The 241203-nt window shown below is 40.2% G+C and overlaps 1 protein-coding gene and 1 pseudogene across 3 annotated transcripts; one reads left to right on the top strand and one right to left on the bottom strand.

The window, feature by feature from the left end:
- Window positions 1-11605: 11605 nt before the first annotated feature.
- On the top strand, window positions 11606-188842 carry TPRG1 (tumor protein p63 regulated 1). Of its 3 annotated transcripts, XR_011487246.1 has the most exons (8): window positions 11606-11699; window positions 55728-55961; window positions 67007-67098; window positions 89609-89785; window positions 161596-161749; window positions 177422-177722; window positions 182391-182542; window positions 183886-188842. XR_011487246.1 is itself a non-coding variant. In XM_070466246.1 (6 exons), exons 2-6 carry the CDS (start codon window positions 55737-55739, stop codon window positions 177614-177616), a joined length of 843 nt encoding a protein of 280 aa, XP_070322347.1. In that variant the 5' UTR covers window positions 11606-11699; window positions 55728-55736; the 3' UTR covers window positions 177617-178294. The 3 variants fall into 3 exon arrangements, 1 of the variants encoding a protein (XP_070322347.1); XR_011487245.1 differs by having other exon boundaries at window positions 182391-188842; XM_070466246.1 differs by lacking the exons at window positions 182391-182542; window positions 183886-188842 and having other exon boundaries at window positions 177422-178294.
- LOC110124313 (abasic site processing protein HMCES pseudogene) lies at window positions 177196-240878 on the bottom strand (annotated as a pseudogene).
- Window positions 240879-241203: the final 325 nt, after the last annotated feature.

Below are 241203 nucleotides of genomic sequence, written 5' to 3'. Positions count from 1 at the left end.
TTGCTAACACTCTTGAGAGTCCCTCAGACAGCAAGATCAAACTAGCCAATCCTAAAGGAAATCAGTCCTGAATATTCATTAGAAGGACTCATGCTGAAGCTGAAGCTCCAATACTTTGGCCACCTGGTGTGAAGAGCCGACTCATTGGAAAAGACCCTGATGCTGGGAAAGATTGAAGGCAAGAGGAGAAGGGGGCGACGGGATGAGATGGTCAGATGGCATCATTGACGCAATGGACATGGGTCTGAGCAAACTCTGGGAGATAGTGAAGGACAGGGAAGCCTGCCTTTCCCTGGCATGCTGCAATCCATGGGGTCACAGAGAGTCAGACACATCTGAGTGACTGAACAACAACTTGAAGAGCTCCCAGTCTAATGGAAGAACCTGATATGGTAGCAAGTAATTGTAGCTTAAAAAGCACCATTTTAGGAGTGTAAACTGTTAGGCAGTCTGGTTGGTAAGTAAGGAATGTGGGAAAGAAGTTATAGACAAAAGCTGGAAGAAGGTTGAGGTCAGGCCATGAAAGACTGAATGTCTGAGTAAGGCAATGAGTCCATATAAGATGAGTTAACAGGAAAATATGGGATCAGGTTTCAGTGGTAAAGTAATCTGGACAAGTGTCTGTACATATGCTTTCAAGCTTCTAGACCCTTTAGTTACCTGAAATCTCCTACAGAACCCATATGTAAACTAGCTGAAGCCGTAGATATTCAGGGTGAAACAGAAGTGACAGTCGAGAGCCTGAAAAATCGTCCCCCACCCTCCATCCCCCTTCCTTGGTACATGTAGATGCTTTGGGGCAATATTAAAGCCCAGCGAAACATAGTTTAATACCTACCACTATGGACGGTCCCTTCACTAACATGACCTTCCCTGTTCTGATTCTAGAGCTAACTATGTCCTGTCCTTCCTATGATATGGGTCTCATATATTAGGTCCTAGATATTTTCCTATATTTAAATTAATGACAAAAATTATGTTACTTATTCTTGATGTTTTTAAAGATACTATTTTTTAGAGCAGTTTTAGGGTCACAGCAAAATTAAGAGGAAGATAGAGAGGCTTCCTCTGTATTCCTTGCCATTCCACGTGTAGCTTCCCCCATTTACTAACAGCTGTCCCCAGAGGAGTGTGTTTGTTACCACCAATTACCCATGAACCTCCAATGACATATCATAGTCAACCAAAGCACAGAGTTTGCATTAGAGTTTTACTGCCCTAAAAACATTCTGTGTTCATCCCTTTCCCCACTCCCTGGTAACCATTGACCTCTTTATTGTCTTCCAAGTTTTGCCTTTTGAGAATGTCATACAGCTGAAATCATAGATAGTATGTAGCCTTTTCAGACTGACTTCTTTCCTATGCTTTTTGTTAGAGCTGCTTACATTAAACTTTATTTTATGCTAACCCCCATTATATTTGTAAGTTAACTTTCTTAAACACAAAACCTATTTCATCTGGTCCCTGGCTCTCGTTGCAAGAGGGTACATGTAGGAAGGTGACTAGAGACCAGTCGTCTCTGCAGTGTCTATTAAGCATCATTTATCTGCTGCCCAATATACTAATTCACATTCAGCATGTAGAGCATACATGCCATCCTTGGCCCACAGACCATCTATGATGGAGTTTTGAGAGGGGCTTTTTTGGCTCTTACTAATGGCATGTCATTTGTTGCCTTCATTCTGAGAACTGCACTCTGGGAAAGCAGTTAAAACCTTGTAATGAGTGGCTGAATTACGGAGAGCTGCTTGTCTTGCTGCTCTGTACAGCCTTATAGCCTCTGGATGGCATTTGCTGTAAGAAGAGGGGTTTCAGAGGGAGAATTGATCAAGAGTGACGGACCCCCCGCGTAGCCAAAAGCCGCTTTGTTCCCCCCAAGTGGTTATCTTCTTGCCCTTTCAGATCTACACTTTCAGATGCAAAACCCGAATGCCACCCACTCCACAGTGCTTCCTCTCCCTCCTTCTCCTGCTCCTTGTCTTTCCTCGCGCCTTGCCCACTCGTTCTGCATGATGGGGTCAGTTTGCTCTCACCTTCCCACACTAGCTTCTCTGTTTCAAGCTTGTGTCCGGAACTGCCTCCTTCTTGCCATCTGGCAGCTGACATCTGCCACATCTTTCCAACTCAGGCCCCCACCTTTTCTTGGAGGTTTTCACAAGAAGATGTTAACTTCCACGCAGACTTTCCCCAGGACTTGATTATGTACACAGAATTTTACACATGGGTGGACAACTACTTCAGCCCCGACTCTCGCCTGCATTGCTCAAGTTAAATTGTTATTTTCCTGAGGACACACTGGCCAGTGTCCTTTTATGTATTTAGTGCCAAATTCAATGAACCTTAGCTGAGTGAACATCACACTTTAGAGTGAATGGGGCTGGCTGTTCCATGTCTTATTGGAGAGAGAGGAAATGTTACTTATCCTATAGTCCTTGATGAAAAGCAGTGAGGTGGGAGGGTCTTTGCACACTACGTGGATTTCTATGAATGACTGTCCACTGCTCACTTACATCCCTGGGATGTAACTTGGTTTTGATGCTTGTCTCCCTTTGTCAAGGGGAGAACGAGCCTTCTGTGTTGGCATGGAACCTGACTCACAGTACATGATCAATCATTACTTTTCTCAATGGATTTGCAATATATTTATAAGAACCCATACAGATATAGAGGACATATGGGCCCTCAGTAAAGTTTCCTTAAGACAAGATGCAACTTTTTTTTTTTCCCTCCAGGCTAATTTCAAATGAAAATCTATGGGATTCTCCAGGCAGGAATACTGGAGTGGATTGCCATGCCCTCCTCCAGGGGATCTTCCCAATCCAGGGATCCAACCCATGTCTGTTATGTCTCCTGCATTGGCAGGTGGGTCTTTTACCACTAGCACCACCTGGGAAGCCCAGACACAGGGCAGTGGTACTCACATACAATCTGGGGTTGTTCAGTATCCTCCACAGATCCCTGGGGGCAGGAAGGAGTGGATGTTGATGGAGAGAACAAGGCTAGAGGTTATAACACCTTTATTAGAGCTCTGGCTCTCCAGCTCCCACACAGGTGAGCCTGGCTAAGTCATTCATCTTAGAATCTCAGTTTTCCACCTGCAAAATGAGGACACTGACTCTCTAGGACCTTCCATCTCTGACAGTGCCTTAGATTTCTTCTATTTTGTCTCAGGAACAACAACAAAAAAAGCCCCAATCTTTTGATGGGAACTGCTGAGCAATTTTCAATTAGTAAAAGTCCAATGTTGGCTCTCATTCATTTCTCAAGATGTCTGGGCAAAGATCAGCACAGATGATTCAAATGGCAAGCATGCCTCCAAAAGGAGTCCCTTAGTGCTGCTTGTCCTTGGGGTTCAATAAGTTCAGGCATTCAGAAGAGCAGGTGGGTTTCCCAGTTCCCGGACACTGTGTTACTAAGCACTCACCCATGCAGAAGAAGCTGACTTAAGAGGTAGAGTTGATATCGAGCAGCAGTCTTCTCACTATATAATGTAAGTATGTTGGAGGTGTATTATGAAGTCAAAACTCACCCTAAATATAGCTAAAACCACAGCATTGCAAAGGGCCTTACAATAGGGTATTACTTTGTATTTAATTACTAAGGGTATAGAAGAAGGGGGTAACAGAGGATAAGATGATTGGATGGCATCACCGACTCAATGGACCTGAGTTTGAGCAAACTCAAAAGATAATGAAGGACAGGGAAGGCTGGTGTGCTGCAGTTCATGGGGTCACAAAGAGTCAGACACCACTTAGCAACTGAACAACAACTGAGGGTGTTAAACTCTCTTTGCTGTAAAAATAAAAAAAAAAAAAGGAAACTCAACTCCAGTTAGATCAGATCACTGAAGAACATTTTTAAGGGCATATACACACATGGATATGGTCCTCTGGGTTTACAGGAACCCAGGCAAACCTTGACCATTAGCCCACACAGCTCCTGGAATGGGAAGGTGGTCTGCATCCAACAGAGTGACTTGGATCTGCTCTAAGGACTGTGGGAGCCAGGACACACTTGCCTTGATTTGTGCTTTATCTTCAATGCAACCCAGCTACTCTATCAGTTTCTGTTTCTCTTAGAGTCTATTCTTTGCATTCTATAAGCTGCATCATTTGTTCCATGTTATATAACCTGGAAAGACATAATCTGATTACTGTGGCTAATTACCGTAATCCCTGGTTGGGTAGATTGTGCTCTTTAAGTCATTCCATAGTTGCTTATTAGCCTATATTTTGGCAATTCTTAGGCTGTGGGCACTATCTGATCTAGCACCTTTGGCCAGAAGCAGGTTCTAGCCTATAAATATAACTACTCCTAAACCCAGAGGGAACCCTCATCACTCAATGAAGATAGCACAAGGGCAGTTTTCTTTACAAAGGACTGTGTGATGGTGGGACAGTTGTGTCTGCTTGACTGGGAATGTTCCTTCAGTGACGAGAACATCTTGGAAGGAGCAGGATTGCTGCTCTGTTATTTGCACAGCTCTCTTATGAAAGTGGTATCAGGTGTGGTTCAGATGACTCTAGAGGAGAGACATAGAGCAAAGGACCGTGATGTATATAGGGAAACATCTTTTAAGGAAACTATTTGTTCTGATGGCCAGAGCACAATATAGATGGGGTGTGAGGTTATATCGGGTAGTGAGTTTACCATCGCCAGACTTTGACTTTTGTCATTAGCACTGATTGGGCCTTTCTGTGCCAGGTACTGGCTAGGATTGCTCCAAATAAATATTTTATTTCTCTTCATCTGGCTATTAGTCGAGATCTGTCTTGATTCAAGTTCTCTGGAATCAGAAACTGAGAAGGGATTTGGGTGCACGTGGTGAACTGAAGGCATGCTCCTCAGGGAAAAAACAAAAACAACTCTCCAAAGGAATGAGGAGAGAAGATAGGGAAGAGGAAAGCCGAGCACCATGTGATCTCAGGTGACATCAAGCATCAGTCTGATTCAGGGTACTTGACCCAGGAGAGTGGTTCCACATTGAAGCAAAAGATCTAGGCTTCTTGACCCTTAGATCAGTCAGTCATTGGATGTAAGGGGTGAGGGATGGGATAACCTCTCAAGTGTCTCTGGGGAGTCAGCTCCCATCAGCCCAGGCCAGTTCTTTGAGTCCCATTGTGTGTAAGCTGTTAGCTACATACCTTCAGGACCTGCAAGCTGGGTGCTCCAGTCAGCAGGTTGAATCTGGGTTGGGTGCCATTAGCACCATTCCAGATCTCCCCCTTGAGTCTGCTACAGGGGCTTGGCTGCAGGCAACAAAATCTCCATTTAGCATAGGTGAATGAAGAACCGATTGGAAGCCAGAGAGGGCTGACTGACTTGAGATATAGGAGCACCGGATTTGGACCATTGGCAGAAGCCAAGGCAGTCTTAGAGGGCCAAGAGGATCATGTATTAGAAAACCCTCAGTGCAAGGAGGGTCTTTCAGCCATAACTGACTAAGACAGCGCCATGTCTAGATAACCCTGGACCACACTGGAGCGACTGTGAGTAAAGCCCATTATCCCTCCAAAGCTGGGTCTCTGGTTGGAAGCATCTGTTGGCCAAATCTTGGTCACATGTCCATTACAAATGCCTGGACATAAAGAGAAGGAGACTTTTTTTCTTGGATGGGAAAAAGGCACTTCATCTCATCCATAACTCATATCATGAGATATTCTTTAGAAATAGAAAGAAGGGTTGGAGGCTGGACAGAAAACAGAAGGCATGTGCAAACACCTCCTGAAACATGTGCAAAATGGATATTGTTATTCCCATTTTCTAAGTATGAAGACTGGCTTGGAGGTAACTTCATTCATTGACTTAGAGAGGTTAAGAATCTTCATTCATTTATTCATCAAATGTTTGTGGAGTGCCTACTGTGTGTTAGGTACCTTTCTAGGGGCTCGTGCTTCATCAATGAGCAAAATTGGCAGGAATCTCTGCCCTCATGCGGTGTATATCTCTGTGTGGTGGGGACAGATCAAGGCAGAAAATAACAGATAAGTAAATCCTGCAGTGTATCAGATTGAGACAAATAATAGAAAAATAAATCAGGGAAGGAGAGGAAAGAAGTGGTTGTATTATGAAGATTTTGCCATTTTAAGTTGGGTGGTCAAGGTAGGTCCCACTAAGACAGTGACATTTCATCAAAGACCTGAAGGACATAAGGGGAGGATCTGGAGAGGCATGTGCTAGGCATTGGACAGTGAGTGCAAGCTTCTATGAGGCATAGGTGCACCTGGGAATCTCAAGGACCCAATGGAGGCCAGTGTGTTTGGGCCAGAGTGAGCAAAGGAAGGGAGTGGCCAGAGGAGGTCACTGGGCTGGATCTCGGGGGCCTTGGAGATCAGAAAGTACACAGAGCTGAGGTTTGGCATGATCTGACTTGCATTTCAAATAAATCAGTCTGACTGCTGTTTCTAGAAGAGCTCATGTGTGTTGGGGAAGAGTAGTGTTGGTTGAAGGATGGCAAAAGCAGAGAAACATTAGGAAGACACTGCAATAAACTAGGTGAGAGATCATGGAGGATGAGATTAGGCTAGTAGCTATAGAGATGCTGAGAATATAATCAGAATTGGGCTATGTGGGAGGCTAAATACTGGCCCCAAAACACGTCCTGGTCCCATTCCCTAAAACCTTATGACAAACAGGATTTTACAGGTATCGTTAAAGATCCTGAGGTGGGGAGCTTATTTCGGGTCATGTGATGAACCCAGTGTAATCAAAGGGTCTTTAAAGATGGCTATAGCAGAATAAGAAAGAGAAGAGACAACATGAGAATGGAAGAGAAGATGGTCTGCTGCTGGCTTGGATGATGGAGGAAGGGGCCATGAAAGAAGGAATGGAATTGACTTCTAGAAGCTTACTTGAAAAGTCAAAAGATTTTCCTTTAGAGCTCACAGACAGAATGCATCCTTGCAGGAATCTGACCTCCAGAGCTGTAAGATAAAAGAAATCGAGTTGTATTTTAAGCCACTACCTTTGTGGTGATTTGTTACAGCACCACCAGGAAACCAACATAGGGTCTATTATGGAGTCAGAACCAACAGTGTTTAGTGATGGAGTGGATGAAAAGTGGGAGAAAAAGTGAGTTAGGGGTACCTTTAAAAGTCTGTGATAGAGCCACTGAATGGATGTCTTTTATAGTGGTGGGGAACACTTACTCTGTGTGACAATGAGACTAGGTCTGTCTGGCCACACCCTTTCCGTTCTGCCATGCCCAGGAGCTGAGCCAGGCTGACATTCGCGGGAGATGCATCCAGCTCAGCTTGTCCACTGGGTTTCTCCGCGGCTGTCACCCTTCCCCTAGTTTCCCAGCAGTTTCACACTCTTGCTGCCTCTTTCTAACAGCACTTCCTCACGGTTCTCTGATGGCAGCAGGCAGCATAGAGCTGGATGAGATTAGACACATAGATTTTATTTTAAGGCACAGCTAAGAAAACACACGGGAAATAAAAGTTGTTTTGACGTAAACTGTATTATCTAGAGGCCTGCTGATGGTCTGCTGATGGGGTTCTCAGGCTGTGGGAATGATTGCTTACACAGAACATCACTGAGATGGTCACTTGCCACCACCTTCTCTGACTATCCTTCCCCAGTGACGAGACTCCTATTAGAGTAGTGAGAGGAGAGACAGGGTCCTCTGAATCTGGCTCTGGGACTCACCTGCTGTCACTCTCTCATTTCCAGCCTTGGTTTCCTCATCTGTAAATCAAAGGCACTGGAGCCACTGTTTTCCACGAGGCCCCTTGAACCTGGTTCTCCGGTTCTCACCAGTATCAGAGGTGTGTCAGAGAGAAACTTGAACACGGCTTCAGCCAGCCATGGTTCTGTCTTGGGTCCTGAGGAGCAGGCACTGACCTGCTTTTCTCATCCTCTCTTCTCTGCCATCCTATGGGGCTTTATTCTGACCCTGGAGCGATCATTTCTGAGGCTGCATTAGAGGGCTTATTTCTGTTGCAAATGGTCCATGAGCTCTATCTATTCAATAGAGTCCAGGGCAGATGGCTACGCTTCCTTTCCAGACGGGACATCAAATGCCAGGAACTCGGTGAGGGGCGCCCTCCTTCTGGCCTGCGGCTCTGTGAGGCAGACACAGAGCAGGTTCCGGCCACCTTCTGTCCTGGCTGCTTGTTGCTGCTTTTGGTGAAAAAACAAAGAAGGACATGATTATACTGCTTAGGGAGTATGGCAGAAATCCTTTACCCTTTGGAAAAACGTTTCCATGAAAATAAAGCACAAACAAAGCGCCTCACTGCGGCATCCCAGGAGGATGGGCAGATCTGCTTTGTGAAAGTACTCTCCATTTCCTCCCTGGGCCAGGTTAATGAGTTGGAGCCTGCTGGGTCTCCATGACAGAAGATCTCTTAAATTCTTCCATCCTCTCTCCTTTCTGGTTCTGGGGAACCTGATCTGTCTAATAGCACCAAAGACTGAGTTACTAGTGCTGTGTATTATGCAATGCATATTATATAGACTAATAAAGCTTGAATAAATAAGCAAATGGATTAAAAGTATATTATTCAGGGATTTCCCTGGCCATCCAGTGGTTAAGACTCTGTGCTTCCACTGCAGGGACCTCAGGTTTGATCCCTGATTAAGGATCTAAGATCCCACATACCGTGGGTCATGGCAAAAAAATGAACAAAAAGGAAATGATCTAATTACTGCAGGACTTTATTAATGTGACATCACTCTTTTAGTTCTCAGGGACTCCATTTATAAGACAAAGACTCTGCCCAAAACTTTTATGATGGAAGGGAAATCGTGTGGTCATGTCATAGTCATTCACCATCACCATCGGAGGATCCCTCAAACCATCTCATACTGAAAATAGTAAATATCATTATTTCCTGGTTTTCAAACTGTTCTTACTAATGTGTATCACTCAGTCTCCCAAATAGCCCTTGTGAACTGGATTTGATTGTTATTTCCCTTGCACAACTATGGAAACTGATGCTCCTAGAAATCAAGTGGACCTAAGTCTTTTAATACTACCAAATGAGAAGAACAGGCATTACCTTTCTCAAACCATCATTCCCAACAATATGGAATTACACTGGCCTTTTTTATTTAGTAATAGCTAATTACTAAAATCAAAAGTTTGTCTCCGTCTTGTTGGGTTCTGTCTTTTCCTCATCTTTTCACAGCTCTATTGTCTTCTTTTCTCTCTCCCTCTCCTCAAGAATAAAGCCAAATTACTCTCATTTTCACTGTAGATGTTTGCCCACTTCTCTGAAGCTGTCCTCAAAGGCACATTTTCTATACTAAGAGCTTATCAAGGTGTTTTTTTCCTTTTGCCCTAGACAAAGGCAATTTTCTTCTTAAACAGAATTATTGTGAAAGTTGTTAGGATAATAACAATTTATTGTCTCCAAAGTTTCCTTCAGAGTAGCTGGCAGTTCTTCTTTTAATGATGAACATGTACTCCGCTCACACCACATTTACACCCTACTGCCTGGGTCTGTGCCATTCTGTGCTCACAACGTTTTGCTTCAATGTTAAAGTTCACGCTTCAAAAATATTTAAAGTGGCACTTCATCTGAGAAATGCACTTAAAAAAAGATAATAAAGCTTCTATCCAGCTTTTTAGATAAAGAGACGGCAAGGGAAGAACCAATTCTGAGAATTACAAAAGGTTTTCAGGGAATAGGTCGCCACAGATGGCATATTTCATCAGGTAAAGAAGAGATCGAGGCGGTGTTTCAGGTAGAAGGAATCAGATGGACAAAATCAGAGAAACATAAGCAAGCATGGTGGGTCAGGGTCACAGAGAGGGGAAAGATGGGAGAAAGCGAGAGAGAACTCTGGAAGAGCAGGCTGGCGAGACGAAGGACCCGGCTCTGGTGTTTTCTTAGGACTGACAGGAAGCCCAACTGAGTTGAGAGATGGGAAGCTTTCATAGGCTAATATAAGGCAGCAGTGTTTGCTCATGCCAATACTGTTATTTGCATGTTCTTGTCATTGTTATTACCAACAACCGGAAGTCAGCCATGAGTTCCCAACAGGAATGATTTGATTCAGTGGCTGGTGTTTTCCAGTCCTCTTGTTGTTCTTGGTCTTAGGAGTGCACTGTGGGTTGGGAAATGAGAAGCAGGGCTTCTGTTTCTCTCAGGACCTGCAGATTCATACCCACAGTCCTGGGGATAAACTGTTGTGGTAGGTGATGCTTTGATAGAATGTTTTTTCATGGAATTTGTGAGCTGTGAAGATCCACTGTCAAAAATCTTGTGAGCATTGCAAAGGAGTGTAGGAGGTGGCCTTCTCAAATACTGCTACTCTCTGCTTCATGTCATAATAAACTCTAAAATTCAAATTTCAAAGGAACACGTCTCTGGTGGATGGGTGGGCTGGTGGGTGGAGGGGTTGACTGAAGGCTGAGAAGGAAGTGGGTAGAGTTGTCAGCCCCAACTGAGAAGGGCTGCAGACCTCGTTGGGACTTACAAATGTCCAGAATGTCAGTTAGTTCCTCTTGACAAATGATCTATGAGCTGATTTTTCTGAAGGAAGAATAAAACTGAGTGGGAGGCCCCTAGGCAGTCTGTGAGTTGATTCTGGGTATTTGATTGGGTGATTTCTTCTTCAAAGTGGGAAGACAATGCCACTTGGCCATCAAGTGGGTGGGACCCCATGCAATGTGCTGATGCTGGTTTATTATTTATGATAATGTTTGGGAATGCAATAGACTTTGGTGCTCAGTAAACTCCTTCTTTCATTAAAAGTCTTAGGACCAGTCATCTATTTTGTGCTGTTTTTATTTTCTTTATTTACATTTAGGTTTTTCTTAGTGTTTGATAAATTTCATCTTGAATATGTCAGCCTGTCTCAGTTGTGTGAAGAAAAACAAGGAGAAAGATTATGTTTACCTTGAGCTGAGAGGAAAAGAGGGAAAGTATTTCTCTCTCATCCTCTCTGCCTCCCCAGCCCTAGGAGATGGGGACTTAACTTGGTGGTAGCAACGGGAATCAAAATAAAAGAACTCCAGGGAAAGATTAAAGCTCAGAGGAAGCGTTGGGATGCTGGTGTTGTCCCAACTTCTTCACCTGCCAGACCTGTTTCCATGTATGTTCTTCTCTGGGGGATAAAAATACAGATTACCAAATGGAAAATTTTTGTGTCTTTCATATTCAAAACACTGATTCCGTCTAGGGTAATTTTTTCTTTTTTTTTTTTTGAGAATCCCTTATGGCTAGAATCTATGGAGAAGAGGCACCCCATAGAGATCTGGGTAGGATTTTTGGCTTTGTACTGTTGCATGACCCTGAACACATAAAAAACTTCAGTTTCCTTCCTCATATTGATATGCATAATACCAACCTCATGGGATGGTTGGAAAATTTAGGACAGTGTGTGTAAAGTACCTATTCATTGAGTACATGGTGGATATATAAATGGTGTCAGCCTTTATTATTACTTTTTTAAATTGCATGTAACTGCTGAGGTAGATCACCATAGAGGGCAAGATTAGAGGGAATTGGCATGGCCTCTCTGCCCTTTCTTTTGTTATGAGAAACAGTGTGGTATGGGGAGACAGCACAGTATGGGGAGACAGGCGTTAGACTGTCTAACAGGCGTGTGACCTTGGGCAACTTATGCATTCCCTCTTGTTTCTCCTCAGTTTCTTCAGCCATCACATGGAGGGATCTTGTGAGAACCCAATGATACAAATACATCAACTGCCCAGCAGAGTGCTTGCCCTCTCAGCTTAAAAAATAGTAAGTTCATCCTTCTGTTCTTCTTATCCACATCTGCCTGTCTCTCCACACCAACTGTTAGGTTGGCCAAAAATTTCATTTGAGTTTTTCCATAACATCTTATGGAAAACCCAGATGGACTTTTTGGCCAACCCAATTTTTTCTTCAGGTGTCATGACTGTGCAAAAGATTTTATTTTCTAGGCTCAAAATCCTGACTTGCATGTGTGCTCAGCTGCTAAGTCATGTCCGACTCTTTGTGATGACCCCATGGACTGTAGTCCGCTAGGCTCCTCTGTCCATGGATTCTCCAGGCAAGAATGCTGGATTGGGTTGCTATTTCCTCCTCCAGGATTCCTCTTCCCAACGGAGGGATCAAACTGGTGTCTCCTGCATGGCAGGCAGATTCTTTTACCACTAAGCCATCTGGGAAGCCAAAATCCTGACAGTAGGGCTAAATGCAATGATTGAGCCTAGGTTCTTTATCTGTTTTTTTTTTTTTTTTTTTTTTTACCTTTTATTTGTTCCATATTATGGCATTCCTTTCCATGAAATAAATGTTAATTGAGCACCTATTATATGCCAGGGATGATGGTACTTACCGTGATTAATGTGACAGTTCTTCTCTCAAAGAGTTTCCAGATTGAAATATATATTTCCACAGTCTGGAAATAATTTCACGATGAGACAAACTGTTCATGCTGGAAAAGAGGTGAGAGAATGTAAAGGTTCAAAATCAAGGCAGGTAGCACCTGAGCTGTGGCAGGATGGTGACGACTGGAGGAAGTTCAGTGGAGAAGTCAGCTGGGAATACTCCTAGAGCTGGGAAGACTTCCTCTAGAGGGAGGGGCTCCAGGTAGAGGGAACATCCTGAGAAAAGGTTTGGGTGTGGAAGTGCATGAGACACATTTGGGGAATGGTGACAGTTTGGTTTGGATGGAATATATGGTATATGAAGGGACATAATGGGGAATAAATGTGAGGCATGATTGTTGATCATTTTAAATGACAGGATAATAATTTTGTACTCAGTTTAGTTTGTAGTGAGGAAACACTGAGAGTTTTTCTGAGCAGGGCAAGAATGATACAATAAGTTGTATCAGAAATGATGTTTACATCTGACTCTAGTAATGACCAGGTAATGGTATTTACCTGGGTCTTTGATGGTTGGTATGGCAGCATTCCAAATTCTAAGTCAAGCAGATGTGTCAGGACACAGAGGTGAGAAAGCCTCAGAAATCATTTGAAGACAGTTTAATCCAGACTGCTATGAATATAAGATACAACTAGGAGAACTGAGCAGATGGATTTAAAGTAAACACAATGAGATTCTAACGGTTCATATCAGTGATGCTAGTTTCTAGGTTAAAAAAGACCAGAGTACATGTAAGTCTATCAAATAAGGAACGTAAATAAATTAACTTTGATTTCTGTTTCTTTGAAGTCAGTTTTTTTGGAAGTTTCATGTGCTATTAGAGTTTTTTTTTAATTGCAGGTAAATTCACATAACATAAAATTACCATTTAACTATCAAATGTATTTACGTGTTGTGCCACCATTGTCTATCTGGTTTCAGAACTTCTCCATCATCCCAAAAGGAAATCCATAATTATTAAGCATCACTCTCACTCCCCCTTTCACCCAGCCCCAGGCAAACCTAGATGGATGAATGGATAAACAAAATCTGGTCTAGTCAAACAGTGGAATAATTATTTAGCCCTAAAAAGAAAAGATTGATACATGTTACATCATGGATGATTACCCTTGAAAGCATTATGCTATAGAAGCTTTACAATTTTGTGTTGTTTCAGTGTTAATAGAAATGACAAGTTGTATCACTTTTTATGGTGTGCAGTTGAGAATATCTGTGTAGGTCACAGTGATTACATTTTAATATAGTGACATTTGAATAGAACTCTGCTGACTCTCAAAGGTTTTTGGTGTATTTCAGAGTTTTATGCCACTATTTGTTTTTTTTTTTTCCCTTGTAAATGGGTCCATACATTTCTCAAGTTTGAAAAAATCTGAGGGTTGTGCCAGGGATCACTTGCAGAGTGCCTCCTAGGAGGTACTCTGGAGCCTCCTGGAATATCCTGCTCAATGGCTCAAGCTCAAGTGCTTCGAGGAGGCAGGCTAATAGCATAAAGGCAGGAAGCTGGCTGGATATGTGATGATGGAGAAGTGGAAGCCTCCTCTAAAGACGGAAGCATCTAGCAATTCTGGATTTTTCATTGAAACTTCTCAATTAGTAGATTTTAGCATCTCATTCAAAAAAATTGTAAAAAACACTGTGGGCAAAACAAACAAATCTGCAGGAGTCAATTAAAGAACTCTGCTAGAATACACATCATGTAGTGAGATAAATCTGCTTTTGAATTCCAATTCTACCTTTTTAGGTTCCCATGATTTCTGGCATATTTCATAACGTTTCTGTGTTTCTTCCCTCAGCAGCAAAATGGGTCTAATGAAGATTTCTCCCTAATAGGCTTGTGATGTCTGTAAGTATTAATATTAAAGCAGTGCTGGCAGAGTAAAAGCTATTTATATTAGATGATATTATCAGCTGATTGTTAATAATTATAGTGCTCAGTCATTGTAGTCATGTCTGACTCTTTGCGATCCTATGAACTGTAGCCTGCCAGGCTCCTCTGTCCATGGGATTCTCCAGGGATGAATTCTGGAGTGGGTTGCCATTTCCTTCTCTAGGGGATCTTCCCAACCCAGGGATCAAACCTGGGTCTCATGTATCCTGCATTGGCAGGCAGGTTCTTTACCACTAGCGCTACCTGGGAAGCCCAATAATGATATTAATGGCACAGATTCTAATAGGCTTTGCTTTTAGAGGTCTTGGAGTAAATTTGGGGAAGCTTGCTATATCACAAGTGATGATATAGCACCTTTTGTGTTGCATGTGACCTAGGGTGTGTCTTTGGGACTTATCACTCTGAACAGCTGTGTACTAGTTGTAACTAAGGGTCACTTAGTCTCTTTGTGGGGCTCCCCTTGTAGCTCAGCTACAAGGTAAAGAATCTGCCTGCAATGCAGGAGATGTGGGTTTGATCCCTGGGTTGGGAAGATCCTCTGGATGAGGGCATGGCAACCCACTCCAGTATTCTTGCCTGGAGAATCCCCATGGACAGAGGAGCCTAGCGGGCTAAAATCCATGAGGTTGCAAAGAGTCAGATATGACTGAGCGATTAAGCACAACACACAGCCTCTTTGTAAGCAGTTTTCTCACCTCTGAAATGGCAATGATATATAGTACCTTCCTTACAGCATTTTTATAGGAATGAAATGATTAATATTTGTAAGGTGCTTTTGACAGTTCCCAGCACAGAGCAAGCAGCATATAGGTATCTGTTAAATAATTAGAAATAAATAAATATAGGGCACAAGTTGATCCAACATAAGGTTCTCATTACTACTTTTTCCTCTGAGTGACTGCTTCTCACTGAGGCATTGATTCAACCTGATGGAGGCACTTTGTTTAGCTGGTATTTTGAATAACATTTTAGAAGGTGCTAGCTCAAGTTATCTGTGTTGTGATTCAAGACAGAGCTGTGATCAACACTGACATTATCCAGCTCATCTGGAGACCTTTGAGAATGTCAGGCTTGTTCAACAAGAAAATGTTTTGCAATTTACCTTCAGTTTCTGATTATTTCTGAGCTGGTTCTTCTGGTTATTTTAATGATTGACTAGTTTCAGACTTAGGTGCTAATGTTTCTAGGAGACAAACAAGTTTCCTTAATCAAATTTTGAGAGTTCTGTGGGGCAACAAGTTACAGTGTAAGAGGAAACACTGGAGTGAAGCTAAAATGTAATATGACTTTGGGAAAATCACTTCTCTATTCATTTTCCAAAATGTAAAATTAAGGAATTAGTCTTCTGTGAGTGCTTTGGATACCTTCCCTCAACTTCTTAAAAGCTAAACATTACATGTACCTCTGATACATATCTGGGGGGAGTAGAACTGTGCTGGGCGATCTGAGGTGGGCACTGCCTAGCTCCGCCTTGCGGGCTCAGCCTGTGTCTCAGGGTGGCCCCAGAGGCATCTTGGCAGGAACCTCAGGGCTCCCTGAAACTCATTTTGAAAACAGCTGGGTAAGATGATGCCTTTAGCTAGCAGACTCTGATTTCAAAATATATACATTTTTTTCCTCAAATAAGGTGAACATATTTTTGCATAATAATTAAATGATAAATACATACATAAATAAATTTGCCTATATAATATTTTACCTAGAGTTGGGAAGTTTGCTATTTAAATGAACCCCATGGTAAAATGAAAAATTCTTTTGTAATAGGAACAACTCCTGGATCTCTGATTTCTAGATCCTGTGCTTTCCTCTTCTTCTTAAAGTGGGGCACTGTGAACTTGAGACACAATCGTGAAAACTTAGGATGCTAGCTTTTTTGGTACAGTTTCTAGTTTTTGAGTTACTGGCATTTGTCTTTCTTTCTACCTCTCTTCAAAATTGGGATCATCTGAAATAAAAAAGAAAAGCTTCCGTTTAAAAAAAAAAAGGTTTCTGAAATTTCACAAAGTATGCTGGCATCACAGCATCCCATGAATATTTAATCATCATCATCAAGACAGGAGGTTGGAGAAAAAAATCAGGTTGTGATATTTGGGAATAGCAGGTGTGGGAAGGAGGGTGTTGACACCCTCTGAAAACGGATATGGCATGTTGTGTGGCAGGTTCCCTTTGCAGTCTCCACGTCACCTGGGTGCTTTACGAAAACTTCAGGGAGAGGAAGCTTGTCCTCACTGGCCCCACACCCTGAAGATGTGGGGGGGCCTCTTTAGAGGCATGGATGGCCAGGCTCCTTCCCTTCACAAGAGCCTTCAGGCTTTCTCTTCTGTGAACCTTCACATCATGCAGGTGGCTCTGGCCCCTGTCCCTTGCATCTTTTTTTCTTATTATTGTTGCTAAGCAAAAACTTCTCTTGTGTTTAATCAGGCAGTAAGAGAACAGAAACCCAGCTAAGGATTTGGGATGTAGGTGTTGAAACTCAAAGTTCACCTAGGAGCTCTTGCATCCTACAATCAGGAGCAAGACAGAAATTAAAGGGCTCTGGGTCACCTATGTACAAATTACCTGTCTTCTAACTTTATCACACACTCCCCTCTGCCTATCATCCAGATGTGTGTGTTTCACCACTGCCTCCTTGCAGCAGGAAATGATTCCGCTTCTAAGCTCTTGTCCTTGAGTTCTTCATAGTCTGTTCCCTGTTGGAGATTTCTAACAGTAGATTGAGGAAATGAAACACTCTACTTCTCAAGCTTTTCTGTGCAGTACAGCTATCGGGCAGAACTTCCTAACACAGAGATTCCTGGGCCCACCCAGGGGTTCTCATCTAATAAATCAGGAATCAGTTCAGTTCAGTCATTCAGTCGTGTCCGACTCTTTGCGACCCCATGAATTGCAGAACGCCAGGCCTCCCTGTCCATCACCAACTCCTGGAGTCCACCCAAACTCATGTCCATTGAGTCAGTGATACCATCTAACCACCTCATCCTCTGTCGTCTCCTTCTCCTCCTGCCCTCAATCTTTCTCAGCATCAGGGTCTGTTCCAATGAGTCAACTCTTTGCATCAGGTGGCCAAACTATTGGAATTTCAGCTTCAACATCAGTCCTTCCAGTGAACACCCAGGACTGATCTCCTTTAGGATGGACTGGTTGGATCTCCTTGCAGTCCAAGGGACTCTCAAGCATCCTCTCCAACATCACAGTTCAAAAGCATCAATTCTTCAGTGTTCAGGTTTCTTTATAGTGCAACTCTCACATCCATACATGACCACTGGAAAAATCATAACCTTGACTAGATGGACCTTTGTTGGCAAAATAATGTCTCTGCTTTTTAGTATGCTGTCTAGGTTGGTCATAACTTTCCTACCAAGGAGTAAGCATATTTTAATTTCATGGCTGTAATCACCGCCTGCAGTGATTTTGGAGCCCCCAAAAATAAAGTCTGCCACTGTTTCCACTGTTTCCCCATCTATTTGCCATGAAGTGATGGGACCGGATGCCATGATTGTAGTTTTCTGAATGTTGAGCTTCAAGCCAACTTTTTCGCTCTCCTCTTTTGCTTTCATCAAGAGGCTCTTTAGTTCTTCTTCACTTTCTGCCATAAAGGTGGTGTCATCTACATATCTGAGGTTATTGATATTTCTCCTGGCAATCTTGATTCCAGCTTGTGCTTCATCCAGCCCAGCGTTTCTCATGATGTACTCTGCATATAAGTTAAATAAGCAGGGTGACAATATACTGCCTTGATGTACTCCTTTTCCTATTTAATATGCATTTTTAAGGGCAAGTTCTCAGGCCAGTAGTACAGACTCTGCTCACACATCAGATGTTATCTTCAGGGCTGTCTTTCCTGGCCCTGGTCCTGAAGGATGCCCTGGGCTGAAGGTCTGGCCTGAGACTTGGGTCACAAAGCTCACACTGTGGTTCTAGCTTTGGTTCAGATGTCACAGAAAATTGCTGATGTGCCACATTGCTCATGTGGCAGGAGTGTGGCTGAGTCAGGGACCAAGTCAGATGAAAAGGCACATTCTTTCTCCTTCCCCATGGGATTTGGGGAGGAGGATATTTGAGGCTGTCTTGTTTGCCATCTGGACACAGCTCACAGGAACTCCTCAAATGTCATGACAATCATGAAACACGGTCCCTAAAACATAATAAAGATGAAAATTAAGAACACCTTGGCCTACTGTTCAAACCTACTCAGTAACAAGGTCTTACCCTCAGAGTCTACTGCTCTCTCCATTGTCACACATTCCAGCCGAGCAGAGTGACTAGACTGTTCAAGTGACTGTGCTTGGTGGGGAGGGGCTGGTCAGTCCAAACTGAGTCACGAGGGAATGGGAGCCTCCTTGCCCAAGGTCCCTCCTCAGATACCCACCCCAACTTACTTTTGTCCCTCAGAAGTGTGTTCTCTCTTTGCATCAGAATTCCATAGCAGTTTCTTCTTTGAATCACTCCCTGTAGTCAGAACTCAACTTTCTGAATTGAATTCTTTTGCTGCTTTCATTATTTTGCACTAACTTAGGTTCTGGAAGGTAATCTTCCTCTGTAAATCAGTCTTAAAGTCCTGACACTGATATGGAGGTGATACCAGTTGATACTTAGAACCACAGAATGCCAGCCCTTGAAAGGACTTCACTGTGTGTGTGTCCAAGCTTCCTCAAGTGGTTGACCAGTAGGCCAAAGGCCAGAGAGACACTCTCCCAGAGATGTACTTGCCTAAGATCACCCAGAAAGCTAGTGAGCTAAGACCCAGAAGTACCTTTCTGTGCCTACACAGATGCATAATCCTTTTCATCCTAACTAGTGCTCTTCCTATTTTCCTTCGAGTCTCAATGCTTCAAAAGTGTGTCTCTGTTTGCATTGTAGTTTATCACACACTGTTTATTGACATGTTTAAATTTTGTCAAGCTTTGCCTCCTCCTTAGATTTCTTTTCCCCTGAGACATGTAAAATGACTGAGGCTCTCAGAAGAATTTGGGATAGAAGAAGAGAGCCAAGGTGATCATTTCATCTTGCTGCAGTTTTAAGATACCAGGATCATCTTTCATTTAATCTGGCCAATATAAATTGAGCGTCAGAATCTGCAAGTCTCTGCACTGGGTGTGGGAGTGTGTTATCTGTGTGACAGAAGAACAGATTTGTTTGTTTTTCTCTGTAGATCTCAAATATATAGAAAGAGGAAGAAATCTGAAGGAGAATTAATGCCAAAAGCAGCCTGGGAAACTGACTCAGTGTGAACTTGGGTCAGTCCATTCTCTAACCTGGGGCAGTTTGTTTCACTGATGCAGGAAGGTGGGTTGTTATAGCTGCCTGGGTTCTGCTCTCAGATCCTGCCCAGCTCTGTGATGTTGGGTGGTGACTGGATGGTTTCTACTCCAAGGCAACCTGCATTTCCACCTGAAAGCAGGGAGGAGCCCAGTGCTTAGCAGGAATGGTGAGCCACTCCTTGGCCTGAGTCAGGCTCAGGAGCCTCTCAAGAAGGAAAATGTTGATAGAGGTGGGGCCTGTGGCAAGTTTCATGTCATCATCCTTTCTTAGGTTGTGTATGTATAAGGAAGGGTGTTCCACAGGTAGGCTCTTCGTTGGGGCGGTCCCATCACAGCCATCCCTAACTGGCAGAGCTGTGCCATTGTTTCCTTCTTCCTGAGGCTCCTTAGTTCTCTTGCTTTGGGGTAGTGGGGGTAGAAGAGGAGGGGCAGGAATGTCGACATAGTTTGAGATCCCAGTGCAGGATGAAAATGCAGGCCCTTCATTCAAAAATTATTGTGTTGTTCAGTCATTCAGTCGTGTCCAACTCGTTGTGACCCCATGGACTGTAGCATGACAGACTTCCCTGTCCTTCACTATCTCCCGGAGTTTGTTCAAATTTATGAGTCAGTGATGCTATCTAACCATCTCATCCTTTACCGCCCTCTTCTCCTCCTGCCCTCAGAGTTTCCCAGCCTCAGAGTCTTTCCCAATGAGTTGACTCTTCACATTAGGTAACCAAAGTATTGGAGCTTCAGCTATCAGTCCTTCCAATGAATAGTAAGGGTTGATTTCTTTTATGATTGCCTGGTTTGATCTCCTTGCAGTTCAAGGTACTCTCAAGAGTCTTCTCCAACACCACAGTTCAAAAGCATCAGTTCTTCGATGCTCAGCCTTCTTTAGGGTCAGACTGTCAGATCCATACATAACTACTGGAAAAACCATAGCTTTAACTATTTGGTCCTTTGTTGGCAAAGTGATATCTTTGCTTTTTAATATGCTGTCTAAGTTTGTCATAGCTTTTCTTTCAGGGGCAAGTGTCTTTTAATTTCACAGCCAGAGTCACCATCCACAGTGATTTTTGGAGCCCAAGAAAATAAAACCTGCCAAGGTTTCCATTTTTTCCCCATCAATATGCTGCGAAGTGATGGAACTGGATGCCACAATCTTAGTTTTTTGAATGTTGAGTTTCAAGCCAGCCTTTTCACTTTCATCAAGAGGCTCTTTAGTTTCTCTTCACTTTCTGCCATTAGAGTGATATCGTCTACATATCTGAGGTTGTTGGTATTTCTCCCAGCAATCTTGATTCCAGCCTGTGATTCATCTAGCCCAGCATTCCTCATGATGCGCTCTGCACATAAGTTAAATAAGCAAGGTGACAGTATACTGCCTTGTCTTATTCTTTTCCCAATTTTGAACCAGTCATTTGTTCATGTGAAGTTCGGTTGCTTCTTGACTTGCATACAGGTTTCTCAGGAGACAGGTACTATGGTCTGGAATTATCAAGACTCTCAAATCGGTGGCAGCAGGGCAAAACCATGCGTGGGGCCCTTCTGTATGCCAGGGCATGTGCCACTTTCAGACTGCAGTCCTGCGAGTCTGCTCTGGGTGGTGACGGCTCAAGCTGTGGAGTGGGGATCTGAGGCAGAGAGGGAAGGGACTTCACTCAGCCAATAGACACCAGACCACTGCCTCCAACCCAAGCCAAAAACAAGAAGCCTGCCCAAGCTGCACTAAATGTGGAAGATAGCACAAGGGTGACTACAGCTTGGGGCCCTGAGAGTTTCAAGCCATGGCTTTGAGATTCTGTGGCAAATATTTTGCAAAGAAGCAGACCCAGATAGCAAAGGTGATTGGTGGGAGGTCACACTACTTGGTGGTGGCAAATGGGATCTAAATCTCAGACCTTCCAGCCTCCATGTTCTTTCTCAGCCTGAAGCTGAGTAACAGCACAATTGTGTCCTCTCATTGTGGATTAAATGGGAACTTGGGAATAAGAGTGAGGTGCAGGAAGGAAAAGGGATAAATGATAATTGAATGGAGGAAACAAAACAGTTTAGAAAGCTGAAGAAATTTGTCTGAGCCCTACTGCATGTACAACATACAGCAAAGCAGACAAATGTCTGTGCAGCAAAACAAAACTGGAAGAAGATGATATTTTCCAACCAGACTTGAGGTCATCTGATAAAGGACAGATTGTCCGGAGTAAATAGAGAGAGGAAGAAAAGATGCTCTGGGCTGAGTTTAGTTCCGTGTCAAAATCACAGGGGAGCTTACTGCCTCTTTCTCCTGCTTGTCATCTCTCAGGCATCAACCTCATGGAACCAGAAAAGGAGATAGTAGATCATATATTCATGCGTTTGTTCATTCTTCCATCTATCAGGCATCTCTTGGGCACCTCTGTTGTCTTACTGGGTGGTACCTCTAGCTCCTCTATTATACTAAATCCTGAAAAGAATATTTACAACATCACCCCTACCTTTACAGAAAGTAGACAACTACTGTCATGAGAGGAAACTAACCACAATTAAGAATAATACTAGTGATGCCTGCTGTGTGCTATTGGAACTCCAGAAAAGGAGAAATTCACTATAATATATTCATTGTACTTCTTGTTGATTACTGGCCTGCTGGTTCCTATTTGCTTCAGCAACTGCTGCCTGGATCTATTCATCATTGCTGTGCTCCTCTTTCCCAAAAGACTCCTGGGGAGAGCGCATAGCTGGGGAGTGGGGATGTGGGATTCTTATAGACAGAATCTATTTACCCTGGTGATGCATGGCTACGTACCAATCCTTCTCTGCACCGGGGCGGGGGAGGGGGGCAACCTAGAGTGGAGGTGGTTCTGGTTCAGACATAGTGAGGATCCATGCCTCCTCCGGTTTTCTCTTGCCTGTCTGCTGCCCCCAGCACGTATGAAAGAGAACAGCCCTGCGGAGGCCAGGATGAGGGCCAGCTGTGTGTACATGGGGTGTTTCTCCATCTCCATCTGAAAAATGGCAGGAGGGGAGGAGGTCTAACAGACTAGTGTTCCCTTACCCAAACAAGAAACAACCTGCATTCCTTCCCAGGGAGCGCAGGATTGAAATAGAGGAGGAAGGGGAATCAGTCGTAAAGGCTGTTGCAGAAGAGGGAGAAGGGATGATGCTCCAAAAGAAATGATCTCTAAGTACCTACCCAGTACACGTTTTCTGTGATTCTCTGCTCCTCAACTGGTGATTATATTCTCATCCACCAGAAGATCTGTACATAGCTTGTGATATAACTGGAAACAGTAGACATGAGGCAAATCCCCTGTGTCATCATATGTCCCATCATAATAGCACTGCCCATTCATGCCTAAATGTTGGCATTTACAGGACGGGCATCACCTCCAGAATTTCATCCAGGGATGGCAGTAGGATCTGTATTATAATTCCCATTGCACAGAAGAGGAAACCAGGCTTGGGAAAGACTAAGCTACTTGCAGATGATCCCCATGAGTGGCAGACGAGGAACCAGAGCCCGTGTTTTCTATGATGCTCTTTCTTCTGCTCATGTCCTTTCTGGATGGATCGCTTCCTGTTCAGTTCCTACCGGGTGCAATGTGACAGGACTGTAGCAGGAGCTGGGAGGAGGGTTCGGCAGCCCCTGGAACCCCAGTGATCATTAGATAGCTTCCACGTGGACCCATGGTGTCTTTTCATAGTCTCTTGCTCTTTAAACTAAATCGATACAGCAGTAACTTTGATAACAATGCATTGGTTGGTCCCACTCTTAAATGATCAGGCTGGGATTCAGCATCTTTATGCTCCTTCTCGATTTTTGCCCCCATCCTGAGCCATCATAAAGACACTTGGAGCCAAGTGGGAACAGTATTTGTCTTGCAATTACTTCTAATTGCCCTGTAGTTTTGTGGCGCGTAAGTAGTGTGACCTACATACCAGTTATGTGAAATGCTTTTCATCCTGGAGTCTATATTAAGGAGAACATAAATCAGTGAGGTCAGGGAACAGTGGCTAAGTCCATCTCACAGTTAACATTTATATTCAGTTCCACCATCAGCGCTTGTTGAAATTCCAGCTCTTCTTTACAACCCCTAGAGCTAAGGCTGCTTCTTCCTCTATGAAGCCTCCAGAGATTGCTCTTTCCTGTGGCTTCCCACAGCTCTGGTTCTGATCTCCTCTCAGGTGCTCATCATTTTCTATATATTTCATCTTCCTGAACTCCTTATGCCAGAGACTATGTCTGGTTCATTTTCCTGTCCTTGTCTGCTCTGAGAACTGACAATGGCCAAGGTCCTTGCTCAGTTACCTACTTATTGAATGAAAGCATAAACTGATTACATCACAGGCATTGTATGTGTGGTGCTTGGTTGTTCCATTGTGTCCGACTCTTTGCAACCTCATGGATTGTAGCCCATTGGGCTCCTCTGTCCATGGGACTTTCCAGGCAAGAATACTGGAGTGAGTTGCCATTTCCTCCTCCACATCTTCCCAACCCAGGGATTGAACCCATGTCTCCTGTGTCTCCTGCCCTGGCAGGTAGATTCCTTATCACTGAACCACCTGGGAAGCCATAGGCATTGTGGAGACTTGTAAAAAAACATGTGGACCTATGAGTCTCTTCATAGCTCATATTTTACTTTACACTGACTCTCTAAGTAGTAAACTCTTGTTTGGGTTTCAAGATCATTGTGTCTGACTCTTGCAACCCCATGGACTGTAGTTTGCCAGGCTCCTCTGTCCATGGAATTTCCCAGGCAAGAATACTGCAGTGGATTGCCATTTTCTTCTCCAGGGGATCTTCTCGACCAGGGATTGAACCTGGCTCTCCTGCATTGCAAGCAGATTCTTTACCAACTGAGCTACCAGTGAAGTGAAAGTCACTCAGTCATGTCCAACTCTGTGACACCATAGACTGTAGCCCAGTAGGCTCCCTGTCCATGAAATTCTCCAGGCTGGAATACTGGAGTGGATTGCCATTTCCTCCTCTGGGGGATTTTCCCAACCCAGGGATCGAACCCAGGTCTCCCTCATTGCAGGCTGGTTCTTTACAATCTGAGTCACCAGGGAAGACCAAGCTACCAAGGAAGCCCTCAGATCAATTCATTAATATTCAATTACATTTTCTAGCAAGTGTCGCCATGTTAAGTCTTATCCTATATGCATTTTGATAGGCTGCCTTGCAAATTGCATTCACATCTTGGAAAGAGGAATGATATCCCCAATTTACAGAAATATCAGCTTAGAATGGTTAATATATGGCTTTCCACAGGTTGCAAAGTCATTAAATGGCAGAACAGAATTCATTAAATAGATACTAATTCTTTTTTTTTAAAAGAGAAATGTTTGTTTTGGGCTTTCCAGGTGTGGCTAGTGGTAAAGAACCCAATTCCCAATGCAGGAGACATGAGTGACATGGATTGGACCCCTGAGTCAGGAAGATCCCCTGGAGGAGGGCATGACAACCCACTCCAGTATTCTTTCCTGGAGAATCCCATGGACAGAAGTCTAGTGGACTACAGGGCATGGGGTTGCAAAGAGTTAGAAATGACTGAAGTGACTTAGCATGCACACACATTTGTTGTGAAGATAAATGTTTTCATTTATTGAATCAAATGAAAGCAGCATCAATTAAGTATTTTCATAAATCAAATAAAAACTTAAAGCAAATCTTTATGTCGATCCTCTCTTTACTATCACTGAGTGTTAGCCATTCAGCTGTGTCCGACTCTTTGGGACCCCATGGACTGAAGCCCGCCAGGCTCCTCTGTCCATAGGATTTCCCAGGCAGGAATACTGGAGTGGGTTGCCATTCCCTTCCCCAGGGGATATTCCTGACCCAGGGATTGAACCTGGATCTCCTGCATTGCAGGCAGCTTCTCTACTATCTGATCCACCAGGGAAGCCTATTGCCTATCGTTAGGCCTTCTTTATATATTTATTTTTAATTTATTTTTAATTGGAGGATAATTGCTTTACGATGTCATGTTGGTTTCTGCTGTACAACAGTATGATTCAGCCATGAGTTTATATACCCTCTCTCTTGAACCTCTTTCCCACCCCCATCCCACCCCTCTAGCTAACTAGACACTAACTGATCATTCAATATGTATTTATTGAGTGCTTGCCACATGTTGGGCATTGTGGAGAATCTATAGGAGAATAAGACGTGGCCCTTGCTCTCAAGGAACTCACAGTCTAGTAAAAGGGGCATCCACTTAAAAGCAAAACAGTGTCATGTGGCAAGTACTCTACCAGGAATACTGACTAGAGCGTTTGTGTTTGTTCTCATAGACATACTGCTCTTCATGCTTCTCCTCTCCTGAGCTGATGATGCTGCTCAAAATCATAAATATCCAAGAAATCAATCCATCATTAACATTAATAAAAGACACATAGTCTTCAAGCTTAAGCTTGAAGCTTAAGGTTACTGTGGAGGGGGCGCATACAGATGCTGGGGAGGAGTGGATGGCAGGCTGCTTCTGTCCATCCCATCAGGAGGGTTGAATCAAAGAAGGAGTAGGCAGAAAGATCCAGGACTCCTTGAGGCAGAGGACAGAAGAGAGAGCTGTGTCATTGTAGAACAAGAAAGGCCCTTCCCACAAAGCCAGTTCCCCGCCTCTGACAGGTGGAGTTCCTCCTTGTAAACATCCCCAGTCTTTTCATTTGACCCTTTGTTGAAGGTTGGTCACATCACCCTCAGCCCTGTCGGTGAGCAAGATTTTTTCAGCTTGAGTGGGGCAAGAGCACAAGAACACCCTCTTGTTTGACTTCCTCTGAGCCAGCCACACCTCCACTGGCCACTGTCTGTGGTCTGGCCCACTTCGTCCAAGAAGAAAACATCCGTGAGTACCGGCAAGAGTCTAGCCAGGTAAGACCAGGTGGCTTTTCACTGGTTCTACAAAGAGATGGGGCTTCTCTCTATGAGCTGATTTATCTTGTCCCCAACTTGTGTCTCAGGTCCCCTCCACGCTTGCCTTGTACTTCCATCTAGACTCATATTCTTCTCTGTGACCCGATGAAAAAAGTGTTCCATTTTTTCCTAACCGCTCAGGGTTGATGATATTTGTAGACCAGCATTTTTCAGCCTATAAAATCCCCTGACTTACTTATCTCTCTATTGATTTTGATCTTAACTGCACTGTAAGAACGGTGGGATAGGAGTAATTTTCTCTATTCAGTGGCTTAGGAACTGAGGCTCAGTGAATTGAAGTGATTTGTTCAAGTTTGATCTGCAGACTGAGGCCAAGATTAGATCTGATGTCTCCTTTTCTCTCCCTCTACTGCAGGCCCCAACCCAGCCCCCCAGCCCCGGCAGGTCACGCCTTATCTCAAAAAGCCAAGAGAAGTGAAAGGGTTTCCTAAGCTGTCAAATGGCCAAGAAAAGGTGCTCCTTTCTTGCAGGGAGATTGGGAGGGATATTTTGAATTCATCTGAGGGACAGAGAGATTTCATAGTGATATCTAGGCTTCATCAAACTATTTTTAGAGAACGAATGAGAATTTGTACGTAAAGGGGCCTTGTTAACTGAACACTGATATGCAAATTGGAGAAGATGACTTTGTGGAGCCTGACACGCGCTCTGGCTCTCATTTGGGACTGAATGACACTTTCTTAATGTCAACAGCAGTGTTCTGAGGCACTGATCACAATGGCCCTAGGGAAATATTTTAGCTTTTCTGTCTTACTGTGGTATGTGGAAAACCAAATCTCAACGGGAGGAGGGAACACTCCCAAATCCTTTCAAATTGACTCCTGCAATTTCCTCTCTTATGACAGCTATCATTATATCTCATTGTTCTACAGTTTTAAGAAAATCTCATCTTCAGTGATTATGTAGTTTATTTTTTTAAGATGCTAATTTTGGCCATCATTTTCCTCTTCAAGCTCTGAAGGTTATATCCTTCTTAGTTGTGGAAGGAAATGTTTCTTTTGTGGATGTGTGCATGTGTGTGTGTCTGTTTGAGTTTGTTATGACAGTGCTAAAATTCAGCCCTGCGGGCCCAACACAATGCAGTGGGTTGCAATGTTATGTAATTTTTAGCACGCTTTCGTGTATTCTTAGTATTTTTCTGCCTGTAAGGGTCTTGAAGAGATCACTTAAGCAATTACCTTATTCAAAATAGAGAAACTGAGGCTCAGAAAGGGGACACAGTGTGCACAAGGCCTGGTGGCCAGTGATCTCTGGGGCTTTAACTCTTTCACTGGTTACTATCTGTTACTATTTCACTACTATCTGTAGTGAATTGTGTTGGGCAGCCCTAAGTAGAAGTGTTAACTGTGTCATGTGTCATGTTGGGGACTAAACCCAGATGCTCTGTGAGACTCCTTACAATGACAAGTTTTAATTTTACTTTCACCTTTTCCTATCATCCAGATGATTGCTGTGGAAGCTTGGACAAGCGAGTATGGTGGAGGTGTTGCCATGTGTTTAGACCTTGTGTTTGATTGATTGCATAGGGAGTAATGAGACAGGAAGGAGACTAGGATGACTCCAAGTATTTGTGGAGCAACTGGTAGGAAGGAGCGGCCTTCATCTGAGATGGAGAAGACCGTGAGAAGAACAGGTTTTTGAAGGAACATCGGGAGCTTATTTTGTCCAGGAAGGCACTGGAGATATTGAGTGGTGACTAAATATATGAACCTTGGATTCAGTGAGGCTATCTGAGTTGAAGATAAAAGTGGTCATCATCAATAGATACATAATATTTACAGCAATACACTTAAGTGAGATCTTCAAAGGAGTCAATATAGGTATAAGAGAGAAGAGGTTTAAGGGTTGACTTTTGAGGTGCTATAAAGTTTTGGATTAGGGAAGTGGGGAGAATCTAGTTAACAGTGCACCAAAGGGGAAAGGGCATGGTGGGGGTGGTCTTCCATCAGCAGAGAGAAGGATTTTTTCACTGAGGTTGTTTAGAATTGCCAGCACATGGTAATAATGAAAAACATTTTTCAGTTACCTTTTCTATAGACAACGCATCATCCCTTTATTGTCTGCACTCTGGAGCAGACCACTCCTACCATTCTTACCACTCTCTATCCCCTCTGGTTCCATGGCAACCAAGAAAGGAGATGGGGGAGGGGCAGTGGAAGTGGGGAGTGAACACTAGGAGATAGTGATGTGTGTTGGGATCCAAATGAAGGAGACTTCCAAGGAGAAGAGAGGGACTGGATGGCACATATGTTGCTGAGAGGCAGATGAGTTGATGTCAGAGAGATGAGCTGCATTCAAGAGAGAAAGAGAGAAAGGGAATTGGTGCTGGTAAATTTCTTTCAAGGATCCCATTTATAAATACAGCCAGAGAAATTGGGTACAACCTAGGAGGGAAAGAAAGAGGCTTTTATCCCCTGCCCCTCTTATGATGAGAGAAAGATGATAGAAATATACTTTTGTAGAGATTGTAACTTCAGAGTATTTCTCTCTCCTACTCCTGTAAGTGGGGTTTCCTTGGTGGTTCAGACAGTAAAGAATTCACCTGCAATGCAGGGGACCTAGGTTTAATCTCTGAGTTGGGAAGATCCCCTGGAGAAGGGAATCTCCAAGTATTCTTGACTTGGAGTATCCAAGTATCCAAGTACTCACTCCAAGTATTCTTGCCTTGAGAATTCCATGGACAGTGGAGCCTGATGGGCTACAGTCCATAGGGTCACAAAGAGTCAGATACGAATGAGCGACCAACACACACACACACACACACACACACACACACACACACACACACACACACACACACCTGTAGGTAGTCCTGGTAAACTTTTTGTCTTACATTTTTTTCAGGGGGTTGAAGTCATCTGCCCTAAATCACACAGCAAACTAATACCAGATGAAATTCACACCTGGGTCCAAAAGGTTGAATTCATTTTTTTCTTCACTGCCACTGCCTCATACTAAATATAATTTTGGAGATCACTTGGAGCTTTAGAACTCTCTATAAAGCTCTAGAAAACTTTCATTTTTGTTATTGTTTAAGGACCTTTCCTAAATCCCAGGAATTCACACTTCTCAGGTATGTGCCCTAAAGTACAGGTGTATTATACCAAATGCAGGATGTTTGGGGCCCTGGGAGGGAACTAGAACTCAGCATCTGCATCAGTGGAAACTTGAAATATTCAGAAAGAGTCTTCCAAACATGGTCAACTCAGGGCTTCAGGTTGAACCATCTGTTTTCTGGAAGATGGGAATGTACTTTCTTATGCCAGTAATCCTAGACTGATTCTCACATCAATCTCTTCGTCTAGTAGTGAATTTATGTCTACTTATTGACGTCCATGATGCATCCTTAATACTGGCTGCTTTCTGTCCACTTGAGGCTGATACACTGTTAAAATTCTTTGCTTACATGGAGCTCCAGCCACACATTTCTGGGTCAGGATATTGCTACTCTATATACAGGGATACAGTGAAACACATGTTATTTTGACACAGCCCTGAACAATGCATGTTACTAACAAAAATTTCAGTAGCAGAGACTTGTTTGAAATAAACAGACATTTATTTGGGGTTTGTTAAAACTGCAACCTGGAAGGCAAAGATTCAAGAAGCACCTGAATTGTTTTCTGCTGGATTGCAAAATGGAGGAAGCTTATAAAGGCAAAAACTGCAAGGCCATGGTTAGTTACATAAGTTGTTTGTCAAGAATTACAATTTCAGCTGGTGAGACGGGAGAATGCTTGTTAAGCAAGGATTGGTTGGGGCCTGAAATGGTTAGTAGTTACAAAGTGGGACCTTGAGTCCATAAAGTTGTAGTTGTTGGCTATTGTTCTGAATACAACTGGTGGTGTCCTTGGGTAAAGAAAGTTCAGTTTCTCAGTGGTGCAGGGATGTGTCTGAGACCAGATTCTCAATGGCCACCTAATTTCATTTTTGTATACCTGATGCTGAAGCTGAAGTTCCAGTTTTGCCACATGATGAGAACAGCTGACACATTGGAAAAGACCTTGATGCTGGAAAAGACCTTGATGCTGGAAAAGATTGAAGGCAGAAGGAAAAGAGGCAACTGAGGATGAGATGGTTGGATGGCATCATTAATGCAATGGACTTGAACTTGGGCAAGCTCTTGGAAATGGAGGAGGACAGGGAGGACTGGGCCATGCTGCAGTCCATGGTGTTGTGAAGAGTCAGACACGATTTGGCTACTGAACAACAACATGTCTAAACTATGATTATTTTATTATAATTTCAATTTGTCCTCAATGCCCAGAATAAAAACTTTACACAAAGCAAAGGGGGACCGTTCTGCCCCCTCTCCCAGCGCCACCTTCCTACCTTCATACCTGGTGGCAGGCGTTCTGTCCCATCCTTGACGGCACCAAAACTCATGGAGTAAAATACAGCACTAATCCTTCAACAGTAGGTCATACTGGGTCCTTGGTGTCTGCTTTGTTTTGTCCAAAATTACAGGTATCCAGACAGCTCAGTGTGATACTGTGATGCCCCTAGAAGGCTCTTACTACACTTTGTACAGATTATTAACTAGGCTTTATCTGCCCATCTTATAATTATCTCTTTGCAGATCTAGTTCTTTCACCTATAGTTGCTCTTTAAAACAGAAGGACATTATATTTGTAGGTTTTCTTCTACTTTCCACCTCTCTCTCTTTCCCTTAGCACAGTTATTGGCACAGAGAAGTTCCCCCCAAAATGTGTTTGCATTAATAAATTAAATGAAGCAATTTGTGCCATGTAGTTTCATACTGGAGGTTAATCTAAGTTGTATAAGGAAAAAAGTATAGTATCCAAATTAAGATCTTCCTGTAAACAAAATTAATGTATGAATGAGGCAATTCAGATCTATAACTTGGAAACCAGCTGGTACAGTTCACTTTGCTCTATAGTTAGGAATACATAAACCTGTATAATGGATATGTCCATGTTGAAAATTTAACACCATCATTATTCATGCCTATAAGCCTCAGGAGTGCAAGTACAATCATTAACATCTGTTAATGCCATAAACATTCCTTTGATTGTTAATATATTTAACAAATAAAGAATTCTTGACAATCAATAAGACAAAGAAGATGAAACTAATAAAAATGACTAGAATACACACCCCCAAGCTATCAGTCTCACAACTAAAAAAAAAATATTGCAAATTAAGACAAATATTGAACTATTAAAACTATTTATTGCTAAGTATAAAATTTTAAATTATAAGTCCTCTCCTGATCTGCAGAAAAATGGACTTTATATCCTTTTAAAAAATTTTTGTAATTTTTGAAATATTGAGGTAAAATTGGCATCTAATATTATATTGGTTTCAGGTACATAATATATTGATTTAATATTTGTATATATTGGGAATTGATCACCACAATAAGTCTGGTTGCTATTCTTCTCCCACATACTTACGAATTTTTTTCTTGTGATGAAAACTTTTAAGATCTACTCTCAAAAACTTACAAATATGCTGTATAGTATTATTAACCAGTCATCATACTATACATTACATCCTCAAGGCTTAATCATTTTGTAACTGGAAGTCTATACCTTTTGTACCTTTTGACTCCTTTTATCCATCTAGCCCACCCCTCACCCTCCACCACTGTAGTCACCAATTTGTTCTCTGTATCTATGAGTGTTTTTTTTTTTTTTTTTAAGAGATTCCACATGTAAATAGGCTTCATGGCCTGCTAAGACTTAAATAGTTACACCATTTCTGGGAGGGGTAATTTAGCCATATATATCAAGAACCTTAAATCTACAAATTCTCTGACCTAGCATTCTCATTTCTAGGAATTTAAACAGAGAAAAAAAATTAAGGATTATGAAAAATTGTACCTACAAGGGTCTTCATTGCATAGTCACTACAACAGTGAAGCAATTAGTGATTAGTAAGGGGTGAGTTAAATAAATATGGATGATCATATAACGGAATCCTATACAATCACTAATGTGCTGTTGTAGAAAATTGTTCATGAACTAAGTAGTATACCACAATGGTGGGAAATAGGGGCTTGAGATCAGAGAGATATTTGACCAACTTAAAGCTCTTATCACTGACTGTGCAACTTTGAGCAAATTTCTCCACCTTTCTGAATTTCAGCATGCATGCCTGTATGCTAAGTCACTTCAGTCTGACTCTTTGGGACACTATGGACTGCAGCCCAGCAGGCTGCTCTGTCCATGGGATTTCCCAAGTAAGAATAATGGAATAGGTTGCCATGCCCTTCTCCAGGGGATCTTCCCAACCCAGGGATTGAACCCACGTCTCTTTCATCTCCTACATTGGCAGGTGAGTTCTTTACCACGAGTGCCATTTAGGAAGCCTAAGTTTCAGTGTACTAATCTGTAAAATGAAAATCATTGTAATACCTGGACCACAGGTCTTTGGTGAGTGTGAAATGAGCCAATGCTGTTAAAACCCAGTTTCAGTACACAGTCAGTGCTTAATAAACATTGCTACCATTGTCACTGTCAGCATCACTGTTGATGGATAAAGTGCAAAGGACAGCTTTTGAAATGACATTTACAGCATAACTCAGTTTTTGAAGTAGAAAAAAATGACATTATCTACAGAAAAATGTAGAAAATGTCCTAAAGGATATACATCAAAACGATTCACTTTCATTTTCTCTGCAAGGTAGGTTTAAGGAAAGATTTCTTTCTTTGGCTTTTATGTATGGCCTATAATGCAATAAGAAAAGTTAAATGGGTCCAAAGAATCATTAACATCAACCCCCATAGATAAATGAACCTTTATCAATGCAGTAGTCCTTTGCCTGTGTTATCATTGTTTCTTCATTGTCAAGTCACCAAAACCTCTCATGCTATTTTAAGGCCATATATCCAATGGTTGGTAGCACCAAGTTGGTTACCTCCAGGTCTCCCTTGCTCCTCTATCCTTGTCCTTCTGCCATACCCTATCTCATGTATATCATAAACATTTGCTAAGCATCTGTTTTGTTCAGAACACTCAGTGTTGACAGAAGGGTGAGATATAAAGCAGCCAGAGGATGGTTTCTTAGTAAGAGGAGTTTATAGTGCCCTGGGGGGAAAGGGCCTTTACCTTAACAGTGCACGTTTCATCTTCATCTTGTGGAGGTGCTTCATTTTGCTGAGAAGATCCTTGTGTTGCAAATGAGTTTTGGTAGATAGCGAAAACTTCTTTAAGGAGGTAGGGCTGAACTATTATTAGATAGACTTTAAAAGCAACTATGTTTCCATAGCCCACAGGAATAGTAATCTCTAACTAGGATGGAGCCCTTCCAAAATTTCTTCTGTCGCATTACCTTTGAATGAGATTTCTTGTACTATTGCTTCTTTATCCACCACTTTTTGGGGTCTTTGATTTTTATTCTATTTCAATCAATTTCTTTTGTACCCATAACCCTATGATTTTGATTTATATTCACTTGGTAGACTTCCTTGAAAAAATTTTTCCCTCAATCGTTAAGTATAATGTATGCTCAGTGCCAAAAATTTTGGAAAATTTAGAAAGATATAAAAAAGACAGTAAAAATCATCCATAAGCTAGTCATGCAGAGCTAATCATTTATAACATTTGGTACATGTGCTTCCAATGCATGTGTGGGTGATTTTTAATATCATTTTGTAAGCTACATTTCTGCTTTATAATAATATATCTTTTCATGTCAATTAATATTTGTCTAGGGCTTCCCAGGTGGCACTAGTGATAAAGAACCCATCTGCCGTTGCAGGAGACATAAGCATCACGGGTTCAATCCCTTGATTGGGAAGATACCCTGGAGGAGGACACGGCAACCTACTCCAGTATTCTTGCCTGGAGAATCCATACTCTATTATGTCTTTTACAACCACTCATTCCTAAAGATAAACTTCTTTTAACACTTAAATATGTTAAATTCTGATGTTTTTCTTTGCCCATTTATATAAAATTTTGGTTTTGAAAATAAAACCATAGGGTATGTGCAACTTAGGACCCTACTTTTCACTTAGTGTTATTCTATGAATTTTTATCTGTCATTTAATATCTTAACATGTGATGTAAGGGTTGCAAAATATTCCACTCTGAGTGTGTGCACATAGTGTGATAGAATAAGTATCTCTAATTTAAGATTGATGCTTAAATCATAATCTCTTCTAGGTTCAAAACTCCATGCAAGAAGATCTAGTTTTATCCTTTTTGAAGTGTGGTCATGTAGTTAATTGACAAAGATAAAATCCCTCGTTCTAGATGAGATGAACTCTAAGTGGAAGGCTTCATGATATGCAAGGATCTAGGAAGATGTGACTGGGTTATTTCAGAGACTGGAGAAGATTGCTTACTGTGTGGTGATTGGTTGGGTGGGAGGGAAATTTTTGCTCTGGGTGGACCAGTTGTAGCTGGATGATGCCCCAGCCTCGGAAGGCCAGCCCTCTCTGAAGTGCCAGTCTCATTGCTTAGAGGAAATGGTGTGAAACCAAGCAAGAGGTTCCTATCATTCAGTGTTCCTTGCCTGTTAAGTACAAAAAAACAAAAGTAAGCTAATAACTTGGTCTTGTTGTTATTGATTTCTTATCTAGGATGCTCTTAAAGATGCACTTTTCTTTAAACATGCAACAAAGGATTAGAAAGTTTTGATTTCCGGTGGGATAAATGTGATAAAATTAAATATATTCTAGCCTCATTATTTTTGGTATTTGTAGATGCTTTGTAGATAACCTCCTAGCTCTCCACCTTGACTTAGAATGGAGGCTTCCCATCAGGTCCCTGTGGAGTTCTAGACTAGCACAACTTAAAGGAAATGTGAGAGCCAAGCGTTTCTGTACTCTCCTAGTATAGGTGGAAAAACAATGCCCAGAGAGAACAAATGACTTGCATCTAAATCCAGGTTCCTAACTCCTACTACTTTAAGGCATTTCCCACCATCATGATTATCATGTAGTTTTCTTCCAATTGTTCAAGTTGCTCTATCATAGATTCAGTGGATTGTTAGACTCCTTCTAGCATTCCTTTTCCTCAAACATTTAAAACTATGTTTTTAAACCTACTATACTTTACGTACTTTGCCAAATCTTTAGATCCATTAGCTCTTCTAATTTTTATATCATCCTATAAGGTAAATATTGGATCCGTTTCATGTTTGAGAAAACTGAAGCTCAAGATTTTTAAATTGATACCCAACCTTAGGCAGCTGGTAAGTTGTGGAGTCTGGATTGAAGCCCAGATCTGTCTGACTCCAAAACTTTCTTTACTGTGCCAGTCTATTTCCTAATACAGGAATTGATTACATGAAATGAATCAATTTATGTCTTTCCTCTTCCTTATCCATTATCTTGTGGCAAGGCTGACTTAATTAATTCTCCAAACATTATTATATCTTTGAGTAGTAGGTGAGTGATCTTGACACATCACCCACAAAGTTGTTTAAATCAAAAGTGAAGACACCTTTGAGGTTCCAATGGAAGAAATTAAATTGTGTGGCTCAGCTGCTCCCACTGATTGGCTGAACTCCCAAACAGGAGTGAAGCTTAATGGAAAACAAACAATAATCAAAGTTTTGCAAAAGTTGAGGAAAAGGCATGAAAGGAAAAGAAAGAAAAAGAAAATCTGGTCAACATAAGTAGTGTCATCTCTATTAAGAGAGAGAATGTATTTCAAGAAGCACCCATGTCAGAGGAGTCATGGAAGGATTAGCAGGCTTAAAAGGAAGTTAGGGCTCTATTTTGGGATACAGACTTCCTTGGCCAGGCATTTGCTCTTGACATTTTTTCAAGGGAAGGTGGGCTATTTTATGATTATAATTTTTTTGGCATAACACAGGAGGAAAAGGGAAAATTGTTTTACTCTAGTTTGTTTCAGACCTGTTTTTGAAGCGGGCCTAGGTCAAGGTTAAGGTGCTGTGGACTGGCGCCCCTCTGCGACCGCCCTCCCTGGTCACTCTTTGAAACAGGGTCACTGCTACCCCTTCCCTCTCCAACTCCATGCCAGTTGCTATGGCCGTTTGCTGGGAAAACTAGAACTTCTGCCAAATTATTCTTCCAGTCCCTCTGCAACTGAAGGCTTTGTTTTCAGAAGATCTGTTCACTGGAGGTGCATTGGACTTCTCTCTCTAAGACAAATATTTCTCCCACCTTGTTTCATTACATAATTTACATAAAGAGTTTTTAATTTCTCAGCCCACATACCAGTTTCCTAACTTCTTGTGATAAAACTTGCCCAAGATACATTCTCTTTCTCCATCTCTCTTCTTTGATTTTATTTCCTGAATGTAGCTTTGGCATATTAGTAGGCAGGTGAAAGTCATTGCCCCAAAATGCAGCTATCCATGTACAGGGAAATATTTGGGTATGAATTTTAGTTTTTTGACTTTAATTTTTGGAAAATTTCTAAGGGCAAAATTTTGATGTATTTACTCTATGAAATAATTTAGTTTTTCCTTATACTGGAGAATAGGTAATTTGTGATGAAAACACGAGTACTTAAAAAATCTCTGTGTTTTCAAATGTTCAGACTAGTAGCAATATTTTCTTTTTATTTCTTCTTCTTTATAACATTTTCATTGTATAAAATAAGAAAATATAATTAAGTAAAAAAACAAATGGAAAATACCTCTAATAATCCAAATTACCCAGAAAACCTTTGCTAACATTTTTTTGTGGATATTCTTGAATACATTTGTATTAGTTATACATAACCACATTTTATTTTGATAAAAACTAAAATCATGCTATGTCCTATTTTATAACTTTTAAAAACAGTTACAAAATATTTTATCTAAACTTCAATTATGTAGTTTAGTGATTTAAAATAAATTATAAATAAAATAATGTCACTATTTTAAAAAGGGTATTGGCATAAAGATTGGCATAAAGAATGTACTTAGAGTTGCTACAGGAAGATGAGAAGTTAAAAAGATAGCAAGATATATCACTTATTTTAAATGATCTCTTTATTCATATGTTAAAGTATACCAGGGCAGTTTCTAATGATGTACTGACTAATTTCACTCCTTGGTCATGAGACCTAAGTCTATAGATGAGTAACATTATAGAAGAGTCAAAGTGACCAATTTAGAGATGCTTCTTGGATGTGACATTGAGCTACATAAGGTCACTCCTAAATTCAAGGTTCTACTCTCACTCATTCTCAACAGGAAAGCCCTCTCTGTAGCATTTTCTAGCAAGTTTATCGGCTGGCTGGGCATTGGAATGAGAGTTACCGAGTTTTACAATCAGACATTAATGGTGTTTGGAACCTGGCATTACCTGTTAATATTTTCAGTGAGATGCAAGAGAAAAAGTAATGGATAGCATAAACTCAGAATGTATTGCATGTTATAGATTGGTCCCAGCTCATAAAGAAAGAAAAACGTAACTTCCCTTGCAGGTAACAGAAGATATGTCAAACTTTTCAGTGATCTCTTTAAATATCATGCAGTGTCATGGTTGACATTCTTAGATGCAGAGATACTGCCTAACAGTAATACTCTGAACTAACCTACTTTGGTGACACTTATCTCAACAAAGAAGTTCAAAGAAGTGGTCAAATTTATTCACTGAGTTGAATTTCTCCATTACAAACAGGATATATATTAGCCACAGATGTTTTTTTCACTGCTTTTATACTCTGAAGGAATACTCTAGAGAAGGAACTGACATAAGGAAGTATATGTACAAGTAACTTGGATAACATCCAATTCTGGCCCTGTGGGCTTTGGTTTCCATCTGGTCCCCAGGGTTGAGTGGAAAGATGGCCTTTTGAGATAGTTTGGAACACCCCTCATCTAAATACATGGCCTCTCACCATCACCCTACATCTTGCCAATGGTTTCAACTTTGTCAGTATAGACTTAACCTTCCCTAAAACCTTTGGACAATGTTACTTTCCCTTTGGCATCTTTCAGAGACTGCCAACAACATTGCTTAAGTATTATTTTCTTGCCTCCTCTTTCTATGATAATATACTAATGGCTCTTTAGAAGATGGAAGATTAAGACACTGCATCATTTACAAAACACTTTCACAACTTTTTTAAAAAATTTGATCGTTACAAAAAAATCTCAGATAGTAAGTTGGGCAGATCTCCTCATGCACATTTTCACAGATAAAGAGGTTGTAATAAAGTATTACTGCATATGTATACACTTGTATATGAAGATGACATTACTGACCACATTTAATCATGATTTCCCTGGTCCATACTCTACTCCTTTCTTGATTGCTCTGAGTAAAGCCATATACAGGAAGGCTGGTCAAAACCAAACATTATCTCTAACCAGTAAGCCTGCCTTGAGATACACATTCACAGGACCAAGGAAATCTGATTATCAAGGTAGCATTTTAATTTTGTCAGTGCATTTACTACTTATTCTGGCTTATTGCTTTAATTGTAATAGTAGCAGGTCACACATAAATATACATTTATCCTCACTTTCTAATATAATGCACTTATATGTGAATATAATTCTATTTTTTAGGCACATATTTTTTGTTTACTTGCTTAAATACAGAAATAAAAGGGCTTTTTTGATGGATGTTACTGTTCTTCATCTGTGTCTATTATCTAATTACCTTCAGCAAGATAATAGAATAAAATAGAATAGGATAAAACCTATATATATATAATATGCTATAGTGAGTATATATATATATTATGTATACAGTGCATATAGAGAGAGTATGCATGCGTGCTTAGCCGTGTCCAACTCTTCGTGGCCTCATGGACTGTAACCTGCCAGGCTCCTCTGTCCATGGAATTTCCCAGGTAAGAATATTTGAGTGGGTTGCGCCAGGGGATTTCTTTCTCCAGGGGATCTTCCCAACCCAGGGACTAAACCTGTGTCTCCTGTGTCTCCTGCATTGCAGGTGGATTCTTTACTGCTGAACCATTGAGAAAGCCCATAGAGAGTATATATATTGTATATATATATATATGTAAGTATATGTATATATGTGTGTATATATACATGTATATATATTCTATATACTGTAATGCTAAAGAATGAACAGTTTTTATCCTTTAGTGTTCTGAACTGTCCACTTAAATCATTAACAGTGAATCTGAATGTCACTCGAGACAGAACTGCTTTCATTGCTCCATACTTGTTCCCTGGCCCTCATGATTTTCATGAGAGCTATTCCTTTGTTCCAGTTCTCTTATTTTTTCTCTCCCCCTGGTGGAACTCTCTGGACCTATGTAGATCTTTTGGCACCTTGTAGAACAGACTGAATTTCAGGTGTTTACACTCTCACCTAGGAGAACTGAAAATGGGTCAAAGTCGCCTTAGAGTATTTCTCTAACACTTTCTTATACCCCTTATTATTGTCTAATAAGGTGTCTTGTTTAACACTCGACATTTTAGGAACTCAGTGTATACTTCACTTTGAAAACACAAGTTGTCCTCAGTCACGGTGACCCACAAGATGGGAAGGTAGCAGTCTTGTCTTTTTGACACTGGAGACTCTCCTTTCTGGTCTTTTTCTACCCCTTTCAAGTGTCTGCTCCTGGAAGAATGTTGCCCTTTGGTTTTCAAATAGGCTTTCCTCTATTCCCTCCATCCAGCTCTTAGGAGAAGGTTTCATATTTGTCATTTACCCTATGGGGTATTTTCAGGTGAAGTGAGTTTCTCCTTGTGTGTTTCTCATGGTGCCAACATCTTCTGTGACACCCTTTGTGCCTGAGATCACTGTGCCAAACTCAGACAGGTCCAGCGTTCTGTGGGCATCCAAGGGGACAGAGACGGGCATAGTTCCTTCACTCATGGAGCTCACAGTCTGCTCTTGGAGACCAGTTACAAGCAATGATTAAAGAACTGGTTGATTAAGAAAAGATCGTGGTGCCTGGACAGCATAGGGCAAATTACATTTCTAGATTGCTTGAAGGAACTGGTGAGTTTGAAGCTTGGTTTAGAAGAAAGGGTTTCAAATCATCCCTTGTTAGGTCTGGTGCCATCACATCTGAGGAGAGAGACTCTCTAGGATGAATCTCCCTTCCATTTTCTTCCATGCATACTCCCTGGAGTATGGATATTTATCATGGATCCATTTGTTCAGTTGGTACATAATTAACGCTTCCATGTGCTCTATGCAGTGCTAAGGTAAATGTAGAGGAGGGAAAAACAAAACAAAACACCCTGTCCTTATCATCAGGGATTTAATGTGCAAGTGAGGAAACTGTGAAAATTAAGGCAAGTTGACAGGTACTATTCTAAGGTATGATAAATTCTGTTATATTGATTAACATGGTGATGTTTGCCAGAAATCACTCTGGATGCTCTCAATAAGCAATCTCCTTTGCTTTCATTGTTTAATCATAATTTGTAAATCTATGACTCCCATATCTATACCTACAGTCATATCTCTCTTCTGAGCCCCAGTTCTAACTACACAACTGTCTACTAGATCTGTCCTCTTTGTTAGCCATCAGGTACTTCTAATTCTTCTTGTCTGAAGATTAACTTATTATCTTTTTACCTCTACCATAAATAGGTTTCTTCTTTTTATTCCAACCTCAGTGAAGGAAATCACAGCTCTACATTTTCCCAGGTCAGAGAGCTGTTTGATTACCTCTTCTTTCTTGATACTGACCAATTAGGCACCTAGCCCTACAGTTTTTAATTCCTTAGTAGGTACTGAATTTTCTACTTTGTTCCATTCCTTGCCACAGCCTTAACTCAAATCTTTAGGATCATGATAAAGGTCTACTAGCTGATTTCTCTTCAGAATTGCTCTCTCAACTGTATGCAGCTCACAAAGGGAAGGCTTATCTTCCTAAAATATAAATCAGGTCATGTCGCTGGCCACTTACCACATTGCCTTCTAAATAAAATCTGGCTCCTGAGCATGGTAGGCAAGACCTTCATGATTGAACTCCTACAAACCTGTAGAGGAATCACTTACCTGCTCCCATGGAGCATCTGTTTCCTTATTTGTAAAATGAGGGTGTTGAGTTAGATGATATTTAAACTGTCTGGCAGTGATCTCAGATTCCCTCACCTGTCAGGGTGCCAATAATATGGTATTTCTTGACCTGTGTGATGGTTCTATGGGTGTGTTTCTTTTGATGATACTTCATTGACCTGCTGCACATTTATGAGTTTTTGAGTGCATGTCCTAGTTCAATAGAAATGTTTATAATAAAAATGCCATTAAAATAACAAAGGCTGGGTAGTAGGGAGGGTGGGGGAGACGGTTGTCAGCACTTAGTTGAATGTCTTTACTTGAATTTCATGAAATCTGTTCATGAGCAGCAGTCACAGTTGGCTTGGCAGTAAACCCAGGTTTTGGGGTGACTTCCTTAAACAGAGCTCCAGCCAGGAATAGCTGGTTGAGGAATGCAGGCTAGTGCCTCTCCCTGGACCAGGATTAGTGCTGGATAGGTAGTAATCCCTGGTAGATATAACCCACACACTCCCCTGGGATGTCCCAGTAACTGAGAAAGAGGCTGGCTCTAACTTCTAAGCATTGTCATCAGCATTCTAAGCATTATCAATCAGCAGATTCAAAATCTGGGATCTTATTACTTTGGAGAGAAAAAAGGTAGAGCTGTTGCAGGCTGAATGATTTGGCTTTGGTTGATTCTTTTCAATTCTGTGCTCCTTTCTTTTTCACTTGTACAGAGGGGAAAAAAAAAAAACTATTTGAGTGCTTTAGGACCCCCAAGGAGCATCTTTAACCTGGTTAATTCCTGAAGAGTTCTTTTTTCTTTCTTTTGAGGGAGTGGGGAGGCTGGTGATTTGGACTTTATTATTCTCCTCCTCAGGCTTCCCAGATCGCGCTAGTGGTAAAGAATCTGCCTGCAATACTGGAGACATGAGACCTGGGTTCAGTCCCTGGTTTGGGATGGTCCCCTGGAAGAAGGCATGGCAACCCACTCTGTTTTCTTGCCTGGAGAATCCATGGACAGAGGAGCCTGGCAGGCTACAGTCCATGGAGTCCCAAGGAGTTGGGCACAACTGAAGTGATTTAGCATTCACGCACCCATTCTCCTCCTCAGGAGGACAAGGCCGCTGCTTTTCTGTCCCCTCTCTGCCCCAGGCTCCTCACAGCCAGGCCAAAGGCAAATCAGACACTTCTGCTCCTACCTGAGATAAGTCACTGTCCTTGATGCTGGCTTATTGCTTGGCTTTCTTCTACTTTTTCAGACGTATAAATCCAGTCAGGTGTTCCTGGAATCACAAATCCTTGTACAGGTTATATTAATAGCTACCTCCAGAATTCATCTTGGTGGGGGAATTCCATTTATTTGGGGAAATTGAAGGAGAAAACCTGAGAGACCTGGGTATGTGAATAAAATAGATAAGTATGTTTTAATGAAAAAGGCATATTTATAAATGACCTAATTGTAGACATTCATGTTTTTTAACTGAGTATTGTTGATTTACAATGCTGTGTTAGCTCCAGGTATACAATACAATGATTCAGTTATACACACGTGTGTGTGTGTGTATTATTTTTAGATTCTTTTCTCTTACAGGTTATTACAAAATACTGAGTATAGTTCCCTGTGCTATATATAATAGGTCCTTATTGGTTACCTATTTCATATATGAGGTTGTATCAACGTCACTGATCCAGTCCCTGGTGGTTCAGATGGTAAAGAATTTGCCTGTAATGCGGGAGCCCTGGATTTGATCCCTAGGTTGGGAAGATCCCCTGGGGGAGGGCATGGCAACCCACTCTACTAGTCTTCCCTGGAGGAGCCTGGCAGGCAACAGTCCATGGGGTCACAAAGAGTCAGACAAGACAGAGACTAAGCCCACAACACACAATATTCCATCATATATATATATATATATATATATATATATATATATATATAGCATCTTCTTTGTCCATTCATCTGTCAGTGGACATTTAGGCTTCTTCCATGACTTGACTCTTGTAAATAGTGCTGCAATGAACATTGGGGTGCATGCGTCTTTTTGAATTAGAGTTTTCTCTGGATATAGGCCAAGAAGTTGGATTGCAGGATTATATGGTAACAAAATACATAAATATTTCAAATATAAACACACACACAAAGCAAAAATTGTTATCCTGATAAGAGAGAAGAAACAGATGAATGGAGCAAAGTTGGACTATGCACAATGTGACTCACCACTCCATGATGGCTCTAAATCTTTAAGGAAGTTGTTAACCTCGTGACGTTCTTGAGGCCAGTAGAATCTTATAGTGTTGAGCTCAGATTGCATCTGGGATGACTGTGGGGGACCTATTCCAGCACAGATGGAGGCGTGATGGCAGAGAGAAGGGAATACAGAGGATATGTGAGGAGGATTTCAGACTTCCATACTGTCAGAGAGCACCATAATTTTAATCAAGTGTTAGCCAGCTCTTCCAGGTTAGGGGCTGGAGGCTGGCAGTTGACATCTGAGTTTCACACACCATATAACCCTCTGTCCTTCAAACACATCCTCCTCTTCACACCTCATACCTTTGCACCTTTGCCAGGAATGTCCTCACCCACTCTCTAAGATGCATATAGCCCTAAGATGCAGAGGCACCTTTCTCCATAGCTCTAACTTTCCACCCTCTCCAGCCTCTTTCTCCACTCACCCCTGTTACTTCCATCTTCTGTTTCCGTTGTGTTTGTACACATTCTCCTATTCTGGCTCTGTCACGTCAGTCTGCAGTTTTCCACTTCTCTTTGCATCACCTCCACTGGGCTCTGAGCTGTGGCATGTGTTTCGATGTATTCTGATTGTAAGTGTACAGAGCCGTTTCCATTCGTGCCTCATAAAGAACTTTGTTACTCAGTCCATGAGCATTCACTGAGCACTCATGGATGATGAGGCTTCCCTGGCGGCTCAGACAGTAAAGCGTCTGGCTGCAATGCAGAAGACCTGGGTTCGATCCCTGGGTCAGGAAGATCCCCTGGAGAAGGAAAAGGCAACCCACTCCAATATTCTTGCCCGGAGAATCCCATGGATGGAAGAATCTGGTGGGCTACAGTCCACGGGGTCACAAAGAGTTGGACACGACTGAGTGACTTCACTTTCACTTTCATGGATGATGTATGAGACGATGTACCAATAACAATGGATCAGACATAAGACTTGCCCTCAGATCTCAGACCTGATAGAGAAATAAGCAGGGCATCCATTCAGCCATCTGAGAACTCGTTTATCCCATGCCAAGTGCTGTCCCTAAAGAGGAGGCTAGCACAGTCTCTGCTCCAGACTTGTTCACAGCCCAGGAGTGAAGACAGGAGAGTAAATGGTGATTATAGAGCAGCATGACAATCACTACAGAAGTTAAGAATGCCAGCATCATAGTAACCTGGACTGGGTGAATGGTGGAGTGTTTATGGAAATGAGTAAATTTAATTTCAAGGAATCTAAAGTTCCCAAGTTCTCTAGTCAATATCCTTATCCTAATCAATTTTCCATATATTTTTGAGGAAATATCTTTAAAAATTAATATTTTGTGTGAGAAGTTCAGAAAACCTCTAAATTTGTTCCTTCTAAAACGCAAGAATAAGTTTTGAGTCTATCTCTGGCCCTGGCACAGGTTGAGTGTCCAATGTTCCACTGTGGGTATCCGTAGCATCTCCTGTCACTGTGCATACCCACTTGTATTAGAGGAAGTCAGAGGCCAAACACCCCAGATTCTTCACAATGGGTGCCCAAATTCATGACTGCCTTCCCAATCCTCCTTCTTTGACCTCACATTTGAATCACAGGGAACTAACGTGCTCAGCTAAAGAGGGGGTAGGGGAAACCATATGGAACATTTGTAGGCTTAGATCTGGAGTCTTCTGGGCACTGGAGAAAAATTAAATCTTGTAGAGTGATTGCACTGGAAGGAATAATTTAGTCCTACAACTTTCAGACTTCAATATATTTTCCCCTGAAATGAAAGCTTCAGAAGAAATCCAGAAACAGATAAATGAAATTTGTTTTGATTGAAATCGGTTAATCGTTTTCAAGAGTACACATTTGCCAACCATAACGTCTGGCTCCCCATTTTATAGATGAAGAAACTGCCATGCAGAGAAGGGGAAGAAATTGCCCAGGGCCTGGTGGCTCAGCTGGTAAAGAATCTGCCTGCAATGCAGGAGACCTGGGTTTGATCTCTGGGTTGGGAAGATACCCTGGAGAAGGGAAAGGCTACCCACTACAGTATTCTGCCTGGAGAATTCCATGGACTGTGTAGTTCATGGGGTCGCAAAGAGTCAGATGCGACTGAGTGATTTCACTATCACTAACCAGTGAGGGAGTGGGGACCCATGTTTCTTTACCCTGGTCCTGTATTCTCCCCTCCCCGCTCCACGGAGTGAAATCTCCGGTAACAGACCAGAGAGCCCTGCCTGGCAGAGGAGGAGCTGGGAGGCAAGAGACCCTCCATCAAGTCCACTTTCCCCCAGGACATAGAACAGCCCTGCTGGCATGTTACCACTAATGTAAAAAATGTGAAATTGTGAAGAACTCTTTGCCAATTTTCTTATCTCAACTGGCACAGGGGACGGTTTGTTGGAGAGTTCTGAGGCGTTAGTTGTTGTGTATCCACTGCACATCCCGTGGCTGTTCACAGAGACTCAGGAAAGGCTGCACACATAAATTCACATAAATTACCTTTACGAAATGTCAGAATTAAAAGCAGATTTTTATTTTGGGGCTGTGCCTCGAGAATGTTAACCCCTTCATGTGGGTAGAAATGTCACCATCAGAAAAACACAGTTGATATCTTTGAATGCAACCCAAGCCACAGGAACTCAAGTGTGGACTTCTTCCCCAGCCCAGTAGCACCTCACCTGTGTGTGGGAAGCAGCTCTTATTAACAAACCACAGACTTTTCTAAGCTCCTGGTTGGTCCACAAGTACTCCTCGAGATACTGTGTTTTTAATCTTGTGGTGGCCATAACTTCATTATTTATTGTCTTTAATTTTCAAAAAATTAACTAAACTGAGGGTTCAGGAGACACAAAATCCATTGGGGCCTCAGTTTCCTTATTTACAAAATGTGGATGTGAGAATAGACTGGTGCTCTCTAACAAGGGATCTATCTTTCAAAGGGTCCAGAGTGATGGTCTTGGGAACACTCAAGTAGCTATTAATATTTCAAAAACTTTGTGGAAATCACAATACAATAGTATTGCATTAGAGATGCATAGGATTAGAAAATAAATTAAAAATATAAATAAATCCCATGGAGACTTAATAGAGATCTTAGGAGACAGATAGCAAAGGAAGCAAGGTGGAGGCTGGTTGTACAGGTTCTCCAGAGTAGCAGAGAGAGCAGGAAGCCAAGAAGAAATTCTGAAAACTAGATGGACAAAGAGCAAAAGTCATGCTGAGGAGATGGAGGGTACATGACCTTAGGAAGTGGTTCACCATGAAACACTCCTGAGTTTTACCAGTATCTATATAATGTCAGTCCTGCTGTCTTGATCAGAAATATGAAATATGGTTTTTGGACATCCCAGGCACCAGTGGTTAAGAATCTGCCTGCCAATGCAGGGGACGTGGGTTCGATCCCTTGTCCGGGAAGATTCCATGTGCCATGGGGCAACTAAGCCCATGAGCCAGAACTGTTGAGCCCGCATGCCCTCGACCCCATGCTTTGCAACAAGTGAAACCACAGTGATGAGACACCCACACCCTGCAACCAGACAGTAACCCCCATGCAGAGCAAATAGAGAAAGCGTGAGTATAGCAACAAAGACCCAGAGCAGTCAAATAAAAAAAAATAAAATTAAGAAAAATATGCTGCTTTTTGTCACATACAAACTGTTCTTTATTAAACTCTTGTGAGAGGGAAAAGAATCCCCACGCTCCCCCTTTCTTCACCTCTGGCTGGCTTGTGGCCACTCAGTGTAACTAGTGACTCCTTTCAAGCTGATTATAAGTTCTTAGGATGGTTACTCATCTACTTCTCGGGGAAACATATATTTATTAGAGGGTGATCAATTCTGGATCTCCCTTTGATTTTAAGAAAGCAAAAATAGTTACTTTAAGATTGTACAGTTTGTCTATAGGACAGAAATCTTTCAGTGGATAGTGGAACAGAATCTTCCAGAATAAGTATTACAGAGCCAGGTTCATTTTGTATGACATGAAGCAAGTAAAAATGCTGATGCCCCGAGGTTTGCAGCAAAGAGACAGTTTATTCACAAGGCAACCAAGCCAGACTCAGTTCTGCGTCCCCAGGTCAAGGGGCTGAGTATCTATGTGATGAAGAATAAAGAGGTGGGGCGGTTGGTGATGTGGGAGTATGAGGAGTGTGAGGAAAGGTGATTGGAAAAAAGGTGCAGCATTCTGCACACATTCAGCTAGACTACTGGCTCCGGGGTAAAGAATCTGCCTGCAATGCAGGAAATACGGGAGGCTCAGGCTCAATCCCTCAGTCGGGAAGATCCCCTGGAGAAAGGAATGGCTATCCATTCCAGTATTCTGGCCTGGAGAATCCCATGGACAGAGGAGCCTGGCGGGCTACAGTCCATGGGGTTGCAAAGAGTCAGACTCAACTGAGTGACTAATCACCCAGACACACAGACAACTAGACTACAGGCCTCTGCATGCTCACAGTGGAGGCACTTAGCCCAAATCTGAGGGTGGAGTCTTGGCCATCTGGCGTCAAAAGGTCCCCAAGTGGATGGATACTTGCACAGGCCCGGTTGGAGGGTCAGTGGTCCTAGCTGGTCCCATCCAGTTCAACTTGAACTGGACAAAACTGACTCTAAGTTCCTGGAAAACATTTCAGCAAACCACTTTTTACATAGGCTACATGCTGTTCAGAGGACACGCAAATCTTAAACAACCTCGATTAGTGAATCCAGGGCAAATGGATTTGCCACCTATTACCCACAATTTCATAAGGAGATTGGAAAGTGCTAGAATGTGGGGATGTTTCTAGCTTTGATAGTTCAATATGGAGCCCCAGAATGACCTATTAAGCAGAAAATCTGAGTAGTAGGACATAGAGTCAAGTCAGGTCCGCATTATGACTTCTGTGGGCCTAAAACTTATGCCTTCTTGAATGTCTCTACCATAATAATATCACTATTAAAACATGTTTCTATAACTGTACATAGTTCAGCATCTTATGACTTAGATAATCTAGTTTTCCTTTAGGCAAAATGTAACATATTTGGGATAGCCTACAAATTTCATTTTTTCCTTTGACATGAGAAAAAATAAAAACAAATTTTTGACCATGAAATTTAATTTTTTTCTTCTGATATTTGTTGTTGTTCAGTTGCTCAGTCATGTCTGATTCTTTGTGACCCCATGGACTGCAGTACACCAGGCTTCCCTGTCCTTCACCATCTCCCAGAGTTTGTTCAAACTCATGTCCATTGAGTAGGTGATGCCATGTAACCATCTCATCCTCTGTCGTCCCCTTCTCCTCCTGCTCTCAATCTTTTCCAACATCAAGGTCTTTTTCAATGAGTTGGCTCTTCGCATCAGGTGGCCAAAGTATTGAGGCTTCAACTTTAGCATCAGTCTTCCAATGAATATTCAGGGTTGATTTCCTTTAGGATGGACTGGTTTGATCTCCTTGCAGTCCAAGGGGCTCTCAAGAGTCTTCTCCAACACCGCAGTTCGAAAGCATCAATTCTTCAATTCTCAGCCTTCTTCATGGTCCAGCTCTCACAAATGTAAATGACTACTGGAAAAACCGTAACTTTGACTATACACACCTCTGTTGGCAAAGTGATGTCTCTGCTTATGATTTTAAAATACATTAAAACATTTCCTGAGCCCCTCCAAGTTTTGTGGACCTAGGCACTGTGCCCTTATGCCTATGGATATGTTAGTCTGATGCCATGCAAAGGAGGAAGTATCACCCGCAGGGCTAGTTGTGGGCTGCTGATGGGGAAAAGCTGGGAGAAGCCTGATTCATGGGAGTTGTTTCTCCCATCCCAGAGTAAAACAAGCCTGACTGGCTGCAGACAGTTGGCAAAAGCATTTTCAGTTTACCAGTTTGTAAGTATGATAACTGCTTCTCTTAAATGTTATAATGGGTAGCAATGAACTAGAGTCCTGGAGTCCGATTTCATGTTCTGAATCTTTTTAGCTGTATGACCCTGGGCAAGTCTTTTACATCAATGTTCCAAACCTTACAAAATGAAGGAGCCAGACTAGACAACAATTCTCTAGCTATCACTTATGCTGTATATGCTTCTGAAATATTCTTAGAAAAAGTCTCAGATATGATAGCAGGTAGCAAAGAAGGCAGGCATATGTAGACCAGGATCCAGAAATAAGTTATTTACTGCAACATGATATTAAATTTAGCTCTGAAATTTCTGGCAGCTGAGAAATAATATAAAATTCTTGTTGTCTGACCAAAGGGAGGGTGACACTTCTTTACATATTTCTTTGGCATTGTTGGAGGAGGTCCTCCAGAGGACATGGTGACTAGCTGACCAGTAAGTGAACTGAGCAATGTATGGCTCCTCATCTCCCCCACTCCCCACCACATCTTTGCAATGTACCATGTACCTTTCACCCACCATCCCCGAAGTGGGAGCCCTTGTCCAGAGGTAGCCTTGAGAGAACAGTGTGGTGCTGAGACCATCTGGACTGAAGATGTGGCTGGATCAGTTAAGGCCTCTCTATAAGCCTTTAAGTTTCCGGCAGGTAGGCGTGGAGATTCACTCACCTTGTGGCCACCCAAGACAAGCCTGGTTGGTAAGTTCTCTTGCTTATGAATTCTGCCACCGATCAGTTTGGAGTGGTCTGCTTCTTCGTTTGGTCTCTTCTTGCCCTTTCTGTACAGGGGCCAGAAGCTCCTGACTTTGTGAACCAACAGATTTATTCATATAGTTTATTACAAAAGGAGTGCTAACGTGATTTAATTTTTTTTTAAAAAACAAAAATTCACTTATGATCCCTCTACCTCAATAAATACAAATATTTTCCCTCTAGTCTTCACCGACATAAAAATAATTCAACCATTAGCACAGAAAATCTCTTTGCTTTTCTTGCCCCAAGAAGATACATTCTTTATTCCATGCTGCTGTATGCTTGTACAAATTATTTTAAGGGCTGTTATTTAAGGGTCTGCTCAGCATCATTTAGGTAGCTAGGAAATTCCTTGACCATTACATGTTTAGTGGGTTTCCAATTTTTCATTACTGCCTAGAACATGCAATTAGTATTATAGGGCTTTACTTTCTTTCTTTTTTTTTTTAGGGTACAGTTCAGTTCAGTTCAGTCACTCAGTCATGTCCGACTCTTTGACCCCATGAACTGCAGCACGCCAGGTCTCTCTGTCCATCACCAGCTCCTGGAGACCACCCAAACCCATGTCCATTGAGTTGGTGATGCCTCATTATATTGTTGTAGCCACGCGTTCCAGGAACAAACTCACTCAGAAGGGCAATGCAGATAGTGGAGTGCAGTTTATTACACCGTTGGGCCCAAGGCAGAGTCTTCTCTTAGCCTAGGGCCCCGACCAGTTTTTGTGAAAAACTTATATACCTTAAATGTACGTCCTCAAACCCACCTCCCCAAATTCTCTGAAACTAGTCTGAACAAAGGAAAAGAAAGATACAGTCAAAGTCAACCTGAGATTTGTATGCCTTAAGCCTAGGTAGTTAACAGCGGACAATTATCAATAGGCCTGTGGTCACACCCCAATAAGCATAATAGAATTTATGATTCTATTTGGCTACACAGATAATTAGGGTATTTGCTCAGGAGAAGGGGAGTCTAGGTACCAGCCCTGGGGCTCTTCCATGGAGAAGAGGGAGGCGGGGAGTCTGGTTTTCCAGTTGGCATCTTGTCTCTATAGATACTGGGCATATAGCTCGAAGTCCACAGTCCGGCCCACGATGGAGTCCTGCTTTCAAGATGGAGCTTGTTCTGTCTGTTTCCTCCTTTGGTATGAATTCCCTAAAATGAGAAAATCAGGTCAAAAAATATGTATGAAATTCTTTTCTAAACCTTGACCCTTTGCTTCCCTCAGAAATTATTCTGCCTTGACTCTCTTGGGCACCACAAGCTAAGATCAATTTACTAGGCAGTCTTAGGGAACAATGATCCTATTCAACTCTAAATGGCTCTGGATGGGTCTGCTGTGAGGCAGCCTAATTTATCCTTGCACAAAGCTTCTTCTATTTCAATGTATATAGTATGGTTAAGCAGAGATAGGATGGAATGTCTTATTGAACTGGGAATAAACAGTGTCTGGGCAGGTGGCACGGAGGGGGCTGCTTCAATGCATGGCAGTCCTCTTATATCCTGGAAGTTGTTAAAGGGAGGTAAGTTCATTGTCCTTGCGAAGATGTCCCCAGAAACAGAGCTGGAATCCTCTGGACTGAGGTCGCTGGGCTTAGCTTTTCCACTATTCACGGCTGTCAGAATTTAACGGCAGAGGAGGAGAGTTTCCTTCTTTCCTGGACCTCAAAAGCTCAGTCTCTAAGTGCTTCACTTCTCATCCCCTAGTGTTTCCAGAAAGACAGCCTGAGGGAGAGGAAGTGGTGCTAATTAAATCCTCCCTCTGTTTTCCAGGCACTGGAGCTTTTCACAGATGTCTGTTGTTAGGCTCCAGTTCACACAGTGCGGCAAATACAGAAGCAGGCTTTCCTTTCCCAAAGGCACAAATCTTCCTTCACAGGTTACAGGGAACTCTAGAAACACACTTCCTTCCAAAAGCCTCTAAGAGGTGGCAGACCTGCAAAAATAGAGCATGCAGCTAGCAGGGAGGCTACAATGCCTCCGTGCTCTCTTTCTCAGGCGCACGCAAACACACACACACACACACACACACACACACAAATTCTCCTGCTTCTCCATGCGTGTCCTTGTATTTCTCATAGGCCAATAACTTGAAAAACTGATCTGAAAACTCAGCGAAGCCCTTCCTGTTGTGAGACAGCATGCATCATGGCAGGCTTGTCGACCTCGAGTGTGGTTGGGAGTCCTGAGTGGGAGTCCACGTGCTTTCTCAACTCTCCAAGGGTGCTCCGGGATGCATGTGTGCACGTGTGTATGCTTTCTAAGGCACTTCTGTCATGTCTGACTCTCTGCAACCCTATGGATTCTATGGAACACCAGGCTTCTCTGTCCATGGGATTCTCCAGGCAAGAATACTGGAGTGAGTTGCCATTTCCTATACAGTCCAGGGGATCTTCCTGACCCAGGGATTGAAATCTGTGTCTCATGTCTCCTGCATAGGCAGGCAGGTTCTTTACTGCTAGCACCACCTGTGCCGTGGACAGGCCAGGGGTTGGAGGGTGGCATCCCACCAACTCTGGGATCCTCAGACAGATGGAAACAAATCCATCACTCTTGGGTTGCTGGGAGAATCAGAGGAAATAACCTGTAATGTGATCAGCAGAGGGCTTTTTGCTTGTGAGTCTCTGCCCAGCCATGTGTTCCCTCCACTCAAGCCCCTCAAGGTGACTGTGTATGTCCACCTTTGCCTGAGACTATGCTTGTTTACACCTATCATCCTAGCATAAGTGTTAATAGCACGTTTTTCATGCTCAGAAGTATCCAGGGTTAGGCAATAAATTATATGTAGTACTATTTTACCACCCTTGACTCCTCTAATTATTCCCAGTTTCAATAATGTAAGTTTGCTGTGGGTAGGCACCACTTCTCACCTTCTGTTGTTTCACAAGGAGGAAGGAAATGGAATTTGTGGGAGGGAGCCCTAAGACTAAGATGGCATTCCCAGTCCCATGGTGACGGTGGGCATGAGAGCTTCCTACGTCATAGTGTTGGGCATGTGTGCACAGTAGCCATAACTATGTGGCCTCAGCTTGAGAAAGGCCACTTGATTGAGGACACCTTTTGCTAGCCTAGCATGTAGCTTCTATTTTGTTTTGCTTTGCGATCCTTCTTTTAATTTACAAAATATTAGTGAATCTACTGAGTTTCTGTTTATGTTAAGACAGAGGTAGTCATTGTAAGCATCCAGAAACGTATGAAAACAAAAATAAAAATCACCTATAACTCTATCACCCAGAGACAATCATTGTCTTTTTTAAATTGAGGTCTACTTGATATACAATACTATATGCATTTCAGGTGTACAACATAGTGATCCACAATTTTTAAAGGTTACCCCAGTTATAGTTATAAAATATCAGCTTTATTTCCTGTGCTATACAATATGTCCTCATAGCTTCTTTATTTTATACATAGTAGGTGAAAGTGAAAGTTGCTTAGTGGTGTCCAACTCTTTGTGACCCCTTGGGCTATACAGTCCATGGAATTCTCCAGGCCAGAATACTAGAGTGGGTGCCTTTCCCTTCTCCAGGCGATCTTCCCAACTCAGAGATTGAACCCAGGTCTCCTGCACTGCAGGTGGATTCTTTACCAGCTGAGACACAGGGAAGCCCAAGAATACTGGAGTGGGTAGCCTATCCCTTCTCCAGCAGATCCTCCCAACCCAGGAATCGAACTGGCGTCTCCTGCATTGCAGGCGGATTCTTTACCAACTGAGCTACCAGAGAAGCCCATACATAGTTGTTCAGTTCAGTTCAGTTCAGTTGCTCAGTTGTGTCTGACCCTTTGCGACCCCATGGACCACAGCACGCCAGGCATCCCTGTCCATCACCAACTCCTGGAGTCCACCCAAACCCATGTCCATTGAGTTGGTGATGCCATCCAACCATCTCATCCTCTGCTGCCCCCTTCTCCTCCTGCCCTCAATCTTTCCCAGCATCAGGGTCTTTTCAAATGAGTCAGCTCTTCGCATCTGGTGGCCAAAGTATTGGAGTTTCAGCTTCAGCATCAGTCCTTCCAATGAACACCCAGGACTGATCTCCTTTAGGATGGGCTGGTTGGATCTCCTTGCAGTCCAAGGGACCCTCAAGAGTCTTCTCCAACACCACAGTTCAAAAGGAGGGATTGGGAGCAGGAGGAGAAGGGGACGACAGAGGATGAGATGGCTGGATGGCATCATCGCCTCGATGGGCATGAGTCTGAGTAAACTCCGGGAGTTGGTGATGGATAGGGAGGCCTGGCATGCTGCAATTCATGGGGTTGCAAAGAGTCGGACATGACTGAGAGACTGAACTGAACTGAACCGAAGGAGTAAGTGTCTTTTAATTTCATGGCTGCAGTCACCATCTGCAGTGATTTTGGAGCCCAGAAAAAGTAATTGATTTTGGAGCCCAGAAAAAGTAATTGACACCTCATAATTCCTTACCCCATCAGGTCCTTTTCACTTTCCCTCTCCCCATTGGTAACCACTAGATTTTCAGAGATGATCATTGTTAATATTTTATTTTACTCCTTTTCAGAGTTTTTTTCTAACCTCTGTCCTACCATACATGTATACACATATGCAAGTTTAGGTATGATGTCTTCTTCCTTCCTTCCTGCCTCTCTCATTCCCTCCCACCCTCTCTTCCTTCCTTCTTTCTGAATTATTGTAACAAATTTGAATAACATTTTTCATAATATTTTATAACTTATTTTTTCCATTAGCATTACATTTTGGACATCATTCTGTAGTAAAAATATATTTTCACATTTCTGATGATCAAATTATATTTGTGTGGTATAACTTGTCTTAGCCAATTATCTGCTGATGGATACTTAGTTTCACTATATATATTTTTAGTATTAGACACAATGTTGTGTGAGTGTCTAGTGTTGCTATTACATACAATGTTTTGCTGTTAGACATGAAGTTATGTTTTCTTTTTTGCTATTAGATACAATGTTGTAATGCATGGCTTTCTATATTTACATCTTTAGGCATTTGTCTAAATTATTTCTTTAGGATACATTTTTATTTTTTAATTTATTTTTTACTTAACAAATTTCTTTTTGAAGTATAGTTGATGTACAGTGTTATATGTAGCAGGCATACAATGTAGTTATTCACAATTTTTAAAGATTATATTTCATTTATAGCTATTATAAAATATTGGTCATAATCCCTGTGTTGTACAATATGTCCTTGAGGGTACATTTTTAGAATTGCAATTTTTCAGTTAAAAAGAAGCACTCAGTTCTAAGTGCTTCTGTGCCCTATTAGTAAGAAGTACATAAGAAAAAGCATTATCATTGCTTTTAACTCCTAAATAAGCTCACAGGCTGATAGACTTTCAAGAAAAAATACTACAAAAACTTGAAGAAAAATTGTCTAGTGATAATAATTTCATATTGTTCTTTCCTTGTTCACCTTCTTGTTCCATGGAATTAAAGATGGGGAAAATGGAACTACTTGTAGCTTCTTTTTTTCTGTCCAGAGAATCTCTGCCTCTGTCCTCTGGTAAATGTCCCCTGATGATCATAGAATCTGTATTACTGAACTCCATCCATCAGTGCATCTGCTCAGTTAACATGAGGTGGGTTTGTCAGTTTCAGGAGCGTTGGTTGTTCATCATGGGCTTTTTTTTTGCCATAGTTAAGACACATAGTTAAGACTTTTTTTTTTCCTGAGAATTTTGTTTCTTTGTTTTAGGCTAAAGAAATGTCAACAACTGGGAGCTTTGAGGGATTCCAGCCTGTGTCTCTGAAGCGAGAGGAAGATGACCAACCTTCTGAGACAGATCAGCTGTCCGTGGAGGAGAGGGAGCCAGACACAGAGGTCCCAGCGCCAAAGCAGATTTCAAGGCTGCCAAGTGTGATTGAATCCGCTCTCTACCCGAATCCCTATCACAAGCCTTATCTCTCACGGAAGTACTTTGTCACTCGGGTAAAATCATAAAACCTTTAGTGTTCTTAAATACTGCATAAGCCTTCTCTTTAAAATCCGAATATTCTTCCATATACCACATTTTATCAATTGTTTTCACATTTGTTATCTCATGTAATAGCTACAGTAACTGTGAAGTAGGCATCTTTATCTCAATGTTACAGGTGAAGGAGCTGAATTTCAGAAAAGTTATGGGTCTATTTGTGACCACGAGAGAAGCAGGTCCTCCAGCTCCCATGGGTCTTTGGCCCCTCAGTTTTGTATTCCTGCTAAACCTGACCTCAGTAAGTTAATGCTCCATGAAGAGAAAACCAGACTTGCTAGAAGAATATAAAGTTGGGAGCCCAGAGGGAGTATTTGCTCTGTGTTAGGAAGAGATATGAGTGATGGAAGAGAAAGCTTTACTGAGAATACCTGAACCTCCAGGGTATACAGGGCACGCTGGTAGTACAGTGTAGGGGCAGGCACTTCATTCCAAATCTAGAGTTGCAGTCTGGAACTCAGTTCTTCTCTGTGCATCAAAGCTGGGGAGTAAATAGATGGGTGCATAATGAGGGTGGTGTTTATATATCCAAATCTTAAAAATATTTCAGACTTCTCACATTTGGATCAAGTAGAAACATCCTTGGTTTCTAGTACCTTCCTCTGTCTTGAATTCTTCCTGTTTATAGATATGCTTTCAGTTCAGTTCAGTTCAGTCACTCAGTCGTTTCTGACTCTTTGTGACCCCATGAATCGCAGCATGCCAGGCCTGCCTGTCCATCACCAACTCCCAGAGTTTACCCAAACTCATGTCCATCGAGTTGGTGATGCCATCCAGCCATCTCATCCTCTGTCATCCCGTTCTCCTCCTGCCCCCAATCCCTCCCAGCATCAGGGTCTTTTCCAATGAGTCAACTCTTTGCATGAGGTGGCCAAAGTATTGGAGTTGCAGCTTCAACATCAGTCCTTCCAATGCCAGGACTGATCTCCTTTAGGATGGACTGGTTGGATCTCCTTGTAGTCCAAGGGACTTTCAAGAGTCTTCTCCAACACCACAGTTCAAAAGCATCAATCATTCAGCGCTCTGCTTTCTTCACAGTCCAACTCTCACATCCATACATGACCACTGGAAAAACCATAGCCTTGCCCAGATGGACCTTTGTTGGCAAAGTAATGTCTCTGCTGTTTAATATGCTGTCTAGGTTGCTCATAACTTTCCTTCCAAGGAGCAAGCGTCTTTTAATTTCATGGCTGCTATCACCATCTGCAGATCTGCTTTACCAATCCTTTAACTTTTTTGTCAACACACTAGCAGTGAGCTCATAGGCTATAAACAATTAGAAGCTAAACTGCGGATTGTACACAGTGGTGGCAGAGACCACCTGAATTTTCATGTTTACACGGAGCATCTCTTTACTGACTTTTTTTTTCAACTCAACCTCCTAAATAAGTGGTGGCTAAGAGTTTAAGGCTATTTATAATGTTTTAATTAATGAACTTGGATTTTCTAGCTTTTAAAATTAATCTTTGGTTAAGATAAAGTTGTAACTAAAGAGACTCTGTGTGTGTGTGTTTGAAAACATATATCCACATTACCTATATTCAGTGAGTCTTAGCTATATCCAGTGACTCATATGTGCAAAGTGCTGGCATGTTCCTTATTATGTGTGTGTTTGTGTGTTTTTGCATATGTAAAGCAAATGGCTTGTTTTCCAAAGCCTGTTAACTTTTTTGAATATGCAAAGTTTAGCTGTAAGATATATCTGGGGTAAAAATTAAAGCATCCCTTAGAATGTCCATTTCTCTGATAGTGATGATGTATCTATCAGGATTAGATGAGAGAAGAGCAGTGATGAATGATACAGAATAAGAGATGTATCATTGGAAGCTAGTACAATTAAGAGAGCTGCCTGAGAAATCTATGCAAAGCTGTTGTCTTTGCATCTGTTGATGGGTCTGGAGGTGTTATACATCAACCAACTGGCCATTGTGTAGTAGAACTAGGGAACAGGGGAAGCTCCATGGACGAAGTAGAATTCCTTTTGATCCAGCAGCACTCACCACAGAAAAATGGAACCTGTGTTGGTCTCCCACCAAGTTTGGACTTGAAGGTGTGAGTCATTTTCCGGAAAAGCCAGTGTTCTCCACCGCTGCACACTTACTCAGCTCAGGGAAGGGGGATCTGAGGGAGGAAGTCTGACTGAAACAAAAGGAGCTATAGGTCCAGGGGCTCCCCCCACCCACTTTCATGCCATCAGGAAAACAAGAGATCAGCAACTCTGAACAATGGGGTCTGATCTTCAGAAAGAACTCGACCGATGTTTCACTTCTGCCTTTCAAGTCTGACACAAATGTCTGTTGTGGCCAACACTAATTTGGAAGCAGACAAGAAAGGGAATTCTAGAATATGTAGTTACGGCTTAGCTAAATTGACACAGATCTGTGGTTTACAAGGATTCTGTAAATTCTCGTAGTTACAACTGAGCTTTTATTTATTTGTTTACATGGTGCTTTGATTTGTGTGGCTCTGTGTAGCTTCTGAGAGACAGTCCCCTGGGGCAGCACTGTGAGGCAGGCAGAGCAAGGCTTACCAGCCTTGTTTTAGGAGTAAATGCATTGAAGCTTCAGAGGAGTTAAGTGACTAAGAAATATGATATTAGTGTAAGAGCTGCAGCTAAACTCTCTTTATCTTCTAAGTCCGGTGGTCTTTCTACCATAAAGTACAGTTGAACTTAGGATGTATTAGTAAAGGTTTTCTATCACTGACTCTGATTCTTGCGAAGAACATCTTTTCCACCAGGTGTATAGAAAACAACTTGAAGTTCTCAAGAGCTTGGAAAGGAAAACCTTCTAATTCTGTCAGTGAGTCTGAAGTAGACACGAGGACTCTTTAGGAGGTGACGGTGAGGGCTACATTCCCAAGGCGGTCAGCATTTACTTTCCTTCAGACTAAGAGACAAAATATGAAGAGGTTTTTTTTTTTTCTTTTTTTCCAGCACATGAGTATAATGAATGTGCTTTAATGCATTCTAGGATAATGAAAATGAGATTGTTGGTTAGACTGAAACAATGATAAATATTAGTTCAAATAAATAAAGGAATGATCTGGTTTTACTACCTTATAAACCACAGATCTGCTGATGTGGTGGTAGCTGAGGAAATGGGAGGAGATGTGTGTGTGTGTGGTGTATATGTATATATAAATTTCTTCTCTTCAAAGTATGGATAAAATGTCAGTTTTATCCTAGAGTTTAAATAAGCTATTTCTTAAAGTGTTCTTAGTACAGTGTGAGACACATCTATTAACATTTCAGAAACAGCATCTCTTGCTATTCTAAACACTTTCTTCCTCTTTTTTTTGTTTTTTTTTGGTTAATTTGGCATTCACATTTCTGTAAGTGGTAATAAGGAATGGCATTAAGATGCCCATGACCTCACCATGACCTCTAAAGTAAGATATAATTGTAGACATATAGTGTCTGTAGCAACAAAGAGATGTAAATGAAGGAAGCTAACTCATTTTCTTCAAGTGATAATTAAATCAGACCAGGACTGTGAATGACTCAGACCTATGAAACATTCATCACATCACAAGGTATCACTTCTTGGAGCTGAAAAGAGATCTAGTCCAGCGATGATCTGGTGCAGTGCTTCTCAGCTTTACCATGCAAACAGATTACCTGGAAAGCTTGGTCTGATTCAGTAGGTCTGGGATGAGGCCTTAGATTCTGCATTTATGTGCATTCTATGGAAATACTCATGCTTTCTGTCCACAGATCACACTTTGAACACCAAGTTGCTAGTCAACACTCTCATTTTTAGTGGCAGCTAAGACCCAGAGAAGGGCAGTGGCTCACCTGAAGCCCTAACACTTAGTACACACTGACCTGCCTAAGAAGCTAAGTACCAAAGTTGGGTTTAGAGTTGATGTTTCCCAATTCCCATTCATACTTCTTGATCCCATGCAGTGATTTAAAAGAAATCAATTTATTACAGTGTAAGAATTTTAAGGCTATGTTGCAAACGCAAAAGAGCAGTAAGACTGAGTAGAAAAATTTCTTGGCCTTGCATTTTATCATAAAGTTTTAAAGTAATTTCACTGGAAGTGGTTTATAATTCCACGGCTCAAAGTTAACCAAAATATATAAACGTGCTTTTATACATTTTGGTGAATATCCTTTCTTACTTTTGTCTTACATGCACGTTTCATTGTGTGAAACATAGGGTTACATCTGTTGTGTGTGCTCAGTTGCTCAGTTATGTCCTACTCCCTGCAGCCCCATGACGTGTAGCCTACCAGGCTCCCCTCTCCTGGGGATTCTCTAGGCAAGAATGCTAGCATGGGTAGTCATTCCCTTCTCGAGGGGATCTTCCCAACCCAGGGATTGAACCCAGATAGCCTGCACTGCAGGCAAATCCTTTACCATTTGAGCTACCAGGGAAGTATCATGGAAATGTAGTACAATTTATTTAAGTTTTGCTGCATACTTAGGCTGCTTTTTGTTCATATCTTTTAACTTGGAAGGGAAAGTTATTCCTTGGCTCACTGAGGCAGATGGACTCAGTTTCTTAGCTGCCAGGTATGGACACCTAATGCTATAAGAAGAGAGAGGATCAATTATATGAGTTTCAAGTTGGATATGGAAATAAAAGACAATTTAGGGCAAACAAGTAGAGAAGGCAATGGCACCCCACTCCAGTGATCTTGCCTGGAGAATCCCATGGACAGAGGAGCCTGGTAGGCTACAGTCCATGGGGATGCGAAGAGTCAGACATGACTGAGCGACTTCATTTTCACTTTTCACTTTCATGCATTAGAGAAGGAAATGGTGATCCACTCCAGTGTTCTTGCCTGGAGAATCCCAGGGACAGGGGAGCCTGGTGGGCTGCCGTCTATGGGGTCGCACAGAGTCGGACACGAATGAAGCGACTTAGCAGCAGCAGCAGCAGCAGCAGGGCAAACAGGAGACATTTTGAGCATCATAACATTGTTCATTAGATCACATCTCTGACTATCTGGTCATAAAACAAGTTATTCTGGTCCCTTAAACCTCTTATGTTATTTTATGGGTCACTCTGTGTTGTTGCTGTCTTTCCTCAATCTTCCAGACAAGTGTTTATTTACTGCAACTTTGCCCTTCCGATATGTCTTAGCAACATTCTTGCTTCGAGCCAGGAAGGGCCTCAGAGAATATCTAATCCTACCCCCTAGGACACACAGATCTGATGTGACTTCTCTTCTTTGGCAACTTAGGGGCCATGGCAGGCCTGGAACCCAGGATTCCTGGCACTTCATGCCACCTATCCACTGCCTCTGACCTTGGACAATGAATGAGGAGTCATGTAATGAGGGCCTGAACCAGTTGCTATCAGTCTGCTTGGATAACCTTTTCCTCCTTTTTTTGTTCATTTGCTATTATTGCTTAGACATGTCTAAAAATGGCCTACTGCCTTCTCTCAACAAAAGTACCCCTCAAGGCTAATAACTTGAGGTATATTATGATAATCACTTTAGTTGTGGAGAGTGATATTCAAAAGCAACTTCTTATGAAAGGAACAATACTTGATCTGCATGGGGAAAGATATATTTAAACTCCCTGTAGGACTCTATATTTGCAGATACCTTATCAGAAAGTTGAAAGCGATTCGAGATGGGGAATTATCTCTAAATTTATACTTGAGAATGTAAATTACATACAAACTAATGGGACTAAAACTATTTGATCTTTTAATATTTAATTAATGGTTCCCCATGGCCTTTTTATAGTCTGTGTTCTATTGTGAGCAACGAGTCTTTAATAAGCAGGTTTGGGACTTCCCATTGTGTGGCAAGATGTCATTGCCTTCATGACACTAATTTGGCTTTCATACTCTCCTTTTCCCTCTTCTCTTACTATAGGCTTCCCCGTGTCTTGCTCTTGTACTGGGAACAACTAAATATATTAGTTGTATTGTTATTGTCTGTGTGAGCTTCCTTCTGGCTTAGAAATTATATATCTCACTGGGCAGAAGGTTTCTGGATTTCCCTCCTTACACTGAAATGCTTTGAAGATGGTAATAAAAGTTGATGTTTCTATCTGAGCATAGATCCTTAACAATTATGAAATAAGAAGTATTTCTTTCATTTTCAGAGAGAGACAAATTTGCCTGGGCTTTATGAATCAGGTCCTATTCAGAACTGATTTTCTTACCTTATGAATTTACCACAAAGCAAACCCTTTCTGAGGATGTTGATACCGGCAAGAGACAGCTGACTGTGTCGAAGTCCCTAGGAGCACTCTTTTCTACTCTGTTCTTTCTTCTCACTGTCTGGCTAAAGAATCCATTACAAGGGAAAATGTTAATAGCAGACATAAATATTGTTTGTGTGACAATTGGCTCCCAGGCTAGTCTAGCTCAAGGAAATGCAAGGAGGCAAATACATATGTCTTTTATATGTATGGTTGAGTCACTCTGCTGTGTACCTGAAACTCTCGCAACATTGTTAATCAGCTATACTCCAAAATAAAATAAGTTCAACCATAACAAATATTTATGTCCTTGAACTTGCCTCAGTACGTGTGTTTTGACTGAAACTATTTAGGGCTAGACATCAAAGAAGCTATTGCTCATTATGTCATGTAGTGACTTAAAAATAAGGAGCCCCTAATGATTTTTTTCTTAAAATTTAGAATTAGGAATGCATGTGTACTCTCTAGCTAAACTTTCTTTGATTGGATGATGAGTACATATCATTCTAACAAACTTTCCTTTGAGTCTCAGGCTTCAAGGAGTCTCAGAGCTAATTGTTCTCCTGCAGTAATCATCTGATCCCCTGATTCTGGTACAAAGGTTTCCCTTCTACATAGTATGAACAAGAAGAATGGTAATAGAGTCTTTTATTCCACAGTGTTATCAATGTTTTTGTCATTTCCAAACAGCTCTGTTACAGTTAATGGTATCTCATCTATCTAACAAATGCATGTAGATTTGTGGAATGACAGGGTGACTTGAGGAGGGTCTCATAGCAACCAGAAAGGCTGAGATTTAAAAACCTTGTCCTGGACACAAGTCAAAAGGTTCACACACTTTATTGTATTTTTGACAGTAAATGGCTGAAGTTAATGTATCATAGTAACCAATAGTAACAAATGGAGAAGAGTAAAATACTTTATCAGGACATGATGCATAACTGTTCCATAAAGGCGTGATCGATGTTTCTACTGAAGGTGAGAACTCAGGCAATGAGTACCCGGATAGGACTTGAGAGATTCCCAAACTGTTCTCTAAAGAATACACTTTACTTTTAACCTTTAACTTTTGCAAAGGTGTATAGTAAAACAATGGGCTTCCGCAGTGGCTCAGCAGTAAAGAATCCAGCCACAATGCAGGAGGCTCAGTACAGGAGCATGCAGATTCAATCCCTGGGTTGGGAATATCCTCTGGAGTAGGAAATGGCAACACACTCCAGTATTCTTGCCTGGGAAATCTCATGGACAGAGGAGCCTGGTGGACTACAGTCTATGGGGTAGAATAGAGTTGAGCATCCACACAAGGATGCACAGTAAAACAACACCTGTATACACTGTGTCCACCATCAAATTCCTTCCCTACCCGTAGGGACTACCTGTTAACATTTTCTATGTATCCTTCTAGAGTGACTTCAGGTGTGTACGAACAAACAAAAATACTTATTCTTATCCATTCTCCTTTATACACAAATGATGACATATTTGCCCTTGCTTCATAGTATGTTTATTCATTTTTTACATATTTATCATATTTCATTGCATGTGTGTGTCCTATGATATACCTAACAAGTCTTCTATTGACAGACTTTTGCATGGTTTCCAAGTTTTTGCTATCCACAAACCAGGCTGCAGATGAAACTATGCATATGTCATTCTGTACATATGCAAGAGCGTCAGTAGTATAACTTCACAGAAATGGAACATGTGGATCAAAGGATAGATCACTTTGATAGATTTTGCTGATTGCCTTTCATAGAAAAGACAAGTAAAGTTTTGAAAAATTCTACATTCTTTTATTTGTCTTTACATATTTTTGGCAAAGTGCCTGGTATAAAAGCATTCAACAAAATGCTTATTTCAGGATTCTTTCATTATTCTCCAACTCTACTTCTAATTTTTTTTTTCTTCTGAAAGGTATTAGTTTCACTACCAAGTTATATTAGCTCGAGGAAGAAATTACACGGATACAGGAAGAGAGACAGGAAAAATAGCGATGATGAATCATGAAAGAAAATATCATTTTTCAGAGAACTTTGACCATTGAGCCTAGTAGAGTCAGGCTGCATCATGGAGAGCTGAGGATGAGTGATGAGAGAATTGTCACAGAATCCCAGGAGATTTCCATGAAGCATAGACCAGTCTTACCTGCTGTGCTATGCTGAGTCACTCTGTCATGTCCGATTCTTTGCAACCCCATGGACTGTAGCCCGCCAGGCTCCTCTGTCCATGGAGATTCTCCAGGCAAGAAGACTGGAGTGGGTTGCCATACCCTCCTCCAGGGGATCTTCCCAACCCAGGGATTGAACCCAGGTCTCCCTTGTTGCAGGCAGATTCTTTACCATCTGAGCCAACAGGGACTGGATCAGTGATGTTGATACAACCTCCTGTGTCAATGGGAGCACAAAGCATATTTAATGAACGTCTCAGAACTTATTGATTTCATAACACATCAGGTTCAGCAGGTCTGGGGTGCTGTATTAGCTTTCTGACAGCCCTTCAACCAGTGGTAGAGGATAACAAAAGAGTCAGAAATCATTCAGTCTACTGGCTGACTGTCCAATTCAACAGGAAACTTGTTAAAATTGAGAAATCAGAATCTCTCAGTGTAAAGGCTGTGATTATATTTTCTTAAAGATTTCCAGGAGGTTTTGATCATCAGCTTGGCTTGGAAAGCTTTGGTTCAGTCTACTCATTTGTCTTATAGATAAAGAAATGGAGGCCAAGGACAGTAAATCATTGTCTAGAGGTCAAAGAACTTATTCATGACAGATCTGGAATATGAACCCAGGTCACCCAACTCTGAGTAGTTGTCCTGTCCATTTCCAGGATGACTTGGACTGTGTGGAATGAATTGGGAGGGGGAAAAGTGAAAGTGTGAAAGTGAAAGTCACTCAGTTGTGTCTGACTCTTTGCGACCCCATGGACTATACAGTCCATGGAATTTTCCAGGCCAGAATACTGGAGTGGGTAGCCTTTCCCTTCTCCAGGGGATCTTCCCAATCCAGGGATTGAACCCAGGTCTCCCATATTGCAGGCGGATTCTTTACTTCTTTTCCTATATTTTACATGTGGACTCATGTAAGATTTTTCTTAACCAATGGACTCTATGATCAACATTTTTCAAAGCCTTTTATCAAAGACTGAGAAAATAAGCAACCCCAAATCCTACAACCCACTCACCTCTGGGAGAAAAAATATATTTGAATGGGTCTTGGCCAGGCTAGTGTCCCTGTTTCCTTTTAGGAAAGGTCTCAAACTAGAGGATTAGGAATGCTAATATTTATGGAAGATTAGGTGTTTAGTATAAATCCCTATTACATAGAGACGATATGAGAGCTTGTAACATACCTGTTCCAGGGTTGGGCATGAGATCAGCACTGTGTTATATGCCTGGAGGTGGAATGTCTAGGTTTCCTGTCTTGTGTCAGTCACATCTTAGCTGAGGGAACTTGACAAGTTACTTCCATATGCAGACCCCTGTTTCCACACCTATAAAATGAAATGGCTTATAATTGATGAGCCCTGAGCTGTAGTGGTACTATACACTGGAGTTACCCAAGATGCTTTTAAAAATCCTGATGTACTGTTATGCGAATCCTACCCACTGAGTATCTGACATAATTGGCTTTGTGTACAGCTTCGGCATTAGAATTTCCCAAAGCTCCCCTGGTGATTCTGATGAGTAACAAGGCTGAGAGTGCCTGCCTAGAGAACAATGGTTCTTACAGTAGAGTCCCACACCGATATCATCACCCAGGAACTTGATAGGAATGAAAATTCTCAGGCCCACCTCAGAACTACTGAATCAGAAACTCTGGGGACAGTGCCCAGAAATCTGTGTTTTAAAAACACATTTTAGGTGATTCGCATGTGCACTGAAGTTTAAGAATCACTAAGCTCGAGTGTCTATGAATTTATTGTTCTTTAGTCACTAAGTTGTGTCCAACTCTTTATGACTCCATGGACTACAGTGCCTCCCCTGCCCCCACCCCCTCCCCAACCAAAGGTCCTCTGTCCATGGGATTTCCCAGGCAAGAATACTCCAGTGGGTTGCCATTTCCTTCTCCAGGGGATCTTCCAGACCCAGGGACTCAATCTACATCTCCTGCATTAGCATGAAGCTTCTTTACTGCTCAGCCACTAGGAAAGTGAATTTCTTGTTAAGGAATGTCAATCGGTTTTTAAACTAGAGGAAGGCTGATAGTAGGAATACCTGCTTGGAGAATGGTGAAGAAAGAGAGGTAAGGAGACAAAAAAGTTCATTTCCCAGAACCAGAACTATAGTCAGAACATTGAAAGGTTTTTCCTTTATGTTTTACTGCCATGTACTGTTTGAAGAAAGAAAAGTGAAAGAAAGAAAGTGAAGTCGCTCAGTCATGTCCAGCTCTTTGTGACCCCATGGACTATAGCCTACCAGGCTTCTCTGTCCATGGGATTTTCCAGGCAAAGGTACTGCAATGGGTTGAGAAAAGTTTGATTTTTAAAAAAAGTACATATTGCTAAATGCATTGAATTTCATTCTAAACATATTTGTTTATCAGAAAAACTGGCCCTCTGTAAACAGTGATCCTAATTTCTTTGAACAAGTGAGAGTAAGATTATGAAAGGTTTATAGGACCTGAATCACTTTTGTCCCGTGCAAGGAGAGCAGCTTAGTAAACCAGCATTCAAGACTAAGCTCTCTGGCAGGCAGTGCCAACAACCAACAGGTTACTCCAAGAACTATCTTTTCTGGTCAACTTTCTGGAGGAGTTGCTGGGATATAGTAACTAATTGTAAGAATGAAGGGGACTCAGTCTTCTCTAAACTAGGTATTTTCTTCTTCCTACTCAGCCAGGGGTCATTGAGACTGCCATGGAAGACTTGAAAGGCCATATTACCAAGACTTCCGGAGAGACAATTCAAGGCTTCTGGCTCTTGACAGAGTGAGTAATTATGACTAAGTGAAGGACAATGGAAATCTAGCCTTTTGTTTGACAACACCATAATAGAATAGAAGATGGCCAGAATTTCTGGAAGAATTTCTTCTGGTTACAGAGAGATCATCAATTACTCTCCTGTTGGAGAGTAAAGTCTTGTGGGGCCCCATGGCTGATGTTATGACCAAGTTTGCCTCCTAAAACTGTTTTCCAGACTAGCTGCTTCTCTCAACCGTCACTGCAATCACCTTAACTCGGGGCATGACCATTTCTCACAAGGACCATTGCGTTAGCCTCCTAACTGAGCTCTCTCATTCCAAAAATTTCTGTCTCTTGTAAGCACTCTTTCACCAATCATACCAGGCTACTAACCATCCCACTCGATACAGCGGAAAGGAGGGTTGGGAAAGAGGATGGGTGAGGTCAACATATACAATGTGAATTTTGAGCAAAAAACTAGGAAAAATCATGTAGGATAAAGACAGGCCACCTGGTAGAAAGGGGTAGACTGGGAGATTGGGATTGATGTGTACACACTACTATATTAAAATAGATAACCAACAAGGACCTACTGCATAGCATAGGGAATTCTGCTCAACACTCTATAATAACCTAAATGAGGAAAAAAGAAGCTGAGAAAGAACATACATGTATATATGTAACTGAGTCGATCTGCTGTACATCTGAAACTAGCACAACATTGTTAATCAGCTATACTCCAACATAAAATAAAAATTTAAAAATAAACAAATATAACCCCTTCCTCACCACTGCCAAAAAAAGACAGGCCACTTGTTCAGAGTTAGGATAAAAACCAAATCTAACACTTAAGTCCTTGTCACTTTATTGACTACTCTATTCACTCTCAAGTTTTAATCTTAGCTACAGGGGTTTTCATTGCAAAAGACACCATGGAGATGGTTACCTTTCTGTCCTCCCCAAAATTCTAGTGTCTATGTGACCTTTACTTTACCCACCAGGCAAATATTAAGAATGTCATGGTCTTTATAATAATAGGTAAAATATACACATAATAAGGGTAAGAGGCATGTCGTTTCTTCTGCAGAATCCATAATATTAAGAGGAGAATGCAGTTAGAACTCCATTTCAGATACCTAATTGGTTCAGTAAGATTTCTTGGTAACCTCTAGTCTCCAGAGGTTTCAGCAGAAAAGTTCAGTAACTTCTATACCTTGAGTAAAGAATCATTTAGTCTTTCACCTCTGAGTGGGGCATATTCTTTGATTAAGTTTTAGGAGGGCAACTCTGGAATGTTTAATCATCCAGGCAAGCAGAATAAATCCCTTAATCAATGAAATGCAGAACCAAATAACTTGTTTCCATCTGTCTGACCACCACATGATATCATTGTTTCAAATGGGTTCCAATATTTGAGTTAAAATGAATTTTGAAAACCAACCTGACAATTTCTGAGCATTTGTGTCTTAATATATAAATTAGAGATAATGATATATACTTGATGAGGTGTTAGGATGACTAAATGAGAGAACATTAAATTCTTAGCAAAGTTCCCAACACATATGACTTTTCAATGAATATCAGTGTCTTTTCTCTGTTCACAAGTACTATTGGTAAGCCAATAGTTAGTTTTTGTTGTTGTTTGTAGCCTCTACTTTTATTTCTATCTATCCATTTCCATTTCTATCATCATTATTTTCCACTCTCCACCTCTCATTCGCAGGGTAGAATATGACTTGTGCAAATGAAAAGCCTGCCTTGATTAGGATAGATGTCTACTTAAATTCTGAAGGTTACATCAGAGATAAACACTTAACTAATTCATTTTTACAAAGTATCTCATTTATAAGAAAGGATGCACAAACGTGGTCTTCCAAATTCAGTGGTGGATGTTTGTGTGAACTCACATATTAATAATAGTATCAGTTATTTCTTTAATGTGCTTCCCTTGTGGCTCAGCAAGTAAAGAATCCACCTGCAATGTGGGAGACCTGGGTTCGATCCCTGGGTTGGGAAGATTCCCTGGAGAAGGGAAAGGCTACCCACTCCAGTATTCTGGCCTAGAGAATTCCATGGACTCTATTGTCCATGCGATCACAAAGAGACGGACATGACTGAGCGACTTTCTCATTTCTCTCATTTCTTTAATAGTGCCTATTTTGTTTGATTTTATTTGACCTGGTGTATTAGTTGTTTGAATGCTTTTGGTTAGTGATTACAATAGCCTATAGATGTCAACTGACCAAAGATAAATCTGATTGTGTGATCTGTGTTGAGGCTTAACTCCATAATTGTGTGCTTGCTTTAATATCAACTAGGATGCTGAACCAAGCAGTGTTCAGATAAATATGAACAGTTTCACCCCCAAGACTCAAGTTTTGTACCTAGCTCTGAACCTAATAGGAAACTCAAAGAGTTGGTAAGTACTTTCCAGCAACTGGTTTTCTGTTTTGCTTTCATTTTGTGGTATTCATTTATATTAAGGACAACAGTAATGTGTGTATTCCATGCATGTAGAATTTCAAGCAGTCACATTTGCTTATTTGCTGTCAGGCTTTCTTCCTGTGTGCATTGAAACCCATTTCTCCTTTTTAAATGGTAGTGATTTTGTGTTCTTTTTTGGTCATCCTCTCTGTTAAAATTCTTTTACTTCTCCCATGACCCTCCATCAAAAGCAAGTTTCAAGAGAAGATCTGATTTCAGTCATTTCTACCAGAGTAAGACATTGCCAGTTACTTTCCTTTGCCTGTTAATCCTTACAGCTTGATCAGACTGCCTACTTGTAATGGAAAGAGGTGCTAGTTGTAAAGAAGTTCAGGCATCTGGACTAAATGAATGAGGTCCCAGACACTGTGACTGTTCAAGCAGAAGATAGGAGACTGTTTGTCAAAAGAAAGCCATGCATACAGGTTTTGAATGACTTATCACACTTAACTCTTCTATTCATTTGTAGTGCAGCAAAAACAAAAAAACAAAAAAACAAAAAAAACCCCAAAAAACAAACAGCAAAAATAATCAAACTAAAACCAAACCTCCAAAATAACAACAGTAAGACTAAACAAAACAAATGTATAAATACACGGGCCTGGAAAGGTGAGAGCCCGGGGCTACTCTTGTCCCCTTTACTTGTTTTTCTAGTGGAAAAAGACCATCCATTCTCATAAGTTTCGGCGGCTGTAATATAGACCAATTTCCCCAACCTTACCAACCACACAAGACTCTTTTCAAGCATAACACCTTTTCGTATGTGACAAAAATGACTGGGCTTTGTGTACATCAACTTTCAGTTTCTTCTGGGGAGATGAGAAATCCTTGGTTGCTCATCAGTGGTTTAAAGAATGTCTGCTTTCAAATCAGTATTCCATCTTCAGAATTATGAATAGTAAAAACCCTTTTAATGTAGTGTAGGTTGGTTGTTGTTGTTCAGTAGCTAAGTTGTGTCCAACTCTTTGTGACCTGATGGGCTACAGCACACCAAGCTTCCCTGTCCTTCACTATATCCCTAAGTTTGCTCAATTTCATGTCCATTGGGTTGGTGATGCCATTCAACCATCTCATCCTCTGCCTCCCCCTTCTCCTCCTGCCCTCAGTCTTAGTATTAGGGTCTTTTCCAATGAGTTGGCTCTTCCAATCAGGTGGCCAAAGTATTGGAGCTTCAGTTTCAGCATCAGTCCTTCCAATGAATATTCAGAGTTGATTTCCTTTAGGATGGACTTGTTTGATCTTCTTGCTGTCCAAGTAGTATAGGTGGTGGTAGTTTTAGTTGTTAAGTCGAGTCTGACTCTGTGTGACCCCATGGACTGTAGCCCACCAGGCTCCTCTGTCCATGGGATTTCCCAGGCAAGAATCCTGAAGCGGTTTGCCATGCCCTCCTCCAGGGGATCTTCCTGACCCAGGGATCAAACCCACATCTCTAACATCTCCTACATTGGCAGGTGGATTCTTTAGTACTGGTGGCACCTGGGAAACCTGAGGTTATTTTTTACCTATTCTATTTGTGTGGTGGAAATAATATATGATAGTGTGCTCAACTTTCACCAGCTGCATGTTCAGTGATGTCATGCTGGTAGCTTGGAATTGGTGGCAGCAATTATAGCATGGAAAGAAGGAAACTCTAGAGATCAGAGTTTGATTTTATTGTTTTGTTAATTGTCTAAACTTAAGAAAGTAGTGGAGGATATGCTAATAATGCAGATTAAGTTTAAAAGTGTGTGTGTGGCTATGATAATGCCATAACACAAAAAAGGCTCAGAAAATATTCTTCCAGTATTTAAAAACTGTTATCCAATTCAGCAAAAGAGTCATCTTTTCAGTGATGAATGTATGAAGTCTGGACAGGTGACTGAGGAAAGATGAATGCCAGACAGAGGCTGCAAGGTTGCAGAAGGTCTATGTATGTATGAAATAAGGGCATGAAATAACATTAAGCCAGTCAAGGCATTTTCTGGGGGATATCACTCAATCTAGTTCAGCTGAGCTTCTTTGTGATGTTCTAAATTGATACAAATGGATCATTCAGTGGAATTGGAAAAACAAAAGTTTGAAGGCACTTGAGTAGAGACTATAAGGCGGATGAGAGACCAAAAGGAGACCAAAAGGAAAATGAGAGATGCAGTCAACTCCAGAGAGATCCCAGTTAGCTGACCATTAAGAACGCCCTAAGAAGGGCTTTCCAGGTGGCGCTAGTGATAAAGGACCCGCCTGCCAGTGCAGGAGACATAAGAGACATAGGTTCGACCCCTGGCTTGGGAAGATCCCCTGTAGGAGGGCATGACAACCCACTCCAGTATTCTTGCCTGGAGAATCCATGGACAGAGGAGCCTGGTGGGTTACAGTGCATAGAATCACAAAGAGTTGAACACAACTGAAGTGACTTAGCACAGCATGAAGCAAGGAGACTCCAAGTGAGACTCAAGTTTTCAGCCCAGCCGGTTTAGGAACTTTATAAGCCTCTATAGCTACGAAGACAGGATGATGTTTGTCTTAACTTTATCTTCCTCCTTGCACTGTCTTTCTTGGTCCTTCTGGGAAAGGACTTTTTAAACAGCATGTATCCTTTTAGAAGTGATCCATTAAGCCAGCCCCAAGAGAACAACTTGACACTCTATGGAGTCTCAAAAAGCATGATACAATGGCAGTGAAGTGGCTCTTGAGTCAAAAGTACTCAAGATGTCTTTGACTGCGGTGGTTAGGAAGGTGGGAAGAGATGGGATCTTCACTCCACACACATTAGTGTAAAGTAGCGGTGGGGTTGTTGTTCTTATTCCTCTTATTCCTGAATGAGAGGACTTGCCTCTAGTGGCTGGATCAAGTAACTCTTGCTCTTCGTCTTCATGGAAAGTACTTTCAGCATGTTTCATAGCCTATCTCTCCTGAAACCCATGTAGGTTTTTATCCATGGCTTTAGTCAAATCCAGCTCCCCAAGTTGGACAGATAGACAGTAAAATGAGGTAAAGTCAAGGAAGCAGCCTAGTGTCATAAAAAGAGTACTGAATTTGAAATCAGAAAACTTGGGCTTGATTCCTGACTCTGCTGCTTATGGTCAGTGTAGCTGGGTGAACTTGAATGGGCTTTCCATTATTTTTTTAATTAGTGAATTGTTTTAGTACAGTCTGTAATCAATTAGAAATCCTCTGCTCTTGAAAGAAGTACAGCCACTGTTAATTTCTGGTATATATCATTCCAGCTCTTCTCCATGCATTTTTGTCAATGATTGCTATAATATTAATAGATAACATTTATCGAGCACTTAAATTTTACTTTGTGATAAGTGCTTTCTATGTGCTTGCCATTATATTGCTATAATTTATATAATTTTGATGATCTCTAAATGGAATTTTTCTTAGGCTTTTCCTCATATTCTTCTCAGTTATCATGTAATTTTTGTAAAGTACCGGACAGTTACTTTTAAACTGTGAATGGCTACACAAGTGTAGAGGTTTATATTTTTCTTTTAAAATTGAAGTGCCAAGGAAGGGATATTTACCAGTAGGCCAGAGTAATATTTCACAGTTGGAAAGAGAAATGAAAATATATATGACATTCTCCATTTGTTTTTGACAAAAAATAGTAAGTAATAGTTAAATAATAAATTATAGCTTAAAAATTACTCTTCATTTAATTCAATCTTCATAGCAATTGTCTTAGGTAGAAACATCACTTCCAGTTTGCAGATGAAGAAATCAAAGTTCAGAAGAGTAATACATATAAAATATTTAAGCAACAAAGACTACTGGATAGCACAGGGACTATACTCAATATCTTGTAATAACTTATAATGGAATATATATATAAAATTTTTTATACTCTTTCCATTAGATGTTATTACACACACACGTGTATACATAACTAATTACTGTATACCTGAAACTAACATAGCATTATATATCAACTATATTTAATAAAAAAATTTAAAAAAGAAGAATAGCACAGCTCTAAAGTAGCAGAAATAGGGCTCCAATGCATTATGCTGTTCTGACATTTGCAAAAATATTTTTTATTTTTATTTTTTGCTTTTGTGCTCAGATTCCATGTGTGCCCCTTATCAGATTGTAACTCGATGGATAAACTCAACTCTATTTCGTGGGCTTGGTGGGGTGAGTGGAAGTGTGCAGGGCATTTCTGCTTAATTCAGGATGATTTCCCAGAAGCAATAATCATGCTGTATGTTTATATAAAAGGTGAGGCGTCCTGGGAGCAAAGCAACGTAGAGGCCCAGGAGATCGGGAACCATTGCTTAGGTTTAGGGTGCCACTGAGTTCAGTGATCCCCAAAGCAGTGCCTATGTTCACTTTCACACCTGAGTTCATATTTGATCCTCAAATAGACCTGCAGGAGAAAGCAAGGAGGAACTACTGGCTTTATTTTATGGATGAAGAAACCCAGAGATTAAATGACCTATTTAAAGGCAAGCACTTATTAAGGGTCACAGGAGGACCCGGCTTCACGGGACCGCTCTCCCAGCCAGGCTGTCTTCTTGCTCTGCTCTTGCTGCCTTTTGTGATTTTTCATCTCCTGACACAGTCATCACCATGGTTTAAATTGGTTAAATGATCTTTGGGCCTGTGTCTTGTTTCTTTATTGATTGTCTGTTGCAAGCAGGCAGGAGGACTGAGATTTGCTGGGCAGGACTGAGACCTTTTCCTCTTTTCGTCTCCAGATCTTCCTGGCCTTGTGCTGTCCATTTGATCTTATTTAGTATTTTCCCCAGAATCAACTAAAAAGTCAGATACCTGTAGGGAATGGTTGCTGCTGCTGTTGGGCCTAAGTCAGTTGTGCTTCATCTTGTCACAGTCTAATTAAGAGCACTGAACTACTTTTGTAATGAAAAGCATAGCTGCTAATAATTAAAAAAAAAAAAGCCAAACAAAACAAAACAAAAAACAAACTGTGAAACTAGGTACTGCTGAACATTTCATTCATGAATAATAAATGTGAAATGCAAATTCACAATCTGAAATGTATCTCCTACCCCACCCCACTCATTTTTGCATACTTCCAGCTCTTCTAGACTTTCAAAGTGTGGTCTTAGAATCACCCCAACAGCAGCAGCGGTACTTAGGAGTTTGTTAGCAATGCTGACACTCAGGCCGCCCTAGTCATGCAGAACCTGAGTCTGCATTTTCACAGGGTTCCCAGTTGATTCCTGTAATTAACCTCTGGGAAGCATCAGTCTGGATCACTTTCATGCTCATGCTCTGAGGACATCAGTGGATTCTCACTGCCTACATGCCTGTCTGCTGCATCTTTAAGATTTACACTGGCTAAGAGCCTTACACTAGGTCCTCTTCATCCCCTGATATGGTGCTGTGTGCTCTGCTCTCTCACTTAGGTCATGTCCTGGACTGCATTTCCCCTTCCAGCTTTATTTATCATTATGCCCCTTAGTAAATTCTATCAGCCAAATGGAACTGCCTGCTGATCCCCCAAAGCTCCTGACACTGTGCCTTGGCCTCATGATTGGACTCGCTTACTTCGCTCTATCTGGTATGCTCTCTCCCTCCTGTTCTTGCAGACCTTTTCTGTCCTGCAGGGATACTATGCCCATAAAACCTTTCCACAGTGATTCAGTGAGAATAATTTTCTCTTCCTTCTCTGTGCTCACCTTCTACAACATAATATAGTTCATTTTGAGGAAAGCACTGCTTAAGTCAGGGCCTAATTCTGACTCACCTTTGTCCACACCCATCTCTGCCCACCTCTCAGTACTTAGTCCAGTGTCTGACACGTGGTAGGGCTCAGAATCCACCATGGACTTGACTTGAATCGAATTCAGGTAGAGACATCCACTGCTTGAAACTCTCCACTGACACTAGTGGGGTCCCTCCATCGAGTCCTGCCTCCATTACCCTGGACCTCCAAGCAGCTCAAAGCCCAGTGACACTCATCCTTGAGTGAAAGCACTCAGGCTGAAAAGGGCCTCAAATCTATGAAGATGGTAATGACCTGTGGCAGGACTCTGGCAGCCACAAAAACACCTCTGTCGCCAGAATCCATTTATCCTGGGTCAGGGTTATCAACAACCACCTAATTAAACATGTTGCTTTTCTCTCTAAATTCCTCCATGGCAGCAGCCTCATTCAGAAAGCTAATGGTCCTGAGTAACCTGAATTACAGGACAGTGAAGGCATTTAGTTACTGCAGTCACAAACATACTTGCAAGTGTTTTTGTTTTTCCAAGACTGCTAAACAATTAAGGAGGAGTCAAGAAAGGCCAAGAGGTGGGATAAAGTCTGATGTAGCTAAATGCCCAGCTCCAACACTTATTATTGATGTGACTTTGTAAGTAAGAGATATGTAAGTCTCTTATATCCTCTGAGCTTCAATTTTACCACTTCTAAAGTGGGTATGTAAAGGAGGATATTAATTTAAGAATTCAATCATTTAATATATATACAATGCTTACACTAATTTTTTGCCATATAGTATGTGCCACCCAAGAGTTTTCTTTGATAATAATAATTATTATTAATAGTCACTCATGTATATATGCACTTATGTGTTTACTGAGCTCCTTACATAAGTCAAACTCTACCCTAAATGATGAAAATAAAAAAATAAGTAAGACAAAATTTCCATCTTCAAGAAAGTCTCAGTCTTGGGAAGGAGAATGTATAAATGAAATGCAGCACAGTATGATACTTACTGATACACAATCCGGCAAATAATTTTGTGGGAGCGCAGAACTCACTGTGTCTGTATGGTTGACATAGGTCAGGAGGATAACCAGGATTAAGGGAGGAAGAGAAATTTCCAAAAAGATAGGACGGGAAAGAACATCCCAGGAAAGAGGGGAATCTGTTCGATAACTGAGGCAGGCTCAGGGAACCATAAGCAACTCAATGTGGCCAGATTACAGTGAATAAGAGTCAGAGGACTAAAAACAAGCTAGAAAGGCTTGAAAGGAACTAGAAAGAAAAAAACTTCAAAGGCCAGACTAAGGAGTCTGGATCATATATTTCGTTCTGGAGTCACAAATTAGAGAGCCATAAGCCGTTTCCACCCTGCTCAGTTTTTAAAAAACTTGAATTTGGATGTGTTCTGTTAGAGCATATTCTCCCAGTTTGCCAACGCCTTGTCACTTCCCATTGCCTTCCACTGGCTCCTCTTCATCCCCTGATGCAGTGCTGCGTGCTCAGCTCTCACACTCAAGATGACCAACTGTATGCATCTCTTCCAATCCCAGCTCCTGTGACCTCACCTTGGTATCTTGAAATCAGTCATGACAGAACAATTCATACCAAGGAAACAACATCAGGGCATTATCATTATTAATATTATTGTTTTAGAATATGCTTACCATTTAAAACACACCACTGCGTTTATGTTTCCTTCAAGACCACTATATAAGCATTTCTATCTTATTGAAAGATATCACATTATTAGAAAGGCAATAGATTCTGGAAACAATTGCCCAGTAACTTAAACTTGTTGCTGTTCAGTCGCTAAGTTGAGTCCATCTCTTTGCAACTCCATGGACTGCAGCACACCAGGCTTCCCTGTCCTTCACTGTCTCCGAGAATTTGATCAAATTCATATCCATTCAGTCAGTGATGCCATCCAACCATCTCATCCTCTGCCATCCCCTTCTGCTCCTGCCCTCAATCTTTCCCAGCCTCGGGGTCTTTTTCAATGAGTCACCTCTTCGCATCAGGTGGAGCTTCAGCTTCAGCATCAGTCCTTCCAGTGAATATTCAGGGTTGATTTCCTTTAGGATTGACTGGTTTGACCTGGCTATCCAAGGGACTCTCATGAGTCTTCACCACTGGAATTCAAAAGCATCAGTTCTTTGGTGCTCAGCCTTCTTTATGGTCCAACTCTCACATCTGTATACAACTACAGAAAAAACCCATAACTTTGACTATACAGACATTTGTTGGCAAAGTGATGTTGCTGCTTTTTAATATGCTGTCTAGGTTTGTCATAGCTTTTCTTTCAAGGAACAAATGTCTTTTAGTTTTGTGGCTACAGTCAGCCTCCACAGTGATTTTGGAGCTCAAGAAAATAAAATCTACCACTTTTTCCAATTTTTTCCCATCTGTTTGCCATGAAGTGATGGGACCAGATGCCGTGATCTTTGTTTTTTGAATGTTGAGTTTTAAGCTGGCTTTTTCATGCTCCTCTTTCACCCTCATCAAGAGGTTCTTTTTAAACTTGGTCTCAATTATTTAGGGGACTGCCAATATGTGTTTTAGTAAAGAAAACAAATAAGACCTCAACCTTAATATGGAGGCTATCAATCCATTTAGTCCATTTACAGTCCATACATATCAATCCATTTACAGCTGTTATACAAACAACTATTATAGTCTTTTATGAATAAAAATGCTGCCTGATTCACAAAGAGGAAATTGTTTTCACTCTCTGGGGCCCCTAGGTTATCCCAAAATTCCCTGATGTAGGGAAAGTAGGTTGGGTCTAGGAAGAGTAATCAATGCGAAAAGAAAAAAGCTTCTACTTCCACTATATGTTCAATAGAAAGAAATACCAAGTTTAAGAATTACTGTGGCTTCTGAAATGTGCTATGTGAATTATAAAAATGAAGACCTCCAAGCAAATCAAATTACTAGGGAAATTGAGAAAAATTGTATAATGATGAAAGGGTCAATCCTTTCATCCAGGAAGACAGAACAATCTTAAATGTGTATGCACCAAATAATAGAGCTGGAAAATATGTGAAATAAAACTGATAGAACTGAAAGGAGAAATAGAAAAATCCATGATTATCCATGAGACTTTGAGATCACTTTTTCAATAACTGATATAAAAATGAGCAGAAATTCAGCATAGATTTAGAATAATACTAGGACCCAATCAACAAAAATCTGGTTCTCTGGAAAGTTTAAAAAAATTCACAAACTGCTAGCAAGAATGACAAAGAAAATTTTTAAAAAGGAGACAAGGAGACACAAATTATCAATATTTGGAATAAAACAGGGTGTATCACTACAGACCTGATAAAAAACAGAGATATAATAAAGAATTATGGCTAACAATTCTGCACATATAAATTTGACATCTTGGATGAAATGAACCATTTCTTCAATACACACAAACCACCATGACTCACCCAAGACAAAATATATGTTTAATTTAACAATTAGGGAACTAAATTTGTAATTGAAACCTTCCCCCAAAGAAATATCTAGGCCTAGGTAGTTTAATTCTCACTGGAGAATTGTATTAAATGTTTACAGAAGAATGAACACCAGTTTACATAATCTTTTCTAGAAAATGGGTGTTCCTCATAGCTCAGTTGGTAAAGAATCCCCCTGCAATACAGGAGACCCCAGTTCGATTCCTGGGTCGGCAAGATCCAATGGATAAGGGATAGGCTACCCATTCCAGTATTCTTGGGCTTCCCTGGCGGCTTAGCTGGTGAAGAATCTGTCTGCAATTTGGGAGACCTGGGTTTGATCCCTGGGTTGGGATAATCCCCTGGAGAAGGGAAAGGCTACCCACTCCAGTATTCTGGACTGGAGAATTCCATGGACTGTATAGTCCATGGGGTTGCAAAGAGTCGGACAGGACTGAGTGACTTTCACTTTTCTTTCTTTTAAAGAAAATAGAAGAGAAAGGAACACTTCCCAGTTCATTCTATGATGCCAGTTTTAACCTGATACTAAATTCAGATACAGTACAAAAATAAAACTGCAGACCAATACCCCTCATGAATATAGATGTAAAAATTCTTAACAAAACATTAGCAAACAGAAATCAGCAATATAAAAAATATAAGCATATACCATGATCAAGTGGGGTTATTCCAGGGATGCAAGGTTGCTTTGTATTAGAAAATTAATCAGTGTGCTCCATGATATTAAAAGGCTAAAGAAGAAATATCATATGATCAGATCAATTGATGCAAAAAAAGCATTTGACAAAATTCAGCACATTCATTCATGACAAAAACAGTAAAAAATAAATAACAGAGGGAAATCTTTTCAATTTGATAAAGAGAGTCTGCATAAAATCTATAATTAACACCACACTTTTGGGAAAGAGATGTTTCCTCCCTAAGACTGGAAACAAAATGGGTGTGTCCACTCTTACTACCAATATTTAACATAGTTCTGGAAGTTCTAGCCAGCATAATAAAGCAAGACAGGAAATAAAAAGCATACAGGTCCAATAGGAAGGAATAAAAATTGTCCCTCTTTGTAGAAGGCATAATAATCTATGAAGAAAATTCCAAAGAATTACCAAAAATTTTCCAGTACTAATGGATGAGTTTAGTAAGTTTGCAAGATATACAGTCAACATATAAAAACCATTTCTATAAAAATTAAAAATCAATTTTATTTCTATGTACTAGAGCAAAAACAAATAAAAATACAATAACATTAATAATGACTCAAAAAAAGGGAAAATATTTAAGTGTAAATCTAATAAAATATATATAAGACTTACATGCTGAAAGCTACAAAATGCTGATGAAAGAAACAAAGATCTAAATACCATATCCATAGATTGAAAGGATCAACATAGTAAATATGTCAGTTCTCCACAAACTTGACATACACGTTCAGCATAATTCCTTTCAATCTTAGCAAGATTTTTGTAAATATAAATAAAACTATTTTAAGTTTTTATGGAAAGACAAAGGAAATAGAATAGTTAAACCAATTCTAGAAAAGAAGGATAAAATGTTTCTCATTGGCAATTCCTATTTTCTCCTACGTAACTTCAGCCCCCGGCCAGAGCTGATTGGAGAAATAGAAGCTAAACTGGTTAGCTGATGTGGGACCCAAAGGAACGACCTGAACTAAAGAACTCCTTGCCTTGAGAGTCTGAACTGGGAGAGTTAGGGCTACAGAAGCTAGTTAGTTATGAGAGCAGATCTGAAAATTCATGTATAGTCAGGACTTAGGATAGAATTAAAGGTCACAGGCAAGGGAGAACTAAAAAGGAAAAAAAATAAAAAAACATTGACAGTGAGCAGCAGGAACACATTAATCAGGAGGAAACAGATGAGGTGTGTAGAAGGATACACAGACATCATGAGACAGCTCCCCAGGGAGTAAATTTCATTCCTCGTGACTTTCCAGGTTTCCTAAAGCCCAACTGTGCTCTGGTTCCTGTTCTTGAATTTCTGTGGGATTCCTCAGAGTATTTTTATAACACATCTCTTCTTCCTGGACTTGCCTGATGTGGGCTGTGTCTCCTGCACCCAAGGAGATGTAACTATAATAATACATACAGTAAGCAAATATCTCTCCCGTTTAAAAGAATAAAACAATGGAGGTGGCAAAATGTGAGCATCTGTTGTATCTTGTCCCTCTGTTTTTCCCTTTCTGCCGCCTCCTCAGAATTAGTCCTTGTTCTCCTGCCAGCTTCTTTGGCTTTGGATCAAGTGAATCCCCTGAAGTAGATTCAGGGGAGGAGGGGAGGAGAGAATCCCCCCAGGGGGTGGGCCTCTTGTTAGCCTCTGGTGTGCCCTGGAGGACGGAGCTATTCAACAGCTATTCAGTCCTTGTGTGGGAAAGAGAGAAGGATGGGGTGTGCCCAGAGTCTTCTCTTTTGTGTGACTTTTAAAATATCCTCCTATTGACTGTCCTGTGCTAGGGAGGGCACATTTGCCCGTGCTATAGGGAACGTAAGTGGGAGAAGCAGCTAGATGAAATGTACGTGGCCTGGGCTGGGACCAGATGGCTCTATCATGGGTACTAGATGCACATTACTTTATTGGGGCTTGGTTCCTCCACCTGGAAAGTGGTGATAATAACCATTTAAATGTGAAAGGGTTAGTCAATCAATCATGTCCGACTCTTTGTGACCCCACAGACTGTAGCCTGCCAGGCTCCTCTGTCCGTGGGGATTCTCCAGGCAAGAATATTGGAGTGAGTTGCCATTTTCTTCTCCAGAGGATCTTCCCAATCCAGAGATAGAACCCAGGTCTCCCGCATTGCAGGCAGAGTCTTTACTGTCTGAGCTACCAGGGAAACCTGGTGAAATGCGAAGTATTCACAAATTGCAAAGAAATTGTGGTCATTTCTGCACGTGATGTGGCCTCTGCTTAAATCTTCCACTCTCCTCCATGTTCCCCTTGCCTTGGTCATGTTGGCTTCCTCATTTTTTCATAAAACATGATGGATCCCATCTTTAGGACTCTGTTTTCTGGGAAAATCATTGACCATTGCTCTTTTTCTGCAATCAACTGGTGTGGTTGTTGTTCTGTAGTTGCTAAGTTGTGTCTGACTCTTTTGCGACCCCACGGACTAGAGCCCTCCAGGCTTCTCTGTCCATGGATTTCCCAAGCAATAATACTGGAGTGGCTGTCATTTCCTTCTCCAGGGGATCTTCCCGAACCAGGGATTGAACCCAAGCCTCCTGCATTGGCAGGCGGAGTCTTTACCACGAAGCCACCAGGGAAGAAATCAGTTGGAGCAATATGAAATTTCATGGTAGGACTTTTCTTACTCAGGGGGAAAAAAAATTGTGGACACATGTTAAAGATGTATTGGAGAAATGACTAAATATTCCTGAGACCCTTTTCTGTGCACCTTCAGAAAATCATCCCTACCTTGCAACCTGTGGTTTTTACAGCACTGAGACCTTCACTAAAAAGCAGGGAATGAAAAGTTGATAAGAGAGTCTTCCTTCAGGGCATCAAATAGATGCCTGAGGCTCCTTCTCCTCATCCCCATGGACAATGGGCTGAAAATCCAGACACCTGAGTCTGTGGACTTGTCTTCTCATTGTCCAGTCTCCTCACAGCATATGAACTCTTCCTTAGGCAATTTCCCCGTCTCCCCCGACATTGTGGAGAACTGTGTATTCTTTAAGAGCTGAATGCTTTTCTCAGTATTCCCCGTAGCTAAGCACAGGGCCTGGTTCATGACTGGCTGCATGGGATAGTGGGAAAAAATGAACCACAGGAAGTCAAGTCAGGGGAAGGGAACAGAGAAGGTTTGTGGACATCGGGTTTTTATTAGAATACTGTGTTTACTTGGAGGGTCCCCTATTTTAAACAAATTGGAGAGGCCTGGGGAGAGAGTAACCAAATGATTGAAAGAATTGCATGTGGGTTATTTAGCTAAAGGTTTTATAAGACTTCACTTAACTCAGGGGGAGGGAAATTGCTTTGCTTCAATGCCATGCATTTTTCAACTGTTTGTGTTTGAATAGCAAACCCAAATTGGATTCTCTTCAGGGCCTGGAACCCCAGTGGGTGCTAGGGAATATGTGTAGAATGAATGATTTAGTGTTTTCCTTCTGAGTTGCTGATCCCTGACTAGCCAAGATGCTGTCTTCCTCTTTCAAGGGCTGGTTATGCTAAGAGGCTGGAAGTTACACAGGAAAGATTGATTTATAAATCAGGTACAATCACTCTATTCAATATCTGGGAAGATGTCTCTAATGAGTGGGGTGTGTGTGTGTGTGTGTGTGTGTGTGTGTGTGTGTGTGTATAAGAGTGTGTGTGCATATTATATGTGTTTGAGGGAATAATATAAAAAAATATTTTAGGGAGAAAGCTCTTTTCCAAATAACAAATTGATCTGACAGCCCTGAAAGAGCTGCTGAGGGTATTGTTAGGCACAGGGCTGGAGCCAGCGGCAAGGCATCTGGGATGGGTTGAGTAACGGGGTGGGTGTCCCAGAAGCTTGCTCAGGAGGTCCTGCCTCTCATTGCTGGCTCGCTGTTGCCCTCTTCTGGCCAAACTGTTGTAGTCCCAGGAAACGGCAAATCTCCCGGAGCAGCTAGGATCTGTTTCCGTGAAGCCTGGGCCCCTTCCCCGGCAGAAGGAAAATGCAGCTAGTGCCGAGGAACAGCGGTGGTGGGAGGATGTGGCCAATCCACTGCCAGCAGAGACAGGCTCCCATCACCGATGGGAGGGATCTTATGATTCTAGCTTTTTATTCCACATTCTGCTCATTTGCTAAGACTTTGCTCTCTCCTTGGCTCTGTGCTGGGCCCAGTGAGGGAACCCAGACAGGGCTCAGTCACTGTGTCTACACCAAGGGTCTCCCATCAAGTCTGGGGAAAACGGAAAGACAAGTACAGAAAACTGTGACTAAGGCCACAACTGAGACGCTGCTAAATGCTTGTGTGTATTTAAAGAGTGTGTGTGTGACTCTTTGCGACCCTATGGACTGTAGCCTGCCAGGCTTCTCTGTCCAGGGGATTCTCCAGGCGAGAATACTGATGTAGGTTGCCTTTTCCTTCTCCTGGGGATCTTCCCAACCCAGGGATTGAACCCTCATTTCTTATGTCTCCTGCATTGACAGGTGTGTTCTTTACCACTAGCACCACGAGAGAGATGACATCTACTGAAGGTGAGGAAACTGAGGGGAAAGCACCATTAAACAGCAGAATTTAATATGGAAACTTGAAGGATAGGTGATTTTTACTTATTTTTAAAAAATATCTTAAAAATACTCAGCCACACACACACACAAATGAGATAATGCCATTTCTAGCACATGGATGGACCTAGAAATTGTCATGAGACCTAGAGATGTCAGTAAGTGAAGCAAATCAGACAGAGAAAGACAAATATCAGATGATATCACTTATATGTGGAATCTAAAAAGGTGATAAAAATGAACTTACTTACAAAACAGAAATAGGGTCACAGACATAAAAAACAAACTTACGGTTACAAAAGAGGATAGTGGCAAGGGGATAAGTTAAGAGTTTGGGATTAAAATACGCATACTACTGTATACAAAATGAATAGTCAACAGAGACCTGCTGTGTAGCTCAGGGAACTACACTCAATATCTTGTGGTAACTTATGATGGAGGAGAATGTAAAAAAAAAAAAAATATATATATATATATATGTGTGTGTGTGTGTGTGTGTGTATGGCTGAATCACTTTGCTGTATACCTGAAACTAACACAACATTGCAAATCAACTATATTTCAGTGAAAATTGGAAGCATATATCTCTTTTATCATATGAGTAGAATGTTTATCATAAAAATTTAACTTTGATTAATGAAAGCATGGGGCCTCCCTGGCGGCTCAGGCAGTAAAAAAATCCACCTGCAATGCAGGGGACCCAGGTTCAATCCTTGGGTCAGGAAGATCCTCTGGAGAAGGGAATGGCTACCCACTCCAGTATTCTTGCCTAGAGAATTCCGTGGACAAAGGAGCCTGGCAGGCTATAGTCCAAGGGGTTGCAAAGAGTTGGACACAACTGAGTGATTTTCATCATTATCATCAATGAAAGCATGAGAAGAAACAAAAGTCACTTGAAATCCTACCACTCAGAAATGATCAGTGTTCACATTCTGATGTACAAATTTTTTTGTCATCATTGTTACAAAATTGGAAGTACACTGAAGGTACTATTTTGTATCCTGCCCTTCCTCATTCTTTTGGTATGAACATTTTCCCAATGTTACTGGTTTATTTATTTATTTTTTGGCAATGTGCTATTTTATGGGGGATTATTTCAATGTGCAAACCAAAGGATAAGATTCTTCAAGAAGCATGAGGCAAAGCTTGTAGGTTGCACTACATAAGAACTAATAATTCTTTCAAAATAATTATTTATTTTTTATTGGAGGATAATTGCTTTACAATAGTGTGTTGGTTTCTGCCATACATCAACATGAATAAGACATAGGTATATACATGTGTGCCCCCTCTTGAACCTCCCTCCCACCTCCCACTCCATCCTACCCCTCTAGGTTGTCACAGGACACTCGGTTGAGCTGCTGTGTCATACAGCAAATTCCCAGTGGTTATCTGTTTTACACAGGGGAATGTATATGTTTCAATGCTCCCCTCTCAAGGAATTGCTACTTCTTTACTAATTCATTTCAGAACTATTTTGGGGGAACCTACTACCTTGGAGACATAATGATAAGACCTGACTTTATGATGTTTACAGGATAGGAGAGGAGACTGACATTAATTACATAATCACAGAAATAACTATAAAATTGCATCTGGGGTAAGTACTGTGGAGGAGAGACGTGAAGTTTATGAAAGTACGTATTAGAAACAGGAGAAGTGGTCGTGGAGGTGGGAAAGCTTGCCAGAGTAAGGAGTAATTGAGCTCAGCACTGTAGGACTTAAGTAGGTAAAGAAGATCAGGAACAACGTGGCTGGCAGAGGTAATAACACAGGCCAAGTCCCTTCAGTAGGGCTAGGCATGGTGAGTCCTAGAAACTAAAAAAAGATCCCGGAGAAAAGAGTGCAGAGACTTGGCCTGAAATAGCATTGAAGAAATAGGTAACATCCAACTCTGCAGAACCTCAGACTAGGTGATTTTTTTTTTGTGTGTGTGTGTGTCATTTCTCCTAAGAACCATGGAGAGATATTGAAGTACTTGAACCCAGAGTTGGGAGGTAGGGACCAAATTTATTCTCAAACTGGTCTACTTCATTGCAGTATCATGATGAGGCTGGGAAGGAACTAAAATGTGTAGATAAACCACGTCCAGGTGGCTCATAGCCCAAGCCCAGTGAGAAGGTGACTGCAGTGGTCCAGGCAGGAGATGTGGGAAGACTGGATTAGATTGTTGAAAGTCAGGATGGAGAGAAGTGAGCAGTTTTGAGAGCTATTTGAGAAGTAGAATGTTTAGGACTTAGCATGTGAGGAGAAGAAATGAGAGAAAAAAGACTCCTAAGTCTTTCTTAGGAGTCTTTAAGGAGGATTTCCCTCTAAGATAGAGAATGCTGAAAGAGGTCAAGCTTTGGAGAGGATGGTCATGGATGCTGTTTCACAGAGACAATGATTCCAGGATGGGCATAGACCATCACATCAGCTCCTTCCAGAGGTGGCTTTTACCACACTTGTACACCATGCTGAAAAGTCTTTTATTTAAGTGTTTGTGGTCCCAGGGAGAAAGCTAACACTATGCCTGGATTTGCTGTCTCCATACTTATTTCAGGTCCTTGGACTACTGTTTGCTCTGTGTAAAGCATTGGGCAAGTCATTTATTGTAATGGTCTCTGGACCTTCGTATTTTTATCTTTAAAATGAAGCTAATAGCATCTAGTCCAAAGGATTGTTGGGAAGATTAAACAAAAGCATTGATATTCAAGGGCTTTGTGATCCTCCACAAGTTGCACAGAATCATTATTGATATTCTTATGCCTATATTTGTTTTGAATATTACCACCAAACTTAAATTACATTAATACTAGTAATATAAAATTCAGTGTTTTCTCCAAGAGTTCTTTGGGAAGAAAAGGTGTGATTGAAGTCTAAATAAGTAAATATACCACCCAGAAGCTAGAGATGGTGGCCCCAAACTATTTATAAGCCTGTGTGTTTACTTGGATTCCGACTTTCCCGACATGAAAATTATGCAGAGTCTGTGTCACAGCAGAGCACTCCATGTTCCTAAAAAGAACTCTTTTTTCCCCCCTGAATCCATCCTTTACCTTTTAAAATAAACCTCATTATGGAGTGCTGACATTTTCAGTAAAACCTTCAACCAAAATCTGAGGATATTTTAGACTAAAAACAAGCCTGGTTTATTAGGCACAGCTTATAACTTGCTGCTAAGTAGATACAATCTATTTAGAGAAATTTATGTAGATAGCTGATAAAACGTTTCAGAATCCTCATCTTTTTCTGCCTAAGACAGAGTGTTAAACAGATTATCGAGAATTCTCTCTTCATTTGGTGGAGTAGAGTCTTGCAACATCGTTGGAGTGGATGGAAGCCATAGGACCAAGATTTAAACCAGATCTCTTGACTCTCCAGTGCTAACTCTATCTCCATATTCTAGTTGAATGACTGTAGGTGTGACCTTCTTCCAAGGGAGGTAGGGAGTTGCAAAGCTAACACTTGTACGTGCATAATGACCAGAATATAATAAGGCCACAGCCTCATGGTTCTTTTTCTATGTCTGTTTCTCAATATTTCTTCCTCCTTCAGTTCCCCTTTTCTCTTCTTCATGTATTCTTCTGCTCCTCCTCCCATTGATTTAAATCCTAACTTTGTCTTGCCTGTCTTTGAACTATATTGAGGAAGGGCATATATTGGGTTACCCAAGGTCACCTAGTCACTTAAGTGTGTAAGTCGTTCAGTTGTGTCCAACTCTTTGTGACCCCATGGACTGTAGCCTGCCAGCCTCCTCTGTTCATGAAATTCCCCAGGCAAGAATACTGCAGTGGTTTGCTGTTTCCCTGCCAAAGATAGTAACAGCTCCTTTACAAACCACTGATTGAGAAGTTTGTCCCTGAATCCTCTCCCCAAACTTATAAGATGAGTACTGGTACTGTCTCCATTTCACAGACAAGGAATGCAAACTACAGACAGGCTCAATGTCCAATCTTACAAGGTCTGTCACTAGCAGAGCTGGTTGTTTTCACACCCACACTCAGCCAACCTAAAGGCCTCCAAAAGACTTACGATTGGCAATCAGTTATCAAAACAGATATTTATTTATTGTAGGCTATTTGACAGGAACAGATTAAATAGCCTTGTACAGGCTCTACCCTCATGGAGTGTGTGTGTGTGTGTGTGTGCATGCGTGCGTGCACACACACACACGTAGGGATGATTCTTAGACCAGAATCACTGGAATTGCCCTAGCCTCTGTACTTCGATGTCCATTCTGACTTATCAAGGCTCACACGGTATCAGTTACTAAACCTCTTACGTATCATTCCTTCTTACAAATGATGGTAAGAGCTGAAAACGGAAATGGATCAGAATGCTTTGAAAAATGTAATGGGGATACAAGTTCACACAGGAGTTGAAGAAATCTTTGAATGAGGCATTCAAGCCATGACTTGGACACCGAGTTTTCTCAGCCTGCTGTGAGATGGTGCTGGGCAGATGCCAGACCATTGGATTTGATCCTGAAACTGAAAGGGTGCCATTTAATAAAGTCAACAGGGAAGTAACATCAGTCCTTTTGTATTTTAAGAATAGCACTGAGGTTCAGTGTGAGAATGGATGGGAACAGGGTGACCAGTCTTAATCTTTACATTAGATTGATGATTTGTAGTGGGAATTCAGATATGTATCAGCCACAAATCATTCTTTTCAGACTCTTGAAAGTAAAATGAAAGTGTCAGTTGCTCATCTGTGTCTGACTCTTTGTGACCCCATGACCTGTAGCTTGCCAGGCTTCTCTGTGGAATTCTCCAAGCAAAAATACTGGAGTGAGTAGCCATTCCATTCTCCAGGGGACCTTCCCGACGTAGGGATTGAACCTGGGTCTCTTGCATTTCAGGCAGATTCTTTAACATCTGAGCCACCAAGGAAGCCCAATCATCCTTTCCAGTTTCTGAGGGAGACAAAATATGCACTGAAAAAGTTATAATACAAGTCATCATGCAGTGATATATACAAAGGCTGCAGCAGACAGACAGCAAATACTGTGGATGAGAGGACTTTCAGACCATGCTCACTTTTTTAAAATCAGAAGCCATGGCTTTCACTTTTTCCTGTTCTCTCTGTTGAATAGATTCTTAACTCTCAGAAAATTTCGTTGCATACCCTGAAAGACTCTGAAATCTGAAGCAAATCAACTCAGTAAACACTTACCTAGTGTCTGCTTTGTCTTTGGTTAAGAATCATATTTCACTCATTTCACACAGGAAAATGAGAAAATGAGCTCAGTATAATAGAATAACTTGGGCTGGGGTCAGTGAACCTATATTCAAGTCTCCATTTTATCTTCATTCAGCAATTTGACCTTTGAAGATTAGCATAAACCAACACTTAGTTGTCCAGATTAAGTTGAAATTACGAGATATTTTTCATGTCCTTTGAGAAAGATGGGCTCCATGAAGGTTTTCTAGAGAACTGGGAAGATGTGGAGGAGCATGAATCAGTTGATTGCCAATGTGATACCATCTTGCTATTGCCCTGATGGAACCTGTCAATGATAATCATCTCTGAGCTCTGTGGGCATAAAACATTTTCCTGTGATCCTCTCCCTCCCTCCTTCCTTGGTCATGAGGCCAGAACGAGAAAGAGGATGACTTTCTTCAGCTCCTCTTTCTTCCAAGGTGATAAACCTCATCATTTTTTTGTGTTGGTAGAGATGTTTCAGTGAAGACGATTAATTTGGAAAGATTATGCCATCGACTTTTCTTCTCTGTGGTCATTTTTACAGGATAGACCACTGGAACAATGAGAAGGAGAGGATTTTGCTGATCACAGACAAGACTCTCTTAATTTGCAAATATGACTTCATCATGCTTTGCTGTGTGCAGTTGAAATGGATTCCCCTGAGTGCTGTCTATCGCATTTGCCTGGGCAAGTTTTCCTTCCCTGCGATGTCACTGGACAAGTGAGTGTGAGGTCCTAGACTTGGGAAAATGGTGCAGTGGGGCTGGGGCATGCAGGGAAAGCAATCACAAAGTTCAGTTCAGTACTGTAACCTGGGAGAAATCAGGGGAGAACGGGGAAGCTGTAGTTGAATTTATCAAACAATCCTGAGTTCCTACTCTATGTCAGATATTCATAGATACAATTTTTAACATTTCACAATTTACATAGTACTTTAATATGAGTACCTGACAAGTGAATGGTTGAATGTAAAGTGGAAAGAGCTGCGGGAACATGGAAGAAATGTTACTAACCTAATTCATATGACAGAGATCAGAGAAGCTTTCCTGGAGAAGCACTTGAGGCAATGTTTGACTTGGGGTAGGAGTCAGTCACAGAAGAACAAAAGCTTAAGAGTATGTCAAGCAGAAGGAAGAGAGAAGTCAAAGAAATGAAGGTGGGAAAAAGTGAAATGCCTCTAGGAAATTAAATTATTCTCTAAAGTGTAATGGACAGAACCCATGAGAGCTAATAGCACTTCTTGAAAGAAGTCTCTTTAGAGATTTAGTGGAGGGGACGCCAGCTATCTTGGAGATATTGACAATTACCAGGACACCTGATGAGTTTTATGGCAGAGGATTGCTGAACTGAGTAAATTCTTGAGATGGGCTCAGAAGTTTCTTCGACATTTTAAGTCTGAGCCAGAGGATAGCCATCTTCCTCTGAACTGTAAGCTCATTGAGGGCAGGTATCTTTGATTATTGTTGTTGTTGTTCTTTTAGTACCTGGTATTGGGCATAGTATATAGTAAGAACTGAAAAATCTAAAATTCTGAAAAAAAGCATAGGTTGATCAAGTGATTGGTTTTCTTTTCATAAAGCATACCATACTAAAGACCTATTTTTTATTTCTTCTTTTCATGGATGCTAGAAACAATTGATTCAGTTCACTAACTTTTTGAACTGGTGGGTTTTTCAATATCATATGCACATTGTAAACATATATTTAATATCACAAAAATTAGTTACTGTCAGCATCTCTCTCCTATCCCAAACCTTAAGTTTTCCAGAATTATCTCCATAGGAGATAATCAACAGTTTCATGTTTTTTTTCCCTTTGAAAAATAGACTGTAAATATATAAGGATAAAATTGTCTTTTGTGAACATATGTATGTTTTTATATATTTATAATATTTATCAATGCAAATATTTATCACAAATTATTTTACAGTGGGTACACATACCATAAAATGCTTTGCTTCAAGCTATTTCACCCAAAAATATACCTTGGAGACACTATTATATAATCATGGAAAGATTAACTTCAGTCTTTTTAATATTGCAGAATATTCAAATCTAATCTATTTACCGAGCCCCATATTAATGGGCATTTAATCTTTTCTACTAAAAGCAAAGCAATGGGCTTCGCTAGTGGCTCAGTAGTAAAGAACCTGCCTGCCAATGCAGGAAACAAGGTTTTGATCCCTGGGTTGGGAAGATCTCCTGAAGAAGAAAGTGGCAACCCACTCCAGTACTCATGGACAAAGGAGCCTGGTGGGTTACAGTCTGTGTGATCTCAAAGAGTCTGATAACAACAACAACAATAGGACTTTGCATAAGTATGCAAATATATTTGCAATGTAAATTTCCACAAGTGGAAATATGAGGACAAAAGTCCTGTGAATTTTAATGATAGATGCTGCTGAATTGCCTTCTAAACAGATGGCAGCTGGTTATGCTCCCATAAGTATTAATCCTTTCTCATGTACCCTCAACAAGATTGTGTTTTATGAAACTCTTTCTTAGTCAGTGAGATGAAGAAAAATATTTTTATTTTAATTTCCATCACTAGAATTTGAAGGAAGTTGAGGGTGTTTTTCTTATGTTAGAAAGTATTCTTATCTATATTTCTGTGAACTGCCTATTTTTGGCCATACTATGTATTTTTTTTTCTATTGAAACATTGATCTTTTTAAATTGATTTATAAGAGATCTTAATATATGAAGGAACTTGGTCCTGTTTATGCCATATATTATTGCAACATTTTTTCCCATTTATCATATTTCTTTTAACTTTCTAATGCCGTATTTACTGTCTTTGAGTTTTAGGTAAGTTTCTAAGTTTCTTTCTGAGAAAGGTTTTCTCTACCAACGAAATTACAAAATATATTTCCAAGTTTTCTTCTAGTGTTTTTATAAATTTTTTTGAAAATATTTATTTGTTTATTTATTTAGTTGAGGCATGCAGGATCTTCGATCTTCACTGTGGCATGTGAGATCTCTAGTTGTGGCATATAGGATCTATTTCCATTACCAGGGTTCAGACTTGGGCTCCCTGTATTGAGAACATGGAATCTTAGCTACTGGACCACCAAGGAATTTTACTTTTAAAAATACTTAAATTTATGTTTCATCTGGAATTTATCTTAAGTATGGAAAAAGATAAGCCATCAACTTTATTTCTTTATCCAGATGGCAGACTAGATTTCTCAATATCATTTATTCAATTCTCCCCTTTATCAATAAATATTGTATTTTACCATGTGTATTTGTGTTTATTCTGAGTTACCCATTTCACTTATTTCTTTATTAGAGTGCAAAATGCTTTTTAATTATTAAAGGAATTTATTGCCATTTTAATATCTGCTAGAGTTACTCCCATCTTATTAGTCTTCTTTTTTAAATAATTTGTTTATTTAGGCATATTTATTTCTCCATGAGCTTACTTAATTTAAAAAATTCTGTTGTTAATAGTATTTTCAAATATTATATCAACAATTTAGTCATAAGATAAACACATTTAGTTATAGTGTGTGATCCTTTCTATATGTTGTTGAATTCAGTTTGCTAATATTTTATTAAGGAGTTTTGTGTCTATGTTCATGAGGATATTAGTCTATTATTTTCATTCTTTTGTAATGTCTTTGCAGAGTATTTCGGTTATGCTGGTCCCATAAAAGAAGTTGGAAAGTGTTCTCTTCTCTTCTATTTTCTATAAGACTTTATGTATAAGTGGTATTATCTCTTCCCTGAATGTTTGTTGAAATTTACAAGGGAAGTTTTCTGGGCCTGAGATTTCTCTGTGGGACAGTTTTAGATACTAAATGACTTTGTTTTATAAATACTGAGTTACTCATATTTTTCCTTCTCTGGTAATTTTGGCAAATTGTATTTTTCCAGGAATTTGTTGTTTAAGGTGTTTCATTTAAAGGCAAAAAGTTGTTACTATTCCATTCTTATCCCTTTAATGTCTTCTTTCCTGATATCAGTGATCTGCAGTGTCTGTTTTCTTTCTGTGAAAGAATCTATTGATTTTGTTGCTTTTAATAAAAATATGCTTTTCACTTTGCCAATTATGACTGCTTGATTTCTAATTGATTTTTACTATTTTATTTTTTCCTCTACTTACTTTCAGTTTACTTTATTTTTTAACTTTTTAATTTGAAACCCTGAAACATTGATTTTAGGCTTTTCTTCTTTTATAATGTGAGCATTTAAATCTATAAATTTCCTTCTAATAGCTGCTTTTACTACAGCTCACAGATTTGGGTATATTGTGCTTATACTATCATTCAGTTAGAAATATTTTCTAATTTTTCTTGTGATTTCTTCTTTGACCCACAGATACTTTAGAAGTCATATTGACAAATTTCCAAATATTTTGAGTTTTTATTGATATTTTAATATTATTGAATTTTAATTTAGAGAACACAGTATCTTTGACTTTAATCCTTTTAAATGCATTGTAGTGTGTTATTGCCAAATTCAGACTTAAACTGAAGAAAGTAGGGAAAATGACTAGACCATTCAGGTATGATCTAAATCAAATTCCTTATGATTATACAGTGGATGCGATAAATAGATTTAACAGACTAGATCTGCTAGACAGAGTGCATGATGAACTATAGACAAAGGTTTGTGACATTGTACAGGAGACAACTGTACAGGGATCAAGACCATCCCCAAGAAAAAGAAATGCAAAAAAGCTAAATGGCTGTTTGAGGAGGCGTTACAAATAGCTGTGAAAAGAAGAGAAGTGAAAAGCAGAGGAGAAAAGGAAAGATATATCCATTTGAAAGCAGAGTCCAAAGAATAGCAAGGAGAGATAAGAAAGCCTTCCTCAGTGATCAGTGCAAAGAAATAGAAGAAAACAGTAGAATGGGAAAGACTAGAGATCTCATCAAGAAAATTAGAGATACCAAGGGAACATTTCATGCAAAGATGGGCTCAATAAAGGACAGAAATGGTATGAACCTAGCAGAAGTAGAAGATATTAAGAAGAGGAAGCAATAATACACAGAAGAACTGTACAATAAAAATCTTCATGACACAGATAATCATAACCAGACATCCTGGAATGTGAAGTCAGGTGGACCTTAGGAAGCATCAAAGTTAGTGGAGGTGATGGAATTCAAGTTGAGCTATTTAAGTCCTAAAAGATGATGCTGTGAAAGTGCTACACTCAATATGCCAGCAAATTTGGAGAACTCAGCAGTGGCCCAGGACGGGAAAAGATCAGTTCTCATTCAAATCCCTAAGAAAGGCAATGCCAAATTACTGCACAATTGCACTGATCTCACACACTCACAAAGTAATGCTCAAAATTCTTCAAGCCAGGCTTCAAATATACGTGAACCATGAACTTCCAGATGTTCAAGGTGGTTTTAGAAAAGGCAGAGGAACCAGAGATCAAATTGCCAACATCTGCTGGAAAAAGCAAGAGAGTTCCAGAAAAACATCTCTCTCTGATTCATTGACTATGCCAATGCCTTTGACTATGTGGATCACCACAAACTGGAAAATTCTTCAAGAAATGGGAAAACCAGACCACCTGACCTGCCTCTTGAGAAACCTGTATGCAGGTCGGGAAGCAACAGTTAGAACTGGACATGGAACAACAGACTGGTTCCAAATAGGGAAAGGAGTACATCAAGGCTGTATATTGTCACCCTGGTTATTTGACTTATATGCAGAGTACATCATGAGAGACACTGGGCTGGATGAAGCACAAACTGGAATCAAGGTTGCCAAGAGAAATACCAATAACCTCAGATATGCAGATGACACCACCTCTTATGGCAGAAAGCGAACAAGAACTAAAGAACCTCTTGAAAGTGAAAGAGGAGAGTGAAAAAGTTGGCTTAAAGCTCAATGTTCAGAAAACTAAGATCATGGCATCTGGTCCCATCACTTCATGGAAAATAGATGGGGAAACAGTAGAAACACTGGCAGACTTTATTTTTTTGGTCTCCGAAATCACTGCAGATGGTGACTACAGCCATGAAATTAAAAGACACTTACTCCTTGGAAGAAAAGCTATGACCCACCTAGACAGCATATTAAAAAGCAGAGATATTACTTTGCCAACAAAGGTCCATCTAGTCAAGGCTATGGTTTTTCCAGCAGTCATGTATGGATGTGAGAGTTGGACTATAAAGAAAGCTGAGCACCGAAGAATTGATGCTTTTGAACTGTGGTGTTGGAAAAGACTCTTGAGAGTCTCTTGGACTCTCTGCAAGGAGATCCAACCAGTCCATCTTAAAGGAGATCAGTCCTGGGTGTTCTTTGGAAGAACTGATGTTGAAGCTGAAACTCCAATTCTTTGGCCACCTCATGCGAAGAGTTGACTCATTTGAAAAGACCCTGATGCTGGGAAAGATTGAAGGTGGGAGGAGAAGGGGATGACAGAGGAAGAAATGGTTGGATGGCTTCACCACTCATTGAACATGAGTTTGAGTAAACTCTGGGAGTTGGTGATGGACAGGGAGGCCTGACATGCTGCAATTCATGGGGTCGCACTGGGTTGGACACAACTGAGTGACTGAACTGAACTGAAAGAAGAGCGTTAAAATCTGCTCTTATTGTGGGATTGTCTCTTGTTTCTTTAATTTAATTTAATTTGTTTTTGCTTCATGTATTTTAAGAGTCTGTGTTAGATTAATACATATTAATGATTGGTATGTCTTTTTGATGAATTGAGCCTGTTTTAATTATGAAATGTTATTTTCTATCTCTGGCAATATTCTCTCTAGTACTCTACTTTATATCTCTTATTATTATAGGCACTATAACTTTATACTTATTTTTTCTTAGTATATATTTTTGCATTTATTTTCTTTCTCTACATATTTAGAATGCTTTTCTTTTTGAGACCACAAAGTTGTATCATACTTTTAATCTGTTCTGATGGTCTCTGCCTTTTAACTGGAGTGTTTAGTCCCTTCACATTTTATGTAATTTTGACATGATTGAAGCTAAGGCTACCTTAACTTGTTTTCAGTTTCCCTCTTCTATTTTTTACTTCTTTATCCCTTCCTCACTGCCTTTTATGTTGCAGTTCTCATGCATGTTACTTTTATTGCATTTCAAACCCCAAAGGATAATACTATAAATTTTGCTTTAAGAAATCATGTGTATTTCAAAGAAATTAGAAAACAAAATTATCTTTTATATTTATGCATGTTTTCAGTTCTTATGCTCTTAATTTGTTCCAGAAGATTCAAGTTTCTCTTTGATGTCATTTTACTTATACATGAAAAATTAATTTTTAGCATTTCTTTGTAATGTAATTTACTATGAAAAAATTTCTTATTTTTTAAGGGGTGGGGAGAATCTTTTTTAGCCTTTATTCTTCAGGAGTATTTTCTTTAGTTAGAGGATTCTGATTTGACATTTTTTTCTTTCAGCTTTCTTAAGATGTTCCACTGTCTTCTGGCCTCCATAATTTCTGAAGAGAAATCCACTATCATTTGAACTACTATTGCTCTGTATATTCTCTAAATGCTTTCAAATGTTCCCTTGATCTTTAACTTTCAGAAGTTTTATTATCATGTGCCTACTCCCTTGAGTTATGCTATAAATTCCCAGTTTCATTACACTGTTTAGAAAATGTCTTCTCTATTATTTCTACTCTTTGGGATTTACTAAATATTTTTACATTTCAATACTTAATTTATATCAACATTTCATAAACACTTGAGTGTGCAGTCTCTCCTTTTTTGTGTGTAGAATTTGATAAATTGCTCTTATATATACATTATCATTATACTATTTGTGTTTTGTCTGTCTTTGCCTATTATTTATTGGTCAAATTTTTTGGCCACTTGATCTATCATAGACTGAGGAGGAATTAAATTTTCCTTGATTACAAGTCTTCTTCTTTTTTGTGTTTTTCTTTTGTGTCTTTATATTATGAATGTTTGTCTTGTCTTGTTTGATGTACGACCATTTATAGATGTTGAATCCTTATTTTAGATTACAATCTTTTCATTATAAAGTTTATTTTCTTTAATTTTTTCCTTGTATATGATCTTGTCTGCTGAGTATAGTGAAGCTTATGAACATTTTGTTTGAATTTTCTTCATATATTTCTGTCTGATTTTTTACTTAAAATTTTTGGGGTTTATTTTTCGATGTGTGGTTTTTTTTTTTTTTTTCATTTATTTTTATTAGTTGGAGGCTAATTACTTCACAACATTTCAGTGGGTTTTGTCATACATTGAAATGAATCAGCCATGGAGTTACATGTATTCCCATCCCAATCCCCCCTCCCACCTCCCTCTCCACCCGATTCCTCTGGGTCTTCCCAGTGCACCAGGCCCAAGCACTTGTCTCATGCATCCCACCTGGGCTGGTGATCTGTTTCACTATAGATAATATACATACTGTTCTTTCGAAACATCCCACCCTCGCCTTCTCCCACAGAGTCCAAAAGTCTGTTCTGTACATCTGTGTTTCTTTTTCTGTTTTGCATATAGGGTTATCATTACCATCTTTCTAAATTCCATATGTATGTGTTAGTATGCCGTAATGTTCTTTATCTTTCTGGCTTACTTCACTCTGTATAATGGGCTCCAGTTTCATCCATCTCATTAGAACTGATTCCAATGAATTCTTTTTAACAGCTGAGTAATATTCCATGGTGTATATGTACCACAGCTTCCTTATCCATTCGTCTGCTGATGGGCATCTAGGTTGCTTCCATATCCTGGCTATTATAAACAGTGCTGCGATGAACATTGGGGTGTACGTGTCTCTTGCATATCTGGTTTCCTCAGTGTGTATGCCCAGAAGTGGTATTGCTCGGTCATATGGCAGTTCTATTTCCAGTTTTTTAAGAAATCTCCACACTGTTTTCCATAGTGGCTGTACTAGTTTGCATTCCCACCAACAGTGTAAGAGGGTTCCCTTTTCTCCACACCCTCTCCAGCATTTATTGCTTGTAGACTTTTGGATAGCAGCCATCCTGACTGGTGTGTAATGGTACCTCATTGTGGTTTTGATTTGCATTTCTCTGAAAATGAGTGATGTTGAACATCTTTTCATGTGTTTGTTAGCCATCTGTATGTCTTCTTTGGAGAAATGTCTGTTTAGTTCTTTGGCCCATTTTTTGATTGGGTCATTTATTTTTCTGGAATTGAGCTTCAGGAGTTGCTTGTATATTTTTGAGACTAATCCTCTGTCTGTTGCTTCATTTGCTATTATTTTCTCCCAACCTGAGGGCTGTCTTTTCACCTCACTTACAGTTTCCTTTGTCGCGCAAAAGCTTTTAAGTTTCATTAGGTCCCATTTGTTTATTTTGCTTTTATTTCCAATATTCTGGGATGTGGGTCATAGAGGATCCTGCTGTGATTTATGTCAGAGAGTGTTTTGCCTATGTTCTCCTCTAGGAGTTTTATAGTTTCTGGTCTTACATTTAGATCTTTAATCCATTTTGAGTTTATTTTTGTGTATGGTGTTAGAAAGTGTTCTAGTTTCATTCTTTTAGAAGTGGTTGACCAGTTTTCCCAGCACCACTTGTTAAAGAGGTTGTCTTTTTTCCATTGTATATCCTTGCCTCCTTTGTCGAAGATAAGGTGTCCGTAGGTTCATGGATTTATCTCTGGGCTTTCTATTCTGTTCCATTGATCTATATTTCTGTCTTTGTGCCAGTACCATACTGTCTTGATGACTGTGGCTTTGTAGTAGAGTCTGAAGTCAGGCAGGTTGATTCCTCCAGTTCCATTCTTCTTTCTCAGGATTACTTTGGCTATTCGAGGTTTTTTGTATTTCTATACAAATTGTGAAATTATTTGTTCTAGTTCTGTGAAAAATACCATTGGTAGTTTGATAGGGATTGCATTGAATCTATAGATTGCTTTGGGTAGTATAGCCATTTTGACAATATTGATTCTTCCAATCCATGAACACGGTATGTTTCTCCATCTGTTTGTGTCCTCTTTGATTTCTTTCATCAGTGTTTTATAGTTTTCTATGTATAGGTCTTTTGTTTCTTTAGGTAGATATACTCCTAAGTATTTTATTCTTTTTGTTGCAATGGTGAATGGTATTGTTTCCTTAATTTCTCTTTCTGTTTTTTCATTGTTAGTGTATAGGAATGCAAGGGATTTCTGTGTGTTAATTTTATATCCTGCAACTTTACTATATTCATTGATTAGCTCTAGTAATTTTCTGGTAGAGTCTTTAGGGTTTTCTATGTAAAGGATCATGTCATCTACAAACAGCGAGAGTTTCACTTCTTCTTTTCCTATCTGGATTCCTTTTACTTCTTTTTCTGCTCTGATTGCTGTGGCCAAAACTTCCAACACTATGTTGAATAGTAGTGGTGAGAGTGGGCACCCTTGTCTTGTTCCTGATTTCAGGGGAAATGCTTTCAATTTTTCACCATTGAGGGTGATGCTTGCTGTGGGTTTGTCATATATAGCTTTTATTATGTTGAGGTATGTTCCTTCTATTCCTGCTTTCTGGAGAGTTTTAATCATAAATGAGTGTTGAATTTTGTCAAAGGCTTTTTCTGCATCTATTGAGATAATCATATGGTTTTTATCTTTCAATTTGTTAATGTGGTGTATTACATTGATTGACTTGCGGATATTAAAGAATCCTTGCATTCCTGGGATAAAGCCCACTTGGTCATGGTGTATGATTTTTTTAATATGTTGTTGGATTCTGTTTGCTAGAATTTTGTTAAGGATTTTTGCATCTATGTTCATCAGTATATTGGCCTGTAGTTTTCTTTTTTTGTGGCATCTTTGTCTGGTTTTGGAATTAGGGTGATGGTGGCCTCATAGAATGAGTTTGGAAGTTTACCTTCTTCTGGAATTTTCTGGAAGATTTTGAGTAAGATAGGTGTTAGCTCTTCTCTAAATTTTTGGTAGAATTCAGCTGTGAAGCCATCTGGTCCTGGGCTTTTGTTTGTTGGGAGATTTCTAATTACAGTTTCGATTTCCTTGCTCGTAATGGCTCTGTTAAGATCTTCTATTTTTTCCTGGTTCAGTTTTTGAAAGTTATACTTTTCTAAGAACTTGTCCATTTCATCCAAGTTGTCCATTTTATTGGCATAGAGCTGCTGGTAGAAGTCTCTTATGATCCTTTATATTTCAGTGTTGTCTGTTGTGATCTCTCCATTTTCATTTCTAATTTTGTTAATTTGGTTCTTCTCCCTTTGTTTCTTAATGTCTTGCTAATGGTTTGTCAATTTTGTTTATTTTTTCAAAAAACCAGCTTTTAGCTTTGTTGATTTTTGCTATGGTCTCTTTCGTTTCCTTTGCATTTATTTCTGCCCTAATTTTTAAGATTTCTTTCCTTCTACTAACCCTGGGTTCTTTATTTCTTCCTTCTCTAATTGCTTTAGGTGTAGAGTTAGGTTATTTATTTGGCTTTTTTCTTGTTTTTTTTTTCTTTTTTCTTGATGTAAGCCTGTAATGCTATGAACCTTCCCCTTAGCACTGCTTTTACAGTGTCCCATAGGTTTTGGGTTGTTGTGTTTTCATTTTCATTCATTTCTATGCATATTTTGATTTCTTCTATGATTTGTTGGTTATTCAGAAGCGTGTTATTTAGCCTCCATATGTTTGAATTTTTAACAATTTTTTTCCTGTAATTGAGATCTAATCTTACTGTCCCTGTGTTCAGAAAAGATGACTGGAATGATTTCAATTTTTTTGCATTTTCTAAGACCAGATTTATGGCCCAGGATGTGATCTATTCTGGAGAAGGTTCCATGTGCACTTGAGAAAAAGGTGAAGTTGATTGTTTGGGGGTGAAATGTCCCATAGATATCAATTAGGTCTAGCTGGTCCACTGTGTCATTTAAGGTTTGTGTTTCCTTGTTAATTTTCTGTTTAGTTGATCTATCCATAGTTGTGAGTGGGGTATTAAAGTCTCCCACTATTATTGTGTTACTATTAATTTCCTCTTTCATACTCGTTAGCGTTTGCCGTAAATATTGTGGTGCTCCTCTGTTGGGTGCATATATATTTATAATTGTTATATCTTCTTCTTGGATTGATCCTTTGATCATTACATAGTGTCCTTCTTTGTCTCTTTTCACATCCTTTATTTGAAAGTCTATTTTATTTGATATGAGTATTGTGACTCCTGCTTTCTTTTGGTCTCCGTTTGCGTGAAATATTTTTTTTCAGCCCTTCACTTTTGGTCTGTATGTGTCTCTTGTTTTGAGGTGGGTCTCTTGTAGACAGCATATATAGTGGTCTTGTTTTTGTATCCATTCAGCCAGTCTTTGTCTTTTGGTTGGGGCATTCAACCCATTTACATTTAAGGTAATTATTGATTGGTATGGTCCCATTGTCATTTACTTTGTTGTTTTGGGTCCAGGTTTATACAACCTTTCTGCATTTCCTGTCTAGAGAAGATCCTTTAGCATTTGTTGAAGAGCTCTTTTGGTGGTGCTGAATTCTCTCAGCTTTTGCTTGTCTGTAAAGCTTTTGAATTCTCCTTCATATCTGAATGAGATCCTTGCTGGGTAGAGTAATCTAGGTTGTAGGTTATTCTCTTTCATTACTTTAAGTATGTCCTTCCATTCCCTTCTGGCCTGAAGGGTTTCTATTGATAGATCAGCTGTTATCCTTATGGGAATCCCTTTGTGTGTTATTTGTTGTTTCTTCCCTTGCTGCTTTTAATATTTGTTTTTTGTGTTTGATCTTTGTTAATTTGATTAATATGTGTCTTGGGGTGTTTTGCCTTGGGTTTATCCTGTTTGGGACTCTCTGGGTTTCTTGGACTTGGGTGGCTATTTCCTTCCCCATTTTAGGGAAGTTTTCAGCTATTATCTCCTCGAGTAACTTCTCATGGCCTTTCTTTTTGTCTTCTTCTTCTGGGACTCCTATGATTCTAATGTTGGGGTGTTTCACATTGTCCCAGAGGTCCCTGAGGCTGTCCTCATTTCTTTTGATTCTTTTTTCTTTTTTCCTCTCTGCTTCATTTATTTCCACCATTTTATCTTCTACCTCACTTACCCTATCTCCTCTCTCCGTTATTCTACTCTTGGTTCCCTCCAGAGTGTTTTTGATCTCATTTATTGCATTATTCATTTTTGATTGACTCTTTTATTTCTTCCAGGTCTTTATTAAACATTTATTGTATCTTTTCAATCTTTGTCTCCAGGCTATTTATCTGTAACTCCATTTTGTTTTCAAGATTTTGGATCATTTTTACTATCATTATACTAAATTCTTTTTCAGGAAGATTCCCTATCTCCTCCTCTTTTGTTTGACTTGGTGGGCATTTTTCATGTTCCTTTACCTGTTGGGTATTTCTCTGCCTTTTCATCTTGTTTATATTGTTGTGTCTGGAGTGGGCTTTCTGTATTCTAGAGGTCTGTGGTTCCTTTTTATTGTGGAGGTTTTACCTAGTGGGTGGGGTTGGACGATTGGCTTGTCAAGGTTTCCTGGTTAGGGAAGCTTGTGTCGGTGTTCTGGTGCATGGAACTTGATTTCTTCTCTCTGGAGTGCAATGGAGTGCCCAGTAATGAGTTTTGAGATGGGTTTATGTGTTAGGTGTGACCTTGGGCAGCCTGTATGTTGACGTTCAGGGCTATGTTCCTGCGTCGCTAAAGAATTTGCGTGGTATGTCTTGCTCTAAAACTTATTGGCTCTTGGGTGCTGGTTGGTTTCAGTGTAGGTATGGAGGCTTTTGGAAGGTCTTTTATTACTTAAAGTTCCATGTAGTCAGGAGTTTTCTGGTGTTCTCAGGTTTTGGGCTTAAGTCTCCTGCCTCTGGATTTCAGTTTTATTCTTCCAGTAGTCTCAAGACTTGTCCATCCATACAGCACTGATAATAAAACTTCTAGGTTAATGGTGAAAAGATTCTCCCCCGTTAGGGATACCCAGAGAGGTTCACAGAGTTACATGAAGAAGAGGAGAGGGAGGAGGGAGATAGAGATGAGCAGGAAGAGAAAAAGGGGACTCAAGAGGAGAGAGACAGATCTATGCAGTTGTCTGTTCTCAAAGTGTTCTCTGTAGCCCAGACACCCACAAAGATTCACAGAATTGGATTGGGAAGAGAAGGGGAAAGGAGGAAATAGAGGTGTTCTGAGGTAGAAAACGGAGAGTCAAGATTGGGAGAGAATAATCAACACACTCCTGAATAAAAATGAGAACTGAATATTGGCTTTTTAAATGTCCACAATTTATATCATATACTGAAAAACAAAGATTAAAAATCTAGAGTAGAGGTTAGACTCTTAAAAATACTATATTAAAAACAAAAACAAAAACACACAAAAAATTTTTTAGAAATATATATGAAGTTCGGTTTAAAAAAAGGGCTTCTTTTTTTTTTTTTGTAAGGTTATAGTGTAATGAAAATGAAAATTAAGGAGTATAGGAGTCATAGAGGACTTTAAAAGGAAATAAGAGAAAAAGAGAAATAGAAAGTAGAAGAGAAAAAGGAAAAAAAAGAAAAGAAAAACAAGAAAAAAAATTTTTCCTAATTAAAAAAAATCATAAAAATCTATGAAAATGAAAGTTAAGGAGTAATGGGGGAGTAATAGGGAATTTTAAAAGAAAATAAAAGAGAAAAAATAATAAAAGATAAAAGAAAAAAATTTTTTTTTTTTTTTTACTTAAAAAAAAGTAAAAATATATCTAGGAATTTCTCTGGAGCTGTTGTGGTCAGTGTGGGTTTAGTTCAGTTTCAGATAGCTCCTCGTTCCAGCTTACACTTCTTGATATCTACAGGCCCCTTCCGGTGTAGTCGGTGTTATCTACAGGGATTTTAGTCTGTTGCACCAGTCACTTCTGAAGCGGTTCCCTTTGCTTATTTGGCTTCTGTTTGCCGGTCTCTTCAGTGTCTAATTTCCGTCCTGACACAGGCGGGCGGAGGCGGACTCTTATTCGGGTTGCTAGTTCCCTCGCGCTGCACGGAGGGCCTGGCGCTGCTTTCCCCTCTACGCTGCTCAGGCTCCCGGCTGCTCTATATGGAGTGTGCCCTGCGCTGTGCGCGGTTCCAGCCCTCGGGTGTTCCACAAAAGCCTGAACAAAAAGCTGCACCTGCTTTTTGTGCCTTCCCCGTCAGTGTGGCTCAGGTAGCCAGGAGCTTGACGGGTGCACTCTCCCCGGGTGTGGCGCGCCTTCTCCCCTCCGTGGTCCCAGCCCCAGTCCCCGCCCACGCCAGTCGGGTGCCTGTTCCCTGTCTCCCTGCGACCCTCCTGGCGGATGTCAACCATCCAGAATCTCAGGAGGTCTTTGATTAGAAACTGGAGGCCTGTTTGCAGTGTGGTCCTTGGGGCTGAGCCTGCCCCTTTCCCCTCCCCCCTGCCTCCTGCCTCCGGCGGGGCTGCAGCCCACCAGCTCTTCTCTGGACTTGTTCAGATCCTTTGTTCTGCGAACGGCCAGCAGTGTGTTCGGGCTGGTTAATTTTCTCTCTCTCTTTTGCTGTCCCGCAGATTAAGTTGGTAACTCACAAAAGCTCCCTCCGATTGCCCTCAGGGCACTCAGGCCCGGGCAATGCCGCCCGCTCCTCTCCGTTCCGCCCCCACTTGCTGGTGGTGGATGTGGGCGTCTGGAGTACTTTTCTGCTGGGAGTTGCTTTTAGGCACGTAATCTGTGGGTTTTATTTATTGTTCCCCTCCCAGTCAGGTTGCCCTCCGAGATTTAAAAACTTCCCCCAGACCCGCCAGTGCGAGGGTTTCCTGGTGTTTGGAAACTTCCTCTATTAAGACTCCCTTCCCGGGATGGATCTCCGTCCTTAGCTCTTTTGCTTCTCTTTTTATCTTTTATATTTTGTCCTACCTCCTTTCGAAAACAATGGGTTGCTTTTCTGGGCGCCTGATGACCTCAGCTAGCGATCAGAAGTTGTTTTGTGAAGTTTGCTCTGCATTCAGTTACTCTTTTGATGAATTTGTAGGGGAGAAAGTGGTCTCCCGTCCTGTTCCTCCGCCATCTTGGCTCCTCCTCCTTGATGTGTGTTTGTATGCAACATATAATTGAATTTTACTTCATGATCCAACCTGAGGGTCTTTTCTTTTAATTGGTAAGATTAACCCATTTATACATATTAATATGACCATTACAGTCTTAGTTCTGCCATCTTGATTTTTGTATTATTGTATTTTTCTAAATATATTACCATATTTTCTGTATTTCCTTTTCTTTCCATTGAGTATATTTTTCTCTAAGCAAGAAAGTTTATAGCTTTTTTCTACTAGTGACTATAAGTGGCTTTTTCTACTAGTGACTATAAGTTATAGCATTCTTAATTCTATCTTTTTTGAATATTATCTGTTTGTTTCTCAGTAATAAACTCATTTACATTAGCAATCTACTTTTCATTTTTTATATTTCCTTATCATTTTTTTACAAATGCTTTAAAATTATTAAAATATGCTAACACATTTACAAGAGACCTGGAAAATACAGAACAAGGCACATGTAGTTCCACTATATATTACAATTACTTTTTTAAGTAGAAAAATTAAGATTTTTAGTTGAAGTTTCAATATCAAACTCTCAAAAATTAATAGAATAAATATACAGAAAAGTCAAAGGATATAGTACCTGAAAAACACTATGAACCAATTCAATATAATTAAGATTTATATAATTTTCACACCTCAGTAGGATAAAAATTCTATTCAAGTTCCCATAGACTATAAACTAGGAGACACTGAAGTGTATCCAGTTCATAAGACCAGGTGCAAGGAGTTGATGGTCATTTTAAAATATCTTTTGATATTGATCGCTAACATAATTCCACAGTGACAAGAGAACAGGCTGTGTATGATTTCAATATCTATCATTCATTTTTAAAGTTGCTTAAGAGTACCATTATTAGTTATGTTCATGTAAAAAGTGTGTTTCCACTTGATATGCCATCTTCATCAGTGTACACTAAATCTCCATTGTGAAACATAAGAAATCTACATATTCATACTCTCCTCACATCCTCTCATCCTTTACCTCTCTTCTTTCATTAGTCTTCTCAGAAAAATTTCATTTTTTATGGCATGTTTTATTTCATTTCCTATGAGGCATCCAATTATTACCATAGAAAGTTGGTGTAATTCCAGCCTTCCTAATTAACTTGTGCAGTTTTATTCAGATTTTCATTCTGGGGTTAGAGTAAGAAAGCTTGTGCTGGCAGCTGGCATGTTGTTAAAAGTTAAAGGTCTTTCTCTGGGACCCTGGGGTAGAAATAGTGTGATGAAGGGATGGTTTTTAAAGTTCTGCTCAGTTTTTTAGCAAATATCCATGGTAGAGTTCTGGACTAGGGGTAGAGTCCTGGATTTCAGATCTAATTTTACAATGATTAACTTTGTTTCCTCATCTATCACAAAGACACTCATATGTCACTTTGCTTCATTAAGAGCTTTATTGCAAAGTTCTGATGAGATGGTTTGGAGATACTTTACAATATGTCTCAGAGATATCAGGTGTTAACAAGTTCTGATTTTTTTCCCAGATACATGTTTTTGTTAGAATGGAACTAAGTAGTTTAATTTGATTGTTACCTTTATTTCCAAGTCAGTTGGCCCTTCTTGATTGGACATTGTCACTAATTTAAGTCAGAGGTCAGACAGTAGCTGGCAGGAAAAGGAGGAAGAGGCAAGAGAAAATCAGCTGCTAATTAATCTTAAACTAGCTCGAGGAAAGCCTGAATAGGGTGAGCAAATTGTTTTGTTATAAGAAAATGCAAATGACTTAGCAGGCTTCCCTGGTGACTCAGATAGTAAAGAATCTGCCTGCAATGCAGGAGACCCAGGTTTGATCCCTGGGTTGGGAAGATCCCCTGGAGAAGGATGTAGATGGTAATACTGACACTGTTTATTTACCAAGAGCTCTTACCTCCCCTGTGCCATTTGACCTTCAACACCAAGAATAAATAGTACAGACTGACTACATTTTAGAGATGAGAGAAGTGAGACCAGGAGAGGTAAGCAGAGATTCAGGCACCAGCAGCTATTTAATATAAGAGTTGGGTTTCAAAATCAATTTTTCCAACTTCCCATCCAGTGTTCCTTTCTTTTAATAAATAATGCTTGATCTCTTTCTTTTCTCCCCCCCACCCAACTCCTCCCCTCCCCTCCCCATCCCCTGCCTTCTCTTTCCACCCCTGTTTTGCTCCCTTTCATCTTGCCTTGTATTTTTTATCCTCCCTCCTTTCCTTTCCTCCTGTCTATTCCTCTGGGTGAGGACTGCCTCTCTTGTTAACATAGCTTCTTCTCTTAAGAAGCCACGGGGAGGTCTTTTGGAACTTAGCAGAACATGTGCCAGCATATCCCTTATACTGGTGCTTACAAAACAGAGTTGTTTTGTTTTAGTCACTGTTTTGCCTTTGGCTTAATGTGAAGTGAGAGGGTGTTGGGAAGAGACAACTAGAGGCTAAAGATCATTTATGTGTGAGATGAAGGAAGATATTCTTTAGACTAGAGCATTCATCAGACAGAAAACCAGGAAATGATAAAATGGCTTATCTACAGGGTAACTGCCTTAACCAGTTGCCAGTACATAGCTTCTGTTATTTTCTCTTATCTGAGATGAGAACACTAAATCTTATATCTATCATAATTGTACTCATTCCCAGATTTTAATTAAAATTTAATTTGTATAGTCTTGTATCTGTAACCTGTTAGAAAAGTGAAGGAGGGAGAGGAAGACTCCATTTCTATGAAATTAACCATAAGGTTAAACCATGACCAATCTTAACCACACCAATTTTCTTACTGTCTGAATTTAGACAACCCACTTTAATTCCTGGTCTCTCAATTTCTGATCTATAAGATGTCAATTATAAAATTCCACGTCAGTCCTAACTCATAGGTCACTATAGATTTAAATGGTGGATGTGAAAGTGTTTTGTAAATTGTAAAGTATTAAAATAATCATTACTAAAAGAGTTCTAAAAATCCACATTTACTTGATAACGCTTCCATTTAAAAAAATATGCCCACAAGAGGAGATGATGAGGAAACTGAGTGGTCGAGTGACTTTTATGTTAACATGTAGGTACATGATGTGTGTGTGCGTGTGTGTGTGTGTGTGTGCATGCGCTGAGTTGCTTCAGTCATGTTCAACTTGGTGGGACCCTATGGACTGTAGCCCTCCAGAATCCTCTGTCCATGGGATTCTCCATGAAGGAATACTGGAGTGAGTTGCCATGCCCTCCTAGAGCGGATCTTCCTGACCCAGGGATCGAACCCACATCTCTTACATTTCCTGCATGGGCAGAAGGTTCTTTACCACTAGCACCACCTGGGAAGCCCATGGAGAGGTCTGAAACATGAGATCCTCTATCTCGAATCCTTTATCACGCAGGTAATTCCTACTGGCTATCAAATGCACTGTACTTTTTGTGAAGAAATGGCCTCCATGTCATGACCTTTGCTCCTATCTGAAGTCTGTAATGAGGAGTTAAGAGTTTAGATAGCCTAGGGCTTAGAGAGTGGGTTCTGGACTCAGGCTGCCTGGGAGCCAAACCTAGGTCTGCTCTGGGTGGCCTAGAGCAAGTCACACTACAATCTGTGCCTCAGTCTCTTCACTTGGAAACTGGTGAGGGTAGTAGCATCTATCTCAGTCTATGTTAAAGATTACATGTTATAATACATATAAAATTTTAGAAAAATATGTGGTGTGTAATAAGCACTTGAAGGATGTGAGCTTCTGTAATAAGTTTGGGAGAAAGACACTGGTTTAGGATTCAGGGATCTGGGTCCTGATCTACTTTCTTGATCAAGAAAGTCTCCTCCCCTTGCTAAATTTCAGTTTCCTCACTTACTCTGTTTCAGATTTTTTTTTTTTTTAATGAGGTGTAGCTGATTTTCAATGTTGTGTTAGTTTCAGGTATATATCAAAGTGATTCATATATATATATATATATATATATCCATGCTATATAGTAGGTCCTTATTGCTTATCTATTTTATATATAGTAGTATGTATATGAGGGCTTCCCTCATAGCTCAGTCAGTAGAGAATCTGCCTGCAATGCAGGAGACCTGAGTTTGATCCCTGGGTCGGGAAGATCCCCTGGAGAAGGAAATGGCAATCCATTCTAGGATTCTTGCCTGGAGAATCCCATGGACAGAGGAGCCTTGGAGGCCCCAGTCCATGTGGTCACAAGAGTCGGACATGACTTAGCGACTAAACCACCACCTCAGTGTGTATATGTTAATCCCAAGCTCTCAATTTGTTTCTAAATCTCTGAAAAAAGTTTGGTTCTTTTTGGTCTTGAAATCCTGTGCTTTTGTGGCATTCTATCGATGAAGGAATTTTCCCAAAGTCATTCATCTTAGAGGGCTGAATGATTTTGCCTAATCAATTACTCCTATGAAAAATGTCTCCAAAAGATTTTCTGCTAGAAAACATTGTTGCTGTCACAATGACAGGCCAACAAAACCTGAGGGGGACGGTCAGGCCAAGAAATGCCTCCTTGCGAGAGTAGGCACTGCACATTTATCTCTCCGTGCTGCTTAAAATTTGCATTGTGCTGGGAATTGCTGGATGCGGTCACCCCTCATACTGTCTATAGAGATGCTGTGTAAACAAGGGCTGGGAGCTGCCTGCTGTTGACTTAGTATAGCAGGCACGAGAGAGGAGGGCATTCCAGACGTTACCCCATCACTTCAGTCTTGCTCCTTTGGACCCAAAGACCAGTGAGCCGTTCCATGCCCCCAGGGTCCTAATTTGGCATCTCTTTCTCAGACAAGGGCTTCAAAGGGCCTCTCCTCTGCTCTGGGGGAAGCCGGCTCGTGGCCCAGGCCGATTCTGCTGGCTTCGCGTCTGTCAGTGCATCCTAATCACTGTTATAAGTGTGGTTCTGCAGAACACCTTGTGAAATAGTTTCCTATTGCTCCAGCAACATCTCCTGTCTAGACAATCTAATTATGAGCACAGAGCAAACAGCTGAAGTGTTTGCTGCCCCCAAGGGTTGCCTAATTCTAGGAGTGGGGGTGGAAGGACAGGGGAAGGGAGGGAGTGGATGGCACTGGTAGCTTTTTGTTGACTTGACCAGAAAACTGAGTGCTCCAAAAGAATCTGGTTAACTTTTAATTAAAAAGAAATGATCTGGTGGAAGCTGGCACTTTGTTGTTTATCCAAACTCAGTGGAGGATTAAACATAGCGATTCATTCCCCTCCAATCACATCTTTTTCTTGGCTTCAAAGGTGGTTTGTGGTCTCTTTGCTTAAAAAAAAAAAAAAGAAAAAAAAAGTCACTGATTTAATCATCTGCCCTCCCAGTAGCAGTTTGAAAATAAAAAGTGGCTCCCTAAATGTATGTTCTTTCCAAGTAGTAATTCGATTACATTCAGCGAGTCCTTCCTGAGCTCTGGCCACGTGGCAGGCGTGATGATGACAAGGTGACAAGACCTGGATTCTGTCCCCAGGATGTCTATGATCTCATGGGAAGGCAGACACACATACACGCTAATGTTTTAACCAGGCTTTGCTTAGTGCTCCAGTGAAAAGCCAATAGTCCGTGGGCACAGGAGAGGGGGAGAGAATTTCTCCTGGGAGATACGGGAAGGTCTTAGAGGGAAGGTGGGATCTGAGCAGGTCTTTATAGGATGAGCAGAACGTGGGCAGAGAGATAGTGAGGAGTCATTGGGGCATCAGCAGACAAATGCCCAACTAGCGGGATCTTGCCAGGTCTCCTGTGGGCAGGCTCCCAGCTGTTAAGAAGGTATGGTGGCAGTTTTCAAATGGTTTTGGATAATGATATGAGGTGTTTATTTTTATTTAAAAAATTTTGTTGGAGTATAGTTGATTTACAATGTTGCATTAGTTTCATGTATTCAGCAAAATGAAGTAGTCATACATATGCATATATTCATTTCTTGAATTCTTTTCCCTTATAGGTTATTACAGAGTATTACCTGCTTTACCATACAGTGGGGTGTTATTAGTTATCTATTTTATATATAGTAGTGCATATATGGTGGTCTTCCCAGGTAAAAAACCTGCCTGCCAATGCAAGGAGATGAAAAAGACAAAGATTCGATCTCTAGGTCAGGAAGATCCCCTGGAGAGGGAAATGGCAACCTACTCCAGTATTCTTGCCTAAAGAATTCCATGGACAGAGAAGTCTGGTGGGCTATAGTCCATAGGGTTGCAAAGAGTTGGACATGATTGAGGCGATTTAGCACCGCACAGTGTATATATACATACATATATATATATATGTATATGTCAATCCCAGTCTAACAATTTATTCCTCCCCCTCTTACCCCTGGTAATCATAAATTTGTTTTCTACATCTGTGACTCTAATTCTGTTTTGTAAATAAGTTCATTTGTACCCCCCTCTTTTTTAAGGATTCCACATTAGTGATATTATCTGATATTTTTAATATGAGGTGTTTAGGGTTTAGTCTTAAGATCTGAGATGATGAAGCTTTTAGGAGAAGAGATAAAATGATTGGCATTTTTCTTTGGGAAGTTAAGGGGGGAGCAATGATATAAGAAATGGTTTGAGACAGAAACTGGAGAAAGGGGCTGGCTAAGGGAGAGATGCTTAGATTATCTGAGGGTACAGTTGGGAAATTATAATAACCTGAATTGGGTCAGTGGAAGTGAAAAGGAGGGCATGGGTGTAAAGGCTTGGCTGCAGTAGAATCTCTGGCATGTGATGGATGAGTTGGGTGTTCTTGGTATGGGAGGGGGAGAGAGGGGAAAGGCTGAAAGCCAAACAATTGGAAGAGACTCTTCATGTTTATTATCTAGGGTGGCTGCTTGGCTACTCAAGCAGGGAAAATTCGATAGTTAGGACAAACTGGTTGCACCACTGACATTTACTTAGCACTTGGCATTACCTATTGCTAGGCTGGGCACTGTGATGCCCTTGTGCCAAAGAGAGAGTTTCTGCCTTCATGGAGTTCACAGTCAAGGGGGCAATCAAATCATCATACTGATACATAGAAAATTACAACAGTGAAAGTGCTTTGAAGAAGAGATATATGGGTTGTGTGAATTATAGACTGCTGTATAGCAACTCAGCTCAAAACCTGGCAGCATTACATAAAAATCACTTATTATTTCTCTGCTTCTGGGTCAGGAGTATGGGTGTTCCTTAGCTGGGTCCTGTGGTTCAGATCACTGGGGCCATGGCATCTCCAGCTCACTCGAGTGGTTGTCCATAGACTCAAGTCCTCACTGGTGGATGGCCAGAGAGATGGGTTCCGGCCATGTGAGCCTTTCTCTAAGACTACTGACAACATACATGGCTGCTGGTCTTCCTTACAGGGAACAAGGGACAGAGTGAGAAGGAACATGAAAGACTGAGCAAGATGCTACGGTCTTTAGGTAACCTCATCTTGGAAGGGACAGTCATCACCATGTTGTATTCATTGGAGGCAAGTCACTAAGTCCAGCTCACACTCAAGTGGTGGCTGTCACCTGAGAGAAAGCAGGTCAAGAGGTGGACACTGGAGGCTGTTGAACAAGCAACCTTCCACGTGAAGGTGATCAGGACCTTTATTAGAGGATTTAGATCTAAATTGGAGGGTGAAGATGAAGCAAGGCTTCTCTGAGGAAGGGTTTCTGAAACTGGGACTGCAGGAGATAAGGTAAGGAGGTTATGGAGATTGGTCCAGGGAGAGAATAGTTCATGTAAAGGAGAGAGACAGAGAGAGCCTGGTACCTCTGTGGAACTATAAACAAGTTAACAAGAGGGCCCAAGGGACACCAATGTGGAGATGAGTTTCAAATTTAGATGCTGATGAGCTTATGGTACTTGGAAGAGTTAGAGTAATTCAACTGGTATCTGTCACTTGCATTGGCAGGCATTCCCTAGAGAGGTTCAGAGTTAAAACTAGTTTGAAAGCTCTTGCTCTAAACTGTGGGACTGTTTCTGGTACTGCTGGGAAATGGTTCTGATTCAAATGTATAAAATGAATCAAATTGCCCACTTATCTCTTAGGATAATTACTTATTGTGTAATGTGATAATGTTCATAAATCACCCGAGGCTTTTTGGGGAATGGTATTATATAAACACAAGGATTTATTAGTGATGATGGAAACAGATTTGGGGGATAAGATCAGATGTGACTCTTGATGCTATGGCATTTGACTCCAAACTAAGAGGCCTATGATGTTCACATGAGTTCTTGAGGAAGGTTTTAGGTTAAGAAATGGAGGCGGCAGAGTATTGAGAGGTGGATGGAATGAATACCTCTCTATGGAGAGGAAGGGTGGAGAATGGAGAGTGCTCTTTTTAGCTCATTCACTCTGAAAATAAAGGGCACTTGCCATTTGTCAATCTGTCAAACGAATGTGACTATTTAGAAATGCAACATGGAGATTTTCCTGGGCTAGGAATGAGAAAGTCTGAATTCTTATCCCTATTTTGTCTTCAATGTTCTGTGTGTCCTTGGAAGAAAGTTGTTTCCTCTTCCAGAGCCTTATTTAACCCCCATGTAACATGACGGGTGAAGTCAAATGATTTTCAAGGTCTCTGCCATCTTGTGGGCCAGTAATTTTATAACTATCTTTCCATCGTTTCTCCTGTAAAATGAGAACAATAAGAACTTGTTGACAGTGAAGGAATATTGTGACCAATGAGTTTTTGTTTTGGGAGAGTTTAACGTTGGTGGTAGAACTTGAACTTTTGTGCATTTATTTTGCAGACCCTAGGGAAAGATGAAAACTGCAGAGGGAAAATAGGCAAGAACTGGTGTTTGATACAATTTTTCTAGCTTCGACTGACATCTTCTTCTTTCTCTTCTTTTTACCTCCCTGATCTTCTCAGTCCAAACTCCCGAGATGCAGACATGTAGTTCATATTTTGGAGTTAATAATATCCACCCTATAGAGTTGTGAGGATTAAATGAAAACATTGAGAAGAGCCAAGCTGGTGACTGTTATAGATGCTCCAAACATATTAGTTTCCTTTTGCTTTCCAATTTTTTTTTTCTATTAGGAAGATAACACTCTCCATACATGTTTTATAGTACTGCAAAATGCTAATAGTTAGATAGGAGCTTCCTAGGTGGTGCAGTGGTAAAGAATCTGCCTGCCAATGCAGGAGATGCAAGACATGCAGGTTCAATCCCTGGGTTGGGAAGATCCCCTGGAGAAGGGAATAGCAACTCACTCCAGTATTCTTGTCTGGAAAATTCCATGGACAGAGGAGCCTGGTGGGCTACAACCCATGGAGACACAAATAATCACATGCATCTGAGCAACTGAGCACAACACCCATAGATAGCTACTCCCTGAAAAGCTACTGAGTCACTGAGTGGGACAGTTAGGGCTGCAGGTCTATGCTGTAAATTCCACAGCAAAGAACTGATGGTCATTTACTTTACTCAAGGACTTTACTTCATGGCAAACTAACAAAGACCTGGAACCTGTTTTCTGATGGAAATAGGAACTTGATGATGAGTTAGTTTGAAAACACCTAAGCCCTGTTAACAATTGATTCGGGTTTATTTCTGGGAGCAGGGAAAGCACATGTTATAATGCTCCTAGGAACAAGGTAGCACCCTTGGCCACCTGCCCCCAATTCAAACCAAGCAAGCTGCTGCTGCTGCTAAGTCACTTCAGTCGTGTCCGACTCTGTGAGACCCCATAGATGGCAGCCCACCAGACTCCCCCATCCCTGGGATTCTCCAGGCAAGAACACTGGAGTGAGTTGCCATTTCCTTCTCCAGTGCATGAAGGTGGAAAGTGAAAGTGAAGTCGCTCAGTCGAGTCCGACTCTTCGCGACCCCATGGACTGCAGCCTACCAGGCTACTCCATCCATGGGATTTTCCAGGCAAGAGTACTGGAGTGGGTCACCATTGCCTTCTCTGAAATCAAGCAAGAGGCATGTATAAGAAGGGATGACTCTACAGGTTTGCATAGAGAAGTGACCTTAAATGCAATGCCTGGCCACCTGAAATTCCTAGTATTATATATTTTATAATACCATTTGGTAATGGGACAGCAGGCAGAGGAAATCGGTTTTAACATAAAACCTGAATTATAATTAAGAACATTAAGTATTAATAGTCTTTGATTTTTTAGTTAAAAAGTCATTTCAGCTATTGAACATAGTTACAGACTTTGTGGGCTTTCCAGATGGCACTAGTGGTAAAGAACCCGCCTGCCAATGCAGGGGACATAAGAGACTTGGGTTCGATCCTTGGAGGAGATCCCCTGGAGGTCCTTGGAGGAAAATCCCCTGGAGGAGAGCATGGCAACCCACTCCAGTATTCTTGCCTGGAAAATCCCATGGACAGAGGAACATGGCAGGCTATAGTCCACAGAATCTCAAAAAGTCTGACATGACTAAAGTGAGGTAGCACTCACACACAGACTTTATGTGTTTCCCTTGCATTCCCCCCCTTCTTTCATGGTAATTTGGATATTGCTGCACCTAGATTCCGGAAACAAGCTTTAACTGTAGCAGTTTTAATGTGATGATTCAACAAATGAAAGACAGTGCCTAGTAGTTTCTGTAGGGTAAGAAAGATGAATTATGTATTGGTCTTGCCCTCAGATAGCCTGAGCTCTAACTGTGAACAGGGAGAGTAATTATATACAAAGCTAATTTTCACAGAACACTTGACACAATAAACCCTAAATGAAAGACAGAAGCAATGTTTTATTGAAGCAATTCTGAGGCTTTTCTTTTTTGTTTTTAAGGTTAGTAATTTTTGCTCAAGAAACAGATTAATCTTGTTAGAGAAGAGTGCCTTATAGACTGCCGGTAGAGTATTATCAAAAGGCATGATGATGTAAGAGTCTAAGACATTGTTTCAGAAACCATGACTGGTCTCCTGGGTGGCTGGAGGGTAGGGAGAGAGGTGGGAGGAAGGAAGGAGAAAGGAGAGCCTGTTCATAGAGAATGGTAAATGGCAGAACAAGGAGGTTGCATATATTTTGATTGGCAGCTGCTGCTGCTGCTAAGTTGCATTGTGTCCGACTCTGTGCACCTCCATAGATGGCAGCCAACCAGGCTCCCCCGTCCCCGGGATTCTCCAGGCAAGAATACTGGAGTGGGTTGCCATTTCCTTCTCCAGTGCATGAAAGTGAAAAGTGAAGTCGCTCAGTCGTGTCTGACCCCTCGAAACCCCATGGACTGTAGGCCACCAGGCTCCTCTGTCCATGGGATTTCCCAGGCAAGAGTACTGGAGTGGGTTGCCATTGCCTTCTCCGTTTGATTGGCTAGTGGGAGTCAAAAAGCTTTCATTGCAGGAGAGGTTTTCTGCATACCTGTGTCCCTATAGCCTGTGGAACATTAGTATGTGGCAGGCACATTACTGTGTACTCAGTGAATGGTGAGTACATGACCAGACCAGGTGGTGGTGTGTGAGGTGGATTGGAACACTGAAAAACACATGATCAGATCTTTGACTCAATCCTGGTGAGAGGTGTTGGATGCTTGGCCTAGGTGTGGAAAGGAGAAGTCTTAAATGAGAATCTGAGTACCATACTCTGCAGGCAACACTGATTAGTGGCCTCAGACTCCAATGGAGCAAAGTCACTTGAAATTTGCTTAAATGGAGATGAAGTCTGAAAGCAGAATTGCTTGGGGTTTCTGGACCTACTATCCTCAGCAAGTATCAAGTTACATCACATACTATGATGAACTGGGCAGCAGACAAGGATTTTGTCACACATGCTCTTGACTTTGCCTTTGGGGACCTATGCCAAGAATGCCCTGGATTTGATCTTGGGTGCGGTGCAGTCCACTCACTCATAATGCCCTGGGAGGCGTGTTGACAGGATGGGTGGATGGTGGGGTTTTGCTGAACTATTTCTTGGCAAACTTCTGGGAGGAGGCGTTCCCCAAATGCCACAATACTGTTATTTTTGAGAAATGGACTGAACCCAGGTGGCTGATTGGGCAAGGCCACTCCCAGTTTCTTCTAGATAAATATTTGGTTGCCAGGAGGTTATATTTAAATGAGAACTACCTCCTTAGGAAGTTATTGCCCGGGAATTCCTGCAGAGGGCAGGATCCTATCCCTTCTGGGAAATATTTGAGAACCACCCCAAAACTTACACTGTACTCACTATACACTTAGTGTGGGGCATCCAGCCTGAGGTTCTCTAAACTCTGTTGCTCAGAGAACAAGAAAACCTATCAGTGTTATATACACTGCATTTCTTCGAGGGACATGCTTCTGGTCTTCAGTGTCATAATGGCAGAAATCTGAAGCACAAACAGAATCCGAGTTAGGGATTTGGCTTTAAAAAGAAAAATCAGTTCTCTGAAAAAGAGCTTGGTTCTTTCTGGAATCCAACTGCAGAGTCTGGGAAGCTGGAGAATTTGGATCTTTCAGACATAAGACATTCTTGACTTTGATCTTGCTCCTCATAATCAATGTGTGAATGTTGGTTTTTCAGGCCCCACCAATTTAACTTTTCCTATGGTCTTCTCCTAAGATCTCTCTATGGGGAGAATCCTTTTATTTTATGTATTTTCTTTCCATTTTCACTGAATGAGACTATTAGGATTCAGCAATTAAACCTGATGACTATTTTGGGGAATCATCTGTCTTTAGGAATTCTTCATTATTGTCCTTAGTTTTTTTTAAGCACTCAGAACAAAACACAAAGGAAAACACATGGCAAAAAACAAGGTATAAGCACAAACGCAAGTAAAAAGTCTATCACTCTAAAGTTCCGGGTCAAGGGTCACTGTTTTTGGTCCTCCTATCAAGATCCATCTTAAACACACATTCTTCTTAACAGCATGTGGCATCAAGGTCATATGCTGCAACGCTCCTCATCATTTTCTGAATCATCTCTTAATCACCAGCAATGTATTAGTTTTTTTGTTTTGTTTTTAGCACTTTGGATGCCATTTTTCATTAGGATATACACTGAGCTAGATCCCATAAAAAGAAGAAACCTTACTTATGTCTACCAGCTTAAATACAAGTGAGAAGAGGCTTGTTCAGAAGATTGGGCTGATCCCCCACGCTATGTAAGGTCTGTTTTGGTGAAAATACATCTGGAGGAATGACTTGAGGGGGTGACTGGGGGATGCTTGGCCAAGTCAAAGTTCAAGATTTATTTCTTCTGATGCAGAAGAACCTGCTAATTATGATGTATTTAAATTCTTTCAATGTGCTATTATCATAATTCAATACATGAGTGATAAGAAATATAGGTTTTTGGAGTTGGAAAGTAATTTAGAATATCTGGTTCAATCTTCCTCATTTTATAGATGTAAACTGTGGTCTTAGGAGACTGTATCCCAGACCCCCAGTGGCAAAGCTGAGAGCAGAACCTAAAGAAGGAGAAATAACCAAAGAGGTCTTTCATTGATGTATGCCTGTAAAATTCTAGCATTTTAGGTTTTCTTCTCTGTATGTCATCAGAAGACAGGGACTCTGCTTTTTAGAAGCATCTAGGGAATGGCTGACATATTGGCCATGAAGATAGAAGATGTAGAATTAGAGCTTTGACTTCCCATAAATGAGCTCCCTGACATTAGTATTGAATATATTCTCTCTTCTCTGGACTGTTCCTTAAACATCTGTAGAGCAGAGAGTAGTCTGTAATCTTCCATGTGTCTTTCAAAACTAAAATTCTGTAATTTGAAGTTGTTATCTGAGTATTCTTAAATAATAATAATAAAAGTGATATACTGAAGCAAAAACAGAAAAGGATCAGGTGGTTTTATAGAAAGCATACCATATGGAAGGGAATGTGCTTGGATATCAAGAGTTTTAAATTTGACATGATCCCAGCATTTAATCCCTCCTACCTTTGTCTAGTGTTATTGCTAGGGAAGAGCCCTTTAACAAAGTTTTCCTTTCATTGCTTCCTAAAATTTTCATAACAATCTCTTTAAATTCTAATTTTCTGAAATCCATGCTGTTCCTCTGGGCGGTTGCTGGGTGGCAGCAGAAGTGCTGAAGTGGTGGCCTATGGAGGAAGAAGAATGGCAGAAGGGTGTCGAGGCTCACTGAATGCTGAGTGTATGCCCTAGTCCTCAAGGCCAGTGAGCGACGCAACTGGACGGGCTCATAGGGCTGGGACTGGCAGCGGAGGGAGGAATTCTTCCTTTCTCATTGTTTGTCACCAGTCCTTTGAAGAGGGTGGTAAATAATTATGGTAGCTGCTACAGTTTCTTAAATAGCCACTGTGGGCCAGGCACTGCATTAGGCTTTTTAGATATGTCATTGTGAATTCAAATATCACCATCAGCAAGGTGATATTATTCCCAGTTTACAGATGAGGAAACTGAAGAAAAGAAAGGTTATCTGAACCATCTTTGAGGCCATAAAGCCAATCAGTGCTTTATCTGGGATGAAACACAGGATCCCTATGAAACCAAAACCTAGACTTTTCTTATCAAGGGGATGCTGAAGAAATAAAGATAAAGCCAACAAAAGAAATCTCATCTCTGTTTTTGAGTTGGAATTAATCAATGAGACAGGGAAAATTTTGGCTAGAGAGAATATTAATGTCTGTTTCCAATATTTTAGTGTCCTGGAATCTGCAAGATCTTTGCATACTCATTAGTTGCATTCACACACACATGTACACACACACACACACACACACACATACAGAATCCCATAATAAATGCAGTAGAGTTGGTTAATTTTTAATTTTTTAAATAAAGAAACTGAGGCTCACTTGAAAGAGAGGTCGTCTTGGTAAAGTTCTCAGTAAACAGAAGAATTGGATTTCCTGAAATCTAGGCTGGGATATTTTCACTAAACCACACTGCCTTGAAGAGACAGGCTATTTTCTCTACATGGGCTATCCTCTAAGATCAGTTCAACCAGGACTTCCCTGGTGGCTTAGTGGCTAAGCATCCACCTGCCAATTCAGGGTATGCAGGTTCAATTCCTGGTCCATGAAGATTCAGCAGGGCTTCGGGCAACTAACCTGTGCTCCACAACCACTGAGTCTATACTCTAGAGCCCATGGGCTACAACTACTGAAGCCTGCTCACCCTGGAACCCATTCTCTGTAACAAGAGAAGCTACCTCAAAGAGAAGCCTGTGAATTGCAACTAGAGAAAGCCTGAGCACATCAATGAAGACCCAGCACAGTCATAGATGAATAAATAAATACATGCAAAAAAAAAAAAAGTTCAACCAAAGTTAAGTCTTGGGCCTTAATGTATAGAATTGAGATGTTCTCCATCCATTTGATGGCCTCTGTCTTTCAACACTAGCTGACTCCAGCCTGCATTTATGGTGACGCCTGTGTAAGCTGCAGCTGCTTCCAAAGTTCTGCACAGGGTAGATGTTTCACTTAAGCTTGCCCATCATGCACATAAAGAAACTGTGAACATGTTGCTTCTTTACTGAAGGCCCTTTATTGGTGCCAACTTTCAGATAAACTTAGCTAAATGTGTCCTAGCAGGAACTAGAAAAGAAAGCAATCTAGATAACTTGGTTATTGTGCATGCTTATGTGATACATTATTTATTTTGGGGTAGAATATACATAAGAACTTATTTTGAATCTTCAATATTGGAGGTTGTATCAGAGAATTTCTAGAATTAGCCTTAGAGATGATCTAAGTCCAAAAGTGGGGAAGTTATTTATTTAAGTCAAACTCCTTTACAAAGTCATGGGTGACTAGGGTGTCCTGATCCCTTGGGATGGAGCCTGCAGGGGCTTGAGAACCAAATCAATGTGAATTGAATCCTGACTCTATCATTGACTGGTAGTAAGATCAGAAGTTAAACTGTTGATGTCTCTGAGTCCCAGTCTCATCTTTAAAAATAGAAATGATTATAACTACTTTGCAGGGTAGTTGGTCAGTCTAAATAAGCTAGTATATTCAAAAGCCTGGTGCTTTGATACTCTCTTTCTTATCCACCCTGATGCCCGTGTCTTTCATTTGGTTTGGATTCTTAATGAGATCATGTGTTTTGGAGTTTACAGCACAAATGAGCTACACGTTATAGGAGCACAGCTCAGTCCTTGATGGGAAAAATATAGTGCAATCAATCCCTTTATAATTTATTTACATCATAAGTTAACCATGTTATAGCATGCTTTTCCCATATGTAGTTTTAGCATCTATTATTACACTGGGATCTGCTTTGACTTGTATTTCTGAACCTGTATAATTAAGTGTTATATTATAGTGGGCTTCACAGCACTGGGTAATGAAAAGAACTCTGGCCTTGTAATCAGCGGGATTTTGTGCCAATTCTACCAGGCACTAGCTGTGTGATTATAAATGCCTCCTTTCCTATATGTGAGGATTTTAGTTCAGGTGATCTGTAAGGTTCTGATAAGTTTACAGATCTGATTGGTCTATATTTTCTTCCTCTGGTATATACTGAGAGCTCTGTTTATCATGCCTGCATTGTGCCTCTAATGGGGTGTGAGCAAGTATCATTTTTCTAGCTCAAATCAAATTAATTGTGCAAGATTGAGTGGCTTCCCAACCTTATGCCCCTACTGCTAAATTGAGTAGGGTGTTTGTTACTTTTGTGTTTTTTGTTTTGGTATTAACTGCAGAGCCTCAATACTAAATAAGATCAGCAAGTTGCAAGTTCACTAGTCAGCTTAGGCAAGGATGGACTTTTACAAAGTACCCCAGGTTACAGGAAGATGGCACTAGAGATTCTTGTCTTAGAAAAATGATGAGGCTTGGGATCTGGAATGGAATAGAATCACAGAATCATTAAATTGGAGACCACCCAAAGCAGATACCTTTTCTCCAGCAAACTAGATAGATGGTTATCCAGTCTCTGTTTGCAGGCTTCTGGTAAAAGAGAATTCACTACTTGTCACTTTGCCTGTCCCACTCTGGGAAGCTCTGGTTCAAATGGTCTTTCCTGTATTGAGTTGAAATAAATTCCTCTTGAAGCTGTCACCTGTTGGTCATAGCTCTCTGTAGCTACACAAAATGAACCTCTCTGTAGCTGTACAAAATGAAGAATCAGTTCATTAATTCAACAGCTATTGAGTTCCTATTATATGTTAAACACTGTGCTGAGCTCTGGATAGGCAAAATATATCATTTTTTTTTCCAGAGGCTTATAGTGTGGCTGAAGAACTAGACAAGTACAATGTCAGTTGCAGTATGATGAAGCAGTTGCTGCTACATGAAAACAAGGGGTTTAGATCCCGTGGGGGAGTACATCTTATTTAGATGAGGAAAGATATACCAAAGAGTTTGAAAATCAAGTGTTTCTTAAATCTTCCTTCATCTCTATTCTCTGCAGGGTAACTGCATTTCTAGGATGTAACAGGCAGTATAATCTTGGAAGTCACAGAAAGACTTGGGAGCCTTGAGTTCTAAACCCAGTTTTGCTAGCATTGTCCCAGTGAGACATGAAACATGCCAGTCCATTTCCAGTAGTGAAAGTGAAAGTCGCTCAGTTGTGTCTGACTCTTTGTGACCCCATGGATTGTAGCTCACCAGGCTCCTCTCTCCATGGAATTCTCCAGGTAAGTATATTGGAGTGGGTAGCCGTTCCCTTTTCCAGGGGATCTTACCGACCCAGGAATCATACCAGGGTCTCCTGCATTGCAGGAGGATTCTTTACAAGCTGAGCTACATTTCCAGTAGTAGAGGCTGCAAATAGCACCATTTCAGGTCCTGGACATTTTAAAATGAACAGTTGATACACTCATCTGATGAATCTCCCAGTACTTCCCTCCTCTTTATTTCTGTTCTTCACTAGTCAGCCTAGAGTAGAAAATCAGCACTTAATTCTCCCTGTGTCTGAGCCTTATCAAGTTTCCCTGAGCCCCCCTCTTCCACACCTTGTGTCTGCATTGGGGTGACCCTTAGCTTGCATCTGAACTGTTCTCAGCATTAAATTAAAAAGCACTGGGGACTTCCCTGATGGTCCAGTGGTTAAGACTTTGCCTTCCAATGAAGGGGTTCAGGTTTGGTCTCCATTTGGGAAGTTAAGATCTCACATGGTTGGCGGCCAAAAATCCAAAACATAAAACAGAAGCAATAATGTAACAAATTCAACAAAGACCTTAAAAATGGTCCAAAAATCTTTCAAAAAATAAAAAGCATTAAATTAAAAGCACACTTAGAGACACCCACAGAATTTTTAAACGTGCCTAGGCATATTAGAAGTTGCCCCTGGGATCTTTCCATTGACCAGCACAAAAAAGATGACTCAGGCAATGTCTGCCTACTCCTATGTGGAAATAATGTTGCATTTGTCTGAAAGCCAATGGAAAAAAAAAAAAAAAAGTAAGCAGAACATGGCCTGATGACAGGTTATTCTGTACCCCAAATGCCTTGATATCTCAAAGCGTTTATTTTCAAAATTTTTGCACTCTAATTTTTTTCTGATCCTTGGAGGGATGTTTAAAGAAAGGGCTAGTTGACTAGACTCAGGAGCCTGAGAAGACTTTTAGAGCTGAGATAGCCATTACTTTCACCTGTTTCTGCCAAGCTCTGATAATTTTTTGGAACTAACATAAAGTGAAAATATTGGGTGAATGAGACATCACACAATCACTAGAAGGAAATGTCTTAACGATGAATGTGGAATCCAGTCTCTAAATCCCATTACATAAAATACTATTTTCTTTGAAATAGGAAAAAAAATATAATTGTTGTTTGTTTGGTCTGTCTGGGTAAATTTCATGGTCAATGCCAATCTTTCTTGGAGCTTTTCATATGCAGAACTTCGAACATGGACACAAAGAGATAGTGGACTCACTGAATTTTGGATTTGAATGCCTCTCACTCCTGTGGTGGGGAGAGCAGTAATTAAGGTGTGGGGCTTAGGTAGTAGCACCAAGAATTCTCTAAGACCGTGTTAACAGAGTATAGATTTTCTAATGCAATTTCAGTAAGCTTTTACCATTGATCCAAATTTTTTCAAAAGAATCTCCAGGATTTCCTATATCCTCTCTCTCTCTCTCTCTTTTTTTTTTAAGGAGTAAGTCTCATCCCTCAGCTTGGCAATAAGTGTTTCTCATCAATTTAAATATATTTGGAGAGAGTTGACTAATTTTTTTCATCATATTTAAGAACATATGAATAGCTATCAACTCCTACCTTCCATTTAATTTTAATCTATACTTCTTCTAAAACAAATACAAATACCTTCCATTTAATTTTAATCTATACTTCTTCTAAAACAAACAAAAACTTCTAAAAGTTTTCCTAAGAGCATATCTTGAAAATGTAGTGAATTTTTATATATGTATAAAAGTGAAGTTTATTATTGACTGTAATAATTTTAACCCACAAAACCATTAATTATCAAAAATTTACTGAAGTTAAGGCACTGTACATATTTTATGCCGTTTGATTGCTTTAAGAAGAGAGTAGAAAATGCATCAACTATAAGGAGTCCCGAGGCCTTTTCTCTTTTGTCTGAACTCCTCCAAATCAAGCTTCTACTTGATAACTTGGCTTAGACACCAGACAGCGTGCACACAAGTAATATTTCGAGCCAGGTTCAAGAGATCTCTTCAAATAGAATAAACACGCATTGGATATGAATATGTGCATATCAATATGTCTGGTGTAGTGACATAGAGCTAAGTAACACAGTCCTGCTATATAGGGTGTGTTTTGCAATAGTTAATTTGAGTATAGGGCTTCCCAGTTGGGGCAGTGGTAAAGAATCTGCCTGCCAATGCAGGAAATGAGAGGCTGGGTTTCGATCCCTTAGTTGGAAAGATTCCCTGGAGTAGGAAATGGCAACCCGTTCCAGTATTCTTGCCTGGAAAACCCCATGGACAGTGGAACCTGGCGGGCTACAGTCCATGAGGTCACAAGAGTCTGACACATCTGAGCGACTGAGCACGCACGCACACAATTTGAGCATATGGACAGCTATGCTTTAAGGTGCGGTCAGCTTATGCCATTGGAGCAGATCTGATGCCAGCGAGAATTCCCAGAGTTGTGGCTCTATCTTCCTTACGTTGGGGAGCGTAAAGGAAGTGGTTTATGACATGACTTTGAAGGAGGGAGCTAGGATATTGGTGGGGACCTGGGATCTAAAGAGAGGATTAGAGGAAGATGGTGGTCCAGGTGGAAGGTACAACAAAAATAAAGTCACATGGTCAGGAAAGAGCAAGGAAATGCAGAGAAGAGTGAGTGGATGCAGTTTTATTATGTATAATGAAGGCATAGGGAATGATAAGGCTAGAGATGGGGCCAGATAAAGGAGGGAGGATCTGAATACCAGGATAAAGAGTGCTTTCTTGGTGGCAATGGAGATACTATTGAATTATAAATGAGGAAGTGCATTCGTTTAACAAAACTTTTCTGAAGTGCCCTGTATAGGTCAGACAGTATATAATAAACTACTGAGAATTCAAAGAAAGAAAAGAGACAATCTCAAACCTCAAAATCTTCAGTGAGAAGGAGAAGCAAATACAAGTATTTTAATGCAGGTATCAGTATGGAGAGGCGTATCTTGTTCATATAACTAAGGGGTTATGGAAAGTTTCTTAGAGGCAATCAACCTTAAGGATTGGATGGGAGTCATTTAAGTGGCAAAAAGAAGACATGCTGCTCGAGTAAGACCCCTGGAGCAGTTTATATGATTGTTAACCCAGGGAACACTGGGAAGAGAGATTGAGTGGGAGGGATGAATGGGGAGAGAAGGATTTGGGGGGGGGGGCGTGGAATGCCAGTTAGGAGGCTGCTGCAATAGAACAGGTGAGAAAGGATGAGCCTAGACCTTTGAGATGGCTGTGAGGATGAAGAGAGGCTGACAGCTATGAAGGAAGCAACAGCAGTGGATCTTGATTTGATGCTGGAAGTGGGAGCTGGGGTAGAAATTGCAGAAGTGGAAGAGAATGAGAAAAGGAGTTAAAAATAGCAATGACTGGAAGTCTGAGAGGTGAGGAAGGTGATGCCACTTTTGTTATGGAATACAGCAGTCAGAAGAAGCTGGTTTCAGGGGAGGTGCATGGAATTCAGTGTTGAGTAACTTCTAAAAAGCAGAATAAGCACACTCCGTAAAACTGGGCCATGAGCAAAATTCTTGGGTTATGATGTCATAGTTCCTCCTCCTTCCCTCCTAGAAAATTTCAGGCCATAGGACGAGTGGCTAAAATACTGCTTCAAGCACATTCTAAAGTGTGGTTGTCTAGGGAAAAAGATCTTGTGTATTCACTGTAAAGCGTAAAAACCAGATATTGTTAACAATTCTTTGGCTTGGCTTTTGGATGTTCTAAATAATACCTTGGGATTATTTACGATGACAGGTTTGGCATTCTTCTTGGAACATATACCTGCCCCCTTAAGCAAACTGCTTCCTGGGGAGGAGACCAACAGAGGCAGGATTTTTTGCAAACACCTAATTTTCATTTCTTTCTCCCCCCCACCCCTTTTTTTAAACTTAGTGGGTAAAATTAGTGATTCCTGGACCGCATACATATATTTAATGACCCCAGATGCTTTAGGGATGAATCATGGTGGCCTCCTCTCTTTGCCTCCTTATTACTTCATTTCCAACTCCATTTCTGTCTCCACTGTAATTGCAGTGCTGGGTGAGACACTGCTGAAGGAGGAATTAGCTGAACTGTGGTGGTTTGGCAACAGAAAGGTAGAGAGGAAATAACATGGAACAGGAGGTCTGTGTGAAGCATGTAGCCTTGTGGCTTTCTGCCTAACCAGGGGAGTTTCTCTTACAGTTCCCGGCCTGCTTAGGGCTCTCAAGACATTGAATGTGAGATGGGGGCCAGGTCATTTGCTGCTTTTGTTCTCAATATCATTATCTGGCTATGAAGGGACACCTTAAACACAGATCTATGCACACACAACACCTCCTACTCTGAGATCTTAGGGGAATTTCAAAACCACATGCATGTTTCAGAAAGAGTTATTTCAAAGTAAGGAGGCAAATTGATTTGGGTTGTCTGATAGTTTGGTGGAAGAAAAAATGCAGAGAGTAGGATGAAGTTAAAAATAAGAGTGCAATATAGCTCTATTCTGTTAGAAGCAAGCTTTTTTTCTTAATTTTTTTTTTTTATTGTTGTTGTTAACTTTGTGCTGTGTTTAGTAGCTCAGTCTTATCCAGCTCTTTGTGATCCCATGGACTGTAGCTCTCCAGGCTCCTCTCTCTATGGGATTTTCCAGGCAAGAATACTTGAGTGGGTTTGAACCCAAGTCTCTTGTTCCTCCTGCATTAAGGTAGATTCTTTACCACTGCACCACCTGGGAAGTCGTTTTGTAACTCAGGCTTCCCCAAATCAAAGTGTGTCACTTACTAGGGCTCTGTAGTTAGCACATGTTTGACCAATGGGCAAAATATAGAAGACGACATAAAAGTGCATAGCCTGAAGTGCTGAAAGCCAGTCCAATCAGAGAGACCAACTGTTGGAAAACTATGTATAGGCAACATCAAAACAGATGTGCTGGGAAGCATGGGTCTCATGGATCCATGAATTATAGTGTAGTTTCCAACTTTCCTAGTCCAGTTCCATAGCCCGTTTGGGAATTGCTGCTAGTTGGCAAAGGGAAATTGGTATCTGCTCTGACATGCTCAGAAATGGGGAACTCATTACCTCTTCAGGCAGCCTCTCTCATTGTTTAATCAGCTATAATTCTGACAGCCTTCTTTTGTTTTGCCAGATTTGCCCTGTCATTGCTTCTTTTGCCCCTGTAGCCAAATGGAAGCCTTTAGTTCTTCATATCCATAAACACATTTCTGATTTGTGAACGTATTATTTTTCAGGTTTTGTGTCTTCAGGCTGTTTGACACAGGACTTTCCCTCCTATCAAAGACCTCTATCGCTGTGCCCTCCCTCACACCTCTGCTTGCTTGATTTAGGCTTGATGTCTTTTCTTTCTGTGATGGTCTATCTTTGTGAGGTTAAAATGATGCTGTGACACCAAGGCTTAGGAGCAGCAAAGGGTAACCACCTTATCGTCTGTGTCATCAGAGTGTTTCCAAGGTGAGCACTTGGGCAGTGGTCACCCCTCCTCCAGGTGGGGAGGGCAGCAAGGGCCTGGAGGTCAGGAGGCGTCTTAGGTCTTCCAGCCCAGCATGGGGTGCCAGAAGCTGATGCTGGGAAGTGGACTGATTTACAGACTGAGCAGATGGCTCATCCAGGCCCATGATGTCCCATCTCAGTAATGTGATAAATGATGCTATGAGGAATGCCTGTCTCCCTCCATCTCATTATAGTCCATGTGCTCATTCCATCAGGTTGAATATGGCATAGTGAAAGGAGAAAAGTGCCAAGCACTGTTCAGGGTATTAGGAAGTGTGTACATAATATAAAATAATAGAATTCTATAAGTCAAACCTTTCAGGATGTAACTGAGGTCAAAGATGTTCTAGGCTAGAAGTCAACAAGCTTGTCCTCTTACTTAAAGGAAGAGATAATAAATATATAAGACTTTGTGGACCATACAGTGTCTATAACACTACTCAACTTTGCTGCTATGGAATAAAAGGAGCCATAGACAATATATAAATGAATGGATGTGACCATGTTCCAATAAAGCTTTTTTTAAATTATAGCAGGCATTGGGCCATATTTAGCCACAGGCCCTAATTTGTCAATCCCTGACCCAGAAGGCGGACAGTTAGTGTAGTGGAGCCATAGTCCTTGGCAGCTTATAGCAAGGCCCTGTTCTGTCCTGTTCAACATTCCTCTGGGTGATTCAGTTCAAGGCAGAGGGCACACCTGGTTAATCAGCAGATTTCAGGAAATCCAGAATGTTCTCTAATGTATTTTGCAACATGACTAGGGTGCAGAGAGAGGAATGATAGTTTAGTGGCTAAGAGCACTGCCTTTTGAGTTAAGTGGACCTACATTTAAATTGTAGCTCTGGTACTTTATTTAGAGGAATTCCTACTAACTTGTGTAAGTTATTTATTCTCTGAGTTTTATTTTCCTCATTTATAAAATAGGCATATTTTTACTTGTCTAAAGGGTAGTTGTCAGGATTAAATAAGATGATGTATATAAAGTGTTGAATACAACATCTGACACATAGTAAACCCTCAATGAAAGGTAGTATGAGTAACCTCACTGAATCAGTTACAGAAACAAAGGAAGCTGTCTGGTCTGGAGGAGAACTCACGTAAGCTTATTCATCACACCGAGGCAGGATCCCCTGACTGCTACTTCACCTTGTGTCTAGGGACATTATCAACCTGACTGAAAGAACAGTGCAGAGAAGTGATTTCTCTTTAGCCAAGTGTTTAAGGAAAGTTACAGAGGGGGCAACTTGTGAATAAAAGGGTAGACTGGGTCCAGTCCTTCAGATAGGCAGAGCAATTAGAAGAGGAGGTCTCTAAACAGGGGGTTAGAATATTCTGAATATTCTATTAAACCACAGTGTGTTTTTAGGAAAATCTCTGACCTGAATCTGCAGTCATTTTCTGTGATCTGTATGGTTGCGTGGGACTCCAATTGCAGGGGACAAGAAGGCGTAGTGATATTAGCACACCTTCTCTTTTGCTACTTAGGGGTTTTGCTTTTAATATAAATCCTATATTGGTATCAGCAGTTTACAGGACTATTGCCATGCTGGGCTTGAAGATATTTTAGTTGGTGAACTGGGTTCTACTTTGTTTTGTGTCCCTCTAGACTAGCAGAGTATAAGAGAAAATATTATATATATATATATATATATATATATATATATATATATATATATGAGAATCATACTTTAAATGAAAAATTAGTTAGGAAAAAATACATCATAGCCTATGAGATATGGTAAATTCTAAAAGGAAATGGGGTCTATTCAGCCAAGCTTTGCATATGTTAATTACAGAAGAGAAACTAGAGGAAGAACATTAAAGTAAAATGAAAAAGATTGAGAAACTAGAAATTGAAAAAATAACAGTAGAAGTTAGTGGAATAAACATACAAATTGTCTAAAACCTGATTCATTTTAAGTCAAACAAGGGCGATAAAGCTATCACTAATATGAAAGCAGAGTATTAGGCACTAAAATCACTAATGTTAGACAGAAATAGATAAAATTAGGAATGAGAAAAGAGTACAAGCACTTCTGGGGAAAAGGTTAAGATAATCGTAAGGGAACACTACAAACAACTCCATGGGAAATATTTGACATATGAAAGGAAACTGATGATTTCTTGGTAAAATGTAAAATTAATTCAGGAAGAAGAAAACTCAGTAACACCTATTTTCATGGAAAACATTAGAAAAATGAGTCAAGGGCTATCAAATGTGCATCAAAACTTATATCATTTCTTCCTTGTTCATAAGCACTTAAGATACCTATACTGCTTTTTAAACTATTAGAAAAATGAATATGAATGCCTTTAGTGAGATGAGGCTCAATTTATTGAGTAAATATATTAGTAATAAGAACTGAAGAACTTGTGGCTCCATTTTATGTCCTGCATATCCACTTCCTCCATTTTATGTCCTGCGTATCCACTTCCTCCATTTTGTGTCCTGCGTATCCACTTCCTCCATTTTGTGTCCTGCATATCCACTTCTTCCATTTTTGCACTCTCCTTGGGCTTCCCTAGTGGCTCAGACTGTAAAGCGTCTGCCTACAATGAAGGAGACCTGGGTTCAATCCCTGGGTCACGAAGATCCCCTGGAGAAGGAAATGGCAACCCACCCCAGTATTCATGCCTGGAAAATCCCATGGACCAAGGAGCCTGGTGGGCTACAGTCCATGGGGTCGCAAAGAGTCGGACATGACTGAGTGACTTGACTTCACTTCAAGTTGCAGCCTAGAAACAAGGACATAAAAACTTCCCTCATGTACCTCCTTAGGGCTAAGGAAAAGTTACACCAGTGGAGACTTGAAGAAGCCTTGGATATTCCACTAAAGAGGAGCTGATGGTCATGATGGAGAGAATATAGGACTGGCAAGCAGCCTGGTTTAAAGTACTAAGCCTATCATTGCTCTTTCCATTATCTTTGGTCAGTTAACCCCTCTGAGCCATAGCTGCTCTGTAATATGCGGATGATGCAATCAGCATTATAGGGTTATAATAAGGATGAATGGATATAACACATGTAGCAGCCACTGTTATTCCCCATTCAACAACCACTTATCCACTTCTTCCATTCTAGCCAGAACCAGTTTTATTAAGTATCCATTTTCTTCTGAGAAGTCATGTGATTTAGAGAAAGTGATTTCCAGCCCTTGAGATGAGTAATGAGTAAGCTCCTCTTGTCAGTCAAGTCTTTAGGGATCAGTGTATGACCCAATTCAGACCCAATACCCAACAAGTAGTAGAACTTTCTATGAACCAGATGCTGTTACAAAGTCCTCACGTACATTTACATATATCCTATGAGGTAAATACTGTTAATTAATTTCATTTTATGAATAAGGAAACTGATGAACAGAGAGGTTAAGTAACTGGTCCAAGGCAACCCAGTTAATAAGTGGTAGATCTGGGTTCAAACCTAGGAGTCTGGCCCCAAAGTCTTTATTCCTAAACACTAAGCAATACTGCTTTTAACCTAATAAAAACCTGTAAGGACCATATATAACTTTATAAATATAAAATCAAAATTTAATTGGTATTTTTTTCATCTTCGTTAATTTCTAAATGGGCTTCCCTGGTGGCTCAGATGGTAAAGAATCTGCCTGCAGTGCATGAGACCTAGGTTTCATCCCTGAGTCAGGAATGTCCCCTGGAGAAGGGAATGGCTATACAACTAAATGATTACTGTATAGGCTTCACAAGGATTGAGCACTAGTTGAGTAGGCAAATTTTTGTCCTCTATGACTTCAGCTTTCTGGTTTGACTCTTTTACCTATTCATGTATCTATTAGCTTCATATTTTTTCCTCTTATCCCTGGGTCCAAACCAGCACCCAGGAAAGGTTCTGAAAGTCACCCACAAGAAGATTAGAAAGGATTGCAAATAGGCTGAAAGAGTTCCCTAACCCAGGGCAATGTCAGTGTGCATCATAGTGCTTTCCAAAATAAATGAAGCATGAACAGTGGAATTTTAGGCATCAGCCAGTGGATGAATGGTGTTATTTTGGGCAGTGGGTCACCCAGGCACTCCTGAAATCATATCTTGTAGGCGTTTGTGTATTCTTTTAGGATGCCAGGCCAACTCTGACTGTTGCTTCTGCACACTTTTATCTGCCTGGACACGCAGTTCAGAAGTCACAGAGAGTAGGGGAGAGGGCATCAGACACGTGGTTTTGAGCCTCATTTTGCTTTTGCTTCCTTTCTCCTTCGATTTCTTTCTTCTCTCTTATTCTGTTTCTCTAGTTCTCCCTTGTCTGTTTTCTGCCCCCCGTCCATCATTTCCTCTCTGTTTTCTGCTCTCTCTCTCTCCTTTCCTCCCTCTTTCTGTTTCAGTCCCTGTCACCCCCCCCACCCCCGCTTTTTACCCTTTTTCTCTCTTTCTTTCTTTTGTAGCTGCTCTAAAGAAATCATACTTTCTGGATTTTCAACAAAAATTGCCTTAGGGCTCTTCAAGGATATCTTTCCCATCTCCTTGTTTTGATTACTTTGAATAGGTATACACAGCTGGCCCCTTTTCTTTTTGAGTGAAACCACAATCCACTCAGCAAATCACTGCTTTTCATTTTGCTGGCTGGAGGGAAAAAGTATCAGATAGGTGAGGTGAGGATGTGGAGCGGGGGATGGGAAGATAATGACAGATTTGATGATAATTAATATTTTCTGTGTCTGAATAGTGAAAGTCTTGTCCAAGTCCCCCAGCCAAGCTCAAGTTAAACTCTTGGTGTGTGGGTTTAAGAGCTCTGCAACCTGGCATGCTAGGGCTGGTTCAGAGGGAGTGATGCTGTGTATGTGGAATTTTGTGGTTGTCTTTTATTATTATTACTGAGTAAACCATGCATATCTAAAAAGGAAACTTTAAGTCAACCCACTCTCAAGGTGAATTAATATACTGGATCTAAGTTACCTTGCCCATAATTTAAATTACCAGAAGGCTTATGTATTAATTATTAAAAGCTTTGGAGTTCCTCAACCATTCATTTTCATTTTTATATCAAACCTCAATTATTTGTGCCTCATGTTTGTTCCTATTTTTTTTTTTAAAGTAATGGGACATCTTAGATCTGATGGACTGTGAATCATTTTCAGATCCATTAAATAGGTATTCAGTTTCTTTCAGAGTTTAAGACTGGGAATGCCACCTATGTGACTCAGGTTTTATTCTGTCTTTTCTCTCAAAAAGACAATGAATCATTTATTTTATATCAATAATGAAAATTAATAGACAAAGTATCATTTTCTTATAACATGACTTGGCAATTTTATTTTTTTTTGGCAATTTTAATGCTATGAAATTAGAGTGCTTTATTTTTTTTTTTTTTGTAATGTTTTATTAGAGAGTAATGGGATGCAGTTAAGAGTTCACTGACTGTGAAATTGATGTTCTCAACAATATCCTTAAAAACAATATTGCATGGAGTCATGAAAACCAAGAGGGAAGGTGTTTTCATTATGTAGAATGGTAAGCAGTGACCAGTCAGTCACTCGTTCCATAAACATCTGTTAAAACTGAACATGGCCAGGAATTATCACTCTGCCCCTACCCCACCACTAACCGTTTTGTTTAATCCTCATGTTAGCTATGAAAGATAAAAATTATTTTCTTCTTACTAAAAACAGGAAAAGTAAGGTGTGGGGAGATTAAGTGACTCATCTAAATCACAGAGCTAGAAACTAGCAGACCCAGGATCTAAATCTGGCTTTTTGTTAAAAATAAACTAAATATCTGGACAGAGGAATTGAAGCTTAACACTTCGCCATTTTTTATGTTTTGCAACAGACAAGATGCCTGGAGGCTTTCTTCCTTCTCCTATGATCAGAACTGTATTAAAAGCTGGGCAGATCAAGGGCACTAAACAGAAAAACAATGCATAGATATTACAAGGACAGATATCTGACTGGTCCGACTTGTGTTCCCAAGTTTTGGACCAATGTTGTCCCATTAATTTTAGGAAGAAAATGTTCTCCCTATCCTCTGTTCTCATTTTTTTCCCCTTTCAAATTCCCCACTTTTTCTTAAGAATGGTCTGTATTATTCTTCTGTAATACTGGCTGTCAAGTTGTTAGGAGAAGAAAGGTGTTACAAGTAGTTGGGAAAAGGTTGGGGGACTTTGACTTGTGGATATGTTTCTCCAGTAGCTGCCAGGACCCCTCAGACCTGGGGAAGGTGAGTCCATGGTGCTGCCGGGCTGCTTAGTGAGTCACTGAAGGAGTCAGGAGGGAAGGGCCCTTCCACAGTATCAGGCCTGATGTGTTCCGTGGAATCACACACCTAAGAGATGAGTTTGGTGCTCCAAGTAAATTGACATAGCAGCCTGCATAAAGTCAAGGCTACTTTCTTGATACCCATCCAGAATGTTATTAGACTTTCATTGAGAAAGTCTAAAAGAGAGAAAGAAGTGTTCTCCAAAGTTCTCTGATCACTGAACTCTTTCTTCATAGACTCTGTGCATGTAGATATCACAGGCACTGTGCATACTTTAACTTATTTCATTGAAACATCAATCCTTTGACATATTTTACCTGAGGGTCAATGAGGACAATTCACTTGCCCAAGGTCCTACAGTTCTAGTGGTCCAGATAGGATTTGAACTCAGATCCTTCTGACTCTGCAGCCCATGTGTGCTGTGCTAAGTCTCTTCAGTCATGTCCAACTCTTGGCAACCCTATGGACTACAGCCTGCTAGGCTCCTCCGTCCATGGAATTCTCCAGGCAAGAATACTAGAGTGAGTTGCCATGCCCTCCTCCAGGGCATCTTCCCAACCCAGGGATCAAACCCACATCTCTTAAGTCACCTGCATTGGCAGGCGGGTTCTTTACCATTAGCGCCACCTGGGAAGCACATGCAGCCCGTGATCTGCCCCTTATTCAATTCTGCCTGTACTTTCTCCATAGAGACTTCCCTGACTTTCCCCACATGATTTGCCTTTTCTAGGTACTCTCCTCCATTAATGCCATTTTGTATTATGTATTTCTGAAGGCTATTGTCTGGGTTTCTCAGGTGGCACTAGTGGTAAAGACTTTCCCGCCAGTGCATAAGACTTAAGAGACATGGGTTCGAGCCCTGGGTTGGGAAGAGCCCCTGGAGGAGGGAATGGCAACCTACTCCAGTATTCTTGCCTGGAGAATCCCATGAACAGAGGAGCCTGGAGGCCTACAGCCCATGGGGTGGTTCATAGTCAGACATGACTAAAGCGACTTAACATGAGAGCTATTGTCTAGTGTATAACAGTTTCGCTTGCGTGGGGGCCCTATCTCCGAGGCGGGATTCCAGAAGTCATGGTCTGACCCCTCACTTGACTTATCTGCTGCAACTTGCCCCCTACTTCTTTCTGCTGGAGATATGTTGGCTTCCTTGGTGCTTCTTAAAAAATATCAAATAAATGCTCTGATTTCAGGTTCTTCGCATTTGCTCTTCTCTGCTGGGAACACCATTCTCCAGATAGCACATGCCTCAATCCCTCATTTTCTTCGATTTTCGGTTTAAATGTCACCTTCCCAGTACTAGGATCACCCTATAGAAAAAGAAAATTTCCCCCTGTCCTATTGATCTTTTGCTTTACTCTGACTCATTTTGCTTTAAACCACATATTTCCACCACATGTTATATATTTGTTTTCTTCTCTCCATCTGCATGAGCCAGAAGGTGAACTCCTCAATAGCTGGGATTTGTTTTGGTTCATGGCTGTATCCCCAGAATCTAGAATAGTGTCAGCCTAGAGTAGGAGCTCAAATAATTGAGCTCCTTAGTTGACTGTAACTAAGTGAATACATTTTTATTCTGTGTTTCCCCATACCCAGGCCATGGGAGCAGATAGTTCTTCCAAGCAAGAACCAATCATATTCTCCCTCTCTTTAGAACTGGGACTGAGAGACACCAGGTAGGGATTGAGAATTGGATTGGGAGTAGGATGAGAAAATACATGTAACCTTAGAACTGGAGGCCAGCCATGTGTATGGATGTAGGGCAAAGTTTCTTGTCCTTTGCCACAGAGAGACTAATGATGAGACTGCAAAGAGGGAAGTTTAATCATAATACACTATGTTTTCTGGGACAGAGGGAGATGGGATAGTTGTCTGGGTTCCTGGGCAGCTTTCTATTTTCTATTCTCTATTTCTTAGGAAACCAAGCTGCATTTCTTTACCAGGTTTGGGAAAAGACCTCTGCATCCTTACAATAAATTCTTTATTTTCCCTCAGGTGAACTTGAATGCTTTAGTTGTAGGGACTGTTTGTAGTTACTAAGACTAGCAGTGGCTTAAACACTTAAACATTTAGGGCTTGCATCTATGATGGCTCCCAAGAATTCAGCCTCCTTTCATCTTCCCATTCTGTTGTCCTTTACCTGACCACAGTATGCCTGCTTGTCATCTCATGGGCAGGATGGTGCTCGGCCTCCTGGTCTCACTTCTGCACATAAGAGAGGAAGAAAGGGGAAGGAGGAAGAGGCAAAGAATGTTTTCCTGGTGAAGCTTTGCCTTTTCATTTTGAAGAGAAAGTCTTCCTAGGGGAATTCAACTTAAATCTTATTGTCTAGAAGCGTGTCCCATTCCTGAGCAGAAAAATCAAGTATTTTAACTGTTTGATTTAGATGGTAAAGGAATGGGAGGTTGCAAATGACTTTTGGTTTGCAAGTCAACAGACCTTGACACAAACAGAAGCCTAAGGAGCCTGCTGCGTATCACAGAGCTGAACCTTAATTGCTCTCAATTGTTTTCTACATCTAGTTTGAATGCAAGGCATTGAGAGAAGAAACATAGCTAATGGTTCTGTGGCCTTTGGAGCACAGAGTATACTGCTGGACGAACATGTATTCATATGCAAGTGTAATCATGGGTTTTAATTTGCTCTGAGCATCTTATTTTCCATGAGGGAAGGCTCAGCTTCAACCATACTAACTTCCATCTTCTCTGACTCCATCAGGGTTCCTTGTCTAACTTTATGTCTTAACTATTCTACAGCTCCATTGTAAGCACTTGCTGATGGGCTGGGCCTTAACTTTCTTTCAAACACACCTAACAAGCTCTCTTCATGGACAGAGCTCAATGAATTCATTTGTGAATATACACGTCACTGAGTACCAGATCTTAGAACTCTCTGTGCCCGAGGGTCAATTATTTACTCATTTTTGGTACCATTTAATTTGTTTGTATATTTTTTCTAGAATTCGAATGAAAGTAATGTTTTATGTGGTTTTAGTAATAAATAAATAATAATTTGCCTATAGATATCACCAAATTCTTAAGGTTCTATAAAAGGAAAATGACGATAAACTTGGCTGAAAGTGATTAAAATCCTTGTTTTAAGTGGTCATCAGCTAACACTGTGATGATAGACTTTGGCTGTCAGCACAAGTGAGAGGGAAAGTGGAGGGCAAAAGATAACATGAGAAAAGAAACAAGAAATATTTTAGGACCCACTCCTCCCCCTGCCCCCGCCCAAGAAGTTCAAAGGGTATTATTATGACTGTGATTTTTCCAAGAAAGCATTCCTAATATCTGAGCAATTTGCTCTGGGTAATGATGATTTCAGAAGGGGAAGTGTTCGGAGCTGCTGGTATTGCTTTACTGTTGTTCTAAGTGCTATGGGTATCACAGTTATCTGTCAGTATCACTGTCAGTTTGGTTGAAGATACTGCATTAACATTGCCCAAAAAAATCAGGGGTTTTGTGAGTGTTTGAGATATAGAATTTTCAATGATAAGTCAAATCTTGAAAACTTAACTCAGATGTGTCCATCTCTATAGAATTTTCCCCAACTTGAGGTATGATTTTTAAAGAAAAAAAAAAATTAAGTGGGAGGATGGGGAAATATTTAGAGAACTGAGTATACAATGATGAAATAGGACTCTAACACCTAACTCCATACTCAAGGAAATGAGCATTTTGATTTTTAACAAAATGTTTATATCAGAAACAGAGATGGAGAGAGAAAATGAAAGATTGCTGTGCAAAATGTGTGTGTATGTGTGCGTACATGTCCAAATTTAAGCTAAATAGTAAAATTAGTTTTCAGATTTTTTGAATTTGAACCAATAATGCTTTAAAAAAAAATGGAGGATAACTGCTTTACAATGTTGTGTAGCTGTATACTGCTATACATTTTTTTTTAAGTGAGTAATACATTGTGTGTAACAAGCAGATGTTGCTATTTGTGAAAAACTGAGATTTTGTTTAGCTCTTTCTGGAATTTGTAATGAGATGGCAGCGACAACAAAATTTCAAAGGTCAACACACATTGCAGGAGGAAAGGAAAGGTTAGTATAGTATAAAGAACTAATACGAAAAGTTAGGTACTCTTTACCATATAGTTTTGGGCTTATGCTTACTTTTAGGAAGACTAAACACGGTCTACCCCATGACCATAAACCCCTAGTCACTGATACACAGAACCAGCTGTGCAAAGGACTCTGGAGGCTTCTGCATCTCACCTCTTCTTTTTCTGCCCACCTTGGACCACTCTCCATTGTCCTCTTTTGACTTTCTTTTCTCTTTCTACATCAAACAGGTCAGGGGCCCTCTTAGGCTCAGCCCTGAGCAGTGGAAATAACTTTGAGCCAACCTGCACTTTTAGAACTCCTAAATAGGTTTCATCATCACGCAGGAGCAAATTCATCTTCACAAGGGCAGCTTGCTGCAGCGAAGGAAGGCATTGCTCAGATGTCACTGCGCCTATCTCCAAGCCACTGATTCTTGTGCCTAACACTTTGAGTTTGGAAAATAAGCAGTCTAAGATGGTTTTGGAAAAGTCTCTGGCTTATTATGAGGTGGCTGAATTTCTGGGTGCCTGTGTCTCTGTGAGTTTCTTTTCTTTTTCCAGCTCTAATCATTTATGGAAAATTTTATCCCGTGTCACTCACCAAAGTGCAGGGTAAGACTAAGACTGAAAACCTAGGCTGAAAATAGCTGATTGGACCTTCAGCAAGTGTGGGGGCCCAGTGATGGGAGGCACTCGCACCTGCGTTTCTTCCCCTGGGCTGTCTCCACCTGTGTACCCCATGGGCATCTCAAACTCAGTCCATCATCTTCCCCCCACCCTATGCTCCCCCAACAAATCTGCTTCTCTTCTGCAGGTCTTTATTTACGAGGACGGCCTCATTATCTTCCCAATTATCCAGGCTTGAAAAACCACTCATCTTAACTTTTTCTCCTTATGCCTGCCAATCTAATCAGATTGTTAAAATTCTGTCAAGTTTATTTTTGCTGCATTTCTTAAACCTAACCCTTTCCATTTCCACTGTTGAGTCCTCTTTTGGGTCTCTATCACCTTTCATTTTAATGATTATGACTCTTTCCTGATTGTGCTTCAATATGTTGATTAAGAGCCTGGACTCTCCCAACCTTCTGGGAGAGTTGGTTTAAGTTCACATTCGCCATTTACTGACTATACAGTCTTCAGAATGTCTTTGATATTTTTTTTCCCTTTGGTTTCTTCATCTGTAAAATGAAGATGATGCTATTTTGTATTTCATAGAATTGTAAGGATTAATTGAGACTATTTAAATGTCTAATACAGCACTGAATACATATGAAGTACTATGAGATGACTGGGCTTCCCTGATAGCTCAGTTGGTAAAGAATCCACCTGCAATGCAGGAGACCCCAGTTCAATTCCTGGGTTGGGAAGATCTGCTGGAGAAGGGATAGGCCACCCAATCCGATATGCTTGGGCTTCCCTGGTGGCTCAGCTGGTAAAGAATCTGCCTGCAATGCGGGAGACCTGGGTTCAATCCCTGGGCTGGGAAGATCCCCTGGAGAAGGAAAAGGCTACCCAATCCAGTATTCTGGCCTGGAGAATTCCATGGACTGTATAGTCTATGAGGTCACAAAGAGCTGGACATGACTGAGTGACTTTGACTTTCATGAGTTGATTGGGCTTCTTTGCTGGGTAAGTTGGTAAAGAAACTGCCTGTAATGCAGGAGACCCAGATTTGATCCCCTGTGTCAGGAAGATCCCCTGGAAAAGGGAATGGCTACCCACTCCAGTATTCTTGCCTGGAGAATTCCATGGACAGAGGAGCCTGGCAGGCCACAGTCCATGGGGTCACAGAGTCACACACGACCAACCAACTAACACTTTCATTTTCAATGTACATTGACAAAGGTTATTCTGAGGATTAATTGAGAAAGCCATGCAAATCATTTACAAAGTGTTTGAAAATATGATACCAAAAGGAATAGGTATTAGTCATCATTATCATCAGGATCATTATTATTACTATCCATATTTAACACCTACAAAAAGGTATAATTTTATTATGGTAGCATTTTGATTACAGTTTTGCCACTTAATTTATGGTTTAGGGTTTTAAAAGGCGAGTATCATGGCTCCCTTAACACCTTGGCAAAATCTTCATCTTAGAAGTCAAGTGCTTAATTATTAGCGATTTTGACAATTGCCTTTCATTTGCATAGTGCTTTGTTTATTTCAAAGGGCTTTCATAAATATTCATCTCATGAACTCCTGAAAACAACCCTGATCATTAAGCGGGGTAAGTGATAAACGCCAACTGGGAGATGGACAAATTGTAGCCTGGGGCATTGTTTCTTGGCCATAGTCACAAAACAAGCTTCTGGAAGACACACTGGATCCATCTGCCGCTGTTTCAGAGACCTCCCACTGACCTCTGCACACTCATGGCTTCCCTTTCAAGGGAGCATCTAGAAGACAGATACTCAGAGAACACCGATGCTTTTAATTCTCCAGATTCCAGCAGCATTTAAGGACACTGTAGGCCTTGTTGACTACTTCTCAAATTCACTTTTTAAAACTCTGAAGATATCTCTTTTGTATTTTTCTTGATGATTCTGAATATAACAAAAAGATGTAATTTGTTTGAAAGCTTTCTGCAGCATCAGTGCAAGAGCTCCAAAATGGGAGTTAAAACTTCTGCAATTGCAGGATTTACAACAGAATATTAAGGGTGATTATCTCTGGGTGGTGGGATTAGATGTAATTTTCCTTATTCTTTGCTTTTTTGCTTCTCTGTACTTGCTACTTGTTTTTCACTCCCCCATTAAATTTTATGTAAAAATAGCAATTATATTAGGTTGGCAGCAGCACCACACTTTGGAGCTGGTATGTATCTCCTCCCACTTGCTACCTGGGTGACATTGGAAAACTTCCTTCACCTCCCTGATGCTCAATTTCCTTATCTATGAAATGCCAGAATAATCATGCATGGCCCACCAAGTTGTGAGGGATTAAAAGAAATAGTATAAAGATCATGGCACATGATAGGTGATCAGTTAATATATATCTACCACCACCTTAATTTCTTATTCCCTATTCTTCAAACTTATAATGGTTTCAGGCTGAAAAAAAATTCTATGTCAAATAAAACATACATATGTACAAAAACTAAGAGAATGCTTTAAGGTGACTAATTATCCAAATCTCAGTCTTTTCTCACATGTCCTTTGGTGATGGGCAAGATATTAGACAAGATAGTCCAGTAACATGGCAATGAGCAAAGAAGCCTGCCGGGTTATTAGGGAAGGGAGATTGTAAAGCACTGTATGCAAAGATACCCTCAGCTATGAAGAGACGATGGCAGTCGCGTCTTCAGGGTGGAGTGCCGGACTGTCCTATGAGAGAGCCCAGAATTCGGGCATCCTAGGGTACCGAATGTGCTTGTTTTGGCCCTTGTTCAGATCCCTCCGCCTAATGGGAACATGTGGACTCCATTTCAGAACTCGGGCTTGGTTTAGACAGCTCTGTAATTGGTTTATGTCATTCATGAGGAATTTTTTTTCCTTAAAGTTGGCGACTTGAAGCTAGATTGTGCGAAGAGATTCTGTACCACCCATATCTGTTTCGTTGTTCCCCGGGTTATAAATGAGGTGATGTGGGGCTCCTCTGGCAGTGTCCCTAGCTAGATTGGCTCCCAGTTTCCAGAGTTGGAAGCTGGACGGTGTGGATGGAAAGCCTTCATCACCCACCTCTATCATTCCAGACACGGAAGGGCCCTGGTGGCATTGGGCAGGAACCAGCCACTTTTCTTTTTCTCTTACGCATTGGAAATCGAGGGCCTTCGGATCGGGGGCGCGGATAGGTGAAGAGCTTTTTCACTCCTGGAGAGGGTTCGGCTGAGGGACTGGGGAAAGATGTAACAGGAAAAGAAACAAAGGGATGTCAAGGCTGGGTTTGCTACAAGGACTCTGCAAACTCAGCAGGCCCAGGAATAAACCCGTTTCTCTCCAGACCTGCGCTGACTGTTACGGTTAAGGGCATCACTATCTCCTTACTCCCCTAAGATGAAAACCTCAGGACCGTCAAAAAGTTGAGAGCAGGGTGAACTAAATGATTTTTCAAGGATATTTCAGACTTGAGGTCACAAATCTATTACCTTTGACTCTGAAAGTAAAGTTGCTCAGTCGTGTCCGACTCTTTGCGACCCCATGGACTGTAGCCTACCAGGCTCCTCCCTCCATGAGATTCTCCAGGCAAGAGTACTAGAGTGGGTTGCCATCTCCTTCTCCAGGGGATCTTCCCAACTCAGGGATCGAACCGAGGTCTCCCACATTCCAGGCAGGCGCTTTAATCTGAGCCACCAGGGAAGCCCACTTAAAAAAAAAAAAAAAAAAAAAAATTTTTTTTTTTTCTTTTGCTACTGCCTTGATCCAGTTTCATGATTTCTCCATGTAGACACTTCTAACTGATCTCACTTACTTGTTCGTCTCCCAAATCCATCTTACCTCTCAAGTTTGGACCACTTAATCTTCTTTAAATAATACTGTGGTCAAGTTCATATCTCTATTGTTATGAAAAGCTTTCCTCAGCTCCTAGTTGTTTATAAGATCATGTCTTACAGGATAAGGATAAACTCATTTGTGTAGTTTTCATACCTTCTTTTACTTGATTCTAGTGCAACTTTTCAGTTGATTTCTTCAGCCATGTGTAGTAAGCTTAAGTCAAACTGGAACACTCAACTTTTTCCATGCAATGTTTTATAATTTCTTCTGGGAACATGACGCAATGATCTAAAAACAAGGGATAGCTGGATATATTATATATATATATATATATATATATATATATATATCTCAGATGTATGATATATATATGTGTGAATGTCTCATTATCAGTTACTTCCCACCAGCTGGTTCTGTCCATGGAGGAATAACTGGTGATTTTAACTGAAGTTTACATTTCTAGAGAAGAAGAGTGAAGGAGATTAGGGATTCAGTATTCAAATTGTGTTGCCTCTACAGTGATATGTGAGATCCTACAGATGGGAAAAATAAGAAGCAAAGAAAAAAAGAAAAAGCAAGCTCTTTCTTGGAATTCTAAATTATGTACTAGCCAGACTGATGACATAACTTCACTATATGTGCTCAGATGTTCAATTGTGTCTGACTTTTTGTGAGCCCATGGACTGTAGCCCACCAGGCTCCTCTGTCCATGGGATTCTCCAGGCAAGAATACTGGAGTGTGTGCCATTTCCTCTCTAGGGGATCTTCCTGACCCAGGTATCGAATCTGAATCTCTTACATCTCCAGCATTGGCAGGCAGATTCTTTACCAATAGTGCCACATGGGAAGTCCACCACATCACCATGAAAGTGTTAGTCACTCAGTCGTGTCCAGCTTTTTGTGACCCTGCCAGGCTCCTCTGTCCATGGCATTCTCCAGGCAAGAATACTGGAGTGGGTAGCCATTCCCTTCTCCAGGAGATCTTCCTGACCCAGGGATAGAACCCAGGTTTCCTGCTTTGTATGCAGATTCTTTATTCGTCTGAGCCGCCAGGGAAGCCCCAACATCACCATACAAGATAGTAAAATTTGTGCTTAGGATCCGTTGTTACTTCTTGAGTTGGAGAGACTGAGCAAAGGTAGAATTGTACTGATAAGTTAACATGATTGAAAACCTCTGCATATTACATGTTTTTTATGGGGAGTTTGGCTGGGTGAAACCTACTGCCAGCCTGCCTCTACCGCTTTTGTAGAGACAGAGAGTGAGCTGTGGGGGAGGCACATAGGCCTTGAGGTCAAATAGACCAAAGATGATAATTCACTACTTTCAACTAGATTTTGTGAAATGTTTGCATTTCAATTTGCTCATCAATATAGAAAGTGATATCTGCTTTGAAAGACTGCCATAAGATGTGCAGGCAATGAATGTAAACTGGCTGATGCATAAATAGCAGCCATGTTTCTTATTATAACAGGCCATGACTTAACCAGAGAGAGTCTGCCATGTACATACTGTGTGCCTCCATGCAGAACATGAATGCTCCCCTTTTCTGTGCTGCCCTCAATCATTCAACACACACACACACACACACACACACACACAGATACACAATAGAGGCAGTGGGGAGAGACAGTTATCGCTTATTTTAGAGCAGGGAGCAACTGGTTAAAGGCTTAAGTGCAAGGAAAATTCTTAATATTCTTCCTGCCTAGAGTGAGAAGTAGAAAAAGTCCAATACTTTCCTACATTCATGCCCTTATATCATACCCTTCTATTTGGAATAAACTTTCTCATCTATGGGTACCCACTTCTTACTACACATTCATAATCCAATTGTTCTTTCAGGATTCACTGATACTTAAGTCAGTGGTATAATCTCATTCTCTGCTTTTCTTTTTGTGGCTCTCTTCTCTTCTTTCTTCGACCTATGAACAACCTAATGCAGAGGACTTCCCTGGCTTATCTCCAGTGAACACTACTGGGGCAATATTTGGTCCCACTGAGCCCAAAGCTGGCTTAAAACTCAACATTCAAAAAACTAAGATCATGGCATCCAGTCCTATCACTTCATGGCAAATAGATGGGGAAACAGTGGAAACAGTGACAGACTTTATTTTCTTGGGCTTTAAAATCACTGCAGATGGTACTGTAGCCACAAAATTAAAAGATGCTTGCTCCTTGGAAGAAAAGCTATGACCAACCTAGACAGCATATTAAAAAGCAGAGACATTACTCTGCTGACGAAGGTCCATCCAGTCAAAGCTATGGATTTTCCAGTAGTCATGTATGGATGTGAGAGTTGGGCTATAAAGAAAGCTGAGCGCTGAAGAATTGATGCTTTTGAACTGGGGTGTTAGAGAAGACTCTTGAGAGTCCCTTGGACTGCAAGGAGATCCAACCAGTCTATCGTAAAGGAAATCAGTCCTGAATATTCATTGGAAGGACTGATGCTGGAGCTGAAGCTCCAATACTTTGACCACTTGATGCGAAGAACTGACTCCTTTCAAAAGACCCTGATGCTGGGGAAGATTGAAGACGGGAGGGGAAGGAGATGACAGAGGATGAGATGATTGTATGGCATTACCAACTCAATGGACATGAATTTGAGCAGGCTCCGGGAGTTGGTGATAGACAAGGAAGACTGGTATGCTGCGCTCCATGAGGTTGCAAAGAGTTGGACACAACTGAGTGACTGAACTGAACTGAACTGAACTCACATTTGCTGAATGAACAATGCTGTTGCTAAGATAGAATTCAACCCTTTACATCTTTAAAACTCCATTGTCTCTGTGGCTTTAAATGAAAATTCATTTTTGTTTAGTATTCAGTACTTAGTTAACATAAACTCTGTTGGGCCTCACTCTGATTACAAAAAGAGCCTTGGTCTGTCTGACCTTTAAATTATTATGAAGAAGGTACTTTGATTTTTGAGACTCATTTCTTCTCTGCTCTCTGTAGAAATACGTGGGGATATGGTAGAAGGCAGCTGTAGTTAGACTAGAAGCATATTTAGGGGATTGCATGTACGTGCAGATTTTAATTTCAATGTTTAGAAGTACCCAAGGGTGTACACTACTGTGTCAGGCACGATGCAGGATTAATTAAAGGCCATGTTTCGACTTTGTCTTTGTGGCTCTTACAGTGTTTTGAATAAGGTTCATAATGCAAATGGAATTAATTTGTCAGGCACTGAAATGTTCTGCCACCTCCTAATTATGGTGTGGGAAGATGATTTATTTGGTTTCATTTTTAAACTATCTCTTTTTTCATACTTAAGCCATTTCTCAAACTCTGGCCAGGATAGTAGATTGGTCTCTCTCTCTCTCTCTATCTCTATCTCTCCCTGTCTCTCCTTCACCTGTTTGGGGCTCTATCTCCCCTAATTCAAGCATTATTTCTAAAATGGATATTCATTTATGATAAGCTGGTAATTCAATACTTTACTTACCATAATGTAGCACATTGAATTCCTTTTGCTTTTGCCTTGAGCTTTTAGCCTAAATAAGTCATCAGAAGGATTTGTTTGTTCTGCCTTATAATTTCTGATCAAAAGCTTCTTTATGAAAGATCAGGTGCCAAAGGTGGAATTTAACTATGAGCTGTATTTTCCATGCCTACTTTCTCCAAAGTCAGTTTGAAAAATCAACTCTTCACAAAATATTTTAGCAGCAGCAGGTGTGAAAAAGACTCAGAAATTAGAAACTGCATTTGATGGTAAACTCCAGGTTATAAGTCAGCCATGTGATAAGTCACCAGCACAGCTAATGTTGTTGTTGGCTAAATTAGCAGATATACAGCCACTAGAAAAATATAGAGGGCTGTCATAGTGTATACTACAGTGATTAAATCACTGTTGGAGTATTGTTTTCCTTTCTTGGTCTCATACTTTAATAAGGGCATTGGAAAACTGAAATGCATTCAAAGGAGGATAACTTGGGTGGTCAGGGAATTTTGACCTTGTCAAATGAGGAATGCTTGAAAGAATGAGGCATTTGTTGTCATTGCTGTTGTTTTAGAAAATACACACACACACACACACACACACACACACACACACACATTGAGGACATTCTGTTATATGAGGTAGTATCACTGTAAACATCTGAATAATCTTCAAGCAAATCTGTGCTGTGGTTAATCATCAGTCATGTCCGACTCTTTGGTACCCCATGGACTGTAGCCCACCAGGCTTCTCTGGCCATGGGTATTCTAGAGGCAAGAATACTGGAGTGAGTTACCATGCCCTCCTCCAGGGGATCTTCCCAACTCAAGGATCGAACCCAGATCTCCCACATTCAGGTGGATTCTTTACCATCTGAGCCACCACGGGAGCCCTAAATTAGAAGCAAGTAAATCTAATTCAACTCTATTGTTGAAAAAATGAATTTTCTTGAGGACTTCTGTTTGATAATTCCAGTATGTGATAAGAAAACTGTCTGAATTGTTGCCTTTGGATTTTGCTTTGAACTATAGATTACCATGGGCTTCCCCAGTGGCTCAGCAGTAAAAAGAATCCATTTGCAATGCCGGAGACTCAGATTCAACCCCTAGGTTGGAAGGGTCCCTTGGAGGAGGAAAATGACAACCCATTCCAGTATTCTCATTTGGAAAATCCCATGGGCAGAGGAGCCTTGCGGGCTAGAGTCCATGGGGTCGCAAGAGTTGGAAACAATTAGGGGCTAAAGAAGCAAAAAGACAAAAATAGGTGGCAACCCACTCCAGTACTCTTGCCTGGAAAATCCCATGGATGGAGGAGCCTGGTGGGCTGCAGTCCATGGGGTCGCGAAGAGTCTGACATGACTGAGCAACTTCACTGTCACTTTTCCCTTTCAAGCATTGGAGAAGGAAATGGCAACCCACTCCAGTGTTCTTGCCTGGAGAATCCCAGGGACAGCGAAGCCTGGTGGGCTGCCGTCTATGGGGTTGCACAGAGTCAGACACGACTGAAGCAATTTAGCAGCGGCAGCAGATTACCAACAGAAGGAACCCTCTTCTCTTATATTCCTGCCTTGCAATTATGTACAAATCATTGTGCCTTCCACCAGCCAACCCAGGCTCCTGCCCTAGGTCCTCACTGTGGACAGCTCTTCTTTGATCCTTATCTAGTTGGGCCCATCCCTATAGGGCGAGGAGTCTTCAGGGCCAAAGGGATAGTCCTACTCATAGCCCATGTCCCTCCCTCCCAGTAACTTATTACTAGGACCAGTGGTGTTAGGATCACCTGGGAGCTTATTAGTAATACAGCCTAGACCCTCACAACCCATTCCACCCACTGAATCAGAATCTTGTTTTAACAAAGCCCCCAGATGACTCAAATAAATATTAAAGTTTGTCAAGTATTATTTTAGACTCCACTCTGACCTGAGGTGCCAGATTTCTTGGACCAAATGTCCTGGCATCTGTGTTCAGGGCCTGTGTGGACTCTTCAATGGGTCTGTCTTCCTAAGAGCAATGCTGCCAATGGGTGTGGGCTTGTGCCTGAGCAGGGACCAAGAGATGACCATTTGGGGAGCACAACCATAGATGGAATTTGGAAAGATGGGCCAATTGTTGTCATTCATGTATGCAAAGCTGCCCTGTTGAGGACAGAACACCAGGACTGAAATAAGAAGGAGGATCTCAGGGTTCTATCTGTACCATTGCTCTGAACCTGGGTGGAAATATTAAGTTCTGTGGTTGAGGTGAATCTTAAGTAAAAACAAAATCATAAACCCCAAGCTCACATGTATGTGAAGTAATACTATTGCAACATGAAGATAAATCAGAAACCCCAAGTAAACCTTACCTCACTGACCTCAAAGCAAATATATACACTGTGGAATGTGGGGAAATCAGTCCTATTTCAGGAAATGTCTAGAATTTCTCAACTTTGTACATAGCTTAGTATTTTAAACCATGTTCCTTCTTTGTCACACACCCTCCCCCATCAAATTATGATTTGGCAGATTTTACAAAATTGCAAAAGAAACTAGCAGGAGTACGAGGGAATTCAGAAATTTCTTTTCTTTTGATCTACTTTTCAGAGCTTTGCTAAAGGAGTGCTTTAAACCTGTGTAGAGAGGCACCAGGCACTTATAGCCCTACAGTTGTTCTGCCAAGTAGGCATTCTTATCCTCTATTCTGCAAACTGGGTAACAGACTATAAGGATTCAAGTGACTTCCCTAAACCATGTAGTAAATGAAGGCACTGAAGTTTGAACCCAGGACTTCACTCTCTAAACTTTGAGACTGCTTTTATTATGTCAAAGTACTTCATTAAATACCATGGGTTTGTTGTTGTTGTCTGTTCCACTTGTGACAGGTAGAATATGTGCCTTTGGGGCAGGGATGGAAGGGGTCATTGAACACCCAGTTCTTGCTGAACTGTTTAAATAGCTCAGTGTAACCAAGAGGGAATGAGATGTTAATTGCGGACTACGTTTGTGTCTGGAAATTGGAGATGGACATTTTGCTTTGTCCAAAACACATACTGTATTAAATACCATAAATAAACTTCCCCAGAAAGTGTTTTTGTACACATAAAAGGAAAAATAAGTATATGACATATTAATAAGATGTCTTGAAATTATTCTATTTCAATTCCTCCGAAGTGGAGAAGGCAAAGTGTTCGCAGCCATTGCAGCATGAACCAAGGAGCAGTGATAGGAGAGAATCTGGGTTTCTGTGTTCCGTCTATCAGAGTCTTATGCGCCAACTGATTTCTTGGGCAGCCCTGGCTGTGGTTGTTTCCCAAAGGACCGTGGAAAGCTGGCCTCCCCAATTGCTCAGCTGTAAAGAATCTGCCTGCAATGCAGGAGATGCAGGAAACACAGGTTTGATCCCTGGGTTGGGAAGATCCCCGGGAGGAGAACATGGAAACCTACTCCAGTATCCTTGCCTGAAAAATTTCATGGACAGAGAAGCCTGGAGGGCTACAATCCAGAGGGTCACAAAGAGTCGGACACAACTGAGCGACTGGGCACAGCGACAGTACATTTGGGCCGGAAGTCTGTAATAACTGGTCTCTCTAATTGCTCTTTTATATATTCCAGACCATCTACTCTCTATCGCTCTTGAGAGCAAATGGAAACAGATAAGATTCAGGAACTGTTTTTCTCAGAAACCTTTTTTTTTTTTTTTTAACTTAGCTCTGCGCTTGTTGAAACTTGGTTATTTGGGGCACTCAAAAGTAACTTCCCTTTCAGAAAGGAGACAAAAACTTACACCAACCTGAAGGAAACACAAATTGCCAAATATTCGATTTGATAATAGAAGGAGTTGACTCAAAATTGTGTTCTTTATTGTGTGGCATTTTCCTTGGTAACTTTGTAAGAGTTACCTCTCCTTTATACACATGTCAGCTTCTTGGCACAGAAGGGGCCCGATAAGGAGCTGGCAGGCCAGCGTCCGCAGTACAGTGCTTTCAGATCAGGATCACAGATAGACAGTCTGTAAGCAAAAGGACAAGTCTTTCTGTCCTTGGCATTTCTCTAAAAAATCTCATTTTATGTATATCTCAAAATGGGTCGATTCCCCCATCTTCTTTAAACAAACAGAGACCAATTTAAGAGCTTATTTTTGAACTATGAAATTCATAAATCTAAACTAATGAAAGGCAAAAGAAGCAGCCAGATCAATCTGGCCTGAGGAATGAATATTTCTATTGTGTTGTGATTTGTATTTTTAACAGTAAAGACCAGGGGTCTATTCGTTTCACAACTGGTTGGCCATGTATTATGAGATGCATATGGTAAAGGCAATGGCCATGGTTTAGACATACAACTCTATTTTTTTGAACAGATCCCAATTCATTTGATGATAAATATAAGACAAGGATACAGAATCATTTCATATTGGTGAAATTACCACAAAATGCTGTAAGATTGGTTCAGCAAGCTGAATTGTTTGGTTAGAGACTTGAGGAGTTCTGGCTTTAAATATTGGAAATGAATGCTGTTTCATTTCCAGTATTGTACTGTTTGAGGTCTTGAATGTCAGGCTGGGAAAGTATTTCTGAATTTGAGAGGCATCTGGAAGCCCCTTTAAGTTTCTGAGCTGGTTGTATGAGCAGCTGTGGTGAAAAGTAGAGGGTGAATTAATTCAAATAAAGAGAGTACAAATGAAAATGTGAGCTCCAAAATGACTGTCTTCACACTGGCTTGTGGGGACATGAACAGCTGGTTGGGATTGTTGTTTTTCAGTCACTATGTCATGTGCTACTCTTTGTGACCCCATGGACTGCAGCATGAGAGAGGCTCTTCTGTCCTTCACTGTCTCCCCAAGTTTGTCCATTGAATTGGTGATGCCATCCAACCATCTCATCCTCTGCCTCCCCCTTCTCCTCCTGCCCTCTGTCTTGCCCAGCGTCAGTGTCTTTTCCAATGAGTTGGCTCTTCCGATTAAGTAGCCAAAGTATTGGAGTGTCAGCATCAGTCCTTCCAATGAATATTCAGGATTGATTTCCTTTAGGATTGACTGGTTTGATCTCCTTGAAGTCCAAGAGATTCTCAAGACTCTTCTCCAGCACCACAATTCAAAAGCATCAAAGCGCTGAAGAATTAATGCTGTTTGGGATAAATGCCTCTTTTTTTTTTTTATTGATAGAGGTATGGCTGTTATATATAGTATAACATTTTTATTTATAAAAATGTGTTAGTTTCTGCTGTACGGGAAAGTGATTCAGTTATATATATAAATGTATTCTTTTTCAGGTTATTTTCCATTATCAGTTATTACAAGATACTGAGTATAGTTCCCTATGCTATGCAGTGGGTCTTTATTGTTTATCTATTTTATATATAGTAGTATGTACCTGTTAATCTTAAACTTCTAGTTTATCCCCACCCTTTGCCCTCTAGTAATCATAAGATTGTTTCCTATGTCTGTGAGTCTGTTTCTGTTTTAAATGAGTTTGTTTGTATCATTTTTCTTAGATTCCACATACAAGTGATATCAAAGGCATTTGTCTTTCTCTCTATGACTTACTTCACTGAGTGCGATAATGTCTAGGTCTATCCATATTTCTGCAAATGACATTATTTCATTACTTTTCATGGTTTAGTGATATTCCATTACTCATATGACTTTTATGTGGCACATCTAGAAATAGACAAGAACATTATAAAAATACAAATCATGACACATTAAATTTTCTGTTTCTCTGATTCTCTCCTCTACCCCCAACCCAACTAGATCTTAGCTCTCATGATTTCCTCTGTCTTCCATGTACTTAATGCTATTCTTTTCCAATCACCTTCTTGACTTATCAAAGTCCTCACATCCATCAAACCCCATCTTAAAGGCCACCTACTTTACAAAGCCATTATGCTATTCTGAGTTTCTTGAAGACTTGTTATGTGTTCTTCAAACTCTTTGCATGGTACTTGGCACAAGGTTGAAGATCAGTAAACATGTATTAAACAAATGAAAACTTCTTTGATTCAACACTTAGGGACTGTTCCTAACTCAGTCTTACTTACAAACTTATCCAGAATAATTTCTCTGAACTTTATAGAGGAATGTTAATGGGGATTTACTGATAAAGTTGACATTCAGAGCAATTGTTAAATATTGTGGGAGTTATAGTCTAAAAGGTTTGAAGGAAGAATCAGAATATGAGGCTCCTAGTAAAGAATATAACACCAGTCTACTGAAGTATGTCTCTAAGGATGACAAATTTCATGTCATTTTCATCATGGCAAGCAGGTTATCATTTTGAATCCTAGGATCACAATTTGTTTCACCCTGACAAGCATGGAGCACCAAATGGAACTTCTAAAACATGAGCTTTTAGATGCCCAAGACTAAAAGAACCAGTTTCTTCTCCTTTATCTAAAACTAATTTACTCTCTACTTTATGGGATTAACTTTCTATTTAAGTGGTATCTGTGAAACCAAAACTTTTGTTGTAAAATGGACACATTTCCCTTTAGGAAAAGGCCTGAGAAAGAGGGTTTTTTCTTTAATTATTTACCCGTGACTCCAATAGGAATGTATTCCTAGTTAGCCTGTCAATAGAAGTATAGAAATAACAAATTAGAAAGAACTGCTGGAGTCAGGAACATTGATAGTAGCAAGAAATAACTGCCTGATGGTGAGAGAAGAGACAGCTGATATAAGAACTAATAAACTTAGCAGTCAAGACTCTTTTAGAGTTGAGTAAGAGCCTTACTCTTCATATATAACAATTGGCCTTCATAAAGGAAAACATTAGAGGGTAGCAAAGTATTATGGAGGTCTGAATATTTGCCTAGGTACCCTTCTTCTGTTTTGGCAAAATTAAGCAGTGAAGGACATAGAACACATAGAAATATTAAATCCCTTTCATATCTTAAAATCTGGGGTTCATGATGATTTTTATTAAGTCATAAAAGAATTAGGTATTTTTAGTATAAACTGTTTAAGAAAATAAGAATGTAAGTTTTAAAATGATATCCATCCAAATAATCCATTCATATCAATTCTGGATAGTAAAATATTTCTGTATGTCATTTAAGTGAAACCCACAAGTAGAAAATCCTTGTCTCTTTCTGGTCCAAAATGCTAGACATGTGCATTGTTGGGAGTGTCTTCTAGAGGATATCTAATCCAATGCCTTTATTGTTTTATAATAAGAGTGTCTTAGTCTTTTGAGGTTATTATAACACAACACCAGAGACTGAGTAGCTTGTAAACAACCCAAATTTATTTCATAATTCTGGAACCTGGGAATTCCAAGATCAAGGTGCCAGCAGATTCGGCATCCAGTGAGGGCTTGCTTTCTGACTCATACATGATGCTGTCTCTCTCTGTCCTCACATAACAGAAGGATGAAAGTCCTATCTGAGGTCTCTTTTATAAAAGCACTAATCCTGTTCCTGAGACCTCTGCACTCAAGACCTAACCTCCCAAAGGCTTCACTCCCTAATTTTATCACCTTGGGCATTAGGATTTTAACACAGACATTCTGGGGGGGATGCAAAGGGTTTCCCTTGTGGCTCAGCTGGTAAAGAATCTGCTCGCAATGTGGGAGACCTGGGTTTGATCCCTGGGTTGGGAAGATTCCCTGGAGAAAGGAAATGCTACCCACTCCAGTATTCTAGCCTGAAAGAATTCCCTGGACAGTTTAGTCCATGAGGTCACAAAGAGTCAGACACAACTGAGTGACTTTCACTTTCACTTTTCTGCGGGGATGCAAACTTTCAGAAAGCATGCTATGCTGTGCGCTGTGCTCAGTTGTGTCCAACTCTTTGTGACCCCGTAGGCTATAGCCTACCAGGCACCTCTGTCTATGGAATTTTCCAAACAAGAATAGTGGAGTGGGTTGCCATTTCCTCCTCCAGGGGATCTTCCTGACCCAGGGATCCAACAGGCATCGCCTGAGTCTCCTGCACTGCAGGTAGATTCTTTACCTGCGGAGCTATCAGGGAAGCCCTAACTGTAATAAACATTGTTTTGGTCTTTCTGCACAGATATAATTTATTGGGCTTTACAAGTACCTTAGAAATGATCTAGTTCAACTTCCTGGTTTCACGGAGGACCCTTGGAGCCCAGAGAAAAGAAAATGTTTTAAGTTATTCAGCAAATAGATCCATCTTTTGAATGCAGGCCTCCTAACTGTACTCAAAGTTACTACCCCAGCACCACACTACTCCTGAGTTCTCTCTTTATAGACATTGTTGGTCTGTTTATTGCTTTATCACTGACCTCTCTGCCATGAAACAAACTTTCTTGATTCCCCATGCCAATAAATGGTTAATCTCCCTGAGCCCAAGGCCCTGGAAACTTCTGGGAGGGAGCCAGGTGAGCAAAGAGAGCAGATAAAGGCAGCACCTGCCTATGGGTTTGGAAGAGCCTGGGGACACGGAGAGAATGTAAACACGTTCTGCAGATCTTATTGTCTGACTCTGTGCCAGCGTCTTTTGGGTTCTTGTCATGGAAAATATTTTGTCTGAGGTCATTCATTGAGCGGAGGAGCATTGAATACCCTCCAGGGTGCCAACCCCGGTCCTGCTTTTGTGCAGATTAAATAAGCAAGGGACTAATGTTTCGGGGCCTAGAAGCCTGCCTTGCAACAATACAGACCAGGAAGGTAGGAAAAAGGAGCCATTTAGAAATCACATTGTGTTGTTCTGAACTACCCTCTCCTCCTGGCGGCCCGCCCTCCCCCCTCCTCCTGCGCGGCCTCCCTGTGTTTGCTCACCCCTACTTACAAGCACACGCCCTGCGTTTAGAGCAAGAGTTAATGTCTGCGCTTCCTCATAAATCTCGGTTTGCCGCCTGGAGCTATGTTTTTAATTCTGTGGTGGAGCTTTGAGATTCGAGATGAGTAGGAAGGAGGGGCGGCTGAGGAGGTAGTCAAGGAAGCCGCCATGTCTCTCCTGCGGACTGGCCTCCTCATTTGGTGTTTTTGAACAGATATTTTATACCTCAGCACAGCATCTGTGAAAGCCTGGATGGAGGCTGCAGGGGTTGGCCGTGTCCTGGGAAAGGATGTCGACTGTATCACATTGTGCAAAGAGATGCACAGTTTTCTCTGAGGACAGAAAAAATGTGTGGAATGAGCAAATTAACCCAGACTGGTTGGCATGTTTTTCTAGTTCAACTAAAAATGACTTCAAGGAGAGGAGTCTTTCTGACAAAAAGGATTCATGTCTCAAAAAGCTTGTAATTGAAGCAAGTTTTCCCTCCATTGAACTCCTTTTTGTGTTGTTAAACCATATTTGTTTTCTATGACTGGTCCTTTGGACCTTGTACGATAGCTTCTCCTGTATAAGCCTCTTCTCTTCAATATGACTTTGCTTATTTTGGTGGAGGGGGAAAATCTGTTGGGCTGCTGTGATGATTTAAAGTAGTAATTGCTTGGGCCTTCCACCCTGCCTGCAACTGTATTTGAGTAGAATTCTGCTTCTGAGTCACTGAGTCAAACATGTAATTAACATGACTAAAGGAAGAACTCTGGTCTTTGAAAATTCTGGCCCTCAGTTTTTATGTCTATAAAATGCAAGAACTAGAAACACACCTCTAAAGAGCCTTCCAACTCAGTCAGTCATACTAGGATCCTAACAATCTCTATCTGTTATATACCCTCTTTCTTCCTCCACCAAGTTCTTATGAGTCCTAATGGGTTTTTTCTTCTGCTTCTGTACCTTTCTGTGAGGTTTTGAAATTTACCAGAAGTGAAAGGTACATTAACCTTCTTGTTTCCATTTCTGTGGTAATGGAGGCCAGATCCAGCTGGTTTCTTTAAGGATAGAAAGTGGGAACAAAGTAAGTTGTAATAGGTGAACTTCTGCGCTTCTGTAATGGGACATTCAGGTTTCTGGGCCTGTTTAGGCCTGGGAAGCAGAGGAAAGTAAAAGCTCGTGGGCTTCTAGAGTTCAGACTTTCCCTGGTGGTTCAGGTGATAAAGAATCTGCCTGTAATGCACGAGATCCGGATTTGATATCTGGGTCAGGAAGATCCCCTGGAGAAGGAGATGGCAACCCACTCCAGTATTCTTGTCTGGAGAATCCCATGGACAGAGGAGCCTGGCGGGCTACAGTCCATGGGGTCACAAAGAGCTGGACTCGATTGAGTGACTAACACTTTCACTTTCACCAGAGTTCAGGGATTGAACCCTATCCATTTCTCTACTCCTGATAGTATACCGCACAGAGAATTTGCTGATTAAATGGTGGAATTGAAGATAGACAACTTAGGAATGTTGCAGAGAACCATCTCTAAGGTGATTTAAAAGATGATTTTTAACCTATTAGAAAAGTTTTACAGAACTGTTTGTATTCAGTCTGAAGAACAGAATTGCAAGGTTGTCATAAGGTGAATGAGAGTCTCTGATGGATTTAAGTCTAAGCAGGAAATCATATGGGCTTCCCAGGTGGTGCTAATGGTAAAGAACCTGCCTGCCAACGCAGGAGACATGAGACCAGGGTTCCATCATCGCTGGGTTGGGAAGATCCCCTTGAGGAGGGCATGGCAACCCACTTTAGTATTCTTGCCTGGAGAATCCCACGGACAGAAGAGCCTGGTGGGTTATAGTCCATGGAGTTGAAAAGAGTTGGACACAGCTGAAGTGACTGAGCACGCACAGGAAAATATATACATCAATACACTTATGTGAAGCAGAAGCTGAACACATAAGGAATACCCTGGGACTCAGAATCAGCTGGAGGAAAAGGGATTAATAGGTGAAGTAATGCATAGAAGACATTAGCATCTCCTCTGCGCTAGACTCAGATAATGTTCTGATTAAACCTGGTCATATTCTTTATCTTATTTCCTGTGAAGTGAACTTCATCTGTTTCTATAAAAATATTTTTTAAAAAATTGCTTATAAGGGTCAAATACAAAAAAAGAAATAAAACCTCTAACAGTACCCAGTAAGCATTATGGTACATGATAGGGACTTAATATTTGCTAGTTGGACAGAACCTTCCAGCATACAAAACATTTTCTCATCTATTATCCTCTTGTCCTTCATGGAATTGTGGTTGCCTAACATCAGAAAGGTAGTGTGAAATGTCCAAAGACATAGAACTAGTGAAAGCCAAGGTTTACCTTTAGAGTATGATTTTGAAAAGAAGGTTATCAAATTTTCTTTGTGAAATAATTTGATTTTGACATTATTTATGTGGGACTATGCTCCCATGTTGATTAATCTGAACAGAGAAGCTCAGTGAGAAAGACCCAGTCTTCTCACCCTGGTGACATAACATTTTTATAAATTCCCCCTACACTTCTAGGGCTAACTTATTTTCCTATAATCTCATAATTGCTTATGTTAAGAGTATATAAAAATTTACAGCTCCTTTGAGACAGGGCCTTCTGACCTTTAGCTGGGATCCCTGGGCAGGCTTGGTGCCCACAGATTATGACTGGCTCCTCAGGCGAATTCTTTTACCTCTGTGTCTGTTGGAAATGAGGCTGCATTGTGTAATGGCAGGAGCTTAACTTGGGATGTATTTTGTAATTATAGCCCAGGATGATGAAAAGACCCCTAAATGGAATCTTGAGAGACCAGGGCTCTCACCAGGTCACTCCTGTGTGTAATGATGCTTCAGGAAACCTTAGTCCTTTCTGAGACTTAGTTTTCTCATCTCCAGAAAGAAGGAACTCAGTTCTATCTTCCAAAAGTCCTTCTGGCTCTGAGATTCTGCAGTTTATAAACCTTAAACTATTATTCCACCACATGGTGCCTGATTTGTTCTTTTCCATGCTTGTAAAAGTTCCTGAGGTGCTAAAGTGGTAGGTGCTAAAGTTCCTGAGGAGTGATGGACCAATACTGGCTGAGGGTTTTGCAGCAGCAGATGTTCTCAGAACAGACCCACTGTTCTCCTCAGTGGGGCTAATTTGATGCTCCACTGTGGGGATCACAATAAACTGTGGAAAATTCTGAAATAGACGGGAATACCAGACCACCTGACCTACCTCTTGAGAAAGCTATATAAGCAGGTCAGGAGGCAACAGTTAGAACCGAACATGGAACAACAGACTGGTTCCAAATAGGAAAAGGAGTACATCAAAGCTGTATATTGTCACCCTGCTTATTTAACTTATATGCAGAGTACATCATGAGAAACGCTGGGCTGGAAGAAGCACAAGCTGGAATCAAGATTGCTGGGAGAAATATCAATAGCCTCAGATATGCAGATGACACCACCCTTATGGCAGAGAGTGAAAAGGAACTAAAAAGCCTCTTGATGAAAGTGAAAGAGGAGAGTGAAAAAGTTGGCTTAAAGCTCAACATTCAGAAAACTAAGATCATGGCATCCAGCCCCATTACTTCATGGCAAATAGATGGGAAAACGGTGGAAACAGTGGCAGACTTTATTTTTTTGGGCTCCAAAATCACATGCAGATGGTTATTGCAGCCATGAAATTAGAAGATGCTTACTCCTTGGAAGGAAAGTTATGACCAACCTAGATAGCATATTAAAGAGCAGAGATGTTGCTTTGTCAACAAAGGTCCATCTAGTCAAGGCTATGGTCTTTCCAGTGGTCATGTTTGGATGTGAAGAAAGCTGAGCACTGAAAAATTGATGCTTTAGAACTGTGGTGTTATAGAAGACTCTTGAGAGTCCCTTGGACTGCAAGGAGATCCAACCAGTCCATCCTAAAGGAGATCAGTCCTGTGTGTTCATTGGAAGGACTGACAGTGAAGCTGAAACTCCAATACTTTTGCCACCTCATGCGAAGAGTTGACTCATTGGAAAAGACCCTGATGCTGGGGGGGATTGGGGGCAGGAGGAGAAGGGGATGACAGAGGATGAGATGGCTGGATGGCATCACCGACTTGATGGGCATGAGTTTGAGTAAACTCTGGGAGTTGGTGATGGAGAGGGAGGCCTGGCTTGCTGCCATTCATGGGGTCGCAAAGAGTTGGACACGACTGAGCGACTGAACTGGATTGAACTGAAGCTAAAGAAGTCATAGTCCGTAGGTTTCTTGTAGAACTTGTATGTCTTTGATTGGGTAATTCTAGTAGCATCATGTCCATAGCTGTCTACACCACTTACACAGAGTTACTGAGGTCACAAAATATCACCACATGGAGATACCATAAAGAAAATATGGGGAAATTGAGATTCAGAAAGAGAAATGAGCTTGGGTATATAGTCACATAGCATTAAGTGTCAAAACCAAGACTCTGCCATAGCACTCCGTGACTTCCTGTTCATTGCATTTTTTATTCTATTATCTCCCCTTGGATGACCACTCCCATGGTACCACAAAAAACTGTTTAATAAAGCATTCCTGGTCATATTCTCCACAGTTGCCCTAATGATATTTGATAGAATATGAATATGGTAAGATTTTTATGGCACTCTGGTTCTAAAAGATTTGCTGAGAAATACCACTTTAGTTTTACTTTTGGAGAAACTGCTCGGTTGTAGATTTCTCTTCTCAGCTATCACCTCTGGAGCTCAGGAGAGAAGGTTGGCTGAACTTGTCTATTTAGAAGTAGTATACTACATCTCTGAAAGGCATTGCCACATTCAAATTGATCAGTTGCTTAGAAATAGGGTCCCTCTTGAATTTCATGCTTTTAAACTTCCTTTGGGGGTTTCCCTAAAGTGAAAGAATATAAACTATATTTATTGGGAAAGCTATCTTGGCAGATTTTCATCCCCTTTGGATAAAAGGAAAATTGCATCCAGCACATAAATTGACATATGAAGTAGTAAATAATTGTATCATGCAAGTTGTTTTAATGGACTCAAGCCAGAATGCTCCATTAACCAGCATACATAGAATATTCATTGAGTTTAAGGCTTATTATCAGGCCAGGGAAAAAAAGGGAATGAAGTAAAGTACGGGTGGGGGCGGGGGGAGATAAATGTCAGTGTGTATACTCAGTTGTGTCTGACTCTTTTGCAGCCCCATAGACTGAATCCCACAAGGCTTCTCTGACCATGAGAGTTTTCAGGCAAGAATACTGGAGTGGGTAGCTATTTCCTCCTTCAGAGGATCTCTCTTATCCAGGGGTCGAACCCCATCTGCTGTGTCTCCTGCACTGCAGGCAGATTCTTTACCCTCTGAGCCATCAGGGAAGCCAGTATAGCAGCTAAGAAAATGAACCAGCAGAAAGGGAACTTTAGCGATATTCAATATTTTAATTTTTCTCTTTTCTTTTTCTTTCTTTCTTTTTTTTTCTTCTCTTTCCTGGGCAAAGGATTAAGGACAAAAAAAGGCTGGATATCAGCTTTCAGATAGAATTATCAAAAATCTGAGAATTGGGCAGCAGAATGTTCCAGGCTCTTTTCATACTTCCCTTGTGTAAGAAGCAGCTGAGGCCAGTCGGGGTGTTTTATATGGAGGTGTGAAATTGTGTTTATACACATCTCTACATGGCTAAACATTTGGAAACCACAATGACATTCCCAAAGGAATCTATCCTTAATACAGGAAGTGACAGCTTTGTGAAGGCATCACAATTGAGCTCTGGTTTTTCCTTCTAGATCCCAGGATTTAATTTCTAGAAGAAATGAGAGTTCTGTGATGTTCCATGGGGCTGCTTAGAATTACAGGCAACTTAGTTTCAAAGCTTGTCGAATGCAAAGCACCTGAGATTGGCTTAACCTCAGGGACCTTTTTGCATTCAGAAATGTCTAAAACCACAAACTGTAAATTCTGAAGGGTACAGACAAAAAGAAGAGGCCAGAGATTACAGACTTGTTATTCAATGAGACCGCATTCCTCTCCCACAACTCCCCTCCTGTCACACTCCCAAACCAACTTTCTCTTGCTCTGCACTTGGGTTTACTAAATAGGCCCGGGCTCTAAAGATAGTGGTGCTTCCCACGTGCTGTGGATCAGAACTGTGACCAGGCAGAGCTCTGGCATGTTTGTTGCTGCAATTCTGGTGGATGAAATGTGTGCAGAGAATAGAGAACCAGGAGACGTAAAAGCTGAGGTCATAGCGCATTTTGAATTGGCCATCAATTCTCTTAGAGATCAAACATGCCCTTCTACTACAGAAGTCCCAATGTCTTTTCTCAGTCATTTCCTGCCTGGTTTTACTGCTTGGTAGATTCTGTAGTTATTATCTTCCTTCTCCTTGAAACCATCTCCTATGTTGACTATGTAGTCCATGTTTCAATTCTTGTCCTGCCATCTTGACTGTTCTTTCTTCCTTTTTCTTTTAACTTTGACCGTCAGAATATTGGCATAACTTCAATATCCTTATTTCAACTTTGACCATCAGAATATTGGCATCACTTCAGTATCCTTATTTCCAGCCTTGGTTTCTGTCCAGAATACCTGAGTCACATTTCCAACCAAGCATTAACCCACAGACTTCTCAACAACACCTTGAACTCATCATGTTGTTGTTCAGTTGCCAAGGCGTGTCTTTACGACCCCATTTACTGCAGCACACCAGGCCTCTCTGTCCCTCACTCTTCATGTTTGAGACCAAATCCATCCTTTTCTTCCCTCTTAAGTTCCTTGGAAGAATTCAGCTAGTTGGTAGGTCAGCCTCTTATCTCAGCATCAATACCAAGGCTGACTGGGGTAGTACATTTCCTTTGCATCCTTTTCTTTTTAGTTTAATCTAATGAAGTTGACTAATCTAAAGGAAAGCTTCTTTCTTACAGGAGACAAGGAGAAGGCCTTAGGATCTACTGGGGGAGTCCTGAGCAGCAGTCATTTTTAGTCCACTGGAATCCATGGTCCACTGAGGTGCCTTATGCTACCTTCACTGAGCACCCTATGAAATACACAAGTGAGAAGTTTCTTGAAATTTGCAAGGTAGGAGGCAGCTTGGGCATCACCCTTAAATGAGTTTTTTGGAGAATCTATGTGCTTTTAAAACATGTACTGTTAAAGAAATGATAAGATTCAATCTGGGTTTTATATAGACAAAAGCTATAATAGATTTATAGAATTATTTTAGTAAACAATGGAGCTGTTTTATATTAGAAAAAATGCATAACATTTATATTAACCATATGATGCTATTTCTTCTTGCTAATTTCTAAGCAAAAATTGTAGTGTAATATTGTTGAAAAATTGCAATACTTGTGTTTATCTTTGTTTATTGCTTACAGTATATATAGAATTTTCTGGGTATAATTAAATTATGATTATTTTATTCAGAGAAGGAATGTAGAATAGTGTTAAGTAGGAAGTCAGATATAGCTCTGTGATCATGTTTAATCACTTTTTTCCTCTAGGCCTTGGTAGTATTATCTCTAAAATGGACATGATGAACAACTGCCTTTCCTCTGAATCTCACTGGGCCATTGTAAGGTTAAATGGGATAAACTATATATAAATGCTCCATAAATTGTAAAGAAATTAAGAGTATTTTTTATGTCTTTAAATCTCATCTTCCCAAATAGATTTTAAATTTGTCTCAGAAGGCTGAGAGGTCCCCTTCTACTATTATTTCAACTTTCTTAGGGAGACTTAAGCTGTCCTTGGACACTCTGAATAGTCAGAAAGTAAAACAGAGCTATAAATGCAGTGAAAAATCAGACTTTGTATTTTCAACAAAACCAGATATATATAAGAATATACATAAGGGCTTCAAAATTCTTGCCTTCTCTGTCCTTTCTATTTTATCTTTATAGGCTGTCATCATTTTAGAATATCACAATTCTTTATTTGTTATAAATTCAAAATATGGCAGTCGGCATTTAAGTCTTTCTATGGTTGGATGGCATATATTCCATTTCTTGCTTTATTTTAAACACACTTCTTCATGTAAGCGAGTATGTATGTGTAGAAACAAATAATTTAAATTGATAAATCCATTATTTTACAAAAAGGATCTGAGGCAAATCGTATGTGATTAGAAGCTAGACGGGGTCTTCTTTTCCTCTAATACATAAGTGAAGTTGGCTAGAATCCCATTCTGTTCTCAGCAAAAGGCAAGTGTTCTTTTAAGATTTATGTAGGTGTCTTCAGGGCTTTATGGCCTCAAGGTTTGCCTCTGATGTCAAGCTCTTGAAGGCGCTAAATTAGTTCATTGTGTGGATTATGTGATTCTTCTAATTCATCATACCACAACCCAAGCATCAACATCAGCCCCTAGTCTGACTCTTAACCATCCAAAGTCATATAGAATAACATAACAGTGACACAAAGACATATACATGACAGAAGACTCACTGAGGACTTCTGGGAGATATGATAGGAATTTACATTACAATGATGCCCAGAACTTCAGATGGAATATTGGATCTTCTTATTTTTAAAGATATTATTAACAATAATGCTCAGATGCATTGCCTCAGAATCTCGTCTTCTCTTTCCTGCTCTTGTTCTTCCCCAAACCCCTGTTCTTTTCCTCTTCCTTATTCAAGTGCAGAGTCATTTATCTGTTTCTTTTTTTTTAAATACATGTTAATCCACCTGAAAGAGCTTAATAATGTATGTTTCCAAAACCATTTCCTGCCTTTAAAGGGAATCTGGTTCTAATAATTAATATAATTTATATTTTGAAGTAGTAGTCACTTTTTTTATTACAAGTCAAAAATGAATACCACCTGCTTTGGCTATGGCATCCATCACTTCCTGGGCCAGGCCTTCTCCTATTTCTCATACCTGGTATGTTTAAGCAGTTATTCTCTGAGTGTTCTTTGGGGGAAGAAATTCAGGGTAAAGAACTAAAAAACAAGTCCTGTTACTTGCAGAGAAATACCACTGCATGGCTCTAATACTTGATAGTGCTTTATTTTTTTCTGCCATATAGAAATAAAATCGAATACTTTAAAGGAAGATGAAAAATAAAATATCAAAAGGGAGTGGAAACAAGGTCCTACTGTATAGCACAGGGAACTCTGCTCAATGTTAAGTGGCAGCCTGGATGGGAGGGGAGTTTAGGGGAGAATGGACACATGTATACATATGGCTAAGTCCCTTTGCTATTCACTTGAAAGTATCACAACTTTGTTAATTGGCTGTACTCCAATATAAAATAGAAAGTTTTAAAAAGGGGCTGTGGTGGAATAACTACCCCCCAAATATCCATGAATGCAGCTAGTAGACTGAAACATTACATTTTGTCCAAGACTTCCTATCAGCCAAGGCTAAAAAGGAAACTTGAGGTTCATATAGCTCTCCTTAGATGGAAGTAAGAATAGCGGGTGTATGTGTGTGTGTTAGTGTGTGTGTGTATGTGTGTATGTGTGTGTGCATGCATACATGGGTATGAGTGGGGCGAGTGGTTGGTTAATTAATTGGTTGGTTTTCAGTCCATCAAACTACTTTGTGAATCTGTTAACTGTATTTTCTTTAAGGATTTTCTCATTCAACTATTCTTTCGAAGTCTTCTTTCTTCCTAAAAACAGTCTGGAACCTTCATTTGCCAAACCATTTCTTAGTCGAAGGCCACCCTGAGTCCCAGATCTCTAAGAAAACAAGTGATCTCAGTCTGGGATATGAGATGATGACTGCTCTGATCCAGTTCTTTGTGTCTTGGTTTCTCTTTTGTTTTTGGTTTTTATGTCACAAAGTTATTTGTGTTTAGGACTTTTTCCAAAATTAGCTTTGATTAATACTCAGTTATATTAATGCAAAAGTATAAATAAGAATAGTAATTCTGGGGATATAGAATCCCTTTTAAATGAATATTTTGGTATAATACAATTTTTAAAGGGTGATTTAAACTAGTTTTTTTAAAATTTCTCTCATGAATGAAATAGGAAAAAGTAAAAGAATATGGGGAAAATGCATAACTAAATGAAATACCTGAAACAATTTAATTCAATTTGAAAATGAAGGTCACTCAGTCATGTCTGACTCTTTGACTCTTTTTCTCCAGGCCAGAATACTGGAGTGGGTAGCCTATCTTTTCTCCAGGCGATCTTCCCAGTCCAGAAATTGAAACAGAGCCTCCTGGAGTGGGTAGCCTATCCTTTCTCCAGGGGATCTTCCCAGTCCAGAAATTGAAACAGAGCCTCCTGTATTGAAGGCAGATTTTTTACCAACTGAGCTTCGAGGGAAGCCCTAATTCAGTTTAGGAAAACCACAATGGCAGAAGAGAGAGAGTTATGTTGAACTGAGCTATCCACAGTCAAAAATTTCAAATTATTTATGATCTAATGGAATAATTTATTTTTAAAAGTACATTTATAAAATTCATTTTTTGTTTTTACTCAGAGTCTTTTATTCTATAGCACTTGGAATCTCTTTATTTGACAAATGTTTTCTAGTCCCTACAAGTTGTTGGTATTATGATGGTGATTAAGAATACAAATATAAATGAGACAAGATTCTTGCCTTTGTGGAAGGCATTGCTTAATAGAGGAAGCAGATAAAAATACAAAGATTTTAAAATAAGTATTGAAGAACTGAAAAAGAAGTTTGGATCAGATGCAAAGATGTGGAGACAGTTGAAAGTGCATGGAGTGTCTTAGACACAGACAGCTTAGCTGGAGTTTAATCTTATGTATTTCTAACCATAATTGTATTGGTGCATATGGTACATATAAGTACCTAAACTACATTAGGGGTGCTAGGAATGGAGAGAAATGAAGAAATCTTGAGATATTCAGGATATCAGTGGAAGAAGATAACTGATAGGATATGGTAGGTGAATGAGAAGAAGTCAAAGATGGTATGGTCTGTTTTGGTAGATGGTGAGTCCATTAATTTAAATGGAGAGGACTAAAAGAAGAGCATATTTGGGGATTCTGTTTAGGACGTGTTGAGTTTGAAGTGTTCTTGGAAGGTGGAGTTGAACTGGTTGCCAGGAAGTTAGAAATTTAGGTCTGTTTGAAGCTCAGGAGAGAAAGTTGAACTGGTAATATAGGTGTCAGATCATACAGCACTGGGGCAAAGCTGAGTCATGGGATTGATTGGGCTGAAAGGTACCTGAGGAAGGAGCTTTAATGGGTAAATTGCATTCAAATTAAAATTTATACTATCTTTAAGTCCTTGAGCACTGATCTAAAAATCTCCATTAATTTATGAAATACTATGTCAAAATTCATTACTTCTTTTACCTATCTCACTAACTCTACATCATTTCTACATCTGATAAGTATGATAGTCAACTCTTTCCAGATATTCTTGCTTATCTCCAAGCCTTACCAACTTTTTCAATCTGCACATTCACATACTTTGCATTACTCATATAAAATAGTTGTGAAAATAGAAAATAACATTTTTGGTATAGCTTTTATTATTATAAGACATAATAATTTCATATAAATTTTGTAATTACATGATATTTACTGATTACAGTTTGCATGTTTTCCTGTAATTCAACTAACAAAAACTCTTTGAGGTCAGAATGCTACGTCCACTTTAAAAGTGAAGGTACTTAGAGTGGTTAAGTGAATTGACTGAGGTATTATAATAACTGTATTTCTCCATTCAAACAATTTGTCAGTGCTCAAGGAAATGTCTAAAAACCAGAAGGAAGTCTGTGTGTGTGCATATTCATAGTCACTGCTATGATATATGATAGGGTAGGATATGATACCATATTTTTACAACCAAGGTCAGTTATTCTTAATTGTTTCATCCACTTTATATTTGCAACTTCTAGCCATATCTTTCTTCTTTTAGCCATTTGTTACAGAATTAGTTTCATTTGCCCAATGCGCAGCAAGCCAAATGCTTAGATGCTGAGGTTTTCTGCAGAGAAAGGATTTCTTCACAAGGAAGCCAAAAAGGAAGAGAGGAGAACAGATCTCAAATCTGCCTCCCCAAAGGCAAGAGGCTTAAGATATTTATGAGATAAACAAGCAGGGTGGTCTGAGGCATGGAGAAAGATGATTGGAGGCAAGAAAAAGCTGAGGCGATCCGTGTTCCATGCAGGCATACCTGAGTTACCTGCTTCTTCTTCAGATGCATATTCAGAAAGTGGCAGCATTAGAATGATCTGAGGGTGGAGTTTTTGGCCCTCTGACATCAAGAGGTCATTCTTTGGACACTTACGTAGGCCAGGTTAAATGGTCAGAAGTCCCAACCAATTGGAACTGTCAAGACTAGCTCCATGTTTTGAAAATCAACTTAAGCCACCATTGCTATGGCTCCCCGTAATGAGAGGCACGATCAGTGAGGAGCTGCTAAAGGAATCTCGTGATGAATTCTCTAATCTACATGAAGCTTGGAGGGCTTGCAACTTGCAGGAGCAATTAAAGTGAGTTTAGTCAGTGTAGACATGCTACAGAGTGGTATTTATTAAGCAAATTATAGATCAAGGATCTAACTGATAACTGTGCTTGATTTCACATTGTCTTAATGGATTCTTTGTGTGGAGAGTCTTGTTGAGAGGAACCAGTGATTGAGTCCAGAGCTTTAGAATAATAGTGAATAGATCATGAATGCTCTATAGCCTATAATCAAAGTGAGCTACAGACCAACACTTTTTTACTTTTGTCTGGCGTCTTCTTATTTTTTGAGGGAATTCTGAAACTGAACCAATATTTTAGTAATCAAATGTAACTTTATATTCTTAACCCCTTGGTTTCCCACCACATAGACTGAACAAATATTTATTTATTTGTTTTATTTTAATTGCTTGGCTGCTTGGCTTTTGGATTCTTCATTCCCTAAGGATTGAACCTAGATTGAATGACTAATTTCATTGGTCTTGACAATGAAAGCACTGAGTCCTAACCACTGGATTGTCATGGCATTCCTTAACAAATATTTGTGAAGTATCCACCTGGCATACTGTTAATATATGCAGAGCAATGCAGTAGATAATCATTGGGATTTTGTTGTTTGTTTAGTTGTTGAGCTGTGTCCTACTCTTTTGTGACCCCATGGACTGTATTCTGCCAGGTTCCTCTGTCTATGGGATTTTCCAGGCAAGAATGTTGGAGTAAGTTACCATTTCCTTCTCCAGGGGCTCTTCGGAACCCAGGGATCGAACTTGTGTCTCCTGCACTGGCAGGCAGATTCTTTACCGCTGAGCCACCAGGGAAGCCCTAATTGTTGGGATAGCAAGAAGAATAAAACAGATTTTGCCCTCTAGACATTTATAGTCTAGAGGGAGAATGCAAAAACTGGTCAGTTCAGTTCAGTTTGGTCGCTCAGTTGTGTCCAACTCTTATGAACCGCAGCACCCCAGGCCTCCCTGTCTATCCCCAACTCTTGGAGTCCACCCAACCCATGTCCATTGAGTCGGTGATGCCATCCAACCATCTCATCCTCTGTTGTCCCCTTCTCCTCCTGCCCTCAATCTTTCCCAGCATCAGGGTCTTTTCAAATGAGTCAGCTCTTCGCATCTGGTGGCCAAAGTATTGGAGTTTCAGCTTCAACATCAGTCCTTCCAATGAACACCCAGGACTGGTCTCCTTTAGGAGGGACTGGTTGGATCTCCTTGCAGTCCAAGGGCCTACTTAACAAATTATAATTTAGTGTGCAAATACTGTTGATAGAGAGAATCAAAAGGTTCTATCAGAGCCCAGCAAAAAGAATAGTTAAGTCCAGAAGTTAACAAATGTGCTAACATTTGATGTGAAACTCGAGTGAGTTAGCCATCAAAGCAGATGCAGAAAGACATTTTAAGTAAAAGAAACATGATTAGAAGCTGCAAATTACAAAGGTGTATAAAATGTTCTTGGACAAAGAGTCATTCACTTAAGCTAGAATTTAAAGTGTGTGTGTGTATGTGTGTGTGCATGCATGTGCAAATATGCACGGGGAGGGTTGGGGAAATGGAATAGGATGAGGATGGAAATTAGAATTTGTAGGAAAAAAAGCTTCTGCCTCATCCTCCCTTTTGCTCTATACTCCTAAACATACTCACAGTCACGGTGTCTCTATAAAGATAATTCCAAGTAATCATGCAAGGAAGATATAAATATTCTGTTCAGCTGTGCAGCTTCCCAAGTGATTTCCATTGTTGGGTGTTGGATGGGCTTACTTTTTATTTCAACATGCTTCACTTGCTACAATGGGAGGGTGAAACCTGTAGCCTGAGGCTTAGAAAACCTGCTCAGCAAAGGAATGTGGGCCTGCAGGCATGAAACCTGGTCTCTTTACCCAGGGTAAACAGGAAGCAAGAGATGGTTGTAATAAGGAAAACTGAGACTCTGGGCAGTGAACTGCTGGCAGACAGCACCTGAAGCAAACCAGGGGCCCAGTCACTCAGCTGGTAAATAATCTCTGTAAAGTCAAGAATACTATACACACACACACACACATACACACACCACACACCTATCCTTTACCCTAACCAGCACACAGGCCTTCTGTAACCGGAGTTGTTAAACTTGACCCTCTGTTTTTGAGACTAGAATAAAAGAGGGAGCCAGGGGTGGGCGTATAAAAGCTTTTAAAGAAAAGTATGTGACTGGCGGCATTCATATCAAATGACACCACGTTCCTGTCACACAGATTCAGTTCAGGTGCTTGAAATGCTAAAGAGCCAGCATGGGGACTTGGCCTTTTGTCTGCCTCTCCTTCATGCCCAGCTTGTCCCTCTGTCTTCACGGCCCATCTTCTTCTTAAAGGGCTCACAGAAATGACTAGAAATGAAGGGCATCTGACTCGAGTGAAATGCCAACTTCACTGAATGTAAAGTAATGTCAACTTTTTCTTTCTAGCCTTTTGATTCTGAGGCCACAGAGAATTCTCATGAAATAAAACTTACGATGTGGACTGGGGAGGCATTCTGTAACCCAATCTGTACATATATACAATGTACATATATATATGTATATATATATATATATAAATCTGTGAAAAGGCATCCTGACAACCAAGAAGGTGTTGCCCATGGCAAAGTTGAGGTGAACTGAGCTTTGGACTTTAGGAAATCATAATTCAATGATGACATAGTTAATTATTTATTGACAATATTGATTATTGGCAATAGGCTTCCTTTAATGCCTTTGCAATATGACTCCAAGTTCCAGCTTAATCTTATATCCTTCCCCACACCTTCCTGGAAGACATTAGCAGGTGGGCACATGTACATAGAGCTTTTACAAATCCTTATTTATTAAAGTTAGTTAGATCTTTGTAGACAACTTATGAATTTGATGCTATTAATATCCTTATTTTATAGAAGAGGAGCTATAAAATTCAGAGAGGTTAGATTTGCCCAAGATCACACAGCTAGTGAGAACCATATTAGCAATGTAAGACCAGATCTGTTTGATTTGAATACTCATGATATATCATGTTCTATTCTTCGTTTAGTTCAGTGGTTCTCAGCAGGAGATGATTTTATCCCTGGGGAATATTGGTAATATGTGGACCACATTTTTGGTTGCCGCACCTGGGGTTGAGGTGCTATTGCTTAGCTTTCTAAAATCTGGAGGATATACTCCCCTCCTGAAAATAATTTCCTAGCCCCAAATAGCAATAATTCCAAGGTAGAGAAATATTAGATTAGTTGTATAGATGAATAGCCATACTTGTGACTCTGATTCTCAGAAAACTGGATGAAATGTTTGAGATGCGTGTATGAAATGTGATAGAATAAAAAGTAATTTTTGCCTTGACTATTTGGGAAGGCATTGTGGAAGAGAAAGGATTTGAGCTTGGTTGTGAAAGATGAATAAGAGCATGGGCATTTTAACTCTTTGTGGACTGAACAGACTATCAGAGAGTTTCTTAGGCAAGCTTAATACAGTGGATTTTTTATTTTTTAAAGGAAAAGTTTTCTAAAAAGAAAACCTTTCTCAGAACCCAAATATATAAAACTGATAAAAATAAAGCAGCTGTGATTGATGTGATTGTAGTTTTTCTTCCCTAACTTTTCCCCAAATCTTTAGGCATGCATTTTTTTTTTTAATACTATTAATAATAGCATTTTCTTGCTTTTCAAAAGAATCCTGATTTGGATAATGTATGATATGGTCACCCAACCTATAAGGAAATGTAGTGTTCTAAGAAACAAGTTTCAAAAAGTATCGAGCCTGATTTTTTTCTATATCCCTTTGGAAAATTAAGAACATGAATTCTTTCCTAAATATTAGAATTTCATTCAAACTCTTCTAGAAATTTACATAACTATAATACAGGTATCAAAACCTAGAAATAAAACATCACTACAATACTGTACTATAGCAGGGCTTCCTTGGTGGCTCAGATGGTAAAGAGACTGCCTGTAATGCAAGAGACCCAGGTTTTATCCCTGGGTTAGGAACATCCCCTGGAGAAGGAAATGGCAACCCAGTTTACTATTCTTGCCTGGAGAATCCTACAGAGAGAGAAGCCTGGAAGGCAACAGTTCATGGTCACAGAGTCAGACACGACTGAGTGACTAGCACTTTCACTTTCATAGTACTATTAACTAAAATACAGACCTTATCCAAATTTCATCAGTTTTTTGTTTTGTTTTTCCTAATGTCTTCTGCCTGCTCCAGGATTCAATCCAAGATTCCTTGTTATATTTAATTATTCTGTTTCTTTATTCTCCGCCAAACTGTGACAGTCTCTCAGTCTTTCCTTTTTCTTTTTTCTCTATGACCTCAGGGCTTTTGATAGAATGTTCTCATGGTGGGTTTGGCTGATGTTTGCTCCTGATTAGATTGAAGTCTGCTTTTTTAAGGGCACAAATACTGCAGAAGTGATGCTGTGTCCTTTCACTGCATCATATTGCAGGTTCACTGTGCCTGTATGCCTTGTTACAGATGTTAACCTTAATTACTTGTCTAAGATGGTGTATGCCAGATTGCTCCTTTGTAAAGTTAGTATTTTTCCTTTATAATTGATAAATACCTCGGAAGAGATACTTTGATGCTCAATCCATGTCTTTTGAAGTCATGGTTTCTGAATAGAATTGAATATATATCCTTTGGCCTCCAGGGAACTTTTATTACTTTAAAATAGGACATATCACAAAATTAAAAAAAAATACTTTCTCAAGTCTATGGTTTATATAAAGGAAATTGGCATTCAAAGTCTGGAATTGAAAGGAGTAGGACTAAGGAATCTAAACTCTTTCTTGCCTCTGATAATATTTACATCTATAAATACTATGCTTTAAAATATTTTTGAGCAATTCACTGGGATTCATACAATAGTCTGATGAGGTTGGTATTTACCATCATTATTATTTTCCCATTTTCAGATACATAAACTAAAATCCAGGGAGATTAAATGATTCTTCTAGAATCTAACCATTAGTTTTGGGCAAGGAAACATACTTTTTCCCCCCACTATACACAGTGAGGGAGAAGACATGGTTACATTGCTGTGAGGTGGGTATGTCCACGTATAGGAATGTGGCTTCTTAGAGAGTATGAGGCAAGGCAAATAAAACAATAGATGAATGATTGGAATCTGCACATTTGACTTCTGACCTTAGTTACTTTGTGATTTTAAACATAGCAGTTAAATTAAATACTCTTGTTATTGAATTTAATTTATTCTTCCCATTTGGCTTTTCTTATCCAGTCACTAAAGCACTGGTGGAGTGTTCTGTGAGGAATGATGTCCTCCTTTCCAGAATTTCCAGGCTATATGACTATAGTTCGTTTCATTCACTAGCAAGTAATATTTAGATCCATTCTAAGGTCTTAAAGAGGGTGCTGGGAGTAATAATAAGAGGTAACTTCTGTCTGTCTTTGTTACTATAGCCTGAAACTCTTGGTAAACAAGCAAAACCCTGCTTATCTATTAGATTCTTTAGTCAGTGAAGTGAGTTTAAATTAAGGTTTGACATTATCTAATTAGGTAACTATTACTTTACTGAAAACCCACAGATATTAATGCACTCTAGCAAACTTTATGTTGTTTATCATAAAGTCACCATTTTTTTAACTTCTGAGTTTCGGAAGTTCCAATACTTTGGCCACCTGATGTGAAGAGTTGGAAAAGACCCTGATGCTGGGAAAAATTGAATACAAAAGGAGATGAGTGCGGGTGAGAGGATGAGTAGGTTAGATAGCCTCAACAATTCAGTGGACATGAATTTGAGCAAACTGTGGGAGACAGTGAAGGACAGGGAAGCCTGGCGTGCTGCAGTCCACGGGGTCACAGTGTCAGACATGACTTAGTGACTAAACAAAATTAGCCCCAAACCATAGATTTCAATGCCTCTTTTCAAAAGAGTAAGCTGAGGCTCATAAAGGAGAAGTGAATTTATGATAAGGTCACAGAACAAGTAAATCACGTAAGTTTTTTTTGCATGGTTTTTCTTTCTTTCCTATTTTTTGTCCCTTTTGTGCTGTGCTGTGTCGTGCTAAGTCGCTTCAGTCACATCCAACTCTTTGCGACCCTGTGGACTGTAGCCCTCCAGGTTCCTCTGTCCAGGTAAGAATACTGGAGTGGGTTGCCATGCCCTCCTCCAGGGGATCTTCCCAGCCCGGTAATCGAACCCAGGACTCCTGCATTGCAGACAGATTTCTTACCATCTGAGCCACCAGGGAAGTCCATGAATATTGGAGTGGGTAGTCTATCCTTTCTCCAGGGGATCTTCCCAACCCAGAAATCGAACTGGGGTCTCCTGCATTGCAGGCAGTTTCTTTACCAGCTGAGCTATCAGGGAAGCCCCTTGTCCATTATAGATTAGGTCAAGTAGTAATGATGGATATATTCTAAATTTTAGATTTTTTTCTTACTAACAAGGAAACTAAGGCTACAATGGAGAAGTGGTTTGCCCAAGGGCAATTTGGTATAAAATTAACAGTCCGGGATAAAAATGTGATTATGGGTAACAACTACAGGCTTCTCTTTCTTCATCGAATCATCACTCTGTATTAGTCCCTCAAAGCAAAGAGTGGCCCTCCTCATGGAGAAAAGGGAAAACATTGGTCACTTGGTTGAATATGCATAATAATTTAGATGGATATTGGAATATACTCCGAAAGTTTTAATTTAGACTTGTAAGCCAGTTGCCTAGAAAGCATATTTAGATCTCACTGTGACTAGTCCCTTGTTCCTAATATTCTTTTTTACCATTGTGCAGAAAATGGAGTGACTCTGAACAAGTCATTTACTTTCTCTGAGCCTTGATTTCTAATATGGAAATAATGATACCTTCTTTTACTTACCTGAGTGGCTTATACTGGAATGAGTTAACGGATATAAATGAGCTAATTGGAAATACAAAGATCTGGGCTTTCCTAATTTGTTTCCTTCTTTATATCTCTGTTTGCAGTGCTCCCTGAATTACCCTCCTCTCAACCCAGTACAACCTGATTTGACCAAAAGAATGATTTTTTTTTTCATTTTTTAAAAAATTTTTTACTCATTTAACTTAAAGTTCAGGGTAGGCTGATTTAGTAACTCGGATGGTTTTGTGAAAAATTTCTCTGGCTTCATGTCTTAGTTCTCTCCTTTTATTGTTTTCAGTCTAAGTCAGGTTCTCACTGTGTGGCCAAAATGACCATGAATACCTCTGGACCTGGATGATATGTTTCACAGCCGCATTGGTCACGTGCCCATACCTGAACCAATCTCCTATGGATTCCTCTGATTGGTTAGAACTGAGTCATATGCTAAAGCCAGCTCCACTTATGCCATTTGCACTAAATGGAAGAATGCGGCTCTCCAAAGGAAAATAGAGGCATTCTTTTTTAATCTTTTAAAAATTAGTTATTTATTGGCTGTGCTGGATCTTCGTTGCTGTGCAGGCTTTTATCTAGTTGTGGGAAGTGGGGGCTATTCTCTAGTTGCGATGGGCAGGCTTCTTACTGCAGTGGCTTCTGTGCAATGAGAAGGAAAGGAGACGGGGGTTAGATAGCTTGCGCTGTGGAACACTAGCTGTAGGTGTGAAGGCTTCAGTAGCTGTGACTGCTGGGCTCTAGAGCAGAGGGTCAATAGTTGTGGTGCATGGGCTTAGCTGTTCTGTGGCATACATGATCTTCCTGGATCAGGGATGAAACCTGTGTCTCTTGCATTGGCAGGCAGATTCATATCTGCTGTACCATCAGGGAAGCCCTGGGGCACTCTTATTGGAAGAGGAATCTCAACTGGAGAGAAGGATGCTGTGTTAGAAAAGCAGCAGTCAGCTAGACTGTCTTTAACCTCATTTCACTTGCTGAAACCCTATTAACCCTTGGAGGATTGCCTCAAATGTCTCCTTTGGAAGTCATTTTTGGTCCTCTAACCATATATGATTTCGTTTGTTTTTCTTTAATATCTTGTGCCAGTTCTTGCTGTTTATTTTCATGGACTTTGTATGACCATTAAAAGTTCATTTTTTTATATTATTATAGTGTCACTGCTGTGTGGGCTTCTCCAATGGCTCAGCGGTAAATAACCCACCCACCAAACTGATACAGCCGCTTGGAAGATAGTATGGAGATTCCTTAAAAAACTAGGAATAAAACCACCTTACAAACCAGCACTCCCACTCCCAGGCATATATCCTGAGGAAACCAAAATTCAAAAAGATACATGTACCCCAATGTTCATTGCAGCACTATTTACAATAACTAGAATATGGAAGCAACCTAGATGTCCACTGACAGTTCAGTGCAGCTCAGTTCAGTCGCTCAGTTGTATCCAACTGTTTGCAACCTCAGGGACTGCAGCACGCCAGGCCTCCCTGTCCATCACCAATTCCCAGAGTTTACCCAAACTCATGTCCATTGAGTCAGTGGTGCCATCCAGCCATCTCATCCCCTGTTGTCCCCTTCTCCTCCCACCTTCAATCTTTCCCAGCATCAGGGTCTTTTCAAATGAGTCAACTCTTTGCATCAGGTGTCCAAAATATTGGAGTTTCAGCTTCAACATCAGTCCTTCCACTTAACACTCAGGACTGATCTCCTTTAGGATGGACTGGTTGGATCTCCTTGCAGTCCAAGGGACTCTCAAGAGTCTTCTCCAACACCACAGTTCAAAAGCATCAATTCTTCAGCTCTCAGCTTTCTTTATAGTCCAATTCTCACATCCATACCTGACTACTGGAAAAACCATAGCCTTGACTAGACGGACCTTTGTTGGCAAAGTAATGTCTCTGCTTTTTAATATGCTGTCTAGGTGGGTCATAACTTTCCTGCCAAGGAGTAAGCATCTTTTAATTTCATGGCTGCAGTCACCATCCGCAGTGATTTTGAAGCCCCCCAAAATAAAGTCTCTCACTGTTTCCACTGTTTTCCCATCTATTCGCCATGAAGTGATGAGGCTGGATGCCATGATCTTAGTTTTCTGAATGTTGAGCTTTAAGCCAACTTTTTCACTCTCCTCTTTCACTTTCATCAAGAGGCTCTTTAGTTCTTCTTTGCTTTCTGCCATAAGGGTGGTGTCATCTGCATATCTGAAGCTATTGATATTTCTCCCAGCAATCTTGATTCCAGCTTGTGCTTCATCCAGCTCAGCATTTCTCATGATGTACTCTGCATATAAGTACATTCACCTATCCATCAACAGACGAATGGATAAATAAGCTGTGGTACATATATACAATGGAATGTTATTCAGCCACAAAAAGGAACGTGTGTGAGTCATTCCAATGAGGTGTACAAACCTAGAACCTATTATACAGAGTGAAGTAAGTCAGAAAGAGATATATAAATATCATATACTGTCACATATATATGGAATCTAGAAAGAGGATACTGATTAATTTATTTGCAGGGCAGCAGTGGAGAAAGAGACAGAGAGAACGGACTTATGGGCCCGGGGGAGAGGGGAAGAGGGTGAGATGTGTGGAGAGAGTAACATGGAAACGTACATGACCATACGTGAAATAGACAGCCAGTGGGAATTTGCTGTGTGGCTCAGGGAACTCAGACAGGGGCTCTGTGACTATCCAGAAGGGTGGGGTGGGGAGGGGAAAGAGAGTGACTATCCAGAAAGGTGGGATGGGGAGGGGAAAGAGAGTGACTATCCAGAAGGGTGGGGTGGGGAGGGGAAAGAGAGGGGGGTTTGGGAGAGATCAGCGATGGCTGTACCGACATGGCTGATTCTTGTTGATGTTTTACAGAAAACAACAAAATTCTATAAAGCAATTATCCTTCAATTAAAAAATAGGTAAAGTGGCAAAAAAGAAAGAACCCACCTACCAATGTAGGAGATGTGAGAATCGCAGTTTCGATCCCTGGGTCAAGAAGATCTCCTGGAGGAGGGCATCGCAACCCACTCCAGTATTCTTGCCTGGAGAATCCCATGGGCAGAGAAGCCTGGAGGGCTACATTCCACAGGGTCACAAAGAGTCGGACACAACTGAAGTGACTTGGCGCTCACACGCTGTGAGGGCAGAGGCTATATCTCACTTGTCTGAATCTTCAGTAGTACATGACAGGTATCTGATCCAAACTAGAATATCAGCAAATATTTGTTAAACTGACTTCTTAATGTTGTACAAGCTATCAATAATGAAAAATAAATAAGATGCAGCAGTTAATTTTATTATGTACAAAATTTATTAACAGATCAATCTATTAAAAGACTAACGGAAGCAATATTAACAATTCCAAGAAATGATTTCTGTTTAAGTAGTAAGAATAAGTGCAGTTCCAGGAGAGTAGTCAACTTTTGTGAAGACTGGTGGGGAGGGCGTGTCTCTGGGCCTACTTTGCACTCACTAATTCTGTGTCTTCTTTTCCTCTTCAGTTGTCTGGGTTCACGTCGAAGCTTGTTCCAGCTATCCAGAACACCCACAAGAATTCCACTGGATCTGGAAGAGGAGAGGGATTGACGGTGCTCACTGAACCCATTTTGATTGAGACCTACACTGGGCTAATGTCATTCATTGGAAACCAAAACAAACTTGGCTATTCCCTTGCTCGGGGGAGTATTGGTTTTTGACACTCCTTTCAATGGATAAATACATCATCCATAGCTACATCATTATTGAAGATTCTGTTTCAGCTCACCATATTTTTAGACTGAAACAATCAGCTACTTTTAAATAGTATCACATGATTTTAAATATTTAGTATCTTAGAATATCAAAAAGCTTGATTAGACTGATAAATGCACACTTCAGATCTTTTATGAAATTTCTTGAACTCAGAAAATAAATTTACCTAAGTATATTGAATAACATTATCAAGTAAATACCTGTTCATAAACTCAGGGCAGACCCTCTGGGTTCTTGTTTCTCAGTCCTCCAAATGTGGGCATGTTCTGGGTCTTTATTTTCAGCCCTTGGATACTGATCTTATCTCTCACTGGGATCTCAATCTGTATTATTTCAGTTTCCTTTTTATGAGGATGACTTCCAAAGCCATAGTCCCATCCCTGGTATTTCTTTAAGATTCAATTTTGCATTTCTGTCTGCTGATCATCTATATCAGTAGCCACTTATATTCAACTTCTTCAAAATTTTGGATTTCTCTATGAGATTTTAATAGTCACAGTTATCAATTTTGATGTCTTTAATCTTCTTGCAAAATACATTCCATATTGTATCTCTTTTAGTCTGTCTGGGTTGCTATGACAAATATACTACAGACTGGGTGGCTAATAAACAACATAAATTTATTTCTTACAGTTCTGAAGGTTGGAATTCTGAGATTAGGGTACCAACCTGGTCAGGTGTGGGCCCTTTCCTAGGGTTCAGATTTCTTGCTATATCCTTTTAGGCAAAGAGGCAAGAGAGTTCTCTTGTGCTTCTTTCATAAGGGCAATAATCCTAATGCTGGGAAAGGTTGAAGGCAAAAGGAGAAGGGGTCGGCAGAGGATGTGATGGTTAGATATTGTCACTCAATGGACATGAATCTGAGCAAACTCTAGGAAATAGTGAAGGACAGGGGAGCCTGGTGTGCTGCAGTTCGTGGGGTTTAAGAGTTGAACTTGACTAAGCAAATGAACATCAACAACAGAATCTCATTCATGTGGGCTCTGCTCTTATAAGCTAAGGCCCCAACTCTTAATAGCATCACATTGGGATTTCAACATATAAATTTAGAGGGATGGCACAAACAGACCATATTTAGTATTAAGCTCAACACCCAGCTGTCAAACTAAAGTTTATTGTTTCAAAATTTTTCACATACTTCTCCTTTTCATTCTTGCAGGTATATTATTAGATAACATTTTAAATTCTGTTTAGGTGGATAATGGCTATAACCTTTTAGTTGGTATCATTTCCAAGGCTGAGCATCTTCTAATTCATTTTGCATTTGTTGCCAGATTCCAAAAGCACAATTTGATCATATAGTTCCCTGATCAAGAAGTTTCAGTGACTCATTTCCTTTTTGCTATTTTTTTTTCCTTTTTGATTGCTTGTTCATATGTTTTATTTTTCAATAGCAGATCTTTCCTTCTAATGAATCTGTTTCAGATGCCCAATATGTAAAACAGGAAGAAGAAAGACCACTGTGGTTGAGACAGAGAGGGGAATGCCACAGGTCAGTGGGTCTTACAAGTGCCCTGTCTTTTGGGTCTTACAAGTGCCCTCTGTGGAATGTCTATGGATTCTAGAGGGGATAAGAAGCATGTTTATCAAAAACACTGTTGTAATTCATTCTGTTTACATTTTCTTTTCTCTTGTATTTCCTCTTTGTCTCTCCTTGACTTATGTCTAATTGTAAACAACTCAGGAGATTATCTCATCTGTTTTCATCTCTAAAGTTTTTTTTCAATTTTATTGTATTTTTAAATTATTTTCAAAAAAATACTTTTAATGCTGAACTCTATAAACATTATTATTAACATAATCAGCTTTTTGTCTGTCCTAAGACCCAAAGTTGAGATACCTTGGCTGGTATTCAGTTTAAAAATTCCAGCTTTTTGGGGGGAGAGGATGTTTATGTGAAGCCTAACTTTAAAGTCTTTTCTTCAACCTGCTTACTTCTTCAATTGCAAAGATTCGTCCTCTGATGTTTCACAAACATCAATTTGATGGAGACATTCAAAATCCAAACCTTGAGTAACTCTCGTTTGATTTTGTCTTTGTTTACTTCCATTAGTACATCTCTCCCTCTCTTTCCACTTCCCAGGACCCACATTTTTTTTTTTCCCCTCATGATGGCAAATATTGTTACAGTCCCCAAGGCAGGAAACTTCTATTCAGACTGTAAAAGGAAATGTTGAAATCCTTAGCTGTCCTGTCAACAGTAGTGGAATGAAAAGTCGTTGGATTGCTTTGGCAGTGGTTCTGAAGCAGGCACAATTGGCAAATTATTACTAACAGTGCTGCCAGAAAATCCCCATTTGCCTCAAGATAGTGGCATTTGCTGGCAGAGTCTATGAAAGGTCCAGCACATTCTCTTTATTTACCATTTAAGGATCAGTCTGACAATTGACTTCTTTCTGCACATTCATTCCCTTTGAATTTTCTAAGTTGGACTGTTCCCAAATGACCTTTGAAAGGATGTAGTACAAATCAGAAAAGATGAGAGCAGGGTGATGTCTCTTAACCCTGAGGTCCAGTCTATAACAATAGGGTACCAAAGCTGTTTAGTGTGAGAAGAGTGATCTCAGAGATGACATGAGAACTGTCTTCATATTTCATACAGACCATCTTGTGGGATATTCTAGAAACTGATAAGTGGGACCTAGGAAGCAGGATTATGACCAGAGGATAAGAGGATTCAGGGATTTGGATGGCAGTTTAAGATAAGAAAGAACTTCTTATACTTAAAAATGCCCAAGGATGGAGAAGGCGAGGGTGGGATGTTTCAAGAGAACAGCATTGAAACATGTATATTATCTAGGGTGAAACAGATCACCAGCCCAGGTTGGGTGCATGAGACAAGTGTTCGGGCCTGGTGCACTGGGAAGACCCAGAGGGATCGGGTGGAGAGGGAGGTGGGAGGGGGGACCAGGATGGGGAATACATGTAAATCCATGGCTAATTCATTTCAATGTATGACAAAAACTACTGTAATGATGTAAAGTAATTAGCCTCCAACTAATAAAAATAAATGGAAAAAAAAATAAAAAAAAAATAAAGAGGTAAACAAACAAGCAAAAAAATGCCCAAGGATGGAAGCATTGCTCTTTGACATGTACTAGGAGGGACTAAAGTGAAAGGGATTGCTAAAGAGATGATTGATAAAATCTTTTAAAACCAGAGACCTTATAATTCTTTAAATAATTGTTGTTAATCATTAAGTAGTGTTAGTTGCTCAGTCACATCTGACTCTGTAACTCTCTGGACTGTAGCCTGCCAGGCTCCTCTGTCCATGGAATTCTCCAGTCAAGAATACTGGAGTGGGTAGCCATTCCCTTCTCCAGGGAATCTTTCCAATCCAAGGATCAAACCAATGTCTCCTGTATTGCAGGCAGATTCTTTACCATCTAGGCCACCAGGGAAGCCCCAGTCGTTAGGTAAAACACCCTTTTTTCTCTGGAAAGAGTTGAATCAGTCATGTGAGACCCTGGAAAATTACCTTAATTTTCCTAAGGTTTAATTTCCTCACCTGTAAAATGGAGATGATGCTATCTCTTTTGCCTACTTCATAAAGATCTTGGAAGGATTCAATGAAATGAAGTCAAATTATTTTATTAAATAAAAATCATTGAGTATCTGCCTGTAAAGCAATGCCACTTTGGTGCAGAACCTCAGACAACATCCAAGGGAACTAAATTCAGTTCTTCTGGGAATTGTTTTTCTGGTCACTATGGGCCTGCTGGGGCTTCCTACGTGGCGCTAATGGTGAAGAACACACCTGTCAATGCAGGAGACATAAGACATGTGGGTTCGATCTCTGGGTGGGGAAGATCGCCTGGAGGAGGGCATGGCAATCCAGTCCGGTATTCTTGCCTGGAGAATCCCATGGACAGAGGACTCTGGTACACTACAGTCCAAAGAGTCATAAGAATCAGACACTACTGAAGTGACTTAGCACGCACTCATGCATGAACTTACTATCTCTTTACCATTTGCCATGTGGTATTCCCAGGGGACAGTCGGGTTTCTTGTCCATAAGCTGGACAACCAGCCACAACCCACAAACCAAGAGACCTATATGTATCCCTGGGCTTTTCCTTCAGGCTGTTATCTGAACTATACCAGTAAAGTTTCCCAAAGGGACAACATAGGAATAAGATTAGATACAAGGGGCATTAAGTATAAAGCATATCATCATAAAAATGTCATGGTTGGCCATCTTCTCTGTCCTTTATCCATTCAAGAAATTCCACCAAAAAATCTCCAGTAAATCTGAATGGAGATTCAGAAACTATTTGAACAATAGGCAGATTGCTCATAGTCTTCTGATATATCTCGGGCAGTTTTGATGGTTAGAAATTTCTCCTTCTGTCTCTTTTAAGTAAAAGTGATCTGCCATCTCTTTTATTTAAAAATAGAATTCCCATGCTGGAGTAGACTTGACTTGTTTCCATGCCTGAGTATGGGGAACTGGGGTTATAAAGGAAAACTGATGCATTCTTTAACACTTACAAAAAGAGAAACTGCCAAGAATCACACCTGGGCTTCCAGTGGGCACTTGGGCTTTTTTGGAGGCTGACCCTTGGCCATCTCTAAGGCAGAAAAGAGAAGCCAATTTATGAGGATCTTTTGCTTTGAGCCCTCTTCTCATTGTCCCTTTGCTGAAGCATTACTAAGGAAGCCAATTTATAGAGCCTGGGGTTAAGGAAGCATAGAAACCATCTAATCCAATGCTTTCAGTTCACAGAACATGAAGCAAAAGCCTAGAAATTGGAAATAAATTGCTCAAAAACAGATGGTGACTTTATGGCAATATGGAATTAAACTCTAAAGCTTTCAGTCTCTGATTCCAGCCCCACTGTCCTTCTGCATATCTCCATTCCCAGAAAAAGGTATGTCATCTAAATCAGTGTCTCATACCTTCTGAGTTAATTCTGACATGAGAAAACAATAGGTCACCGTTGTTTAGGGGGAATTTCCAGAAATTAGTTGTATTTTCTTAAAAGGCTAAGGTCAGTCCTGGAGCTCTCTGATGTCCTATCTGATTAAAAAGCCCAAACAAAGCTGCGGAAGCCAGCAGATATTTTGTAAGGCAGCTGTACCTCTGCCTGGCATTTTGTGGGGCAAGAGAGGGGAGGGCAAACGTATTAAATTCAGGCTTAAAAGCTCCCCCAGAAATTCTTTACACACAAGAGACCAAGGTGGAGAAGAGAAGATGACTTGTGCCAAAGGGGAAGAAAGAGAGAGACTCATGCCTGTGGTTTTCAAAGGTTAACAACGACAAAAGAGCCCAAGTATTTGCACAGGGATGAATGCTCATTGGCTCTCGGCCAACAATTATACAAGGCCTTGTGCCCACATCCTGTAGCTGTGGTTTAGGGACGCTGCTCATGAGTGACTTCTTATGCTTAGTGGCAGGAAACTTTAGTCACTGATGTGTAAACTCACCTTTGGTCTGCACCTCCCACAACGTGCTCTGAAGGCAGTCGGGGGGCCAGGCCTCCTGATTCCCTGCAGACATTGCATCCTCAGACGCTAACAAAAAACTCAGTTTAAGGCCTCGGGAGTGACTGAGATTTGATCAATTCTTACCTTACTCCACTCCAATGTAGCCACTTCTTCAGATAATTCTATAGTCACAGGGATGAATTATATCTTCTCCAAAATCCTCCCTTTAGCCTCAAAAGTCAAGACCAAAAAAAAAAAAGTTAGCTCTATTTCATTTCAGGCCTGCCATGTGAAATATGAGAGGCGAAGTCATCAGGTTGCTTCTGAGCCTAGATCTTGTATCTGAAGAGCTATCTTACACTCAGTTTTTAAAAGTTTTTAGTAAACATCTCACAAATCTCCTTTTCAGTGAAAGCTAAATGGAATTTGAAAGAAATTTCTCAGAAAGCTGATGGTGAGTTTGGAGAAATCCTGGGATTAAACTCTAAAACTTCCAGTTTCCTGTTCCTAGCCACTGCTCTTTCCATGTATCCCCATACCCAGGGAAAGGCATATCATCTAAATCAGTGTATCACAGTTGTCCTTTAAGCAGATGTATCCTAATTTGAGGTGAGAAAACAAAATGTCCAATTAATTAGCTCTCATGTTTCAAGTGGATATGAGAAATCATGATGCTACATTATGGATAGAGAATATGTTGAGATCAATTTATCTGAATCACCACCTTGTCTCATACCCTGTCCACAATGACTACCACATCTCAGAAACTGCTTTTCCTTCCTTTTAGATTCCCTGCTCACTCTTTATGGAATTATTGAAACTGAGATTAGAAGGGACCTAAAGGTCATCTAGTTTCCTACTTATTGCAGGAATGTACTCAACTGAAACACACAGCAGAAGCAGACTCAGCTTATGCAAAGGCGTTGCCAGACAGAAAGTCCATTGCTTCCCACAGCAGCACATTCTACTGCCAAGTGACTGTATTGAGTTGAAGATGTTTCTATGTATTATATACAAATCTTCCCCTCTGGAAATTTACCTATTTGGTCCTTGATCTTCCTTTGAAGTTATCCCAAGTAAATCAGTTTCCTATTTCATATGGCAACACTTCAAATAAAGGCAGCTAACTGGTGCTGTCCCAACAAAGTAGTTTTACTTTTGCTTTTTGACACAAAACCCTCTAGTTACCACAACTGTTCTTCATGTGTTGGATTATCCAAAGCCTTATTGAATTCCTCTCTTGTTTGTAAACAGTTATGTTTGGTTAACATTTGTTTTGAGGTATTCTATTTTGGGACTTTCCTGGTGGTCCAGTGGTTAAGAATCTGCCTGACAATGGAGGGGTCTTGGGTTCAATCCCTGGTTGGGGAACTAAGATCCCACAAACCACAGGGTAACTAAGACTGCATGCCATAACAACTGAGCCTGCGTGGAATCAAAAGATTCCACGTGATGCAACAAAGACCCTGTGTGTCCCAAGAGTAGCACTGAAATATATACAGTACCATATGTAAAATAGATAGCTAATGGGGAGTTACTGCATGACACAGGGAACTCAACCTGGTGCCCTGTGACAGCCTAGAGGGGTGGAATAGGGTATGAGGTGAGAGGAAGTTTCAAGAGGGAGCAGACATATGTATACCTATGGCTGACTCATGTTGATACATGGCAGATGCCAACACAACACTGTAAAGCAATTATCCTTCAATAAAAAAGAAATAAAGATCCCATGTGCTGCAGCTAAGAGCTGATACCTCCAAGTAAATAAGTAATAAATATAAAAAATAAAAATAGTAAGCAAATAAAATATTACATTCAACACTGACATGGCAGTTCAAATATAGGTTGACCAATAAAAGAATGTTCTCCATTTGCCAATGTACTGTTTATTAATGAAATCCAGGTATTCTTTATTATACTATTTATTTACATGAAGTTTATGATCAAATATATACAATATATATAACTTTTTTCTCATTTAATAATCTCATTTTAGGGACAAATGAGGCCACTTTTGTATGGATTACTAGTAATGAACCTAGATTAGCTACTAGAAATCACTGGTTTTCTCTTTTGAACTTTAAGTTTGTTTGTTCATTTTTTTCTATAGTACCTGTTTAGCATTTTATCCTGAGTTAGTGTCAAACTAATTTTTTTTATAGTACCTGGCAACAAACATAATTTTTAAGTGAGATTTTTTTTTTTCCTGTCTTCAGTCTAGAGGATAAGTGGGAATGGCTACCATGATGGGAAGCTGAGTCAAAGCCATAATCAGAATGGTTTGATCCATAGAGATCTCTGGCACTGGTTAGCTGATGATTTTGTCCTTAAAGCAAAAAAAATGATAGGCAGTCCAGTCAAATTTTATTTGGTCTCTACAAGCAAGAGTAAACAGAATTCTGACCCGAATCAGCATTTACCAACACGTTGTTACCAGAAGTGGGTCCAGCTGCTCACCACTCTAAAGTCAACAAAGAGGCAAGGTTTGTGAAAAGCAAAGTTTGCTTTAGTTTGGAGGCTAGCAATGGCAAAGGGCTGTGGTGGGTGGAATCATGTCCAAATACCAACTCCCCCCACTGTCAGTCAGTGGGCAAGACCTTTAAAGGAGAGATACAAGGATGTATAGGCAGCGGGAGGCTAGTACAACTAGCTCTGACAGTCATCTCAAAATTGGTCATGAGGTGGTCTGATTAGCATCATCTTGACTGTTGAAGGTATAATTAGTTTTCAGTTCCAGGGTTGGTTTGTTCCTATTTCTTTGAGACCATTTCTCAGAATTGTGGCAGCTTATGTCATGGCTACAGTCTGGTCATGATGTAGTGAACTTCTTCCACTTGTTTGGGGTTTCCGTATCTACAAAACGGCTCACAGGATATGGTTCAGAATTATCTATCACCCTTCAGGAGGAACTAAAAGTCCTTGACTTTGCTTAATGGCTAAACTATTATTATTTTGTCCTGTTTGACTTTTTTTCCCTTTGCTTCTGCTTTTTCTCACTTCTTTGATTAAACTTAACCTTTTTGGCTAAAACTTTTCTGCAGACAAAAGGCATCAGAGGACAAGGGGGAGTAGGCCATAAGGCTCTGGTCTGTTTCATCATGATCATATTATTCTCACTGAACGCACATTGCCCAACTTAATGGCAATTGGTCCCACTGTTATTTTTAGCCTATAGAGAATAGCCTTAATGAAGCTGTTTTAAGAACGCTGGGTTTCTGGGACTTCCTGGCAGTCCAGTGGGTTAGACTTCACCTTTACCATCCAATGCAGGAGATGTGGATTCAATCACTGTTTGGGGAGCTAAGATACCAAATGCCTTGGAGCCAAAATCAAAACATAAAATAGAAGCAATATTGCAACCAATTCAATCCTTTAAAAATGGTCCACATTAAAAAAAAAAAAAAAGTTAAAAAAAAGAGAATATTGGTTTTCCCTCACAAATGCGTTTCTCTTGGTCTTGGTGAAGGACATGTCTTTGAAGCTTCTGAGGGGATGTAGTCAGGGTATAGCTGAGAAACTCTTACATAAATTCACATGACCATCACAGTCTCTCTAAGCTTTGGGGTGCCTTCCTCTTGAATTTCAAATTCATTCAGTATATGTGTCCTTTAGATCCATCTTTTAGTCAATTAACCAAGCAAATTGGAGCCATTCCCCTCCCCTCAACCAAGCCTTTTTATTGTTTCCAAAAATGCAGTTTTTTTCCACAGAAAACTCCAGTGCCCCGTATTAATGACACAATCACTCCCTAGGGTCTGATGCCAGAAAAAAACTGTGAGATCTGGAATTCCTTCCACCAGCAGCATTTTCTGAAATGTAGACAGTTTATCAAGTATAGTTTATTCAAGGGAAAAATATGTTTTAAGACCTTAATTCCAAAAGACTAAAAGAGTCCAAAGGCTGAGCAGAAAACAGCCTCTGCTAGCAGCCCCAGGTCAGGTCAAGTCAGGTGGAGGTCAGTGGGGTCAGGCTCTGAGGGAAGGTCCACCAGTCCTACCAGGAGAAGGCTGTGGGCACAAGAGCCCCTCCCCTCCCACCATGAATTGATGGTGGTGCCCTTCCTCTTCCTGGCTGCCCACCCACCCCACTAGGGATTCTTGGTCCCAATCAGGATAGCCCTTCCCTGGAGAAGCCAGAAGTGTTAACTAACACTTTGTTTCCCAAGCAATATCCCCCTGCCCCGACTCACACACACAAGGCTGGAACCTGCTATCACGATGGAATTCTGCACTGCACACTTTGGCCTTGGTCTCTGGAAGTGCTTGGTCTCTGGAAGGGTGTGAGGCTGCTTGCCAAAAGGCTCCTCCTCCTCCCACTTCAGCCATCACTCCAGAAGCCTCCCTTGGAGGGGAATAGACTCTTTTGCAGGAACTGCCTGGACACCTGGGGCACATCCGACTCTGACTTTGTGGCCAGCCACTGTAACATCTTCTGGCTTCTGTCATTTGCCTTGATCTCCTTTTTGAGCAGTAAGTTGACAGGAAGCAGACAGTCAGGAGTGTACTTTCAGGAGTTATTCACCACGGTGGATGGTAGTGTCCTCTGGAGTGTGAGTCAACTTCAGAACTTCTGTGAGCTTACCAAAGAACCCAAATTCTTACCAAAGTCCAGTCACTTTGAGACTGCCTCCTGTCCATATAGTGTGGCAGGCATCGTGTTAGGGGATGCCATTTAGACCTTTGAAGGAATCTCCTGTGATAATGGTGTTGGAACCACAGGCTGTCCCTTCCCTCTGGGGGCACCCAGCAGTCGAAGATCCTGGCCATCTTTCACGTCCTCCAATTGTCCCAGACTTCCTCCTAGTCCTCAGAGCTGTCTACAGCACTCACTCTCTCTGACTTTTCTGTTTTGATTTGGGGGAACAAGAAGAAGTAAGGCTGCCTCTGGGTGTTCCCTGACATTGCTGCCACTTGTAGAATCTTTCTGCTAAGACAACACAGCATCTTTCCTTTCCCAGAAGCATCTTGAAGGACAGCTTCTCCATTATGGTGTCTTCAGTGGTGGTGTTGAATTGCAGCTTGGAAGAATCAGCTTCTTTAAACCAAGTCAGTAAGAGCCTCCGTGCACGGGAGCAGTGATACACTCAGATGAATCTGCACTCTTCTCCAAGTGCAGCTGGGACATGGGTACCCAGCCGAGGGACTACAGGCTCTGTTGTTCGAGGGCCAGTACTGGTCTGGGTTCCCAGGCTCCAGTAGGCACCAGTTTCTCTGCTGGTCCTGCTGGGTGCGGCCTCAAGCGAGGGCCTCCCTGAGCAGGTGGCAGGAAATTGCCTCTTCATCCTTGGCCCCACCTTTACATCACAGGTCCTTCTAATTCAGGTAGTGTGTCTGCTTTGCTCTCTGGGTTTTCCCCTATTGGAACCATTTTTAGTGACTCAAAAACATTCAGAATCTTATTTTGGAGCATTCTAATAAACACCTTTAGTTTACTCTCAGTTATATTGCTGCCACCTAGATCTAATAGGTTTCAAATCAGGCCTGATACATGTTCTCCAGGGTTCTGTTGGTATAAATTGGCAAAATTAGGGCATATTGCATCTTTTCATGAATAACACTTTTTAACTTATTTGCTGGAAGTCAAATTTGGTTATAAGTCTAAAAATAATGCAGAATGTGAATGGATTATTGTACATTTAATCAGGTGCTGATTATGACTACAATTATTGATCCATGTGATTTTTATTGTTTTTGTTGTGGCTGTTTGTTGCTTGAATGAAACAATAAATGTCCTGGAACATGGTATGCAGTTGTGGATCTGGAATTTTTTTTTTTTTTTACTTGATATGAAAATTCATCAGGGGCAGTTTACTTTCAGGTCTTAGGACAAGCAATATACTCAGCAATGCACATCAACCTTCTAAACCTTTGTCATATTCTAGTAACCAGGAAACTTGATCACCTCTCTGTTCTATAAGATATCACATTGGTATGTTTTCCTGATGATATCATGTGTTGATACAACCAGGTGAAGAGGAAGTAGCAACTATCCCAAGACTTATGTGACACATATATGGAAATATCTCTCCAAATTCTAAGTCATATATCTCCAAAAGTCATACTGGTGATCTTTCTGTGGTATCAGAGGTCTCAAACATGTCAAGATACACCTCCTAAAAGCAAATGGCAAATTTGTGCACTCTTATTAATCAATAAAAATAGCTTAGTCATGTCCAACTCTTTGCAACCCCATGAACTGAAGCATGCCAGGCTTCCCTGTCCTTCACCGTTTCCCAGAGACTGCCCAAGCTCAAGTTCATTGAGTTGGTGATGCCATCCAACCATCTCATCCTCTGCCATCCCCTTCTCCTCCTGCCTTCAATCTTTCCCAGCATCAGGGTCTTTGCCAGTTGAGTCGGCTCTTCGTGTCAGGTGGCCAAAGTATTGGAGCTTCATTTTCAGCATCAGTCCTTCCAATGAATATTCAGGATTGATTTCCTTTAGGATTGACTGCTTTGATCTCTTTGCAGTCCAAGGGACTCTCAAGAGTCTCCTTCAACACCACAGTTCAAAAGCATCAATTCCTTCAGCACTCAGCTTTCTTTATAGTCCAACTCTCACATCCATACATGACTACTGGAAAAACCATAGCCTTGACTAGATGGACCTTTGTTGGCAAAGTAATGTCTCCGCTTTTTAATACACTGTCTAGGTTTGTCATAGCTTTTCTTCCAAGGAGCAAGAATCTTTTAATTTCATGGCTGCAGTCACCATCTCCAGTGATTTTGGAGCCCAAGAAAATAAAGTCTCTCACTGTTTCCACTGTTTCCCCATCTATTTTCCATGAAGTGATGGGACCGGATGCCAAAATCTTAGTTTTCTGAATGTTGAGTTTTAAGCCAAGTTTTTCACTTTCCTCTCACCATCATCAAGAGGCTCTTATTTCCTTTTTGTTTTCTTCCATAAGGGTGGTATCATCTGCATATCTGAGGTTATTGATATTTATCCTGGCAATCTTGATTCCTGTTTATGCTTTGTCCAACCCAGCATTTCACATGATGTATGCTGCATGTAAATTAAATCAGCAGGGTGACAGCCTTGATGTACTCTTTTCCAATTTTGAAGCAGTCTGTAGTTCCATGTACAGTTCTAACTGTTGCTTCTGAGTGCATACAGGTTTTGCAGGAGGCAGGTAGGGTGGTCTAGTTTTCACATCTCTTTAAGAATTTCCTATAGTTTATTGTGATCCACGCAATCAAAGGCTTTGATATAATCAATGGGGCAGAAGTAGGTGTTTCTCTGGAATTCTCTTGCTTTTTCTATGATCCAACGGATGCTGGCAACTTGATCTCTTGTTCCTCTGCCTTTTCTAAATCCAACTTGACCATCTGGGATTTCTCAGTTCACATTCTTGAAGCCTAGCTTGGAGAATTTTGAGCATTGCTTTGCTAGCATTTGAAATGAGTGCAACTGTGCAGCAGTTTGAACATTCTTCGGCACTGCCCTTCTTTGGGACTGGAATGAAAATTGATCTTTTCCAGTCCTGTGGCCATTGCTGAGTTTTTCAAGTGTGCTGGCATATTGAGTGCAGCACTTTCACAGCCTCATCTTTTAGGATTTGAAATAGCTCAGCTGGAAATCCATCACCTCCACTAGCTTTGTTTGGAGTGATGCTTCCTAAAGCCCATTTGAGTTCGCATTCCAGAATGTCTGACTCTAGATGAGTGATCACACCATCATGATTATCTGGGTTGTTAAGATCTTTCTTGTATGGTTCTGTATATTCTTGCCATCTCTTCTTAATATCTTCTGCTTCTGTTAGGTCTATACTGTTTCTATTCTTTATCATTCCCATCTTTGCATGAAATGTTCCCTTGATATTTCTAATTTTCCTGAAGAGATCTCTAGTCTTTCCCATTCTATCGTTTTCTTCTATTTGTTTGCATTGTTCACTTAGGAAAGCTTTCTTAACTTCCCTTGCTATTCTTTGGAACTCTGCATTCAGATGGGTGTATCTTTCCTTTTCTCCTTTGCCTTTTACTTCTCTTCTTTTCTCAGCTATTTGTAAGACCTCCTCAGACAACCGATTTTGCCTTTTTGAATTTCTTTTTCTTGGGGATAGTTTTGATCACCAGCTCCTGTACAATGTTATGAGCCTCTGTCCATAGTTTTTCAGGCATGTTGTCTTTAGCTCTAATCCCTTGAATCTATTTGCCACTTCCACTATAATTGTAAGGGGTTTGATTAGGTCTTACCTGTATGCCCTAGTGATTTCCCCTGCTTTCTTTAAATCTTTCTTCAGATTTTGCAGGCAACATACACCTCGTTTGAGTCTGGTATTTGAACTTCTTGACCAAGTAATCAAAAAAGTTGCCATTTTTGAGTAGGGGACAGAAAAGAAATCTACAATTGGTCCAGCCTGCTGTGAAAGCTACTTTGTCTCTTGGGCTACATTCCCAGTAGATCCAATGGTTCTTAAAATATCTGTGGCAGGTAGAGATGCTGCATGAAATCTTTGGTCAGCCCCTCCAGATGGATCACTGGATAGACTTTAGGGTGTTAAGCGAAGATAACTCATTCTTTCAGATAGCAGTTTTCCTTTCAGATTGCCACTGGGCCCTAATAGAGACTGAGCACTTGACCATACACCACCAAGTTGCAATGCAGCCTATGCTGCAGGTAATGAGCTGGGTGTGGTCTGACTCACCAAGTCTTAAATTCAGGCAAGGACAACAGCACTCTGTTATCAATTGAAGGTGTTATATACCTGACAAGGCTCAAGTAGGTTTAGAGGGGCAAGCATTTGTGTAAGTAAGTGGCTCAGAGAACTATGGTACCTGTTTCTACTACATTTTCTTCTCTCTCTCAACCCACACCTATGGCTTCAAGGAGAATTCCCCACGATCAAGAGGGAAGAAAAAATGAGTCTGATTTAAGATGGCTCTGCATGATTTGCTGCATCATCTGGAAGGGGACAATTGTGGCCTCTACTCCTCGGTGGTCTTAAAAGACGATGGTGAAGAAATTTCCTCCTGGTGAGCAGAATAGGTGGGATTCCATTTCCATGTTCTGCTTCAAGACAACTTTCCATTTTATAACTGAGAAAACAGATCTGGAGTGTGGATGTGGTCCATTCCTGTCACTCATACCTCACAAAGCCACTACAGCTTCCTAGTGTAGTGGAAGGGATGATGCCTTCTTCCATTTTGCATATATCAGTTTGGGTTCATTTTCATGTAATATAAACCATTTTACCACTTTAAACACAAAGCATTTTAATATAAGGAATTAAGAATTTATGATGTTGACATTGTTACAAAGGCTGGAAGCACAACCCCCAGGCTGATACTGTGGAAGTTATTCTCAGAACAACACTGCAAAGTTGACCCACCCAAGGATGAATTATCTCTGCCGTACACAAGAAACTAGGCCATCAGATAGTGGCTCTCACAACAGTAGGTACCAGGATCACACCATCTTAGCAACAATTCGATGCTCACAAGCTTTTGCTGGAACTGCTGGCTTCAGAGCCTCACTGCATATGCTAGATCTGCATCAGCAAACTGAATGTGACACTTTTTGTCTCCTTTCCTCCTTACTTACTCTGAAGCAGGACCTGGGAAGGGACATTCCATGTCTTCCACTTAATATTAATTGTAAGAATTTCTTCCCTGGTGGCTCAGAGGTTAAAACGTCTGCCTGCAATGTGGGAGACCTGGGTTTGATCCCTGGGTCGGGAAGATCCCCTGGAGAAGGAACTGGCAACCCACTCCAGTATTCTTATCTGTAGAATCCTATGGATGGAGAAGCCTGGTGGGCTACAGTCCATGGGGTCGCAGAGTCGGACATGACTGAGCGACATCACTTCACTTTCACTTTACGGAACCAGTCAGTATACTAACGTATACTAACGTATATTCATTGTATCAATGAATCCTTAAATAAATCTCTCAATATAATATTAAGGTCACAACCTCTATTTTGAAATAAGGAAAGTAAAATGCAAAGAGGCTAAGAAACTTGGCCAAGATTCTGTTCTTATCGGTAGGAAACATGGATTAAATTAGAACTTAATCTTATCCAGAATTTCAGGGATCTAAGAGTTGTAATGTTCAGCTTTCTAACCTCTGCAGTAAAAAAACAGAAGATGCCTACTAGAACATTGGATCAGATGTTGAGATGGTCATTCTACCAAATCCTCAAACTGACTTAGATTTAAGATAACTGTTGAAATATTCCCCCCAACCCCGACTGTAAACTCCTTGAAGCTATCCACATTTCTTCTCTACCATACACCTTTACCTATACTAAGTAACTGGTAAATGTGTTTTGTGACGCTGATCCCATAGGCATTTTGGTTTCAATCCATGTCAGTAGCACTTGCTAAGCTAACAGGAAACCACTGCCTTTTTGAAAACTGGTTTTCCAGAGCACCAAACCAACTTAGGCCTTCTCCCTGACTTTAGAAAGAAAAAGTATTTTGATTTTACCAAAAGTCTTTTTATTCCCCAGACTTTGTTGTGGTTACATCAAAATGACATAGCAACATTCAGAATGTATCATAGTTACAGAAATTGAGGAATAGCATTTTACTGGGATTAAAAAAACATCATAAGGAAGACTGAGTGATACCCAGAGTACAGAGCACCAGTCAGGAGTTTGAGTTTTAGAATGGAGCTTGTATAGCAGAAGTGTAGGCCACACCTAGAATCAGCGGAACACGATGACCTGGTAGATACTCTGGCCAGAAGAAGTGTGTCAGGAAGAAGAGATGAACTGAACCTCTCCCAAGCTGCCATCAGCTTCAGGGAGAGTGAGTTGCGAACAGTAGAGACCAGCCAACTGATTCTAGTGATTTTTCAGACTTTCCCAGGAGAAATGGGGAATGTACGAAGTAAAAATGACTTCCTTGAGAAATACAGCACGTTCAGATTTGGATAAATTGAGCATGAAGAACCATGGGACATAGGCAATTTTTCTGTCCAGTCAACAGGTACTTGTGAAGGCACATTGCTCAGGAGATAAAACCTTTGGTTAGAGATAAAGATCAGGCTGTCTTCCCAGTATAAGTAGTAGTTGAAACCTCGTGTGGATGAAATTGCATAGAGTATGAGGATATAGAACTTTCTGCAATAATGGAAAATCCCATAACTCTATTCTGTCCAACAAGGCAGGCTTTTGTCATGGAATACAGCACATGGGACTTAGGAAATGAATTTTTATTTTATTTTAATGAATTTAATTTCATACAGCCCCATGTGTCTGGTGGCTATCCTATTGAATAATGCAGGTTTAGGAATAAAGACAAATAATGCTGAAAATGAAAAACTTAGTAATAACAATATTAGATATTTTAACTTGTAATGATGTCACCAAAGAAAAAAAAGAATACATGCTTTTTTGAATAATTTTCCTCCCATATTTTATCAAATGAATAGTAAATAAAATCAAGCAATACAAAAAAGATGTGTTGGAAACCAAAAGCTTCCAACTCTTCTCTTTCAACTTAGTGGTTGAAAGTTAGTGGTAAGTTCTTTTAAGAGTCTTTCTTTCTGGTTCTGCTGATAGTAATCATCATAACTTTGAAAAATATGTTTCTATTTCTCTATATTTATTTTTCAATATCTGATATTATCTATTGACTTCCTTCTAGGAAAAGACTCAACATAGCTCACATATATTATCCTTCACACTTCTCTTTCCTCCCTACTTGTTTATCTTCACTTTTCTATTGATAACATATATTACTTACATAATAAGTTTTCACTAGATTTCTACAGCAACTCCTATTTTTCACCTTTTGTCAAATATGCATTTACTTCCTTCTTATCCAGGTTATAAACATTTCTGTCCTGGAATTATATTAAGTGTGTTACACTTGTCTGCACTTAGTGATTCTGAGGAAAGAAGTGGCAGGGCTTGAGGAAGGAAGAATGTGAACCAAATCATCTGCTGCTTTGCTTCAATTCTCCATTTTACTTTACTGATGTAAAAATCATAACTCATTGTCTGTATGTCTCCAAATTTACCATATATTATCTTCTGATTTCTCACAGCCTTGTAAGTTATTAATATTTTTGTTTTGCAGATAAAGAAATCAAAATAGAAATACATAGAATGATTTTACCAAGGTCATGCAACTGGGAAAGAGGGACTGTGACAGTCAAGTTAGGTTTTCTGATGACATATTACCTTGCAAATCTGTCTTAGTAAAATTCCCTAACCATGGAAGTTGGCAAAGGAGCAATGGGTTAAGTTTCTTGCTTTAGGTTCAAAATCTGTGGTTGATTTTGGAACAGAGAAATTTGAATCTTATGTACTGTGTGTGATCACATTTTCTTTCAAGGGATTGTAGAAACAGCTCTAGGCATCTATTTCCTTCATGAACCCAAGTTGGCAAACGCTTATCCATAGGTAAAGACTCAACTAGCATTAACATTTATCAAGCACTCATGTGTTAGTGTATGGCTGAGGATATTTTGTAGGTATTATTGCATCATTTTATCTGCTCTTCACAGCAACTTTATGTAGTGGACATATCAGAGATGGAATTAAGTAATTTGAATGTAATAACTCATCCCATCACTGAGTTCTCTTCTTCTGTAAAATAGGGTAGAATAACCTGTCCCCCAGATATATCCTGCTGTCAGTAGCAGTGGCTGTGAGGAGATACCCCACATCTACGGTAAGGAGCAGAGGCTGCGCTTTGCTGGAACAGCCATGAAGAGATACCCGACGTCCAAGGTAAAAGAAACCCAAATAAGAGAGTAGGCACTGAGAGAAGGCATCAGAGGGCAGACAGACTGACACCACAATCACAGAAAACTAATCCAATCACATGGACCACAAATTGTATAACTCAATGAAACTAATCCATGCCGTGTTGGGCCACCAAAGATGGACAGGTCATGATGGAGAGGTCTGACAGAATGTGGTCCACTGGAGAAAGGAATGGCAAACCACTTTAGTATTCTGCCTTGAGAACCCCGTGAGCAGTATTAAAAGGCAAAAAGAGAGGACACTGAAAGATGAACTCGCCAGGTGGGTAGGTGCCCAATATGCTACTGGAGATCAGTGGAGAAATAACTCCAGAAAGAATGAAGGGATGGAGCCAAACAAAAACAACACCCAGTTGTGGATGGGACTGGTGATGGAAGCAAAGTTCGATGCTGTAAAGAGCAATATTGCATAGGAGTGTGGAATGTTAGGTCCATGACTCAAGGCAAATTGGAAGTGGTCAAACAGGAGATGGCAAGAGTGAACGTTGACATTTTAGAAATCAGTGAACTAAAATGGACTGGAATGGGTGAATTTAACTCAGATGACCACTATATCTACTACTGTGGACAAGAATCCCTTAGAAGAAATGGAGTAGCCATCATAGTCAACAAAAGAGTCTGAAATGCAGTACTTGGATGCAATCTCAAAAATGACAGAATGACCTCTGTTCATTTCAAAGGCAAACCATTCAATATCACGGTAATCCAAGCCTATGCCCCAACCAGTAATGCTAAAGAAGCTTAAGTTGAATGGTTCTATGAAGACCTACAAGACCTTTTAGAACTAACATCCAAAAAAGATGTCCTTTTCATTACTGGAATGCAAAAGTAGGAAGTCAAAAAACACCTGGAGTAACAGGCAAATTTGGCCTTGGAGTACAGAATGAAGCAGGGCAAAGGCTAATAGAGTTTTGCCAAGAGAACACATAAGTCATAGCAAACACCCTCTTCCAACAACACAAGAGAAGATTCTACACATGGACATCACCAGATGGTCAACACCAAAATCAGATTGATTATATTCTTTGCAGCCAAAGATGGAGAAGCTCTATACAGTCACCAAAAACAAGACCGGGAGCTGACTATGGCTGATCATCAACTCCTTATTGCCAAATTCAGACATAAATTGAAGAAAGTAGGAAAACCACTAGACCATTCAGGCATGACCTAAATTAAGCCTTTATGATTATGCAGTGGAAGTGAGAAATAGATTTAAAGGACTAGATGTGATAGGCAGAGAGCCTCATGAACTATGGACGACGGTTTGCGACATTGTACAGGAGACAGGGATCAAGACCATCCCCAAGAAAAAGAAATGCAAAAAAGCAAAATGGCTGTCTGAGGAGGTCCCACAAATAGCTGTGAAAAGAAAGGGAGCAAAAGCAAAAAAGAAAAGGAAACATATACCTATTTGAATGCAGGGTTCCAAAGAATAGCAAGGAGAAATAAGAAAATCTTCCTCAGTGATCAGTGCAAAGAAGTACAGGAAAACAACAGAATGGGAAAGACTAGAGATCTCTTCAAGAAAATTAGAGATACATTTTATGCAAAGATGGTCTCAATAAAGGACAGAAGTGGTATGGACCTAATAGAAGGAGAAGATATTTAGAAGAGGTGGCAAGAATACACAGAAGAACTGTACAAAAATGATCTTCATGACCCAGATAATCACAATGGTGTGATCACTCATCTAGAGCCAGACATCCTGGAATGTGAAAATCAAGTGGGCCTTAGGAAGCATCACTATGAACAAAGCTAGTGGAGGTGATGGAATTCCAGTTGAGCTATTTCAAATCCTAAAAGATGATGCTATGAAAGTGCTGCATGCAATATGTCAGCAAATTTGGAAAACTCAGCAGTGGCCCCAGGACTGGAAAAGGTCAGTTTTCACTCCAATCTCAAAGAAAGGCAATGCCAAAGAATGCTAAAAATCTACCGCACAATTACACTCATCTCACATGCTAGTTAAGTAATGCTCCAAATTCTCCAAGCCAGGCTTTGGCAATATGTGAACCTTGAACTTCCAGCTGTCAAGCTCATTTTAGAAGAGGCGGAGGAATGAGAGATCAAATTGCCAACATCCTCTGGATCATTGAAAAAGCAAGATAGTTCCAGAAAAACATCTGTTTCTGCTTTATTGACTATGCAAAGCCTTTGACTGTGTGGATCACAATAAACTACAGAAAATTCATAAAGAGATGGGAATACCAGACCACTTGACCTACCTCTTGAGAAATCTGTGTGCAGGTCAGGAAGCAACAGTTAGAACTGGACATGGAACAACAGGCTGGTTCCAAATAGGAAAAGGAGTACGTTAAGGCTGTATATTGTCACACTGCTTCTTTAACTTACATGCAGAGTACATCGTGAGAAACTCTGGGCTGGATGAAGCTCAAGCTGGAATCAAGACTGCTGAGAGAAATGTCAATAACCTCAGATATGCAGATGACACCATCCTTATGGCATAAAGTGAAGAGGAACTAAAAAGCCTCTTGATGAAAGTGAAAGAGGAGAGTGAAAATTTTGGCTTAAATCTCAACATGCAGAAAACTAAGATCATAGCATCCAGTCCCATCACTTCATGGCAAACAGATGGGGAAACAGTGCAAACAGTGGTTGACTTTATTTTGGGGGGGCTCCAAAATCACTGCAGATGGTGATTGCAGCCATGAAATTAAGACACTTATTCCTTAGAAGGAAAGTTATGACCAACCTAGACAGCATATTAAAATACGGAGACATTACTTTGCCAACAAAGGTCCATCTAGTCAAGGCTATGGTTTTTCCAGTAGTCGAGGTGGACTATAAAGAATGCTGAGTGTGGAAGAATTGATGCTTTTGAACTGTGGTGTTGGAGAAGACTCTTGAGAGTCCCTTGGACTGCATGGAGATCCAACCAGTCCATTCTAAAGGAGATCAGTCCTAAGTGTTCATTGGAAGGACAGATGCTGAAGCTGAAACTCCAATACTTCGGCCACCTGATACAAAGAGCTGACTCATTTGAAAAGACCCTGATGCTGGGAAAGATTGAAGGCAGGAGAAAGGGATGACAGAGGATGAGATGGCTGGATGGCATCACTGACTCAATGGACAGGAGTTTGGGTAAACTCTGGGAGTTGGTGATGGACAGGGAGGCCTGGTGTGCTGCAGTCCATGGGGTTGCAAAGAGTCTGACACAACTGAGTGACTGAACTGAACAAATATATTTTGCAAATGTGCATATTTGGAAGATGAATTGAATCTTGTAAGAGGAAATGAGATTAAGTGGTTTGGTTACTTGGGAGATAGGTGTAGACAAACATAACGCTCATGAGTAATAGTGAAGTGGTATAAGGCTTGTACCTTTTACCGGCAATGAAACTGACCCAGTGAATTGGAGTTGGGAACTGCTCATGTACTAAATGCAGATGACTCTGAACACTATTCTATGCTGCTTTATTCCAATGAACATTATGCTGGCATGATTGTACAATAATTATGGGTTCCTGGTCCACAAAACTCACCTAGGATATTTCCTATGATTTTTGGCAATCCTGTGATTAATGCAAACTCATTAAAGAGGTGTTTCAGGCATGAGACACAGGCAGGTTTTATGCAGCTTACCTGACAAAAGAGGTCCCTTTCAGAAAAAAAGAAAGACTATAATATTATAAATGCAAAATTAGGTACAAAAACAAATATATTTTTGAATGACATAATGCATCTCAGTTAAAAATATAGATGTTATAAACCTGAAATTTCCAAAAAATTAAAAATTCTGAAAATAACACAATACCTTTGTTAGTTAACACGCCTATACAATACTTCATTCATACTCATTAAGATTACATATTATTTGACTACCTCTTCCTATGGTAGTGCATTTTAGAAACTATTTTCTATAAAGAGAAGAACTACCTCAGTTTTCCTTCAATTTATTGAAGTGTATTTTTATAAAATTATTTTTAATAGTTTTGAAAAGTTTCATTCAACTTTATTATTCATTGTTGATGATGGAAAATGTCTATCAGGTTTATTTCCCATGTGAGATAGATTTGGGAGAATTTTTGTAGAGTGCCCCCTGGCTCCTGTATTTTAACTACCATTCTTCTCCACTGCCCTCTTGTTTCCTGTGCCAAACACTTGAGGGCCCATCTGTATCTTCATAGATACTGAACTTTGGCTCAGTATAGAAGCTGAACTTTGGTTTTGCCTTTCCTTTGAACCTTGGTGTTAGTTGGTTATGTAAGTGAAGGCCAGTCCTAAGTCAAGATAAAGAGCAACTTAACTCTTCATAAATTGACTGGGAACCATGTAATTTTATCCTACCTATTTTTGTGTTAGTCACTCAGTCATGTCTGACTTTTTGCGGCACCATGGACTGTAGCCTGATAGGCTTCTCTGTCCACGGAATTCTCCAGGCAAGAATACTGGAGTGGGTTGCCATTCCCTTCTCCAGGGGGACTTCCTGACCCAGGGATCGAACCCGGGTCTCCTGCATTGCAAGCAGATTCTTTACTATTTGAACCACGAGGGAATCCCTTCCACCTGCTTAACCCCAACTGAATGCTAACCTACCTCAATGTCCATTTCACCATATCTCACAAATGTGACACCCAACTTGAGGGGAAGAGTGATGAAGGGGGAGACAGAATGGAGAGGAACAGCACTCCTAACCAATTTCAGTTAAATAAAATTTATTTTTGAAAATTAAGGGGGAAAAAAGAAGCAAGAAAAATTGACATGGGAATACAATGCTAGGGCCCCTCTCAAAGCCTCAGAAGGGACCCATTAAGGGAGGTACTTTGAAATTTAACCTTTATTAGCTTCATATCAAATTCATTCTGACCCAAGGATTGTGGAATGAGTAATAAATTTGGGGTGCAAAATCTTGATTCTAGTGCTGGTTTTCCCACAGATTCATTATATAGGCCTTGGACAAATAATTCATCCCTGGCTCCTCAGATATTCCTTTACAAAATTAGAGTTTTAAATAGATAACACCCAAATTCTCTTCTCCCTCTGACATTGAGTTTCATCCAATAGAGCTGCTACAATAGCAAAATCCACATAAATGGGCACCTTCTTGCCTTCACAGTCTCAGGTCACATAGGATCTAGGTCTAAATTAGAAGGTAGAAGCAACCTGGGCTATCTCCTCTATTTTAGAGGCAGCTTGGTTTTCAAGAATGTCTTGGTTTTCAAGAATGCAGTGATCTCTTCTCAGGGGAAAAGGTGTAGCCTTTCCAGGGACTCTAGTCTCCTGTGTATCCCAGTGATCCTGTAACTCACTACAAGATTGATGAGGTGCTTGTTTCCATGGTGACCACTTCTGCTCTTCCCAGCAGCTGGAGGGCTTAACCCAGTCCTGACACAGCTTCCTCAGTTGGGCTGGGCATCCACTTAACCAAAGCATTCAGGGCAGAACTTGACAACTCGGCACTTTGGGCCCTGGAAGAGATTCCAAAAGGGAGAAGGGTGGGGGCATGGTAAAATGCCTCATCTGTGCTCTCATTTTTTCCATGGGTTAAGGCCTCAAGAGGTGTGTCCTAGCTAGAAAGGAACGTTAATGGCTAAAAAGTTTTAAGGGACTCTGAAATACTGAATTAAACATTTCTTACTGAGATGGGGGAGGCTGAACAATGAGATTTCCCCATACCATTTGCTTCTGACCTTCATAGACCAATCTTCTCTCTGTCCTGCTCTATTGGGCTAAGCTGGTCACATCTCAGTCTCAATAAATACACCTATTGCACCACCAATCAATTCTCTGACAGTTTCCAAGTCTGTTCTCCTCAAGCTGCTTTTCCCTAGGTCTGTCAGTATAAACCAAGAGCCATTTGCTTGAATGGAAAACCATGCCCAAAAGTTAACAGACAGTCACAGCTGTGTTAGGAAGATTCAAGCTCGAGTACATCTAAAATAGAACTCGGCCACAGAGGGCATGGAAATATGCCGTGCTCAACACTGCCAGGGAATGCGGCCCTGAAGCTTGGGTTTTCACGCCTCAAACTCATTAAACCCCCAGCCTGCATTTCACACATCATGTCCCTCCAGAATCTCTGGCTTCCTTCCTTCAAACAGAACATTCTTTTCTTCCTCAGGTGGCTTCAACTGGTCCTTGACTTGGTTATTGATACTACTACTCATCCAGAATTTTCTGAATGCCAAGGCTACTCTAGGAAACAGAATGTCCCTGGGAGGGAAGACTTGCTCTAATTATTAGAATTATTGGATAATAGGCATGTAGAGCTGGAGGGGATCCTAGAAATCATGTAATTCTACTACCATCATCCTACAGTTTGGGCAAAGAAAAACACCAAAGTTTATACAGTGATTTTGGATAATTACCAAGAAAGTGGGAACTGACTCCTTGCCATGTATTTATTTCTATTAGATCAGGGGTCCCCAACCTCCAGAATCTAATGCTTGATGATCTGAGGTGAAGCTAATGTAATAATAATAGAAATAAATTTCACAAGAAATGTAATGCAATTTAATCATTCTGAACCATCCCCACATCACCCACTCTCTGGGCCATGGAAAAATTGTCTTCCACAAAACCAGTCCCTGGTGCCAAAAATGTTGGGGACTTATTTATTAGATCATTTAAAAATTGAATTGCTATTCTTAAAACCAAATAATTTTGCGAAGATATTTTAGGTAAGTTTTATGGAGGTAGCTATGTACTACAATCATCAAGTCAATTGCCTTAATAGCTTGCTTTATTTAGTTTTGGAGTAAAATCTAGCCTAGAAGAGTCACAGAGATTATCCCCTGATATACACACACATCCTGGATATTGTTTTCATTATCCAAATCTCCATGCACAAATGGTACAGACATATATCCATTCAAGAGACCATTAAATTATGGGCTGTGTGCAGGTGTTATGGTCATATGGAGTAGTAAAATGGGAAATAAAATAATGCCAAGGTGGATTTCTCAACAGAGAAAGAGAGCTACCATGGCCCTCTCTCATCCTTGAATTCTGTGGCTGTAGGCAAGACAGATTGGGATACCTATTTTTAAAAGAGTTAGTATGGCTAAGAGAAAGAAGAAGAGAGAAGGATTAATTTAAATGAGGTCCAAGTAAGGCTTTCGGGAACGTAGCATAGGAGCTGGTCTATAGGATGGGTAAGGATTTCACATGCATGCTATGGCACAGGAATGATCATCAAAGATGGGGAAACAATGTGGACACTGAATGGAGGTGGGGAGGCCACTGAGCTTGTTGGTGCTAACTTGTGACCAGGGGATCTACATCCCATGGCTGAGTCAGAAGGAGGAGGAAGCACAAGGGTCTACTCAGAAAGGGAATTCTCAAGGAGCCATGTCTAACTTTCTGGTGTGAATTCCCATATCTTGGAATAAACACTAAACAGGTGGGACTTTCAAATGTTGAAAATCCCTTGTTTTAGCTATTTTCCTATAAAGAAGTCTCAAGAGCTTCCTGCTTTCCTATGTTCAAATTCTGGGTTTTTACTTGCTAACACTGAGATTTTAGACAACTGGTCCAATTCTCTTGGAGCCTGTTTTCTTATCCATGTACCTTGCCTAGGGTGCTTGTGAGAATTTAAATTAAAAAAAAAGCCTGAAAATTGCTCAGAATAGTACCTGGAACATACTAATATTTAAATTTTCCCCTGTGAGTTCAGCCTCACAAGGCACAAAGATGGGTATGACCATCAGGCTAGCTGGATCAATTACTGAGGCTTGGGTTTAACTGTGACAAAAAAAAGTATGATTATATGCAGGGTGATTAACTATCAGAGTTTGTTCAACACTGAAGCATTTCCTGGGATATGGGGCTTCGATTGCTAAAACTGGGACAGTCCCAAGCAAATCAGGAAAGTTGATCACTTTACTCTTGTGATTGAGAGCGGGGACTCTGGAGCCAGACAATCTAGGTTCAGATCTTAGTTTTGCCAGTACCATGTGCATAACCTTGAACAAGGCACACAACCTTTTGTGCTTTAGTTTATTCATCTATAAAATAAAAGTTAAAATAATAGTCTAACTTCATAAAGTTGTTATGAAGAGTAAATATATTAATATACATAATATTATCTCTTAGTAGTAGTAGATGATAACAAACCATCTTTGTCCTTACCCACCTAACTCTAAGTTCCTTCAATAATAATTATAAAAGAAAAATTGTTAGAAAGAATCAAATTGATTTCTACTGTGTACTTATATACTCTCTATCTTCTCAGTGGATTTGAGGTGAAATAAATAAATCTCTTCTCTAGATGTCCATGGCTCCCTGGGCTGGGCCCGTCCTCATATTCGTGGCACTGTATTGCTTGGTATTTTGCACCACTAAGTGAGAGAATTTGAGGGGAGAATGTGGCTTATGACTCAGGTTCTTTTCTACTCTCCCTGAAGTGGGCAGCGTGGTGAGTGAGAGATGCCCAGGGATGGGAGGATGCTGGGCTCTGGCCCAGGTTCGACCTTGGCCGCAGACTTCCCTCTGTGGATCTCAGCTTCCTGATCCTTTAAACAAGGGGGCTGGGGGCCATGATTCCCAAGGTCTTTTCTTTAGCTCAGGAGACAGAGAAGGGAGAAGCAGACAACAGCAGTCTCCTTGCATCTCCCAAGACGTCTCCCTGTCCTAAAGAGAGAAATTCTGAAGCCTCACATAAAGGCTAGTGGAGGCTCTGCCCCCTCTAATTATGGCCCATTAAGGCCCCGGATCCCTCCTGTCTGCAGAATGTGCTATTTAACATTCTCCCTGGCGGTGCCTTCGCCAAGGACTCAAGCCATTGCGCTCACTTCTGTTGATGTTTATGTTGAGAAAGTAGATAATCCTCACTGCAGTGACAAGTTGATTGAAGCAAGTAAAACCCGAATAGGGTTTAGAATTCTAATTGCTGACAGATTCATAATGGTGTGTGAGCCTGGTGTCTGCCTGGCTGCCCTACTGTTCAGAACAAAGTGCAAAGTTAGAGAATATTGTTTCTGGTATGAGATTTCTCAACTTCAGAATTGTTTCTTTTCTGAATGGAGGTGTGGGAGAGAAATGTGGCTTTCTAAATATGATGAAGAAGAAAACACCCATAGAACTTAAGCTAAGAGGAAAGGGATAGTTAAGTGGGGTTTTCCAGTGAAAAGATAAATGTGGAGACCACTGTAGGGGAAAAACATCTGAGTTCTTCTGGATGGTGACATTGTATCACTTAGGGCAGGTCACTTAACCTCTGTGACCTGCCTGTTAAGCAAGTCTATTAGATTGAAATAGTTTACAATTTTCTTGCCTTATAGGAGTTTTCTACTAAATATTTCTAGGAAAAATAATATATAATCAAACAAAATCAGCATAGATTTTATTTAATATCCCTATAACTCTGGCATGAGTTGGGAATATATATCATCCATTGATGTCTCTATTGATGTCTCTGTGAAATTATACAAAATAGATTGCAAGGATTCACAAATTTCTGATACCTACTGTCCTTGGGTTAATAAGGAGGGAAGTGAGACTGGGGTTGGGTAAAAAGTATTTCAATTGTATTTGCATAATTTTATTTCTTGTATAAAATATTTGAAAGAAATGTAGCAAATATGAAGAATTATCAGTTATGAATAGTGGGAAATACAGGTGTTGTAATAGTTAAGTACTTTTTGTAATTCTTTTTCTCTAAATTGAAAACATTTGACGAAATATTTTTGCTTCTTCAAATTCTAGTATTTTGTGTTTTGGTAAGGCATCCGCTTGATCCAACCAGTCCATAGGAGATCAGTCCTGGGTGTTCATTGGAAGGACTGATGCTGAAGCTGAAACTCCAATACTTTGGCCACCTCATGTGAAGAGTTGACTCATTGGAAAAGACCCTGATGCTGGGAGGGATTGGGGGCAGGAGGAGAAGGGGACGACAGAGGATGAAATGGCTGGATGGCATCACCAACTTGATGGACATGAGTTTGAGTAAACTCTGGGAGTTGGTGATGGACAAGGAGGCCTGGCATGCTGCGATTCATGGGGTTGCAAAGAGTTGGACACGACTGAGTGACTGAACTGAACTGAAGGGATCCTCTTTAAACCTCAACTTCCTTATTTATAGGGTAGGAAAGTAGGTCTAGGTGATCTCTACAATCCTTTGGATTCTTCAATTCTACTTCTGGTAAGGAAATAAAACAAGGTGGCTATTTGATAGGGCAGGAAGAACCAATTTTAAGTGTGCTAAAATATAGTGTCGGGACTCTTTTAAAAAGAAAGGTGATGATTTTGTCTTCCTTTCAATTTCCAGTAATTCTATACAGATATATAGCTAACATTTGTGAATCACCTCTAGTTATTTCTCTGCCTTTGTAGAAATGACCACTATGATGAAGAGAAAAGTGCTGATTATTTGAAACTAAGAATGGGCTCTTGGAATGAAGCATGGTTTGGGATTAGAAAATTCAGGATTTTAGTCCTGCCTATAATACTCTCCACCTGACCTGCCTCTTGAGAAACCTGTATGCAGGTCAGGAAGCAACCGTTAGAACTGGACATGGAACAACAGACTGGTTCCAAATAGGAAAAGGAGTACATCAAGGCTGTATATTGTCACCCTGCTTATTTAACTTATATGCAGAGTACATCATGAGAAACGCTGGGCTGGAAGAAGCACAAGCTGGAATTAAGATTGCCGGAAGAAATATCAATAACCTCAGATATGCAGATGACACCATCCTTATGGCAGAAAGTGAAGAGGAACTAAAAGCCTTTTGATGAAAGTGAAAGAGGAGAGTGAAAAATTTGGCTTAAATCTCAACATTCAGAAAACTAAGATCATGGCATCTGGTCCCATCACTTCATGGGAAATAGATGGAGAGACAATGGAAACAATGTCAGACTTTATTTTTGGGGGCTCCAAAATCACTGTGGATGGTGACTGCAGCCATGAAATTAAAAGACACTTGCTCCTTGGAACAAACTTATGACAAATCTAGATAGCATATTAAAAAGCAGAGACATTACTTTGCCAACAAAAGTCCGTCTGGTCAAGGCTATGGTTTTTCCATTGGTTATGTATGGATGTGAGAGTTGGACTGTGAAGAAAGCTGAGCACTGAAGAATTGATGCTTTTGAACTGTGGTGTTGGAGAAGACTCTTGAGAGTCCCTTGGACTGCAAGGAGATCCAACCAGTCCATCCTAAGGGAGATCAGTCCTTAGAGTTCATTGGAAGGACTGATGCTGAAGCTGAAACTCCAATACTTTGGCCACCTCATGCGAAGAGTTGACTCATTGGAAAAGACCCTGATGCCGGGAGGGAGGGATTGGGGGCAGGAAGAGAAGGGGACGACAGAGGATGAGATGGCTGGATGGCATCACCTACTCGATGGGCATGAGTTTGAGTAAACTTCGGGAGTTGGTGATGGAGAGGGAGGCCTGGCGTGCTGCGATTCATGGGGTCACAAAGAGTCGGACATGACTGAGTGACTGAACTGAACTAAACTGATAATACTCTCCATCTAGGTGACTTCGAACAATTCACTTTAACCTCTTGAGTCCCTGGTTTCCTCATTTGTAAAGTGAATGAGTTGGACAAGGTAATCTTAATAGTGTTTTCCATAGGAGAAAAAAATGAATCAAAGATTTTACTTGATCATAAAACAACTCTGGGAGAAAGATGCAAAAAACTAGCAACAGATCAGGAATGTCAGAGGTAGGGTTCCTAGCAATTATAGCGATTAGATTAGTTATGACTAACAGCAGTCTTTAGGTAAGCCAGAAGCCAAGAATTCCACAGTTTTATTTCAAAGTGGACTCATTCTTTCAGTTCCTTAACTCTGGATTCTTTTATGACATCATCTTTATAGCATATGTATTATATACTGCTCTGCTCTTGTGTTATCCTGGGCTTCTTATCCCTGTATCCTGAACATTACATTTCTTGATACGCTGATTACTCTCCATGAAAAAAATCTATATCAATACACATTTGAAACTTGACAACTCCAGTGGAAACTCTCTCTCTCTCTCTCTCTCTATATATATATATATATATACACCTGTAATATAGGCTTCTCAGGTAGCACAGGTTTAAAGAATCCACCTGCCAGTACAGGAGATGCAAGAGATGTGGGTTCGGGGTTCGATTCCTAGATTGAGAAGATGTGGTAGAGAAGGAAATGGCAACCCACTGCAATATCCTCACCTGTAAAATCCCATGGACAGAGGAGCCTGGCTCCTCTGGGTTACAGTCCATGGGGTCACAAAGGATCGGACAGGACAGAACTAAGTGACTGAGGACAGATCAGTCACTTAGTTGAGTCTGACTCTTATATATGTATATATAAACTTTATATATAGTTTGTAGTTTAGTTTATATAGTTATATATATATATAAACTTTATATAAACTAAATAAATAACCATTTAGAACCAAGAAATAAGCTAGTTTTTTTTTTCTCTCTCTCTCTATATATATATATACACACACACACACACAACTTTGAGATTTTTCAACCCCAGGAAGGAAAAAAAATATTTATATATATGTATTGTAGCTCAGGGGCTTTGGTTTGGTTTTTTAACCACTTTCATTTTTAGGAGTATCCCTCTAGTGAACACTCTGGGTAGCTTCTTAAAACTTTGGTGCTGAAAATCCTTTGGAATAATTAACTTCATGTTTACAATAACTAGCTGTTTTACCTACATATCAGTTGTTATTACTAGGTGAAGTTAAGAATGGTTTTACTCTACTTGAAACAAAATGTAGAATGCTTCTTTTCAGAAATAAATTTTATAGAGATTTTATTCTATACTCTTATTACTATACTATTTTGTCTCTTCATATCCTAATCCACATCAATCTGGCATTTTTAGAATCATCTCCTGAATCTATACAAGTCTTTCCTCAGGAAGATACAAAAAGCTTCAGGCACACTATGAGCTAATAAATTGACAGTTTTTAGATTAAAGCAAATGCAGAGACAATGATTAAAGAGCTTCTACACTAGTAAAGTGAATAATAAGCACTCAGAGATTGTCCGTGGATAAAGGATCCCTTTGGGCATATTTCAAAGTCCATTCAGTGGCCAGGGGTTGGAGAGCTCTTCTAGAAGAAGGACATACTATAAATCACTTGCTCTTCAGATTCTTTTCTAAGGAAACAGACTGAAACCATGACTCAGGCTTGCCAAGATTTCAAACCTGTGGTTCCACAAAGTCTAAGAATTCTGAAGCTGAAACCACTGAGTTATGTTTCCAGCATCAAAAGCCAATTGAGCATGGATATTCCCCTGGCATCTTGCAGACACTAAAATGGCACAGTCCTCTACACTTCTCTAGCTGGTTTTTTTTTTGCCAATCATGACTTTCACTCTTTATTATAGATGGTAGTAGAAATTCAGGAAAAGGTACCTCTTGGCCACTCCAAATCCAACAAACAAAATTTAGTTATTATGAATACTGAGTCTTTTTGTTAGCTTTTAACACCTGCCTTTTCAGAGCTGTTGATTTTTCTTTAATGAGAAGTCTCACCCTGACCAGCTTAAAGTGTAATTGACAGAGAGAGAACAGCCTGGATTATTGTCACTGTTGATGGACCATGAAGAAGACAAAACCTGATGATGGTGACATGTGTGTGTTGGGGGGAGTCTTAGTGATACTGTATTTTCAAATCCACTGACAATCAACATGTGTTTATGGAAGTCACTCTGTTACTGGATTTCCATTACAAACCTTGGGAAAGAAGATTGAGAGAGTGAGGGGAGAGGAAGAAAGATTTGAATTACCTTTGACAGAGATCATATATCTTCTATAGGGGATGATTTCTTGTAACTAATTTTGCCTTAGGAAGAATAAGAGTCAAAGGATTACCCTGAAACTACTGTGTTATTTTTTTTTTGACTGACACCTCAAAGAAATACAATAGCTTGATATTAAACTAGAAAAAGAGGATTGAGGATTATGTAACTCATTCTTATCAAATGACAAGGAAAACAAAGGATGAAAGCCCACAATCACTGAGAATCAGAGTTGGAAGTTGTATCTAATTTTTTTTTTTTAATTCCCAGGCCCATGTTTAGCCTGAGTTTTGGAGGCAGACTGTGTTGAATTTAAATTCCAGCTCCTCTCCTTAAGAATTGTACACTCTTGGTCATGCTACTCAATCTCAATATCTCAGTTTCCTCATCTGTCAGTTACAAATAATAGTAATGTCTATTTCAATGGATTTTTGCAAGGAGTAAATCATATAATTTGGGTAAACTGCTTAACACAATCCCATGTATATATTAACACAATATGTACAAACTACTCTTATTATTATTGTTACACCATGAAACTGAGGTCATAGTAAATCAAATATACAATCCCTGGGCAGTGAGGTATTGTTTCATGGTAACAAGAAAGTGGCAAATCTGATCATATCACCTGTTGTCATTAAGAAACTTCTGAGCCTCTGCATCGCCTTTCAATTATGCCTGCTTTCCTTGTCTTCAGGATAAGGCTCACAAGACCCGTCATGGTTGGCCCTGGTGGACACTCTTAGCCTCACCCTTGGTCATCCTCCCTCCTTGTTCACATGCCTACTGCTCCCCTCGCAAGGTTTGATCAGTCCCATGCTAGTTTTCTCAACAATCCATGACCTACCTCACCTGCAGGGTGTTACACTTGTCCCCTCGACCTGAAAAATGCCCCCTCTAAGCTCTTTTCCTGTTAATTCCACATATTCTTTGAATTGATTTGCTTCACCCAGACAGCTCACTAACAATCTGTACTTACTTTTTTTGTATCCTTCGTGATGCACATTTAATTTTCCTATTTCCTCGTCTATCTCTCTGGTTTCATTAGATACAGACCTACCTACAAGGTCAGGGAGTATACTCTTTTACTATTTTATCCTAGCTTTTGAGACTTCCCTGGTAGCTCAGCAGATCCCAGCTTTTAGACTAATATCTACTTTGCAGTAGCTGCCCAATAAATACTTGTTGAATTGAGCAAATGATACACTGGGTTCCTTTCTCCCTAAGAACCTTACAGCCTAAACACAAAGCAAGCTTTTGTTCTACTCCCAGATGCCAGTAAACGGGAGCTTACAGGTCAGCATCAAAATCACCAATGTAGTAGTTTCCCAAGACGGACTCATCGGAACCTTTGACTTCACATGAACAGGGTTTAGGAGAGAATATTGCCGTGCCTCAAGAGAGGCCTGCATTATCAACAATTGGGCCATGGGAAAGAGAGGAGAATGGTGATTTAGGTCTCTTAGCTAAGCGAGGGACCTGAAGATGTATGATTTACCTTGTCTCTCTGGGTAATCCTCTGTTACATTTTCTCATGATTGCCTACAATAAGATTTCTTAATCATTTGGGGGGTTTAAGAGTGTGATCCCTTGAATGTATAATTATCTCCATTATTCAAAACAAAGAAGACGCGTGCCAGTCGGAAAAAATAATAAAGCTGTAGCCTCTAGCAGAAAACCAAGCTCTACTTTCTCCCCAACTCCCAGACTCTTATTTTTGACCACACCCTGTGGTATCTTAGTTCCTCAACTGGGATCAAACCTGTGCCCCCTGCACTGGGAGGGCAAAGTCTTAAACACTTGACCACCAGGGTTGGGCCCAGATTCTCTTTTTTGCTTTTCCCCAGCTCTCCTTACATGAAGCATTTGACATTCCTGTTTCTGAGGACTCTTAAGTAGCAAGGTAGGAATCAGTTAGAGCATCAGTGGGTACTGGGACCAGAAGATACACAGTATTCAGTCCGGACCAGGTTAGATGGTCACTTCTCACAGCGGGGCGTGGGCTGCATGTGTAAAACAATTTTACCACACACTTTCATGATTTGTTTCAGTGTTGTTTTGTTTTGTTTTCTCCTTTCCTTAGGAAGCACACTATTTACACATGCTCTTAAAATCTTGAAACCACGGTTCTGGTTCCTACAGCCTCCTCAGTCATGGGCTTGCTCTCTATAATGTTTGGGACTGTCCTCCCACCAGGCCATGTAGTATAATGAGAGAAGACCCTACATGGGGTTTAGATGGCTGAGTTTTAGAGCTGTCTCTGCCAAATACCAGCTGAATGACCCTGAGCTCTTTTGTCTCCTTGGGTTTTAATTTTCTCATCTTTAAAAGAAAGCAAATAAGGGATAGACTTTTTTTTTTTTCCAGTAAAGGATCAGAGAGTAGATGTTTCAGGACTTTTTTGCATACCCTCTGCTCCGCTGGTGTTACACAAAGCAAGCCATGGCCAATAGGGTGAGAGTGGCTGGACTCCCATGAAACTTCATATTTGGAGACCAAAATTTGGATTTCATATAATTTTTACATGTCACGAAGTATTATTTTTCTTTTGGTATTCTTTCACCACTGTTTAAAAATGTAAAAGCCATTCTTAGCTCAGGAACCATACAAAAAACAGGCTGCAGGCCACAGTTTACCAATCATTGATCTATATCTTAGTTTTCTAAGAAGGGTCTGTAAAAGTTCAAGGGAGCCTTGTGTCATGAATACACAGTAGCATACTTTGTTCCATTGATCTGATTTGCCTTTTTGTCACAATATTTAAATTACTTTGAATGTCAAATGCAATTAAATGTGGGCGTGTGATATTTTGTTTATCAAAACAAGTTTGAAAAGACTGTGGAAGTCTTTTGATTTTGTTTATTGCTAAGGTCTTCACATTTATGCTCTAAAGGCCCCTGGAATGGGCCACAGCTGATCTTCAGCTTCTAGGGTGATTCTGGGTCACTGTGGACCAAACAACATTTGCTAAATTTCATTTATTCATGGGCATGACAGTGAACTGAGGCATGAATAATACAAAAGAGTGGATAGAAAATCATTTATACAGCATTCAGCTTTAAAATACATCATGGATATTTTCTCCCTCTGAAGATTTACCTTCTTAATCCCTTTTGCTGATGTGAAAATGAGTTTGCATTACCTGAGCTCACAGTGGATTATGGTAAAACTGGGATGCAGAGGAAAGGTGCTAGAAATGCAATAAAAATGACACCCCAGGTTAAATCTTCCTTTTCAAAGCCTCTTGATGCTCCCAGCCAATGAGATTTTTCTTTTTCACCAGTTTCTTCATTGCTCTCTCTCTCTCACTGGAGCCATAATGAGTCTTTCTCATTTTGACCATTCCCCTTAGCCTGACTCCAGTCCTGGGACTTTCCTGATGTTTCCTGTGGAGCAACACACTCCTTCACTCACCTGGTTTTGAGACTAAGACCTAGAAAACACTGCATAATTTGAATAGTTGATTGATCTATAAGGAACTAATTAATAAGGATATATCAAATTCAATTTAAAAAATATGAAGCACTGTTATGGTGGAGATCTCCCCAGGCTTACAAGTGAGTAGAGGTGAAATATCCTTCCTTTCTGATCATCACTTTTTCGTAGCATCCTTATTTTTCACCCAGGAAAAGTGGGTGAAAAAGTGGTGAACGCTTTCCAGGTTATGTGTGTGAGTTGCTCTCAGTTGTGCCTGACTCTCTGACCTCATGGACTATAGCCTACCAGTCTTCTCTATCCATGGAATTCTCTAGGAAAGAATATTGGAGTGGGTTGCCATTTCCTTCTCCAGGGGATCTTCTGGACCCAGAGATCAAACCGGATGTCTTGTACTGCAGGCAGATTCTTTACCATCTGAGCCACCAGGGAAGCCCATTTTCTAGGTTAGCAGACCAACATATGGATGCCATCTGAGTAGGCACAGCCACCCCCTTCCTCACCATCCTAGGCCTGCTGCTACCCTCTCCTAGTGTGTGTGCACCCCTAGGATGACCAGTCCATTTGGTGACATGATTCTGCACTGGGACTCTAATAACTATCTGAGATTCTAAGGACAAAAAGGAATTTTTGTGACTTGCACTTATTTTAACTGAACAGGAGATAAGTCAGATAGAAATATGTTCTGTGATTTCACTTGGATAGGAGAATAATAAAGTAGGAGGAATAAGGTGTCTTGCAGAGCCTGTCTCTGAAGACCCCGCAGCAGGAACACTGAAAGGTTGGGGTGGAAATTCTGGATTATAAATACTTCTTAACCCCTCCTTCCTGCCAAGGAATTCAACCATTTTCCAGAAAATTGAATAAGATTTTAAAATATTAATTGATGTGTTGATGTTGTTGTTATTGCTATTGTTTTAGTCACTAAGTAGTGTCTGATTCTTTGTGACCCTATGGACTGTAGCCCACCAGGCTTCTCTGGTCCATGGGTTGGTTTTCCCTGGCAAGAGTACTGGAGGGGGTACCATTTGCTTCTTCAGGGGACCTTCCCGACCCAGGGATCAAACCTGTGTCTCCTGCATTGGCAGGCGGATTCTTCATCACTGAGCCACCAGGAAAGCCCAATTGGTGTGTTTACCTTCTTCCAATTTCTTGGCTCCAGGAACTATTCTCTTTAGCCTCACACCCTCAGGGTAAATTTTTATAGCAGAAGTTCAGAAACAAGATACGAGGAAAGGCTCAATTTTTTTAGTTTCAAAATAGGCTTTTCAAAGCCCATGACAGTGAGGAAAACCTTCAGAGAAAATGCTATGGGACTTTTAAGAAACTGGGTCTTTCAGAAATTCGTAAAAAAGGTTCTGACATGGAACTGGTTTTGGCCTAGCAGCAATAAGTTTACCATGGTTTTCATATTGACTGTGGCTAGGTAAAAATCTGGAAATGGGGAAGAGAGATGAACAAACTAGTGAGTGGCTGAGGAAAGTTTCTCAGAAAGTGACTCCCCTTACTCAGGGATTAACTGAGAGAGTTAGAAGGTGAGTGTTAGTTATTACGTTTTCCCCAGGTGAGGAGATCTGAAATTAACAGCTGATCAGGAACCTGTTTCCTAAATGGATTCTGGCAGGTTCTTGGGTACTTCGTCTAGCATAGAGGAGCAGCCCTGAACAAGGATTGGTGCTGGAGTGGGTCTGGGCAAAAAAGATGAAAGATGTACATCTGAAGTGCCTGCAGCCTCAAAGTGGCATGGAAGGTATGAGGCATGGTCCATGCATCCTTTTGGAGGATCAGAGACGGCAGCCTGTGGACTTGGAGGAATCTCATGATTAGGAAAAAGCAAAGTCAAATAACAAGCTACAATTTTTGCCACTAGGCAGAAGTGGGGCTACAAGAAATGTTCTATGCAAATGTATTACAATTTTCTCTGTGTGCTCTGTTTCCTATATTGGAAATACCAAATGTGCTACACTTCTTAATAGCATCATGGAGAGGCAATATAATGAGTGTCCAAGCTTCATGAAAGAATAAAGAGCTGTAGGGCGCATGTAAACTGATGAGGGAGGTGGTCAATGGTCCTGCTCTTTGTATTTCATCAGAGAATATCTGGATGGCAGCTACTAAATCTAGCAGGCAGACTTTTAAGTGACATCAACAACCAGAGGAATCCTCCAGTAACATTACTCAAACCACTTCCTATGAGGGAATCACTTGCAGAAAATTTAATGGAATTACCTTTCTCATCTTCATACATCTGAAGAGATGGCATGGAGGAGGCATTATACTTGTGCTCTAAGGTTTAGATTAAGACGAATGTTATGGAAGCTCCAGGAAAAATGATTTCACAAGGTGAAATAGCCAGTGTTATTCAAAGATGGGATGAAATGATCCTAGGAGTTAGTGAGTTCTTTGTAGAGGGAGTTTGCAAACAGAAATTCCAGAGCCATTTGGCAGAGAACTGTATAGAAATGATCCAACAACATATTCCTGTCCAAACCTGAGATTCTATTAGCTAATGATGGCACTGTAAAAACATCGACAGAGACAAATATGATCTCTACAGTCTCAGCAAAAAACGAGGAAGACCAAAAACGAGGACCAAACTCACGAAGTCATTTACTGCTTGTAAGAATTTAGCAAAGTATAATGTCTAGTCACATAATCTAGCATAGACTTTCATTAGCCGATTGGATAAAACGATTTTAGGTTTATTCTAAATACAGAGACTTGAATATTGCCTAAATAAATACTGGATAATTTGGCAGCTGAGAGTAGTTTCTGAAGAGAGTTCTTATTCTCACTTTTTTATAAACACACAAGAAAAGAAAAAAAAAAAAATGTTTCTAAAGAAGGCTTTAAAGGATCAGAAGCTGGGATTGAGGAAGAGGCCACAAAGCTCCATTTTACTGTGGGGTGTCATTTTTCAAATGGCTCCTAATCACATTGCTGAGCCTGTCTGGAAGGGCCAAAATATTAGTGTTCTTAGGCACAAGGCAGTTAAGTGATTACTGTCTCATGCCAGCACACCTTAGTTTCAGCTGAGATCGACACAGTGAAATTACAGTCTCGTGTCCTTAAGTTGGCCTCAGACATTTTTTGACAAACAAAAAGACTACAGTCATGCCATAAAACCATGTATAGAACTCAGTGTAGGACTCAGAATCAGGATCTTGGCTCCTTCTCTGAGCCTGGAATTCAGACTTTAGACATTAGACAGTCATCCTTTCATCCAGAAATTTCAAGTCAAATCAATTATTCAGCAAAAGCCTTTTTAGTACTTCCTGTGTATCTGTCATTATATTAGTCACCTTGGGGCTAGATGATAACATGGGCAATGTCTTTGGCCTCCAGGAGTTCACAGGGGGGAATCTGGGAAACCAATAACAAGAGTGCTCTGCTTTCTTTAGAGTCCTGGGAGCAGTTAGTGGTGGACTTCAAAGGGTTCCCACAGGCCAGCTTTTAGAAGTAATTAAGTTTTAGGCAAGAAGGCAAAGATGGGAGATTGCGTCTGGCAGAAAGAGTAATATGTATTGATGTCTGGGGGCATGGAAGAATAGGAGAACTTAGTGACTCAGGTTGGCTGGAGGAAAGGTTGGGTGGATGTAAGTAACTGGGATTAGAGATGAGGCAAGCCAAGTAAGATGGAACCAGATAGATAGAAGGACTTTGTGAGCTGACCTCCGAAGAGTGGAAATTATATCCTGAAAGTGATGGAAACCATTCCTATTTTACAGAATTGATGAAGATCCAATGAGAAAATAAATGTGAAAATGGTTTGTATGAACATGTATATTTAGAAATTTGTTCATAATTTTCTGTTGTTTCAATTTTGAGAGGAAGATCCTTGGACCATAAGAGAATATACTCCAAAGACTGCAAGAAGAGATAAGTGAAAAGATTTCTGGGGTGGGAAAGGGTTCAGTGAGAGTCAAAGCCAAGCTAAGCTCACTGTAGATAAGAAGGAAGCCTAAAGACTTGCAGTAGCCCAGCTCTGGTCTGGATGTTTCTGGGAGCAAGCACTTGTATACATACAGAGCATGGCTCCTTTAAATTTACATTGGATGTAAAAGACTACAGACCAAGTCAATTTACTCACCTGGAAGCCCTGGAAGAATCTAAGTGTGCCCTGCTGATTGAGATTTCAACTTTTAGAAAAATATAAAGTGAAAATAAAATATTCTAAAACAAGTCGTTGTGGCAGGGTAAAAACACTAAAATACAGGGTCGTATAGAATCCAAGCCACATTTGAATCCTGCGGTTTATTCTCTTCCTCTTTTTGTCTTATTCTTTTAAGTTTTAATGGAATTTATTGAGATATAATTAGTACCTTGACAAATATATTCACCCATGTAACCACAACCCCAATCAAGATATAGAATAATTCCATCCACTTAAAATGTTACCTTCTGCCACTTTGTAGACAATCCACTCTCACTCCCAGCCTCAGATTTCTGTCACTATGAATAAATTTTTTTTTCTGGGATTTCATACAAATAGAATCTTATGATTGTTTTTTGTATGACTTTTTTCGTTCAGTATATTCTTTTGAGATTTATTGTGATGCTATGTACATCGGTGACTTTTTTTTTCCTTTTGTAGAGCAATTGTCCACTATATGGTAGTACTGAAATTTGTCAATCCATTAACTGTTGTAAACTGTTTCCAATTCTCAACTTATTCTTTTTTTTTCAGTAGACTCTTTTGGCCAGGATGTCAGAGACAGGGTACCTGGGAAAAAAAGTGTAAGATACTTGACTACAATAGCTTGACAGGAGAATTTGACACTAGCTGTTAGTGTTAGAATGTCCATCCTTTTTTATTTTTTTTAATTTAGCAGGTCTTTAGTATCTATTAGTATCTATTGTATCTTTAGTATCTATTGTACAGAAATAGCCACACAAGTCTACAAGGTCATTTGTATGAAGGACTTTTCAGAATTCTCTACATTTATTCCTCTAGAATATCCATCCATTCCAGAGGGGTTTCTGTTGTTGTTGATGTTTTTGCATCCTTACCTTTTACTCTTCCTTGGTGCTGAACTTTTTCAGTTGATTTGAAGGTAACTTAGGAAGGAATGCATTTTTTTTTTAATGCATGAAATTCCTTGTCCAAAAAACCCAGATATCTATGTATTCTGTGTATATATATTCTTATATAATATCTGAAAGTTTGATTACCTCATAGCTGCTAACCTTGGTTTTTATTTTTCATCCTTAATTCTGAATTTATTCAGAATGTAAGAAAGGACGTTAGGAGTTTGTTGAAGTGGCTTGTTTAAAATGTTATTGTTTTTGAAATTCTCTGTGGTATCCTGGGACATCCCATTATCCATCTAGGTTTTAGCCAAATGCTTTTTTGAAGAGTTTCATATACCTTTTCAATGAGTTTACCCTATTTAAGTGGACACTGTAATTATTTTTGCTTTACAGTTGAAGGAATTCAGTCACAATCCAAGTAAATATCCTTTAGTGAGAAAGATTAGTCAATCACAGAGCACTGGATCCAAGGAATTTCAGACCCATGTCTTGGCATCTGCACTCTCCAGCTGTCCACCTGAGCCCACATCACCACAGCAGAGTATCTACTAGCATCTATAAAATAGTAAAGTTTTAAGACAGTTGTATAGCTCAGTTACATGAGCCAAAGTCAAACCCTGGTTATAGAAAAGTCCAGATTGGAAATCTGATCTTCTACTTATTATATATGAATTCAATCATTCATTCATATTTAAGTGCTTTTGGAAGTCCTCTTTTTTGTGCAAAACATTATTCTAAATTCTGGGCCAAGAGTAGGAATGGATCATTCTTTGACTTTTAGGAATACCTATCTAATAAAAGAACTAAAATAGGACACTAACAACGAAAACAGTTAATGCTGAATCCTTACTATGTTCCAGGCACTGTGCCAAGAATTTTATATTACTTTTATTACTTAAATCTGACAACAGATAATATGATCTTTCCCATTTTACAGAAGTATAACCTAATGTCCAGAGAACTTAGCCAACTAGATTAAAACTGCACAGTGGTAAGTGACAGTTGGAGCCCCACACCTGTGTTTTTAACATCCTCACTATGATGCTCTGGAAAAGAATTTTCCCTCTTCGTAGCTGCCATAAAGGGTGGTTTGAAAGTGGGAGTTCTTCTGGAGGAATGGGAGGGAATGGCCAACAAACTATCACGGCCTCACTAATTGCTCACTGCTTTCCGCACCTATTGCTCATATTTTCACACTGTTTTGCTTTTGTTGCTGCTTTGACTTCAGCTTGAAATGAGCTAACCCCATATTCTTTGAGATTCAGGTCATGTGGCACCAATTTCATAATGGGCTTCTTTGACATCCACAGCCAGAGTTAACTGTATTTTCCTTGCACCCCATTGCATCACCTGCTACTTGTACCTGTTCTTCACTTTGCCTGGTATCAGATTTGATTTTTTAAACCTGTTTATTCTCTCTGTGCCTTTCCTTAATGCAAAATGTGTTTTGTTCATTTTTTATGCCTAAGATAGGGCTTGGTAGGTATACCAGATGTAGGTAAGTGTTGACCTGCCAGAATACTAAGGGCTAAAAATTTGATCAAGAAAGAGTTGGAGATGAAGTAGTTATATTTTGCTTAAACAAGTGTCATTTACTCATCTGTCTTGAGGTCAAGTGCTTCTCATACTGGCTTGTCCAGAGATTTGTCTTGGATCCAGCCTTTTCTCCTTCTCTCCATCACAGGAGAGAATAGCCAAGTTGAAGCAGTTTGTGCAAGAGCAGTGATGAGGCTCACTAATGCATATTAAAGACCAATAAGTTCCTACTGTAACTCACTAAAATCTCAGGAATATCCTTATGGTCTAGGGTATAAAGATTCTTTTCTCAACAACAGTCTGCTTCCACTTTTTAAAATAATAAAAGCACCGAGGGAATTCCCTGATGGTCTACTGGTTAAGATTTTGTGCTTCCATTGCAGGGGGCAAAAGTTAGATCCCTGGCTGGGGAACTAAGATCCCATATGTGGCAAGAAAGAAAAAAAAAACGCTGAGATTTTTCTGAGTTCTATGCTCTCTGCCCAGGGAGATTAGGAGCTCTCTGAAGCCTGAGCTTGCAAAGCCCATGCACCCTCTCCATTTCCTGGGCCTGGCTATAAGCTCTTGTCAGCTTCCTGAGTATTCACGTACTGTCTCAGAGAGGCTGATTGATTCATCCAAGATCACAGAACTATTTACTCTGACTTTTTAAAATGAATTTCCTGGATCACATGGAGCTAAGACAGAGTTACCAGGCATTGACTATCATTTTGGAATTTGAATCATGATTGACTTCTCCTTTCCATCATATAGGAGATCTAAGAGAATATATCTGAACTTTTGAAAATGCAGATGCTGTAGAAGAAAGGGTGTCTTAACCAAGGGGTTAAGACAGTTTAAAAAAAAAAAAAAAGGCATAGTTTCTAGTTTCCCTGTCACCTAAAATCCTGTTGGATCAGGCTGTGTCCCTTCCCAGCCAAAGTATTAAATTAACTGCAAGCTGCTCATAAAGCTGTATCTATTTCAAGGTCACCGCCTTGGCTGTGTCGGCACCCCTTCCCCCCTCCATCTTTTTTTTTTTTCCCTTCACATCTGAACTGTTGCGGGGTAGACAGGTCCAGAAGTGTGGGGAGACAGAAGGTAGAAGAGAAGGGAGGGTTACTTCAGGCCTTGCTTCCCTAAGTCTTCCCTAAGTCTGAGCCCCAGGATAGACCTTCCTGTTGTGAAATAATGGACCAGTTGTTGCGGTCTGAAGATAAACAACATTCCAGTAGTTCGCCTGGAGGCTACCCGAGGTCTGGTGCTTTTTAACATTTCCCTGGCCGTAGGATGATCCAGGAGCTGAGGATTACCGCATCACCCGCTTCGGCGCACACAGCAATTTCGTGGTCTCTGTGTCTGTCCTGGAATGGGAATAGCTGGGTAGGAGGCAGAGGAGGGAGCTTCCCTGGTAGCTCAGCTCAAGAATCAGCTCAAGAATCCACCTGCAATGTAGGAGACCCCGGTTCGATTTCTGGGTCGGGAAGATCCTCTGGAGAGGATACCCACTCCAGTATTCTTGGGCTTCCCTAGTGGCGCAGAGGTAAAGAATCCGCCTGCAATCCAAGAGACCTGGGTTCAGTCCCTGGGTTGGGAAGATCCCCTGGAGGAGGGCATGGCAACCCACTCCAGTATTCTTGCCTGGAGAATCCCATGGACAGAGGAGCCTGACGGCCACAGTCCACGGGGTCACAAAGAATCAGACACGACTGAGTGACTAAGCACAGCACCCAGCACAGTGCTCTTAATCTGGGTTATGGTAATAAGCTCAGGGTGAGATCTGGATGCCTCTGCCTAGTTGTTAAACCCATGAAACACTAGCATCTTTTGTGTAGCCTTGGACACCTAAGCTGTGCTGACTGGAGGTTTGTAAGAACAAGGGTTCTTTGCCCAGATGTGCGAGGTTTCTGTCTTCATTAAAGTTTGAGACTGAATTAAGACTCCGGGGTTACATAAGGGCAAGTTTGGAAACCAGATGCAAGCCATTAACAAAAGCAACCTGGGTTCATTATGAAAGGGTTGGGTCCCAGGTTGCTATACCCAGTAGAACAAGCACTTCAAATGAATTTCTGCATTCTTATATAGGTAGGCGTGGCTTTCAAAGGCATAAAACCACAACAAATCAAAGAATGGCTCAGACTTGCCTTTCACTTTACGGCTGAGGATTCAAGTGATGATTCATGGACTGTGAATGTCGGCCCTGGTCCCTGGCTTTGCTCTACCTGTAAACACCATCAGGGTCCACAAATTTGGGAAATGCATTCTCTCCCTGGTCTGGTCACTTTCTACAGTTTATCAATTGCATTCATATCTATTGTTATAATTGTTTCCCCATAATCACCTATAAATCATATAAAGGGAGTGTTACTAATCTCATTTTAATGATGAGAAACTGAGGCTCAGAGGAAAGAAGACTTTTCTAAAATCTTACAGTTGCCACCACAGTATAAGTAAAGCAATTTAAATTTCATTGCCTTTTGTGTGGGTATGTGTATTTATACTTGCTAATTCAGTAGGTTTAAGGTGGCTGTGACCAGCAGACATCTAAAATATCAACAGTGATTTCTGATTCTTTTACTCTTAACAAAAAGAAAAACATTTTTTCTGATGTAGCAACAACTTTATTATGCTCTGGGTGTTAAAGTATGGAATAGCTTGAATAAATATTCTGATTGAAACATTGAATGTGATTTTCCAATAAAAACCCAAGGCATCATAAAATAATAGAAAAATTAACAAAAAGATAAATTTCTGTTTTAGTCACTAGCAAATAAATATAATATAAACCTGCATCTTCAGGATAAAACTTGGCATCTGGCATGCCTAAATTTTAAAACAATGACATAACAGTAACAAATTACAGATAACCGAGAAAATAAATAGTGATGAAAACATTTGTGCAGTCCTCAAGCAGAATGGTCATGTATTACTAAGACATAGAAACAGCTAAAGACAGGAACATCTGTAATATGATGGCAGATTCACATTACATGGTGTAGAGCTTGGAGAGAAAGTTAAAAGGTGAAATAAATATAATCACAGTAAAAATGCCTCACATGTACGATGCCATACAGTTTTCCAAGTTGTTTACTGTGAATGTTTTCTTTTAATCTTTACAAAAATTCTGTGAGACAGTGAAGGAGGCAAGGTGAAGATTATTATTTCCACTTTATAGATACGGAAACTGAGGACTAAAGATATTAGAAGTCTTGCCAAAGATCAAAGAAAAGAGAAAAGGTTAATAGTCAGCTTTTGCACTTGGAGCTTTTCATTAGGGCTTATGAATTTATGTTATTGGTTAGTCGTTAAGTCGTGTCTGACTCTTTGCGGCCTTATAGACTATAGCCTGCCAGGCTCCTCTGTCCATGGGATTTCCCAGACAAGAACACTGGAGTGGGTTGCCATTTTCCTTCTCCAGGGTATCTTCCCGACCGAGGGATCAAACCTGCATCTCCTGCATTGCAGACAGATTCTTTACCGCTGAGCCACCTGGGAAACCCTATACATTTATAGCTTAGCATTTTATAATAGTATGTATGTCAAAATTTGTGTGATCTTTCAAATATATAACATAGAGTTTTGATGACCAATATGGACATATGGGGGAAGGCAAGACTCTACATATTTTGAAGCAACAATGGAGTGATTTCAAAATTATTTTATTTTTCATTAAAAGTCATTGAAAACTTTCTAATGACACCAGCATTTGAATAATTCAAAAACTGTGTCACATAGACCCTTCTTTTCTCTCCTTTTTTAATGTTTTGTTTGCTTTTAGGGATGAGAAGGTCAGCGATTGTAAAACGTGCTTGTAAAAAAGGGATTTTTCCTTTTGTATAAAAATCAATGTCGGTTAAGGATTACTGAATATGATTATTTATATTATGTTTTTGAATGTACTTAAATATGCGATGTGGACTCCTCAGACCACAAGGCACACTTTGCCAAGAAGTGTGATGAGGATGCACTCAGCGGAGATAACCACAAGGAGGGTATGTCACTTGGAGGTGGAGAACCACAGGAATGGCAGCCGTGACCCTGGAGCAAAGGGGAGAGCAGAGGAGTCCTAGCTCATACTCTAAGCTGACTGCCCAGGGCCAGGGGGTTAGCAGAAGTCAGAGCTTAGAGATCCCCGATATAGACAGAAAAAGAAGCCAAATGAGCTACTTGCAGGTCATCAAGAACAGCCATCTTCCATGATGGCCACTCTTATTCTCCTCTCATATTTAGAGGAATAACCTGAGACTCAGGGGTGAGAGGAGAAAGTGGTGACTGCATATTATATCACTGCCAAGATCTCTGGGCTCTTCCTATACTTCTCCCATCTTCTCCAGGGGCAAGTGAGATTGACTTTTCAGTCAAGATGTAATGGCTTGGACTTGAAGCTTGGCCATACATCTCCATGATTGATCTCTTGCTTGGTTTGCGAGGGTCTATCATTGTGTTATTAAGGGAGATGTAATGTGCTTAGATCCAGAAATTCTGTTTCTGCCCTTTCCACCTGTAAAATCTGAGACCAGTTCCTTAACTTTACATGGTCTTAATGTTTTCATCCCTTTCATGAGGTTTAATACAATAGTTTCTACTGTGACACCTTCCCACAGTTTATGAGGATTAAATAAAATGGAGGGTATTAAGGTTTATAAGCCATGAAGGACAACATAGGTATTAATAAATGCCATCTGTTCCCAAGGGGACATAGAATAGGGGTCAGACGCCTGGGATCTACAACCAAACAAAGTTTCTTCAAATGCTGATTTTCTGGTGACTCAGATGGTAAAGAATCCTCCTGCAATGCAGGAGACCTAGGTTCAATCCCTGAGTCAAGAAGATCCCCTGGAGAAGGGAATGGCTACCCACTCCAGTATTTCTTTCCTGGAGAATTCCATGGACAGAGAAGCCTGGGTACACAGAAACAATTGCCCATGTGTTCTTTTGAGCTATTCCTTAATTATCCTTGGGACTTTCTTTATTATAGTGGGCAGTAGGAATGAAAAAAAAAATCAAAAGGATATTTTCTTTCCCATGTTTTCTTACTTCTGTATTAACCTCTAAGTTTTTCTGGGAGGATAGTGAAACTTGGGGTGGTGGTGATTGTGGGAGAATATGAGGAAAGGGAACAAGAGATTGCAGAGATCAGCAGACTGTTTTAAGTAAAGGTGTGAGCTATCATCTCAGGTTTCTCACCTGAGAATTCTAGGTTTCCACTGGTGAAAGGGGAAGGTAAGATTAGAGTTCCTCAATGTGATAAAATCATCATGATAAAGCATCTAAAATAATTTCTGGTACAGAATTAGTACTATATAAGTAGTCACTTTCTCACATTTTCCTTTTTAAAAAAATCTCCAGTTTGGATATTCAGTAATTTTAGAAATGTGTCTTTTGGCAAAGTGAGACCCCTTTGCCTTAGATATGTTGAGGTATTTAACATAAGGGCAGGACCTAGTGGAAAAGGTCCCAGGAAATTAGGAGGTGGTTTCCTGGTCTTCAAAAATCTTTTCTAGTCTACCTCAAAGGTTGTTTCTTTAATAAAAATTTTGTGATGTCCTTATGGTTGAGGTCATGACACTATTGGGTACAAAGCAGTGCATACTTTGACTCAGTCTCTCCAAGTGGTGATCAGTCTCTCGCTGCCATTATATACAGAGTGATCCATCAGAGTCCTTGGAAACCAATGTTTATTAAAGCAGGACGAACTGTGCTGGGCCAAGCTCTGCAGACCACACAGAGAACTGAACTTCGAAGCCTCACCTAATTAGTTGCTCTAATTGGCTTTGCTAACCAGCCAGCTTCACTACAGAGATATAATCTCTGAGAGCTGAAAAAAAGATTTTAAGCATCCTCTCTAATCAAGCTTGTCATTTCTGGGGTGCAGTGGGGAGGAAGAGGGGTGAGAGAGTACAGCAACTGTCTAGAGTCAGAGATCAGTAGAAGAGGTAGCACTGAAAGTTAGATCTCTTGACTCCCAGCCACTACATAATCAATGCCCCAGAATAATTCCAAGGGATAAAGAATACATTTTTCTCCATGTGAAACTGAACTTCATGCCACCAAACTTTCCAAATCTCCTCTAGACACTCAAGTTCAGTAACCTAATGGATAGTGTTTTGTATTCCTTAAATGAAAGGCACTGCAGAGGGTGTTTAAAATGGCCCAGAGACTGAGCTTGCTGCTCTTGCACGGGGTCAGTCTCTGCTCAGATATCACTTACTAAATGGAATCTCAATGCATGGATTTCAGTTTTGTCCTGTGGCTTTATTTGGTTTATTGTCCCAGCTGTTGGGAGTACATGTTATGAGTCTCTTGCCTCTGTTGCCCCTCTGGAGAGACTTCTGCTCGGTAATGTCAGGGCATGAGTCCTGCAGACAAGGTGTGGGGTCACTGGGAGGCCTGAGCCTGGTGTGATGGATTTATGGAGAACCTTGTGGAAGGTGAGCAGTATCACGCAAGTAGAACAAAGGTGGTCAATCTTGAGCACCTAGAAAGTTGGTTAAAACACAGATTTGGGGTCCTACCCTCAATTTTCTGATTCAGTAGGTCTGAATAGGTCTCAAAAAAACCCTGCATTTCTATCCATGTCTTTAGTGATGCTAATGGTATTCATCTGGGGACCACACTGAGATCCACTAGGCTACAGCAAAATATGTTGATACACACAGCTGAAGTCCAGCCACACACAGCTGATGTCCAGTAACTTGAATGGAATATAAAGAATTCTGGAGGCTTTCTCCGTAATGGGTTCCCTGGGTAAGGACTTCAGTTTTTCCTTTGGGTCAACTTGGGTCTTTAACGATCTGGCTAGCATCTAGGAAGGCATTTGATATTCTGGTTTTAATGTAAACACTTCCCACCTGTCCCAAGTATTTGTATCCCTTTCCAAGAGCCTCAATATTTCTGACATTAGCAGAACCGTAATCTTCCCTCTCCTCCCTTCTCACTCTCTCCCTCTCTCCTGGCCAGCATCTGTTCTTTTTCACAGCTGTGGCCACTTCATTCTGTCTGCCTCTTTCTCCTCTTGTCCCCAACCTCTCACCGGCCCCTCCCCCACTCGGATCAAAATACTCTGTTTTTATTTATTTACTCCACAGCTGTCAGTGTTGTGTCTGGGTCACTGCAGTGCAACTTGCAGGGAAATGCGATCCGTAAAGAGTCCTTAAAACTGTAGATACTTGTAGTCACTAATGTAACCACACTCAATAACACAGATACCTTCCTTGGTCCCTGGGTCGATCTGAAAATGGCTGGCTTAGGGCTGTGTGTCAGGGTGACCCCAGGAGGAATGAAGCCTAATAGTCCTTGGAATTTACACTAGGCCATTTAAAGGTACTGAACAATTCTGAGTATTTAAGACTTTAGTGTTAGAAAAGGGGATGGAATTGTTCAGTGGAAAGAGCTCTAAATTAGGAGTCCAGAAACTAAAGTTCTAATTCTAACTCTGCTTCTAATAAGCTGAGTGAGCTTGAACCATGAGCCCTGCCCCCCTCTCCTTCTCATCCTTAAATTGAAAATATTGGACTTGATAATTTTCAAATCCCCACCCTCAGTAAGTGTAAGTAATAAAAATATGAAAACTCCCTTGAATGTTGGATTTCTATATGGTTGTTCCACATACTGTGTACATGGTGATCCCAGGTCGGGTTCTAGAGTTTCCAATCTTTCACTGGGGAACTAAAAAGCGAGAAAGATGTGGATTTTGAGGCAAGAGACTAGGACAATGAGAGCAATATAATAAATCAACCAATGAGGATTTATTCAGCAAGTAATATGTATAAAGGAGATTTGAGAGAGTCAACTTGACATGTATATATTTCATCAGTGGTTGAAAAGACACTGAACTAAACAGATATAGGAAAGGTAATAGATATGAAAGAGAAATCAATGGGATACAGAAAGAAAGTGACCAGATTCTATGAGTCTGTGCTCTCTCTGATCCTTTATATCCATGTTTTGATGTAAACCAACCTGAAGGGTGAAAAGCACAGAGTCATGAGGCAACAGTGAGGAAATGACCTAATGGATGAAATGAATAGTGAATACTGCTTGATAATATTTTTAATTCAATTGCACTGGTTTCTTACATTAGTAGGTAATCTTTCTCGGAAGTTCTTAGTGTCATATAGTTTAAAGGAAAAAAACATTTTAATGTCCAAAGTGCAACCCTGTGTAAATTTATTTTCTTGTATTTAGTGCTTAATACTTTTTGTCTTTCTAAGTGGTGACCACCAAAAAAGATGAAAAATTGAATTAAATAATAAGTCATTTTTAAAACCAATTACAATCGCATCCTTGTTTTCCATTTGATTGATACAATCCCTCTGTTAGATGTCCAGGTAATCACTATTATTCTCCTTTTTCACATTAGGGCCTGGGGTCAGAGAGGATCATTAACTTTATTCATATGGATAGTAAGTGTAGTAATGTCACTAAAACACAGACCTTAATTTTCATTAATTAGTTTAAAAACATTTAATAGATCTTAGAAATAGGACTAATCTGAGCTTATGAAGATAGGTATGTTTTCTGTCCTCAAATACAGTTCAGTGGGGAAGGTCAAGTGCGTGAAGAAGCAGGCGCAGCCATGAGTTCCAGGCACTGTGATGAAAGCTCTATGTCAAGGAGGTGAATGAATTGAAAGCTTCAGGAAAGAAAGTCATATGGCTTAGTCTGAATTTCCAGGTTATAAAGGTTCCTGCCTGACAAACATTTAGACTGCATTTTATTATGACTCTATTCCTAAACATCAAATAATCTGATATGTAGTGTACATACTAATAAGAATTTATGTAGAATAAATACCTTCTAGAAATATTGAGTCTGGTGCCTATTTCTGTAAAACAAAGACAATTTATTATTTTCCGTTAATTATAAAGCAAACATATTTCCATGATGATAAACATCTCAAAGTGTAATTTTGAAAATATTTTGCTGAAGAAAGAGTAAATAAATGACCAGTTCTGGGCATTCTGTGCGATGTTAAGCTATTGGTGTATAGCAATCAGGTCACCTTTCCATAGGACTTTCATGACATCACAGAAACTTTTTTTAAATGTTATTCTTTAATTGGAGGAAAATTGCTTTACAACATTGTATTGGTTTCTGCCATACAACAATGTAATTTAGCCAAGAAACTTTTTAATTTAAGAATTTCCCAGACATTTTAGTCTTTCTCCCACCTTCACTTCATTACCTTTCGTTTAAATTTTCCATGTTGGTGAATCCTCAGGCTAAAAATTACTTTGTGAATAGAAGCCATTTCAATAGGGGGCTTACTTATTTTTTATATTATTTTTCAAGTCTTTGTCTCCTTTCAGAACTAAATGTGTATATTTATTACTATAGAGCACTAGGGCATAACCTCACAAAGATTGCATACAGTATAGCTTGTAAAATAAATCAAGATGTTTAGTTAATATTTCCTTATTAATTTCTTTCAATGAAAGACATGCTTTGAACTTTATATGATGAAAGAATCTTTCACTGAACATATGTGCAAAATTCTTTTAATAAATACTTATTGAGCAGGAACAGCTATGCTGGTTGAACTAGTGGAGCTCTCAGAGGAGCCTTAGGAATGATTTAATTAAATACCTCTATTTTAGAGAAGTTCAGTAAATACCAGAACTCACCCAACAATTCAAGGGCTTCCCTGCTGGCTCAGTGGGTAAAGAGTCTGCCTGCAGTGCGGGAGAACCGTGTTCAAACCCTGGCTTGGGAAGATCCCCTGGAGAAAGAAATGGCAACCCACTCCAATATTCGTGCCTGGAGAATTCCATGGACAGAGGAGCCTGGTGGGCTACAGTCCATGGGGTCACAAAGAGTCAGACATGACTGAGTGACTAACACCTTCACCCAACAATTCAGAGGTAGAGATGGCATTAAAGTATTGCCCTGCTGATTTCCATCCTCAGGGGCTGTTTTCCTATAACTGAGTTAAGGTCAATGGTACTTTCAAGCATGTAATTTTTCCAGGCCTAATTATTTCACCACAACTTAATTTAATCATAGGTTTTTAGAGACTTCTAGTGCATCAGATGTTGTACCAAATTCTGCTGAAGCTGTTTGGGAACTGATCCCTAAAAACTTCAATCAGATATTTGCAGAGTTTCTAAGAAATTAATTGACAGTAGTATGCTATAGTGCAAAAACCTCTGGTTTGTTAAGAAGTAAAGAATCTTACCAAAAATTTTTGGGAAGCCTAAGCCTCAGCAAGTCCTTTGATTTGCCGAGGTCTTCATTTCTCTTTGGTCATTAGACTAGCTTAACGATCACATTTTTTCCTTACATTCTGATTCTATAACTCAAATTTGGCTATTGTGTAGATATTCAGGATGATAATTACTAGATGAGTCCCTTTATTTTAAAGGGTGAGTGTTTCATGTTTCAAAAATTTTGGTATCTCATTTTTAATATATTTAAGCAACTTTCTTTTATATAGAATTCTAATTTTATATAACAGACATATATGACATATGTGTGTGTGTGTGTGTGTGTGTGTGTATTCACCAATGTATGAGGATTTTGAAATTTTGTTTATCCTAAAACAACTGTAATATGAAAGAAAATGGCTTCAGAAATGTCACTTTCATGGGAAGCCAGTCCACTTAAAACTACCTATAAATAGACCATTAACACCTCAATGCTTTTGTTTATGAAACTGATAGAAGTTTAGCCTTAGGTAAGTAAAATCAGTTCAGCACATGGAGAGATGAATGTGGTGGCCTGCATCACCTCTGGAGAACAGACTAAAAATTCTTAAGTGGCCTGCAGTTGGAATAAATTGCTTCGTGAATTCTTTCCATATCCAATTCTCATGATTCTGCAATAACTCTACTTCCTGAATGTAAAAATAGGCTGTTAGCAGAGCAGGGGAAGGGTGACTCCCTTCCACCCTATGAAGGAAGGGTCTCTGTTAGGTGAACAACCACAAAGCTGACCAGGTCCAACTCGCAACCAGCTTCACCTTTTTTTCAACTCAAGTGAAATACCACTATCTGACCTCATTTTGTAAACCACCGAAATTTTGAGGGCCTGATATGACTGAAAGTACCAAGCTGTAGTGGACACATTCTTGGAAGTGAAAGGTACTCTAAAAATACAGATATCATTGACCTGGCATCAATAGGCACTCACTCCATCCCTTCCTTCCCCTCCCCCATCCCTGCAATCTATCTTCAGTAAAAGTGCATCCAAATATAAAGGAGATGGGTCGTGTCCCATTCCATGGGATCTTGAAATGTCTGTACTTAAAATGGGATAAAGCTAAAGCTGCGTTTGAAGTGTCCCAAACTAGGGCACCAGGAGCAGCTGCTCTTATTTCCAGCTGGATCTCTTAGCCTGGCAGGGTAAAAGTTACCTTGATAAATTCCCAGTTCGAGGCATCTGGAGATTCAGTTGTGGAGATTGCTCGAGGTAAAAAGCTGATACATCCGAAGCAAAACAAAACCTAAAAAAACAAATCAGAAAACCAGAATCAGAATAATAATAACAAGAATTATTTCCTGGTTTTTAATGAAAACCATCTATTTAAAGTGTGAATAAAACACACTGCAATCTATGATTCAAGTTGACAGATTTTTATATCATCCTATAGCTTTGCTGTTTCCAGTGTTTGTAGTTGCTCACAATCACTATGAGAAGATAGGTGTTCAAAACTTTTCAGGTAAATTTTGATGACTACATTCAGAAAATGAGATACATTTGTGTAGAGGCTTGATCTATAGAACCAGGCTTCAAGTAATGAGAAATGATTTACAGTTACAGAAAAATTCATTTGCATTAGTATTACTACCTCTCATTTATTGAGATTCTATACAAGTCTGTCTTTAAAAATACTATATTGTATGGCAAGAAAAAAATTTGAGTTTATTAACTGATAGTTTTCTTCCTTAACCCTGGTGCTCCCTTTAATGCCATGATGTTACTCAGTTGAACTAGGTACATCTAAACTTATTAATTAAGGAAAGAGATGGCAGGACAGCACCCATATTTTTTAATTATACTGGATAATTCAATTCCTAGCCCATGTGGCAATAGTGGTAAAGAATTTGCCTGCCAGTGCAGGAGACACAGGTTTGATCCCTGAGTCAGGAAGATACACTAGAGAAGGAAATGACAACCCATTCCAATATCCTTGCCTGGAAAATCCCATGGACAGAGGAACCTGGCAGGCTACAGTTCATGGGGTCACAAAGAGACGATTACAACTGAAGTGACTTCGCACACAACACAATTCCAAGTGGGCTTTGTTGAGAGCTTTCTTAGAAGCCTTAAATTAATGTTTTGTATACAAAGTTTTAAAGGAGTACAACTCTGACAGAATAGTGCTTGACCTGGGTCTTTGCAGTTTGAGTGGAATTTTGTGACACGTGGGGTGGGAAGAATTGGGAAAGATATTTCAGAGTGGAAAAAAGCATCAGTGAAGTTTGAAAGAAAGAGAACGTAGAAAATTATTGGCGGGTGGGGTGGTGGTGGTGGTGGAAATTTCTGCCACACTGATGTACTCAGAGTCATGGCCAGGTTGGAAAGTAGACCGGGGTTTTGGAGCTTGCATGGAAAAGGAAGTTATTGAGTTGTCAGTAAAGGAAACGAACAGTGGTATGAGCTTGGTGGACTCAGAGTCTCTAATAAACAAATTTTGGCAAAGTTAACTAGATCCCTGTTTGGAAAAATACATTGTCTGTATGTTTCAGCGGTATAGCTAAGTATGGGGAAGTGATAGGGAGGAGTTTTATTTGAGTCCGCAAGGAGGTAAACGCAATTGGGTTTAGCTTCACTGGGAATATTACGTTTAAAATTCGAATTCAACTAGATACCAAACTAGGACTGGGAAGATGCTGGCTTCAAGCCAGAACACAGATATACAATGGTAAATTAACTTAAAGTGGTTTAAATCATTTAAAAATAAACTCATCTGCCCATAAGAACTGGAGGGCTGTAAGGACCTGAAATAATTCACAAGTTTGCATTTTCACAGTGACAGGAGCAGCTGACAATGCCTACCCTGATTTTCCTCCTGAGGGCTTATTTTAAAACAGTCTTATTTTCTCAGCATATAAGGCTTAACTTTTGGTAATGAAAGCTAAAAATCAATTCCAAAAAATGACACTAGGTTTCTCAGGCTCTGGGGCTTTTGTCAGTCTCCATCTGTATCACCTCTGCTTTTATTGTATCTGAATGGTACTTAACAAATAACTATTATCCCAGGGGAATCATTTATGCCATGGAAATAGAAAAATTAATGAAATCTGCATGCTTTCTTATGATAACAGCTGATCTTGCAAAAATTCACTCCATGCATAGTTACTTAAAATCATGTATAAAATAATGTGAACTCTGGCTCTGGAGACCAATGAAAGTGAAAGTGTTAGTTGCTCAATCATGTCCAACTCTTTGTGACTCCATGAACTGTAGCCCACCACTGTACCCCACCAGGCTCCTCTGTCCATGGGATTTTCCAGGCAAGAATACTGGAGGGGGTTGCCATTTCCACCTCCAGGGGATCTTCCTGACCCAAGGATCAAACCTGGATCTCTTGCTTTGCAGGCAGATTCTTTACCGTCTGAGCCACCAGGGAAGCCAATTGGATTTTAATTATACTCCTACTACTTTCTTGCTCTGGGTCCTTGGCAAACATAATTTTTCTGTACTTAGTTCTTCATTTATAATATGGAATATTAATAGGAGCTATCTCATAGAGTTGTTTTGAGAGTTAATTGAGATATCATATACAAAGAACTTAGAATGGTGCTTGACAGAGAGTGGCATCATAAGTGATATATATAATAAATATAATTTTAATTAATTTATTTATAATCCTTACTCTGATCCTCATACCCCACTGAACTACCTGTTCTTCCCAGTCAAGACAGACATGTTCCCATCACTTTCCCATCTCTTTATACTGGAATCATTCACTTTGATAAAATGAACTTCCCTCACTTTACCTCTTGATGAAATGTTCTCATTGTTTAGTTTTGGATATGGTGACATTGCATTTGTGAAGTTTCCCCACACCATGCCCTTTAGTACTCCCATAATATTTTTCATGTTATTTCATTCTTATATATTTATCCTCATTACTAAAGTATGAGTCCCCAAAATATTGCCCTTTGACTTTTTCTCTCCAGATGCTTAAACAGTGTTCTGTTCCAAATGAGCACTGTATGTATGGTTTAGGCGCTAAGTCGTGTCAAACTCTTGCAATCCCATGGAATGTGGTGTGTCAGGCTCCTCTGTCCATGGGATTCTCCAGGCAAGAATACTGGAGTGGGTTATCATTTCCTTCTCCAGGGGATCTTCCCGACCCAGGGATCAACTTGGATCTCCTGCATTGCAGGTAGGTTCTTTACTAACTGAGCTATGAGGGAAGCCTGCTGTATGTATAGTCATCAAATTAATTAGTTAGATGGCACAGTGCATATTGATAGCAGAAAAAGTAAAACCATCAGAAATCATAAGAATCCAACAAAGTTATCACTGGTTTGTTGAAATTTCTAGATGTAAGAATTTAAGTAAATTAATGCCACATGTAGGAATACAATGGATTAAAAAGAGGCTTTTCAAGAGTGTTTTTTAAACTAATGCCAATTAATTTTTATTGAGTGTGAAAACAATTATGCTATGATTTCCCCCTATGACTGTCACAATGAAATTTTTCTAAAATTTTGAAGATTTTTCAGCATGATATATCACCATACTTCAAAAGCTTTTCAGTCCACCAGGTTTTATTTATCTAGTCATAAATGCTGTAAGTTGTATTTATACACACATTCACATATAAACACACCACCAGTGCCACTGCTATCATTCCACTAATCCAGTGCAATCTCTTATGGATCCCCTCAGTTAATTATTAACATTATTTTGCATTGCAAATCCTTTCTTAGCACCTTTGGGAGTTCATGAAGTAAAAGTACTTCTAACACTGACAAGTCTGCAAACTAAAATATGTTATATAAATCAGAAGATAGTATGTAAAATACCAAATGCAAATTAATTGTTTTAGTTAAGTGGAATTAAGAAAGGCACAATGACAAAACAACATAATGATAATGATAAATGCTACAACCCAACAAGAACAGAGGACAATCATAAACTTGCAGTTGCCAAACAATATTGTCTCAAAATACAAAGTTCACAAAATGAATTGAATAAATTCATAATCATTGCAGGCAATTTTCAACACACAGGTTTCAGAAACTGATCTATTAATTGAACAAAGTTTAGCACTGAATATGGAAGATTTGAAGACAAAATTAACTAGTTGATCTAAATATCTAAGCAGTTGGTCACAAAGGGAGTTTCACCAAGTTTCAAAGAATGAATGTCATGTTCTTGAACTGAAGTGGATCTAAATTAGAATCATCTACAAAAAAGAATGCCCACAACAGTAATACATGTTTGCAAATAAAGAAACACATTCTAAAATAAGTCATAAGTGTATAAGAAAAACATATTCAACTCTAGAAACTGCAAAAGAGGAACCATGTAAAACTAAAGAAATTTAGAGGAAGGAAATGTAAATGGGAAGAGCCAAAAATGATTTAAAACAAAAAGTAAACAGCAAATCAAAGGCTAATTGTTTAAGAAACAATAATTAATTAATTTTAGCTGCATAAATCTCTATATAAACTAATCAAGAAAAAGAGAGAAAAGGCAATGGATGGGATAAATGTACTACCTATTCACTAATTAGTATTAAATTTCAATAAGTAATTTTAAATTGTCGATAAATCTAGGGAATAAAAAGAATAGATGACTGTTTTGTAGAAAAATGTTAGTTATAAATTTGAATCAGCAAAAGTAATAAATGCATTAACTGAATGGCAATTATAAAAATTGGGTTTGTCAACTACAAATTGGCACTTACCAAGAGCATTGCCAATGACTGAACAAGGCATTTGCCATCTGTCTCTACTGAGATTGAGCCCCATGCTGCTATAGCTGTTGTTGAACTCCCCTGAGGGAGTTCAGGGTAAACTGAGGCACTCTGTGCTCCAGGGAATGCGGTGGGACAGGTCTTTGGATAACTGGATGTTTTTAGGAACAGATTTTGTGATTTCAATCCTTGCACCTCCTCTACCTAGAGAAGCACTAAACCCCTTCATGGTGACATCAGACTCTCATGACTAACAAAAACCTTTTGTAAATTGAGTGCTTCCTGGTATTGAACTCCTCCTTCACCAAAACCTTATATATTGACTTTCCCTGACTGCCCTTTTGGAGCAGTCTCTCAGAGCTATCTGAGATGCTGCCTCCCGGGCCGCAGTCTTCATTTTGCCCCAAATAAAACAACTCACAACTCTCAAGTTGTACATCTTTTTTTGACAGGTTGATAATCAAATATTATCAATATTTCCTTCAGAATATACAGAGCTTATGTTTTTAACATCGATTTTTACCAAACCTTTAAAGAATATGTTACATGTATATTTTTATATATATAATATAATTTATAAATTATATACATAAATATATATGCATACATACATATATAAAATAGAGACGATATAGCAAAAGCAACTCAATTCATGTTATGAAGTAGATATTACCTCAGTCTCAATACAGTAAGTCCTCTACAAAGCAACAAGGTCTGATCCAAGAGTGTATTCATAAGCCCAATTTGTAAGTTCAACAAGTTAGCCTAGGAACCCAATTACACAATTGGCTATATAGTACTGTACTGTAATAGTTTAAAATACTTTTGCACAAATAATACATAAAAATTAAACAAAAAATAAAGAAAACATTTTTAATCTTACAGTACAGTATCTTGAAAAGTACAGTGGTAGCAGCTATACCATTGTGGCTTTCATGCTTGCTTCCAGAACTTCTGGGCTTGAAATAAAGATACTATACTACCGTACTCTATACAGTACTGTACAGTGAAGTATACAAAAGCGCAACCGCTTGTAGAGGCTACACGCATGTGATTCCAGACACAGGAATCAACTTAAGTGACTGGACATAAGAATTCACGGGCACATCTTTGAAAGTTTGCAACTTGAAGATTTGTATTTAGAAGACTGACTGTAATAGTAAAACTTACATGGTATTTTACCATTATAACTGAGCAGGACCCTATGGTGCTTTCCCAGAACAGACTCCCCCTTGTCTTCTGCCTGATTCTTGTTTGTAGATAAACTTTAGCCTCCTAGGCCTTCTCTAAGTTTCAAAGAATGAATTTTATCAAAGAAGGGAGAAAATGCAGAAACAACAGAAAACAATCAAGCAAGACAAAAGAATAGTTTAGCCAGTAAACAAAGTCAAGGACCTTTCATTCCTCCTCAAGTGCTATAGGTGATATCCTGAGCCATACCCTTTGAGCTGTTTGACAGGCACTACAACTCCCACCTGGTGAAAGAAGTTCAACTATATGCTGCCCACGAACACATAGACCCCAGACCAGTTGAAACCAGACGGTTGATGATCTTCACTTTCAATTACCTCGCCAATAACCAATCAGAAGAATGTCCATGAGTTGATCACACACCCCCCAAATCTCTCCCTCATCCTGCCTTTAAAAACCTCTCCCTGAAATCCATCTAGGAATGCTTTTTAAGCACTAGGTGCCTGAACAACTTGGGCTTCCCAGATGGCTCAGTGATAAAGAAGCTGCCTGCAATGCAGGAGACCCAGGTTTGATTCCTGGAACAGGAAGATCCCCTGGAGGAGGACACAGAAACCCACTCCAGTATTCTTGCCTGGGATATCCGATGGACAGAGGAGCCTGGCAGACTCCAGTCCATAGGGTCACAAAGAATCAAACACATCTGAAGCGACTTAGCATGCACGCACGCCTGACTCCTTGCTTGACACCGTGTGATAAACACTACACTTTCCTTCACCACAGCCTTGTGGAGTAGATTGGTTTTACTGCACACAGGCCAGTGAACCCAAGATGGTTTGGTAACACCATGTGTTACATACTATTTTAAGAGTTAGTGGTAAGAAAGGAATCCTTCTACACTGCTAGTGGAAAATAAGATTATACAATAATTTAAGAGATACCTAATAAAGCTGGAGATAAACATATTCTTTGACTCCTCAATTTCTCCCCAAGAGATGCTCTTGTATTCATGCCCTGAGAGACATGTATTGGGATATTCACTGAAGTACTACATTAACAAGGAATTAGAAACAACACAATATTCATTAAAAAAATGTGGAGTTAATATTTATAAACAAAAGTCATGTATATCAATATGAATACATCTCAAAAACATAATATGGGATTTGGAAAGTAAAAGCAGAGCAGTCTACAGAGATTTGATAAAAAGTCAAAGTAGATGTTCCTTGGAGATGGGGGTGGGGTTCAAATCAGGAAGGAAATTTTAAGTAGCTAAATTGTATCTCTCTGAAAAAGAAAGAAAATAGAAAACATCTGAAGGAAAATCATAAAGGAATTGCTCCAGCATCTAATAGAGAAAGCCAATCTAAAAGATATAAAAATCCAGACCCAAATCAGACATTGCTCCATAAACACTCAATTTTGCATTACAACAGAGCAGTGTCTTCAGGTATCTAAGGAAAGAAACTGAAGGATATTCTACTAGTTGAGATTCATTCATTGTAGTAAAATAAAGACAATGGCATCACTGACTCAATGGACATGGGTTTGGGTGGACTCCAGGAGTTGGTGATGGACAGGGAGGCCTGGCGTGCTGTGATTCATGGGGTGGCAAAGAGTCAGACACGACTGAGTGACTGAACTGATAGGTTGACATCCTCTCACATGAAAAAATCCAGAAAGTGTAAGTATGTCTGAGTCCTTTTGGAAAACATTTCTTGACGATAATATCTAGCCAATTAAAGGATGGCTGAAAGAATACAGAAATGAAAAAGGCATGATTTTAAAAAATAATAAAGATGACTAATAAGCAGTGATTCTACTTAAAAACAGACAAAATGCCAAACAATTTGCTAATTAGAAGAGAAAGTATATTTTATGAACATTAGTGGTGTAAAACTAATAGAAACCACAAGCTGAGAGGAGGGGTTTGATGCAGTAATTGTCAGAGCTCTCAAATGCTTAGTGTTGTAGCCAAAGGATTCACAATCCTGTCTACATTCAAAGTACATAGGTAAAACATAATGACTTCATCTATTTTTACATAACTAATTTTTTTAAATCTAGAAGCTTTTGACAAAATAATATTTCTTGTAGCAAAGAAAAAATCATCAACTTCAGATTAATTTCACTTTCTATTGCTTCTGCTAAATTTAAGTAAAGCACTTATAATTATTGTTAGCACTTATATCACTATATAATATTATATTAAACTCTCAGGAGGAGAAGGGGACGACAGAGGATGAGATGGCTGGATGGCATCACCGACTCGATGGACATGGGTTTGAGTAAACTCCGGGAGTTGGTGATGGACAGGGAGGCCTGGCGTGCTGTGATTCATGGGGTCGCAAAGAGTCAGACACGACTGAGCGACTGAATTGAAGTGAACTGATTATACTATTAATTATTATACTAATATATACTACTAATTACTATGTTGTTGCTGTTGTTCAGTTGCTAAGTTGTGTCTGACTCTTTTGTGACTCCATGGATTGTAGCCCACCAGGCTCCTTCTGTCCATGGGATTTTCCAGGCAAGAATAATGGAGTGGGTTGTATTTCCTTCTCCAGGGCTCTTCCTCATCCAGGTATTGAACCTGTGTCTCCTGCATTGGCAAGCAGATTTTTGTTATTGTTTGTTTGTTTTAACCACTGAGCCACCAGTGAGGCCCACTAATTATTACATTAAATAATATACTAATAAACTACTAAGTTTTGCTATACTATTATATTATCACTTCAAATAGTATACTTTTAACTAAAAAATCTATTTCTCTGTCTCTTTCCTTTGGTCAATAGCTATAAACAAAAAAAATTTGAAATGGTTTCATCTAGTGCTATCTGTGCTCATAGGATCTCAGGTAATTATCTTATAATTCTGCTTTCCTGAGTAATAAGTAAATTGAAACTTTATCAGTTTTGCAGAAACAATAATATGATTTTTATTAAGAAGTAAACCTAATCAGTATCTTCCCTTGACCTACTCAAAAACCTTAATTTCCATCCATTCCCTGCCCATGATTTTCTGACACATATAATAAAAACATTTCAGGTGTTACTTTCAAATATATGTTAATTTTTTATAATAGATAATTATTCAATATAGAGATTATAAGTTTATTGATTTCTGTGTGTGTATATATATATATACACACACACACATATATATATATATATATATATATTCTTTGCATCTCACATCTTCCTCATGTTTTCAGCTTTTATTTTGTGGAGTACATCAAACAATAATTCTTTTTAAAGAAGTTTTTTGATGGTAAACTCTCCAAGTTCTTACACGCTGGAAGTGAATTTATTTTGTCCTTACACTTAAATAGTTGGTTATCAAATTAGAAGATCAAAATAACTTTTTCTCAGATTGTAAAGATGCTATTCAATTCGAGTGTCTAGGATTGATAATTTGATCTTGCTTCTAAAATATATTTCTTTTCTCTAGACGATTTTTTTTTCCCCTCTATTCTTCATTTTGATGTGTCTAAATTGCAGAATTGTTTCTTCACCCTTCTTAATGATTGGTAGGCTCTTCAGTATAAAGGATTATGTCTTCAGTTCTGGGAATTTATATTAGCCATATATAAAAAATAAAAAAGCCATATAACAATAGCCTTGACAGTATTTTTATCAAATTATTACTTCCACTGTCTCTAAGTTTCTTTGAGATGATTATTAAAGTTTGCATATTCTCTTTTTCTCTTAACTTTTTTGTATACTTTATCACTGACATTTCACCTGTTTCTGGAAGAATTTATAAGATTTATCCCTACCTATAACTATTTTACTATTCAATTAATTCACTGTGAAAAAAGATTTACTGTGGTTCTAATTTTGGTAATCACATTTCACATTGGTAATATGGTAAACTCTCATTACTCTGAAGATATTAATTATAATTATCAGGGTATCTTTTTGAATTGGGAACTCTGTTTCCTTAAGTGTCACTTCTCATGTTTATTGACGTTGGTGACCATCTTTATCCCTCCTATTATTGGGTTTCCTCAAATATTGACAATTCTAACTTGTCTCTCCCTCTTTGTATTCGAGAATGCTTAATCCTTTAAAAATTACTTCTTTATTTATTTTTGGTTGAGCCGGGTCTTGCCTGCTGCATGGGCTTTCCCCAGTTGTGGCCAGTGGGGGCTGCCCTTCCGTGTGGTGTGCCGGCTTCTCATCATGGCGGCTTCTCTCGCATGGAGCAGAAGCGCTAGGTGCATGGCTTCCCGTAATCGTGGTGCGCAAGGTCAGGAGCTTTGGTGCACGGGCTAAGTTGCTCCATGGCATGTGGAATCCTCTCAGACCCGGATCAAACCTGTGTCTCCTGCACTGGCAAGTGGATTCCTATCTGCTGTACCACCAGGGAAGTCTAAGAATGTTTAATCTTTTGAGACTATAGTTTATGTGTTTTCCAGTCTGTCATCAAAACTGTAAAAAAGTGAAAAAAAAGTGCTGTTTGTAAGGTTATACCAATAACTGGCCTTGAAAATATGAAAATTTCCTCTTTTGTTTAAATATAACCAACCATCCACAGTCCTACCTTGTATCTCAGGTTTAAATATTCATAGATGCTGATTTTACTAAGCAAAAGCACATTTTTCTCTATTGTTTA

Source organism: Odocoileus virginianus, chromosome 4 (assembly GCF_023699985.2).
Source record: "Odocoileus virginianus isolate 20LAN1187 ecotype Illinois chromosome 4, Ovbor_1.2, whole genome shotgun sequence".
Lineage (NCBI taxonomy): Eukaryota > Metazoa > Chordata > Mammalia > Artiodactyla > Cervidae > Odocoileus > Odocoileus virginianus.
Note: the sequence above shows the minus strand (reverse complement) of the source record. Positions and strands in the feature narration are given on the sequence as shown.

Coding starts and splice junctions, on each gene's coding strand:
- TPRG1 (XM_070466246.1), top strand. CDS start 55,737: ATGTCAACAACTGGGAGCTTTGAGGGATTCCAGCCTGTGTCTCTGAAG. Junction 55,962..67,006: donor GGAAGTACTTTGTCACTCGG/GTAAAATCATAA, acceptor CTTCCTACTCAG/CCAGGGGTCATTGAGACTGC. Junction 89,786..161,595: donor CCTGCGATGTCACTGGACAA/GTGAGTGTGAGG, acceptor TCTTTCTTACAG/GAGACAAGGAGAAGGCCTTA.